Genomic DNA, 209,565 nt, shown 5'->3' with positions numbered 1-209,565 from the left:
ATTTGAAAATACCAGATGCACAAGTAATGTGCATATTGCCCTCTACTGGATACTTTTTGAATTCCCTGTACAATTCAATGCAATACATTATTGGAGGCTGAGGGGGACATTGTTTAAGTAATGTTAAACAGACCTGCCAAATTTAATCTGAAGGGAGACTCCTTTGTTTTGCATTAATTTAAAGGGAGTTTAAAAGCATATCCCTCTTATGCAGAAGGATTTTTCTTTGTGTTTGCAGTGAGACATTACAAATCTCAGACCTATGGCTTATATGAGATTTATTATGTTCCATCCTTAATCTTGTGTGAAAGCTCATATATCACATATGCACTGTAATACCTTAGACACATCAGACTGTGTTAAGGATACAGGGTCAGATTCTGAACTCAGTTACACCAATGACATTTGAGTTTTGCAGCGTCTTCAATGTGACGGAAATTTAATGGAACCATTATTTTTCTTAATATGTATATTATTAATGGATCCTGGGGGCCATAAAATGTCAGTGAAAGTGTATGAAGAATTTGCAGATGGACACAGTAACCCACACTATTTCCTTTTGAGCTGAACAGTGGAGCCTTGAATCCATATTTCATTGACAACATACTCTGGATCCCTTGGAACCAGTACTGAGGACAGTGTCTACTGGAGCTTGCGTATATCTTGTGTATACCTTGGCAGCAGCCATGTCACTTTGTGTTGTGATACTATTAGAATACACATGCTGTGCTGGGTCAGTACTTGGATAGACCTCAAACAAATAACTGAGGCTACATCTACACTGCCAGTGGGGGTGTAATTTGCAGCTTCTGTAGACATAGCCAGGCTAGCTTTAATATCTAGCTCACTAAAAATAGAAGTGAGGACGCAGCAGCATTGGCTTAAGTGCAGGTTAGCAATGCGCATATGTAACCAGGGGGCCAGGTGGGCTTTGACAACCCATGGTAACACTTCCCTATTGCTATTTGCAGCAAGCTAACTAGGGCCATGTCCACACTACACATCTGTGTAGACAAAAATGACGTTGACACCCAAAAGTCAACATGTTAAAAATCACGATTTTGTGTTCACACTTGCTCCCTCTGTCAGCAGATCGCATTCACAGTGGGGACACCACTAACAACAGTGTGAGCAATGCACTGTGGGTACCTATCCCACAGTTCTTCTGTCACTAGGAGTTATGGGACGACGGAGCAGAACACAGCACATCTTGGTACAGTGCTAAATGTCCCGTGATGCATTGCTTTCTGTCCCAGCACTCCATGGGCTTCTGGCTTTCTTTCACGGCATTTTTTCAATGGCCCTTCTTTGCTGTGCACCCCGGCATATCTGTGAGAAGGGATTGATCCTGCACAGCTCTCCTATGCTCTGTTAACTGTCATGAAGACATCACGGATGGCAGTGAAGTTTATCGTGAAGTTCCTAACTGAAGAAGACTTGCAGGCACCTGACGTTCTGCATGACATGGATAGGAGCAACTTGAGATTGCTTTGGGCATTCACAGAGCAGGTGCACAGGGTAGACTGTCGCTTTGGGGTTCAGGAAACAAGCGCTGAAAGGTGGGATCTTACCGTCACGCAGGTGTGGACTGATGAGCAGTGACTACAGAACTTGCGAACTTGCGGAAAGCCACCTTCCTGTAACTGTGTGCGGAGCTTGCCTCAGACCCGCGGCACAAGGACACCAGAATGAGGGCTGCCCTCTCAGCAGAGAAGCGTGTGGCAATTGCTGTGTGGAAGCTGGCAACTCCAGACTACTACCAGTCGGTCGCGAATCAATCTGGAGTGGGGAAGTCGACTGTTGTGGCTGCGTTAATGCAAGTGTGCAGGGCAATAAATCGCATCCTGCTACAAAGGACTCTGGGAAATGTGTGTGAAATAGTGGATGGCTTTGCAGAAATGGGTTTCCCTAACTGTGATGAGGTGATAGATGACACACATATTCCAATTTTGGCACCAGACCACCTTGCGACAGAGTACATCAATAAGAAGGGGTACTTCTCCATGGTGCAGGCACTTGTGGATCACCATGGGCATTTCACTGACATCAAAGCAGGTGGTCTGGGAAGGTGCATGATGCACACATCTTCAGGAACACTGGCCTGTATAGAAAGCTGCAAGTGGGAACTTTCTTTCCTAACCAGAAGATTACAGTGTGGGGTGTTGAAATGCCCATAATGATCCTGGGGGACCGTGTGTATCCCTTACAGCCCTGGCTCATGAAACCTTACACGAGACACCTGGACAGCACTAAGGAGCAGTTCAACAACAGGCTCAGTAGGAGCCAGATGACAATTGAATGTGCCTTTGGCAGATTAAAGGTGCGCTGGTGATGCCCTTATGGCAGGTTGGACCTCACTGAGGATAATATTCCTATGGTCTTAGCCACCTGCTGTACGTTGCATAATCTCTGTGAAGCTAAGGGTGAAAGGTTTGCTCAGGAGTGGAGTGCTGAGGCAGACCACTCGGTTACTGATTTTGAGCAGCCAGATACCAGGGCTGTCAGAGGAGCCCAGAAGGGAGCTATTCGAATCAGGGAGGCTTTGAGGCAGCACTTTGACAATGACCACCAGTAACATATATCTCTGTCTGAGTTGGTTCAATGTTACATTACATGTAGCTTTCCTAGGGGGCAATGGTGACATTTGTGGCCTTATATTCCTGTAATAAAGTGATTTAAAATGCCTGGGCATGTATTGGCGGTGCCTGCAATCTCACCTTGTAGAAAAAAATTAAAGATGATTTACCATTATAAAAGTTTGCTTTTATTGCACAGGAAATAGCACACACAAACACACAGATGCTTGGTGGGAAAGGAAGAAACAGTAAAGGGCAGACTTTCACAGCTGTGTGTAGGTCCAGCTGTCATTGTGAAAGTTGTCCGAGGGGGTGAAGTGAAGCGGAAACCGAGAAGTCCCAGAAGGTGGAAAGGAATGTGTGGGCGGAGTTGGGGGGGGAGTGTTGACTGGATTTAGAATGGCCGGAGACCAGTCAAGAGATTCGTCTCCCTACCCACCTCTATCATCGGCGTTTTAAGATTGCCCAAAGTAAAAACTAACAAGGAAGTGCAGGAGTAAAACTCAGGTATGTTTATTAGACTAACAACAGTTCAACAAGGTAAGAAAACTGGGTATACTTTAAGGGACTCCCAAAACAGGTAAGTAAAACAAACTGGTAAAGGTGACATTATAACTATACTGACTGTGTCCAAAAGGGTTTACTCCCTCCCCAAGATGGATGTCAGGTAAGGGATATGAACGACTTAAAAGGTCTCTACCATTTCTTACAGCTTATCTGGAGCATCCTGACCTCATGGCACAAAGCGGGTCCGGAACTGACCAGATGACTCGGCAGGGTGAGAAGTGGACCCCAGGCAACTGATAAGTGGTAACTGTGATTTTTCTTCCTTCTTCCCTGCAGCGTCATGGGTGCAAGTAAGATCTGAATGAGATCTTCTGCATGCAAGTATGTTAAACCCTCCCACAACCCTAAGGCACGGTGCTCTGGCATACACACCTGAGTACAGCACTCTGCCACTTAGACGGGCAGCACCCTCCCTCAGACATGCTAGCCCTTATATGCCCTACTGTTACTGGACAGATTGCATGTCACATGGTTGCCCGGTTTCCCGCCTTTTGGCAAAAAAGGGCGGGAAACAATCCCTAAGGAGGGGGAAGAAAGGCAGCAAAGATGGATTCCTAGTTATTGTTGTTGTCAGGAATTCAAAATGGTGTATGGGTATTAACAACAAAAACAGAAATATGGAAATTCTCCCCCTACAAGGGGGCATGGAAAAGAGTTCTGAATGTGCTGCAGTGGAGGTCGAGCACTGATCTCCTCAGTCTGCAGCATTATTAAGGACTTCAGCATCTGCATTTGCTCCTCCATGACTTTAAGCATCCACTCAGTAGCATCCTTAACAAATGCGTGATTCTCTTTTCAGTCCTGCCGTTCGGCTTCCCAGCACTCCTTTCACAACCTTTTTTCTGCATTGCAGCACTGCAGGACCTCCTGGAACATATCTTCTTTGCTGCATCTTGGGCGCTTTCTTATCTGGTGGAGACGCTCGGCCGGGGTGCGTGGGGTGTTCCTGAAGGCTACATCTGGTGAAACACAGGGGACAATGCACAGAAGTGGGATTGTTAAATTCACGCACTGCATTGAAACATTTCTGTTAAATACACCTTTTGCAACATTGCCATCGCTTTCTCACTGACCCTAGCAAGGCACACATCTCTGCGAACACTCAAAGCCTGGTGAGTGTTGGCGGCGGTGGGGGCGCTCTACATGGGGAAAAGAGCACACACTTTTTGAAAGGGTTGTGGCGCAGCACTTTGCGGAACAAATTCTAAAATTCTCCCACACTTTTCCACAGGCAGGGGTAATTCTAGCAGACATCTCACTGCTAAGGGTAAGCAGGGAAACACGGGTACATCTACTCCATGCTTGTGGCTTCCACCCTGCTCCCTATGCTGCTCGCCTATCTGCCACTTTGGTCCCTGCACAAGTGATTGCTGAATGGCGTGGGAAAGTTTCCTACAGTGGGGGAAGGAACAAAGCTGCTCTGCCACGGAACCCTCGGCAGAGGATTGCCGAGTACTCCCAGGAAACTTTCCTGGAGATCTCTCTCGATCTCGGCGTGCATCAACACCCTGTTCTGCCGCACCAATTAGCTACACAAGGAAATGTCCACCTCACAGAAACACAGCCAGCCTCCCACATTTCTATACCCCAAACCCACCTTTGCACTAGACAAGCCACAGCCACTTACCAGGAGTTTCATCTCCTGCTTCTTGTTCGCTTGAGAGCGACTGCTGAGACTGGCTAGACACCTCTGGAGTGGAGAACAGTTCCTGGCTGCCTGCCCCATCAGGTGACCCCGCTGGGAGCTGCACATCCTTATCTAACTCCACCTCTTGATCAATAACTTTGTCCTCCGGGTTAGGTCCTCTTTCTGCTGCCTCCGTGCGCTCTGAAGTATCCATAGGGCTCTTGGCCATGGAGGTGGGGTCGCCACCAAGGATAGCATCCAGCTCCTTATAGAACTGGCTGGTCTTACGTAAAGCAACTGAGCGACAGTTTGCCTCCCTCGCCTTATGGTACGCCTGCCTCAGCTCCTTTATCTTTGCTCTGCACTGCAGTGTGTCCCAATCATAGCCCTTTTCGCACAAGCCTCAAGAAATCTCCCCATCGGTATCCCAATTCCTATGGCTCAAGCGCAGCTGGGACTGCACAGCCTCCTCTCCCCATATACTGAGCAGATCCAACATAGAATCATAGAATATCAGGGTTGGAAGGGACCTCAGGAGGTCATCTAGTCCAACCCCCTGCTCAAAAGCAGGGCCCATCCCCAATTAAATCATCCCAGCCAGGACTTTGTCAAGCCTGACTTTAAAAACTTCTAAGGAAGGAGATTCCACTACCTCCCTAGGCAATGCATTCCAGTGCTTCACCACCCTCCTAGTGAAAAAGTTTTTCCTAATATCCAACCTAAACCTCCCCCACTGCAACTTGAGACCATTACTCCTTGTCCTGTCCTCTTCCACCACTGAGAATAGTCTAGAACCATCCTCTCTGGAACCACCTCTCAGGTAGTTGAAAGCAGCTATCAAATCCCCCCTCATTCTTCTCTTCTGCAGACTAAACAATCCCAGTTCCCTCAGCCTCTCCTCATAAGTCATGTGTTCCAGACCCCTAATCATTTTTGTTGCCCTTCGCTGGACTCTTTCCAATTTATCCACATCCTTCTTGTAGTGTGGGGCCCAAAACTGGACACAGTACTCCAGATGAGGCCTCACCAATGTCGAATAGAGGGGGACGATCACGTCCCTCGATCTGCTCACTATGCCCCTACTTATACATCCCAAAATGCCATTGGCCTTCTTGGCAACAAGGGCACACTGCTGACTCATATCCAGCTTCTCGTCCACTGTCACCCCTAGGTCCTTTTCCACAGAACTGCTGCCCAGCCATTCGGTCCCTAGTCTGTAGCTGTGCATTGGGTTCTTCCGTCCTAAGTGCAGGGTCCTGCACTTATCCTTATTGAACCTCATCAGATTTCTTTTGGCCCAATCCTCCAATTTGTCTAGGTCCCTCTGTATCCTATCACTGCCCTCCAGCTTATCTACCACTCCTCCCAGTTTAGTATCATCCGCAAATTTGCTGAGAGTGCAATCCACACCATCCTCCAGATCATTTATGAAGATATTGAACAAAACCGGCCCCAGGACCGACCCCTGGGGCACTCCACTTGACACCGGCTGCCAACTAGACATGGAGCCATTGACCACTACCCGTTGAGCCTGACAATCTAGCCAACTTTCTACTCACCTTATAGTGCATTCATCCAGCCCATACTTCTTTAACTTGCTGACAAGAATACTGTGGGAGACAGTGTCAAAAGCTTTGCTAAAGTCAAGATACAATACATCCACTGCTTTCCCTTCATCCACAGAACCAGTAATCTCATCATAGAAGGCGATCATCATAGAACAGCTCTGCAGTGGTCCAAGCGGGAGAGTGTTTGCTGCGTTAACCCGCCATGGTCATCTGGGAAGATGCAATGAGACCTCTCCAGGCCAAGCAAACAGGAAATGGAATTTCAAAAATTCCCAGGGCTTCTAAGGGGGAGGGAGATAGGATGGATGGTTGTTTACCTGGCTGCAGGGCAGTGGATTCAAACTGCTGACCAGAGCGGTCAGGATGGGCATTGTGGGACACCTCCTGGACGCCAATTAAAGCAATGAAATGAAGCGTGGTGTCTACACTTGCACTTTGTCGACCAAAATATAGAGGAAAAAGATGTAAATCTTTCATGAGGGTGGATGTATTCTGTTGCCAAAACCGGGCCTTTTTCCCAACAAAAGTTGCCTAGCAGTGTGTATGCACTCACTGTTTGGGTCGACAACCGGCAGTTTTGGTGACAAAAATTGGTAGTGTAGACAAGGCCTAGGTTAAAACTAGTGCAGGTACATCTACACAAGCTGTAAATTACACCATCAGTTGCAGTGTGGACACAGTCTGAGAGTTGCAAGAAGTGTTGATGACTCAGTAGCTAACAGTCTTTCCTCTGGATTAATGCTGTTCTATAGAAGAGTCAAAAAGGCTCTCCTGGAGTGAGTATTATTATTTATATACTGCTATCAATGTGCAAGGTGCTTTTCCCCATCAGGTACGAAGAAAAAGTCATCAAACAACTTACTGTGGAGTTTTCAGTCTAAATTCTGTCACTGGGAATGAGACAAACTGAAGTTTTGACCAATGAACAGACTACACTAGCACTACTGCGGGTGGACCTGCAGCAATGGGAAATGGTAAGAGAAAAAGTCTTGTACAGATACAGCCTTAATCCCTCTGGGTCTCAATTTTTCCACCTGTAAAATTGGGATAATAGTACACACCCACCTGTGAGGATTAAGTAATTAATGTTTGTAAAGTACTCTGAAGATGGAAAGGATTAAATATTATCTACTGTTTTCTTCAAGCCAATTTAGAAATAAAAAGAAATAATAAATCATTAAGCTATAAACATAGCTGGGACGAGAGCACTGTGATTAGCACTACTTTGTTCAGTTAATTACTTTCCTTTTAAACAAATCCAGAGTTGTTTTATGCAAGGGGGAGTCCAAGGTTAAAAAGGATAAAAACTGTTTTTAAAAAAGACAGATCGGATTACTTAGTTGCAACACCCCCCAATAGAACAAATCAATAAATTAGGGCCATCGCTCAGTTTTAGGCTCATAATAAAGATGCATCCAAAACAAGCACACATAGATGCAAAAGCCTGTATTCTAGCCAACAGCAGCCCGTGCCCAGGAATAATCACAGAAGTATGTTTCGGACCCACCACTGCCAGGCCAGACACACGCTCACATAAACATGTGCATCACATCTGTCCTATAGGCCCTACCGCAAAACGGCTGTTCTCAATTCTCCCTCCTGAGTCTTCTGACAAATACATATGTGCAAGAATTTGACTTGGGCCCCAATCCTGCAAACAGTTCTGCATGTGCTTAATCTTAACTCAATCTGACTGCTCATGTGATTAAATTTAAGCATATGTGCAAGTATTTGCAAAATCAAGGTCATAATTCATACAGCATCATAAGCAGATATTTATTCATTAGCTGGCATGATGTCAAGACAATTTTACACTTTTAAAAGGCTGGACAAAATCAATGTTACAAAAAAAATCACCTCACTGGCAAATTAGCATATTTTATTGCAGAAAATAACACATATATAAAACATTATAAATCACTGAATAAACATTTACTAATCAATTAATCTTCACAACATCCCAAGTAGGTAGATAAATATCGTTATCCTCATATTATAGTGAGGGTAGCCAAAGCAGAGATTAAATGATTTGCTGGAGTGGAGACCATACAGTGAGTCAGTGGTAGAACCAGGATTAGAATTCTTGTGTCCCATCCCTCTGGTCCAGGGGTGGGCAAACTTTTTGGCCCAAGGGCCACATCGGGGTGCGAAACTGTATGGAGGACCAGGTAGGGAAGACTGTGTCTCCCCAAACAGCTTGGTCCCTGCCCCTTCCCACTTCCTGCCCCCGACTGCCCCCCTCAGAATCCCCCCCTCCTTGTCCCTTGACTGCCCCCTTCCAGGACCCCCCACCCCTAACTGCCCCCTGGGAGCCCACCCCCTACCCCCGTCCCCTGACCGCCCCTCCCCTGAACGTCCGCCCCATCCAACCGCCCCCTGACTGCCCCCCCAGGATCCCCTGCTCCATATCCAACCCCCCGGCCCCGGCCCCTTTACCGTGCTGCTCAGAGCAGCATGTCTGGAGCTGTGCCACCCAGCCAGAGCCAGACACGCTGCCCTGCACGAGCGTGCAGCCCCACCACTCAGAGCGCTGCCAGCACAGCAGCATGGCTGCAGGGGAGGGGGAACAGCAGGGGAGGGGCTAGGGGCTAGCCTCCCCGGCAGAGAGCTCAGGGGCCGGGCAGGATGGTCCCGTGGGCAGGATGTGGCCCATGGGCCATAGTTTGCGCACCTCTGCTCTGGTCACTCCTCCAAACTATGCCATCTTTCCATACGTGAGATAATAGGCGTTCTTAAGAAAAGTAGACAAGACAGATAATGTACAATACCGGCTTACTGAACCAATGAATAATTTTAAATACATCATCTTTGGATCCATACATTTCTTCTTCTAGATTTTATAAACAAGCTGGTAAATTCCCTTTTCAATTTTTTACAGATATGGAAATACATTTGTTAAGCCTTCCCAGTTACCTATAGAAAAACACTGTAAAAACCTAATTGGCAGAGGAGTAGTGCTCATGAGTTGACGGAGTAAGGTCATTTAGGGATTAGCTATGCACAGAAGTTGTACTGCTTTAAATATAGAGATATAGTTATATCTGTACAACCTTCAAGTGTGGACACAATTATACTTATTTCTGTACAGAAAAACAATAAGGTATTCTAGTATAAGATACCTTTATGCCCCTATAGCTGCATCCCCACCAGGAGTTGTATTGGTATAACTATTTTGGTAAAAAAAAATCACACCCCTTAACTGAAAAAATCTGTATAAAAACCATGTAAAGCAGCCTGGGCTTACAGATTTTGCAGGTCTGATGCAGGAAAAGCCTTCCACGGCAGCTGGCACTGCATGATCGGAACTTTAACTTTTAGCTTTGATGGAAAACTGTTTGGATCTGATTTAGGACATTAAGAAATGTGATTTATCATCTCAGCCCATTCCACAGCAAATATTTGCCCTTGTTATTTGCTTTAATATTATTATTATTAGCACATAAACCAAATCATCAGGCAATTGGGGTTAATTGGCAGGCTTTGCTCAGGACAAACTCAGTGTGGCATATTATTATTTATATATTACCACAGGTGTGCCTGATACTTTACATATATAAAATAAAACAAAGTCCTTGCCCTAAAAAATCTAATGTGTGGTATATAGGTTTATATATCATGGACAGCATCAGGAATGTTAAGGAAGGAATGAAGTGCATGTACAGGACTATGAGTGGACCTTGAGCTAGAGCTATACATTTTTCACATTCATGAACATTAAATGCCATAGAAAATGTATTGGTTATCTGTATGATCACTGTACTATGTGTGCAAGAGGGAAGCAATCTGGTCACACAAGCTTATGTAGCGTTCTGACAAAGCTGCATTTATCTGAGGCAGAGAGAAAGGGAGTGTTAAATTCCTTTTATTTTTTTCTCTTTAAGAGTAATGAATAACTACATTGCATTTTTGGAAGGGAGAAGCTTCAGTACGAAGTAGGGTGAATGGGTGATGTGTCAAATAAAAGCTGTTAATGATGCCAAACATGATGGTTTACAAACTTCAAATCCTTTTATGAAAAGGAAGTGTAAGAACCTATGTTATGACCTTCCTATGTCTATCTTTCTCTTTTCTATACAACTCCCACTGATATTTTTTTCCACTTATTTGCTAATATTGAACAAAACTACCATTGGTTTCAATGGGTTCCTGATTAAACCAAATCTATCTAATCTACTGGGCCCTATTCTGATCTGACACTTTAAATGAAGAGTAACTTAATTGAAATGTAAAAACAGTGCCAGCCCTGGTCTACAATAGAACATTTTACCACTTCTGAACCACACTGTTGTCAACAAAACCAACGAGGAGACCGGTGGCACCTTAAAGACTAACAGATTTATTTGGGCATAAGCTTTCATGGGTAAAACCCCCCACTTCAGATGCAATCACCAACATGGTGCTAAATACAGGCCTAGTTCTACACTACAAACATTTGCTGTTATTGTAATGTCAGTTAAGAGGATGATTATTTATGAGATTTCTATTCGAGCTAAAGCCACAGTGTAACTGCAGTTTTAACGGCATAAAAGTGTTTTTGCTGGTATGGCTTATTTCACTTGGGGAATCAATATAAACTATACCAGTAAAAGCATTTCTTTTCTGGTATAAACTGTATATTGTAGTTACACAAGGAAAGTTTGCCAGTACAACTATACCAATATAGCTATATCAGCAAATCTTTTCTAATGTAGACCTGGCCTATAAGTGTGATCAGAATCAAGATCTACATATAGTATAGATGCAGTGCCAATCACCACAGTAACTAAGCATTGAGTGTATGAGCCAAACCTTCCTCCTGCCCTTCAATCTGAATTTTATCCCTCAATGCAACCTTTCAGCTACTGGGTGTGTGGAATAACACACTATTTAAAAAGTAGTAACTCCTGGGATGAGAAAGCTACATTATGGGGGAACACTTGATGGTATTGGAGTTCTGACCTTGGTGGTAAATGTGGGTGAGAGGGAGTTAAAAAACAACAAAAAATTAACAACCATTTCTTCCGGCTATAAATAGGTCAGTAGAAACTAAACATTCCTTTCTTTGGGGGCAGTGAATAGTTTGAGTAAGTCTGAATCACAGGTTTTATGGAATTTGTGACTAAAATAGCTCTGTAATCTTGTGCTCCGCCTGGCATGGAAGTCCTGCCCCTCTCCTTACCTTTATCTGAAATCAAACTGTTCCTCACATTCCTTCCTTACACAACACTAGTTCATTGTGATGCAAGCTAGCTAGTGATTAATACCTTTTTATGAGGTTGGTTCCAGTGACTTGAGATTATATCACCATGGCTGTCTCAGAAAGCATGAGACCACACCCCATTGTGAGGAACTCCAACGACTCCTGGAATGCAAGAGAAGAAAAAAAAAGTCCTTAAAAGAATCCTAATAAATATGTAGCAATAATATCACCTGCATGGTTGTTTCAAGTGCTGGGACCTTCCTCCAGGCTTTTTCACATCAGAAGAAGGCAAATTCAATTGCTCTGCAAATCCTTGGGAAGGCTGTGTTCTCCTCTGCACCTTCCCACCATGGTCTGGCAGAGCTGAGCAACTTGCTTGTAGAAGATGGCAGGCTTAGAAAAACAAGTTGAGCCGCTGCCCATCTCCAGTTTTTGGTAATTAGTAAACTGATAGAATTAGAGGTTTGATTCCACCCTGCTCACACAATGTAATTTCACTGACTTCTATTTACATCAATGTGAGAAAAGAAAAAGGCTCCAGACATAGATAAGAACTAGCAAGTCATGTAAGCATTCTCTTTTGCCAGTGTAAAGAAAACATAGACCAGAGAAGGCATAAGACTTGAACTGGATACCAACTGATTTGCTGGCAAATACTCATTGGACAACAACCTCTGTCTGTACTAATCAGCACTTGTCTGGCTGAGTTGAACCAGAGTGAGAGCTGCAGTTTCTTTGCCTTTGGTAGGGCTGGACTTGGACCTACATGATCTACTACATGTAAAATTGCGCTGGTTTAACTAAAGGTATGATTTTGAACTGATTTAGTTAAATTAGTGCAACTTTGTGTGTGGATGCTCTTTTATTGGTTTAATCCTGATTTATATCCAAATATAAATACAAACCAGGAGTAAACCAATATATAGCCATCACACTTACAAAGTTCATTCTATTACTGGTTTTAATAGAATTCCCCCTTTTAAGTATAGGGAATATTGCTGGATCTGGTAATATCTCTAAAACCAAATGAACTTTTTAAATGTGCCCAGTGTGTTGCACTAGTTACACTAAATAATTTTAAACCAATTTAAATCAAACTGGTGCAACTTCTTTGAGTATACAAAGCTTTAGAACTTGCATGACGCTGAGATGTTTGAGAGATGGATCAGTCTGTGAGTTGGTTCCTTTTCTGGGCCTGCCGCTGACAGAGAAGATAGGTTTCAGAGTAGCAGCCGTGTTAGTCTGTATTCGCAAAAAGGAGTACTTGTGGCACCTTAGAGACTAACAAATTTATTAGGGCATAAGCATCCATGAGCTACAGCTCACTGCATCCGATGAAGTGAGCTGTAGCTCATGAAAGCTTATGCTCAGATAAATTTGTTAGTCTGTAAGGTGACAGAGAAGAGTGGCCCATAAATTCCAAATATGTAGCTCTGTTCTGTAATAATGACTATAAACTAATCTCATGCTCCATGGCTTCAGCTGGTTGCCTGAAGGGGATGAGAAGGATTTTTTCCTCCCAATGTACAATTATAATCTGGGAGAGGAAGGATACTGGTTGGGGTAGATCAGTGATCATCTGAGGTGGTATCAGGAATTGTGTTTTAGATGCCTGGCTGGTTTGCCCCGCTCACCTGCTCAGGTGATCCTCAGATTTGGGGCTCGGAAGAAATTTACCCCCGGTCACATTGGCAGGGATCTTGGGAGTTTTTCACCTTCCTCTGCAGCATGGGGCATGGATCACTTCCCAGGATCATCTTGGCATGTCTCACCTAATCAATTCCCAGCACTGGATGGGCCTCTCAGGGCATTGGCAGCAGTCTGTCCTCTGCCTGTGGCACAAGACAGTCTATTTTTCTGAGGACTGAAAGGCTTTAGTTTGACTGAAGTAATTTGGCCCAACAGGGCTATCTGAGAGAAATTTGATGGCTTCTGATGTGCAGGATTTAATGGTTATGATTTAATGGTCCTTTCTGGACATAAACTCCAGAAAACTATGTGCAGGAATCCCTAAAAGTGAAGGGCCTCACAAAGTTGATTATGTTTATTTGTAGTTGAAGCCAATCCTGATCTTTGGTGGGATACTACAGCCCTTATTTCCTTGAACACAGTCTCACAGCACCAAGAGGAGGCGTATTCTGTCCCCGTCCACATATTCCCAGCCTCACAGGGGTACTTTCACCCCGCCCCCCATAATCCCACTATAGGTGATACACTGTGGCCCTCATAATCCCAGAATTGTGGGGATGAGTGCTTCTTTAATCCCAGTACCGGGCGGGGTACAATGCCCCCCACAATCCCAGCACCGGAGGTTACTGTGCCCCCCACAATCCCAGCACCGGGGGGTTATTGTGCTCCCTGCAATCTAAGCACCGGGGGGTTACTGTGCCCGCCACAATCCCAGCACTGGGAGTTACCGCGCCGCTAGGATTAATCGGATTAATCGGGCGGTGTGCTGAGTCCCCCACACAATCCCAGTTCTGAGCGTGGGTCTTTACCTACAATAACCTCAGTAGCAGGAGGGGACTGACACCTCCCAACCCCCCGCCTCGCGTGCGCCCTCCACTTTGGAAAGCAGGCGAGCAGGGGCTCACGTTGGACGCACGCGCACTGGCTGCAGGTGCGCCAACGCTTTCTTTCCCTCTCGTTCGCCGGGCGACAGGTGCGCATGCGCGCTCGCTGCAGGTGCACCGAGACTCCCCCCTCCCTTTTGTGAGTGTCAGGCGCGCATGCGCTACCTGCCCCTAGCCCTCTCCTGGGAGCGGCAGGTGCTAGGCGCAGCTAGGCGTTCTGTGGGGCGGCTCTTCCCCCGGCCTGGGTGCGTGTGAGGAGGCGGCAGGTTGTGGCTGGGAGGCTGGGCTCGGAGCTGCCCGGGTTCTCCCCCTCCCCCACAGCGCGCCAGGGGACACAGACCATCTGGCGGAATGAACCGGACCCACCGCAGCGCTGGGGGTAGCCGGGGCCTGTGCACCATGGAAGTGAAGAGCAAGGTGGGTAGCGGGCCTAGGGCGACGATCCGTGAGGGGCCGCAGAGGGCGGATCGACCCTTTGGAGGGCGAGCCCCCAGGAGAAGGAGCAGGGCGGGGGCGTCCGCTCCGTGAGGGGCCGCCGGGGGCAGGGCGAGCCCCAGTGGAGGCTGGGGGGCGGGGGCGTCCGCTCCGTGAGGGGCCGCCGGGGGCAGGGCGAGCCCCAGTGGAGGCTGGGGGGCGGGGGCGTCCGCTCCGTGAGGGGCCGCCGGGGGCAGGGCGAGCCCCAGTGGAGGCTGGGGGGCGGGGGCGTCCGCTCCGTGAGGGGCCGCCGGGGGCAGGGCGAGCCCCAGTGGAGGCTGGGGGGCGGGGGCGTCCGCTCCGTGAGGGGCCGCCGGGGGCAGGGCGAGCCCCAGTGGAGGCTGGGGGGGGGGGCGCCCGCTCCGTGAGGGGCCGCCGGGGGCAGGGCGAGCCCCAGTGGAGGCTGGGGGGCGGGGGCGCCCGCTCCGTGAGGGGCCGCCGGGGGCAGGGCGAGCCCCAGTGGAGGCTGGGGGGCGGGGGCGCCCGCTCCGTGAGGGGCCGCCGGGGGCAGGGCGAGCCCCAGTGGAGGCTGGGGGGGGGCGCCCGCTCCGTGAGGGGCCGCCGGGGGCAGGGCGAGCCCCAGTGGAGGCTGGGGGGGGGGGCGCCCGCTCCGTGAGGGGCCGCCGGGGGCAGGGCGAGCCCCAGTGGAGGCTGTTGGGGGGGGGGCGCCCGCTCCGTGAGGGGCCGCCGGGGGCAGGGCGAGCCCCAGTGGAGGCTGTGTGTGGGGGGGGGGGCGCCCGCTCCGTGAGGGGCCGCCGGGGGCAGGGCGAGCCCCAGTGGAGGCTGTGTGGGGGGGGGGGGCGCCCGCTCCGTGAGGGGCCGCCGGGGGCAGGGCGAGCCCTAGCCCCAGTGAAAATTGGGGCCCCAGCAGGAGGGGATCGTTGAGGAAGGGGGCTATCTGGGCTCAGGGAATCTCTTGTGGGAGCACACCCAGGGCTGCCTGTGAGTTGTCCCGGCATGGGGCTGGGCTGGTTCTGCACTGGGTGGATACTGTATGGGGTGAGGGGGAGCTGGGAGAGCTGCTGACTCACCTGCAGATGGCACCTTGCCAGGGTGGGGAGTATGTCTGCAAGGAAGATCCAGGTTGCCTAAGGGTAGAGGGGTGCATCTCCATGTTTTCAAGGGATCTAGGGCTGTTCCTTTTGCTTGGTCCCTGTGCCATGGCCTAGGAGCAAGATGTGGTATTAGTCAAACAGCTATCACCATAGGGTTGACACTAGTAATAATTAATGCTGGGTATTGTCCCTGTAGCCTTCTCTCAGCACTAGCCCCCTTGTCAGATCACTCTTCACTTTTTTCCCCCCCTCTATCCCCAACAGGGTTGTAGATGATTATCCACTGCAAAACTTGATATTCTTTAACAAAAGTTACAGCATGACTTTACTAATTGGGCAGGCATACTGCTTTCCCTACAATTACTCTACAGAAGTGTAAAACAAGACTGAAAAGGTTCCCCCTGAAACTGAATGCAGACTAACAGAATGCAAACTATATATAAAAAAACAAATGGAGACTATATAAGAAAGTTACTAGGAAAAAAAGGTGCTCAAAAATCAGTTTAGCTAACATGTTTTGAAATGCCCCTGATACTATGCTTTTTGACTAGACTAGGATAAGTGTATTTTTAAAAACATGCTAGCTAACATGTTAACATGATTTAAGGATCTTGTGTGAACAGAACAAAAATAAGTTGCCTTCCTAACATGTTTTTGGGGGAAAAAAAAAATCTTTTATCCTAGTCTATACAAGATCCTAATTTAGATGCAGTACAACAGCTCTGGAATCTTATCTGCTCATATAACCCACAATTGTCAAGGTGTTGAACTGTGTCTAAACGGGGTGTTAAGGAGTGTTTCATGTCATTTTAACTAAATTGAATTAGAGAGACAAGGTGGATGAGGTAATATCTTTTATTGGACCAGTTTTCAGAGTAACAGCTGTGTTAGTCTGTATTCGCAAAAAGAAAAGGAGTACTTGTGGCACCTTAGAGACTAACCAATTTATTTGAGCATAAGCTTTCGTGAGCTACAGCTCACTTCATCGGATGCAACATTAAATGACGTTAAATCCCAGTGTGAATGCTGTTGTTCAGAATTAATATGGCTGTAATTTGGTTTAGTTTAATTCATGCTGATCTAAAAAGCACATTTTCCCCTTGTCTAGGCAAGGCTTAAGAGTGCACATACACTGAGGAAACTTGTGTGTTTCTCCACTAGTGGAAGCTGTAATGCAGACTGGTTATAAACATTTTTACCAGTGTGAAGCCTAATCCTTAAATCCTGCGTCCTGTCTATTCTATAGATTCCATCTTAGTTTACAATAACTGGTAGCTTTAGTGTGGACAGGGAATATGCATTTTTAAGGGTTATGTGACATGGTGGTAAAAATATACCAGTATCTTCTGCTGTAGGTTGTATTGGTGCTAGAGCAAGTGAGGAACCGTGGGAGAATTTCAGAAGATTTGTGTGAACAGAAGCTAAAGGATGATGGCACCTGCTGACCATGACTCCAAGTAGAAGTTAAGCATGAGTGAAACTATAGTTGCTCTGAAGTTTTATTCTAACTCTCTTCATTGTAAATAGCTAAAGCAACACATGAGTATATATTTAAAAACAAACCCTATTTCATCCCAGACTTCTAGGTCTCAAAAATCCCCAGACAAATGTGGGTGTTTGAAAACAGGCTGAAAGTATATCATGGAACCAGAGATTTTCATGTTCATGCCTGTTTGATATCAACATAGATAGAAGAGGCTGTAAGTTCTTAGTGAGAAGGACAGTCTTTTTTGTAAAGTGTTTGTACAAGCTAGCATAGTGGGATGGTTCCTGGACCATGATTGGAGCTCCTTTATGCTACTGCAGTAGAAATGCTTTGATTCAGCACATCTTTTGTCATAATGATCATCTTCCCTGGTTGGAGTTGAGGAGAGAGATATACTTATGGTAAAGCTTTACTCTTTACCACACCCTGGAATTCTTTGCAACAAATGTTGTAGGTAGGTCTTTTTTTAAAAAGACTGGATAATTTTATCACTAAGAAATGTTTGTAGTTTCTATTTGCTGAAATAAGGGTAACAACTTATATCCCAAATAATGATATTTAAATTGCTGTTTAGGTCATGGGGACATTTCCCCCTTTAATACAGGGCTGCACAATAAGCAGTGTATTGAGGTTCCTCTTTCTAGAGGCACGGGGTTCAATCTGGTATGACAAATTCTGTGTCAAACTGGTTCTAGTATTCTAGACACATGGATAGGTATGTCTGCATTACTTCAGATCACTACTGCAAGAAGTTATCAAGTAATAGAGAGGCAGGATGCTACAGCCAGCACAAGACCAGTCAGCATTAGTCTGTTCTCTGTAACAATGCATGCTGAAAATCAGGGTTATCTTTTCTCAAAACAGTAACTATCAGTGTAGATCTGACAATTTCCTAGCATAGAGAAGAGATTTGTGCTTTTTGAAGTGCTACAGGGCACATCTTCACTGGCAATGTTAAAGTGCTGCCATGGCAGCGCTTTAACTTGGCTTGTGTAGTCATGGCAGAGCGCTGGGAGAGCTCTCTTCCTCTAAAAAAAAAAAAAAAAAAACCCACCTCGATGAGGGGCATAGCTACCAGTGCTGGGGGCGCAGTCTATACTGGCATGTTACAGCACTGAAACTCGCAGTGCTCAGGGGTGTGTTTTTTCACACCCCTGAGCGAGAAAGTTGCAGCACTGTAAAGTGCCAGTGTAGACCAGCCCACTGTTGGATAAATATTCTACTCTATTCTGAAATCCACCTCTTCAAGCACTCTCTCCTGTCTGAATAATCCCCCATAACTTTCTTGTCCTGTGTTTTGCATAGTGCAGCTTGTCTCTTTAAGAGTAAATATGTGATGTACAATTGCAAAAATTATGTTTTGGGAAAGAACACAAACTACAATGAAAGTAGAATATTTGTTCTGAAGTGGAAACAACAAGCACTACATTGGAAAAAATATGGGCCAGATTGAGACTCTCACTTGCATGATTGCAGTACCTGCACAAGCATGCAGACACAATAAATATGCTTGTAGCATATGCATGAAACTGTGCAATTATTTCTGAAAAGCTGGCCCTGCTGCAATATTGTAACTTCAAACATGCTGTCCTTTTTAGCTCATGTCAAATTTTATTTGATGTCTGTCACATTAAACTACAGCACTACTGGAAAATTATAAGTAATATACAAAAAGTTGCAATATACATATGTGGGAAATTCCTTGGATGTTGCATATTTCAAGTTCTTGGGGAAACAGTTAATGGGAACAAAGGAGAAGTTCTTTTATTGATGTCATAATAAAGCACACTGCTCTTGACTAAAGGGAGTTCCTCCTGCAGGTTTTATTTACTTATGCACAGGTGTGACTGAAATCAGTATGTGAGTCATTCATTCTACCTTTTTGTTGACTAATGTTACAGTACTTAGAGTATCTATAGAAGAGTATTTGCAGTGAATCCTTTATTTAAAAATCTTTAGGGGAGGGAGGAGTGTTGGAGTTCAGAAGGTATAGAATTCTTAATTTGTTGTGCTAACTGGATGACTTGGTGTCATTACTAATAAGCAAACGATAGGGTCCTTGTCTCTACTGGGTTTTCAGACTCCCAAGTTGAATGCAAATAAAACTTCTGATTATTTTTGAAAGTAATATGAGGAAGACACAGAATTGGTCACAACAATAGCAAAGGCCCCATTTCCTAATTGGCACATTAGACCTAAACTATGCAACATGAACCCAAGAAATGTGGTGCTGTCTCTTTAATCCTTCCCTGATCCACTCAAACTGTTTTATACAATTTTTTATTACATTTATGACTCCCAAAATCTTAAATTGTACAATTCTTGCTTTGCTAAGTGACTGTATTATAGAAATTGCTGGACACTTTTGGGTGTCATCTCATTGTGATGTTCATTTTAAGGGATATTTATTTTGATCTATTTGACAGCTTTCAAACTATTTGGAATATAGCAGTCAGTTTGGACTCCCCATCTTGATTATGAAAAATCCAGTTCAACCTCATGTTCATTACTGATCAGCTACAGAATATACAAAAATATTTCCAACAATCAACTAATGACTAGGCAGGTGGCGAATTCATGACTTATTACACCTACAAATTGTATACCCAGACTATGCAAAAACAGGCTAGTTTTATTGCTGACTTTTTCTCCCCTGTATCCCCTGAACCTGCCTTCTTGTTTGTTTTCATGTAAGGGATTATGTTAGCTATCACATTTTAAAAACATACCTTTTTCCTCGTGTAGACTTCAGTCTCTGCCCCCAAAGCTTACATTCACTCATACAGTCTGAACAGTGCTTAGCACAGTGGGGCACTTTGCTGCTTATGGTCTCTAGGTACTGTTGTAATATAGATAGTATAATGTAGGAGGGAGAGAAGTCTTGAAGTTTGGGGAACTGAGTAAGGGACAGTCTGCTTTGAAACAGGACTACTGCAAAGTGCATTAGTGAACTGTTAAAGCACATCAGTAGGGTCCATACAGGAGGAGTGGCGCAAGCTGGTACAAGGTAGATTCACTATCAGTAGAGCTGCACTGTAGAGCAGTGGTTCTCAACCAGGGGTCTGCAAGCAGGTTTCAGGGGGTCTGCCAAGCAGGGCCAGTGTTAGACTTGCTGAGGCCCAGGCCAGAAAGCTGAAGCCCAGGACCCTGAGCCCTTCCACCTGGGACTGAAGCCGAAGCCTGAGCAACTTTGCTTCACGGGTGTCCCTGTGGCCCCAGACAGTTGCCCTGATTGCTAGCCCCTAATGCCATTCCTGGTGTTATGCAGAAAACTAGTTGTTTTGGCAAAGGTGTGCTATGGAGTTTTTATAGCATGTTGTGGGGGGGGGGGGGGAGACTCAGAAAGAAAAAGGTTGAGAACTACTGCTGTAAAGCATTTCTGTCATTAGGGCTGAACTGGTGGTGAAATAAAAATCTGAATCTTGCTAGCGTGAACAGGCCTATGAAGTTTTTGAGGAATGGGGTTGTATCCCCTCTTTGCCTCTCCTTTTTAGGTAGGAGCAGAAGGAACTTAAAATTAGGGAGGGAGGAAATATGAATTAATTTCCTTCATGCCAACAACCCTTGAAAGTAATTAACTTCACCCTGGCACCCCACCACAATATCTGCCACTGCATCCAAAACCAAAATCATTAACTATATGATTAACTTGATGGTTCTGCTTTAATAATATTGATATGTGTCCTCTGCTCTGATTTTAGTATTGCCCTTTTCAGATGAATGGGTCAGTTCATACCTCTGAGGTATTATTTCAGGGTTGCATACAGACTTGCAGCATACAGTCACTGCATGGTTTTAAGTTTTCTTCATATATTGATGAGTTTCTTCTCAACCATTAGGATGAAATGGAGTTTTTTAAAGCTAAAGCTTGGTCTTAGACTGGTAATGGGTTGCTGGCCTTTTTGTGACTGTATTGGGTCCTGAAAGCAAAATCTTGGATACCAGCAAAATTTTTTAAACCTAGATTAAGATGAGACAAAACTGGTTTCAATAATACAGATAAATGGTGTGAAAATCTCACTCTGTAATAGCTTTGAAATTTTAAGTTTTGCCTTCAAGTACAGAAGTTTAAGAAACATGAGTTGGCAGTATCTAACGTTTTTGTTGCTTAGATTCTTATGCATATATAAAATCGGATGTCATATTCTGGAGTGACCCAGATCCTAAATGACTGATGCTTTTAATTGCTCATCTGAGCTATTCATATATAGTTGCCAGTCAGTCTTTCAGATTGTTTGGGGTCATCTCAGGGTACATCTACACTACAGTGGCACATCTATGGCACTGCAGCTGTAGCATGGACACTTCCTATATCAAGGGAAGGGTTTTTTGTTGGTGTAGGAAAATCACCTCTGACAGATGGTAGCTAGGTAAATGGAAGAATTCTTCTGTCAACTAGCTGCATCTAGAATCATAGGACTGGAAGGGACCACAAGAGGTCATCTAGTCCAGTCCCCTGCATCCATGGCAGGACTAAGTATTCTGTAGACCGGGGTGGCCAACAGGTGGCTCTGGAGCTACATGCAGCTCTTCAGAAGTTAATATGCAGCTCCTTGTATAGGCACTGACTCTGGGGCTGGAGCTATAGGTGCCAACTTTCCAGTGTGCCAGAGGGTGCTCACTACTCAACCCTTGGCTCTGCCACAGGCCCTGCTCCCACTCCACCCCTTCCCACCCCCTCCCCTGAGCCTGCAGTGGCCTTGCTCCTCTCTTCGTCACCCCTAGCTCCCAAGCCTCCTGCATGCCACAAAACAGGTGACTGAGAGGTGTGGGAAGGGAGTGGGAGGTGCTGATCAGCAGGGCTGCTGGTGCATGGGAGGCACTGGGAGTGGGGTTGGGGAGCTGATGGTGGGCTGCTGACATATTATTGTGGCTCTTTGGCAATGTACATTGGTAAATTCTGGCTCCTTCAGAGGCTCAGGTTGGCCGCCCTGATCTAGACCATCCCTGAAAGGTGTTTGTCTAACCTGCTCTTAAAAATCTCCAATGATGGAGATTCCACAACCTCCCTAGGCAATTTATTCCAGTGCTTAACCATCCTGACAAGAATTTTGTGGTAATGTCCATCCTGAACCTCCCTTACTGCAATTTAAGCCTATTGCTTCTTATCCTATCCTCAGAGGTTAAGAATTTTTCTCCTCCTTGTAGCAACCTTTTATGAACTTGAAAACAGTTATCACGTTCCCTCTCCATCTTCTTTTCCAATCTAAACAAGCCCAAATTTTTCAATCTTCCTTCATAGGTCATGTTTTCTAGATCTTTAATCATTTGTTGCTTTTCTGTGGACTTTCTCCAATTTGTCCATCTTTCCTGAAATGTGGCTCCCAGAACTGGACACACTACTGCAGTTGAGACCTAATCTGCATGGAGTAGAGCGGAAGAATTACTACTTATGTCTTGCTTACACCACTCCTGCTAATACATCCCAGAATGATATTCGCTTTTTTTGCAATAGTGTTACACTGTTGACTCATATTTAGCTTGTAGTCCACTATGACCCCCAGATCCCTTTCCGCATTAGTCCTTCCTAGTCAGTCATTTCCCATTTTGTATGTATGCAACTGGTGTTCCTTCCTAAGTGGAATACTTTGCATTTGTCCTTATTGAATTTCATCCTATTTACTTCAGACCATTTCTCCAGTTTGTCCAGATCATTTTGAATTTTAATCCTATTCTCCAAAGCACTTGCAACCCTTCCCAGCTTGGCATCATCCTCAAACTTTATAAGTGTACTCTCTATGCCATTATCTAAATTATTGATGAAGATATTGAACAGAACTGGACCCAGAACTGATCCCTGCGGGACCCCACTTGTTATGCCCTTCCAGCATGACTGTGAACCACTGATAACTATTTTCTGGGAATGGTTTTCCAACCAGTTATGTCCCCACTAGTAACTCCATCTAGGTTGCATTTCCCTAGTTTGTTTATGAGATGGTCATGGGAGACAGTACCAAAAGCTTTACTAAAGTCAAGATATACCATGTCTACCACTTCCCCCCCCCCCATCCACAAGGATTGTTACCCTGTGTGACAAAGTTCCTCCTCTGCCTTAGTGGGTCCTGCGCTTATTGACGGATTTGCTCGCCTCAGAGGTTCACAGCAGCCCTCAGTTTGGCCACTTTCATGGCTCAAATCTGCTGTTCGCTCAGTTAGCCTCATCACTGGCGAGCATGTGGAAAGGAAGAACAATCCCCACAGTCTCTGCTGATCCACCTAGTGGATCGGGGAACAGGCTGGAGACCTTCCCCTCTAGTGAAACCCACAGTCCAGTTCAACTCCTCTGGTATCAAGTTGGGGGAATGGAGGGAACCTGGGCCTGCCCTCTACTCCAGGTTCTAGCCCAGGGCCCTGTGGATTGCAGCTGTCTACAGTGGCTCCTGTAACAGCTGCGTGACAGCTACAACTCCCTGGGCTACTTCCCTATGGCCTCCTCCCAACACCTTCTTTATTCTTACTAGAGGACCTTCCTCCTGATGTCTGATAATGCTTGTACTTCTCACTCTGAGCTTCTTATGCCTCTTGCTCCCAGCTCCTTGCATGTGTGCCACAAACTGAAGTGAGAGCCTTTTTAAACCCAGGTGCCCTGATTAGCCTGCCTGTCTTAATTGATTCTGGCAGCTTCTTGATTGGCTGCAGGTGTTCTAAGCAGCCAGTCTGCCTTAATTGTTTCCAGAAATTTCCTGATTGTTCTGGAACCTTCCCTGTTACCTTACCCAGGGAAAAGGGACCTACTTAACCTGTGACTAATATATCTGCCTTGGGGGGGTGGCGTGTCCTGCAGAGAGCCCCCCCAGGCCGGGTTGCGATCTGTGTCCCTTTGTGTCTAGTCTGGAATTGGTTCCTGCCCAATAAAACACATTGGACCCCCCCCCCCCAAAAAAAATCACTCTCCTGTCATCTGGCCTGACGCTGTCACAGAAAGTTATCAGGTTGGTTTGACAAGTTTTGTTCTTGATAAATCCACCCTGACTGTTCATAGAATATCAGGGTTGGAAGGGACCTCAGGAGGTCATCTAGTCCAACCCCCTGCTCAAAGCAGGACCAATCCTCAACTAAATCATCCCAGCTGGGGCTTTGTCAAGCCTGACCTTAAAAACTTCAAAGGAAGGAGATTCCACAACCTCCCTAGGTAACACATTCCAGTGCTTCACCACCCTCTTAGTGAAAGTTTTTCCTAATATCCAACCTAAACCTCCCCCACTGCAACTTGAGACCATTACTCCTCGTTCTGTCATCTGCTACCATTGAGAACAGTCTAGATCCATCCTCTTTGGAATGCCCTTTCAGGTAGTTGAAAGCAGCTATCAAATCCCCCCCTCATTCTTCTCTTCTGCAGACTAAACAATCCCAGTTCCCTCAGCCTCTCCTCATAAGTCATGTATTCCAGTCCCCTGATCATTTTTGTTGCCCTCCGCTGGACGTTTTCCAATTTTTCCACATCCTTCTTGTAGTGTGGGGCCCAAAACTGGACACAGTACTCCAGATGAGGGCTCACCAATGTTGAAGAGAGGGGAACGATCACGTCCCTCGATCGGCTAGCAATGCCCCTACTTATACAGCCCAAAATGCCATTTGGACTGTTAATCACCTTATGTTCTAGATGTTTGCAATTGATTGTTTAATTATTTGCTCCATTATCTTTCCTGGTACAGAAGTTAAGCTGATTGGTCTGTAATTCCCTGGGTTGTCCTTATTTCCCTTTTTGTAGATTCTCACTATATTTGCCCTTTTCCAGTCTTCTGGAAGCTCTCCAGTCTTCCATTAATTTTCCAAGATAATCGCTAATGGCTCAGATATCTCCTCAGTCAGCTCCTTGAGTATTCTAGGTTGCATTTCATCAGGCTCTGACTTGAAAACATTTAACTTGTCTAAGTAATTTTTAACTTGTTCTTTTCCTATTTTAGCCTCTGATCTTACCTCATTTTCACTGGCATTCACTGTTAGACGTGCAATCACTACCAACTTAATGTACAGTTGGGGCATATGTTTATATAGCTACATCGCACAGGGTGCAGAATTTTTCAGAGCCCTGAGCAGTGTAGCTAGGTTGATCTGATTTTTAGGTGTAGACCGGGCTTTAACTTTACATGTGGTTATTTGGGCTCTGAGTGAAATATAACAGTAAAAACAAAAATATTTGCACAGAATCAAAAGTAAACACATTCTGATCAAGACTTCGCATTGGAGCAGATTACGTCAAGACAGAAATAATTGTATACATATTCTGAACTATGTGGCATGGCCTCTGATATTAGTACATCTAAAAGGTCACCTTTTCACTCAAAATTTAGAACCTTTTGGCTATGCAATAAGTTTATCATATTTATCATATTTTTGTAAATTAAATTTTTGACCTGGTGAGCACTTACTGTAACTTTCAAGTTGTCCTGTTGTCTTGGGGTACATGTTGATTTCTGTCTTACTAAAATCAGATGTCTGTCTTGTAGTTTGGAGCTGAATTTCGACGGTTTTCTCTGGAAAGATCCAAACCTGGAAAGTTTGAGGAGTTCTATGGATTATTGCAGCATGTGCACAAGATCCCCAATGTTGAAGTTTTAGTTGGGTATATAGACATTCATGGAGATCTGCTGCCTATCAACAATGATGACAATTATCATAAAGCAGTTTCCACAGCCAATCCTCTGCTCAGGATTTTTATTCAAAGAAAAGGTAAGTTCACTAATTTTGTGCATTGGTCGTGTCTACTATGTATAAAGCAGTATCCATGCACACGGTCACATATTTTGCACTAGTCTAATTTTTTTTTTAAAAGTCCCAATTAGACATTATCCTGTTTCTCCATGTTGACATGTACTGACTTCTTACTGATCTTCACTGGGAACTCCCAACTGTCCTTTGCAGCAAGCTGTTTGGAAACATATTGTGCACCATTGCTGTAGGGCTCGAGATTCCCCTCTGTCCTATACCTCTGCTACTAAGCTACTTTTCTCTTTTTTCTTTTTACATTTGGGAATGTCTGTAATACATTGATTTAAACCCCATTCGCTCCATCAAAAATCCATCCTCACTTCAGCTTTTATATGAAGTCTTCATTTATGAACATATTCAATGCTTAGTTTACTCAAATTGGATAGAAACATTAAAGCTGAATCAGCATTCTCCAGTGAACTTTTTGTATATTGTTTAAAGGCAGTTGCTCATGTCTCCCTTTGTTTCCACTGAAAGCTTAACAGTATCATGCATTCGTCAGGAAAACAGGTGGCCTGGTCACACGTTAACCAACATGAGGTTAAGTTCAAATGAAGGCAAGGCAGTTTGTAGTTTTAACACTATTAGCAGGTCGAGGTAAACATTGCATTCCTGCTAGTGTTTACCTCAACTTGTGAACAGGTGAAAACTAGAGTCTGCCTTGTCTTCACTGGAATTTTATGATGTGGTAAGAGAACACTTTTTCTCCTACTGTGGACACACCCTAGCAGGGCGGTGATTATTTTTACTTCTTTCTAATTTGTTAGCTTTATAAAGAGTTCATTATACTATGGCTGTGCTAGAATAAAAGTTAAATTTCCCCAGAGATGAATATTGTCTAGGTTAAGTGTAACATTATCACCTAGATTAAGAGACAGTAGCTCACTCCTGTCTGCATCCTGAAGTTCCTTTCATAACAGATTAACAGGTATTGTTGATGTGTTGGAAGGGGTAAAAGGGAATTCAAAGGCTGAACTAACATGGCTTTAATTCAGTCAAGATATATGGGAGTCTGTCTGCAAGAGAAACCTGACCTAGGGGTGAAACAAATGTGAAGGCCAGCTGGGCATATCTCTTTGCCCTCTTCCACAATATAAGAACACAGGGTACTCAGTGAAACAAAAGATACAGGGAAATACTGGGTTTTTTAATACTACTTTACTTAACTTGTAGAACTCACTGTCATAGAATATTAAAGCAGCAAAGTGAAAATAATAAATTTGACATCTAAAGGTGAAGAGAGTCTTAGGAAATCACTTAATTCTTCCTCGCTAATGTAAGCTTGTTCACTGCAGCACTTTCTGGCATTTGTGTCCTGCAGTATGGGGCTTTCTTTTTTTACCTGTGGATGACTATTCCATAGCATAATAAAGGTAGCCTGCAGTTACACTGGCTATAAGATTTTACAGGTGTAATCAATCTTCATGCTTCAGGACATAGACTAATAGGCAGCTAATGTCATGAACAAATTACCCCACAACAAAGCAGGACTGTGTGATTCTAATCACTTCCATTATGTGACCAGCTGCAAGTGTAATACTACTTTGCTTCAGCTTAATGCTTCCCTGTAGAGGTAGATACAGGGTGGCTGAGAGAGAGATTCTGAGGATAGACAAAAGCAGTAACAGTCCTAATGCTCACCATTGCTTTTTAAAACGAGAATTGTTTAGTCACTAGTTTGCAGAAAAAACATCTAATTGTTTCTGGCACCCCATTAATCCTCTATGCAATTAATTTTGGTCCTGCTTGATAACTGGTGGAATGAAAGAAGAGCTGGGTCTGAAGAATGTCTCTAGATGTTTTCCCATGCTTCCAGTGTTTTAAAACACCTGTAAAAGTTTTCCCAATTGAGTTTTGAAATGCCTCTAATCAATATTTAGATCTCCATTCTTTTCATAAATGTTAAATACTAATGTTAGGTTCAATGTGACCTTTTTTTATTTTTATTTTTTTTAATCTCATTAAATTACAGTTTTCCCCCCAGTATTGTGGTACTCTTATCAAATGTCTTCAGATGGTTCTGTTTATCTCTGGAAACTTGATGCTTGAAGGATAATTTTACCAATAAGTCCATTCCTTTGGAAGCATATCAGAGGGCTTGTCAACAAATTGTGCAATTCCAGGTGTTGAAGAATATAGGGTTGAAACTAAGTTTCAACAGTTGAACACTTTCTTTTTTTTAAATGATACATCACATACACATAAAATTAGTATAACCAGTGAGTTTGAGACCATTAAAACAGGAAGTTTTTATACCAAATTGACATTCACCTTTACATCTTTGTTGTTAACACCTTGTTCTTTGGCGTTCTGCCAAAATATTTGTCACTGTAACTATAAACTGATTAGCTTGATGTCAGTACAAAGGTGTCTTTGTACTCAAGGATATTGTTTTAGAAAATTTGTTTGGGGATCTAGGAGAGGTTAAACAGAATCTTGCTGCCTGGCAGAGTTATGGGAATTAGTTTTCTTCAAGCTTTCCCTACTTCTCCAAATTTATGTAACTCTAATTTTCTACCTTAAATTTTGTGCTATTTTAGAATCTTTAGACAACATCCAAAGCTAATTAGTATCCCAAAAAACCCTAATGGTTTGTATAGTCTGTTGATCTGGAAATGTGGTAGCATTCTGACTTGTAAGTTCATGGATACTGTTTTGTGTGTGTGTGTGTGTGTGTGTGTCCCGCACTGTGCATCATTGAGCTTTAAGAAATGGATTTTAAAAAGTAAAACACCAGCTCAGTAATAGAGATTTCTGAGAGAGTTACATTTACTGTGTTTTGAGGTTTTCTTTTGGTGGGGGAGGGGGCTGTTTTGTGTTGTAGGATAGGGTATTCTTGAAGTTCAGATCTTTTCTAACAGAGGCAGTTTCCAAAATCTTAATTTTCTTTTAAATGGCCCTTTCTTGCATTTTCAGGCATGTGTTCAAATGGAGGTGTCTTTTGTGGTATTCTTTAAGTTCTAGTTGCAAAAATGAGTTTAAGAAACCTGCTTTTGTAACTGGCGTTTAGGTTCCTATGGTGACTTCAATAAGTCTGACTTAAACTGGGGGAAAAAAATCTTAGTTCTGATAAACTCTATTTGCAAACCCCATTATGTCAAGATTACAGATCTTAAAACAATTAATGTTGCAAGTACACAATTTGCATGCAAGTTGCAGCTTAAATGTAAAATCAGAAAATGCAAAAGTTAACGTTAACTTGGTTCTGTGGTGTACCTTTTACAAGGAAAGAATGAACAAAGGAGTGCATACTACAGTTGTGCTATGTTACTGTTAGAGTCCTAACTCTTGCATTTTCTGTTTAATTTATACTGTACATTCTTGAATGTTGCAATACATGCTTCTTATGTACTGTAGCATTTAATTTCAGAAAGGGGAACTATACAAAAATGAGGAGGTTAGTTAAACAGAAATTAAAAGATACAGCACCAAAAGTAAAATCCCTGCAAGCTGCATGGAAACTTTTTAAAAACACCATAATAGAGGCTCAACTTAAATGTATACCCCAAATTAAAAAACATAGTAAGAGAACCAAAAAAGAGCCACCATGGCTAAACAACAAAGTAAAAGAAGCAGTGAGAGGCAAAAAGGCATCCTTTAAAAAGTGGAAGTTAAATGCTAGTGAGGAAAATTGAAAGGAGCATAAATTCTGGTGAATGAAGTGTAAAAATAATTAGGAGGGCCAAAAAAGAATTTGAAGAACAGCTAGCCAAAGACTTAAAAAGTAATAGCAAAGTTTTTTTAAGTACATCAGAAGCAGGAAGCCTGCTAAACAACCAGTGGGGCCACTGGACGATCGAGATGCTAAAGGAGCACTGAAGGATAAGGCCATTGCAGAGAAACTAAATGAATTTTTTTGCATTGGTCTTAACGGTTGAGGATGTGAGGGAGATTCTCAAACCTGAGGCATTCTTTTTAGGTGACAAATCTGAGGAACTGTCCCAGATTGAGGTGTCGTCAGAGGAGGTTTTGGAACAAATTGATAAACTAAGTAATAAGACACCAGGACCAGATGGTATTCACCCAAGAGTTCTGAAGGAAGTCACATATGAAACGGCAGGACTACTAACTGTCGTCTGTAACCTATCATTTAAATCAGCTTCTGTACCAAATGACTGGAGGATAGCTAATGTGACACCAGTTTTTAACTAGGGCTCCAGAGGTGACTCTGGCAATTACTTCAGTACTGGGCAAACTGGTTGAAACTATAGTAAAGGATAAAATTGTCAGACACATAGATGAACATAATTTATTGGGGAATAGTCAATATGGTTTTTGTAAAGGGAAATCATGCCTCCCCAATGTACTAGAATTCTTTGAGGGGGTCGACAAGCATGTGGACAAGGGGGATCCAGTGGATATAGTGTATTTAGATGTTCAGAAAGCCTTTGACAAGGTCCCTCACCAAAGGCTCTTAAGCAAAGTAAGCAGTCATGGAATAAGAGGGAAGGTTCTCTCATGGATTGGTAACTGGTTAAAAGATAAGAAACAAAGGGTAAGAATAAATGGTCAGTTCTCAGAATGGAGAGAGGTAAATAGTGGTGTCCCCCAGGGGTCTGTACCGGGCCCACTCCTATTCAACATATTATAAATGATCTGGACAAAGGGGTAAATAGTGAAGCTGCAAAATTTGCAGATGATGCAAAACTACTCAAGATAGTTAAATCCCAGGCAGATTGCGAAGAGCTACAAAAGGATCTCTCAAAACTGGGTGACTGGGCAACAAAATGGCAGATGAAATTCAATGTTGATAAATGCAAAGTAATGCACAGTGGAAAACATAATCCCAACTATACATATAAAATGATGGGGTCTAAATTAACTGTTACCACTCAAGAAAGATCTTGGAGTCATTGTGGATAGTTCTCTGAAAACATCTACTCAATATGCAGCAACAGTCTAAGTGAACAGAATGTTGGGAATCATTCAGAAAGGGATAGATAATAAGACCAAAAGTATCATATTGCCTCTATATAAATCCATGGGTCACTTCTTGAATACTGTGTGCAGATGTGATCACCCCATCTCAAAAAAGATATACTGGACTTGGGAAAAGGTTCAGAAAAGGGCAACAAAAATAATTAGGGGTATGGAACGGCTGTCATATGAGCAGAGATTAATAAGACGGACTTTTCAGCTTTGAAAAGAAACTACTAAGGGGGGATATGATAGAGGTCTATAAAATCATGACTGGTGTGGAGAAAGTAAATAAGGAAGTGTTGTTTACTCCTCATAACACAAGGACTAGGGGCCACCAAATGAAATTAATAGGCATCAGGTTTAAAACAAACAAAAGGAATTTTTTCACATAACATACAGTCAACCTGTGAAACTCCTTGCCAGAGGATGTTGTGAAGGCCAAGACTATAACAGGGTTCACGAATTTATCTAGTTTGTTTTAGAGGATAGGTCCATCAATGGCTATTATCCAGGATGGGAGGGATGGTGTCCCTAGCCTCTGTTTGCCAGAAGCTGGGAATGGGTGACGGGGAATGGATCACTTGATGATTACCTGTTCTGTTCATTCCCTCTGGGGCACCTGGCATTAGCCATTGTTGGCAGACAGGATACTAGGCTAAATGGACCTTTGGTCTGACCCAATATGGCTGTTCTTATGTTCTTATCTACCCCTCAGTTTTTAATGAAAAAACAAACAAACATAACCCTGAAGTCCACAATCAACAATTACGCTAAGGCTAAGCAATATAATTCTCAACCTGTCTTATTTTCACACCTAAAGGGCACTGGTAAGCCAAAGACTAGCTGATGCCTGTTAATACTGGGTAACACTCCATGGTCTGATAGCTGGATGTGCAATTTCTCCCCTGAGGCTTCTTAAAGCTAATTTTCTTCAGTCTCAAGAACAAAGTTTATTTCTGTAGTTTTAACTTCAAAACAGCTCATCATAAATGGCTCAGATTTTCCTAGAAAATTTACCTTTTGATAAGACAAAGTAAGGAAAACTGTTTCAGCTGAAGAGATTTCCTTTGGAAAGTGATGAGCACCTGGAAACAGAGTTGTAACTGACAGCATTTTACTCTCAACCATATTTACTACCAATGCTATAATAAACAGGTGATTTTTCCACATCTTTTTTATTAAAATACCAAGTTACAAGTACTTCGACAGTAAAAGTTACCAGGCTATTTTAAAAGGAAAACATGAGCATTGGAGTGAGAACTGCATAAAATGAGCACTCTAGATATGTTATCAGCAATCCAAATTTTATCATTAATAAGTAATGAAGCAAAAATACAGTGCATGTGCAACTCACCTCTGATGCTTGCTTTAAAATGGGTCTACTCTACAGAAAATAGAATAAATATTATGAAAACTGAAGTCTGTGTTTAGGTTTGACAGAGGAGGGGCCCATTCAAACAATATACATCCTGACAGATTTACATAGCGCATTCAGTGACTCTTAAAAAAAAAAATCCCCCGCTAATTGACCTTTTGAGCAACAGTGAGTTAAACCTTCTTGCATACTCTCTTGCATACCCAGTAGTAAACTCATGAAGGGTGGTGGCACTGCCTCACCTCTGCAAGGGTGGACTTTCCAAGGGGCAGAGGAACTCGTGGGGAGATGCATACTGCCTTTCACCAGCTTAGCTGAATTTGGCCTTGATTGTACAATCTTAAAACTAGACTTCTAAAATCTTAGGTATTTAGATAATTTCTAAATTTCTATTTATATGTAACAGTAAGCCCTGTAAATATTTCTACATCATTACAAGGCCTTTTCTGTATAAACAATCAGTGAGAGAGGCAGAAATTAAAGATCCCATGACTAAAACTAAATCCCTTGCCCCAGCTAACATTCTTTCTTAATAAAACAGGTTCTAATGTCCAAGGCTGTGTAACCTATTGTTTATACCTACAATAGTTTCTCCCTTTACCTACAGTAATTGTGCAGCTATCACTTAAATCAGTATCAGTTGAAAATCAACACGTGAACTTTCAGCCTAAAATTAAACTCCAGAAAAATGGCATTTATAATCCCAGATTTTTAACTAGAAGGGTTACAAATTCTCTGACCTGTTTTGAGAGCTTTTCATAGTTTGTTTCTTTCAGTAGTTAAATTTCACATTCAGCTTACAGTACCTTTAGTGCTGTAGCAAATTCTTATGGTGCTATGTGGTGCTCTTGTTTGGATTAACCATCTCTGGAAAAAGATAGACACTTCTCCAGGTACTTTTTCTAGGGGTATGATTTTTTTAAAAAATGGTCTAAATTGATGTCAAAGCTTCAGGAAAAAATACATGGTGATATTTAAAAGTTTACAAACTTCTGGTTTACAACCATGTATGCAGAGTGGATAAAATCTATTTAAAAAAAAAAATCTTTTTTTTTTTAAATTTTTGTTTAAATGATTTTCTTTTTAAAAATAAACCTGTTTTAAAATGAAATTTGAATTTAATACAAAATATAAGGCCTAAACTTATTGTAATCTCTTTCATTTAAATAAAAATAAATATGCTGAATCCATGAGCCTCTATCAAAAACCAAGTGAATTAAAGGCTGTGTTTCTATATAAAGATCTTTTCCTATGTAAAGAAAGATTATTCTAACTTTTGAGGTCAAGCTTTGTAAATATGGCATGATAGGTCAGCTGAAGTAACTTGTCTTAGGGTACATCTAAACTAGAAACACTACAGCGGCACAGCCGTAGTACTACAACTGAGCCTCTGTAGCACTGTGTAGTAGAGACACTTACTACAGCAACAGAAGTAGTTCTTAGAGGTGTAGCTAGGGTCAACAGAAGTCTTCCATTGACCTAGCAAAGTCTACACATTGGGGTTTAAGTTGGCTTAACTACGTCGCACAGGGAGTGCAATTTTTGGTAGCCCTGAGCATTGTAGTTAAGCCAACTTAACTTTGTAGGGTAGACGATCCCTTTAGGGGAGACTCATTTTTAAGAGACTTAGATGAGTAGGAACTTAAACTCTAGTCACTTTCACTTAGACATATTTGATATTCCTGGGAGACTTCTGCATAACTGCGCATGCGCAGAATTCATGGCCCCCCACAGATTTCTTTGCTTCCCCACAGAAAAATGACTTCTGATGGGGGGAAGCAAAGGAAAGCTGCAAAAGCGGTCACACGGCCCTCCCTGTGGCGCAGGCAGGTCGGTTCAGGCGCCTGGGGCAGCCGGTAGAGACATAAACTACTGCATGGACAGGAGGGGCAGTCATGCGTTCGAGACAGAGAGAGACACTCTGTCCTCTCCCGCTATTGCGGCATGCTTGGCATGAAGGGGCGTGGCTTTGGGGTGTTTCTGGGGAGGTAGGTGTGTCCCCTCAGGTAGAGCAGAATGTAGCAGCCTGCCTGACTCTTTTTGGAGATGGTAGCCCATATAAATTGTGAGTTTGAGTCCCCAGCCCTCGCTTGCTCTTCAGTTGCCTATGATGTAACACTGAGCATATGGCTGCATATATTTGTTGACTAATAACCGAAGTAAAGGGTCAATACTTGTTACATTACTATTAAACAGAGCGTGTTTGGGGGATTTCCTCCAGTGCTCCCCACACCCATTCTTCACCCATTGTATTGTAGTTTAAATAAATTACCAAAATAATTGAAACCAGTGTGATTATATTGCATTATTTTAACAAATAAAATATGCAGAATTTTAAAATATTGTGCATAGAATTTTTTATTTTTCGGTGCAGAATTCCTCCAGGAGTAATTTGAAAGTTTTCCCAGGCAGACCTGAAATCAGTTTAATTCAGTTAATCCTGTTTTAATAAATCATTTTGTATTAAATGTGAAACATGTTTTGATAAGAGGTGTTTAGGAATCCAAAACACTTAAGGTTGTTTTGTTTAATAAAAAAAATCTGCTTATTGTTTTGTTTTAATTTAATTCCAGTTACTATCCTAATGCAGCTTGACAATCATGAGCAAAAGTTAATTATCTAGTAAATAAGTAATGTATTAACCATTTTCTAACCTACTAAAATATGCAATTGAGAATCTAAAAACATTAAGCTATATAATTGCTTAAATATATGTAGTTATAGAACTCCTTCCTAAATAGCAAAAAGAGAGATACCAAATTTAATGTAAGTCAACATGTTTTTTAATGGTTATATCAACAGAGTGCACTTTTTTTTAGAAAATAACTGAAGCAGAAATGGAGGCCTATGGAAGTTCTTGCCTCTACTGTCCTGGAAGGTAGTCGTTCTAGTGGACGTTACCTGGTTCAGGAAAGAGGCCAAGCTTGTTGCTCTGTCCTTTCTCCCTATTTAACTTTCACCAAGATACAGTGCTATTTAGAACATGCCCAGTCTCCTTCCGAAGGACCTGTCAGTTTTGTGTGTGATGTTTGCTGGCCTCTTAATTTAATGGGGACCTTTCTATTCAAGAAAACTGGCAACCTAACCTGTAGGCTCTCCATAAGGATTGGGAGCACCTAAGTTTGTAATAACTAGATGATTCAGAGCTTGCTAGTTTTTTAGATGATCAAGGCTCATGCTCCCTGAGTGACCAATGTCCAGAAGGATAAGTAAAATTGATTATAGATTTTTTTTGTAACATTCAGAATGATTACTTAAGGCCAGAATTTTCAAAACCTTAAGACCACAATTGCTGTGATTGTGTGCAAATGGCCACTTTTAATCAATTGTTCAAGTATGTAAATTCACAGTATTGTGAGCCCAAACCCTAAAAATCCAAACCTTGATTTTACCCCCTTTCCTTTTTTGGGCTGAAAATAGTCAGCATTTTATCCATTATTTACTGATTTTCAACTAACACATGCTCGTATTCCAGATGAATATTGTTGATTTTATGCTACAGCTGTTTGACTATATAAAGCTGAAGATCTCTGTGTAGCTCACAAGGTTGTCTTTCCCCAGTAGAAGTTGGTCCAGTAAAAGATACTGCTTTACCTACCTTATCTCTCTAATATCCTGGAGCCAACAGAGCTACAATAATGCTGCAAATGAGTTTATAACATCTTATTTAATGAAAACTTAAAATTCTTGATTCCTAGGACTGCGCAATACCAAATTGAGTTCTCAAGGATGTCTGATATGGTGGGTGGACAAATTGGACTGAGACTGACAAGCCCATCTTAACTTTGATCTCTGTGGACCTTCCCATCACCTCTCTGCCCCTGTTGAATGTGTAATCATTGGCTTACACATTCAGTTTAAAGTTACACGCTTTGCACCTTGCACCCTGAACTTAAAAGTGCAGTTGTGGACTTTGAATGTACTGTCCCTAGATTACATTTTCAAATATATAACACATTTAATTTTCCTAACTTTGCATCAACTTTTTGCATAATTTTTTTCTTACTCTGAGCAGAAGAAATTAAGTATCCACAGCAATCTGAACTCTGCCATGTTGTATATGCACCTTAAATAAATATGCAATGCTTAATTTGTGTCAGGGCTGAGCCCCAGCACCTCTAGACTTGGCAGTTCATAGCCCCAACACCTCTGGGCTTGTTGCATCAGTTATAAATATAAAAAAAAAAAAATGCTTGAGCCTCAGCACCTCTTTCATGACAAATTAAGCACTGTGCATATTTAACATAGTAATTAGAAGTATTGGAAGTGACTCCATAGTTAGTGTTGCTTTTGAGGTTTGTATTTACAGTGAACTAAAATCAATCTTTCACATTTGAGCAGTTGAATTTAGTCACCAAATTTCATGCAAACTCTTCAGGAAGCAAATGGATTTTCTGTAACCTTTTTTTGTCAAAGGTTACAACAAAGATTTAGCACAGGGAACACTTAAAAATGAGCCCTTATTGATATTCGACCTAAGTTTTTTAAAAATTTGGACCCAATTCTTGCTTTTTTTTTTTTTTTTTCGTTCTCTAAGTAAGGAACCACAATAGCTCCAAACTTCTCTAACAGGCTGCTTTTTAAATTTTAAATAAAACAAAGTGAATCTTGTTATAACCTAACTAAACTCCCTGAAATGTAGCCAATGGAATTATTCCACTGAATGCATCCGAGGAAGTGAGCTGTAGCTCATGAAAGCTTATGCTCAAATAAATTTGTTAGTCTAAGGTGCCACAAGTCCTCCTTTTCTTTTTGCGAATACAGACTAACATGGCTGCTACTCTGAAACCTGGAATTGTCAAGTTCTTCTAGTTCCTTCCCATTTTTTACACTTCCCAGGTTTTTTCTTGCTGTGTTAGCTGTGTTCCTTTAACTCTTACCACTCCTGATCTTGGGAAGTTGAGGAGGCAGTGAGGGGGGGAGGGAGAGGAAGAGGCCACAGCATGGGAGGACACTCCCCAGAGCATTGCTGATTTAAATTCTTGGCATACCTCAAGCAGCAGCACCACAAAAATATTTTCTTTGCACTTGAAGCAGTGGCATATGTGGGACTATCCATGGTGGTCCTACCATAGCTCCCTCAGCTCTTCAGGGAGCAATAGCATGGAGGCTGGCATTGGCAGGGTTGAGTAAGTGGTGATCGGGGGGGTGAGTGGATATTTTGGGGAGACACCATGGCCTTCCCAGTGGGAGTTATATAGGAGTCCAGATAAAGGCAAGAAGTAGTATTGGATGTAGTATGGAAGTATTGATTTAACTAGAGACTTCCTTAGATTTGTAGTGTCTCGATTGATTGAAAATGCTCTTGAGCAGCCTTAATGTAAATTAGTTTTCTTTGTGTAGTATAAAATAGTGCATGTTTAAGGGGGTATATTAGTTACTTAGCAGCTAACTTTAAATTTCTTAGCTCTCTTGTTCACTTAAATTCTCAACCTTACATTGCATTGACTAGTTATTGTTAAATATTTAACATTTATATTACCTTGACTCTATATGAAGCCATGTTAGATAATCAACTGGTAAGATTTATATATTTCTTTTCCCTTGTCTAAAACATGCACTGTTAAATTTCATTGCATTATTTCACAAAACTATAGGCCACAGATTTACTGTGTCTCCAATAGGCCTGCAGTAGAGGGCTTTAAATGGGATGCATAGTATTTATGGGTAACCAAGAGGATACTTCAGGTCTTGTCTCACTTAATTTAAAGGCATTTTGTCGATAATTTTTGAATGTGCAAAGCTTGTGACATTGTAAACCATTTTGTTTAGTACACTGAAGGTCCATCTGTGCCTTTGATATTTCTTTGTCTGGGGCACTTAGTATTTTCCAACTGTTACATTCCAGAACCCCTTTTTTCAGACCATCATTATTACGTTTTGTATTTCCCGCTTTCAAACAACCACTTTAATGTTTACATTTTTTAGTATTTAAATTTGAAAGAAATTAGTTAGGTTAACTATTTAGAATTTGCCATCTTGGTTACTCAACTCAGTATTTAGATTTCCAAAGCACATTGTAGTATCTTGCACTACTGTGGTTCCTTTGCAGCTATTAATGTTCTAAGTAAACACAATCAGTACAGTTCACTTTTTAAGGGGTGAGGAAGATGTTTGCTAGTTTACTCTGACATGTTTTTCTGGTATGTGTATCTTATGAATCCCATATATGGAGCATTGCAGTGCACTACATATTTTTTTTAGTTCATCCAATTTACTTTCAAAGTCCCATGCAGAAACTTCATAAAGTCTGCTCAAATTTTACCGAAATTATGGAAATACTCTTTTCATGTACCGTTTGGATTAATATTTATCCTTTGAACCCTTCTGACTATATGGCATAATTGATAATTAGGGCACCAACAACGTGTACAAAGAAATTCTAGCTCCCTGGATCAAAGGGCTAGTTAGTCCCAGAAGGTCATATGCTAAGTGGAAAAGCAATGTAGTGGTGTCAGTTTTTCTATAAAGGGAATACAATGTTTGTATTTAAGATGAGGCAAAACTATAGCATAACATTGAAGAAGTCCTAATGTTAATTCAAGTAAGCCTAGTGAAATAAGATTGTTGTGAAATATCAAAACATTTATTGAGAATTATGCTGCGCAAAGATTTAACCATAGAAGTTGTCTTTGAAATGCATATTTAGCGACGTTTAAAGTTGGAGGAAAATGGGTGAGGTAATATGTTTCACTTCATTCACCTTGTGTGTCTAATATCCTGGGACCAACATGGCTATAAGAACACTGCATTTGTATTTCTGAACTAACAAGTAATTTTAGAGTGTTCTATAGCTAGCTAATTTTCTTTTCCATAAAAAACAGTTGGTGCATCTTATGCTTTGTAGGCTTCCCCCATCCAAAAAACAAACAAGAACAACAAACAAAAAGCAAAGGAGTACTTGTGGCACCTTAGAGACTAACCAATTTATTTGAGCATAAGCTTTCATAAGTTGCATCCAATGAAGTGAGCTGTAGCTCATGAAAGCTTATGCTCAAATAAATTGGTTAGTCTCTAAGGTGCCACAAGTACTCCTTTTCTTTTTGCGAATACAGACTAACACGGCTGTTACTCTGGAAAAAAAACAAAAAAAAACCTCTTGAGCAAATATAAACTATTCAGACACTTTTGTCACTCCAAATTATGGAAAAACAACTAGGAGTCCTTGTGGTACCTTAGAGATTAAGTCGTTGTTTTTACTGATACAGACTAACACGGCTACCCCTCTGAAACCAAATTATGGAAGTTATAGTATTGGCTACATCACTTGCCTTAAGTATTTCCTGCTGTGCAGGGTCTGTTTTTAGTTTATTACCAGCGATTTTTACCTACACCATGTAGGAGCAGGGGACAGCATTGTGTGGAATGAACTAAACTTTCTGGAGATTGAATCCAGGTCAATTGGCTAGCATCCAGATACTTGACAATAAAAGGGAAAGCAGCCAGTGAACCCTTTTCATGCTTTCTGTTCCAGTGAACTGAAACTTAGGGGGAAGGGAGAAATTTTAATAAATGGAATCACTTTCTGTATAAGAATTTTAGGTGTGTGTGTGTGTGTGTGTGTGTGTGTGTGGAGAGAGAGACTCTGACTATTTTTGATAAACATCTTGTTTTAAAACAGCTGGATTCTCATTCTTGCCTCCTCCAATACACTATTAATTTTGCTTAATTTTTTTGAAATACTTACAATAGCTTTTTTCTTTGGTGATTGTAAAGTGAAGTGACTTTAAATCAAGATAGTTTATTTTGTTAATGTTAGAATAATTACCTCCCTGACAGAGAAAATTGTTGCTGGTACAGAATGCTGAGAACTTTTTACTAGACATTTTGCACCTTGTCAGCCTAAAACTTTCTTTACTGACAGCCATGCTATGCAGAACAGAGTAGTTCACGCTGTACTAATTACCAATATATGCTGTCTTTTTACAGAAGATGCAGACTACAGTGCCTTTGGTACAGATACTATGACAAGGAAGAAAAATGTCTTATCAAATGTGTTGCGTCCGGATAACCACAGAAAGAAACCACATATTGTCATTAGCATGCCGCAAGACTTCAGACCAGTGTCATCTATTATTGATGTGGACATTCTCCCAGAAACCCATCGCAGGGTGCGACTTTACAAATATGGAACTGACAAACCACTTGGATTCTATATACGGGATGGCTCTAGTGTCAGAGTAACACCACATGGATTGGAGAAAGTACCTGGGATTTTCATATCCAGGCTTGTTCCTGGAGGCCTGGCTCAAAGCACAGGCTTACTGGCAGTTAATGATGAAGTACTGGAGGTAAATGGGATAGAAGTCTCAGGGAAGAGCCTTGATCAAGTTACAGACATGATGATTGCAAATAGCCGTAACCTGATCATTACAGTGAGACCAGCAAATCAGAGAAACAATGTTGTTAGGAACAGTAGGACTTCTGGGAGCTCAGGTCAATCTACTGATACTAGTCTTCCAGGTTACACACCACACAGTGTGCAGAACTTCCATCCAGAAGAAGATGACAGTGATGAAGAAGACATCATTATTGAGGATAATGGTGAGCCACAGCAGATTCCAAAAGCTGTCCCTACCAGTGAGAGTCTGGAATCATTAACACAAATTGAACTCCTTCATGAGTCAACACAAAATGGTTTCATTCCTTTTAGTGAAGTAAACTTATGCCATTCAGTAGGCAACATTAACATGGAGTATGAAATACACGATCCAGACAAAAAGTCCTTAGAAGATGGGACAATTATAACATTATGAAACTGCCTCAATGGTGTATTTACATTAACTGAAGATGCCATACAACTTTTAATTTTGCTTGATGTATAATGCAATTTATACCTCTCAACCTACCAGTCTTTAAGACCTGCAAACAAATGTAAGGAAAAACAGTAAATGCAGGAAGCTTAAAATTATGTGGGCTGATTAATGTCAGTTTTATAATTCTGTAATTCCATGTAAATATTTTGTAAGGATAGAAGGTAGATGACCCTGGCTGTGATGGGATGGCGGTAAAATGAAGGATAGTTGAGAGGTATTGACCGCATGTTTACTTCCAGAGGTACTTATACTACTGGTTTTAAAGAGTAAATTTCCATTACCATGTGAGGTGGATCAGATAGTGAAGCTGCATGTCTAATCTGAATTTATGGTCATGTGAGTTTACCCCTTAATGACACAATTAACAATGATTGATTGTATGATGGTATGAACAATTGATGGTATGATGGGATAACATGGTTTTGGTAATTAAATATTCATGGTAAATAGGCCCAATGGCCTGTGATGGGTTTTAGATGGGGTAAGATCCAAGTTACCTGGGAAAGAATTTTCTGGGAAAATTTTCTGTAGTATCTGGCTGATGAATCTTGCCCATATGCTCAGGGTTTAGCTGATCGCCATATTTGGGGTCGGGAAGGAATTTTCCTCCAGGGCAGATTGGAAGAGGCCCTGGAGGTTTTTCGCCTTCCTCTGTAGCATGGGGCACGGGTCACTTGCTGGAGGATTCTCTGCTCCTTGAGGTCTTTAAACTACAATTTGAGGACTTCAATAGCACAGATATAGGTGTGAGGTTTTTTTTTTTTTGTAGGAGTGGTGGGTGAAATTCTGTGGCCTGCGTTGTGCAGGAGGTCAGACTAGATGATCATAATGGTCCCTTCTGACCTAAATATCTATGAATCTATGAATGATCTTAAAATTCTAATGTGAAAGTCTTACTCCTCCTCTTGTACCTTGAGGACCAGTTCTCTTCTCTTAGTTTACAGTATTGTATAAGGTTGTTGTTTTATGCTAGGCTTAGTCACTAATTGTAGTAAATTACATTAGGTAAATGTCTAAAGAAATCAAATACAAAATTAATAGGATGAAAATAACATTTTACCTGATTACCATTTCATGCTCCAAAAATGGTCATGTTAAAAAATATAAAGATTCTTACAAATGGGAGGAGAGTTATTTGAAGTTGATGATCATGAACAGTTCTGTCTTAACTATAAAAAAAAAAAAAAAAAATTATTATCCAGCACAACTTATATCACTTGATTTTTTTTAAAAAAAACACAACTTTAGGCTTTGTAAAACTAACTTGCAAACTTATGCTGTTACCACTTCAGAATTTATAATGAACTAAATTATAAATGCTGGGGTTTTTTTAATATACCACCCTTGGTAGGGTATCTTCTTTGAATATTACAAAACTGCTATAGGCAAAAAACAAAAATATTGAAAACTAAAATTCTGATGCTGCAAACTCTTAAGCAGGAGTGTAAATTGACTCTCATGAATAGCTGAATAGTTCATTGACTTCAGTAGAACTACTCATGTGGTTTGCTTGCAGCATCAAGGGCTAAAATTGTGTTTGTATTTAAGAAATAAATTTAAGACATAAAATTGTCTTCAAAACAAAATTAGTTCACTGCTAATAATGAAAATCTATTAACTTTTAATACATTAACACAGTTAACTTTTTATACATACAAGCTAAAATTTTGAAAAATAGCCTTCTGAAGGTGGAATTTTCAGGTGTTCCAAAGTTCCTTCATACTGCAAGCCCAGATAGAAAAAGCCTGGTTAAAGTATTTCAGCCTTCCTGACTTGTGAAAATTCAGTCTAATGGACAGTGGTGTTAGCCCAGGCTACATTTGCAATTTCCTTATCAATTTTGTATTTATCTCAGTAAGGGTGTAGCTTCTTAGTAGAACAAATTTCTGTAAGATGTGAAATTTACAGTTAGGAAATGAACCTCTTGAGGTTCTTTCCAGCCCTAATTTCTATGATTTCTAAAGAAAAAAAACAAAACGTGCACTTAACAGTTTGACTTTAAATGGGAATAAAAGTAAGAATTAGCAACAGGTACTCCTGCAGAAATTCTCCACCAAAAAAATAAAAATTCTACATATTTTACTTATCAAAATAACATACTATCATGCCAGTTTGTTATTTTGGTAATTTATTTCAAAATACTTGTCAGCAAGTATGTCTAACAATATAGACAACAAAAAAGGGTTCAGGAAATGTTTTTTTGACAGATTCCTTACCATGAGTATTAATACAGAACTTTGAGTAATTGATTTAAAGTACAATATGAAAGTGTATTTCAATGCCCCCAGGCCTCTGCACTGTTGCTGAGGGATGTCAGGGGTAATGGAGGAGCTATGGCAAGGAAGTAATTGCTGGGAAGGAGTCTGGGAACAAACCTGGAGGGTTGTTAAGTGTGGGTGGGAGAAGTATGGAACAGATTGTTTTGCAGGGAGGGGGGCGTGATTGTTAGGGAGTTGGGGAGTCTCCCTCATGCAGATGCTGGCTGACCCCCTCACCTCTCCCATTTAATCAGACACATCTGCCCGGGTGTGTCCCTGCACCCCGATTCCCCATTCAGTCAGGCATATCTGCACATCCCCGTGTGTCCTGGCACCCTCCATCAGCCCGGCCTAGCTCACCTGTCTCCATGTGTCCCTACATGCCCACTCCCCCATCCGGCCCTGCATCCTCACTCCCCATTCAGCCAGGCATAGCTGCCCTGTCTCCTTGTGTCCCGTCACCCCCGCTCAGCCACCCCCCATCCGCATGTGGCCCTGCATCCCCACTTCCATTCAGCCCCTGGCTCAGTGCGGTCATGCCACTAGCTCCACTCCTCCTCCCTCTCCCCCATCCCATGCCTCTTCACATGACCCTGCCAGCAGGAGCCTGTGAGGAAAACAGTTTCCCTCTCCATGGCTGGCTGCTCTAGCCTGTGAGCCTGCTGCCCTCTCCTTTTGCCACCTGGTGAGTGAAAGGTGTAATTGCAGCTTCCCTTTGCCTCCCTGTTAAAATCTGCTGGGGACATCAAGTGCAGAATTCCCCCAGGAGTAAACATGTAAATTTAAAAACTGATTCTTTTTTTAAACTTATTTTTTATCCATGCTGCTCCCTTTTTATTTAGGGCATGTGTCTTACTTTAAAATTGGGTTTGGTTTTTATTCCTTCAGCAATGGGATGACTTTCCTGTATCGTGTTAGTGTGCATTCACATGCCTTTTTATTTACTTGAATGTATTGTGAATAATCAAAGTGATAAAATGCACTTGGATTAAGAGAAGAGAATGAGATCCATGGATACAGATGAAGATAAACTAGTACCACACTTTTTTTTATGTAGAGGTGTAACGCTTTCGTTCAGTGGAATTGTTTTATGGATCTAATATGGTACATTAGTAGTGTTGCAGCTTGGATGTAAAATAAGCTATTAACTTACACATGAGCCTGGCACCTGAAAACAAGTTACTAATTTATTGCTTAAACACAAACACTTCAAGGTAGTATGCTGCTAAACTTTTGTCCATCACCTAATTTTGAAGGTTTTTTTACTCATAGCATATGCATTTTGGGTATATATGCTGATAATAACTTAAATCTTAAAAAGGGCATATAGTATGTAAGTGCTCATGAATTTCCATCATGAAGGATTAACAAAAGTTTTTGTAATTAAAATGACAGACTGCACAATATGCAGTTGCATAACACTGCAGTTACCATAAGAGAGATTTTCTAAATATCTTCTATCTGCATCATACCACTCGACAAATTATTACTAAACATTTTAAAAATCACTATTCCAGGATAATCAACTTTTTGAAATAAATGGTTACATTTAACTTTATATATAAAATGGTACTGGGTTCAGTATATTATTTTTAAAAGATGATACATATATTAGCCTTTTATACACTACCTCTTAAAGTTAGTTTTTTTAACAGTTAACATCTTTCAAAATTTCTCCCTGTGGGGAGAAGAAAATTCAAGGCTTGACTATTTTGTACTGATTTTAACTGTATAATCTAAAATTATGCATGACTTAAAATATCAAGCTGCTGTCAATGCACATTCTTTATGTATTCAGTATCCTAATGCACATAAATTATATTTTAATCCAGATTTTATAAACTAATTTATATCCAAATTATTGCAAAATGCATTGGAATACCAAAATTCCTTTGAATAGTGTTTATATGGATGTGTACATGCACAATAAAAGCAATCTGTCCCTCTTCTCTGCTGGCAGTCTGAAAACAGATTAACCTTTTAAGTGCACCTTATGAGAAGAGAGCAAATGTTGCTGGAATTAAGGTACATTCACTTTGGATCTCTGTTATGGTATCAGTAAAAGTCAAGCTTAACTGTGAATCATGTTCTTCCACAGCCTCAATAAATTTAGGACAATGTCCTCGTGAGCTGTCTGCAACATGTACTTTTGTGAATATTCTGTATTTTCTAATTAAATTTTACTTGCAACTTGATTTTTACGCAAATGAAAATTTGTTTAAAATGTCAAATATCAGTATTTTTCTTACAACTTTAATGTATAATGTACATTGATATCTCACTAAATGAACTTTGATTTTACAAAATCAAACTAGCTTTAGCTGTATATTAGTCTTATATTTTTACAGACTGGAATAATAAATAGATATAGAAATATATATAATTGCTTTTTTAATTACTTTGGCAAGTCAGAGAATCAAGAGAATTTGTATTGTTCTAAAACATGAAAACATGGATACATTTCAGGCACAGTTCTCAAAGGACTCTTACTGTGTACATGCTTTTCTTTACCACCAGAATATCAAGTACTTCTATAACCCTGTTAGGATGGAGAAAACTGACCAAGGTGCAAGAAGATGTCCACGTTCACTTGTTCCCTCACCTGGGCTGCTATTCCCCTCACACCTGTACAGCCCTTTAATGTGAAGACAGGGTTTCACAAGCATAACTGATGGTGAAATTTGGCTGATGGTATCTATTATTATTGATGTACAGGCTGGAAAAAACGCAATTTAACTCTTGGATTCCAGATCAAGTTTGTAGACCTGGTAGTGGGAAAATACATTTCTTTACTTGGCATGGGACCTGTCTATGCAGACCCCCTTTGTTTCCAAGAGCAGTGCTAACCCAACTGCCTGGAACAAGAATTATGATGATGAAGACATTAAGCTTAGAATTCACTACATACCTAAATTAACCTTATTTTTTAAGCTTCAGAATGTTGCAATTCCTATGTACCTGAAAATTTTGGAGAATGTTTGAACTGTCAAAGTGATGGGTTTGGAGATTTTTGGGGGATGGGGTCTCTAGAGGAGGAGGTTTTTCTCATTATTGGCTGTTTATGTTTAATTGTAATTGGGATGAGTTATTTTCTGATGGTCTTGTTCTTTTAATATTTAAAACAGGGCACTTAGATGCTTTTTTTATATTTATAAACTGAAATAAATATTTGTAAATTGAGACACAAATTGCAATGCCACAATGTAACTTTTAGAACTGAAGTGCATTTTAGTGCCTAAGGCAACATCAGCATGTTGCCCATCAGAATTTTTTTTTGAGACACACACACATATGGGTTTCCCTCCCCCCCCCCCCCCCCGCCTTTTTTTATGTCAGTTGAACAGTTGTAGCTTTTGGCTCTGGGCTGTTTGGGGTAAGAGTAGAGCTGTATTTGATGCTGGTGTGATTGCTGCTGGAATAGTGTTGGGTTCTGGTGTCCACAATTTAAGAAGGATGTTAATATATTGAAAAGGGTTTGGAGAAGACGCACAAGAATTATTAAAGGATTAGAAAACATGCTTATAGTGATAGTCAGAGTTCAATTTATTTAGCTTTCCAAAGAGAAGTTTAAGGGGTGACTTGATTACACTCCATAAGTACCTACATGGGGAACAAATATTTGATAATGGGCTCTTCAATCCAGCAGAGAAGGGTATAACACAGTGGAAGTTACAGCTAGATAAATTCAGACTGGAAAGAAGGTGTACATTTTTTAAAAGGGTAATTAGCCATTGGATTAATTTACAAAGGGTTGAGGTGGATTCTCCATCACTGACCACTTTTTAAAATCAAGAGATTTTTTCTAAAACTTGCTCTAGGAATTATTTTGAGGAATTTTTCTGGCCTGTGTCATACAGCTAGTCAGGCTATTAACGCAATGATCCCCTCTGACCTTGGAATCTATGAACCTATATAAAAGGCAATCTGGAAATACTCAACTCTCAAAAATGCTGCCTTTTACAATCACTAGGGGGCTCTATCTTGATTCCATAGAAGCCAGTTGATTCAGGCCCTGCAAGAACTTGATTGTCATATCCTGCCACAGCAAGTATTCATATAGTGAAACGAGGCCTTCATGTAAATTCCACAATGTGGACTTCGTCAATAATGCTTACTCCTTATGGAAGTTTGCAAGCTGAATAAAACGTATTCAATGTCCCCTTATTCAAGAGAAGCAATGGACCATAATAAACTTTAGAGCATAAAGTAAAGGTCCACCCCTAGATTCTAAGTGCGTATGATGTTTGTGATACAGCAGTAAGATCCAATAAAACCTTAAACTCAGTTTGTGTTGAAGGAAGGGAGCAAGTTAGAGGACAGATAATTAAAGTGGAAGAAAAGAAAAACTTACTCTGCTGATATTCTGAAATAATTTGGAAGTCCATTTACTGATCTCTTAGCTATAAACCTGATCGATAAAACAGGTGAGTTTTACCTAACTCTAACCTATTAAAAGTATATTCTCTCTTGAAAGTGTTGTAACTACAAAATCCACATGTCCAAAGCAGCAATTTCCACATAGGAGGAAGAGAATGGTTATATTAAAAAAAATCTTTCCTATAACAAAACTTGTTTGCACTAAATTAAAACATTAAATATGAGCAAAGATGTGTTACATGTCTCATTAAAACACTGCACTACACATAGGAGAGACCTTCACTGCAGAGTTAGCTTGGACTCTTAACCAGGTATTGCCTCTAACCAATCTCTTTCCCATCCACATGTCCTCTCACTTGGGCTTAGTGGTGAGAGGGTTCTACTTTCACTTGGGCTGGTAACCTGCCTACTTTGCAGTGAGGATGCAGACTAAATCATTGTGGTGCTGACAGTCTTCCAGTGATGTGCTACATCCGAGCCTGTGTGCCCAGAAGAACAGAGCAATTCTCCCACAATTTGATAAGAGAATCACAAAGCAGCTCAGCTTTCTGCAGCACAAAGAACCATAGGATTCATCCCCAGAAGTCCTAGCAACATACTGAGTTGAGTGCAACACCACTGAAGACACAATAACTAAGGTAAGGCTTTGCGGTGTGGCTGTTCTCACGTGAGCTAGGCTAACCTGGGTGCTAGTCTCCTGGGCTAACTAGTGATGACATTTTAGATTCTTGTCAGAGGCACTTGCCAGGAGAGAAAAACATCCACTCCCCCAGAATGTGATAGATAGAAGCAGCTGAATTGTACACAGACATATAGCAGAACTGACTAAACAAAAATTGTACTTTTTTCCAATAGTGGAATCTCATTTAGTTTGAGAAGGGAAGGTAAAAGCATGTGTCTCATCACTAAAGCCACCTCTAGGGTGGAACACAGCTGTTGAGTACATAGCAACACTGTGCAACAGTTAAGAAAAGAGGGGCAGGGGAAGTATCCAACCAAAACTGCAGAGGGAATTTAAGCCTCTATGCTTATAAAACGGTACAAGGATATTTCCAATGACAGTGGTCAATATCTCTTATATATATGCTGAGATTAGTCTCTCAGGCCCCTGTTTTCCTAGACCATACAGCCATCCATCTACAAAGAGCCCTTAACTGTTATGATGCCCAAATCTACATCCTTCTGACGACTCCATGTGAACGTGAAGATTCTGCACCTACAGTGGATTTTACATCTTGCATGACAAACTTCCATTCAAGGGAAGAGTGCCATGTATTGTATCATCAATATCCATTACTACTTATTCTTCCCTCCAAATAGCAATTGAACTCACCCATGCTTAGCGTGAGATGACATGATCACACTGAGATACAGGATTCAAAGTTTTATATGGTAACTCCGCAGATATGCAAACTTATTAGGATTTTCAGAACTTGTCAGTGTTGGCCTAATTCTATTCCCATTTGAAGTCTATGGAAGATCTATTAACTTCAGTCGGAGATATTTGTGTTAGCCTATAATTATTAGCATAAAGAAATACATTATGTAATAAAGATGTTATGTTCTTGGCTAGTAGTTGGATTAGATTAATAACCAGGTATATGAGGTAGCATAGTTGAGTGCTTGATATGCTAGCCAAGACCTCAGAACTCTAATCCCTTATTGTGCAGCCCTGGGCAAGTAATTTATTTTGACAGGTTTCAGAGTGGTAGCAGTGTTAGTCTGTATCAGCAAAAACAACAAGGAGTCCTTGTGGCACCTTAGAGACGAACAAATTTATTTGGGCATAAGCTTTTGTGGGCTAGAACCCACTTCATTGGGTGCATGGAGTGAAAATATAGAAACAGGTATAAATACATGAAAGGATGCGGGGTTCCTTTACCAAGTGTTCTGTTACTTTCTTTATTGGGCCTGTCTTGTAGTAGGTGACTTCTCAGTACCCTTCTGGCTCTGTCAATTTGTTTCTTCACTTCACCAGGTGGGTATTACAGTTTTAAGAACGCTTGGTAGAGATTCTGTAGGTGTTTGTCTCTGTCTGAGGGATCGGAGCAAATGCAGTTGTATCTTAGAACTTGGCTGTAGACAAAGGATTGTGTGATACGGTCTGGATGAAAGCTGGAGGCATGTAGGTAAGTATAGCGGTCAGTAGGTTTCTGGTATAGAGTGGGGTTTACAAAGAAAGTAACAGAATGCCACTAGCTGTCACTTACAGCCCCCAACTAAAACCTCTCCAGCGCATCATCAAAGATCTATAACCTATCCTGAAGGATGATCCCTCACTTTCACAGACCTTGGGAGACAGGCCAGTCCTCGCTTACAGACAGTCCCCCAACCTGAAGCAAATACTCACCAGCAACTACGCACCACACAACAAAACACCAACCTGGAAACCAAACCCTGCTACAACCCCCAGTGCCAACTCTGTCCACATATCTATTCAAGGGACACCATCATAGGACCTAACAACATCAGCCACACCATCAATGGCTCATTCACCTGCACATCTACCAATGTGATATGTGCCAGCAATGCCCCTCTGCCATTTCCATTGGCCAAACCGGACAGTCTTTACGCAAAAGAATAAATGGACACAAATCTGACATCAGGAATCATAACATTCAAAAACTGGTAGGAGAACACTTCAATCTCTCTGGTCATTCAGTAACAGACCTAAAAGTGGCAATTCTTCAACCAAAAAACTTCAAAAACAGACTCCAAGGTGAAGCTGCAGAAGTGGCATTAATTTGCAAACTGGATACCATCAGATTAGGCCTGAATAGAGACTGGGAGTGGTTGAGTCATTACAAAACCTAAACTTAATTTCCCCAATACTAATTTCTCCCTACTGTTACTGACACCTTTTTGTCAACTGTCTGTAATGGGGCCACTCCCTTACCACTTCAAAAGTTATTTTTCTTCCCTTGGTATCCTGCTGTTAATTGATTTATCTCGTTAGACTGACCTCACACTTGGTAAAGCAACCCCCCAACCTTTCATGTATTTATACCTGCTCCTGTATTTTCACTCCATACATCCGATAAAGTGGCTTCTAGCCCACAAAAGCTTATGCCCCAATAAATTTGTTAGTCTCTAAGGTGCCACAAGGACTCCTCGTTGTTTTTGCTAATTTATTTTGTGAAATGGGAGATAAAAATCTGTCTTGCAGGGGGTTGAGCAGAGATTGTACAGTGTTTTGGAAATGTGAAGTGCTGAGATTTAGAAAAGTGGTGTATTATCTCATTAGCCTAATATAGTTATAACATACTACATTAGAAACTTTACTTATACCATATAACCTCCAGATCCTATGCAGTTACCTCAATGCCTGAAGAACAAGGAAATAGCATATATTTCTTCAGGAGCTTGGATAATGACTAATGCCTGGAGCATGTTCTACATAACCGTAAGTACAAAGCTTATATAACACAGTGTATACACTGCACCCATGTTTGATTTCCACATGAAAACACTTGCTGTCCTTTCCCTTGCACTGTGTAATGACATTTTCTTTTGAACACCCAGCTGCTGCTATGAAAACTGTTTTGTTTTGCTTCATTTACATAGTCACAAACTTCTAATGACTCATATGCAAACAACTGAAATTCCTCTCCTCTCCAGTCACTTTGAGAATAGGGTGTGTGGGAAGGAGCTGGGGATGGTAGGTGAAAATGGAGAGAAAAGAAAAGGCCGTAGTACCAGCAAATAGAGGGATGTTGCCTCACAGAAAATAGAGGGCCATATCAATCAAAGGTTTTTACCTAGGAGGCAAATCTTGTGTAGCCACCAGGCAGAAATGCCAAGCAAAGCTAAATCTGCAGGTGTCCTTTCAGATCTCCAGAGAGGCTGGCCAGTTGTGGGGGCATGAGAGAAATTAAGCGAACAGAAGGTAAATGTGGAACCGTAAAAGAAGTGAGACAGAAACAGAATAGTGGAAAGGATGATAATGGGGGACACAATGGACCCATTAGGGCTGACACTGAGAAACTACCGAATCTATTATTGACCATTCCTGTCCCTACTGTCCTAATAAAACCTGCACACCTATATCCTTTCCTTCAGCTGGGGATCACAAAGCGCTTGACTATCCAACCTTACTATATCTCTGCAAATTATATACTAACCATTGCACAGGCAGGTAGACTGATCTGACTTGCCCAAGGTCACACAATGAGTGCATGGGAGAGTTGATACTAGAACCAAGTAGTTCTAACTCCTAGTCCCCTGTTCTAGACATTAGACTACATTTCTTCCTTCTCTTCCATGATGTAAGATAAAAATGCAAAGGATCCAAGCAAATAACCTTTTGCATGTTTAAATGTAATTTAGTTTCTAAAAGTCTAGTGCTAAAACTATTAAAGACTAATTTGGACTTATTCTGTAAGGGCGGAAAAATCTCATCCAGTTGTATTCTTAAAATTCTGCCATCTTTTCAAAAGAAACTAACAATTTTTCAGGTAGTCATTGCATGAGACCAATGTATGATCGAAAACAACAGATGGTTTAGGTCCCATATGCAAAATAAAATTATGCTAAGTCAGTTACTGAACTAAAATGACACTGCACTTCTGCTGCATAGGGTTCTTCTTTCTAGGATTTGATCATGCTTTATAGACACTAATAAAATATTACTCGTGATAGCGATGGTAGAAGTATATCCCAGTTTTACAGAATGGGAAATTGAGACACAGGGAGGTTGTGACTTGCCCAAAATCTTAAAGCCAGTCAGTAATGTACATGGGAACAGAACTCAGATCTCCTGGCTCCCAGGGGGTTCACACGGTTATTTTAAGGGGGTTGTGGTATTGCTACCCTTATTTCTGTGCTGCCTTCAAAGCCAGACAGCCGAATAGCAACGGCTGTTAACGGGGCGCCCAGCTCTGAAGACAGTGTCCCACCAGCAGCAGTGCAGAACTAAGGGTAGCAGTACTGCCCCCCGCAACTCCTTTTTGGGTCAGGGCCCCTAAAATTACAACACCATGACATTTCAGATTTAAATAGCTGAAATCATGAAATTTGTTTTTTAAAATCCTATGACCATGAAATTGACCAAAATGGACCATGAATTTAGGAGGACCCTACATATGGTGAACTTGAAGTACCATGCAGAGATGAATTCTGGGGGTGGGGGTATTCTCCCCTTGGTACTAAGTTTGACATTTGGATTTTTAAATATTGTAAAAGCATACAAAGCAATGTGGATGGTCACTTATTGTATGCTTCTAATCTAAATTAGTGGTGATCCCTGGTTGCCAGAATGGTTGGTTAGTGTGCTGACTCAGTCAATATTTCTTATTATATGCATAAAACTGAACTTAAAGCTAGGCCAGTTAGGTGTTTTCTTTCATTAAAAGTAAAGTTCCTGGAAGTTATAAATGAAGATCTGTTAGGTAAACTGATTAGATGATCTTATCAATGCATGACTGTTTCCTACAGTTGACTGTCAAGTGTGTTTGTTCAGTGTGGCTTTAAATAATTCAAACAGTGAGGCTTCAATTTCCCTTGGGGGACTACTCCACAATCTAATAGATGTCACTATTAATACCCTTTTTCTTATACTCGGCCTAACTGTTTTTCTTTTAATTTCCTTCCTATTTTCCCTCTAAACACTTCCTCCTCCTATCTTATATATGCTCCTATGACACAAAGCTACTTAAGCACTGAATCTGTGAGATTCACAGGAGAGGGGGAAAAGAGGTATTTCCTTCGGTGTTTTTTAAAGCTTCTCACTTAACAGTTCCAAATCTCAGCCAAAGTTGACAGAATCAGGCTTGGACAAGTGCACGCACAAGTAACTGCTGCCCATAGTTTCCCCATTTCACAGAGCTGCTGCCTTTATAAAAGGGATCTTTTCTTGTTTTTTGTGTGTGTGTGCGCAACAATGCAAGTTAACTGCAGGCTTCAAAGAAATTCTCTTATACTGGTCCTCACTGTGATGTAAGAGTGAAGAATGGGTGCTTTGGGACTTAAAACACAGGTCTGAGACTCAGGAGATATGGGTTCTAGTTTGGTTCTATCATTGACTTTCTGTGACCTTTGACAACTCACTTACCTATGAAGTGCCTCAGTTTCCCTATCTGTATATTTAGCTTAATATTGCTCTACTTTGGAGGGTTTTATTAGGCAGCCCACCTGCATATGCTGTCTGCACAATCTTTTGAGATCCTGGAAGGGATCATACTATAAATGTGTGTTAGTGTTCAATTTAGTTTCCTGTTATATTGCTTTATGCCAGTTTATAGTGTGTGCATGTTAAATTTGATCAGACAGTATATCTGTAGGGGGTCATGGAATTCATAGCCTTATGCTGGCATTTTAATAATAATTACACCTCACAAAGTGTTACAAATATTAACTGAATGCTGATAGTACTCCTCTGTGGTAGACAACATCCCCTTTTCTCAGGTGAGGAAACTGAAACAGAGGTTAAGGAGCAGCTCTAAAGAAGGGCTGCTTTTGAAAATGACTTGCTTAAGGGCATGCAGAGATGGTGGTGGGGCAGGGATTAGAGTGTGGAATATTTTAACTCCTCCGTACTCCAGGCCACATTATACTATTAAAAAGCAGAGATACTATTAGAAAAATAGGATTACATTTTGAAGAAAAATGGTGTTTGTGCCTTGTGCTAACACAAATACTGTAAAAAGAAGAGTACTTGTGGCACCTTAGAGACTAACGAATGTATTTGAGTGTGAGCTACAGCTCGCTTCATCGGATGCATCCAATGAAGTGAGCCGTAGCTCACACTCAAATAAATTTGTTAGTCTCTAAGGTGCCACAAGTACTCCTTTTCCTTTTACGGATACAGACTAAAAGGGCTGCTATTCTGAAATGAGAAATACTGTGTTAGTTATCCACATTCCACTAGAGCAAGAAATTCTGCAACAAAGTTATGTGGCAACTTCTTTAGTCTTAAGAATCAAATTACTTTGAAGAAAGCAGTTTAACTCTTATCAGGAGAAGGATTTTCTGTATGATGCCCAATTAAATGTCTTGTTCTATGAGTCATGGGTTGGATAGCCTTGCAAAGAAGTAGTGGATTTTCACCTTCTCCCCGGCAAACACCATTAGAGCTGGCTGAACGTTTTCCATTGAAATGTTTTTGACAAAAAATTATTCTTTCTACACAACAGAAATGTTAATGAAATGTCCCGTGGGGGGGGGGGGGGTTGGTTGCTAGCTAAAACAGCCTTTAACACATATTTTATACCTCTCCATACTCTAATCATCTTTAACATAAAGCCAGCCAGCCTATACCTTAGATGTATCAGGTATGTCGAGTCTGGTCTTTCCAGATGTGTGCGTCGTCTTAACTGGAAAGTTGGGAGTGAATCTTTAGGAAGGCTGTCCTGTCTCCTGCGGGGTCGCTACGCCTTGGAGTTAAAGAAGGGTGAATCCTCCCCCACCCTCAAACTGGCTGACCCCAGGGCCTTCCCCTAGCTCAGTTTTCCTGAAGTTGTAATTTCACTGCTTCTCCAGCCCGCGGCCGCAGCGCCTTCTCCCAGGTGGACGAGCGCTGAATGTCTAACGTAACCAGGCAAGGAGAAGAGCCAACCTCCCTCCGCTGCCGCGTCATGCTTTTACACGGCAACAGATCTGCCAGCGGGGCAGCCCCAGCTCCGAAAGCGGCTGGTCCCCGCTCTCCCTCCGAACGAGCCGGGCTCGGAGACGCTCGGCTCTAGGGCAAGGCCCATTCTTGCTGTAGCAACGGGCGGGGCAGATGCCCCCGGGTCTGTTGCAGGGGACTGGGTGACAGCTAGGGGCGGGCTGGGCACCGGGGGCTCCCCGGGGGGTGGGGGGAGCTCCCCTTTGCCAGAACAATGAACCAAGGTTTCCAACCCCCAGCCTGGGGGGGGGGGAGCGCTCCCGGGGCTGCAGCAGGAGGGCGGCGGCAAAACACCACACCACCCTCTGTGCCGGAGGCTGCCGCGTGGGCGGCCCCCCTCAGCCACGCGCGGCTGCACGGAACGAGCTGCCCCGCCACGGGAGAGGGGCGGGCGTCGGCTGCGGCTGCTGCCGCCAGGGCTGCCCTAGGAGCAGAGCCGCGGCCCAGCCGGGGGGTCCCCACCGAGCCCCCGCGCGGGGCGGGAAGCGCCCCCCAGCGGCCGGCAAGGCGGCAGGGCGGCGCGTTCGCGTTCGCCGGGGCCCAGCTCCAGGCCTGAGGGCAGTCGGCCTCCTGCCCCCGGGGGCAGCGCAGCGCAGCCGGCGGCCACCGTTCCCGCTTCGCCCCGCTAGGTGGCGCCCCGAGCTCGGTTGCCGGGCGCCGGAGCGGCCGCAGCGGGAGGCTGCCCCGTTAGCTCGGCTGTAGCTGCCGGGCGCATCCGGGCAGCCAGGCTGGGGGAAGCGCTCGGGCGGCGCTCGCTGGGCAGCCGCTGGGCAGCCGCCGGGCCTGGGCCGGGAGGAGCCGGGGCTGCCATGAGCGCAGGCGGGGGCCGGGAGGAGGGAGCCGCCGCCGCGATGCTGCAGCTGCTCCGCGAGCAACCGGAGCCCCAGGCGGAGGAGAGCGGGGCTCAGCGCTTCGCCCTCTGCCTGCCCCCTGGGGAGGAGGAGGTAGGCGCGCGCCGGCCGGTCTCAGCGGGGCGCGGAGGCAGTGGGGGCGTTAGCTTGCAGGGGCCCCAGGGGATGGGGGGGTCCCTGGCAGCCTGGGGGCACTAGGGGGCTGGGTAGCGTGTGTGGGGCGTGGGGGGGGGAGGTTCCCCCAGTGCTCGGGGAGGATGTTGCGGACACGTCCCTGCCTTTTCTTTGCCCCCCACTTTCAGCGGAGGGAGGGGAACAGCTCGCTCTGCGGCAGGCGTGGGAGGAGCGGAGGTGACTGAGGGTCGCTCCCCTCTGACCTGTAGCTCGCTCCCGCCCGATAGCGGGTGTGGACGTGATAAGGGGTGACTCTCTTCTGTGCCTTGGCGCCGGACCTTGTCCCCAGGCCAGGCAAGATGGTTAAACTTGTCCCCTGACGTGGGAAAATTCCCCCTGGATCATTGCTGCTCCTCCTATGCCAGCTCCTCTTCCTCGCCCCTTTGTTGGCAGTACAGTTCCCTGCTTATTTATTATCTAGGTCAGAGGTAGTGGTGTGGAGCCAGGTGATTCTTTAGGCTGCTGTAATTGTTCAAACACTTCCCAAGCCAGAAAGCGTAGTATCCCCTGTCACCTCCCCTGTGTGCGTTTGTTTCAACCCCTGCCCTCCCCTCCTCTCCTCCTGCTCATCCCCTTTCATCTCCCCAGGTGTTTTTCTCTGTACTGTGCATTTAACCAGGCTACTTAGCTGAGCCCACAGCTTTGAGATCTTTCCCCTCTGTATCTACTCAAGGTGTAAATCCATGCAGTTTCCCTGTCACCAAGATCCCCAAAGAATTTCCACACTCATTGTACCATTGAGTCCAGTTATCAGATCCAGAATTTGATTAGCTGAATTCTTCAAAGCCGTTTAAGTGGACCAGGGGCAAGCATATTTTTAATAATACAACCTATAAACAAGAGTGGAGGGAATTTTGCCTAAAATGCAAAATGAGAAGTTCTGAAACTTGACTAGCTATCCACTTTTGGTGTTTTGTGCTATCAGTCTCAGATTTAGAGCCATTTGTTATAGAAATAAGTTTTATTGCAGTGTTACTTAGAGTGTAAACTCTTTGGAGCAGGAACTCCATCTTTATCTGTCTTGCAACATAAGTAAATATATACATAATATAATAAATATAAACAACATAAGTAATACATAATAATATGTAAGACTAGAACAGGGGTTCTCAAATGTCATTGCGCCGTGATCCCCTTCTGACAACAAAAATTGTTACATGACCCCAGGAGGGGGAACTGAAGCCTGAGCCTGCCCAAGCCCTGCCACCCTGGGGGGAGGGGGCAGGGGTGTCAAAGCCAAAGCCCCACTGCTCTGGGGGAGAAGGAGCCAAAGCCTAAGGGCTTCAGCCTCTGGCAGGGGCCTATAATCTGGGCCCCACTGCCCAAGGCTGAAGCCCTTAGGCTTCAGCCCAGACAGTGGGGCTCAGGCTTTGGCCTCGGTCCCTGGCCCCAGCAAGTCTAAACCAGCCCTGGTGACCCCATTAAAACAGGGTTGTGACCCACTTTGGGGTCCCAATCCACAGTCTGAGAACCGCTGGACTATAATATTCACTATCCCACATTGAAATTGGCTACATCTTCCAAGTTGCAGCTGAGCACCCAGCCTGTTTGATCCTATAGGAATATTAAAAACAACATATGATCTTTGTTATTTGTAACTTTCCGTCCTGCCTCTCCACATGAAATTAACCACTTTTTTTAACACTGTTCTCTGTTTGCTCTTGCACACCCTTGTATCCTGTTCAATATAGATGATATGACAGAATAATCCAATCTCTATTTACAAATTAACTATGGCATGTGTGGGATATTCTTAAATGTTTCTTTCCAGGGGGCCTGCCCTTGCTAGCTCAGCTCTATGTTCTATCATCATCAGCAGCAAGAATTGAATTTAAACTTAAAACACCCAGTAAACACTAGCAACCATCTAAAACTCATGCTACTACTTATTTAAAAAATTAGAAGGAAAAGTTAATGTACAGCATATGCAATCTTCTTCATGGAGAAGATAACTTTAAATTATGTTCATTGACTGGTCATGATAATTGAAACATCTGAGGCTGGATGAAGAACGAACCTATAGAAGCATGACAAAGGCATTGTGGAGTCCAGAAGAACATTTAACAAACTCAAAGTTACATCACAGTCTAAGTTGTGACTGCTAGGCCCATGCTCCATGGGAGTAAATAACTTTATCTGGTCCAAATATATCCTCTAGAGTTGCAAGAGACTCTGATTTATTTTTTGTTTTGATCTAAAGATATCTATTTGTCTCATTTACAAAATTCCGTGCTCTTGTTTCCTGTTATGTTTTGAATGTTTCCCCTCTCCCTCTCTACTGTTTTCTTCTTGTAATATCCTGAACCTGACATTGGAGGGCATCTTACTGAAGAATCAGTTAATTTCAAGAAATATTGGAATGTTTCTGTGTGCACTTGCAGTATTTTTTAGAGATGTGTAGTTCTTCAGTTCAATTATTTTGAAGAGTCATCTGTTTCATTTGGTCTCCATTAACTTCCCAGGGAGTCCTTCAGGTTCTGACAAAGGAAGTTTAACTTTTGAGTGGGAGATAAGATCTTGGAGGAAAACCTTGTAGAAGAAACTTGATATTGTTTCTTAATATTCCCTATTGTAAATTAATATTAGTGATATTGCCTGCTGTAAATTAACATGGCACTTTACATACATTCCCTGCCCTGAAATGGTTACAGGCTTACACCAGATCCAGGACAGCAGTTTGTGTAAAGGAGGGAGTGGTTACTGGTGTGGAGAGTAAGGAAGGTAGGGTTCCTGAAGAAGAGTGTTTTAAAGAAGAGATAGAGAGGACTCTTGAAGCACAAGAACTAGAAAATGGCGCAGGGATGAATAGGGGCATAATGCTGAACCTGGGAGTAAATGAATGATGCTTAGGCAGGGCTGAGATTATATAGGACTTTGAAGGAGAGGAGGAGGAGTTTGAACTTGGTGTGGTGAGAAACAGGAAGCCAGTGCAGGGGTTCACAGGGGAGTGGTAAGAGAGGAAAGTGGTTTTAAATAGGTGGGAGAAGGGCAGAGAAGAGAGAAACAAGTTGCAGAAAATGTGGCAGGCCTTGTGTTACGGTCAGTGGTTTTGCATGAAGGAATAAACAGAAAGGAAAACTCTCAAGGCCAGACCCCACATGTATTTTTTTCATCTTAAGTTGAGAAGTGAAATAGTGATTGTTTTCATTTCACTTTTATTTCTTTACAACAAAAAGCATTGAGAACTTCAGAGGTCTTTATTAATTAAACACTTCAAGTTAAATATGACTGCAGTCCCAAAAGGGGACAGAGGCGGACTAATGCCAACCTGAACTAGTGCTCTTGGTGCCTTAAAGGATCAAATGCCACCCTGTGTTGTTTTCATAGCTCTGAAATTTTCTGAGTGGGTTTTCTCTCAGACCCTTAATGCTGAGATGCTTCAGGTGTCTGTCATATAAATGTGATAATTTCCGTAATCACCTGAAAGGAGCTTGTTGCAGTCTGCTCAGTAAGTGCTTAATTACAGGTGATTGAAAACGAGTGTGATTTATGCTGCAGTTTGTTATAGGCCCCTCTGAGCTGTTACAGAAAGTGCAGTAAATACATAATTAGGGGCTCAGTCTACTTTTCCCTGTTTTCACAATTGCTATGAAACAGTTGAACACATGCAGCTGAGTCCAGTGTAAAAACAGGATGTTGGCTTTGTCTAAGCCTGCTTTGCCATCCCATTGGGGTATTTTAAAAAGACAGTGTCAAGTAATCTCTTAGAGTTTTTATCTCTTCTCTTTTTTTTATTTTTATTATGCCCTCATATGGAGTGCACAATGGTAACTAATGCTTCCAACAGTAAAGCATTAAATAATGTCAGTCTGGCTGGAATTGGCTTAAGCTATTTTTTAATGAACATAAACATCACTCCTGTCCTGTATCCTTTCTTATTCCAGTCCTTGTGACCAAAGACTGCCGATCATGGGAGGGTTAGTGATGTTGACAAATGCCCTCTCCTTGTGTGCCTGGTAGACTTTGGGCTGGTCTACATGACCTCTTAAGTCGATGTAATTTACGTTGCTCAGGGGGTGGGAAAAGACACCACCCTGAGCAACGTAAATTCCATTGACTTAAGCGCTGTCCAAACCATGCTAGGTCGGCGGGAGACGCTTTCCCGCCGACATAGCTTCTGTTTCTCGCAGAGGTGGAGTCATTCTTCAACAGATGCGCTACAGCGGTGTAGAGGCGCCTGTGTAGCACGGTAGTGTAGACATGCCCTTAGTCAAAGCAGGACAGGAGCCAAATGCAGTTTCAGTCCATGGATGCAGCTTCCACTGAAGTTGGTGGAATGACACTTACTTTGCTTTCGCTGTGTCTCAGTTGCTAGTGTGTTAATCATTACTGCTTATACTGTAAAATGTACTGTTTGCAAAAAGGCTAGAAATTGTGTGGCCCCATCATTCCTGGTAAGCTATAACTTGATGCATGCTGGGAAAAATAGCTGAGTGTGACTTTTTTGAATCCCTTACAGGGCTTCAGTACAAGAAATAAAATTCTCAGGAATTAAACGCACACACATATCCACATGCTAAACGTGTCCTTTAGTAGTGTGAGCTCACGGGGAACAGTTGTAGTCTTTATTTGAAGAAAGTAAATTGTGTTTTTTTCCCCCAGCAGTGGTCTTCTCCAGTGCTATCATGTACAGTGCCTGCCAAGGGGGAACATTTCTCCCCTCTCTTCTGGAATAGCGAGTAGGGACTCAGGTTCCACCTCATTGTGGTAAAAGTTATAAGTATGCTAGGGAATTGCACTTACCTTCTGATGGACATGATGGGCCAGATCATCAGCAGGTGTAAATTGACATAGCTCCCCTGACATAATTATGCCAGTTTACAACAGCTGAAAATCTGTTCTGGTAAGTCTTAGAGAGATAAGATGGGTGGGGTAATATTTTTTATTGGACCAATTTCTGTTGGGGTGAGAAACAAGCTTTCAAGCCACACACAGAGCTCTTTTTCAGGGCTACACTGCATACTGATAAGTCTTGTTAAGTTGGAATCTTCACCATGATTCTTCAAAGAGTCCACAGGGCTGTGACGACTCTTGGAGAGTCTCCTCCTATCGAAAAGGGAAGGAGACAGAGGGTGTAGTATATTAATATTTTTAATCTCTGTCTGCAGCTGGACAGAAGATCCTTCTGATTGAGACAACTACCATTTAGACATTTAGGGCCAGGTTTTAGCATTCTGTGGGCAAAACTTGTATGTGCAAATAGCGTGATGGCCTATGCTATCAGAGACTTCACACACAGTTCAGGAAATCTAGGCCTTGATGCGTGACTATAATTAAATGGCTACTTGATGTTACGTGACTGTGTCGCAGATTTACAAGTAGTAACTATAAGCGCACACTCGGTAATTGCTCAAACAGATGATTTATCTATTTGCATATGCAATTGTCATCCACAACCATGCAAATCACATTAGGAAATAAAGTGTACAAATCTGCAAGTGCATTTTTGAGACTTCCTGCCCATATTTATGTGTGCATGTAGATAGGGCCATGTGATATTAATGGGAGTTATGCACTTAAATCTTTCCTACTGTGCTTTGAAAATGCAGGGTGCCTCTCTCATGAATCAAGTTATTAGCTTATGAGGAGAGAAAGCTTTTGCTGCTGGCAGTGCTGCAAGGCTGTGGAATGGTAAAGCTCCATTCTGTAATCTTGTATATCTTCCTCAAAATTCCCTCCTGAATTTGGATTCCATGATCTTTATTACTGGTGGCACTTTCTCAAGTGGATAAAAAACAGCTTGGTTTCCAGACACCAGGTTAAGCCTGTAAGTGCTGAGACTTAGAAAATTTCTTCCCTGACTTGTAAACTGAGCAAATCTGATCATTAAATAAATTGGTGAGGGAAAAAGTATTTAGAGCATTCAAGATGCTGTTGTTATTGTATTATTTTATATATTATATGTTGATATTGCAGTAATACCTAGAGGCCTTGATCAGAATCAGGACCCCTTTGTCCTAGGTGCTGTACAAGCACAGAAGACGACATCGTTTCAGGCCCAAAGTAAAGTGTTTGCCACCTAAGAAGGCAAGCAATATACAGAGGGTGAAGGAGGGATGCAATCAAACATACGGGCTTATGTGTACATTTGCTTTTTATATATAAATACGTAAATATTGTTTGTCTCCAGCTGCCTCTAGATGTCATTAGCCGGCTGGCTACTTGTCTCCTTTGCACAGGCACTCTTCAGACTGTTGCTGAGGCTTTCTAAAGATAGCCAAATTTCCTTCCATTCTTCCTTCCTGTTACAGTGCTTGGTCTACGGAGGAGGTGGAAACTCTAAGGACAAGGTTAAGCATATCAAAGACCTATAAAAAATGGGGATATTTGCATCTCATTTATTGTGGCCTTTAAACTTTAGCCTTCCCTTCAAAGCAGTAACATCTTAAGAATAAAGCAATTGTAGAACCTACAAGATGCATCTAAAAGAAACACGTGATCTTATTAGTAGCACGAGTCCTGCTTGTTTTCCCTGGCCTTGCTTGCCAAATGCTTATCTTCTGTTGTCATGCAATCTGGTCTTCTTCCTGTTGAAGTCCTTGGCAAAACTTCCACTGATGCCAATGGGAGGGGAATCAGAGCCCTTAGAAAGTAAGCTAAAGTAGGGATTCTGTCTCTCCTTTGCCAGGCCTGTTTATGGTGTTGTATGAGCAATACACTTATTTCATAGAATTGTGGAAACGTAAGGCTGGAAGAGACCTAACAAGTCATTATGTCCAGCCTATGCTGAGGCAGGACCAGATAAACCTAGATCATGCCTGACAGATGTTTGTCCAACCTGTTCTTAAAAACCTACAATGATGAGGATTCCGCAACCTCCCTTGGAAGTCTATTCCAGAATTTAACTATCCCTACAATTAGAAAGTTTTCCCTAATATCTAACCTAAATCTCCCTTGCTGCAGATTAAGCCCATTACTTCTTGTCCTACCTTCAATTGTTCTCCATGTCTACTGATCACAGTCTTCTTTATAATAGCCCTTAACATATCTGAAGATTGTTATCAGGTCCTCTCTCAGTTGTCTTTTCTCAGACTAAACATGCTCAGGTTTTTTTTTTTTTTAAACCTTGCCTCATTGGTTAGTGAAATAAAACTAATAAGTTTTTGGTGGAACTTCATATACAATATCTGACCAAGAATCCACACCACTCAGTAAATGGTACATATATATTTCCTGTGCAAACACACACTGCATCCAGTCCCCCCTCTGGTAATATTGCCATGGCTGAGTTCTTTTGCCAAAGCTTTGGTCTCACCAGCGAGGTAGATGTATGAGTCTTAGATTCCTTTCATAAACTTGAGCAGGTGCCTGAGATGTCTCCTACTGGTTTAGTACCACAGACTCACTGTGTGCTCTAAGGCAAGTCATTCTGCTAATCTGTGGCTCAGTTTAACCATCTGTAAAATGGAGGTGGTGGTTGAAGCTTAATTTCTTAATGTTTGCAAAGAGTGAAATGTCACTGAAGTGCAAAATATTAGCACTATTAATACGTGTGTTTGCAGGTTAAATTGATCTTGTTCCATTTGTGCAGCTTATTGTGGTGTTGCTGCTCTTGTGAAAACAGATGTCTGGTAACGGATTATGTCCTGCCTCCATGTGTTTGGTGCCTTGTTCTGCTCCTCCCCTCCACCCATTTTGTGATTTCATGGTTTTCCCTTCCTGGCCTCTGAGTGTTGCTCTCCTGAACTTTTCCCCTCCTACTCCTCCTTAGCTGCTGTTGCTGCCCTTGCATTCCATCCAGACTGCGTTCTCTTCCCTTAGCCACTGATCTGCTCATGCCTTCTGTAGTAATCTTGCTGTAGCTGCGTAAAGACATCTCATTAGTTCACGGGTTCTCAGATGGGGGGGGGAGGGTCATGACACCCTATCCTTTCCTTGTTGCTAAATTGGAGGGGTCCTGCCATAGAATAAGTTGAGAAATACTGCAATAGTATTTATTTGCTTTATTAATTATGTCTTTTGCGATAGTGCCTAGGAGCCCCAGCCATGGGAAGTGAATTTACCTTACACACTTTTAGTTTTTAGTGTGAATGGGGTCAAAATCTTTAATCCAGAGTGTGTTGTAATTTTCTGCTGCGAAGATTATACAGTTGACCTTTTCTCTTTGTGTGCAACGAGCGAGCTGGTGCTGCCTAAATATCATCCTCATTCCATAAGAAGCAAGTTTCCTATCCATGTCTGGATATCACTCAAACTATTCATTCACAAGTATTTTAAACAATGTGAATCTTTGTTCACTGGGGTGAAATGCAGATACCCCCTTCCTTCCCAACCCTTGGGGTTTAGGAGGCGATAGAATACAGTCCCTACAACCTGCAAGAAGGCTGTAGTCTGGAATAGTGTCCACAGTTTACAAGGAGGGTTGTTCCACCGAATGCATGTAGTCCTGTGGTCTTCCTTGGGCTACTTCCAGTGGCAGCCCTTCCCCGAGTACTGAGAATGCAGAGTTGATGTTTGTGCAGTGCTTGTCTTTCCTTTCTTCCTCTCCCCCACGCTTCTGGCTTTAGGCTTTCCCCCTTCCTTCCATGTAATCTTATCACTGTTGGTGCAGGACTTGTCTCCTCTGCAACTCCTGACATCTGGAACAGACTCCCTGCCTCACTGTGCTGCTGTGACTGTTTCACTATCAATCTCAACTGCAAATTGCTTTTATGCTTCTGAAGTCCTTTGACCCTTTGCTGGGATATTGAGTCTAACTATGTGAAGTATTTCGATTGTATTGTTTGTACAAATGACACTTTGCAAAGTAAAACTGGATGATGAATTGCACGGCATGGAACCCACCTTCAGTCCATTCAAAACATAGCCTCCAAGATCATCTTCCTTGCCTATTTCCTTGACCACATCACACCCTTTCATTGGCACCTGCTCCTCCACCGTATCAAGTTCAAGCTACTGTATTTTATTCTATTAATAAAAACAAAGTTTGTACTCCACCAAGCTGTGCATAAGCCCTCACTAAGAAACGTCATTGTTATTACCCCATCCCTCATCCTCCAACCCCCTCTCTTCCATCTTGTACCTTTCCTTTATTATGTAACATCTGATATTAGCATGTAAGCTCCCTGGGACAGGGATTTTCTTATCTGTATTGGGAGGCACTGGTACCCTGCTGAGTGCTGTATTGATATCTACCCAATCTGAAGCGCATTTTGGCAACTTAGATTCATCTTCTTTTATCCAGGTAAAATAATAGTAAATTTAGGATAAAAGCTGAACAAATCATTGTTAGTATGAGTTGGAATGATGAAGGACCTTACTTAGACACCTTTACTCTTGTTTCTCTCTTTAGTTGGCTTTCTCAATGAACATTTAAGCAAACTAACCTTAACAAATGGGATAATTTCTCTTTGATCTGTAAAACTTTCTTCAGTTGCAGTATTTTCATGCTGTGGATTGTGTGGGGAGAGCTGAGGCCAAGTTAGAAATCACGTGTTCACTGCATGTCCCAGTCAGAGGCAGAAGGTTGGATCCAGGATTCAAAAACTGATTAAAGTTGAGGGACAAATTATACTGTAAATATACCTTTTCTGTTTACAATCTCTCTATTTTTAATATCCCAATGATTTAATTTATTTTTGAAAATATGACCAGAATGAATTTTCAGGCTATGGATAGTTCTGTCTGCCTTATAGGTCACACCACTTTACTGAGATCTTCTATTATCACAGCTTTTTACTGCCAGATTTCCTATAAATAGCAACAATTCGGCAGGTTTCCTGTCTCTCTGCAAACAGAGGGTATGTTGAAGGTCTTTGCTTCAGACAGCCACACGTGCAACTCTTCTGTTGAGATCTGCAGTATTTCTGAATTTTTGCTTCATCCTTGATAAATTTATGAGAAAACAGTAAAGCGACCCTCCCGAAAAATTTATTCCAAGAATTTTTGGCTTTTCTTCAAGTGAGTTGTGCATTAATATATTCAAAGTGTTTTTTTCTAGGTATGATGTAGGTCTTAATGGATTTAAAAAAAAATTCTGTCAGTAAAAATAACATGGGCTATAACAGGTGTTTTGAGTTTTAAATCACACTTTGGTATTATTTGTATCCAAGTGTTAGTGGTGGTTTTGGAATGGAGTGATTTATTCTCTCTTTGAAACACAGGCAGAGCTTTTAAACAGTAAGGGCTGTTCCTGCAACGAGCCATCTCTGGGTGAACTGCCATTAAAATCAAGTGGGGTGATACAGAGAACTTATTGCAGGTTCAGGACCTTAAAACACCTATTACATGTGCAATGGAGACATCTTAGATAGTGGTGTACCCAGAAGATGCCAGGCTTGGAAGAGAATCTGGCTGATTGCAGTGTTGCCAGCTCTTATGTCATTATCTCAAGTCTTTTTATTTTTGGAGCTTTTCATGAAGCCCCAGTTCCTGGAATCTTGTTATATAAGAGATCTTACTTTTTTTTTTATAAATGAAAGTCAAGGTAAGTATCAGGCCCTCCTGACTGAGGAAGTAAGTTTTTGAAAACATGAAACCCAAAAACTCAAAAAGTGGATTATAAAAAGAACCTAAAATTATTTAAAATCTCATGATTTTTAGAACAATCCCATGATTTTGGGCACCCAACTCATGATTTTTGAACTCTTGGATTTGGCTATACTGTGGTTGCTTGAAAATTCCTCAGGTTGACCTAGATTCTGTATTTCCGAGCAGGAAAGAACGATGTACCATATCTTATGGATAACCTGAAATCAAAACACTTCCTTCCATTCCCAGACGTAGCTTTTGACAAATAAACATACTTTTGATCAAAACATGATTTGGCTCACATTGTTGTTCTTTCTGTGAAGGCTGCGCTGCCTTTAATTCACAGAAGCAACTAAATACATACGTACGTACATATAATATATTTGTTTTTCAGGTAAAAGAAGTGGAAGAAACCATAGAAGAGATGTTAATACGGCTGGATGAGTTCTGTGGCATGACTGATGTGGTATGTGTTTAGCTTATAACTCTGATTCATCCCTACTGACACTATTATCAGCTCTCTCCAGTAGGTTTCTGAGGAGGCCATGTTGGTAGTGATTTGAAACCATGCAGTTCAAACAGGGCAGCAGTCAGCAGTGGGGAGGGGAAAAAAACACACACAAGTATTTCCTGAGGCAGCCATCTTGATAACTCTTCCCTCCCCTGAGATGGTTTTATTACACAAAGCAGTGACGGTTGAGCCACAAGGTGGCAGTCTCGTGCACTAATATTTAAGACCCTAGAATGGAGCACTATATTTAACTTTCACAAGCTCCATACAGTTCACTGTACAGGCATCTAGGAGATCTCCTGATCTGCTGCTGTTTGTACACGTGAAAGCACAACACGCATAACTTTTACTTTTTGCTTTTTTTTTTTTTTTTTTTTTTAGTCCTTTCCCCAGCTTGGTTAGTATCATGCTATATTTTCCCCTCTAGATATAGTAAAATAAACCCTAATGACATACCGGAGAATTGAATGGGTTTTTTTCAGAAGACTTTATTTCTCTTGGGAAGCTTCCCTTTATTTAAGGGGAGTTTTATGGAAAATTCTTCAAGACTCCATGCTCTAGTAGTGTCTCAATATTTGGATCACTTCCAGGGCATGGTACCAGGTTGGCTCATGTGGGCATCATTTGCATCATTTATTTAATATTATTACTTTTTGCATTGTGGTAGCAGCTAGAGGCCCTGGAGGCCTGGTTTTGTGCTAGGTGCTGCACAGACATAACAAAACCAATCCCTGCTCCAAAGAGCTTGCTGTCCACGTGTAAGGTGAGAGACAACAGGGATGGGTGCAACAGACAAACTGGGGGAGCGCAAGGTAACACAGGGGTGATTATGCTTGTGTGATGAGCAGCAGTTGTACCATACAAGCTCCCCAGTGATTGTCATTCCCTAATCATTTGTGATGAACTTGAGAACAGCAGGAGAGTGGATGAGATACAGTTGGACCAAGGAACGATATTGCTTTGCTGCTCTGTGGTCTCCTACACAGAGAGATCCAGCTGCATGCAGGCTAATTGGAGGTGGTGTTCACGATAAAGAAAATGTCATTTTTCAGACAACTTTACCTCTTCCTTCCTCCCCCTAATGTGGAAGAGTTCAAACTGGCTAGGGCAATCCAAAGCTGCAGCGTGCGTCTTCCTTACACATTAGAGGGTAGGACACTATTTCAGGGGTTCTCTTACAGTTTCATAGTGTGGACCATGTCTGAATAGAGGGATTGTCTTCCTTCCTGTTCCCTAATATGCACACCATCTCCCCATCTGTTAGCAGCCACACACATTCCTCCTCCCTACTCACTTGCACTACTGCATACATCCCTGTGGCAATTCCATCAGTTGTTTACATGGGAAAGCGATATTGAGTAAGTATTAAATGTACCTTTAACAATCTTGGTAAAGATATGTAGCAGCTGGAAAGCAGGAGGAGAGCCAGTGCCGTCTGACCATCCAACAAATTCTCCATGAACCATAGCTCGGGGAACTGCTTCTCGATGTGATTCTTGGGAATTATGCAGCATAAATGGAAAGGGGCAGGAAAAAGTCCTTACCATTCCAGATTCTTGTGATAATGAGGAGAGGCTATAGGAGAGTGGGGGGAATTAGAAGGTCAAAGTTGCTTGGGCAGTTGCAAAGCAGATATTCCCCATTTTATATTTTCTTAAAGCGCAAGTGAATGGTCTGACTGACAGCCCTGCAGAGTGAATCCTCTGCTATCCACGTCGTCTTAGCATATGTACAACATGTCTCATGTGGCACGTAACCAGGATTCATCCCCGAATTTGGTTCGTTGGTTGGATCACTAGTTTCCCCAGCCTGGGCAGGGTACTCACGCGGAGTGCAATGTGAACACTGATCGATGCCCCCCGAACAGATATCAACAGGAAGGTGTGTGAACTTCCTTATGCTGCCCTGCCCATGAGTCTCACTGTTGTCCTGGAAGGAATGTCATTTCTAAGGGCAAGAGGGTAATTCTATCTCCAAACCATTTGGCCCTTTGCTTTCACAGTTGGATGACCAGTCCTGGCGGCAGGCTTCTTGAGGAGAATGCCCACTGCAAAACTTCAGTAATGAGAATTTTCAGATGCTTCCTGCGAACTGGATACTGGAGCACTGTATCCAGTTGCCACTCCTTTTTCTGCTCCCACTCAACACTGAGTGTAGCTGTGTCAGGCGCATTGCAATTTGGCATGGAGAGAAAGTATCATTACTTTCAGAAGAAGTGACTTGGCATGTTGATAAACAAAGAGAGGTCTTCCTGGGTTTCTGAGGAGTTCAGAGGAGAAACATCTTGAAAGTACAGTTCAGCATTAATGGGCATTCATGCAGTCCTGTTTCCATTCTGCTTTTGACAAAAAAAAGCTGTAAAGCAGCATACGAAATACAGAGGTCTGAGTATCCTGGCACATATGTATAAGTTTAAGATGCTCTAATAAGGCATTCATAGTCTATCCAAAACGTAGTATATTCTGACCACTGAGAGAAGTCACTCAGGTTCCAGGACCAAAAAGCCAGTTGAGGTCTCTTGTAAGATGAGGACTGTTTCAGTTCTATGCCAAGAACTACTCAAGCCAAGTGATTAGAATTGGTGACTCTGCACTGCTGGTGTTTTTATATCAAATGAAATGAAGGACAACCAAAGAAATAGTCCATCTCTCATCTGGATTTGTCCTATGGGGGATTTTCATTAAAGCTTCTGTAAGCATTGGGTCCTTCTGCCTGTTGGTCAGGAGCACACCTGGCGCTGTTGGCTGCATCCTGTAGGAAATCATAGCTTCCTCAGGTGAGGGGTCTGTGAGCTTTCAGAGCTCCCATGAGACTTTGTGTCTTTCCAACCTCCTCTACAGCAAACACTAACCTAGTTTCCATGTTTCATCTTTGCTTTACTCATGAAAACATTTTTCCACAACCTGCAGGCTATGAATAATTAGCTTGTATACAGATGATTGACCTTATCTGGGAATATCAAAGAGCACTTCATGTGCTGATTTTGTGCCTTGCAATGCAGTACCTGCAGTGACAGGTTCCTTGCAACTGCACATTAAACGGTGTCTGAGAATCTGATATCATGTAATCTTTGGATTGACTCCAACTTTTGTTTTTAACAATAATTTGGCCTTTTGACATGCCAACAAGAGGCAAGGGGAATTTTCTGTGTGTTTCAATCAGGTGTTCCATAAAGCATTTACATAAGGGTAATTTTTTTTTCTGCTTTGAGCATGCTGCTTGTCCTCACCAGTAAGTGCTCTTGACACACAGGTTCTAATAGTAAAGTAGTACGAGGCGTGGATCCAGCCATAGGAAGACATAGTGTATGAGAGCTTCCATCTTCGGACCACAGATGGTGTACCTTGGGAGGTATAGTACTTTAACCAAGAAAATGGAACTCTTCTGTTTATCTGTAGAACAGGTAACATGGGCAGAGCAGCGTTCTCATAACAACATTTTTGGTGGCCTGACAGTGTGGCCAGTCTCTCTATCCTTGCCTCCTGTGGCCCTTCAGCGAGAACCTGCCTCAGGGATGGTGGGTCGGGAACTCACCGGACACCTGTGGAGTCCCAGGCTCCCGGTGCCCTGGCCAAGCAGGAGCGGGAGAGCTGCCCTGGGGAGCATCCCAACAACCAAACACCATAGCCGCCTCTGGCGCTGTGCGCACTACCCCCACGTGTCTCCAGAGGTGCTACCTGGAGCCCCCAAGGAGGCTGCGTGGTACAGGGCACCGATCCCTGCTGGCAGTGACAGCACAAACACCAATGCAGCACATCTCGCTGCCCTTGGTAACAGCTATTTAAGAGCAACAGCTGGGTGCTGCAGGGAGAGGCTGCCACTTTGTGGCCCCCCCGCTCCCCCACCAATCTCCACCCATGCTTCGGAGGCTGTCGTGGCAGCAAAAACAATCTGCTGGTGGCCGCAGTTGAGAAATGCACATTTCATTGTTCTTCAGCTCTGCCTTGAACACATCGCGGTGGAGGGTTAGACAGTGTTTGGCCTCCCTCGGAGACTGCCAGCATGGGTGCCAATTGTGGAGCTGTTTTTTCAAATGTAGCACATGGACTTGGACCCAGCAAATTAATTTCACAAAAGCCACTAATTTCACAGCCAGCCAAGTATAATTAACAAGTTCTGAGCTGGTCCAGATTTGAATTAGTGAAATGTTGATATCCTATAAACAATCTAATTCTACTCTTTTCATTTTCTTCTTCTCATTGCTGGGGTCTTTATACTTGCTGCTCTTCTCTCCTCTTAAAAACAACCCTTCTGCCCCACTACCTACTAGCTTAGTCAGATGTGAAAATTCACAACTTTGCTCTGATTTCTAATCCTTGAAGGGAATTCATGGACACCTGGACATCTCTGCTGGTGTAATCTCTTGTAATGGGATATTTCCCATCAAGTAGAATATCTATTACGGTCCTCCAGAGCTGGATAATCTTTCCTAGAAATAAAGTACAGACACTGAGATGTCAGCACATGGGAGGCTCTGAAAGCAGAATACCCCAAAAGGGGTGTGAGATGTTATAGCTGTATCTTTTCTCTATTTTATTGCACCCACTTGTCTTTTTAGACCAGTGATACTCAGACTGAGGCTCAGGAGCTACAAGTGGCTCTTCAGTGTGTCTCCTGCAGCTCTGCAGCACATGATATTAAAACACTGTGTGATATAATTATTAACCAGTCTAAACTATTAACCAATCAGGATGCTTTTACTATGTTATTAACCAATGGTAGAACACTTGGTCAGTCATTTTGCTGTGAGAATAATATATGTAAGTATATATAAAAAAAGTAAATGAAACGAATTCACACGACTGTGGCTCTTTTGGGTAATGATGATTGCTAATTTGGCTGCGGAACCACTGAGATCTGAGTATCACTGGTTTAGACAGCTCTGTGCTGTGTTTAACCCTTCGTACATGACAATGGCCACATAAAGTGTTATACTAAAAAATAAAGTGAATAAATCATGAATGGCATGATGCACTTGAAGATTTTTGGATCAGGCTTAGGCTTAGAGGAGATTTCAGTGCTGTCTTAGCTTATGTGCTACTGAAGGTAGTTTTGTCCCTCATTGGGTACAAATCCTGAGTTCTTCACAGAGCTCTTCTTGCAGACAGCTTTGCATTTTGTTCAAATTTCATTTGACTTTGTTCTCCACCCCACCCATTTCTAAGGATGCAGACTCCCGTCGGCAATTCTTTTGTCTTTCTCATTGTGTGCATTGGTTCAGTATTGCATTACAGTCCACAGCAAACATTATCTTTAGGTGTATTCGTCTAACTGTATACCAGATCCATCTAGCTAATAAATATCAAGAGTTCTATAATATGTTTTCAGTTGAGGTAAGAGGTTTTGTTTATTGTGTGTAATCTCTGAGGATCTTGGCTTCTGTTTTTCAATAAATGACACCACAGTAAAGCATGTGCTAAAATTCTATAACTAAAGATTCGTAAGACAGAAATCTTATTTCGCCATTTCAATTGTGTTTTCATTGTTGAATTGTGATGAATTTGTTTTTTAATGAGCATATTAGGCACACAACTGTGCACTCACAATTTGTGTCTAAAGTGCTCAGGCCATTACCATGACGTTACCCAAAATTTTGTGAGATCGTGTGCAATTGGCTAATTGTGCATAGCTGCACACAATCACCTGGTTTAGCAGCACAGCAGTGGTAACTCTGCATGCAAATTAGGTGTGTGATTCAAAGACTCTAGGCATGAATTTGAGGTAGGCTTGAATTCCAGCTAGAATCTTGCTGGCATGGTGTTGGTTTTTAACCTATAAAACCTAGATGTTTTGGAACCTGGTTATGTGACAGATTCCCCGCTCCAACAACATCCTGCCCTCCCCCCCCCCCCCGACCTACTGCCACATTTGAAATGTCAGGCTGGAATGTCCTTGATCTAAAAGAAAGGAAGTCCATTCTTTCTGTGTTTCTTTGTTAGGGTGGGGGCAACTTCTTTCAGAACTCACTCCCCTCATTGATCTTTCCAAACCTGCATTTGCTAACCTTTGCGGCAACATTTCCAAGCCCACCTTTGCTCTCTGTTTTTTCCAGCAATTTGGGAGAAAGTAAACTGAGGGCTGGAGAGGCTATGTTTATAGACAGTCCGTTTTGTGTTATTTTGTGTGTTTTAACCCACGGGTTGGGTGCCCAGAGCAGAGGACGGGAACCTACAGATATATCTTCTAATTTCAAATAAATACATCTCTGGGATTACCAGATTTTGGACATATTCTTTGACTTCCAGTTATTGTTCCAGCCACACACATGGATTCTGTTGTGTTGAATATCACTTCGTTTATTAACTCTAAGTTTGTTTAAAAAATATTAATATATCAAAAATCTATCCATGTTTAATTGGCACCATTTAAATTCCAGTGTGTGCTTTGGTTCTAAGGTTCTGCCGTTGGCACCGTTCTTATTTAACTGATGCTGCTAGAACTCTACTGCATGTTTTGGTTCTAAGGCTTTGACCTTGATACATAAGGCTCTTCCCTTCAAGGATGCCATTTTATGTGCAGCATTAGGTTTTGCTGTGTCTGGATATCTGTCCTACTTGGAGCTTGCATGCCATTTCTGGCTTGTGTTTTAGGTCTCCGTTATTACTCGGTTTACTCTCTATGTTAGGCTTTTGCTCTCAGTCTGTTCCCTCCCTGAGATTAGTCTTGCTGACTCGAATCGTTGTTAAACAAAGCTCAGAATGTTTTAATCTTCCAAGTTAACATAGCAAAGCTCAGTAATGGGAATGCAGATTTTCCCCAGGGACCATTGTGCTCTGGTACTTGTGCTGAGCACCCAGTTTAATCTTCAATAAGGTAAAGTATAACAAATTGCATGAAGGGGAAATTAATCTTGTTTTATCGTGTGGAATTTCCAAACCACTCATGCTTTCTCTGGTTGGAAAAAGGTTACTATACCAAGAGAAGTACTTCCCTTCTTTGTTATGGGCTGACTCCTCTTGAACTCTTCTGTCGCTGTGGTTCTGCAGACTGCTGCAGAATGACTCTTCTTGAATCATATTTGCATATCATTTCCTTTCATCACTGACTGCTTGCTGGAAAATTTGCTCTCCTGCATCTTGTACTAGTGGTTTGTTTTTGCCCTCAAAGACAATTTAGATTTTATTCCATGGCTGCTTTGACCTTGCTGTAGCGATAATTTTTACCCTCACTGTACATGGTCTGAATAACTTCTTAGTTGTTTTGGCTACCTCCCCAAACTGTGTTTGTGTGTATTGTAGTTATCTAGTGGTAGGCTCTCTGAGTGGTTTCTCCCCAGCTCCTTTTTAACCAACACTGGAAAGCACTGTTTGCTGCCTTATCTTGGATAATATGAGGGTCAAGCAAATTAAATGACTTAACCCAAACTTGTCACCAATCAGTGTTTCGTAAATATTGTGTAGCAGAGTGTTCTATCTGCCCCTGGCCTAAAGGGCACTAACCAAACGATTCCCAGGCTCCTCTGTATTAACTGTCTCATTCTGTATTTTTGTTTAACAGAAATACCTTTCTTTTAAAAAGGGAAATGAGAGAATCTGGTTCCCTTTTGAGGGGATCTCACTGTCTGAGCTGGTTTTCTGTCAGATATAATGTGCACAATATGTTGTTCTTATCCAAGTGTGTACATATGGGTGCGTGTGTGGATGCATACCATCATACCAGACCAAATGGTAAGACATCGCACGCATAAGTGTTTATCCATACAAGGAAACGTCTTGATTTTAATTTGTCCACGTTACAAGTTGTGCCAGTATAACTATTTTGTTAAATCACACCCTTCACCAAAATAGTTACACTTAAAAGTTTTTCCAGTGTCCATCACCTCAGAAAGCACTGTGTAAGTTCCTTTCCTGTAGGCACATTTAAATTGGGTTCTCAAGGAAAAGGGAAAATCTCAAAATGCACAGCAAACCCAGGGTCTGCAGGGTCAGCCAGCACAGCTTCATTCCCTTTTCACCTCAGCTGAAAGACCCCAATTCCAGTCTAGTCAGTTCCAATAAAACCTTGTTTGCCAGTGGTCTGAAAAGGGCCTGGGGGAGGAAAATATCCTCAGCCTCTGGGACAAAACGGCTGCCAGAAAATGCCTCTGGGGAAGGCTTCCCTGAGCTCCCAGAGTGAGGCAATTATAATTCTTGGCAGAGCTGTGACAGCCCACGGGTTATGTAAACCCTCCTCTGCTCCATCCCACTTAGGCCCAACAAGATTCCTTATATAAGTAGATCCAGACGCCCTCTTTGTTCCTTTGGTTCACGTGTTGCCACTGTGCGCCATTTATCTAATCTCATTGTTTGCTTGGGTGCTTTGCTGTTCTGTTTTTGTTAAATTAAGGCCTGAAGTTAACTGGAATTTCTTTAACACTCATATTCACTTAAAAGAAGCCACTTCTTTGCTGGATAGAAGTTAAAGCCTCTTGGAGAGAGTCCCATCAGGAGCCCTCTTCCACAGCACTGTTTCCTTTTGAATGAATGGCTTTGCAGCAGTTGTTTCGGGTGTCACTTGTTGTGTAAGGGCCCCTTATTTTTTGGTTCCTTTGCTGCTACCTTTGATGCTTCCATTGTTAATAATTTAGGAGGGGAGAAGTCAGCAGAAGCAGAGAAGCACTAATTACAGCCTCTTCACTGCTACTGTACAGTCTTTCTGGAAGTGCTTGCAATCTTTTTTATGGCAGAACCCGTTAGCACACAGAGAGGGGCAGGTTTGCTCGGATACTTTAAAATGAAACAAGCATCATACTTTTAAGAATATGCTGCTGCCTATACAAACCTCCACACTCTACTGGCTCAATCCAGCAGTCCTTACTTAGGCAAAACTCCCACTGATGACAGTTCGAGGTGCGGGGGGCTCTGCCTGAGTAAGGATGCAGGGTCAGGTCCCTAATCTGCATAATAATAAAAGTGATTTGGCGCAGTGTACAATTTTGTAGATTCATGTTCTAATATACTAGTCAGAAGTCATCATACATTAGATCTTAGAAGTGGAGAGCAGTAGGAATAGCTAAAAGAAAAGGAGTACTTGTGGCACCTTAGAGACTAACCAATTTATTTGAGCATGAGCTTTCGTGAGCTACAGCTCACTGCATCCGATGAAGTGAGCTGTAGCTCACGAAAGCTCATGCTCAAATAAATTGGTTAGTCTCTAAGATGCCACAAGTACTCCTTTTCTTTTTGCAAAGACAGACTAACACGGCTGTTACTCTGAAACCTGTAGGAATAGCTGTTTCTCAATTCCTTCCTTATCCCTCACTTTATTTTGTATTCTCTGTTCTGCTTGCGGGCCCAAAATTGGAGGACAGGTATGGTATCTGACTAGTTCTCAATAAGCTAATTGCTTAAGGCTGTTTATATACCACTAACTTCACGCTTCACAGAACTCCAAATAAGGATCAGACATTTATATAGATGACGCCTCCAAAAAACTTGAAAATGGTTAGGCCGCTGGTGTGCTGATATCACTGCTGATCATGATGGCCAATATGACGTCGTTTTCTTGTACTCCCCATCTCTCTGTATCCAGTTGCTGTCTCTTATCTTTCATACTTAGACAGTAAGGTCTTTGTAACCAGGGTCTGTCTCTTGCGTTTGTACAGCACCTAGCACAATGGGGTCCTGATCTCTGGCTGAGTCTCCTCAGCCCTACAGTAATACAAATAATGTTAATACAAACACCCACAGTTCCCATTAGATAATATAAAAATGTATGTAAGGGGTATAAACCCTCCTGCTTCAGGGCACAAATTACCACTAACTTAACAGGAGTTAGGAAGGAACTTCCTCTGTGCAGATTATGCCATCATTGTGCATGATGGATATTCTCACTTCTTTAAAACATCTGATACAGCTAGGGTGACTAGATAGCCCATTTTTAAAGGGATGGTCCCGGTTTTGGGGACTTTTTCTTATATAGGTGCCTATTACCCCCTACTCCCTGTCCCGTTTTTTCGCAGTTGCTATCTGGTAACCCTAGATATAGCCCACTGTTACAGACAAAATACTGTACTAGATGGACCACAGGTCTGATTCAGGATGACAGTTCCTACATTTCTGTGCTTTGTGCCTGTCTACAGCACAAATCGAACAATGTTAGTTAAGTGTAAACTGTCTCTGCCTTTCTTATTGGATTTGATGACAGCTAAGGCATGGTCTACACTAGAAAATTAGGTCAGTTTACGTTTGTCAGGGGTGTGACAAATCCACCCCCCTGAGCGGTTTAGATAAACTGACCTAACTCCCTGTGTACACAGCGCTAGGTCAGTGGAAGACCTACCGCCTCTCAGGGAGGTGGATTACCTACACCAATTGGAGAACTCCTCCTGTCAGCGTAGGTAGTGTCTGCACTGACGCAATGCAGTGGCATGGCGTTTTAATTGTACACAAGCTCTAAAAATCAACCTTTTTTTTTTTTTCCCCATCGGCTACCAGGGCTGATAGCTGTAGGCTAAACTACAGGCTATCCTTATCAAAAACTGTTTGAAATTGTATTCCTCCCAATATGAATCAATTCCTCTCTGATCAAATCAAAGTCAGGGGATGGAAGGAAAATAAATACATTTTTAACCATTGTTAGCTGTATTGACAGTAGAAGTGCTGAGCGGAAAATGAAAAGCCCTTTTGAGAAAAGATTTGTGGGGAAGTAGTTTGGGTCTAGTTGTTAGACTGGGAGGAGGCAAGGGCTTGCACTCAGGATCATGGGTTCTACTCCTGGCTCTTCCACTGACTCCCTGAACGACTTAGGAAAGTCATATAACTTCAGTTTCCTCATTTGTATCCTGGGTAGAACACTAGCTGTTTCAATGGGGTGTTTTGTAATTTGCCTAATTAATCACAGAATCATAGAAATGTTGGGCTGGAACAATCGCCAATAGGTCATCAAGCCCAGCACCCTGCGGAGAACCAGGACCAAATAAACCTAGAGTCCCAGACTATCCCTGACAGGTGTTTGTCCAACCTATTCTTAAAAACCTCCCTTGGAAGCCTATTCCAAAACTTAACTACCCTTAGAGGTAGAAAGTTTTTCCTAATATCTAACCTAAATCTCCCTTGCTGCAGATTAAGCCCATTATGTCTTGGCCTACTAATGCTTGTGCTTTGAAACGGTCAGGTGAAAGTTGCTGTTGAGGTGCTGTGTATTTATCACGATGATGCTTTCTGCTGTGAGATACTTTGTTTTCTGTGCAGATTAGAAGCGATACATCCCAGATCCTGGACGAGACCATTCCACTCATTAAAGCCAAGGTGGTAGAAATGAACAACATCTATGCCAAAGTTGATAAATTAGAGGTTTGTTACATTGAGTTTTGCGTTCCTGGGGGGGGGAAATGTGCTTCTGAGGTTGCCCTCTCTCTGGATTTGTGCGGAGTGCTCACATATTTGCAACTAATTTTGTTCCCTTTGGCTGTATGTTTTTTGTTTGCTTGTTTGTTTTAAAACAGTGGGACTCTTGCCTAAAATATAGCACTTGTGTAAGTGCTTGTGGGATTGGGGCCTTAAAGAATAATTTATTTTTCTGATTCACCAACTCCGAGTATTAGATTTAAGGTATTCATAATGATCAGGGTCTTGGTGACTTGTAGGGAGATTTATGCCACGGTGTTTACTGTTTTAAAAAAAAGAAAGTCAGGTCTCATGTCCATCAGTTTCAGCTTGTTGATAATAGTCTTGTGTAACTGTGTAAAAGATATCTCTGTGCTCCCCTCTTCAGCAGCATTTTAGTGTTTGCTGTATCCTGAATGACGGAAGCCAGTACGACTCACTAAAATGATGTCCTCACCATATTTAGTAAGCAGTATATTAAAATTACAGTGTCAGCTCAGGGCAAGGTTGCCTCTGGGATGAATATAATTAAAACATGACAAGATAAATCACATAATGTTTAATATCACTTTTAACTGACTCGGAGAAGTGGAAGAAGCTAAATGTTCATGGCATCAATTCCAGGTGGGCATTTCTCAAGCTTTGAGCTCAGCCCCTTTACAAAGTAGCAAAATAACTCTCCCTGTCCCTGATACCGATCTGTTGAATAAGGTGGTGTCGTTTGTACAAGATTTATTTTCAGACTAGAGCTACTCTTCAAAGCCTTGATTCAGCAAAGTACAAAGTGGGTTCTGTAGAAAGATAAAATAAGAGAGTACCTGCTGCAGAGAGCTCACAATTAAGACAGTCCTATAAACTCTGCCTTGTAGCAATTTGTGTGTACATGGGAGAGTATAACAGTGGAATCTGGGTTTTAGTGATCACTCTATTGTGAACATTTGGATACATGGATCAGTTTTTTTCCAAAAGCCAGTTCCAATGTGTGTCTGAAGCTTGTGCTGACCAGTGAATTGGCATTCAGCTGAAAGGATCATATGGGAAGTGATGTATTATTTTATTTGATGTTTACATAGGTAGAAAAGAATTTCGCACCTTTGAGTGTCACTCGGCTGCAGGTAAAAAAAAAAAAAGTTAGTGGGAGCTATTTTTATCCTGGCTGCCCTGACTTGGCATTCTAGGATGTCTAGCGGGACTCGTGCCGTCCTTGCGAGATGGCGACTCCGTTTCTCTGCTTGTGATTGATTTGGCGTGTCATTGTTCTGTGGATCTGAACCTGGTGATCGTTCAGCTAGAACACTCCAGTGCCCAACTCTTCTTACAACAGGGCTCAACAAGAAGTCAGAGGATGTCATAGGCCAGAAGTTCAGAGACCTCTGTCTAGTCACTAAGACTAATAATAATTTTGCTTCTGCTGTTTTCTACCCACAACCAATTATGAGTGCAAATGAGTTTAGTCTTCTAGCCACCCAGTTTTTAGGTGCAAGCAAATAGTGTAGTTGGATGTCTGTGGGCAGATTTTCAGCCAGTGTGCAAGTGCTCATCTAGTCTGTGTGCAAACAAGGAGCAAAATTGTGCATTTGAGGTGTATTGAAAAAAATGGCACTAAATCATTTGCCCCCGTGAGTAATTACTCATCTTACTGGTTATAGGTGGAAAATTAGAGTCCAGGTTTGAAAATGCATCCCGTTTGCGACTCCTATTAATAATAGTGCATTCTGGGATCTTGCTGAAGCCATTGATTTGACTCTGGATCAGTAGCCAGGATAGTATTGAAAACCAGTGTGCAGATGCTGGTAATTCTCATTAGATTTTTTTCTGTCCCCCCCCCCCCCACAGGCATTTGTTAAAATGGTTGGACACCATGTCTCTTTTCTAGAAGAACAAGTGCTTCAAGCCGAGGGGAACCACAACACTGTGTCTCACGCTGTTCGCAAACTACTTCAGTCTGCAGCTATACCTTCTTTTAAAAATGTAAGTGTTTGAAAGCTATTTATAGCACATGGGGAAAGTGATGTAACAAATACTCCTCCCTCCTACTACCAGCATGGGCCTAGACAATAGGTTTGATATTTCTGGGGAGTGTTGTAAACATTACACTGGATAATTGATTGTAACTAACCAGTGCAAGAGAAGAATATTATTTCTTGTAGTGAAAGTGAGTAGCTAAGAAGTCCTTTTCTAAGCTGTTATGTGGTGTTGCTGTGGGTTAAATAGCTTTTGTGTTAAATCTGAGAGATGTCCACATTTGGTGGGGGGATGAATGGAACTATTCCCCTGTGTGCACACACATATATTGTTTGTAGAATCTGTACATCATCTTGGGATGAAAGATGCTCTATAAGCATCTTGTGTTGAAATTACATCCTCTCCATAGACTTGTCATCTTCTGTGAACCAGCACTACAGGGGGATGAGGCACGTGCTCTTTGCCGGTGGATTTCAGTGATATTTACTGACAACAGAGGAATCCTGAGACTCAGGATGCTGGATTTCCTTTCCAGGTTCTGGAAGGAATTGTGCTGTAGTGGGCACCCTCTTCTCTCCTCCCCTCCAAGCCTGTCTCTGGGCCAGTGCTGTCTTGTTCCTCTCTTTTCCTCTTCCCCCTCCAGCTCCTCATCCCAGTCTCCTCCCCTAGCTAGTTCCAGTCTTCATCCTTCTCCCCCAGCTCGTTATCCAATTCTCACTTCCCGCCCCGCACCACCACCACCACTCTAGCGCCCAGTCTCCTTCCCCTGGGTCTATATCACAGTCTCCTTGCCCAGCTAGTTCCAGTCTCCATCCTCTCTGGCTCCTCATTTGATCTGTCCTCCCATGCCCCGCACGCTCTCAGTCCCTCCCTATCCCAGTCCCCTCCCTCCAGCATCCAGTCTCCTTGTCAGCCTGTCCCAGTATCCCCTGCCCTCCCAGTCTTCCTCCATCAGGCTCCTTGTCCTAATCTGCTCAATCTACCTCTCCTTGTGGTCCAGTTTGTATCCTCAGCAGAAAGGCTGCTTCCTCCTCCTTCTCCATGCTGCCTGTGTGTCAGCCAGGTCAGCACTGAGAGCACAAGAGGAACAATCTGCCGGCTTTCAGTTTCTGGGCTCAGTGCCGCAGCAGCCCCTGGCACCTGCAGTAACAGGGAAAGTCCTGATTACCCCCTGCCATGTTGGGATGGAGCATGCCCAATCGTGCTGTGGGAATGGCATGTACCCAGTCCGGTCAGCACATAGGAGCTCTCAGGGGACAGAGCATGCCAAATTCTAACGACTGAACTGTGATTGTTCAGAGGATTATAACTTGATCAGATTCTCACGGGAACATCCCTGACACCAGCATGACCCCCCAGCCAAATTTCAAATCCCTCCTCCAAAGCATGGAGGCACAAGAGCTTCTCAATGGTTCTAAGCATTTTTTTTTAACATGGGCAAAGCAACATCTTTTGCTTTGATTTCATTTGCTGAAATGGCCAAACCGTTTTTGCTATTATTTTCCACACAAAAAATAATTTCAGCCTGATGCAGATAACCAGCCTGGAAAATTTCTGTCCGAATGGTTAAAATTTGGTAAAGTTTTAAGCAACTGGCAACAGGTTCTTATAATGGGAAGTGTTGGGCAACCTTAACTATAGGTGACACTATCAGCTCCACCTATAACAATAATAATAATAATGTTGATATTAGTGGTAGGGAAACATGAACTTTCAGCACAATATACATAGCTGGGAAAACATTGAGGTTCTCTCTTTCTGCATCCAGAAGTCGAACTGGGCTGGGTCATGGCGAACTTGTTCTTTTATCTGGGCACTTTTTAAAAAAATGAAAGCATACACTAAATGAAAAGTCCCTAGCTCTCTTGTGGTTGCAAAGACTTTCAAAATATGAAGTGAGTGTAACTGATATAGTGATACCTGCTTGAGTTTGCAGACAGCATGGAACAACAGCTTTGAGAACCGCCCGGTTTATTTCAGATGGGTTGTTAACTCTGAATCCTAATGTCAGTAATTGACGTCTGTATAAAATAAATAACTTTGATTGAAGCATGCAGGAAAGGATAGGGACTGTCTTACTATGAAGATGAGCTGTCAGTGGAGTCTTGTTTTGGTGTCTCAAGTGGGAATTTCAGAGAGTACCACTTTTTTTTCCATTTCGACCCTTGTCTGAAACGCAAGGCTCCAAACTGCCACTTCCCTTTTCCTGCACTTTGGCAGCTTCCCGTATCACCCCCCACCTTCCAATGGTTCATCACTCCCTCTCCTTCGTTCTGAAAGATCCCATTGCAGTGCCTCAGCAAATTTGGCAGTTCTCTTTGCTGGGGTGCCTGTTGCCACTAAATGACAAATGTGCATGGTCTGGGATTACCACCTCCCCCTTCCCCCCCATGCCCACACTGAGTGAGACTTGAATCTTGAGCAGCTAAGGTACAAGAGGGGAGCATCCTGAGTGGCTGAATCCTGTGATGAGACTTTCAAGGATAGCAAGGGTGGGATCCTGCAACGTGGGTGGGTGTCACAGGCAGGTTTAACATGTTTGGCTGGTTCTGAAATGGCAGGCTGCCTAGACTTTGACCCAGGAAGAAAAAGAGCGGGAGTTGCACTGACTACATTTCTCTAAAATGAAATCAGGCTTTTCCTCTTTCTCTGGGCTGGAAGAGATGGTGCATTCCACCTATTGTTTCCCTGCTTTTAAATTAAATATACACACTGAAAAGTGCAAGGAAAATCTCATTCTCGTTCTTTGTTACTATATCCGAAGGTGCAGCTGCAGAAACAGAGTTTTGGTTCCTCCATGCATACTATTAGTTTGGGCTCTCCCATCCAGGACTGGTACCATTCGCTGCATGGCAACTTGTTAAGTTGTTGGTCTTTTGCATCTGTGGTTCTGCATTTTGGGCATTGAGTGGTTAGTTTCATAGTTGTCTATTCAGGGCCTTGTTGAGCAAAGTGTAAAATCTGTGGTAGAAATGGGCACTGATACAGTTCTCTCCTCATGTTAGGAACATGTAGGGGATTGTTGGAGAGGAAGGGCAGCATGGCTAGCCAGGAAATGGATGGAGACTTGCTGACGTATTCTGCGCCCGCCCTCCCCCCGAAATGTGATAGAACTTCTTAATTTCATGCATGTTATTGTCAGCACTTTACAATGTAACTTGCACTGCACCGGGGTGATGCTAGTAACTGTGGGAAACCAGAGCTTCTGTATAGGTAGTAGGAGAGTGGGAGATAGAGATTCCTCTCCATTTTTATAGGGATTTTATGGGCCCCATCACCATATTATTTGAGCTCTTCACAAATATTAATGAATTTATCCTCTCAGCATCAGTGTTGCATAGAGAGGTCTCACTTTCCCTATTTCATAGGCTAGGAACTGATGCATAGAGAGGTTAAGTAATTTTCCCAAGAATATACTGGCACAGCTGGAAATTGAGCCCAGGTGTTTGGCGTTCCAGTCTAGTGCCTTAAGCATAAGATTATCCTCCTCCTTCAGGAACAGGGACCTGTGTCTGGGTTGGAGCTGGAGGATGAAAGTAACAGCTGGGAGATAAGAATTTGTACCCAAGTTCTTTATAGGTGGGAAGTATGGGCAATCTGGGTTCTTGCCTGTATGGCATGTAAGAACTCTTCAGGTGTGTCGCTCTGGCCCCGCTGAACCGTTAAGCATCTCTATCACCATAATGACAGATTTCAGAGTAACAGCCGTGTTAGTCTGTATTCGCAAAAAGAAAAGGAGTACTTGTGGCACCTTAGAGACTAACCAATTTATTTGAGCTACAGCTCACTTCATCGGATGCATACCGTGGAAACTGCAGCAGACTTTATATACACACAGAGATCATGGTATTGTTTCATGATCTCTGTGTGTATATAAAGTCTGCTGCAGTTTCCACGGTATGCATCCGATGAAGTGAGCTGTAGCTCACGAAAGCTCATGCTCAAATAAATTGGTTAGTCTCTAAGGTGCCACAAGTACTCCTTCTATCACCATAAGCTGAAAAGCTCTACAAGGACAGAGCTCTGGTCATACGGTTAGGAGCAGTAGGTGTTTGACTGCATACTAGTTTTTGTTACTGTTTTACAGGATTTATTATAATCCTTCCCTCTAAGCAGGATGAATATAGAAGCTGCTTCTTTATTTTTGCTTTATGAACCTTCAGAAAAACAATCTGAAGCCATTTGTTTGTGACCCTAAGTATTTGTATGGAGTATTGAAATCCTATTGAATTTTCAGAATTGCTAAAGCAGAGATCAATTGTTCCTTGCAGACTTCTGTAGCTTCAGAGCTTTTTATTACTCTAAATTTCAGTCCTATATGTGCAGGTTCTTCTCAGTGAATAGCAGTATAGTATCTCCGATGGCTATGTCAAAAATGGAGTTAAATTTGCTCCATTTTCTTTTCTTCTTCTATCATGTTATCTGGGTGTATATGTGCAATATCTCTCTCTCACACAGTGTAGGAAATAGTTTTACTAGTGATTTCAGAAAGTGTTAAAACACTCCCAAAATTTTGAGCACTCTTATCTGAGCAGTACTCTTAGTTCTTTGTGTTTCCCATTCCTTTTTTTTCCCCGCTTCTTTAAACTGTCCATTATGTATAATTTTCAATAGTTCTCCATTTAGTAATTTATAGAACATATCTTGCAGGCAACCGTGTAAACAATTTTACACCAATTGTAAATATACATTGCTGTACAAAACTGACAGATTACAAAATATAATGTCACACCGAAAGACATCACTCGGAAATTGCAAAGCAAAAGAAATGCCTTCTCCTGTGAAGTCCATATACTCTGCAGAAGAAAAATAGAGTTTGGGCTGTAAGGGAGAAGCTGGCTGGTTTTTGATACATTTCATACCTTTTTTCTAAAGATTTCACCCGTGCCTTGGCTGAATGGGGCTCTTCCACCATCCAGAGGAGACTGGAGAATTGTATTTTAGAAAATATCAGAGTTCTGGTTATAAAGAATCAATGCCATCTCTTTCTTTCAGTGGATCAAAACCCTGTATTGCCAACTCTCACACTTTTATCAAGGATCTCGTGGTATTTGATGTCTTTCTAAAAGCCCTTGCTCCTGAATTCATGTGATTATGTGAGAATTACTTTTTTTTTTTTTTGATGAAAGCTGTAAGTTTTGAGACTTTATGGTTGTAGAGAAAAGTTTGAAATTGTTACCCTAAAGGTCCCCAAACCTCAGTAGGCAAATATAAAGAAGCCAACACTTACTGTTTTTTAAAATCTTAGGTTTTTAAGCCAATATTATTCTGGGGGGCCTGACTCATTATTTTTGAATGTTTGGGGTTGGCAATACTGAAAGCCCTCTCCAGCCTGTGATTCCATTAGTCTCTGGCCTGCCAGAGCAATACTGTGGGAATTCAAAACCACACTACAGCCGCTAGAGCTTTGATACCAAATATATTCCTTCTCTCACAACCAAAACCACATTCAGCATGTGGAAACAAGGATAAAAGTAATTTTGCAAATATATTGAAGGAAAGAAAAAGCCATTGGCTACAATATTTGCATTTGATGCAATTCCTTATCACTCTGACTTTAAAAAACCAAAACTCACCTTTTTAAAGGGAAACTTCAGTTCAGATTCAGCTTAATTGTAAAACAATTAAGAACATAAGAATAGCTATTCTGGATCAGACCAGTGGTCCATCCAGTCCAGTATCCTGTCTTCCGGCAGTCGCCAATGCCAGATGCTTCAGAGGGAATGAACAAAACACGGCAATTTATTGAGCGATCCATTCTCTTCCATCCATGCCCAGCTTCTAGCAGTCTGAGGATTAGGGCTAATAGCCATTGGTGGACCTACCCTCCATGAACATATCTAATTCTTTTTTTAACCCAGTTATTCTTTTGGCCTTCACAATATCCCCTGTTCTCTGTAAGATCTAAAACCAATAGAAATGTTTCCATGACTTTTTATTAAATTCCATGGAGACAATTGCTTTTTAAAAAAAACAGTAAATACTCTCTTGTGTCCAAATATTGCAGCATTGGGAATCTGAAAGTGAAACCAACTATATATTTTTTAAAAGTTAAATGAATTTGATCAATGTGTATAGTCAAAGCTGAGACAAATGCAGAAAAGGAAAAAAGCATAAGTATATTGGATTTTAAAACTTCTTTCAATAGAATTGTGTGTTGTGCTAAGACCTACTAAACTCCAGTGTCTAACATTTTAAATAAATAAAGCTCTTGTTAAAGATCTGAGGCCGCCAGCCCTTTAGGGTGTGAGATCTCTCCATTAACATCCCAGAGGTCCTCAGGTAAAACCTGGGAAGACTGGATTTGACATTCATAATATTTCTAAAGTTAAAAAAAATAATTAAGAACTCCTTTCAAGATTTTATTATCCATCATAAAGAAGCAAAACAGGCACAAACTCATTTAAAAATAATCCTTTACAGGTCTCAGAGTAGCAGCCGTGTTAGTTTGTATCTGCAAAAAGAAAAGGAGGACTTGTGGCACCTTAGAGACTAACAAATTTATTTGAGCATAAGCTTTTGTGAGCTACAGCTCACTTCATCGGATGCATCATGAAAGCTCACGAAAGCTTATGCTCAAATAAATTTGTTAGTCTCTAAGGTGCCACAAGTCCTCCTTCCCTTTACAGGTCATCTTTCGTAATATACGGTTATGTTAATGACATTGTAAGCAAACATGTTTACCTGATTTAGTTGATAGTGTCCCTTTAAAATATAGAGAGAGGAACATTCCCACTTTTCCTTTCTTCTCACTTACTCATAACTCCATGCCTACAACATCATTAGTATTTCGCTTTGCATTGCATTTGCAGGAATGAATGCTCTTTCATTTTCTTTGTAATAACAGCTTTCAAGTTAATATTAAAGATATATTTATGCCAATTGTCAGGAGCATGATAATTATTGACGATGCTTTCCTTCTATGAATTATCAGAATTTCTTATTAGACTGGGTAGGATAAAATAGGCAGTTTCCTTTCCATTAAAATTGTAATGTTAGCTCTTGAGCAGCAGCTGCTTAACTTAGTCTTCATTCATCTGCTTCAACTGATGGCTAACCAACTTTTTTCTGATGCCTAAGGGAGAGAATGGTTTTCTAAATGCCATTGTTGGAAAAGTGGCTCGGGGGATTGATAATGGGAGATGAAGCTTACTTTGTGCTACATCATTAGGTCAAGCTCAGCCCACCTTGCTAGTGCGTACGAGTCATTGCCACTGCAATTATTTAAGTGTCTAAGATAGAGATCCCAGGGATACAGTTCTTTTTGTGGTTGCCTGTGTGACATGGGTTGGTGGGCTCAGTCCAGATTCAGGCTGGCAAGTATCCACAAAGGTAGTTACCAGTGGCAGTAATATGCTCCTTTGAACAGAAAGGCCACTGCTCAAATGGATCAGGAGATTGAACTCTTCTGTCTGTCAAGGAGAGTTTTCTCCCCATGTCAGGGTTTAAGTTCTGATTGATTTCTTGGGGAATTAATATTAACAAAAACCAGGTTATAAACTGCCTGAATAAGTAGCCCTTCCCCTTTCAGTTGCTCACATTTCACCCCCTTGGTACTTGTTATGTCATAATCTCTGTAGATCACCTTTAAAATGTAACTGGATGGTGTGTATTTAATATATGTCAGGATCACATTTTCCAGTGTCCTTTCCCCTCATATGAGACTCACAGGAGGTATGGTTTAAGTTAAAACTGGGAGTCAATAGGCTTGTGTTCTACCCCTGCTTTTGCCACTGACTCTCTGTGTATCCTGGGGTAAGACACTTCACTTCTTGTGCCCTGGTTTAATTTCTGAAGATAATGATCCGGATCTCCTGGGATATTGCAAGGCATAATTATTTGTCTGTAAAGGGCTGAGAGATCCTTGGGTGGAAAGGGCAAAGTATTTATTAATCTTTTTCCTTCATTTGTATTACATAGCACAGGGGAAAGGGGCACAGAGAGAGCAAGTAAGGCCAAGATTTTCTAAACTAGAACCCTAAAGTTAAGCTCCTGTGTCCATATTTAGGTAGCTGCCTGACTTTCAAAAATGCTAAGCACCTGTCAGCTCTTACTGAACCCACTGGAGGTGTTGGGTGCTCAGCACTTTTGAAAATCAGACAGATGCCTAAATATGGATTTAGAAATTTAGCTTTAGTCTCCTAGTTCTGAAAATCTTAACCTAAAGGCCAGTTACTGCAGCAAAATGCAGGCACTGAAATATAATGAATAAATAAAAACTGGTAGAAAAATTCTTAGTCTAGGTGAATGCTGTCTAGGTTAGCACCCTGCTCTGCTCTGTATTTGTGTATTACCTAAGAAAGTCCTGAACTTCTGGCTACATATATAGCTTTTATGAGACTGATTAAAACAAATAAACAAGTATGATCTGTACCAGAAGGTGGAAACCCCACTTCTGCACTTACTGAGTTCTGAAGGTGCTCTGTATCAGTTAATCTATTGGTGTTTATTGTTGAGCTTTAAATAGGCTTCACAGTGAGTGGTTCACTAGGCTTTGATGATGATTTTTTGTGGGTTTATAAATTCCACTTAGAACATTGCTCTGTGTAGAATTAAATTGAATTAGCTGCTGCTGCAGAGAAGAGACATAGCTGGTTCCAGGGAAAGTAAGAGGTGGATATTCCCCCTTGCCTTGGGTTCCTATTGGCTGCTGCTGTGAGGAATGCAGCAAGCAGTGGCTACTGCTGCACTATTGACTAAGCATCTGCGTGTTATACATTTCAGCTGTGCACATGCGTGCCTTCTGGGGGAAATAGAAGGTGGTGCCTTGAACTATATCTGATTCCTCTTCTCCTATCAGTTACGTTTCCTCTCTTCATCTGGGGATCTAACCTCTATTTCCATTGTTAAATAGGCTAGCTACTCTCTACGTTCTAAAACTACAGGTATAAAATACTCCCTTAGCTCTTGCTTCTCTAATGGTTAGGCCCTGACTCATGAAACCTGTGCTGCCCTACTTACTTAAAAAAACCCAAACAAACAAACCCAACCAAAACCAGACTGCTGTGTCTTCAGTTTGAGCTCCCTCAGAGCAGAGAGCAGCATGTTGAGAAGAGGTGCCGTTAAGTTAGGCTATGGCTACGCTACAGAGCTTGCAGGGCAGCTTGTGCAGATGCCGTAAGCTGACAGGAGAGAGCTCTTCCGTCTACTTAATTATGCCAACCCCCGCAAGCGGCGATAGCTATGTTGTTGGGAGAAGCTCTCCTGCTGACATAGCACTGTCCACACTGGTGCTTAGGTCGGTGCAACTTATTTCGCTTAGGGGGTGACTTATTGACCCCCCTGAGCAACATAACTTACACTATACTAATTTATTTGAGCATGAGCTTTCGTGAGCTACAGCTCACTTCATCGGATGCATACCGTGGAAACTGCAGAAGACATTATATACACACAGAGACCATGAAACAATACCTCCTCCCACCCCACTGTCCTGCTGGTAATAGCTTATCTAAAGTGATCATCAAGGTGGGCCATTTCCAGCACAAATCCAGGTTTTCTCACCCCCCCTCCCCATACACACACAAACTCACTCTCCTGCTGGTAATAGCTCATCCAAAGTGACCACTCTCCCTACAATGTGCATGGTAATCAAGGTGGGCCATTTCCAGCACAAATCCAGGCTTTCTCACCCCCCCCCCTTTCTGGGGGACGGACACGGACACACACACACACACACACACACACACACACAAACTCACTCTCCTGCTGGCAACAGCTCATCCAAACTGACCACTATCCAAGTTTAACCAGAACGTCTGTGGGGAGGGGGAGGTGTAGGAAAAAACAAGGGGAAATAGGCTACCTTGCAAGTACTCCTTTTCTTTTTGCGAATACAGACTAACACGGCTGTTACTCTGAAACCTTACACTATACTGACATCAGCTAGAGTGTGTACATATTCATTACCTGTCGTAGTAATCAACAGAATCCCATTTTAGTTATTCCCAGAAATAATTATGGGTATTTTTGCTGTACTAGAAATGGGATGTGTATATCCACTATTTGGGTTATTTCATTTTCCTTCATTAATTTCCACTTTTTTCCCTGGAGCCAGCTAGTAAAGTCCTGTTGATATGCATAAACGTGCTGCAAATCGCACCTGAGATTTTTCATCCCAACATATTGTGTTATAGTTCACTGAGAGAACTTTCTTGCTAGTGGTGAACTTGTATGGAAACTTTGCTTTACCATATTTCTGTGGCTTATTTTCTTCCCAGCATGGAATATTCCACAAGCTCCTGTTACATTTTATAATGGAGTTTTCTCAGAGAACTGTGCATAGAAATTGTGGTCTCTATCTTACAAAGGCATAATTTTAAGTGTGCCCAATTGATGTATTTGCATAAATTTGAATGGGCACAAAATTTTCACTTTTGAATAGATTTCTATGTCTTTAGATATTTCTAGATTATTATTATTAATAATTTTATTTTATTAATACTCTAGGGCCTAAAGGCCCCAACCAAGATAGGGGCCCTATTTTGTTAGACACTGTATTTATTAACCCATAGTAAGGGATAGTCCCTGCCCCAAAGAGCATACAATATAAATAGACCAGAGAGACAAAAGATGAGAGAAGAGAAGTGTTATCCACCATGCAGATGAGGAATTGAGGCACAGAAAGATTTAGCGATTTGCCCCAGGTCACAAAAAAATCTATGGCAAAGCCTGGAATTAAACATGTATATCCTAAATCTCAGTCTAGTACGTTAGCTTCAAGATTCTCCTTTGATGAGGCTTGTTGTCTGCTTGGCCCAATATATTGCACTTTTCATCTGAGGATCTCTTACATTTTACAAACAATAAACAAGCTAAATACAGGAGCTGGGTGAAATAGGTGAATGTTCTACCCATTTTATAAATGAACTGAGATTAAGCCCTAGAAAACACTGAGTTAGTGGCAAAGCTGAGAATAAAATTGGGGAATCCTAACTCTCAATATTCCATTTACAATAGTTTCTATATTCAGACTTGGCATGATGCATTGAAGTAATGTTGAAATGGAACTTCTAGTTTTATGTAACTATCCTAAAGGCGTAGTTTGACTTCTGTAGTTGCGGGGGGGCAGCTCCAGTCAGGCAGATGGCGCCGTGTGTGGGGTTGGGAGTGGAGGGCAAATTCCGCACCTGCCTGAGACTTGCAGTTTGGGTGGGCAATGCCTGCCTGCCCTTCCAAATTACACCCATGCCTATATAATGTGCAAACAGAAGTGACTTCCTTTGTAAATCAGTTTATTTTCCATGGCCACTTGCTGGAAGTGTGGTTTTTGTTTTTGTTTTGTTAGGAAGAATCATATGTGAGGGAAGCCTGAGAAAATAACTCTCACCCTGCGTAAACACTTTCAAATGAAAGTAACTTTAAGCATATGTATAGCTGGGACAGTGAAGTTACTCGTAAGGTCCTATTATTTTCAGGATCAGGCCCTAAATTTGAGCTCTCACAGTAGTAATTGATTTGGATATTTTTATAATTAAATATCATAAACATAAGATATAGTGTATAGTCAGAGGGCATAGTTGTAATTAAGTACTGTACAAATCATGTAACTGAAATCCATAATTAATGCTGTGTGATTATCGTCTTATGTTTGCTAATAATGTTACCCTCCAAAATGATTATTGGATTTATAAAGCATACACTCTCAAAAACGGGCGTATCACAAGACCAAAAAGACAAACAATGATAGATATAACAAAACACAGACAACACTGAGTTCAGCCACTTCCAGGGTTTCTTGTACTTTAGGCTAAGGAGGGCAGCTATGGCAATAGAAGGATAATATAATCTCAACACAGGTATGTTCTGGAGAATGTGGATTCTATAGCTTTGCTCCTAGTAAAGCTGGGCTCTTTCTTTACCCTGTGGCATGATCTGGTTTATGGAGTTTTACAACCTTCCTGTCTCCCCTCCCCCTACCTCACACACATGTTCAATTAACTCCCCACACACTATTTCCTCCATTTCCCAGTGGCTTAGCGCTGCCACTTAGACATTCTGACTTTTCTTGGGCACACACCACCTTCTAAAGGCATTTTGTCAGTTTATTTCTGATGTCACTGGCTCTCAGTGGGAGGCTCTGGTGTAGACAGACAGACTCCTTTTCAGGTCCAGTCATCTCCTCTGTTGCTGAATTACTTGAATAATTGCTCCTGGTTTTCTGTATTTGTTCACACCTCCATCACTTTTAATTTTTGTTCAGGACCCAGATTTGGAAAATTGTGTTCTTGTGTGTGAATGTAAGATTATTTATATATATATATATATATATATAATCTCTGTGTGTGTATTTTAAAGGAAAAAGATACAAAAGTGCATAGATAGATAAGTAAACAAACAGGAAATCCATTTAAAAATTGATTTTACAATATTGTGGTGTCTGCCTTCTGAAGAGGAGTATCATGTGGTGGTGAAACTTTCTTGCAGAAGTTGTTTAAAGAAAAACCAAAAAACCAGCCCCCCCACCCCCCAGTATACATGTACACACTATTTGAATGCTGTTCTTTTCAGTAATTGGTATGTGTTCGTTGCAGTTTAGATCCTAACAGTGGCTTTCCACCTTGTGTTCCATAGAGATTGTTTCTTTGAGTCAGTTTGTCTGGTAAAGGCTATCGGCTTGTTAAGAATGAAACATGAAATTACTCTAAAAGCAAAGAAAGATTATAGGTAAGTGAATGGTTTAGTTTACCTTATAACCTGGGCCAAAATCATCCTTGTTGTAACTCCTTTAATATCAGTAGAGTTATACCTGGGATGAATTTGGCCCATTGTACTTCTGAAAATAGGTCTTTTCTCTTTGTAATATGAAAAATATCCCGATTGGCGTTTCTCATTTCTCCTAAATCAAAATTGTCCCCTGCTGAACAATCAATTTGCGTACTAAATTTTCAAAATTATGAAAGGGGTAACAAAATCAATGAGACTCCGCCCTCCCTACCCCCATTACTGGCAGAGGGCTTCAGAAAAATATGCCAGTCAAAAATTAGGAAGAGGACAATAAAGAGGAGACTGAAATAAGACGACTTCTCTCCAGATCATAAACACCTGGAATCCCCCAACAGTGAGGGTGATTGAAATGGTGGAAACTCTAAACGAGTTCAAGAGACACCAAATTTATTTGTGGAGAAGAAAGGTTATTGAGTGATCTGGTGTAGAAATAGGAAGCCTCTTCTACTTCCAAAAATGTCCTTACATTTTAGCAATTGTAACATGAATAACATTCTGAAATTGTCCTCTTCTCTTTTTAGTCATTAGCATAGGCTGGCTTTTGCTTCCTTATTTTGGTGAGTACTATGTTGTTTTGTTTGCAAGATGTTATTTTGATTAACTTTTCCAGTAGTTCAGAGTAAGATCACAGATAAATGACATTTTATCAACATCTCATTTTGTGGTGGATAATATTTGGAATTATCATGTCTGTGGAACACCACAGAAATTAAGTTACTTTGCAGTCTTATGGAGACCAGTAGGGTCCTGAGGACTGGTAATGGGATATAGAGCTTTTCAGCCATAGGTCACGGGTTCAAGTTCCCTGCTGTGACTTTGTCACTACTGTCACAGTTTCAAGATAATGGCACCTATATTTCCTCCTCCTTGGTCCCTTGAGAGCACCCACTTAAAGGTTTCTGGTTCCTAGCCATCACCTCTGCTGAGTGGAGACCCCCATCTCACTCCCTTGTGACTGGGGGTTTTAAGTCTTTACAGCTCCCTTTTCTACCCTGTGATGTTCCCAGCAAGCCAGTCTGCTGAAAAGGTCCGTGCCTGTGCTTTGCTCTCTTGCCAAAGGCTATGACCAGCGTGTTGCCAGCAGTTACAATTATCACACAGCTCTCTCTAAGCAAGCACATTTTTTCTGAAGGTAAAAAGCATTAACACAGAGAAAGCATATAAAACCAAAAGAACCTACAAGCATGCTAAAAAGCTTACCACCCATTTCCCTCAACTCCAACACAGGGCTATGGTAGGTGCCAGTCCTTCAAACCCCACAGTTGGGTTTTCCCTGTGGTTAGAAGCCCATATCAGGAACCAGAACAAAGGCCCCCAGTCAGTTTAAGCTTGGGCTGTTTATCCAAAAATCCCTTTTCTGTCTTTTTTGGTTTCTGGAGAACCTGTTCTGAATCAGAACATATAAGCCTCCCCAGGAAGTGTTAACTCTCTGGAAGTGCTATAACCTGAGTGATTTGCCTTAATCATCCCCTTTTATTTTCAGAGTGCATATAATCCCTGCCCACAATGATACATAAACCATTTATACTCTTAATACAATATGGTCTCCCATAGATTTTGCAGGAAGCTGCCCTGTCTGTCACAATTACCAACCAGGGGAGCGTGTGGGTCATAGGCGCTGACATATCAGCTGTTCCATGGCGGGCAGGAGGCCCTGGGAGGGAGGAGCAGGCACAGGGTGTGTTTGGGGGAGAGGGTGGAACTGGGCAGGAAGAGGCGTGGTGGAGTGAGGGTGAGAAGAGGTGGGGCAGAGATGGGGGTGGGAGCAGGGCGGGGGGGGGTTTGAGCACCCCCAGGGCCCTGGAGGAAGCCCCCTGGTGTGGGAGCCAGGGTTGGGGTCCAGTGGTCATTTGGTGATCTGCATGAAAGGAGCTTGTTGGGTCATAATCCAGTTTCCAGTGGATGAGCATCCACATCACAGAAACCACCACCATATATTGTGCTCGTTGTCCTCCTCGTTGGCAGCCAGCCACAGCAGAGAGGCATGTTTTAGAGGTGATCTCTTCGGGTCAGGGTTATGGCCCATTGATATGGGGAAGTTTACCCTGCTGCTGCCCATAATGCACCTGGCCTGCTGATGGAGAACTTCAGACTCCAGAACTGTCAGTCTAGAACTTTCATGAGCCGCTCTTTAGTATAGACAGATTTTAGAAGGAGTCAGAGTGTTTCGAAGGATTTTGTTGCTGGTAAAACATTTTGAGAATCTCTCCATGTGGCAGATAACTTTAGGAATGTTTACTCCTTGATGAGCTCTGTATCTGATCTATCATTTTTCTATAGAGCCTATCACTGTGTCACCTAACTGCCTAAGTGTTTTAGCAGGAGATCACCCTTGTAGATGTTGATGATACTACACTCCATTTAGGTTTTGAAGGCCACATAAAGTATGCTAAGCGTCAAAGGACATTTTTTGTTGAGATTAAAACAAGATTCACTGTTACCCTAATACCTTCCACGTCCTTGCCCAGGCTACAGAGAGCAAAGTCCCCAAGCACCTTGATGTGCCATAGGGATAAGAAGTTTGACTGATATATTTCTTAAAAAAGAAAACAGTTTCCCATTGTAGGAGTTGAAAAATTATTTAAAGTCTCCAGGCACCCAGAGACGAGGAATGTTGTGTCTGTTGGAATCTGCTCTTGGCTGGGAAGTATGGCCATTTTCTGTGGTCTGCAAGCAGTTCTGCCTATGATGTAATGTTGTTGCAGGAAAGGTGCTTGCTCTGCTTCAGCCTGTAGGAGTCGTAATGCCTAGCAGTTCTCTCCCCCGCCTCCAACGCGCGCACATGCATACGCTCTGTCTCTCCCAGAAAGTTGCCCTTCCCCCACCCCTTTTCACAGTGCTTCTCCCTGAGGCAAATTTCTTGCTGTCTGGAGTATCAAGCATGCACGGGTGCTTTCCTTTTTCTTTCTCCTCTTTTGAATTTTCCTGTGTAGTTATTATAAAGCAGCAATAGCTGAAAAGACAGTTTCACCCTGGTTCTTTTCTCCAGTTATGTGTCTGCGTGTGTGTGTAAAATAAATAAATAAATGAACCCCACAGCTTATAGATGAGAAGCCAAGTTTGGGTTTTTTTAAGTGACTTTCCTCAACATTCATCATTTTTTCTTGTGGTAGAGATACAACATAAGCAGATGGCAAATATTAACATACAATACAGTGCCTGCTAGAAGTGATTTAACAATGCTCTAGGTTTCTGTGCCTTTCAGTTAGTTAAGTCGTGTTTACAAGTTAATGAATTTGTTCCACTTGAAATATTTGATGGTATGTACAGAGGTTCAGTGGTAAAGGGATCCTTTAGGAGTAATCGAGGAATGTTGTGTGTTTCTAGGCACCGTGGTTATGGGTGACGTATTTTTTTCTTCGAATTTTAGCATTTTCACGATGGTGCTGAAAAGAGGATCAGAATGAGCAGTCTTATTAGGTAATAATACACGGCTTTTCTTTAACCTCAGTGATGTTGCTTGTAGGACCTTATGAACCTGGAAGTGATACCATGGATAATTGCAACCCCATCCTATGCTATAGAGTTTGCTCTTATATTTGTATTGGATCTCCATAAGCCTTAGGCAAGGATTTGAAGAACAAATGCAAATTTGGGTAGCAAATTGGACAACATACTGTGTTTTTTGAGTAGCCCGTTTTCTTGTTTTGGAACTATGAATGCAAAATATTAAATAGGATGTCTCATATAAGTTAACTTGCATTTTGCAGCAAAGGTGCTTGGAAGGGCGTGATATAACTCAATATATTCTAGACCCTGTGTAAGGTTTCTTGCTAACATGCTCCCTGCTATGTACTTAGCACAAAAATCTAAGCCTTCTTCTGCAGTTGTACTCATGCTGGGAAACAAAAAAAATCTGTTTATATCTGGAAGCTGAGGGTCGTGTAATGTAGAAAGAAGACTAGCTGCAAGCTATGGTGCAAACCTTGTGCGATTAATAGTTTACAAAGAATTCTCCAGTCATGCAGTAATCATGTAAATGAGCTTGCACTTGGAATATGCAATGTAGTTGTAACTGTGTCAGTCCCAGGATATTAGAGAGACCTGAAGAAGAGTTCTGTGTGGCTCGAAAGCTTGTGTCTCTCACCCACAGAAATTGGTCCAATAAAAGATATTACCTCACCCACCTTGTCTCTACTTGGAATATGGAGTCTATCAAAACTACTGAAGCTGCAATTGCAGACAGTTCTCTGAAACAGTCCATTGGCTGACAACCTGTAAGCCTCACTGAATTTAAAGAGTTAATGCCATTCACTATTATTTGACCACTTGGGACCAAAAAAAATGTTTTTAGAAGGATTTAATTGATGGGTCTGGTACAAGCCCTTTCTATGTGTAGGATTCTCAAACTGTAGGTTTGTCTTTTCGTAGGACTCTTTTTTAAAAAATGCATTGATCGGTTTAATAATACCTTTATTCAATAAGAAGTGAAAATGCACGGAATCTGTTTCCCATTTGAAGAGGTACAATACCTAGCTCATCATTGACTTTACACAGGATGCCATACCAGACAAAGCTAAGTAGCTTAAGATGTGCCTGTGTATATCTTTCATAACTTAAATTTGACAATGATTTACCATATCCTTAAATAAGGCTTCCCTCAGCAGAAACAAACAGTGAATAAGCAATAAGACAGTCCAGTGTGAGTGACAATAGTAAGCTTGCATGGCGTTGAGGTCTGAGGTCCAATGACTTTAACTACCTGAGAAGCGCTATAATTAATCTGCAATATGTTTCCTGGAGTGTCATGGATACTCTTATTACCTGGAATTTATATGCAGAAATCAGACTCGTTAACCTATGTGTTTTACCAGGCATTATAGATGTCTTACATCATTGGGAACCAATCAGAAAGCTCTCTCTAGGGCAGAGTTTTAAAAGCCATTTCATAATATATTTATATTCAGTGCATATACACTTTTTTTTTTTGTAACATTCATTTTGCCGCAGAGTCCAAGTGTCAATGTGGTCTGAAAATGCATGAAAAATAATTTATTCGCCCTGGGTTTTTAATTCAGTTGTGTACCTAAGTGCTCTAGGAAGCATAGCTGGTACACTTGGGGGGAAAAAGTTATTGTGTAGTGATTGTATTTCTGTAATAGCAGTATTGCTGCAAGATCATCTTTGGTGGTGGTTAATCCCTCTTCGCCACATTGCTCCTTTTCAGAGGCACCCTAACCTGCAAATATTTCTAAAGCTGATTCTGAAACAGTCTGGTTTGCCAACAACAAAAATACCAAGACAGTCTCCAGAAAAAGAGAGGAGTGAGTGTGTGTGTGTGTGTGTATTTGTGCGTGCGCGCAGTCCTCTAGCCAATAGAAATAAAGGATTCTTCCTGGCCTGCCTGGAAAATTCTAGTCCTTTCTCTCTGGTTTAGCTGATTGCAGTTGCTGTGTCTCTGGCAGTTGCTGTTACATAGCGTTTCAGTGCAGTTTACCCAGTAGAGCTCAGCCTGCAGGAGTCGCCGCGATTACTGCAGCTTCTCTTCTAGCTGCCCATCCCCCAACCATACTGCAGTGCCAGTTCCATGGGGGGTGTGTGTGGGGGTGGGGGTGTGTGTGTGTTTTCTTTCACATAGGCATACACAGACTATTTTTATCCTTCATTAGCAGGCAGAACTTTGCCATATTGAATAGGAACTTTCAGGCACTATTCACTAATATTGAATGTTCCAAAAAAGTCTAGTTAACACCTCCCCAATCCCCAGGTTTTGTGTAACTCTTTCATTGCCAGAGTGCACCTTCCATCCTGTAAGCATATGGATGTGTTTGGAGCTTTTTAACCATGGTAATTTTCAGGCCACATTAATGACCCTTTGGTATCAGTTTTTATCAGGCAATACCTGTATTTCTTTTTGTAGCAACGCCTCTGTGATGGGACCACCCATCTCATTGCAGCTGGGCAGGCATGAGTACCTAAGCACTGCAGCTGGGCCTCTGCTCCACAGTTAACAGGCTACGTTCCCGAATGGATGGGATATGGGGGCCTGGCTGGAGAATGAGTGGTGAGAACTGGCTCCATTAGTCTGTTACTGTTGCAAAGAGCTACCTCTAAAGTCTCCCTGCCACAGGAGGGGTCTGGAGGAGGGTTTCATCTTTATGCCAGCTGATTCCAGCAGGGCCAGAGATCCAGGTGCTCAAAACCTGCCACATCTCCCCTCATGCTACCATGGGACAGGCCACAGCCACTGACTTGAAGTTTACACTTGTGCCAAATCTCAACTCACTTTATTTCCTGCCATGTCCTACTAGAAGCTCATACACAGTTTACTGTCTGCTCTTGCCTTGGCGCACTCTCTCTCTCTCTCTCGATCTGAGTACTGCTCTCACAGAACCTCCCTCCCATTGACCATCAGTGTTCAGAGTATTGTTGGATGTTTTCCCAGGCTGAATCTTATTTTTCACATTTTGACCTATAATTTCTGATCAGTGTGGGGGCTTGATCCTGCAAGGTGCATGAGTGACCCCAACCCTCATTGCCTTTGGTGGGAATTGAGGGCACCTATGCCCCTTTATGTTATTTCTTAGCCAATGCTGTTTTTTGGTAGCCTCTCCCAGTTTAGTATAATTATTAATATTTTTGGAACCCTGATCATCAGAAATTCATATGAAAACCAAAAATGTTCCTAAGAAATCCTGATTTTTTACAAAGTTCTGGCATGTCCCTGGGGCTGGAATCAAATCCTGGTACAATCTGTACACAGTTTTTTTTTAAAGTATGTTTTTGAACTAGTTTTTAAGTTGTACTATGCACATGTGGTCTTGTGCTGTAGCATGCCTTAATATAACATTACTAAAAATAAACTCTGTACACTTCCTCTTTTCTTAGTTTATCAAGAGAAAAATTAGGTTATATATAAGCATGACATAATCTACTCATCTGTCTGAATACTGTATATCTTCTTAAATGTACCAGAATACTATTTTGGGGTGTTTGCAAGGAGCATCTATTTTACTTTTACACATACACACATTCTTCACAGATGGCCGCTAGAAAATGTAGATGGTAAATTGACAGGCAGGACACAATCCATATTTTCCATATTCTGTGAAATGTCACAGGAGCTCCCTTCACTTTACTAATAAAATCATAGCATTTTATACTAACGGCTTTTCCAAAGTGCTTTATGAATGTGGATGAGCATCACTGTTCCCATTTTACAGCTGGCGAACTTGAGACACAGAGAAGTGAAGGGTCTTGCTCAAGGTCATAAAGTGAATCCCTGGCAGAGCCAGAACTAGAACCCAGGAATCCTGTCTTGTTATGCTGGGCCCTGTCCACGGGGCTACACTTACTTATTAGGGAGCTGATCCAACTCCCATTAAGTCAATGTGAGTCTTTCCATATTTAACATGAGTTTTATTATTTTGTTTAGCTTTTCATTGTGACGCTGCTCCAGAATGAATAAGGGGGAAGAGGCTAAGGGGGCTTCCACAGGTTTCATATGTGAGAGGCTCCAAATGTTTAAATGCAGACAAGAAAGTGTAGTTGAGTGACTTTGCCTGTAATTGGAGCCTATTGCTATACTGACATGCCTGATACGATTCACTTTACTCTCGCCCATGCTTTGTGATGTCGACTAGGCTGACCATCCCATCCCCATGTTCTCCCTCTCCCCACAAAAAAGCCAATAAGCCCCATTTTGCCATGACCCCACCTGCATTGAGAATCCCGGCAAGAGGATTATTGCCTTGTAAAATGACTATAATTATAACACTTCTTAATGAACCAAAAGATGCTGACCCTTTTGAGTATGGGGTAGAGCGTTACAGAAAAGGGAACAAGACAGGCTGAAAAATGAATCTTTTACTCAGTATTTGTGTGATATAGTGCTTAGGAGCCATGGACCAGGCCTCCATTGTGCTAGGCTCTGTACAAATGCAGAACAAAAAGATGACCCCTGCAAAACATGGTCTACAAGCACAAATGGGAACAGTAGAGGAGGATAGCTACTGACTGATGTAGCATCACAACTGTGGGTGTTGCTTTAGAGAAAGTTGGAATGACAGTGTCCTTGCTCTGAAGTGCTTACAATAAAAATGTAGAAGAGGAAGAGACAGCAACACAGGGGTAGTTGTAGAGGAGCGTGAAGCAATATGATCATGATGTCACTGAGGAGAGTAATGCATGTGCCTTGAGGGTTGCAAATCAGGATGGTGACAGGTGGAAAACAGGGTTTTTTTAAACTAAGAATTGCATCCTTTCCTCTGTGTGTCATTTATTTACTTTGTAAACTTTTTAAAGACAGGGACCCGTCTTGACTATGTATAAAACACCCGTCACACTTTCGGGCACTGTATAAATAATGCTAGAAAGCAATGTATTCACAGTGTGTTTGGAAGGGGTATTAAACCTTGTGCTTCAGAGTTTACACTAATCTCTATAAGAGACCAGGATAAGACCTATATTGGTTTCATGTCTGCCTGCTGTCTGGGATGCTTACACATTCCTCTGAAGCATCTTGTTCTGGCCACAGTTAGAGACCAGATACTGAGGTCTGATCCAGTCTGGCAGTTCCTATGTTCACAAAGCAGAGTGCACATCTTATAGCTTGAATGCTTTCAGAAGTTTGGATCTTCTTATTTTTTGTGAAGGAGGGGAGGGTACATGGAAAACATCCATGGGGAAGTTTTTTTCAAGCATAATTGTAATCTGTAGCTCACTTTTATGCTACTTTTATACGTAACTCTCAAAGCATTTAGCAAAAGAGGGTCAGCATCATTGTCTATATTTTACAGGTGGGGAAACTGAGGCACGGGAATGTGACTTGTCCATATTCAAACAGTAATTCAGTGGCAGAGCTGTGAGTAGAACCCAGATCAACTGACTGAGTCCAGTGCTTGAATGTGGGAAGCAAAGGAAGCTTATACAAAGTATTGAGCAGGTGGCCTTCTAGAGCAGGGGTGGGCAAACTTTTTGGCCCAAGGGCCACATCGGGGTTGCAAAACTTTATGGAGGGCCAGGTAGGGAAGGCTGTGCCTCCCCAAACAGCCTGGACCCTGCCCCCTATCCGTCCCCTCCCAGTTCCCGCCCCCTGACCGCCCCCCTCAGAACTCCCCCACCTATCCAACACCTCCCTCCCCCCCCCGCTCTTTGTCCCCTGACTGCCCCCTCCCGGGACCCCACCCCCTATCCAACCCCCCTGCTCTCAGTCTCCCGTGTGTCCCAACCCCTATCCAGACCCCCACCCCCTGACTGCCCCCCAGGACCCCACCCCCTATCCAACCCCCCTGCTCCCCATACCCTGACCCCCCCCGAACCTCTGCCCCATCCAAATGCCCCCTGTCCCCTGACTGCCCCCTGGGTCTCCTGGCTCCTTATCCAACCCCTCCCCGCCCCCTTACCATGCTGCTCAGAGCGGCAGGAGCTCGCAGTCATTCCGCCGCCCTGCCTGGTAGGAGCAGCGGGCCAGAGCGGCAGGTGCAGCGTGCTGAGGCTGCGGGGGAGGGGGACAGCAGGGGAGGAGCCTGGGGCTAGCCTCCCCGGATGGGAGCTATGGGGCTGGGCAGGACGGTCCTGTGGGCTAGATGTGGCCCACGGGCCGTAGTTTGCCCACCTCTGTTCTAGAGAGATTACAAGGGGTTAGAGTTATGTACAGACTTGAAAGTGAAGCTATATTAGAATCTATTACTTCGGCTTAAAGTCCAAATGCTCAATCATTTGGCTTCCTTGCTCCCACTAAAGGAGAAATGAGGTCCTTGTTTCAATATATCTGTGGGCATGTGGTCCTAAGTGAGCATGTAAGCCAGGTGTCGTCTTCTGCATAACTCTTTAGGCAGATGGGCCTTCTGCTTCTTTCAAATGCAAAGCTGTGGGTCTGTAACTCGAACAAGGTTATCAGAAAAATTGCCCTGATGTAATAAACGTTGCTTTGCTTTTCATCTCCCATGTCTTGAGTATATGTATAAAAAAGTGTGCTCCGTTGGTGCAAATGATAGACTTCATTGGAGGTCAGAGGTAAGGGTGCGTAGTCTCTGGTCACAGTTCTGCAAATCCACCCATGAAATGTTCATTATGCCAAGATCAAAAATGCAAGCACAACCCCATTTTATCCCATAATCCAGGGACCGTCTGGATTGACAGCTGCTCATCTTTGAATTTCTATGGCTGCAAATATTAGACAAAGCCACCTGTTGTCACGCCTGTTTTCAAACCTCTTGGCTGGCTACTCATTACATTCAAGCTTATTGTTCTTACCATGCACATCTCTGCTCCTGCCTATACCTCAGCGCTCAGACCTTCCTTCATGCATTAACTTAAGCCATGCTCCTGCTGAAACATCTCTTCATTCCTCATTGTGGTCTTTGCAGTTTGCCCCATAGCTGTGATAGTGTCTGTTTCCTCATTCAGAGCTTTGAACTCACTTTTCCTGCTGTGCCTGTTAACCTATAGTTTTCCTCTGAAACTTCACTACAGAAATATAAGAAGCCACCTACGACGTCACCAGATCCATTCCCTCTTTCTCTTCACCCTGCAAGGGTTGTATCCCCTTCCTTTTATTTGCCTTTGTGCTTTCTGTGTTATTCTTTCATTATTTCCTCAGTCTGAATTGTCGGTGTCTGGGGGTAGGGAACCTCCTCTTTATATTTACCTGCAAAGTGCTGTGTGTGCCTGTAGCACCCTAAAAAAATCATTTGAAAGAGGCGTGAGTTCTGATTCTAATCTTGGCTCTGCCACTGACTTGCTTGTGTCTGGGATAAACCGCTTAACCCTTTTGCCTCAGTTTCCTCAGCTGTGAAATGGGGGCTGTAGTACTTACCTACTTGCAGAGGTGGTGTTGGGATCAATCTTCAAAGTGCTTTGCAGATATTAACTCATGAAAAGGCAGATCCATGTCCCTGGTTAAATTCCTTTTTTGCTGCTCCAGAAGCACAAAGGAGAGTAAAGTTTCCTTACTCAGGCAGCTCAGGACTCTCCCCCATATGCTAGGAGACATTCCGAGCCATGTCTTCAGGGGAGGGGGAGCTGGAGCCTTCCACACAGAAGCCCTATGGTGCCACTAGCCTCTATCAGGGAGAAAGGTACTGGGCATAGTTGAGGAGCCAGCTCCATAACTGTGACATGAAAATTACTGTCCGAGCAAACTTAAGGAGAAGTGTTTCTAGATATGGTGCTGCTGCATTTAGGACCCCTTTGTACGCTTCTCAAAGGAGCCATATTAACTGAATTCCTTGGCATACACTAGCAGTTTGTCTGATGAAAGATGGTAGGTCTCAAAGCTTTAGATGGGCTGCAGACAAGACTCACTGTCTCAGGATTCCATTTGTGGGGTTTTTCTTGTTTTGTTTGTTTTTTTTTTAAAGTGAGAGACTGTCCCTGGGAGGTTGCAGAATCTTGGTATTGGTGTGTTTGGTGTTGAGAATAATGTGTTGTGGGTAGAGGGGACAGCTGAGAGAAAAATCAAATTATTTCAGGCAGGGTGGAAGATCATGAGAATTCCTGTTATCCAGAACCTGTCAGTGGTGAAGTGTGTGTGTGAGAGACCATGGAAATCTGGACAACAGAAGTATTCCCCTACTTTAAAAAAAAAAAAAAAAAAAAAAATCCGGTGTGTTGAAGACAAATTTAGATGTGCTGAAGATTCATACCATAGAGTCCTTGTTGCTTTATGAAGGCAATTGGACCGAATGTCTTTAGGTTCCCTCAGACTCTGACCTGTAGTCAGGTAATTACTGACCCTCTGAGTCACACACAACAATCTTCAGAAGTTTGAGAGCTGAGGCATGCCTGCTGAGGCTTGAGGCTTCAGCCCTGTGGGGAAGGAGGGCTCAGGGCCCTCCTCCCCACTAGACAGAAGCAGAGGTGATGAGTGTGTGGGGACATGTGGGGTCATATGCCCTCAGATTTTTGCCAGGGTTTGCTGACCCTCACTCTCAGCAGGCACCGGTCATCTCTGGTAGAAGCTCCTAGCCCCACCACCCTACTGCAGGGCAGAAGCCCTGAGCTGCTCTCTCCCCAGTCTGGTATGAGGAGAAAGGAGAGGGTGTTGGAGGTGCTGTGAGTCGCACTTTAAAGAGCCACATGTAGCTTGTGAGCCATGATTTGGCTACCCCTGTGCTATAGCAATGTCTATTGTCATCCAGCCACTGGTCTAATATTCAATACGACAGCAACCAGAACCAGATGCTTCAGGGGAAGGTGCAAACAGCCCTATGGAGGATAATTACAAAATCTCTCTCCATAAGGAAATTGTATTTCAATGTTATCTAAATGAAATATTTGAGTGGTCTGAATTAAAAATTTTCACTTGTGTGGGAAATTTAGAAATTTCAGCATTTCATTCCAATTCAAAACAATTGTTTAAAAAAATTAGCATTTCCTGTGGAACAAAAACTCCAGTTTTTGACCAGCTCTACTCAGAGCTGTACTCCATTAAATACATGTGAAAATGATCAAGTGCTGGGAATAATTAGTCCTACCAAATATCACTTACCCATCCCTCCTTAGTGCTGACCCTGTCCTCTTACCAGACTATCAGATTCCTCTTTTTCCTAAGTGGGTCACCTCCAGTCCCTCATGTCCTTGGAGTTCAGACCTCTGTGGTGCACGTGTCTCTGGAACAGAGTTCCTGAGCCTCTTTGTCTTCTTTGCCTGCTTGCAATGGTGCTGATACTCCCATGAAGGCTCTGAATGCTTCTCTTACGCCTGGTCTACACAGTGGTGGGGGGGGGGGGGTGGATCTAAGTTACGCAACTTCAGCTACGTGAATAATGTAGCTGAAGTCGATGTACTTAGATCTGCTTACTGTGGTGTCTTCTCTGCGGTAAGTCGATGGCTGACACTCTCCTGTCGACTCTGCCTGCGCCTCTTGCCCTGGTGGAGTGCCAGAATGGACAGGAGTGCACTCAGCGGTCGATTTATTGCATCTAGATGCAATAAATCGACCCCTGCTGGATTGATTGCTGCCCGTCAATCCAGCGGGTAAAGTATACAAGCCTTTAGTGTAATAGGCAGGAGCAAAACCTTCAATGGGGACTGTGGGGAAGGTGCATTATTACTAGTTTAGGTGGGTGGGCTCACAGCAGATGAAAAGTAAATGGATTCAGGAGCTCTGGGAACATGAGCAGAGCTGGAGGCCGAGGCAGCAGCAGGATCTAGTATGGATCTGCATTAGGGGCAAGATATTTATTACTACTTCTTTTTTCGTTTTGAAATTGTTGTGTGGGACAGGAACTTTAAGTCTGAGGGATAATTGACTCAATATAGTTCCTGACAGGTTTCAGATTAGCAGCTGTGTTAGTCTGTATTCGCAAAAAGAAAAGGAGTATTTGTTGCACCTTAGAGACTAACAAATTTATTTGAGTATAAGCTTTCGTGGGCTACTTCAAAAACAGACTCCAATGAGAGACTGCTGAATTGGAATTAATTTGCAAACTGGATACAATTAACTTAGGCTTGAATAGAGACTGGGAGTGGATGGGTCATTACACTAAGTAAAACTATTTCCCCATGTTTATTCCACCCCCCACTGTTCCTCAGACATTCTTGTCAACTGCTGGAAATGGCCCACCTTGATTATCACTACAAAAGGTCCCCCCCCTCCCCGCTCTCCCGCTGGTAATATCTCACCTTAAGTGATCACTCTCGTTACAGTGTGTATGGTAACACCCATTGTTTCATGTTCTCTGTGTATATAAATCTCCCCACTGTATTTTCCACTGAATGCATCCGATGAACTGAGCTGTAGCTCACGAAAGCATATGCTCAAATAAATTTGTTAGTCTCTAAGGTGCCACAAGTCCTCCTTTTCTTTTTGCGAATATAGTTCCTGTTAATACATCTGAGTTGAGGCACAAAATCCTGAAATTGGCTAGGCTCACAGGGAACCTACTTTGCAGGAGTCCAGATCTGGGGTCGTGGTTGATTGGTTCAGAGAAAGAAAACTGTCTGGTGGCTGCAAGGCTTTGGTTTGAGTTTCACTTGTGTACTGGGAAACTCCATTTCCAGTGGGGAGGAGCTTACATGGTTAATTTCCATTCCCTGTATGAGGTATGTTCTTCCTCCCTCTTTGCTCAGGGCCTACCTGTTCTTTCAGCCTTTGGAAGTAGTTACCATTATGTGACACTGATAAATAGCCATACTGCAAGTTACTTATGAAAACCAATAGTTTGGAATTGGACAGGAAGGCCTTATAGTAACAGCAGTAAATGCAGATCCCTGGTCTGTGTGTGGGGACAGAGTGAGTTATTGGGTGGAAGGAAAATAACTTTTGTCCACACCAATACTGCATGGTATTTTCTATAGCACCCACCATAAAGGTGATGTTGCTATGCAGTAACTAATACAGGCTGGCTTACGTTTACTATGTGCAGTGTGGCTTTGGAACGTGCCCGCACTCCTCCCCCCTCCCCCTTTGATGAAAAGTAAAGTCTGAGTGATTGTGGATTAAGCTGCCCTGAGGGGATGGTTTCCTGAGCAGAACACACAACCAACAAGTGCTCACCTTGTGACTGAGTTATACTGTTCTAGTGCTGAGTTGCAGTTGTCAAGAATAATACTACTGTATTCACATCTGTGGGTCACACTCATGTTACTTTCACGTTTCCTTTAGCTCTCTAGGACAGTATTTGGGGTACATTTCTCAAGTAGAGGCCCCAGTGCTTCAAAAACACAGAACCACAGAGCTCCTCTCCCTAGATAACTTGGCCTCCTGATAAGGTTTAACTTACTGAAGTCTCTAAAGCTGCCACCAGAGGTTTTAATCCTTCAGGCATGATTCTACATGCCATTCCTTTGAATTTTCCTGTAAGTACAGAATGCTGCATGTGCTTCACTTTGCAAAAGGTTGCCTCAAATTCTAATGGTTTTGTTTCAAATCATAAATATCCTGTCTAGTTTTATCAAGGCCCATGTTTCCTGCTACAGAATGTTGAGTTCCCCTTATTTTTTTATCCTTCACTTCCTCAGCTAATCACTGTTTATGGGATCTTTCAACTGAAAGGTGTAAGTTACAGTTCCCTAAATTGAGAGTGGAGTGGGGGGTGGATCCCACTTCAGATCTGTCTACAGGTGGCTCTAGTAGTTTCTTCACTTCCAGTGTTCCCCTTCAGGAACTCCAGAGCAACTCTGTCTCTCTCTCTTTTCTTTACGTGTATCACACATGATGACTAGATTCAGAACGAATACAGCTGGAGTCTGTGTGCATACTTTGTGCCTTTATTACTGTCATGCTGAGTATTGTCTGAAGGGCTTTTAATGTATCAGAATAATGCTGCTGCTAGCATTCCTAGACAGCCATCACTGATCTGGTAAGCCACCTACCTTGCCTTATAGTACTTTACATAGTCTTAAATTTTCAGTTTTGAGATTTGGTGTGGAGGGATTTGTTTTGTTTTAAGTGCTCTCAGTACTGGTGAAAGGTGTCAGACTGAGAGGCTGAAATCCTCTGTCAACAATTCTCATACAGTACAGGCAGAAACAGTATAAGCTACTGTCCTACCCCATGCCCTGTCTAAGAAAGCACTAATAGAAGTGACAAGGAGTTAGTTACTTATGAAGTGCTATAGGTCTGCATAGAACTGTAGAAACCTTGCCTTGAGGACCTTATAGTCTAGATTAGACATAAACAGAATTCATTCGTCTGGCTGACTTGGTCTTTGGCTTGCTGCTTATACTCACTGACAGGGCCAGCGCCACTTTTGGTATCTTTTGTGGCATGGATGCCATCCCGCAGGGAATTGGACTGAAGGCTCCTATTTTGAAAGACATCAAACAACCATGATACAACAACATCCTTTGCACTTTACTAATTTGCCCCAGATGTGAACCAAGTGATCTAGGGCAAAAGAATCCTGTTACTTGAACCTTTTTCCCTTTTGATTTCTCCTGTAGTTTTGGATATTCAGATTCTCCCAGGGTTTTTTTCTTGGCATGGAGCTATTGCTTTTCCTTTGGGTTTCACTGTAGCTTGACCACAGAAGAGCCATATCATCCCTTGAGTGCGTGACATGAATAGAGATTCCTCATATCCTGGTATCTGTGTTACCTCCGTATCTTACTTGTACAGTTGTTCAAGAATCCTTTCCTGTGAACTGCTCCTCCTGAAGCACTGTCCTCTGGATAGTTATCTTTGTCTCAGCAGTTGGCATGGATTCAGCAGCTGCGCCAGAAGATTCTGAACAGACTAGAGCAATCCTTTTTTAATATCATCTGAGACCTAGAGGGGAGCCTTAATGAAAGTTAATTGCAGGTATATTTGAAACAGACATTAAATTTTTTTTAATTATTTAAAATAATTTTACAGTTATTCACAGCATGATTACACAACATGTAGTCAGCCAGAAGAATTCATTGCATCAGGAGATCATAAGAAACATAGATTAATAGGGATTAGGATGGGATGGGATGACTTTATGTAGTTGTAGTTTAGCATGGTAAGGGGAAGACAGGTATACAGATCTTTATACTTCAAGGCATCAGTTGATCACTGCAGGGGTTAGGAAGGAATTCTTCTCTCACTCTAGTGTACAGCATTGTATAACTAACTTGCTATATCATAAATTATTATTATTAATAATAATCTTTCTTTTAAGTATCTAGTATTGGCCACTGTTGGATACTGAACTAAGTTGGCCAATGATGTGATCTGGTATGGCAAATCCTCTGTTCAGGCCCTTTGTCAGTTTCATTACTTAAGTTTCACTGCTGTCATTTATGGTAGTATTGTTGCTTTTAAGAGGTTTTAAATCAGTGTTATCAACCACTGGCAATGATTTCTCTGAAGTGAAGAGCAGATGATTTTACTTTGAAAAGCCAGAGTGTTTTCTGTCTCCTTTTATTTCCAACTTTTATCCACGTTCTCTGTAAAACCACCAAAACTCTCAACTTTCCACTACGACTGCATTCTTCATCTACTGCTTTCACATCTCTGCACTGTTACTGCACCTTGTCAGTGGCAACTGTTTCCAAGGGCTACCTGGCTTGCTGGTTTAGTGTCTGCCTGGCCTTGTTCAGAGCTGGAACTGATGACCAGCTGCTTCTGCTGTCACTATTTATTTTTTCTAATACTACTACTTTTATATTTCATTTTTTGCAACTTTCCGTTGTGTTAAAGATGCCTATCCCTCCTTCCCCCTCAGGTCCGTATACACACAGGTGCTCTAAAACAACATGATCATTGATGTGAGTGGCTTACTGGTCCAGTATTCCTATAACCACCCTCCTCCAGCCTGTGTACATTAGCGGCTTAGAGCAGGGGTCTCCAAACTTTTTGAATCGCGCACCTCCAGGGCCAGCTCTGGGGAGGCAAAAAAAAAAAAGCTGCCGCCAAAGACGGAGCGGGGAGAGCCGAGCTGCCGCCGGCCTGCTGCCGAAGAATCCAAGGTCCAGGAGCGCTCCTCTTGCCGGGCACCCCCACGGCTGGTCTTGCGCACCCCACTTTGGAGATCACTGGCTTAGAGGGCAGTTCACTGAGAATGTGCTGCCACTTATCCCAGATGTGCAAACCAGGGGAGTGTCAGCAGAACCATCCCAACTCATCTCATCTGCTGTGGTGAAGAGGAGGGATTGGCATCTTAGGAAGAGAGTACCTAGGCCATAGTGGGCTTTATAAATCAATACAACACACTGAATTGCCCCAAGAAGCAGATAGAGTCAGGGTACTCTGGGGAATTATGTAGTAAGTTCCCCATACTCCACACTGCTAAACAAGCACACAGCTACCTTCAGAGAGCTACTGCAATTAACTGTAAGTAAACAGATTAATCAAGAGCATGCTAGTTGTGAAATGATCTCATCTAACCAACAGTCTATATCTTTGAATTGAGGGCCTGACTTTGTGAGTTGCTAAGGGCACTCAATCCCATGGAGGATAGTTTCTTAATTTCCCTTTGGGTATGTCTACACTGCACACTAAACCCACCTCTGACTCAGCTTATTCCCCAAGCTGCCCTTCCATCCACACGCACACACACTAGTTTGATTCAGGTCAGCAAGCATTCAGGACCCAGTCCTAGAACCCTGGTAAGGGGGTGGGTCAGAGCCCAAGTCCCTCTGTGACTTGGGTCCAAGCCCTGTCATTCTGCAATGTGGCTGCAGCTCAAGCCGTAGATCCAACTCGGAAAATCTCTTTAGTGCAGCATCACTATGTTAGCATGGCTGAGGCACCTGGGTTCAGCAATTGTAAATTCAGGTTCACAGTGCAGTTTGGATGCTCAAGCATGGGCTTGGAAACACTGCGTCCACAAGCCTTTGTCCCACAGACCTGGGTTTACTACACATTATAGACATACCCTGAGAGACCTTATTTTTTGGGGTGGGGTTAAGGTCTTCACCATGGCAAAGAAGCAAGTGTGGTCTCCTGCGTGTTACCTTGCAGAATGGGTAGCTCATCTTATTCTTACATTATCTGAATTAAGTTACTTTTTCAGCCAGACAGTTTCTTCTCTACTTGGACATTTTCTGCAATGTTACTACCTCTGTTTGCAATTCCTTTCTGTTAACTTTCCCCACACCTCTCTCTGTTTTCTGCTGCTGAGCATAAATTAGGGTGCTCTCCAAAGACATAAGCATAGGGGACTCCAGGTAGGTTTAACTTTCCTCACTGTATAAGAGTGGCAGTTTGCACCCTTAATTAGTTCTAGTGTAAGATTTTTAAAAGCCTAAGACCCATTGCCTTTCAAAGAGATTTAGGCACCCAATTCCCATTGATTTCTGAGAGTTAAATACTTTGAAGAAATGGATACAAGTGCTTAAGATACTCTGGAGAATGGAACTTTAACATCTAAATCACATTGGTGCTTTTGAAAAATTTATCCCTGGTCAATTTTGTTGTCTTGAACTGGTTAGAATGTGAATGTAAATCTGTTTAAGAAACCAAACAATTTTTAAAAAGCAGAGTAGATACTATTGTCATGATATGAGCAACATCCATGAAGTCAGACTGCTATGGTATTGTCTTAGACTCTGAGCAATTTGGGGCAGCAGCTGTCTATTATTGGGCTCTGCACTGTCCCTAGTAGTATGGGCCCAACTTGGTTGTAGCCTTTAGGTGTTAACTGCAGTACATTTATCTGTGACTCACCACTTAATGGTGATTATAAAGTGGACTCTAGATGATTTTTCCCAGTTAAACTGATTGTCTAAATGCATCTTTCCTCCTACCCCATTGCCTTTCTGGTGGATGACCTCACTACCCCTTCCCTCACTCTAGCCTCTAATCAAAGCATCTCCCTTGCCCCACACTGAATCCTAATCATCATAATACTGCATTGTCCCTAACTCTTCTAAACTCCAGCTTTCCTTTCTATGCAGTCTCCTAAACTGTCCAAGCCCTCAACATCTCCTGTCCTGAGTACTGCAGCTTCCCCTCTGACCTTCACCACCCCCATTGCTTTCCTCTGGTCTATCGAAACTGCAGCTACTAAGGTGATATTCCTTGACCAATTCCTTTAACCACACCCATATGTGCCTTTTTTTCCTCTGGATCCTTGTTTTCTACTGAATCAAGTTTAAGCTTCCCACCCTCACTGTCAGGGCCCCTCCCTCCTCATTTCTCTGATATCCTTGGCCAAAAAAGAGAACTCTTATGAAAAGTGTCAGGGAATCTTTAGCATTTATGCAAAGCACTGTTTTATAAGGGCTCGGTCAAAAGGCAACCACATGCAGTAATTCCTAAGGAAGTAATTTTATCTACTTTTTAAGCACTAAGAGCTGAACCTGTCCTGCTGGGATGCTAAATTTTGCACATCTGAGTTTAGACCAGTTAGCTAATCCCCATGGCATCTACTAGAAGAGGGGTGCACAACTGGTTGAAAAACAGCATTCAGAGTAGTTGTCAGTGGTTCACAGTCAAACTGGAAGGGCAGATTAAGTGGCAACCCGCAGGGATCTGTCCTGGATCTGGTTCTATTCAATATTGTCAAATGTTTTTGGTAATGGCATAGACTTAGAAAGTTTGCAGACAATACCAAGCTGAAAGGGGTTGGCAAGCACTTTGGAGGACAAGATTACAATTCAAAATGATCTTGACAAACTGGAGAAATGGTCTAAAAATAAATAGAATGAAATTCAATAAAGGCAAATGCAAAATACTACACTTAGGAACGAAGTAACTTTTCCACTTGCTACAGCACTGTGTCCCATTCTGGACACCACACTTTGGGAAAGATGTGGACAAACTGGAGAAAGTGTAGAGGAGATCAACAAAAATGACTGAAGGTCTAGAAACCATGAACTGCAAGGAAAGATAGAAAAAATTGTGTTTAATCTGGAGAAGAAGACAGAGGTGGGATATAAGTCTTCAAATATGTAAAAGACTGTTATAAACAGGAGGCTGATAAATTGTTCTCCTTATCCACTAAGGACTGGACAAGAAGTAATGTGCTTAAATTGCAGTAAGGGAGATTTATGTTACAATTAAGTTTTTCCTAATGTCTAAGGATAGTTAAGCACTGAAACAAATTACCTAGGGAGGTTGTGAAATCTCCATCATTGGAGGTTTTTAAGAACAGGTTAGACAAACAACTCTCAGGGATGGGTCTAGATCAGTGATACTCAGGCCCCAGTCATTCAGCAGCCAAATTAGCAATCAACATTACCCGAAAGAGCCAAAGTAGCATGAATTATTTGTTTCATTTACTATAGTACTATATATACATATTTTAAGAGTATGACGGGGGAAATCTATATATCTATCTCACAGCAAAATGACAGACCAAGTCTTATTATTTTAACATAGTAAAAGCATCCTGATTGGTTAGTAACTTAGATTGGTAAATAATTAACTCATGCAGTGTTTTAATATGTGCTGCAAAGAGCTGCAGGAGACACATTAAAGAGGCACCTGCAGCTCATGAACCTCCATCTAAGTTTCACTGGTCTAGATATGATTTAGTCCTGTCTCAGTGCAGGGGACTGGACTAGATGACTTCTCAAGGTCCCTTCCAGTCCTACATCTCCGTGATTCTAAATACGCAGCACTGAAAAAATGTTCACAGCAGGCTTTTAGTTGCAGGCAAAAGAGCTTAACATGTAAAGAGAAAAAGAGGCAGGGGAAGTGGTCTAGATTGAAGTAGGATTACTAGAGAGAGAACAACCCCCAGGAGTGAATAGTTACAAGACCAGACCTATGAGGAAGCCTGCTGGATGAGTGGACAGAAGGTAAGTTGGTGTAAGTGGAGTAAGTGCATGGATGGGTTGGGTTGGGACTTCAATTTGGTAGTAGGTAAGGAACATGCAAAGAAGGTAATATAAGAATATATATGGGAATATAATTCCCATAATATAAGAACTAGGGGCCACCAAATGAAATTAATGGGCAGCAGGTTTAAAACAAATAAAAGGAAGTTCTTCTTCACACAGTGCACACTCAACCTGTGGAACTCCTTGCCTGAGGAGGTTGTGAAGGCTAGGAGTATAACAGGGTTTAAAAGAGAACTGGATAAATTCATGGAGGCTAAGTCCATTAATGGCTATTAGCCAGGATGGGTAAGGAATGGTATCCCTAGCCTCTGTTTATCAGAGGGTGGAGATGGATGGCAGGAGAGAGATCACTGATCATTACCTGTTAGGTTCACTCCCTCTGGGGCACCTGGCATTGGCCACTGTCGGTAGACAGGATACTGGGCTGGATGGACCTTTGGTCTGACCCAGTATGATCTTATGAGGTGATATGGTATAGCTACCACAGCTTTTTAGAGCCCTGGAAGTTAGTCTGGATGGCAAGAGAGGGAATTTCAATAGTCAAGATAATACCACAGTTCTCTACTGCTGCTTAACTATTGCTGCATATTAGTTCCAGATGCTTTTGACTATTTTTGAATGGCTTGTTTGGCACAACAATGAAAAGAGGAATAATGAAAATACAAATCACTGCAAGAGAATAGCTTTGTATAAAGGAGCAAATTCACTAAAAATGGCAATTTGGGGAAGATAGGAACCCTGCATGCGGTTTTAAGACCAGGAGACTCTACGTGAAATAAATTGCATTAATGGCACATTAACTCCTAACACTGAGACATGAAGGCTAGGAAATTTGACTAAAAACTGCACGGACGATGATTTGCCCAAATCACCAGAAAAAGAATAAAGTCTCCAAGTCTTAAGAGCTTTCTAATGCTGGGCATCAGTGTCCACCATGATCTGGAATGGAATGTGAAGTGAGAATTCCTAGCGGCAGAGCCTAAAAGGATTGTCTTAAAGGTTTGAGATTCAATGTGGTGATAGAAAATGACCTGTATCCTGATGCATTTTCTGTTTCAGTACTCAAAGTAACAAAAGATGATGCAGGATCAAATTCAAATGTGGTTTAGTAGGGTAGAGCTGCACTGGCCTGGGTCAGCTGACTGGGGCTCATGGGACTAAAAAATTGCACTGTAGATGTTTGGACTTCGGCTGGAGCCTAAGCTCTGAGGTGCCTCTTTGAGACCCGGCTCCAAGCCCTAGCCCAGAAGCCTATACTGCAATTTTATATCACTGTGAGCCTGCGTCAGCTGACCTGTGCTCTGAGACTCAGTGCTGAGTTGTTTATCACCACCTAGACATACCCAAGATGTACAACTTCACTGGGAGCTGCACCAGCTCAGGCCATGCCTTCTCATTTTTCCCTGATCAAGGGGGACAGACACTCCTGGAAACCACTTAAGTTCTAGTCTTTCCCCAGCCATTGTGTGTTGGAGGGGGAATGTTCTCCCCTTGTTTGGTACATAATATATACTCTGAGGTATGTGAGAGATAATGTTGACAAATTGCAGCATCCCACATATGCCCAGGTAAACATATTACCAATTAAATTCTTTTCAGTGGTAAAGTTAATTTTTCTCCCATTTTCTCATTTCAGAAGCACACTCCCTCAGCACAGCATACATATGACCTGCCTAAACTCTACAGAACTGAAGATTATTTTCCTACAAACTACGTAGGTACAAAGTATCAAAGCCACTAGTAGCTGACTTCATCTTATAAGCAGCTTTTTGGGGAGATGTTGCTTGAAATGTTTTCATGGTTCATGCTTTGTCCTGACGAATAAAATCGAGAATTCTGCTAAGAGCTAAATGTATAGCAGTGATGGGGTAAGAGTAGCCTACGGATTTATTATATATACAGTTAGCTCCCTTATTTTAAGGGGAGCCTAAACGGTATGCATGGGGAAGAAATGTAAATATAGTTCAGAATAGATTTGTTCATAATGGTTTTAAGCATGGAGGTGTTTATGCTATTGCTGAAAAAAATATATAAAAACTCATTGTTTGCAGTGACATTTTAGAAACCAATTTGTTTACATATTTGAACATAAGGTTGCAGATTGCGGTGTGGATAGCATATTAAAACTATTTCATGTTATGTGATTTTCCTTCCACGTTTGATATAATTGTTAATTATAGATATTAACCACAGTTTTTAGGTGATATTTCGTATCAATAGCCTCCCACTGTTTTGAATTTACAAGATAAATCTCAAACCTCTAAAATCAATGTGGTACAATTTTGGAAATTCAGTAAGTTACACATGGCTGAGACTTTCATTGAAAATAGGATCAGCTTCAAAAGCTGTTGTGTAATGTAACTTGAATGGTGTAAATAAATTTCTGCAAAGCTACTATGGACCCTTTGATGTGAAGTTTTATCATGAAGCTTCTACTAAGCTAGGGCCAAAGGTTTGCCATCTTCTCACAAAGTTTTGTTTTTCTTCCCACCCAACATAAGTCTATTGAAACAAAATATAAGCATTTGGCTAGGAAGAGGATTTGTGACTAGTGTATGCTAGAAGAGGTCAAATTTAGGCTAGCCAGGTATATAGAAAGTCTCACAGTTGCAGAAAGAGGGGAGGACAAGGAATGTATCAAATCAGATGTCACTTCTGATTATTTGCAAGTTACTTATCTGTAAGGTGCAGTACATGTGAAGAAATAATGCAATACAGGCATCTAGGTATAGCAACTTTATCAGATCTGGTATATGAACACAACTATTAGTGAAATACTAAAGATGGAAGGTACAATTGTATGTAAATATGGACTTATATTCTAAGTGAAGCTACATGCATCTGACCATCAATGCCTCTGCTTTTGGGTGGCAGTAGGTGTTTAAGTCACCTCACTACTCCATATTGGTTAGTGGGAACTAGTGATGAGATGTTACAGTACTGCAGCACATATCCAAAAGGAATGTGTGTCATGCAATCAAAGCCTGTTGTAGAGGACGTATCAAGTTCTTACACTGGTACTACCAAGAAGCAGAGTACCATATTTGTAATAGGGCTGTCAAGCAATTAAAAAAAATCACAATTAATCAGGCTGTTACATAATAGAATACCATTTATTTAAATATCTTTGGATGTTCTCTACATTTTGATATATATTCATTTCAGTTATAACAATACAAAGTGTACAGTGCTTACTTTATATTTCTTTCTTACAAATATTTGTACTGTAAAAAACTAGATAGTATTTTTCAATTCACCTAATACAAGTGTAATCTCTATCATGAAAGTTGAACTTACAAATGTAGAATTATGTACAGAAAATAAAACAATGTAAAACTTTAGAGCCTACAAGTCCACTCAGTGCTACTTCTTGTTCAGCCCATTGCTCAGATAAACAAGTTTGTTTACATTTACAGGAGATAATGGTGCCTTGCTGCTTCTTTACAATGTCACCTGAAAGTGAGAATTTGCTGATGGTTCTGCTCAATAACAGACCGAAGCATGTTCATTTTCATCATGAATCAGATGCCACCAGCAGAAGGTTGATTTTCTTTTTTGGGGGTTCAGGTTCTGTAGTTTCTGCATTGGAATGTTTAACAAATTTAATTAACACATTTTTTTACCGAGTTTCATCAGCATAGAAGCATGTCCTCTGGAATGGTGGCCAAAGCATGAAGAAGCATACAAATGTTTAGGAGATCTGGCACATAATACCTTGCAGTGCCAGCTATAGAAGTGCCATGCAAATGCCTGTTCTCACTTTCAGGTGACACTGTAAATAAGAAGCGGGCAACATTATCTCCTGCAAATGTAAACAAACTTGTTTGTTAGCGACTGGCTGAACAAGAAGTAGGATTGAGTGGACTTGGAGGCACTAAAGTTTTACATTGTTTTGTTTTTGAGTGCAGTATGTAACAGAAAAAGATTGCACTACAGTACTTGTATGAGGTGAACTGAAAAATACCCTTTTTTAACATTTTTACAGTGCAAGTATTTGTAATCAAAATAATAAGATAAAGTGAACACTGTACACTTTGGTATTCTGTGTTGTAACTGAAATTTATATTTGAACATGCAGAAAAACATTTAATAAATTTGAATTGATATTCTATTGCCTAACAGTGCGATTAATCAAGAGCCCTAAGTAACAAGACTGCTTTTGACAGGCTTTTATCCAAACATCAATGTTCAATACACCCAAAAGCCTGTTTCTCTACTGTCACTTTTTTAAAATTGAGGTATCAGCTTTGACTAAGTTTGGTCTAATAGTTCTTTGAAACATTAGCATTATAAAATGCCTGTTGTAGCCTTTGACATACCTAAATGTTGAAACACTGGTCTAGTTAGGGTATGAAAAAATTCACATTACCGTAAACGTATTGCCTATTAAATCTGATAACAAGGAGTAATTTTTTTAGATGCTTGCTACAAGAAGATAGATATTCAGATACCTATGCTCTGTTTCAAAGATGAGTTAAAGGGTCAAACAATTTAATTCACAATTAGAGTATTACAGTTACACACTAATTGTATGAGCTAAGTCCCAACATCCACAATATACAAAATTATGTTCCAAATGCCCATCATAGCTGTATTTACTGCTGTAATAGCAAAAGCCTGACTTGAAATAAGATACCGGATCGCTAGAGTTTAGCCTATTTTATAGGCCATCATAGGTAACATCTTTTGTAGAGAGAAGACAGTAGAAGTTCAAGTTTTCACATAGTTTTTCATTTTAGCGCACACTTGTTAGTAGGATTATGTTGGCAGGTCATAAAGACCTCTTTCAGGAAATGTCCTGTCACCCACCGTAAGGGCCTGTGATTTGTGGATTAAGCCAAATTGCACAAAGGCCCTCTTAGTGGGCAATAAGTGTCCCACACACAGGGAGTTAGTAGAGAATAGTTATTGTACTTTAAGTTCACACGCTAGTTTATTCTGCACTAAAAGACAAGCCCAAAGTAATTATTTCTCACCTACCCACCCCTGTAGTGACTGCATCCTTATGTAGTGCCTCCTGTCAAGTAACAGCTTAATATTAAGGCTGCTCTAGTCCTATTTTTATCAGGCCAAATCCTTGTCTCCTACTCTCCAATCAAGGGCAAGCTTTCCACTAATATAATGGGACTAAGATTTGGTCCTTCTACTTTAAAGGGAAACATTCAATTTACCAAACATCATTTAGTAGTTTCAAGTACTGCATGTGCCTTAAGTTTGCCACTCTCTTTAAAAAGAAAATAATCACTCTCCTGCTGTTTTTTTGTTTAAAAAAAAAAAAAAACAACCTGCCCAGCTGCTGTATGCAAGACCTGTATGAACTGGGAAAACAGTCACCGTTCATCCTGTCCAGTTAGCACTTTAGTCTGTTTAAGCTATCAAGTGTACACTAAATAAATGAGATATTTCTCTCTAATCTGTTAGAAGATTTGGATGTTACAAATAAATAGTAGGTAAAATATTTAAAATAACTTTCCAATGACCTCTGGTATATGCTGCCCTTTGAACAAGAGTAGGGATCTAGAATACTTCCATGCCCAAAGTTCAACCTTCTGCAGTTGCAAGTGAGTTTTGCTTTAGCCATGCTACCCTACTATATACACCATCAGCAAGTCAGTACAGTTTCCAGCATGAACAAGCAAATACTGGGGTGAATGGGTGGGTGTTATGGTACATCACATTGCTAGGAAGCTATTATGCATACTTATAGCAATTCCTCTCAAAGTTAATTTAGCACAAATGAAATCTTAAATCTCCAAATATGCACCTATAACCTCACTGGTCTATGATTAAGTGAAAAGCCAAGAATCACAATGAATGTGAGCATTAAATCTTGTCTAAGCTTTCAGTGGTATTAATAGCCTGTTAAAGAAGTTAAACTTCAGTTCATACATTTCTGAAACAGCATATTAAAAAAAGTGTTCAGTTTGCACTTGTGAAACTAGAGAGGTACTTAAAAAGTTTAATGCACAACATTCAAAGGAAAAAAATGTATGAAGACTGGCAAATGTGCCATTAATGGAAGACACTTAAGTGTTGCCCAGTAGCCCACACTTCTCTGCTGGAAAAGAATGGTTCAGTTCCGGTCAACAAACTTTCATCCAAACCCCACTCCAGGGAGAGGGAGTTAAAAAAACTAACTTTTATAGCCCCCTTCAATACATTTTTAATGTGGGCTCAATGTAGATCAGTGCCCCATGTAGAGATCTTCAAAAGAGAGATATTACACACATACATGAACACAAATACAAGTGGAATATTAAGGGGCCATACAAATTGCTAGTGGCCCCAAAATCACTGGTTTCTATTTCATTACTAATTATTCAACCACAAATAGGACAAGTACTGGTCAAAAGTAAACTTAGGAGTTGTACCTGCTCTTACTAGATTCCAAGTTATGCAGCCTTGTATCAGACATCTTCTGTTTGCACTCATTAACATACTACATCAGCGCAGACATTTCTTAAAATTGCATCTAAACAGTGAGTTGTTTTAGGGGAAAAATAAACGTAACCTGTTTAAGAATCAAAACCAGAAATCGTTAGGTTGACCCTTTGGAGAAGTGTCTTAGTGATCTTTCCAAACCCCACTGGTGGGGATAAAGCTTGGGCAGATTCATGGACAGATTGAGGTGGTACTAAGATAAGTCACGGAGTTGTCTCTTCCCCTTTCCTTCCTGGGATCCCAGTCGGCAGAGTTCACTTTCAAGTGTCAGCCTCCCAACATGGCTGCTCTGCAAGCAAAGCTGTAATGTTAGTAAGTAACATTCTGCCACACTGTGACAGCATTTTTTATTTTTTTTAAATATAATTTGCTAGCTCCAGTAGAATTAACTTACGTCCATTTTGAACATTGCTCTCTAATATTAATTTTATTGGTCCATTCCCCCTGCCTGTAGATTTCTCAAAGATGAGTAAAACCTTGTAAAGAACTGAAATCAGCTTCAACTGTCTCCTAATGTCTTAAGAGTTGCCTTTAGGTTTCCCCCTCCTCTCTGACCGGTCAAACAAATACAATTTTTTACAGAGCATTGGAATGACAATCATTAAGAGGTAAGTATCATAATGTCCCGCTCTCTGCTAAAGCTAACAAATCATTACTATACCTTTTGATAAGTCAAGTCATACAGTTTTGAATAAAGTGGTTTTATCTAATCACTACAAACAGTTAGCTATACTACAGAATTTCAAATGGAGCCATTCTAAATATTTCATATTTATAGTCACCCTTGGATGGCTAGAAATGGCAACTCAGATGAGGAGGCTGCCTCCGATCTTCAAGCCTGCTACCTATAAATTCTTATTTAAATGGACATCAGCTTAGACTCACACATTAAAGATGAATCAGTTAAAGCGACTGCATCACTCAGGGCTGGTGTACACTACCGCATGGCGTCAATCTAAGACACGCAACTTCAGCTACATGAATAGCATAGCTGAAGTTGACATACTTAGATCTACTTACAGTGCTAAGTGAACAGCTGACGCTCTCCCGTCAGCTCTGCTTGCACTCCTCGTTCTGGTGGAGTACCCAAGTTGACAGGAGAGCACTCAGCGGTCGATTTATCACATCTATACGAGACGCGATAAATTGACCCCTGCTGGATCGATCGCTGCCCGCTGATCTGGCGGGCAGTGTAGAAAGCCCTAAGTGTGGTGAATACGTTCAGAAGATACGTATCGTAGAACCTGTCTGAAACCAACTGAAGAGAATATGAAACTCAAAAGAGGTACTGTCAACCTGTTTAAAAATAAACAAAATATCCAGTCTACTAATCATCTTTAAAAATATCTATCCTGCCTGTTTGTTCCTGCTGGAGCCAATGGGAACAAACTTAACAGCAACCTCTTGTGCATAGTGGTACCTTGGAAGGGAAAGAGAAAATGAGAAAACCTGCACCACCCATTATCCAATCAAAAGTTTTTGCTTTGAAACAGTCATCACTTCCACTTCTATTGATCGACCAGTCATCCATGTGAAAGCTCACTCTGTGAAGCTAAGAGGATGTCTACATAGCAATAAAAATACAGCTGACTCAGGGTTGTGGTGCTTGGGCTGTAGGGTTCCAAAACTGCAGTGCAGACACCTGGGCACCAGGTCCCAGAGCCAAACTTCAGCCCAACCATCTACACTGTAATGGTATACTTCTGCAAGCCTGGGTCAGCTGACCCTATGTTAGCCACAGGTGTTTTATTGTAGTGTAGACATCCCCTAAGAAGTCAGTGTGACCAAAAATTGGGGAAGGGGTATAATACATTTTAAATACATAGACCATATTAATAAATTTCAGCGTAGGCTTGCATGGCTCACTTATTTGTTACACCAGTCCTTTTCTAGACCTACCTGTTTATTATGTAGATATACTCAAATTTCTGCCCAAGATGCTTTCAAACGTCAGATCCATTTCATAATGGGGATTTAAAAATATTTCCTTTAGTTACACTACTGTGAAAAGTTTCCACACAGAAAAACTGTAGATAGGTTAAGCTATTAGTAAAACAGTGATGACTTTTGTTTCCTAGGCACATCATATCATATCCTAACTAACTTTCATCTGCTATCTATCACTGGTTGTAAAGTCTGCCAATATATCCTGATCATACCCTTTCTGGGTTAACATATAAAACCCTGAAAAGGTACAAGAAATTCAAAACCACAATATTTTAGGATGTATACTTTCAGCAAATCAAGCTTTCATTTGCTCTGATATGCAAACGTCTTGCTCTAAGCACATCTGGATTTTTCAAGGAAAGATTACATGAATGCATTCTGAGGACAAGAGGCAAATCTTTGTTACAGTATGTTCTTGCCATACTACTGGAAGACTGGTTTGACCCCCAACAATCAAAATGACTAACATTAACTACTAAACTGTGCCATTTGTATATGGGATTTATTCGGTTTCTGAAAAACTAAACAATTGCATTTTTCCAAGGGAGTATTCCATATGACAGAAAAATCTGTGTTTTAAGTAGTCAGTACCTTCCCCACTACCCACACTTCCAAATATATAAAAAGCTTGAAAGATTCTAGGTAGAAAAGATTCTTCCAGTATGCTTGAACTTTAACTTAATTGATTACTAACAAGAAATGAAAAAACATGACTATGGTGGTGCCTTTAGATCCTGAAGCTTATGGAACTAGTGAAGCAATGCGAGTCTATTTATATGCTCCTGTTCCTAGTAATAAGTAAAGGAGGAAGGTGAAAGCTATTAACTTACTGGTTAAGTTGATCTTAAATAGAAAATGTTTTAAAGTTTCCCATAAGCAATCAGTAGATCTGAAACAACAGCACCACACAAACTTGCCATAGCAAATCCCCAGAGCTTCTTTCTACAGGGGTCAATGTAATGAAGTACAATTTAACAAACAGCGATATGGCACTAGTAATAAAGCAAATGTTTACATTAAGCACAATACAGCAATTTATTTAGATGCTTAAATGAAGAATACAAAGGGAAATAAAGATCACAAAATTATACATACTACAACAGTGTGTCATATATTAGATGGTATAAATGAATACAACACCTTGTTGGTGTTAACTAAAGATAAAACTAAATATCCAAAATGCAGCATTTTTATTTCTGTATGCTGCTTCAACACAATACACTTTTATACAGATCTAAAAGGTGTCAAAATTAGTAGCTGCAAACTTGTTTCTTGCATGTGATTTTTTCTTTTTTAGCTTAAAAGATTTCAGAAAATGGCTCTGAAATACATTTGTCATCAGTTGTAATGTCAAGGATATTCAGAACAAGAAAATTCTATAATACAATAGAGTCCAGATATAATTTTTTATGTTGCTGGCCTCAGTTTTGAGATTGTACAAGGTTATGTGCAAAAACTAAGTTTGTCAAAATTCATACTATAGCAGTTTCAAGCTTTTGCTAGGTAAACTAGATACAGCATTTATTACACAGCAGGGCAACACTAAAAAAGAGAAACAAATCTATGATGGGTACACAAGAACAATTTCATAAGCTTCACTTGAATAGGTCTAAAAGACTGTACAAATATACATTTCAACTATTCAGAATGATACATGAAAAAAAATCAATTTCCCCATAGTCTACTATACACATTGAACTGGTAGCTCATGTTGGCCCTATACTACCATGTGAAAAAGGGTAATGTTTAAAAAGACATACAACTGAACATATCGAAGAGTGAAATAAATGTTGAAAATGCAGATAAAGAAAACCTCTGCTTTTCTTTGTGTGCATTCTGGAGCCACCAGCTTATCTGTTTTCACATTAAGTTACTGTGCTCATCACAGTAGGTATTCTCAAGCAAATTTAGCCAACAGCATACTTAGGAATAACCACTGGAATAATAGTGGCCACATCAACCACTAGCCAGATGACCTAGCACTCAAAAGGCAGTACCAGTTAGAATTAAGCTCAGCAGTCATATTGAAATGAAAGTATTTAGACAGTTGTAGATTGAAGCATATTTACTCATGCTTCTGAATTGAGCAGCTTATGCTTGCTGGCTACTCAACTCTACACCAGTTAAGCTGCTATGCATTGGTTCTGCTACACCATCAGTCACATTGTCAAACTGATCTCCATCTTCGCTGTCAATTGTGCTATTCTGCCATTCCATCTGCTGATTTGACAAACTCTCCTCAATTTCTGATGCATTTTTCCATTGTGACTGGTCCTTAGACCAAAACTCTTCTACTTTTCCATAGGAACTAGTCTTCCATTTTGATTGCTCCTCATCACTTTCAGATGCAACCCCTTTTATTTCTGCAGCTGGTTTACTACTACCAGCATCTTCACTCTGGGATGATTCATCTGTCCAAACTTCTGGTTTCACCTCTGATGTATTGTCTTCAAAGTCAGAAACTTGCTGAGAGCCAGGTCCACTTTCAGACTGCGAAGCTCCATCTTTCCATTCAGCAGCATCATCTTGATCTTCTTGATCACCTTCACTATCTGAGGCATCACCTACCAGTTTAATTGGTTCCTTGGCAGAGTGAATCTCTTCATATTTTGAGCCTTCCTCCTGTTTTTGGTCTGATTTCTCTGGAGACTGTAAGGGATTTTCATCAGCTGTCCCCTTGGATATGCTGTCTTCAGGATTCTCTATTATGCTATCAATAGAGGTTTTACGACCAACATCTGAAATTGGTTGACCAAATGGACTATTGCTTTCATTAGATTCCTCTTCTATATTTTCGTAACTGTCTGAAGAACTTTCCTCATCTTTTTCTAGGTTTATTTTTTTATCAACAGTTTTACTAGCATTGACTCTGGAATTCTTTTCATCATGATTTTCAAACAGCCATTCAGCATCAAAATCCATTTCGTGTTTAACTTTGTTTAATTCTTTCATGTTAAAACCAAGTAGCACACCAGGCTTGTACTTTTCACAATCTCTAACACATTTCTTTCTTTTGTTGCTAAAATGTGAAGCAATATCTGATTTCCATAGCCATAAACTGGCAGCCAACTTTTCAATTTCTCTCCTACTGGGATACGGTTGCTTATTGAAATATTTTGTAAGAAATGTTTTTCTGGCTTCATAAGAATCATCTTCATGACCTTTAGGGTCTAAAGCTAAAACTACAGGTTCTTCAGGCTTCTCTTCAAAGGCAGATGGTGAGTCATCATCATCCATTTTTCTTTTCTTCATCAGAGAGAATTCCATGTGTTCATAAGTACGTTTCACAGGTGCTACAGCTGGAGACTGATTTAGTCGAGATGGCGCATTAGCTTTGTCTTGGCCATTTTGGGTCTTCCCAACCCCTCTGCAATGAACAAGGTGTAGCGTTATAGTTGAGGCAGTCATATTACTGGTATACACACCAAGACAATGAATGCATTTATACGTTAGCTTTTTCTCAACTGGATGAACTGTTTGAATAACTTGATGCCTCTCCCTTAAGTGATGTGCGAGTGCATCAGATATAGGTCCTTTTAGGATTGAAAAGCAGAGAGGGCAGAGTGTTTTACCCACATCTTTTTTGTAGGGGACTGCTGCTTGAGGAGAACTTTTCACAGGTATATCTGCCTTCTCCTGGATTTTCGGCTGTGGTTTTGGAGGAACAGGAGGAGTATTCTGAGCATGATAAGCTACAGATTCAGCAGGGGCATCTCTCAGATTGTAGGTGGTTACAAGTAGATGTATATTAGTGTGACTACCCTGCTGCAATGTCAAATCAAAGGTTAAAGTGGAATCAGTTTTAGGTCCCATTTCTTCATCAACATGAACCATTCGCATATGAGCAGCCATCTTTTCAACATCATTGAAAGTTGAACGGCAGTATGGACAAGACAGTCCATGGATTAACATATGATTAAGCAACGTATCAGTGGGTAAATAGCGATTACAGTATAAACATTTGCTAGTGAAATTGTGTATTTTCATTATATAGTTAGCTACTGCAGGCACCTTTTCAGCCTTGTGCTCCTTTTCAAAGTGAACACTGTACACGTTTTCAGGAAACAGCTCATTACAGATTGTACAAATTTTCCATTTTTGTGTCGATGAAGTATTGACAGCAGAAGGACCTGTAGCAGCCACAGGAGGCTTTGAGCCAGACTGACCTAATACTCTTGATGCTGCCTGAGACTGAGATAATGACGTTTGTTTCAACTGGGCTGATGAAAGAGAAGATGAATTGGCAGACTGAAGAGAGTACCTTGCTGGAGTCTGAGATCTCTGCTCCCCTCCAAGGGTATAAGGCCTTCCATTTCCACTAGGTGAAAACTGTTTCATTGTTTGAGACTGTTGTGGAATAGAAACTGGTGCATTACCACTTAAGTTTAGCCTTCCCCCCGGCTGTCCAACGTAACTTGGTGGTACTGATTTGACTCCATAATTGTTCTGTTGTAGGTGAACATTTGACATCATATTCACTCCTGCGGAATTTAATGTAGGCTTTGGTATAGTAAGTCGATTCATCATCTGCTGTGATGGAAGAGATCGGACATTCCCAGGAGAAAGGGGACCCATCCTTTGAGGCAGTCCCATAGGCTTTTTATCCTGTGGTTTTGGAGCTATTAGCATCAAAGGTTTGGATCTTGGAACCACTACATTAGTGTGCCCTATCATTGCTGTAACCTGATATCCTATACGTTCATGGTCTTCAATAACATGCTGTACTAAAGCTTCATATGACTTCGGCATAAAAAGGCATCGTTTGCAGTGAATACTACCCTCCTCTCGGGTACTGGAACTTAAGGGAACTGCACCGTTGAGTGACTTTTCACCTGCCTTTGCTACGTAAGGTGCAGCAACATGCTGAAAATGTTCCCTGTAAATGTGCTTTCTAACTATTTCATATAGAGGATCTCGGTAAGTGCACTTCTTACAATAATAAACAGCTTGTTCTACACTGTCAGCCTGCTTAGGTTTAAGGCTATCATGTTTGTTTTTATCTTTAAAAGTGCTGATGCCTCCACTCGGTGTATTGGCATTTGGAGCATGAAATATTTTAATGTGCGTTTCCAAAGTCTTTTTGTCTGCATTGAAAGTACAGTAGGGACAATTAAGAAGAATCCTATTTTCAAAATCTTCACTATGAACATTCCGGAAGTGACTTTTATAGGCTGAAAAGAACTTCGACGAAAATGGACATGCACTGCAGCAAAAGGGTTTTGTCCGATAGTCCTTAAAACAAAGAACAAATCAAAAAATAGATATCAAAAAACACATTTTTTTTAACAAGACATTTTGCACTAGCAACATGGACAATGTGGAATTTCAGCTCATCTCAGAGACCGTTACAATGGGTCAGACCAGCTTCAAATCTGCCATTAATTTGGCATTCACATTTTTTGGCCTATAAATCAGGTAATTAGAAGTTTAATTACCAGACTGCACATGTAAAATGAAAAGTGCCAATTTAGAGGTCACTTTGAAATCATAGCCCAATGTGTCGTGTTTATGGTTAATTCATAAAGATATCACTCTTTCTTAGTAAGGGAATGGAAACAATGCTGCCTGTCAGGTTGCATGGAACAGAGACTTTACCAACATCTTTTGCCAGAAGATGTGAGCTTGGCTGTTAAAAACTGTAATGTACTATTAGTTGGCAAGCTCACAGAATGAGGCTTTCAGGCCAAAAAAGGTCACTTCAGATCAAAGTATTTCACAAAATGATATTTTTAGATATTTCAATGTGCTTTAATCCAGTCATTAGCAACAATTAACAATTTTCTTTTAATACTGTCCTTAAAAGCTTTCTAAATTGGTGCAGTATTTTGAAATAGGTATTTTTAACTGCCACTTCTAGTGTCATAGCCACACAAGCCTAGTGCCTCTTTTTGTATTATAGTATCTTACTCACTTTTGAGAATGGAACAGAACTGAGCAGTTTAGCTCATCAGTCCTGTTGCTTCCACACAGATTAAAGCAACATTAATCAGGGCACAATTGAAACAATGTAACATAGGCGGTGGGGGATGAACATGCAAACTATGATGCAGAAGTTATTTTGCAAATTTGGAATGAAGCAGAAGGAATACTCTTCATGAAACATAAATCAGATCCCAAAAGGCATTATTTAACTGTAATGTTTAATTTAGATAATATAATCATCCTATCAGCGATACTTGAGAAGTAGAGCTACAAGCAACCAACTTTTTCTACTGACCAAAGCTAAATTGTAAATTTTTCAAAACTCACCATGGATCGGGGGGGAAAAAAAAAAAAGAAAAAAAACAAGGCTTTTGAAAAATTCTACTCTTCTATATAATACCACCTAGCTCTTTCATAGTGCTTTTCATAGACCCCTTGCTCCCTCTAAATTGTAGCAGCTTTGAAAGGATTTCTGATGCAGTGTCAACTGTTACACTTCAAACTGAAATTAAACTGTATGTGATTCGTGTCTATCTTTGAAGTCAGCCTGGCATTTCAAAATAATTTAACATTAAATATAAAACATGACCAATTGAAATAACCATGAACAACATTCATAGCTATACAAGTGAAGCTATGCAAGTGAAGCTTCAAGGTGCAAGTGCATCCCCTGAAGTTAAGGAATGAATTATTCTCCCCCTCTGTACAAGTGAGTAGTGAGCTATGTGTATTTCTGGCCACCTTCTGAAGCCTCACATATTGGCCATTGCTGGAAACAGGCCACAGAATTAAGAGTTGTCTGCTTTGATGTGACAAATCTTTTTGTTGAATTTATTAGAAGCAGGAAGAACATACTGATGCACATCAGGCGCATAGCAATAAAGGAAGTCTGGTTTTACAAATACCAGACCAGTGATCCATCAAATATAAGCATCCTGTTTCCAGAGGTGAGCAATACCTGATACTTATACCACCTGATTTCATAAGTGAAATGTTCACCTGTCATTGTTTCACTGCTTATTTTATTAAATATTATACTAAAAGTAGAGGCTATCATAGAACCAAAGTGAAGGGCTTCTGTTAAATTTGTTTAGTCAGTGGAATAAGACAGAAGTCACTATCACAGTTACATTTCTTTTCCTCCATTTCTCCTAGCTCAGTTCAAACCTCCTTAGCTTTACAGTCAATTCAGAAACATCTAGAAAAGAATAAATAAGATATCCAACAACACTGCCACTCCATTCTGCTGTATTTAACTGTGTGCCTAAACTGAACAGGCTCTGACACAGATGGGTTATCACCAAGTCCTCAGAGATGTAGCAGACAGCTGAAAGCTATGACTGGATAAAGCAGCAGTTGGATTTATTCTACTTAATATTTTTCTGAATTCATCATGAAAACAGATGGCGGAACTGAATTAGGGAGAGGTGAAGCAAATCTTGTAGAAACAGTCTGTACAAATAGTTATACTTTTAACTAGAGGGATGGTGAGTTTGTGCTGAGCTGGAAAACAAGGATGGCAACTTTTTTTTCTTCTTCTTCTTCTTAAACTAAAGAATAGAACAGGTGCTTAAAATTTCTCAACAGTGAAGTTCCTCATTCAAATAACTGGCCCTCAGCATGTTTAACCCAATCAAGACTAGGATTATTACTTGTACAACAAAAGCACCCTTCTAATAATCCTTTAAGTAGATTATAAAAGCCACCATTCAAACTGGTAAAATACAACAAAAGAAATTGGTATAATTGTGCAAAACACCATTTGAAAGTTACTGCCTTCAGGATCTGAGGTGAGATTCTGTGGAACCATTACTAACCTGATTTTTTGTAAGCGAGGGATCCCACAATCCTACATCTTCCCATGTAGTGTTTTTCAAATAAAAGTCATTAGGTTCAAACTGCTTAAAATCCTGGAAAAGGGTGGATGGGAAGACAGAGAAACATCAAAAACAAAAACCAATTGCTCCCCATTAATTACTCATGAAGACACCCACACAGCCCTGTGTCCACCAAGAACTACCCACAAGTAGTACAAGAGATCATTAACCAAGGGAAAATTTCCCCTCATGAAAATTGTAAAAATGCATCTTGTACATTTATTTCAACTAAAGTTTCCCTTGACCAAAAAAGGTGGGTTCCCAAAGAATTAGCAGTTCCAAATAAGCAATTCTGAAAAGTACAGGCTCAAAGACGCTAAATAACCGAGGGCCAAGATTTTCAAAAATAAAATCCTGAAGTCAGTCCAAGTCCGACTTTCAAGATTTTCAAAAGTGTTCAGCACCTGACAGCTCCCACTGAGATCAATGTTGAGTATTTTTTAAAATCAGATGTGTGTTTAAAGATGGACAACCGCTTCTATTTTTAAAAATTTTGGCATAGGGACTTAGGTGAAGTTCTTAAAAGCACCTTAAGTCCCAAGTTTTGAAAGCACCTAAGGTACTCTTAATCCCAAAGTGTGACTGAAAGCCAATGGGACTCAGGCCTAAATCACTTTTGAAATTTGGATTCAAACTCCTTTGGAAATTTTACCCTGAAGCCCATTATTCAACCCATACTTATTCAAAGTAACTGACCCCAAACAAAAAGGGATGAACACTCATTTTATCTGGAACAACAACATGAAGAAGAGGAGCTAGTTTAAAACTAGAACAAAACGCAGAAGGCTACTACCTATAGGGTGCTGAAGAGCCATAGAGCAGATGAGTGGAAAGGTGATCATACAGGGTATTCATTTCAGGAAAAAGGTTTTTGATAAGCAATATCTTAAAGTTTGTCAGTAAGATGAATAGCAGAATATGTCTTAAATATCAACTTAAGCCATTATAGAAGGCAGTCCTTAACATGGTAACCCATTGTTCTGCACTGAAATACCTGTAAAAATCTCAGTTCATCTCTTGGCCCCTAGGACAGCAGGCTCTAAGGCCTTGTCTAGACTAGGATTTAAAGGTGTCATTTTACTACAACAGCTAGCACCTGCTAACACATTTTAAAAGTCTAGCACAGACAAAGCCCACTGCCTTCAACACATGCCAAACCAGACAGTTAAAGCCTAAGCACGTTAGCTAACACTACACCTTTACATCCCAGTTTAGATGAGGCTTAAAAGTGTGCGACTTGCTTCAGCAGCAACTCCTAGTAACCATTTAAGAATGACTCTTCTAGATGGCAGTAATTCTGTAACAGAACCCCACATAACTCATTCTCATCTGGAGGTCACAACCCCTGAGGTAAAGTGAAGGGGTAAAACTGAAGGTCCTTAAAGGTCTATCAGAAACGTATAGGGACCCCGAAAAAAATCTGATGTGGTGGTAGCTAATACAATGTTTTTATGAAATCTCTATAATAAATATTTCAGCAGAAAATTGAATCCAAGTGCCTCAATTCAAACCAGAAAGCTAAGTCAGATGTCATACTTACTTCTATATGTTCTTTACAGTATTCCAAACCAATATCACTAAGTATTTTTTTCACAGTTTTCCGGGCTTTTCTTAAACTGCCAAGGTTGTTGACAGGAAGTTGGAACATAGTTTCTATTGAAAAAGAAAGTAATAAGGGGAAAAGAAGTTTAAGTCAAAATATGTTTGGTCTCATGAAGAGCTGCATTTTTAATTCTCAGTAATATATTCTTACTTCACCCACATCACGGAACATAAAGAGCTGTCACCATTTCTTAAGAAAAACTAGTACATTTTCTCTCCGGTTTGTTCTTAAAATGAGGTGGGCTGTGAAAACTAGATGTTGTCAAACTTTAAAGGGAACACTCAACAGAAGAGTTGATGCAATGACTGCTGAAAAGAAAAAAGTCGAACCAAGCAGCACCTGGGGACAACTTTAAAAAATATTTCCATTTAGTGTAAAATTTACCTACTGTGTCAAAGCTCTTACAAATTCAGTCCACTCTTTTGTGCATATGGATACTAGCTCATCTGGAAGTTGAGAAATCAGGGCTCCAAAGAATTTTGTTTTTTTGAGAGACTTCTTCTAAATCAACCTATAGCAGGTTTCTTAGCTATATATCCAACAGCAGGAAAGTGAACTGGTTACATGTTCAATGACATTTCGCTCAAGATTTTGGGTAGCCCACGCTGCGCTCTTAGATACACTTAACATTTTTAAAATAACCCTATCACATCACCACCACATTGTGATACGGAGTCAGGGAAAGAACCTCTGTTCTCACAGAGAAGTTTCTGGTGCAGAATATTGAGCACATTGGGTTCAGTGCTACTCCATTTTCCATATATCTGGATTTGATTTGATTTGATTTGAGTGGTTGACAAGCAATTAAAGATATCAGTAAAGACTGTAGTCAGCAGACTTCTTTACCATTAAAATGTGCACTGAAGACTTTACTTAGAGTCCATTTCAGGGTTCTATGTTTCTCTTTCAACAATTGCTGAGATCACCAACCACCTAGAGTAATGTAGTTTGAGGCAATCAAACACTGAGGGGGAGACAGAGCACCCTACACTGAGGATGTCACAGGTAAATAAGGGAGAAACTATTTGTAAATTAATTCTAACTCCATTGTCTGTTACTGACTGGGAAAGTTTATGAACTGATTTTCAGATCAACTGTAAAGGAAAGGCTAAATTTGGTACTTTTGAAGCTACAGAGATTCCTGAATTCCCTAACAACCAGAATTAAGAGCTCATCCAACCCACAAGGCAACAGTTAGATCCACAGCCTCAGCAGGTTTGTGGATACTGGAATCCTCAGTTTATGTGTTGTTGCTATCACTGTAACAGCAAAGGACTGCACAACCATTAAGTCATATCCTGAAGTACAACAATGGGGCATTTGCACTGGAGGATGGTAGTGGTACAAGTGGTAGAAATCTGAAAAATGTCTCTTTTCTTCAGACATTATAGATACCTTTTCTGGGTACTAGAGATTAAAGGAAGTGCATCCCCACCCTTTTCTTTTTTTCAAGAAAAGAGAATTTCATTTTTTTGAAGAACTAAGGAATTATCAGAGGCGAAGAGCTTGTTTCAGTGAACTGTAACAGTAATGTTTGTTGTGACTGGAATACTTTAGAGGGCTAGCAGGTTTCACTGTTGGTAGCTATTATCTAGATATGCTGTGTGATTAAGTGGAAAACAATTCAATAAAATATTATTTTGTTTGAATGATACACATTTCTGCTCTTGTAAACTAATAACCCCATCATAGGGCCAAAATCGATCCCAGCTCCACTAAAAAAAAGTAGTGTCATTTTTAACCATGTCACTTGGCTTTTGATACATCTGTAGATACAGTTTTAACTCTTGCTCATCTTTACTTAAGTGTCATCTCTGGAATTTGAGATGATTAATAAGTTTTTGTCATGCATATTTTTAGTAAAAAATTCACGGAAGTCCGTGACCTGTCCCTAACATTTACTAAAAATACCAGTGACAAAATGGGTAGCCTGGGCAGCTGGGGATGTGCGGGAAGGAGGGCTGGGAGCTCCAGGGTCCCCCTCAGCTGGCAGTTTCAAACTGCATGGGTTCCCACTGCTGCCCACAGGGGACCAGTGGGGATTCCCCCTGTTGCCAGGTCCTCCCTGCTGCCCCCGGGGTGGTGGTGGGGGCACGGCAAGGGAGCAGCATCGGGAAGCTGCGGGGCTCCCCACTGCCACCCACAGAGGCCGGGCAGCTGCCTGCCTCCACAGGTGGCAGGGACCCTGCAGCTCCCCACCAGTGCTGGCTGAGGTCATGGAGATCTTTCGAAGTTATGAATTCCGTGATGAAATCGCAGCCTTATTAATAAGACATCTACAAAAATACTATTTAAAAAATAGGTTCTCTTTTAATTCTATCATAAGATCAGTACCAATTTCTATTAAGTTATAACAAGACTGACAATGACATTTTCGTGAACTACAAATGTGTGTGGACTGTGATTACAGAACTATAGTTAGGTATCTGACAAACCCTCTTCCCCCCAAACCCTCACCACACACGCCTTCCAAAGTTTGCTTCTTTTGACTATCTACATACTGGCCTTTTCAGAAAAATGTCCTGGTATTTACACTGGTGCACCAGCTGTTAAATCAAAGTCCAGACAGCCTCTAGCATCTTGCCTACACTAGGGCTCCCACTGTTAACAACACTGCTGGTGGAGCTGAATTTGGCATTAGCAACGGTGTGAAGTTTTTCAGAAAATAAACCTAGAATAGACAAGGTTTCCAAATATATAAGTGCTAGTGCAGGTCATTGAAATCAATTTCACAAGCTGCAAACATTACTGGCAGCAAGTGCTGCTAGCCAATAACTGCCTCATTCTTAATTAATTCAAAAATGGCTCCCAAAAAAAAGCTGTGGATTGTCACAATATGGAAGTTTCCTATTAATACAATTTACAGATTATGTGGGAACCAGACCCAATTTGCAGAAAACTCTATGGTAAAATTTCAAAAGTGTCTAAACCATGGGAAGTGGAAACATTTTCATTCAAAAACTAATATAAATAACCCACTATATTAAAAGGTAAAAAAGCAAGGACATTTAGTGTAAAGATAGGTTTCAGAGTAGCAGCTGTGTTAGTCTGTATCTGCAAAAAGAAAAAAAGGACTTGTGGCACCTTAGAGACTAACAAATTTATTTGAGCATAAGCTTTCGTGAGCTACAGCTCACTTCATCGGATGCATTCAGTGGAAAATACAGTGGGGAGATTTATATACACAGAACATGAAACAATGGGTGTTACCATACACACTGTAAGGAGAGTGATCAGGTAAGGTGAGTTATTACCAGCAGGAGAGCGGGGGGGGGGGGGGGGGGAACATTTGTAGTGATAATCAAGGTGGGCCATTTCCAGCAGTTGACAAGAACGTCTGAAGAACCTATCCCTGCAACAAAGCCCGTTGCAAACTGTGTCCACATATCTATTCAGGGGACACCATCATAGGGCCTAATCACATCAGCCACACTATCAGAGACTCGTTCACCTGCACATCTACCAATGTGATATATGCCTTCATGTGCTAGCAATGCCCCTCTGCCATGTACATTGGCCAAACTGGACAGTCTCTACATAAAAGAATAAATGGTCGCAAATCAGACATCAAGAATTATAACATTCAAAAACCAGTTGGAGAACACTTTAATCTCTTTGGTCACTCGATTACAGACCTAAAAGTGGCAATTCTTCAACAAAAAAAACTTCAAAAATAGACTTCAACGAGAGAATGCTGAATTGGAATTAATTTGCAAACTGGATACAATTAACTTAGGCTTGAATAAAGACTGGGAGTGGATGGGTCATTACACAAAGTAAAACTATTTCCCCATGTTTATTCCTCCCCCCCCCGGTCAACTGCTGGAAATGGCCCACCTTGATATTCCCCTCCCCCCCCCGCTCTCCTGCTGGTAATAGCTCACCTTACCTGATCACTCTCCTTACAGTGTGTATGGTAACACCCATTGTTTCATGTTCTCTGTGTATATAAATCTCCCCACTGTATTTTCCACTGAATGCATCCGATGAAGTGAGCTGTAGCTCACAAAAGCTTATGCTCAAATAAATTTGTTAGTCTCTAAGGTGCCACAAGTCCTCCTTTTCTTTTAGTGTAAAGATGTTTGCCTGTCTATAAATATTTCTACTGTGTTTAAAGTGTTTCAGGGATGACAGAGTTACCTCACTTGTAAAGAGTATTAGCAACAATGGAATGACAAGGACAGAATGAAAACATAATACTAATGGTCTATTTTCAAACCACAAACAAGGAAATTCAAAGACATTTCAATAGACTTTTGTATTTAATTTCCTCTAAGTAACACGTTTAAAGAAAACCCTAGTAATAATACTACCACAAACATCATGACTTGTTTGACACAGATACTGTGTAAATTCAAGTGGATCAACTGAATGCTATACAAGTTAAGATTACTGATGTAGCTTTAGAAGATTTAAATTTGAATGAAACTGAAGTACTAAAACAATTTCACTAAAGTACTTATGTATGCACAGCTACTTTTCAGAAGGTACATTTATTTTTAAAAAACAACACTAAAACTTCACCCTTACATAGCACTTTAATTTTAAGATCTCAAAACACTTTACAAACATTTAGTGACAGCATCCTGAAGTATATCTATTTTACAACTGAGGAAAATAGAGACCAAGAGGTTAAGTGACATATCGATGGTTTCAACAATTTAGTTACCAAGTTGGGAATGGAAGACGGGTGCCCTAACCAACCTATAACAACTAGGCAATATTGCCTCCCATTAAAATCAAAACCTTTCCCATTATAATTTCCCAGTTAGATTATCCTAGTCCATTTCTCATAGAACAAGATGCAGACCAAAATAACTGCATTGCTACTGACATCTTTGATTAGAAGCCAAGGACTGAGTGGACCATGTTTCCTAGTCCTTCACTACAGTGCTGTGACACTCCTGGGGAGGAGGGGCAGAGGAGAGTGAGAGCCCGGAGAGAATCCTGAATTATTGCCTGTACTGTACCTGTTCTGAACAGGGGATTTCAGTTGCCCACTGTTGTGAATCCAGCATCTTTCACGAGCAATGAATTTACTTGTAATTTAAAGTAACAAATCTTTTTCAGTGAAGTGTATCTGTTACTAAGAGGGAGTCTGACCATTCAAAAATTAATTGCTCAAATAATTGAAGTCAGCCTTAGTGAATCCTATTCACCCTTTTGCAATTTTTTTTTAATTATGGTAAAGGTGAGGAAAATAATTTTGTGCCTCAGCTGGTAAATTTTCATTACTATTTTACAAGACTGATTCAAACTAACTAGTTATTGTACAGAAGTCTGCATTCAAACCCTTGATTTATTACTTGTTAAAGTAAATTCCAAGTTGGTCCACAAGGCCCTTTCCTCTTTCAGATCCCTCCTTAAGACCCACTTCTACAAAGACGCACACAAGAAAGGTAACCATAACATTCAGCTATTTTTAAAAATACAAGAGTATCTTGAACCATTATGCTGTGCATTAGGCTTTTCTGAATAGCCACATAATATTTTGATAGTCTCCCATCTCTGCCACCCCCCCACCCACCTCCCAACGTACAGGTTGCCCTCTTTTTGTAGCATCGTGTCCCAGTTTTTAAAACTCTTCTGGTCAGAGACTATGTCCTCTTATTTGTATTGTGAAATGCTTAGCACATTTTTGGGTGCTGTAAGATTATGCAACTTAGGCCAAGATATAAACCCATAAAAAGAATGGTAAGTAATGTTTCATAGTGGAAATAGGTATTTGCCCTCTAGGTAGAGCTCTGTGAATGAAACATAGTAATAGTATATATATTTGAGAACTCATGCAATATATTTAATATTAAAAAGAGCATTACATGTAATTACTTCCACAGATGAAACAGAAGTAAAGTCATAACTAAAAGTCCTAGGCGTTTAAGATACGTAATGTGACAATAACTATATTTTTTATATCATTGAAGCAAAATTCCTAATATGGCTCAGCTTTGAACCAGATATATTAAAAAATAAATATTTTCCAAGAGCTATTCAAATTGCAGACTTTTAATTTATACCAATAGGGCCAAGAAATGAAGTGACACTCATTTAAGAACTGTAAAGTGTGAGAATTAGCAAAGTTCTACTGTAATTGTTTTCAAAGACGACTAAGGCTGATAGCTTATTTTTTCCACTTGGAAAAATTGCCGTTACGCAAGAATTTCAACTAGATCAGTGGTTTTCAATCTTTTTTCATTTGCGGACCCCTTTGGAAATCTTAGACCATCTGTGGACTCCCAGAGGTCCACAGACTACAGGTTGAAAACCAATTAAGTAGTTGGTTGACTAAAGCCAATGGTTAGTAGGGTCATGTCTCATTTCTAATTTCCCAATTACCTTCATTTCCCCCCTTATTTTTAGTCTTTGATTGAGTGAATTAAGTGACCCTAACATTCCTAAAAAGAAATGAAAACTCTGATTTGCAATGCATTCTCTTGGTAGAGTTGCTAGGAAACACCTATAGGCAAAGCCTTTTTACATAACCTGGCTCGTAATGGACCTTAGATTTGTGATTCTAAAGAAATACCATTAGCTGGAATGCAAGGAGGCATTTCATTTATTTTTCAAAAATTAAATATGGCTAGAGAGATCACCACTAACATTTCTGAGGAGGTCAAATTGGATGGGACAGAGAAGAGAAGCTGTACCTTCAGAACAGGAATGCACTAAAAAAATGGGTTCTACAAAGTCCGAAGTTCCTTTTCCTCCCACACTCTGCCAAAGAAGTCAGAAAACATGATTTGCAATACTAATATTCTGCAATAAAAAAAAATGAAGACCAGACTTACAATGCTATTTCATACAACAGTGAGAACTGGTTACTGTTCTTATAATGCATGTATATTTGCAAAGCAAAGTTATCCTTTGCTTAAACTGAAGAAATTGTTCTCTCTCTGTACCCCGAGTTCTCATTAACTGCACTTGTATTAAGGCAAAAAATGATGAAAGAGCAGTCTCCGAATTTGATCAAGAAATTACACATGGCTCCAACAGCTTTTTCCCATAAAAAGAATCAAAAGAAATAAAGCAATATCGTTCTTGACAGAGTCACTAGATATGGTGCACATATCTACTTTACAGCAACTTCTTCATACAGTTAGATGTCTGCACAGTCTGCATCATACACACCAAAGACTAAACGAAGTAACATATAGTAGGACATGGGTAGAATTTGACTGACCAAAACTGACAATGAATTTTGAATCCAGACAGATGAAATCTTAGTAGTAACTTTACACCGTGATTCTAACAAAATCAATGAGTATCTGAGTTACATCTGTAAGGACAGCAGACACTTGAGGGTATTAAATTTTCTGCAAATTTTGTTATATTCTCTAGAATCTAAGATTTCATTTAAAGAGCATCTAGTCCTGACTGCAAAGAATTTTTTTTTCACACCGTAAAACAACTGCTGTAGAGTCTGCTGTCAGGCAGCGAGACAAACGTCAACAAGGAGTAAGTTTTATTTGTTAATAGGGCATTTATTTTGAAGCTTAATTACAATCATTTGAATGCCAAGCATTGTTAACTGCTTCATTTCTAAGGAGATCAGCTATACTAAATTAGTCTGCGAATGCCAATTAACAGAAAGTATATCCTGCTCCCAGAGCATGAAGTAAAGAAAACTTGTACTAGTTATGGGTGGGAGGAACAATTAAGAGATCTTCATACCACTTGAACCCTCTTTCTGTCAAGGTTACTAGTGAAATCTAGTGGATATAAAAAAACCTGTTCTCTCAGAATTCTACCACCCATCTCCAAGAATACAGAAATCTCATCAGGTCTCTCAGATCTGAACTGACTTCCTTTTACAAGGAAGACCAAATGTGCCCAAAACAGAGAAGTCCACTTCTAGTACCTGAAAAACCAAAATCTGTTAATAGTCATATTTGCCAGGAAAACGTTCCCCTCTTGGAAAAGGATGTAGAAACTCTTCTGCCAGAAAGCCTGCTTTGCTCAGCGAATTGCCTTAGAAAGCTGAATCCACCTGATCCTTAAAAAAAAAAAATCCTCCTTAAAAATGGAAAGCCACTGCAGATTGAAAAATCTCCTGGCTCTGGTCTAAATGAAAGGACACGAAGGCCTGGTCTACACTACAAAGTTTTGATAGCAAAAGGCAGCTTTTGTCGACAAAACAATGAAGGTGTACACAGTACAATGCTCCTCCCGCTGACAAAACTGCCCTGCTTTGCCAACAAAATACAACCACCTTGACGAGAGGTATAGAGCTTTTTGCGGCAAAGTTAGATCGACAAAGCATCAATGTAGACACATTTGTTTCATCGTAGTAACCGGCTTTCAGGAGGTATCCCACAATGCCCACTGTGACCTCCCTGCTGTTTTGAACTCCACTGCCCTGCATCAAGCTATATGGGCATGCACCCCTCCCCTTTCAAAGCCCCAGGAATTTCTGAAACTGCTCAGCATGGAGAACTCACACAGCTACTGCCCAGCTGAGCATGCCAATTCCCAGCAGCAAACACACTCCTGCCTGGACTACAGGGGAGGGGGTGGATCTCCTTGGTCAGTGGGAGGAGGAGACTGTGGGAGAACTTGGAGGGAATCACGGAATCAAAACATTAATGCAGAATCCTGCTCTCCCCGGCACTAGGCAGCGACAGGCAGGCAGGGCAGGCTGCTGCTTGGGGGTGGGGGGGAAGAGACTTCTGTTCAGAGCCAAGGAGGAAGGCAGACTGTCCACCTCCCCCTGCTGCTGTACCGGTCTACCCTGAGCTGGGTGAGAAGGGGGCACCAGTTGTCTGTGCACCATCTTCTGCCACACGATTGGTTGCTTCCAGTTGGTGTTTGAACTTAAAGAGACAGTGTGCCAACACACTCACTGTCCCCCGTCCCCCACACAGTGTCTCTCACATACACATACCTCCAACCCCAACACACACACAGACACTCTCCCAACACACCCTTCCCCCCACTTACTCCCACTTCAATTGAAAAGCCGCTGCCAATCTAGTACCCATGGAATGATGGGATTGAGAAACCATCACATGATGCTGTACCTGCCCCCATGAGGCATTGCAAACCCTTCCCAAAACACCCTGCAGCCAGGTGCACAGTGGGATAGCTACCCACAGTACACTGCTCTCTGGGTCGATGCAAGAGCTGCTGTTGTGGATGCGCTCCACCAACACAAGGAGCATAGTGTGGACATGCAACAGCGATTAAATTACAGTGGTGGCTGTATGTTGGCGTAACTTGTGAGCACTGAATCACCAACATTAGCTGAGAGCCACAAGGAACCTCATACTGTTAAGGCCCGTGATGGCAGAGAAAATGTACTCAAGCAGCTTCAGTGACTACATCACTACATTACTCCGCGCTCTTCTTGCACAGCTTTGAGATGAGAAGGCATAAATGGTGAGGGTTCAGAATGAATCTTACCAAATAGCTGTTTAAGCATGAAATTATTCCAGGACCTGGATACTCCTTGCCCAACCTAAAGCTCCTGGAAAGGAAAGGTCTTGGAAATTGTCTGCACCTGGCATGTGGGTGGTAGAAACTGTCCTCTACTGCCCTTGTAGATCCTAGATCTAATGACTCTTACCAGGAAGCTCTACTATAGGCCGCATTGACTGGTAATGGTGAAGCAGCCTGGTACTTTGATCTGCCAACAGAAGTCAGCACTGCATCTTGACATTCTGGGCTGTTATCCCAGTAAGAGCAGAAGATACCCATAATGAAGGCTCATATTGTGCCACAGCAGCTGTTGCACTTGGGCAACACCCCCCCTTGTCCCCGCTTACCATTTTAGAAGTTAGAAGAACTGGAGGAAAAAAGAACATTAAAAAACTGCACTGAAAAGCCAAAAATGAGAGAGATTGCCTTTGCTGTTTTCCTCGTCAGCAAAGGCGGAGCAGGACTGAGAAGACAAATAAGGAGGAGTGCTGATGGGATAGAAGTAGTGTAGACTTTACTCATTCATTGGATTGCCAATCCCTACTGGTTAAGAAGGAAAACTATTTATCTGATTAATAAATAAATAAATAATAAAATATGCTTGTATAGAGAACTCCCCATCTGTAGAACTCAAAGTGATTTACAAAGATAAGTAACATTACTCCTCCCATTTTTAAGATGGGGAAATTAAGTAGAGAGAGGTGAAGTGATTTACCCAAGGTCACAGAACAGCTGAGAACAGAACCTCTAGTCCACATTTGATAGACCACACTGCTTCTTCATTTTACCCTGTTTTAGTGGCAAGCAGGATACAGAATAGATTCTGCCAGTCTCCTGCATATTTTCACACTGATCCTAGTTATTCATGCACAATAATTTACAATGTGGTAAATAAATATTTAATTCAGTGACTATCCTCTTTGTATTGAAATACCATGTACCCCTTATGCACACACACAAAATGTGTGGGGTGCAGGAGAGCCGGTAAAAATCTGCTGAAACAATTCTACTGAAAGATTCCCTAAACATTTCTATCATCCCTAGTCATCAGCCACAACAGTTAGATCTGCCCATAGGCCAACCTATTGAAGTTTATATTCATGATTTAACTTGCAATTTGTGCCAGCTCCTCCATTTCTTTTTTCTCTGCCTGTTCTAGATTTCTGTCCCACCGACAAGCACATTGAGAAATCCAATGAATTTGAATCCAATGAAGCTGATGAATTCCAGTTCCCCTAAGTTTTCCTTGAAGGAACCAAGTTACACTAAAATCCACATTTAAAGGCTGTGCAGAACACTCCAGACTGAAAAAAAAAAATGGATGCTTAAACAGAAGTATGATTTTACTTTCCTTCTGGTAGTACCTTTATATCTCTTTGTAAAACCTGTATTACCCCCAAAAAGATCCTGAGAACCCTATCTCTACAAAATCCTGAATATTAATGAAACTAAGTGGTTTGGTGACAAACACATATTGATCCGGATTGTGTTTCATAAACACGTAGGGTTGCCAACTTTGACAAGCTATTCCGGGGGATTATTTTTTTCCAACATGACATAATGTCATTTTCTTAAAATGTCCTATTAAAATGTCCCAAATTGCTTTCAACAGTCATCGGGAGATCGATGCTGATTCTGGGAGACTCCACGCCAATCCTGGAGGGCTGGCAACCCTATACAACGGTCACAGGTCTACTATACAGTTTTGCTAGTATAACTTTCAAGTTACTCTTCCATGGTCAAACAACAGGCTGTGACAGAATTGGATGTGTCTACCAAACTGTGAACTCCATTTTCTATTCCAACCTTCATTTAATAATGTACCCTCCATTTTGGATTAGAACATCCATTTTGTATTAGGGACAATGGCTGACGAGCCATCACAGGGCAATCTAGGGCCATCAACTTTCATGGTTTTGCACTAGTAGTTGAAAGACTATATGACAATGACTACTTGCGGCACCTTAGAGACTAACAAATTTATTTGAGCATAAGTTTTCATGAACTACAGCTCACTTCATCAGATGCACTCTTATGCTCAAATAAATTTGTTAGTCTCTAAGGTGCCACAAGTATTCTCCTTTTCTTTTTGCGAATACAGACTAACACGGCTGCTACTCTGAAACCTGTCATATATAACAATGGACTCTCTGCACTGAAGCCTGACTGAGGGCTTGGTCTACACTGGGAGCTAACATCAGCATAGCTATCTCTCTCAGGGGTGTGAAAAATCCACAACACTAAGATGTAGCTATGCTGATCTAACCTACAGTGTCTACAGCTTATGGAATAATTCTTTTGTCGACCTAACTACCACCTCTTGGGGAGGTGAACTGCCTATGCAGACAGCAAAACCCCTCCCTTCGGTGCAGGTAGTATCTACACTGAAGCGCTACAGCAGTGCGGCTGGAATGCTGCAACTGTGCATCTGTAGCAGTTTAAGGGTAGACATACCCTGGAGGAAGGCTGGAATTTCCCAGCTGGAGCACACAGGCAAAAAAGGGCAGTGGCTACTGCAGCGAGAGGGCTCTCCCTGAGCAAGAGGGTCATTCACCACAACATGCTGGAAGACCAGGCTCGAGAGAGAAGAGGATGCAGAATGATCAGTCTTTCAGGCTAGGCAGACCTGACTGGACTCAGAAAGGGTTACATCATATTTTTATTGGGGGGAGGGGAAGGAGTATCTCAGGGCTAGTTGGGATTTTGCAACGATCACTAACTCTCTAGTACTTTAAGAGCGATTATGGCTAATAAATTCCTTTGATAAGCCTGTATTCCTTACTTACCTGACACATTGTCCCTGAAGGAGTTAATCAAGAAGCTGAGCATGCCTACAATGAAATGGAACTCAGAGAGCATGTATAAGCAACTGGAGTTGCTGGTTTTGGAATTTATAGCAGCCGGGCTGGGGAGCCCCACGTCCCAAGGAAGGGTGGCAGAGACAGGGTCTGAACCTGGAAGTGTCCCATAAGAGACCTAGAGCTAAGAATAGCGATTCTGAGGGCTTAGAAGCACATGTGATCCAGTGGCTCAGTCTATTCACAACAATCTGGTGTCTGTCCAGCAAGGGGAACTGGGCCAGCCTGTGACATGGGGTGAATTGTTTAGCTATAAATTAGTTACTTCTCCTTTTGAAGGTGTCACCCAAACTCCTGAGTACTTAGCTAATGTAATGTAATGTAATGCAATAAGGTCAACTGATATTGGTGCTAATACAAAGCCTGTTGTCCTCAATGGGAGCCTTTCCAGTGCCTTCAAAGGGTTTTAGACCAGACCTGTTATAACTCTGAACAGACCTCAATGGAGGATTACTTTTGCTTCACTGCAAAGTGACCTTAAATATAAATTTCACACAATGCAGCATTTGGGGTACAAATCCTAGCTATCTGCTCTTACAGTTTTATAAGCTTGTCAACCAAACTATATCAGAAAAATTAAAATGGTGTGAAAAATATTGCATAACATCTTTAATTACTTTCTGGATCACAGGGAGGTGTGTACACCAGGGCTCTGAACAAAAACAGAATTATAAAAATTGTGGAAGAATTTTGCTTCATTGCCAGAGGAATTAACAGTATGAATACCCTAGATGCAGAAGACCACAAAGTTACTCCACTTTCTACGGACACATGACAAGAGCAAAAAAGATAAAAAAAGAGCTCTTAGTAGGCAAACTGAGTTTACTCATAAGAGGAATTTTAAACCAGTCCTGTACTCTTCATGATACTGGCAGCTCAAATTCCTCATTTAAGTATTCTAGTATTTAGATCTACTCACTCTTCTGCAAACAGACCCCAAGTGACCTTCAGCTCCTCTTCCTGGCTCTTTAAATTCCAGATGAAGAGGCAGCTGCAGACATGTAGTGGCCATTTTAAAACAATCTAAACTATTGCAGATTGCACAGCCTCCTCTATTAAGTTAATTTACTTTTCTTTGCCTGGTAACTTTTAAACCATATGTTAGCCTTTAACAAGAATAATCACCTTCACTGTATGGTATAAAACTGTGAATTTCACACCTCCAAACTAAGGTAGCTATGTAATCCAATCCCCTTAGCAAACCAGGTACCATGTGACAGTTAGCAACCCAGACAATCACTTCAAAGCAATGGAAAAATAGAGGGTTTTTGCAAGACTACTAGGAAAAATACTAAGTATTAGAAAATGTTAACTAACACTATGTGTTAACACTCAGTATAGACAAGGACTGAAAAGTCAATGTTTTACACAGTATTAGAAAACGCTAATGGTTTTCCTTGGAAGGTAAAAGTCCCTTGCTTCATACCTAGAGCCCCATTTTCCACAAATTCAGAACAAAACAAAACATACAAAACTAAAAATGAAAAACTCATCCATCAGCAGTAGCTCCTGATGCTTCTTTCCCCCAGGGCTTTGTCCGGCTCCCCACTCAAGGTGTGGCAACGTGGAGCACAGGGTCACAGCAGTACTCAGGTCTGGTCCAGCTGCCTGCCTCTCTGTCATGACAAGGGGTAGTCAGACAAAATTTAAGTGATTGGCATTGCAACCTGGTGACAGAGGGACAGCTGGGCCAAACCTGAGCACAGCTGCGATGCATGCGTCAGGCTGCAACACCCAGAGCAGGGACCAGCCCCAAAGAACTGCTGCTGCTGTGGAGTGAGTGTGGGTCAGGTTCACTCTGCAACAGCCCCCGGGGCCTCCCAACCCTCTTGGGTGTCAGCACTCCCCCCCCCCTTGAATAAAACAAAGTAACAAAATTCCCAAAATTCTGTGAGAGAGAGAGAGAGAGAGGCTATTTTTAGAGCCTCATGACACTTTCTTTTATATATACATATATTACACCCTGACATTTTATATCTATATATCTATTGATAAATAACTACATAACTAAATAAATAAAAGAGTGTCACAAGGCTCTAAAAATAACCAATATTCACAACCAGAAAGGTAAGAACCCACAGGAATGCATGTGTCCAGGGAATGTACCCCAACTTGCCACAGGTGCTTCTTTCTCACACAAAGGAGAAGAGGAAAGAGGAAGCTTCACCACATACCCTCTTGCTAAGAAGCTTCCCTCTTAATTTAATCCCGGAATGAACTAGTTTCTACTCCAGAATGAGAAAAGCCCCACTTTCCAGCTTGTCTACAATGACCAGGCCTTTTACAGAGAAGAATCTCTGAGTCCATCATCTCTGTTACTCCTGTACAGTCATTTTATAGACTCTGAATATAATCAAACTGAACAGAGTTTCTCTATTTCATAAGAAAAATTGCCCCTTGAGGTTAAAAAGTGACTATTCAGAGAATACTACATTTCTGACACTGAGCAAATTTTGTCACTTTTTAAAAGAGGACAATATTTCCTCTGACTTGAGAACGTCACCCAATCAGGTGTACCTGAAAAACAGAAGAATGAGAGACTGACATTTTTGAAAGTTATTCAGAAGATTAACTTAATAGTGGTTTGATGATCCAGGGCTTCATTGCCCTTAAAGGAGGAGACATTTTATATGACTACTGTTCTATACCAATAAACACAGTAAATTATTAGTGTCCATAATTCCACGATCTTTTCAGAAATGTTGTGGTAAGACCTATAAACAATCACAAAGGAATAATTTTACAAGAAACCATTCCTGCACAAAGGAACCAAGATAACCCAAGCTTTTCCTCATGGTGAAACTTTATCACTTCCTCAAAGCATTACAAATCCAAAATTTTACCATCTCCTCATTAATAAGAGGTCAGTTTATGCCACTTGGAAGACTACAATTACCAGCATATTTGGAATTGCCAGATAAGCTTCTACATGTATGAACCTAGACATTCCAGCAAGTTATCTGCACATCCAGAACTTAATTTGCAAGGAGCTACTTTGCGAAAGTGCACTTTTCCAAACAAAAAGTCCTTTAAAGCACTATACAAAAATTGAATCTAAGAATATTTTACTTCTATTTAAAAATGTCAAATTTTGAAATACCGAAGCGTTAGATACCCCAATGCTTTTTAAAATGGACACTGAAGTATTTGCCCAGTACGGAACCAAACATGCTTTTTAAAATAAATAAATAAATAAATAAATATGTAAAGTCAAAATCACAGATAAGTTTTCACTCCTTTCTTGTGCACCTCTTTGGCTGTCTCAATCCCTTTGTGATTTCTGTGCACCATAATTCTAAATTTCACTACACAGCTGCCAGTGGAGCACAGACTAGACTGACTGGAAAACAGAATTAATCAAGAAAAGGAAGATAACAAGGAAGTGCTGTTCTGGCATCAGAAACCAAAATTAGGAAGGAAGAATGAGAAAGAAATAAAAAGAGAGCAAAGGGAAGCAACAGAATGTAAAGCAAATGCATGAAAATAAATGTAGCTTGAGTACATTTGTTAATTCATAGTGGTACTGAGTTTTCCTGGCAGATGGCTCCCAGAGCTGTGCATTTGTTGTGCAGGGAAAGCCTTCAGAGTGGGGGTTGGCAAGGTGTCAGAGAAAAGTAGTGTTAGGGCAGAATACTGCCAACTAATTAAAGAAACAAGTATTTTTCAAGTCAGTTGTCACAGCAAGCAACTTTCCTTACCCTACCCCTATAACTCAAAAAAATTCAAGCCCTCTAACTTAGCTCAGGGGTGGGCAAACTACGGCCTGCAAGCCGTTTTAAGCCGGCCCGCAAGCTCTCACCGGGGAGCGGGGTCTGGGGCTTGCCCCGCTTCGGCGATCCAGCCAGGGTGCCAGGTCAGGAGCCGCACCATGTGGCTTGGCGCCGGGTTGGGGTCCGCACCACACAGCTCCCAGAAGCAGCTGCATGGCCCTGCACCTAGGGTCGGGGGCCACTCCACATGTAGGGGCCGGAGAAGGGACATGCCACTGCTTCCGGGAGCTGCTTGAGGTAAGCGCTGCTCAGAATCTGCACTCCTGAGCCTCTCCCCACGCCCCAACACTGATCCCCCTCCCACTCTCCAAACCCCTTGATCCCAGCCTGGAGCACCCTCCTGCACCCCAAACCTCTCATCCCCAGCCCCACCCCGGAGCCCGCACCCCCAACCAGAGCCCTCACCCCCTCCTACACTCCAACCCCAATTTTGTGAGCTTTCATGTCCCACCATACAATTTCTATTCCCCGATGTGGCCCTCAGGCCAAAAGTTTGCCTACCCAGGCCTCAGCTAGTTTATCTGGAAATAGCTAATGCTATAATAAAATGTTCTGTACAAGTTAAAATTAGTATGATGCCATATTTAAGGAAAAACACAAAATGCAACATAATAGCAGCAATACTAGGGTTTCTCACCTACTTACGACTTAATCTCAAATGTTAAAGCACAAATAAAAATTAAAGGCAATCACTGATTTGGACATTAGGGCTGAGGTTTTCAAAGCTGCCTAGACAATCTGGATGCCTAGCCAGTGGCTTTGAAAATCTGAGCCTAAATCTTCAGCCCTAAGTCAATTACTGTGAAGACAGAAAACTGGTAGATAATGAGATGGAATTTAATTCATTTCTGACTTCCTGTCTTTCCAAACTATCACTGCTGTGTTACTATTTACAATCAGTTGAGAAGGAGTATTGTTCCATGGGTGACACGTTAACATGAGCCCTCCTGAAAAGTGTTTACTGTTGTCAGTATCCCCTAGATAGCACAGAAGCCCACCAGTCCTGCAAGAATAAACACAGCAACATCCAAAGCTGTAAAGATGAGAGCAAATAAACATCCAACTTACACATGATACCATCCCTTTATCAAAGGGCTCTATATTTTGAAACAGCAGAGGATTTAAACTGATTGAGTATCAAACTGAGCACTCCAGAGGGCCAGATTCTCCTCAAGCTCAATTCCTTTGCCAGCTTACAAGTGCAGAGTTGGGATTTTATTAACATTGCAAGTCATTTTTATAATACTGGATAGAAAGGAAAATCACATGAGACTTAAAAAATGTGATTTTAAACAAGAGGGAAGCAATTTCTTGCTTATCTACTGTGCACTGCTATTTATTTCTACCAATTAAATGGATATTTTATGAGACACTGCAACACTTCTTAGACTCACCATTTAAAAATACTGAGCCTGTTAGATAATTTTTTAAAGTGTACACTGGTAACTTCACACTAATTTTTATAAGGACAACTTCCCTAAAATGCTATTTTCCCTCCCCAAAATTGAGGCTGCAACAGGAAAACCAATAACTATGTTTCTGGGTGACATTACAAATTATATGTATATAATTTTGACTCTTTCCATGAACATATTTGGGTAATCCTTCCTCTCTATGCTGTGACTATTTTACTCTTGTACAAAAGTATGGAAACTTTTGAGCACTTCAGTGACTTGGATTAGTGTGATGAACTGCAAAAGAAAGTGTCAGATCTGTGTACACACAAGAGATGGGCAAGTTTGCAAATACTTGTATGCCCTAATAGTCATCTCTGCCACTGCGCTTTTTGGAAATAATGCAAAGCGTAATCTGTATGCACCTGCACTCAAACAGCCAATCTTGTACACCCTATTAATGTAAAGACGACTTAGTCGGAGTTGGAATAAGTCCCATCTTATTTACCTAAGAAAACATGTTTTTATAAGCAAGTTACTGTGTTACACAGGAAAAACAAATCTGACATTTCCCTGGGATGCACCATGACATCAAGCTGTTTTTGACAATAAGAGGCACCACTACAACCAAACTTTTTGAACAGATGGATTTTTATTTGGAAGCTTGTCTCCCAGCTTCACATCTAACATATTCGCAAATATTTTAACACCTGCATTTTAAAAGGTCAGAACAGCAAGAGAGACCACAGAGAGAATTTATACTACTACAGCTATACTAAAAAGACCTTGCTCTAAATCTTTACACATTTTGAAAAAAGTCTCAGTTTTGCTTTTCTAGTTGCAACTCTTCAGCTCCATAATCCAGCTGTGGCCTAAATACTCAGTGAAGACATTCTAGCAGGTAAAACAGGTGAATTATTAGGTTCAACACTGGATGCCCAAAGTTAAGGCCCAAAACTAAGTGCAACTCAAGCAGTTTAAAATATAGTCTCTATGACCCTCACCTTTAATATGGAGGTGCAGCCCATGGACACTATTGGTTTCATGCAATGTTCCATCTTGTTCCACAACCACTCCTACAGAGAAAACTTGACAACAGTCTATTATTTCATAACAGACCCTAATCTTGGAACACCTCCCTTTTCCTGTGCAAAAGTATATTCCCTCTACTTGAAGTCCATTTTCACTTATCCTTCTAGATGACTGAATTGTATTTAGTTAAATCAGTTGTAAACTACTCAGGGCAGGAGCTTTTGCTGTGTCTGCAAAGTGCAATGCAGACTATACCATTGCAATGCAAACATTCAAAAGGTTATATACCCCAGCTGATCTACGTTAGAGGGGAAAGACCTCCAGATTTTTATAGTGAATTTGAAAAAAGCCTACCACTCTCTCACATATTAGGTATTTCACATTATGTAATCTTTTCCTGTCATCTCTACAACAGCAGACACATACTAATCCAGAGTCGGTGGGGGTTAATCAAAAATGCTAGTGACAAAGGTTTAGCATACCAAGTCAAGCATAATTGAAATGGACTAGCCAATACACTATCTATATAGAGTCTACTGTGTTTGTAGGATGTCTGTCTTGATGATCTACATAAAGCAGAGGTAGGCAAACTACAGCCCGTGGGACCGTCTTGCCCAGTCCGATCTCCCGGCCAGAGAAGCTAGCCCCCGGCCACTCCCACGCTGTTCCCCCTCCCCTGCAGCTATGCGGCAGCGCGGCTTGCACCCGCCCAGCTCCCAGGCTTTCAAATAAGCCTGTTCTGCCACTCTGAGTGGCAGGTGGTGGGGGGAACGGGTTGGATAAGGGGCAGGAGGTCCCGGGGGGCAGTCAGGGGACAGTTGGATGGGGCGCAGGTTCGGGGCAGGGGGCGCCTGTCAGGGGCGGGGGTGAGGATAGGGGTTGGGGTAGTCAGGGGACAAGGAGCAGGGGGGTTGGAAGGGTTGAGGGTTCTGAGGGGGGCAGTCAGGAGGTGGACAGGGGGTGGGGGTCAGGCTGTTTGCGGAGGCACAGCCTTCCCTACCCGGCCCTCCATACCGTTTTGCAACCACGATGTGGCCCTCGGACCAAAAAGTTTGCCCACCCCGACAAAGTCCGATCTACATAAAAACTGGTTTGTTCGGGCTTGTCTACACTACGCAGCTTTTAGCAACAAGACTGTATCGACACAGTGTAAATGCTCTGTCGGTATTTTGTCAGCACTTTTGCCAACAAAATACTTCCAGCCCCAGGAGTGGCATTACCTTTGTCGGCAGGAGCGCCACATTCACACTGCCACTTGCGTCGGTAAAACTTTTGTCTTTCTTGGGGGGGGCTTTTTAAAGTACCCGTGAAAGACAAAAGTTTTGTGGACAGCATCGCAGTGTAGACAAGCCCTTGTTAACATCTATAACAACTTCCAACTTCACTCAATCAAGACGTGGAGAGAGGTAATCTCTGTTTACCAAATTATGTGCATTTTTCTATTAATTGATTGTGCTACATTTCACTTTGCAGCACCCTCTCCTTTTAGTAGTTTCTCTATTAGGTAGTTATTTCTCAAAAAATACTTAACAGCACAACCAGGATTCAATCAGCATACAGGACAAGCACTGGTGCAATTCTCAAATTGCAAATCTTTAAAACAGATTTAATTTCTCCATTGGTTGTAAACCAGCACTACATTATTGTTGTTTACTAATCCAAACTTTATTTATTCAATACAATTTTCAGTGTACTTTATCTTTAGCATTTCATCAGTACTTTGATTTTATTCCAACAGATATTATGAAGAAACCTTAGACTAATCTAAATATCACATGAAACTGAATAAGGCTGCTGTAAAGGTTGGTAGAGTTAAAATTTTACTTTTTTCCTTCTATCCATTTGGAAAGTAATTTTTTTTCCCCTTTTAAATAAGGGGCCTTCTCTCTTCCCCCTACGTTCCTCCCATTATACAGAGCCCAGCTACTCAGCATACTTTTCAGAGTAATTTATGTGGAAATGATTGAAAATGTTTTTAAACATTTCATTTACAAGCTTCCAATGAGTTATAAACAATGAAGTTGTCATTTAAAAGTAACATATACCTTGTAAAACTAAGGAATAACTTCACTTAAAGGGACACTCAATCACATTTTTCTCAGGATTATTTTATCTACGCATTACAAGTGACAGCTAAGTTTACTATACAATTGAGATGAATATATTTCTTCCAGTTTTTTTACTTTGTGCATGACAGTACTTTGACAATCAGTTTCATCATTTACCCATATAATCAGCTTCCCCTTCTGTGTGTGTTTTTATACATAAGAAGAAGGGAAAACATTTTGTAAAGAGCCAGTAAAAATTAACTGTAAAACCAAGAAAACAGTCAGGGTGACTCAAACAGGTATGGTACCTGAAAATTTACTTTTTTAAAATGTATCTAGATTTCAAGTTGGTGTTCCTTTAAGTGTAAAATTGCCAAATTCTACACATTCAGCCCATTCCCTCAATTTTTTTTGCCCATACTTCAAACTCTTCCCATTTTTATTCAGTACATATTATGAGGCATTTACCTCCAAAATTAATGGTGCTTGGGTGTCTCAGACTCATTGGGCAAGTTTCATGCAAAAGCCTCCAAAAATAATTCTCCTTGCAGAACGCCCACCTCAGCGATTATATTACACCTACTGTGTGAGGCCAAAGCCCGGACATAGGAGAAGGCTCATATCCTGCTGTACAAAACAAAGTGTTAAAGACAAGAGATAAGAATGTAATAAGGGTAAGTCTTACATTTATAAATTATGTTTCATCATGAAGGACTAATGCCCATTGTGAATCATACATACAGGTATCACGACTGAAATAGAGGTACTGCTAGAGTTTAACCCAGCAGCCTTCCTTCATTGGCAAAGTTTCAAAACATTTTAGCAGGTTTTAAATTTTAAGCAAAAAATTCCTCTAGTTGACACTATAGTAGAATATTTTGATATTCAGAACTCAATTACCCAAACTGGAATTCCACCAGGATACCACAACTAACACTGCTATTCACATGCCATCTTTTGATCTCACAAGCAGTTATGGCTTCCAGTTTTACATCTCATCTGAAATACAGCACCTTCAGCATGACAGTGCCTCTACAGCCATGATTCATTCCTGATGAAGAGGTGAAGTGCCACCTACTGAGTCACCAACTGTACCTGTTTTCTCCTTGGAGGGTTTCCATCCAAATACAGACCCATCTTGCAATCTAGGGTTTTAGGAGATCATATAGCCCAGGGTAATACGGCTGTCAACCACAACCATGAGGAAATATATTCAGTAGGGCAAGATTCAGATGAGCAGTCTCATTCAGGTTCGTATCTGCTGGCACTAAGATGTGAAGTAGATTATCCTGGGTGTTGGAATGTATTAGACTATGTTCTATAATCCATTTGCTGCACTTTAATTCATCTCACTCATTCATGTTAATAAAAGAATCAATGTACTTCTATTTTAGGCAGGTTTTGAAGCAGAACAAGACAGGTAACTTCAGTGTAGGGAACCAGGAGTGAACAAATCCATCAAAGCTTCCAAAATATCTTTTAGTTGACCATTAACTTATTAGAGCTTTTCAGACATAGGAGAAAAAGTTTACCAGATTTTCCCCATGAGTTGTTTGATTCAAGTGATAGTCTCATGGATTTCAAAACTTTCTGACAACATCCACACCCTAATAAAGTATTGGCACCACTACAGGTACTGGATTAAGTTTCTGGAAATTTGTGGACTAAGTTTATTATGGAAATAAAACTTTAATGGGCTGATATGACACAATATAATATATTAAATACATAAGTTTAAAGCAAAGACTTAAAATGTAACTATTGTTTTAAAAACCTCAGAATTTACATTCTAAAGAAGAGATTTACATTACATACTAGTAAACTGGGCTATTGACTAAGATTGGGGGAACTGAGTTATTTTATTTGAAAAATATTTTTACTATAAACAATAAATTTATTTCCCTGCCATACTGGATTACTTTTCTGACAGAGGACTGGACAGAATGAATAGTCAGTCCTTTGCATTTCTGTCAAGTCCCGATCACTTCATATTCCTCTCTTCCACCTGAAGACCAATTATATAAACTACCTGCCTGGCTGAGGCCTGTTTGGAGCACATCAGTTACAATTACTACATCAACCTGAAGATGTGATCACTGAGCAAAGCAAGGCACTTCATTCTGTACCAGGGTCAAACAAGTCCACCCCCAAAGACTGAAACTAGTTACTCTACATGGTACAAATCATGATCATCAAGCCTCTGGCTTTTTTCTGAATTTTAAAAATCGTGAAAAGTTTTCTCCAATAGCAGAGTCTCATTTTACTGACACTTTATTACGGGTTAAAGGGAATTATTGGTTGAGATATAAAAAGTACAACACAATAGCATGTATCAGAACTGGCTGCAGCTGCATGCTTCTTATTCAAAGAAGTAAAACATGTTAGTTTCCTATGAGACTCCACTTTTTTCTCTGGCTTCACTAGTCAATGTACATTTTAAATGTGGTCTATTTCCAAAGACCGCCTTAGTTAATTATATGCAGTAGCATGCTCTGAGAAGCCAGCCATGAAAGTAGAATGAATAAAAGACTGTTAATACAACATTATAGTTGAGATTTTTGAACATACTATTCTGAAAATATTAAATTATGGCTCCCCCAGTAAGAGAAATGCAACCTCCTTGTGCCTATGAACTATTCAGCCATGTATCCTATTGTGCTCTGCACACCACAAGGTGAATGATGGGAGATGCCTGTTTACCAGGAGGGGGCTGGAACACTGGCACCTGAACATTCCACAGCAGTTGAGCCAAGCGGATTTGACCAGCAGGCAGAAACAGCACCAAGAGCCTGGGGGACAGAATAGAGAGAGATGGGAGAGAAAGCCAAGATAAAATAAGGAAAAAACACAGCAGGGTCAGGGACATCACAGAGAAAAAAAAACAGTGACAAAAGCCAGAGAGAGAAGTGGCAGAGAAAGAAAAGCTGACACAGAAACCTCCCTGAAAAGGTAAGTGTGGCTTCTGGATAGCTTTGTTCCTGCACTGAGAGGAATAAATGGTTTGAATCCTGACACAGCCACCATTTGTTTACATTAAATACTTCATTTTCCCTCTGTCAGACTACTCCTCACATGGTAGTAAAACAGCTCCAGCCGACTTTCAGAGGTGCTGAGCACCCAGAGCTCCCTGTGAAACCAATGGGATTTACTGGTGCACACCACTTCTAGAGAGTCACCACTGATGTTTCACTCTTCCAGTAACAGCTATAAACCTATGAAGGGGATTGGTTTTCAATATAAAACACATTACACTCGTGGTAATTTCTTTATGGACAACAAAAACACCTATTTCACCCCCACTCTGTCACAAACAACAGATACTGTACTCAGCTTGTCAGCTAGTAGGAGTTCACTCATGGTAGATCGATCCTTAAACAAGGGCTTGCTTTCACTGCTACAGTTAACGAGTTACTCTACTCAAGCTAACCTAGCTCGAGTGGACACACTGTGAACCACACTGCACTCAAACTACACAGAGCAAATAGATTTGCAGAATGAGGGGATTAGCAGATAATGAATTATACTAACTCCAGCTGTAGCCTGTAGCTGCATCCTCACTGCATTACTAGCTCAAACAGCAGCAGCACTTGAGTATCAACCCTGATGAGCCAGTAAAGCACAACTTAACTCAAACTAAAGATTTGGGCGTGTGGAGGGGAGTCAGGTTAAGGGTGACTGGAGTTATACCTTGAGTTAACACCGTAGTGAAGCCCTGAGATTAGTCTAATGGTCCTAACTACATGTATATCTATGGTGCAATCAAAGTTGTAACTGCAGCACATTCAGACATACCTGACCTACCTTTAATCTAGCTAGCCCTGACACCAATAGCAGTGAATAGGCAGCACAGACTTCAGTGTGGGCTAGACACCCAAGTGCATACCCAGACTTGTACTTGGGCAGGTAGGCCTCACTGAATCCCATGCTGCCATGGCTTCACTGCTATTGGCAACTGCAAACTACAAAAAGCTAGCATGGTATGTCTAACCACACAATCCGAATGCAGTGTAGACATATCCTATGTGCTCATAGGTTGTGTCCACAGTTAGACTGAGACTATGCTAGCTGCTTTTATAGGATGAAAACTTGAAAAAGACATCACATACTTTCTGAAAATGTTATATGTGCTAGTTTCAATACCAATATCACTATAACTTAAAGTAAGAAACAATTATTTCTTTATTTGTTCAGTTTGTTTACTTTGTACAGTTTACTTCATTATGTACAGTCAAGTCCCACCTCCTCCCACCCAACTAAATCAGTTTCTCCACTACTGGAAAGTCCAACTCCTAAAAAAATTTTTTTTTTAAATATTCAGAATATACTATTTAAGAAATGCTGTATCAGAAACTGAATATTTTAAATTAGCTAATCACAAAAATTCAGGTTGTCTGGCTCTCTAAACAAAATGATTGTTAGCACTGCTTCCCTGACCAATGTGAAGTTGTTCAGTTTCCCATTTTAACTGTTTATATAACCAAGTATATATTCCCTGGGGGGCTGGGGGGTAGGAGAAGTGATGGAGAGTTCATCAACAGCATGGTTTTACAACACACCTATAAAAATCCCTGTGCAGGAAATTCTTATGCATACTACATTTCCCTGCCTAAGACCACAGGAACAGCAATAATGAGCCAATGCTCGAGAAGTTCACTGTCTCTGATCTCTTTGGGCTTACAGTCCAGCTTCATGTTGGCTGTTCTTGCATAAGGGTCTCCAGCTTCCCATCATACATAAAGAACTCTAATGAAAGGCAGCCAAGGTTCTAATGACAGAAGTATCAACCGTACAGCTGAGATTTCTTCCTCTTCATTCTTCTTTTTAGGTTAAAAATCTCTCTCTCATCCCCTGCCCATCAGACAGGGATATTCTAACTCAGTGGTTCTCAATCAGGGGTCCAGGGCACACTGGGGGGCCACGAGCACGTTTCAGGGGGTCCACCAAGCAGGGCTGGCATTAGACTTGCTAGGGCCCAGGGCAGAAAGCCGAAGCCCCACTGCCTGGGGCTGAAGCCAAAGCCTGAGCAACTTAGCCTCACAGGGCCCCGGGCAATTGCCCTGCCTGCTACCCCCTAATGCTGGCCCTGGCTTTTATATGCAGAAAAACAGCTGTTGTGGCACAGATGGGCCATGGAATTTTTATAGCATGTTGGGGGGGCCTCAGAAAGAAATAGGTTGAGAACCCCTGTTCTAACTCACACTTCTCATTCTTTCTTGATTTCTGGAATTTTCCACTGGTACCAGAAGCTCCACCTAGTGGATGTGTATACTAACTGCACAGTTTGAACAGGAATTATCTATTTCCTTACCAACTGCTAATAAGCATATGTAATGTTAATAATGTTTTTGTTTTAATTTACTGTGCAACATGGCCAAATTTTCATTTATTTGGGAACTGTAACTTTGAATTTCCTGACTTGTGTTTAGAACAGAGGTGGGCAAACTACGGCCCGCAGGCCACATCCGGCCAGTGGGACCAGCCTGCCCGGCCCCTGAGCCCCTGGCCCGAGAGGCTAGCCCCACGCCCCTCCCCGCAGCCACACAGGCAGCGCTCTGGGCGGCGGGGCTGTGCGCTCATGCAGGGCAGCGCATCTAGCTCCAGCCAGGCAGCGTGGCTGTCAGACATGCTGCTCTGAGCTGCATGGTAAGGGGGCTGGGGCGGGGCCAGGGGGGTTGGATAAGGGGCAGGGAGCGGTTGGATGGGGTGGAGGTTCGCGGGGGGGGGGGGGGGTCAGAGGACGGGGAACAAGGGGGGTTGGATAAGCATGGGAGTCCCAGGGGGCCTGTCAGGGGGCAAGGGTGTGGATAAGGGTCGGGGCAGTCAGGGGACAGGGAGCAAGGGGGTTTGGATAGCAGGTGGGGTCCCGGGGGGGGGGGGGGTGGTGGGAAAGTTAGGGGACAAGGAGCAGGGGGGGTTGGAGGTTCTGAGGGGGGCAGTCAGGGGCAGAAAGTGGGAGAGGGCAGGGCCCAGGCTGTTTGGAGAGGCACAGCCTTCCTACCCGGCCCTCCATACAGTTTTGGAACCCCAATGTGGCCCTCGGGCCAAAAAATTTGCCCACCCCTAGTTTAGAACCTGAACTAAGATGTCACAATAATTTAGGTTTGTGATTTTAAAAAAAGTTGCTCATTTATTTGACCATGCAAACATTTAAATACACAAAGCAGGAATCGAACTTTCTGATGTGCCCTAGAAACTAATATCAAAAGTTGTTCCGTCTGTATGGCACAATATAATTAAGTGTACAGGAAGTCTAAAACTGGAGGCACCAATGGCCGAGAAGGCAGGCCATCATACATAGTAGCCCCTTTAACACCTCCTTTAAATAAGCATTTGAAATAGCCAAGGATATGTTTTATATATATATATATATATATATATATATATATATATATACACCAATAGCTGCAGTGAAATCAATATGTACTGCACATGCTCAGTATGCCATTCTCACTTGTCCATAGCTATTTCTTAAAGACTTTTGTGTTGAATGTAATAAAGCCTCAAAAAAGGTCATGATTTTCTTATACCATGATATACAGTTCAATGAGTGGAAACAAAGGCTAAATAAATATTCCTCAAATTTCAAAAATAATTCTCCTCTGGGATAAAACTAAATATGAAAAATTCCAAAGCAAAATTTTTTGCTGGAAGCTTAATCATGTGTAGGGCTCTACCAAATTCATGGTCTATTTTGGTCCATTTCATGGTCATAGGATTTTTTTTTACAAACCATAGATTTCATTATTTCAGATATTTAAATCTGAAATTTCACAGTTTTGTATTTGTAGGGATCCTGACCCAAAGAGGAGTTGTGGGGGGTTGCAAGGTTATTGTAGGGGGAGTTGCAGTAGCCTTACTTCTGTGCTGCTGCTCGTGCTGGCGCTAACTTCCAAGCTGGGCAGCTGAAGAGCAGCAGCTGCTGGACAGAAGCCCAGCTCTGAAGACAGAGCAGCGCAGAGAAGGATGGCATAGTATGGTATTGCCACCCTTACTTCTGTGCTGCTGCCGGCAGAGCTGGGCCCTCAGTCAGCAATCACCACTGTCCAGCAGCAGCACAGAACTAAGAGTGGTATGGTATGGTATTGCCACACTTACTTCTGCGCTGCTGCTGGAGGGGCATTGCCTTCAGAGCTGGGCGCCTGGCCAACAGCCGCCGCACTCACAGAATCATAGAATATCAGGGTTGGAAGGGACCTCAGGAGGTCATCTAGTCCAATCCCCTGCTCAAAGCAGGATCAATCCCCAATCAATCAATGCCCAGCTCTGAAGTCAGCGCAGAAGTAAGGGTAGCAATACCATGATCCTCCTAAAATAACCCTGTCACCCCCCTGCAACTCCCTTTTGGGTCAGAACCGTGAATTTGAGAAACGCTGGTCTCCCCCATGAAATCTGTACAGTACAGGGTAAAAGCACACAGAAGACCAGATTTCATGGTCCATGACACGTTTTTCATCGCTGTGAATTTGGTAGGGCCCCAATCATGTGGAATCCTGAAATGCTCGCACTTGCTGTTTGGAGCATTCCAAGAAGCATTCTGACACTTTGTAAGCTCTTTAGATTCTTACCAAGAGACATTTATTAAGTCTTTCTAAATTTAAAACACAGAAACAAAACATGTAAGCTGCATACAGGTGATTTGATGTGCCAAAACCAGTAATACACATTGCTGGGGTGTGCTGGTGAATGATGAGTAGCAAAGCTCTGCAAAAGTGTGCATTTACTGACATGCACTCTGGAACATGTTACAATCTACTCCAGCAGTTCTCAAACTGGACGTGACTCCATTTTAATGGGGTCACAAGAGCTGGCATTAGATTTGCTGGGGCCCGGGCTCAAAGTTGAAGCTCCACCGCCTGGGGCCAAAGCCAGAGGGCTTCAGCCCTGCGTGGCGGGGCTCAGGTTACAGGTCCCGGGCCTGAGGCTGAAGACCTTGGATTTCGACTTTGGCCCCTTCGCCCGGGGCAGGTTTTGGTTTTGCTCCGGCCGACTCAAGGTTCAGTCCTCCCATCCTGGGGTCATGTAGTAATTTTTGCAATGCAATGAAGTTTGAGAATCCCTGATCTAGTCAATTCCCCAGCCAATGTGTGATGTACTCCTCAGATAGTGGATGTATTATATATTAAATTGATAAAACACTAGCCAATTGGCTAGATCTTAACTAACAGGCTATATGTACATTTTAACTAGTTAAATAAGTAACGACCATTCAGCTTTTTCTCCCCCCACAATCCCCATATGTATCCCAAATAAAAATGTAACTAGTCTGTGGGGTTGGACAAGACCTTATACACAGACTTCTCTCTCCACATATTCCTACCTTCCTTCCCTTTTCTGCCTAGACAATTCCCAAGCACTCCAACTCCCTGACTAGATTCCAGCACTAATCCACCTCAGCTGCTGTCTTTGGGCTGGCTCATGGGCCTTTGATATTCAAAAGACTTCATAGTTGGAGCAGTGGGAATCAAAAACCATACAACACAGTTCTTAGAAATTTAGAGAAAAGTATTTTAAACTCTTTTCTAAGTAACCAAGAGACTTGTTTTAAGGAACTTTTTATCTCTCACTGCCACTGATCCACATCAATACCAAAAAATGTTATTTAGCTCCACTGCATCAGCACAAAGAACTGCTAGCTCTGGAATCATGTCAGGAATCAGGCAGAACAGGACAGGTAAAATTGGGTAAAGGCAAGAGAACAGATGAAAGTCAGGGGACTGAAGGACAGGAGAACAGCTGAGACAGAACTGAAAGGCCCTGGCTAAAAGCATGCCCCCCATATGTTAAAATGATTGGCTGAATGAGGCAAAACCATCCACCCACAGTACTTGTGGCACCTTAGAGACTAACAAATTTATTTGAGCATAAGCTTTCGTGAGCTACAGCTTCTGCTCAAATAAATTTGTTAGTCTCCAAGGTGCCACAAGTACTCCTTTTCTTTTTGCGAATACAGACTAACACGGCTGCTACTCTGAAATCACCCAGAGTGTTAACTTTCAATGGCTGAGGAGGTTGGGGTTTTTTAAATGTTTTTTAAATTATTGAAGTTTTAAACATTACCTTAGTAGTATTTAATCTTACAAATACATATTTTGCCAGCTGACCTGTTCAATCAAGAACGTGTAAGTCTGTTGTGCGCACTGGGACACAATTACACAAGTTTAGAACCCAACAGCCAACATCAGTTTTCTTCCAAACCATTTTTAAATGCCAAGTTTTTTAAAACTAAGGATATAAATGGTTTAACTGACAGTGACTCACTGTAGACGAATATGGCATTTGTTCCACTCTTATTTAAAACCAAAAAATGTCACACACATTCAAAAAATACCAATGTATGTGAGATTAAAGTGATGCCCTCCAAATGTGGGCCTCACATTTGGGCTTCCAATCTCAACTGCAATGAAGGTGTCAAAAGCATACATTTTTTTCTTAAAACATATGGCCTTTGGGCAGGTAAATAAAACAAACTAGTTTCCTTAATCTGATCTCAAGTACATCTTTAGATATTTTATGTCAAGCTGAAGATTCTCTTGAAAGTCCGGAGTGAACAATTCCATTTCCCCCAAAAGGGTGTGTTTTTTATATCATGTTAGTCCAGTCAAGTTAGACTTTGTCTAAACACAAAAATTGTACTACTTTACCTTTACTGATATAGTTAAAGTGGTACAACCCTCCATGCTAGTGTGGACAGTTAGGTTATGTCTACGTTGCAGAGCCTGTGTTGGTATAGTCCCCTAGTGCAGACACAGTATACACTGACAGGAGTTTTTCTGTTAGTGTAGGAACACCATCTCCGCAGACAACATCAGGTATATCAACAGAAGCACTCTTCCACTGACACACTTGTGTCCATGCTGGGGATTTTGTAAGCATAACTATGTTGATTGAGGTCATGGTTATCTCACACCCCTGACCAATATAGCTGTGCTGATATAATGTAAGTGTGGACCATGCCTTAGGCCTTGTCCACTCATAAAACTTAGGTCAACACAGCTATGGCCATCCACTCCCCTGACTGACATAGTTATGCCAGTCTGACACACATAGGTCAGCAGAAGAATCCTTCTGTCAACCTAGCTACCGTCACTCAGGAAGGTGGAGTTCCTAAAGGAGCAGAAAAATCCCTTCTGTCATTGTAGCCTACATCCGCTGGGTCACAGCAGCATACCTATGGCACTGTGGCTATGCCACTGTAGTACATACAGGCTATATACCTGTATAAAACGTGCTTATATTCATATAGCTTATAACCTTTCCTGAACAGGAAAAAGTTATACCAATATAAATACACATACCGGTATAACTGTGTCCACGCTAGGGGTTGTACTGTACCAGTCCTTAGTTTACCAGGCCTTAGTTTAATATGATTGAAAAGCCCTAATGCTTGTTAAGATGTAGGCTAATATGTTTGAAAGCTGAAAGGCCAACTAACATGCCTTCAAACATATTAGCCTCCATCTTAACAAGCATTAAGAGGGCTCAACACAACTGAAAAGCCAACTGGACTGAGCTAAAAGAACAGGGTACAAGTATCCTAAGGGGCCAGTGACTACCAAAGGCCATATCTGGATAGAGCACATAATAGGTGAACAATTTAAATCAAATAGCTATTCACTATTGCTCTTTTGGGGATTTGATTTAAAACATACGTCCTAAAGACTTCAGATCCTGATGAGGATGATCGTAGTCTAATCTTGATTTTTTTCTCTCTCTCTCAACCTTTGTGCACAAATATTAAAGTGAAGATAATTTTCTATTTTATAAATTGCTAATCTGACTGCTACAGCTTGTTCATTTAGAGCTTTTCCAAAATAAGTAAATTAGAGTCTTTAGTTCTCGTGTCTTTTCTCCTACCCAAATATTTATTCCAATTTTTTCCTTTACACTAATAAAGCTGGATGTCACCTTCCCCATTAAAAACAAGTCATATAAAATTTACGGTTTAGACTGTGTACATGTTGTCTTAATTCTGCCAATGCACATGTCACTGAGATACAGCCATGCATGTCAGAAGTGCTGCTTTATAACATTTTTAATAATCATTTTCAAAGGTTGCAGTTATTCTCATGTACCAAAGCTGGGGGAATAGCCATCCCTTATTCATGCTGGTGTATGTTGGAAGCACAACTTACCTTGCACAGAGAGCGCTTGTATATGCACTTATTTAGAAATCTAGTTGGCATTCCCCTTCTAATTTAGGAGTCAGTTAATGAAGTGGAGAGCCTAGTACAGTATAATATCACTGAATTACTTCTATGCTCAATTAAAAATGCTCTTTTAAGGCACCATTGTAAGTTAATGCAAAATAATATATGAGAGTTGGCATCTTCTGACAATTGGTACCTTCAATCCTGCATACAATGAAAAGCTTCTCAGTTTAATGCTGCAGAGCATGCGTTTCACAAGCAATCTAGAAGTTCTTCTGAAATAGGGCTCTCAGCCCCAAACATATTGAATACCACCACATTCTGTTCTTAACCTACATGCCCTTTTTCTTAGAGCAAATACAAGTCACCTTTCATATTTTCTCACACACATTCAAAACACTATTTACCTCCCAACATTTAAAACTAATGCTCTTACATTAATGTTTTTTTAAACTCTAGTAGCTTTACCCAATACACATTTAGGCGTTAAAGGCAAATTTAAGCATTATGGAGGGAAAAAATGAAGTTGTTTTCTATAGTTCATTCTCATGTCACCAGGACTTGGAGTTATAAATATAAGCCAGTATTTGAAACACTGGGTACTAAACAGTTAACTGTTTCAGACATAAAAGCAAGATTGCATTAGCTTCTTAAAGCTGACTGCAAACTTTGAACAGGTTAAATATGCCAATCACTGTTAAGTGCTGAAAAGCCAAATATAAAATAAATAAAAACTACTGTGGACAGGTCAAAATCACTTTTAGCAAAGAGAAGTTAAAACCTGTATAAAGCGTAATAAATTCACAAGTATAAACAAGCTTAATATTCTGCTTAAATATTTCTATGTTGGGACATGTTATCAACTGTATGTCAAAAAGACATCTCCATTCTAAGGCTTATCTTTGTGTAAACTGGAAGCATCTTCAGCAAAGATTTAACAACCATATTACAATGAATCAGCCTCAAGTGGCAATTTTTAGTAGCAACAGAATAAATATGTTTCTTTTCATTTCTGTATAATACTCCAACTTCACTACATATTGTAAGGAAGATATTGGTTGGATTTGGTTGATACTAAATCGCTACCCAACATCTGTAAATATATATTACAAACAGTACAAGGCATTAATTGATTAATCTGTGTTGTTTTAAAAGCAACTGATTTTAAGGGGATGGTTCATTTTCCACATCCAGAGGGATGGTAACTGTGATATGAAGCGTTGGTAAATCTTTATAGCTGCTACAGTTACCATTCTCCCCAAGTGAAAGTTCAGTTTTTCCAGATGGTCCAGCTGAAACCCAGGTTACTTGAATGGCACTGCTGCTACCAGGGAGCCAGGCAATTCAATCTGAATGTATTTAAGTAGGCCATTCTGTGCTGCACAAGTAGTGACAATACTTCTTCATCTAAACACGTCCTCCCACCTCATCAATGTTCAAATATGAACAAAGTTAGTGGAAACATCATGGCATAAACTAAGGAAAGCTCTGTCCTATTTTTCTAAAAGATACCAAAGCTCTTAAGCCTGTCAAATATTTTCATTAAAACCAAAATCATGAGTCAAAACTGGAGGAATCCCAGTTGTCCAAGCAAAGCACAGCTTAACTCAGTCTACAGATAAAGCACTCAATGCTTTAGTAAGGCACCACAACACTGAAGTTTCTACATCACTACTGCCATGCATTCAGAATGTGTGAAAAAGCCATGCAAGTTTATAAAGCAGATGGCACCACAAGCCACAATCAAGTTTTCATACAATTACTACATTCTCCATGGAGGTCCATGTACAGCCGTGCAAAAGAGACAGAAGTCATCCAAGTGCTCTATTTCTCTCATTTTTCCATTTAATCAGTGTGATCTCTGAATACAAGTATTCTGTCAACTTCAAAAGTGATCTCAGATGATTATAGTGGCACAGAGTTGATCAACCCCTATGAACTGAATGAAAGTACATAGTAGTAGTATCGGGAATGGCACTGAGAATTTGATGCCAAGAACACAATTTGGTCACTGTAGTTCCAAAAAACATATTGAAGTGATCAGATTCTTCTCTAAATCACTGCTCTATTCACTAAATCCTTTACTATGCTGCTGTCAGCTCATAAGAGCAAGTGAGCACTTAGTGATAGACCCATTTTCCCAGGTCTGTAGAAGGCGCTGTGTGGCAGCTCCTCTCTATGCATCTGGGGCCCTTCCCCCTCTCTGCAGCAACCTTACCCAGTGCAGAGAATGCGCCCCCTACTGACTTGAACACTCATCTCTCCTTTCCACCGAATTGGCTGCGGTGCATTTTGGGTGGGAGCTGGTATTTTTCTTCCATGGCCATAAACCAGATGCAACAATATAGCTTTAATCCAGCCCCAACGCATACAAAAAAAGGAGTCACATTCACGTTGGTGCTTTTAAAAAAATCCACTTAGACTGCAAACAAGAACGAAAAGCAACATGATGGAGTGGGTGAGGAGGGTGCAACCTTCAAACGACAGAGGCAGAACGCAACATTTTAGGGCTTAATTTCTCCTGCCTTTGTCTGAGAAATGGGTTACAGTAGCTATGACCCGGGATGGAGAGAGCAAGGGGAGGATGAGTGGCTGGGTGAATGTTACTCCAGCCTGCAGCCACTGTTCTGCTCAGGGAACCAGTCATGAATCGCGCCTTTTCCAGCAGACAGACACCCCGGCTAGTGGGGGGAGACTGCTCTGGTCTCCATTCATTGCACCGCAGCCACCACTGCTTTCCGGCCACTCTCCAGCGCCAACTCTGCCATTAGGGACCTTCACCGGGCAGGCGGCATGTTAAAGACAGCTCTGAGATGCTAGAGGTGATGGATCCATACATTCACTGATCCATCTCAGCCGCTTCACCTCCCATCCACCGCCGCCAGCGCAGACCATGCAATGAAAGCCACCCTCGAGGCACATCCATGTGCAGCCTCCGCCGCCGGGGGTGAGGAGGGACTGAGGGAGGAGGCTGGGGCTGCATCTGCCTGCCGTACGGGCCCCGGGAAGGGAGAGGGGAAGCCGGTAGCGGTCCCTGCAGGCGGGAGAACGGGCCAGAGCACCGAGGAAGAACTGGCCTCTTCAGTGCACGCAAGTCTTTTCCACATGTGTGCAGCTGCGGAGAGGGGTGGGAGCTGCCCGCAAACTCCGCAGCCCCCGCCTGCAGCGGGCATCGCGGTGGACACTGCACTGTGCGGGGCCGGCATGGGGCTCCTGCCCAGCGGCTGAGGAGAGGGCTGCACGGGGCTCTGCCCCGATGCTTACGGGTGGAAGGCAGCTGCACAAATCGGGAGGTGGGGGCTGCCCGCTCCCAGCTCGGACCCGCGGACTCACCTACCTGCCTGGGCTCTCCTCAGCGGAGGAGGGCGGGCGCTCCCCCGGCACCTCTGGCTGGGGGTGGGGGTGCGCGGAGCTGCCTCCCTGGCGCCGCCCGGGTCCCTGGGCGGGCGGGCGGAGCGGAGCCGGCGGCGGCGCGGGGGAGACAAAGGGGGCTGGATGGCGGGGGGGTGAGTGTGTGTGGGGGTGGCCTATGGTGAGCAGGTCCCGGGGGGAGGGGGCGGTGGCGGCTCCACTGCGCTCGGTCCCCGGAGGGGGGGGGTGTCAGGCTCCGGGCCGGGGGGGGCTCCCTGGGCGCCCTGCAGACAATACAGCCGGGTCCCTCCTGCCCAGAACCTGCCCTGGCCAAGATGGCGGCCGAGAAAGAGCGGAAGTGACGCGAGACTCTCATTAGCATACGGGACTCATTGTCCAGCGGGAGGGGAGGGGGCCGCGCCCCGGGGGGGGAGGGGGCCTGAGCCCCGATGGGGCCCTGTTCGCCTAGACCCCATCCCACTTCGGGGTTCGGGTCCTTTAAGGGAAGGGGGAGGGGAAGCAGGTTACATAACCCTGCCGATGGGGGGGGCTCTCGCGAGAGGGGGAGCCGGCGGCGGGATCTACCCCGGGCCCGCTAGGAGGCGCCGCGCCCTGCGGCTGGGGCCTCAGCGGGGTTTGGCGCCGCCTGCTTATCCTTCCGCCACCCCCCAGCCGGAACTACATCCTGCCCGGAGGGGAGGAGAGGGGCCTAGGCGCTGTGTCTGGAGCGGGGGTACAAGCATAGTGAGCATACGCCCACGTGACACAGAAGTGACAACATCACGTGACCTCATAATAGTGAGCACACCACCTCGTGCCCTAGCGATGGTGTGCACACCTTGCACCAGGGACACTCCAGGAGTGGGAGCATCAGGCACAGGGGTTGGCCCCACAAAGACAGAAGCAGGGGAGGCCAGAGATGGCTTTGGGGTATAGGGAGATGGGCCTCCTGTTTGCGTCTCTGGCACATCATAGTGTTCTGAAGCACATCTGAAGCAAGCATTGCACTGAGCAGCAGCAATAGAGGCCAGGTTGTACAGCATGCATAGGACAGTAATGTACAGCATACACCGAGTAGTAGTTATCACAAGTGAGCTGTGGTGACCACTTACAGAAGTAGCAATCACACCATGGACAGTGCAAGAGTGACCATACACATCCATAGCATTCACACCTCACACCATGGACAGCGCAATAGTGATCACACTGTGCACAGAGCAGTAGTGACCACACCCTTTGGCTTTAAACGGTACAGAATAGAGAAAGATGAGTAGCTAAAATCTTTTGAGAGAGTTGGGTGGTTTTGATGTTTCTTTTATTGTACTGCAACAGTTACCCATATTTTATCTGGCTTTCGAAAATAGCAACAACACCTTCTTGTAAACTATTCATTTGCCTTGACAAAACTTCCTTTTACACAGTTTGGACTTCTAGGAGTAGGTCATACTTTATATTTGGATAATAAACCTCCCTACTTAAAATTGTCCCTCATGGAAAAAGCTCAGGGTTGACTCATCCTAAGACTTAAGGTTAAATCATAAGACTGGTTCAAACTGGGACAACTGGAATTAGGAAGATTTAAAATTAAATTAAGGAAATTGTAAATGTTTTATTACCTACGTATATTGCAATATCTTTCATTCTAAAAGAGAGAGACACTTTAAATATTGCTCTCTTTTTTTGCCACCACTTTCCAAAACTAATTGAGATTTGGCAGGTTTTGATCTAACATACAGAAAAGAAAGGGTTCTCTGAAACTAGAGTAATATTATATATCATTTATTACTTAGCAGCTTTTACACACACAAAAGTAAATAAATTTTATCTTAACAATTTTTAGGTTATATTTCAAAACCATAGTTTCTGAATTAAAACAAGTGTAATCTCACAAACTAAGGCCCCAGTTGGGCTACTCATGGTGCATAAACTTAAAGTAAACTAAGGATATGCAAGGTCCCTTTGCAGGATCGAGGTCTAATTCAATAACAGTGCACAAAGTATCTTTAAATGAGATGGGCTGGGAACTTTTATTACACCAAAATACTGGGATATTTTATGGATACAATGTAGCTCAATTCATTCAGTTCTCAGTATTTCAAAACTTGTTGATTAAGGATGAGGTGTATAACAGTTAGGTCACTAGTACTGAACAAACAAAAGTCTAACAAGTTTTTCAAACCATGGCCTGCAGTTTAAGAGCAAGGAAAACTTGTAATAAATTACTTAAACTTCACAAAAGTTAAATCCCATATTTTCAAATGGCTCTAATCTGAAACACACCCACCCTTTTTTTGGTAGAATTTTGTGATATTTTGTAGAATTTTTAATTTTTTTCTCGCTTAAGACTTTTACTTGTTCCTCAGATTTTAGGATTTATTCTTTGATTCCAAATGACTATATGCATTTTCACAGTAAATTCACTTTAGTGGCATAAGAAACAGTAAGCCACGAAAACAATCCTTCATTTACAATGTCACTGAAATACACAAAACTTATTGAACCCTACAAAAAAAAACAACAAATTAGCCAGTGCTATTTACTGTAAGAGGAACTTCTAGAAAGGTGATATCTAATTGTTCTTTATGTGCCTTCTAGAAAACCTGACAATAATTGTGCAACTTTAAGCAAAGCAAAAAACTATTTTAAGTTCTTATATAACTTTCATTTGCTTTACGAGGGTAGATATTTTCATTTTATAGTGCAATATAGGAAAAAATGCTGGAAAGCATTTGCAAAGCATAGATAAATGGGTACCATATTCTTAAGCTAACCAGTTAAAAGAAACATTCTACAACGTTTGCATCCCTACAGAGCCCATGGAGAAAGACACCCTTTCCTGAGATACTGCTAAATTGACTGTACCACAGAGTGAAATATAGTAATATGTACTCCACATCCAATTAAATCAATTTGATGGCTCTATGTGAAAACAAAAACACCCCCAAACAAGCCTTATGACCTTTAAATTTGCTAGATTTGATTTTTTCCCACTCTATCTCTTTTTAGCTATTGCTTATTAATATTGCAGTATAACAGATGCTATTATTTCCTAAACTTGGCTCTATCTGGTCAGAATTTTGGTTTTTCTTTTTACAGTCAATTATGATCTGAGTAGTGGCTTGCCATTTGCAACACATTTAATAGAGTATTGCTAGTCACAACCTTTTTGCTGAAATTAAAAACAGGACAAACTAAGATGATCTAGAGAGGGAAGAACACTGATAGGTTAGCGTCAAGGAGGGAAGCACACCAATGGAAGAAAAAAGTACCCTCCGCACTATTGCAGCTAATTGTTTTGAGCTGAAACTCATAAATAACTGAGATGCTTTACATTGTGCAGACTTAACTGAGAAAAATGAATAGTAGTTACAGATAAGTAAAATAGAAGTCACCAAGAATTAATTTAGATTTGTGGTAGCAAGATAGTCCTAAAGTGTATTTGTATGTACTTAGAAGCTGTGGAAGGCAAGGAGAAGTATATCAGTAAAGTGATTGCTTAACTATTTACCACTATACTGAGGATCTATGGAATGAGTTTATGATGTGTAGCATAGAAATTTCTGTTTTTATATTTGTCAGTTTAAGTCAGTGGTCAAGTCCAAATACTAAAATTTATTTTTTCCAGGAATTTTGAGTAGTATTCCTACCACTTGAAAAAACAGACTGTAAAAATATTGACTGCACAAAAGGAGGATAGTACTGTAAATTCTAATATTCAGAAAGTCTCTTAGAAATCAGTATTATTATTTATGTAGCACTGTCAATGGACACAGCTTTTACAGCAAATAAAATATATAATAAAAAAGAAAAAGAAATTCCTTGGTCATTTTTCAGTCTGAAGGCATTAATATTTGTTGTAGAAAAGCACACAGGGAGAGAGATGCAATCCTTAGAGAAGCCAGGCATTATAGAACAAGAGATGAGCAGTTTGAAGGAGAGGTAAGATTTGACAAACCTGCACATAGAAGGTGACATGAAAATGTGGGCATGTGAAGGAAGCAGGTGTCTCAGTTCTGAGCCGTTCACTTAGGAGAGGGAGTGATGGGGGATTCAAGCCACGTTTGCGTCACCGGGGTTCTGTGCTCAGCTAGCAGCATCAGAGCAGCCTCTGAGCCTGCTCTAAGTTTTGGTGGCTTCCCACAGGCATCTAGAGGCCTCTCTGCCAGCCCCGAATAGCTGGAGTGCAGAGTGCTCTGAGCACATCCTTCCTGCCCACAACACCTGTGCTACGGAATTCTTGGTTGGAGACTGCTTTCCAGTCCTTTTGTGTGGCTGGCTCACAAACCAGAACTGGGGCCAAAGGGATCAGTGTAGAGAAAAACTTGGGAAGAGTTTAGGAAAGGGGATTAGGTATGAGAGGAAACTTAGTTAGATATGGGCAGAACAGAGCAGCAAAGCAAGAGGAAGCTCACAGTCCATGCACCAGATGGGAAACCCATGCAGAGATTTGTGAAGGCAGGGAACACAGAGTCTAAACAACAGGAGAAGAAGATAAATTTAGCAGCTGCATTTTGCATAGAATAATGCAGGGATAAATGGGAGTTCATGGGCTATGACTAGTTCTTGGGCTAAAGTTTTGGCAGTAGGAATAGATGGATTTTATGCAATGCTGTCTAGAAAGCAACAGCAATATCCAGGGCCTGCTCTTGCTCCTATTTAATTCAATGAGGGTTTTGACTATAGGCTTCAATAGTATAACACTGGGTCAAACAGTTGCAAGACATAGGAGCACAAGGAAAGAGGAGTCAATGAGGACACTAAGGTTGCATGCCTTGGTGTCAGGGTGTATACTGGTGTTAAAAGTTACCTGCAAAGTGGGGGGGAAATGTTGTGCCTATATTTTGCTTCTTTGTGATGTGTATAAAACTGCAGGAAAATTTATTTAAAAAAAAAATCCTGTCTGCTCTTTACATCTGAAATACAGATTTTTTTCTACTATGAAAGTCTGTGGCACATGGAGAATTAGTGAAATTATGGCATCACAAGAAATAAGAGACTTAAAGTTGAGCAACTGAGAGGGAAAGGGATGTTTAGTCATGGCTTGCCTACACACAAAAGATACATAAGTTTAACTGAAGGTATGTTGTTGTACTGATTTAGTCAAACGTTGGACTGGGGCAAGTTAAACCAATATAAGTGTCCTTATACAAAGTTGCACCACTTTAACAACATCGGTACCATATATTTATGCTTATTTATTTAGATTTAAAATAATAAGGATGCATATCTAAGGTTCTAGGCACCCCAAAATAATTAATTACACAATACATACAATTACATTAAATCTTTGCAGCATTAATCATCAGTTCCACAGGAACTCAACCAGCCAGCCACCGACCCTCCTTCATCATCTAGGAAGCATATTCAGACATCTCCAAAAACCTAAACAAGTAGTTGGCTTTCCAGTGTGCCCAGCAAGTCATCAAATTTGGGCTATTTTAGACCAAGGGAAGCAAATTCCAGAGTCTCAGCACCCACAAAGAGAATGCCCTGCCAACAGCCCCCTCTCTTTTATAACGAGGTGGATCCAGCTCAAGTGCCTCTGCTGACCACAATTGTGGCAGTATGGCCTAGGAAGAAAGGTAATTCCTTAGGTGGGTTGGTCCCAGGCCATTCAGGGCTTTTACAGGTCATAATCAACACCTTAAACTCCACCCACAGACCAAGGAGCATTCAGTGCAGACCAGTGACCACAAATGTCATATACTTCCAATATGTTGCTCCACTCAGTAAGTGAGCTGCTGCATTCTGCACCAGTTTTCATCTCTCAGTGGTTTTTAGGTGTAGCCTCATGTAGACTGACAAAAAGAGAGGTCAGGTCTCAGCCCTCATAAAAGATATACCTGAAAGTCCAAAACGGCAAACTTCAGTACTTTTATGGCGTTTAAACCAATGGAAAATAATTATTCCTAGGTGAGGAACTAATACATCATGTACCAGGTCAAACAAGCTGGACACTATAGAACTTTGGGTAAAATTCAGGAAGACTTGTGCTCCTACATGCCTATATCACTTTTGAAAATGGGACATAAATCACTTAGGTGCTTTTGCAAAAAGAACAAGGAGCACTTGTGGCACCTTAGAGACTAACAAATTTATCTGACCATAAGCTTTCGTGGGCTAAAGCCCACTTCATCAGATGCATGCAGTGGAAAATACTATAGGAAGATATATATATAAAGAGAACATGAAAAAATGGGGGTTGCCATACCAACTCTAAAGAGCCTATCGATTTAAGGAGGGCTATTATCAGCAGGAGAAAAAAAACTTTTGTAGTGATAATCAGGCTGGCCCATTTCAAACAGTTGACAAGAAGGTGTGAGTAACAGTAGGGGGAAAATTAGCATGGGGAAATAGTTTTTAGTTTGTGTAATGACTCATCCACTCCCAGTCTTTATTCAAGCCTAATTTAATGCTGTCCAGTTTGCAAATTAATTCCAGTTCTGCAGTTTCTCGTTGGAGTCTGTTTTTGAAGTTTTGTTGTTGAATAATTGCAACTTTTAGGTCTGTAACTGAGTGTCCAGGGAGGTTGAAGTGTTCTCCGACTGGTTTTTGAATGTTATAATTCTTGACTTCTGATTTGTGTCCATTTATTCTTTTGCGTACAAACTGTCTGGTTTGGCCAATGTACATGGCAGAGGGGCATTGCTGGCACATGATGGCATATATCACATTGGTAGATGTGCAGGTGAATGAGCCTCTGATTAGGTGCTTTTGATAATTTTACCTTTTGTCATTGGGGGATTAGATGAATAATGGGACTGGTAATGGAATAATGAGTCATTTCTAGATCACTTCATCTTAAGATGGTAGTAAAATCCCCTAATGGCTGTTTGGTGGCCTCAGTCTTCATCCATTTCCTTGTGGACATCACAACTCATAGTCTCAAAACAGGGACCATGGATTAAATGGGCATAGAAATCTAAGTGTCCTCCTAGAGATAGGTATCTCTGACCTGGAGATAAGGCGTACCAGTAGGGAAGCTTGTACAGCCATTAATTGAGATAAATCACTTCTGTGTATGCTGCTGAAGTTTCCCCTGTTGTCAATCCAGCACCTTTCATAAACACAACATTTACTTAGTGAGAAACTTGAATTTAAAAACTATAATTTAAATCCTAACTTCAGTGATTTCATAATTTATCATTTTTTTCATAAATGGATTTTCTCTTTCACCTATCATCTGGATCCTTTCTTGCAAATTGCTTTGATCAGGAAAAAAAAAGCACAAAAGATTTTTGGAAACATTGAAATTAACCAAAACAACATGCTTCAATTTTTCAACCTGGAGTCACAAGGGGAACTAGGTGCTATTCACAAAATGGAGGTGGAGTTTTGCCATTGAGTTCAATCAGACCAGTATTTCACTCTATTATTGACCAGGCATGACTAATTTTGTATTGTTATTTAAAAATTTGTACAATCTTGCATTGAATTTTCTAGGTACTTCATTGGACGAGCCAATGTCTGTATGTTGGCAACTAGATATGGTCTGAAGTCTGTGTATTTTAGACACAGATTAAAGCTATTCTGAAACACCTATTTTTACTAATATGTGGTTATATTATAGGTGCAAGAGTATAATGCACAAAGGTCAACATTTGGCATTTGAGACTTATGCAAAGGAAACCAAAATAGAAAGGGAATTAATCACACCTGTGTACACTGTCCACTGAAAGGGATGCTCCCACGGAATATTTTTGCTGCAGTAAGGCATTAAATAATTCTAATTTTCATAGGAATTTGAAGAATTGAAATAAGAAATTTTATTTTTTGTTAAACAGATTGTTACCTTTTGTGTTTTGAATTGGAGTAAAGTTAACAAGACTTAAAAAAAAACCTTTATTGTTAAAATGGCATCAGCAATGTCAGCACAGCTTAAGGACTTGGAGGGACAGCAGAGGGAGCAAAGACCATTTTATTTTTGCAAAACCTAGAAGTAGTAATATTTGTATAGTACTTTCTTAAAAATAATTTAGATTTAGGGTCTGATTTTAAGACATAATTGTATGTCTAATTTCCCATGCAGTCAGGCATGCAAATCAGGTAGCTGTATGTGCAAATGACCTTAGCCAATTTGTGTGTGTAATTATGTGCCCTACCTATGAAAAAAAAACAAAAAACAAGGGCCTTTTAATCCACAGGATTTTCCACATCTATAAAATGAATACAACTAATATTTTTAGGTCCAAACTTTTACCTGCTTCTATGTTCCTTTCAAATGCTATTCCAAGAAAATATTCCAATAAATATTCCAAGAAAAAAATTGTTCTGGATAGTTATTCCATAATTTTGGTACTGTGATTTTATATAATTCAATAAGCTTTATTTATATATTTAACCATAATTGGTAAGCTATTATTTTTTGGAATCATGTACAAACAACTTTCCAGTACGTAAAGAATTAGAAATTTGAGGAAGCATCAGCTTAGTTACATTGATTAAAAAACAAATCATGGAGTTGTGTAATGGAGTGAAGTGATTTGTTTTAGGACAGCGGAAGAGGCATGAGGCCTCATGGAAGAACTGCTCAAAGAACAGATCTAATTTTCATACCAAAATTTAGGGAATTTGAATTTCAGGAAGTGGACAGCCCCCAAACCGCTAAATATTCTACCACAAATATGTAACTTTGCTTATTTGAGCTAAATACCCCAGTGCTAGGGTCGTACTGGGCTGAATGTAGCAAGGTGCTGAGCACCCAGCCCCAATCCAGCAACATACTTAAGCATGTGGGTTAACTTCAGGCACAAGTATTTCTGTAATTTCATTAGAACTACTCATATGCTTGAAGTTAAGCACATGCTTAAGTGGTTCAGTGGATTTGCAGGACAGCCTTCTGTGACAGCCCTAAGGAGAATCCATTTATTTCCCCTACCCACAGTCAACACGTCTCCATTCTGCAGTTGCACAGATCTAGAGGCCCTGCATTATATTTATGAGCTCCCAGTCCACAAGGACTGACTGCCTCCTGCCTGCTTCTGGAGCTAGCCAATCAGCTGTTTGGGGGAGGGGAGCGTCACTGATACAAAGTACAAGGCACTTCCTTTCCTTCTTACCCATTAAGCATGCTGAGCCAAATTCATTCCTACTGTAACATCCCTGACTTCAATGAATTTACACCAGGACTTAACATGGCCTGCTATCCTCACAGGGCACATGGATTCCTGAGAGCAGCACAGTGCGTCTACTCTAACATAATGTTCATGACTTTGTGGTATATAAATATAGGCAATGTAATAACCCTCCCCAGAAAAGCTAAAATGTATGAAATTATGATAAAACAGGCATTGATATCAACACTTCCAATAGGTTTTAGTAAATTTTACCCATCTTCCCTCTCAGGATTTTCAACATAAACCCCGCTGAAAATAATAGCCTTTGCAGGAGTCAATGCATGACTGTAAAGCAGTTCACATTATAAGCCCCTTATATGTATGCAGTTTTTTTTAAAAAAATCTCCTTTTTGTCTGCAATTTTCAATGACTGGTTTCTACCCAAAAGAGAATTATTTATTTTTAAAAAGTTAAAAGACAAACCATTCAAGTGTATGACTTATGTAAAGTTTGGGAAGGGCGGGGGGAGCATTTTCCCCATTATAGAAGAAATTACATCTTTATCATTTTGGTCTGTCTACCTCAAAAACAGAATAAATTTGTAACATTGTTAGTGGCCCTTAATGAAGACTATTAATGGCACTAAAGTTGAAAAATATTAGCCTTTTTTTAAAAAGCATGTCCATTAAAGTTCTGACCAGCTGATGACAACACTGCGCTATTTATTATTGACATATTGGCTTTAGCACGCACATCAGTGGCACTTCTAGTCCTATCCCCCAGCAGTGCAACCGGTATTTCACTGCACAAAATGGTGAATTTGGGGTTGGTTGCAGATCTTGTATTCATGGGGGCTTCCTATGCTGCACAATACAGTGTTTGGGAGCTAAGGAGGGTCAGGAGCAGAGGATCTATTGTTGTACAAGTCTCTCAGTCCCATGAATAGGGGGTATACTAAAATTGTGGAGGCTACTCTAGCCCCTAAGATGGAGAAGCCTGATTGGAGAAAAAATGCTCCACAGTCCAAGAGGAAGAGAGAAGGTGAGCATCTGTTCTCCCAAAGACTCTCTTAGGCCAGTTCTAGGACGTGGATTTGGGCATACATTCACAGTAGACAATTCTGTTGAGCCCATGTGTTAGGGTCAAACACCCTTGCCCCACCCCTTCTCTGAGGCTCCGCCCCTTCTTAGAGGCCTGCCCTCACTCACTCCATCCCCTCTTCCTCCATCACTCGCTCTCCCCCACCCTCACTTACTTTCACCAGGCTGGGGCAACGGGTTGAGGTGTGGGAGAGGGATGAGGGCTCTGGCTGGGGGTGCAGGCTCTGGGGCGGGGCTAGGGATTAGATGTCTGGGGTGTGGGAGAGGGCTCCAGGCTGGGGCAGGAAGTTGGGATGTGGGGAGAGTATGGGCTCCGGGCTGGGGGTGTAGGCTCTGGGTGGGACCAGAAATGAGGGGTTCAGGGTGCAGGAGAGGGCTCTGGGCTGGGGAGTGGAGGGATGAGGACTCCAACTGGGGGTACAGGCTCTTGGGTGTGGCCAAGGATTTTGGGTGCAGGAGGGGCTTTGTGCTGGGGCCAAGGGGTTTGGAGTGTGGTCTCCACCTGCGGGTGTGGACTCTGGGGTGGGGCTGGGGATGAGGGGGCTCTAGGCCTTGGCAGGGGGTTGGGGTCATGTGGGCTCCGTGAGGGAGTTTGGGTGCCGGAGGGGACTCCGGGCTGGGGCAGGAGGTTGGGGTGCAGAAAAGGGTTCAGGGTCCTGGCGGTGCTTACCGCGGCTCCTGGGAAGTGGCCACCAGGTCCCTGCAGCCCCTAGATCAGGGGTTCTCAAACTGGGGATCATGACCCCTCAGAGGGTCACAAGGTTATTACGTGTCGGGGGGGTCCACAGCCTGTCAGCCTCCACCCCCAAACGCTGCTTTACCTCTAGCATTTATAATAGTGTTAAATATTTTTAAATGTGTTTTTAATTTATGGGGGTGGAGTCGCAGTCAGAGGCTTGCTGTGTGAAAGGGGTCATCAGTACAAAAGTTTGAGAACCACTGCCCTAGATGCATGGGCAGTCAGGGAGGTGTTGCCCCCACACGTCACAGTTCCTAGCCAATGGGAGTTGCAGAGCCATCCCTCAGGGTCAGAGCAGCGTGCAGAGCCTCCCTAGCCGTCCATGCACCTAGGGGCTGCAGGGAACTGCGTGGAGCTAGGGCAGGCAGGGAGTCTGCTTTAGCCTCAACCCCCTGCTGTGCTGCTGATTGGACTTTTAACAGCCTGGTCGGCACCACTGTCATGGTCCCTTTTCGACCAGGTGTTCCGGTCAAAAACTAGATGCCTGGCAACTCTAGCACATGTATCCACTTCCAGAGAGACTCCAAGAACAAACATGAGCTGCTTCTTCAGAGGTGCAGGCTTTTAAGACCAGGTTAAAAAGGACCTAATTTTTTTTTTTTTTCAACAAAATGAGCTTCTGCTGCCTAATTCCCCTCCCACCCACCCACCCCCACTTGTTTTTTTTTAGAATCTTAGAAATATCAACAATGGTCATTCCTGTTTTTTATGGAAAACATACTGGATAGCTACAACAACTCTGAGCTGTCGCTCTTTTAGAGGAGCAGTGGTGTCCAAACATTAACAAAAATTCTCTCTTTCCAAATTGTTATTCACAGAAGTTTTATATAAATGTGTTAACACACACAACCACCTCACCATTGTTTTGAATAGTGACTTTTTCCCCTCAATTGCTCCACTTTCACTCTCTTGATTCTGTAATTTGACAAGTTTTGAGTTAACAGAGTGACTTTTATACTAGACAAAAATCAATACTGCTAATGTAAAAGCAGTGTAAAATATTTATTTTTAACTGTTCAGGCCTGTGTTATAAGACATGAAGAAATTTTTTCGTTGCTTTGCATGTTGCCTCTAAGAGATAGCAGAAGGGGGCTCTCTCACACAAACTGGTATTCTTTCCTCACTTCTCAAAAATTTAGTAGCAGGGCATTGAAAGGATTTTATTACTTAAATAAAAAGTTGTCTGTTCGCAAATCTCACTAACCTGCATTGGGTCTTCTGGTCAACAGTGGGTGACATTCACTCAATACACAAAGAATGAGTAAACAGGCTTCGTACAGGGTACTCCATTGTGGTTGGGAGTGGAAGGAATTCATTTCCCAATTTGAAAACAGGGTGCATAGTTGCAGCCACTATTTCAGCCCATGACTTAAATGGGGAGCACTACCCCTTGATCCAGGGTTCCTGGCCACTAGATCCATGTAAATATGGATCTACTTGTCCCTCCCAACACTCCATTTTAGAGGGGCCTGTTCACATTCAGCAAAGAAGCAACCTCTCTAGCACAGGGATGGTGCAGAGGGCCCCCACACCCTCACTGAGGGACAGCATGGAACTTCAGGGGTGTAGGACCCTGGTGCACATCCCTTCACCAAGAGGTGAATTTCACACTGGTGAAGTTCTATTGTCATTTCAAAAAGGTCATTATCTGCCCACCCACCCACTGATAGCATGGGGCAAGTATTATAGTTTTTCATTTGAGGTTTTCTACTGGTTCATGCTATTCAATACCACTCTTTGTAAAAAGAGTAAGAAAAATTAATTTACACTTAATATGCAAAGTAAGAAAAGTTCTCTATATAGATAAATGTTGCTTTTATGCACCAGTATTAGAGATTTTGTTCCAAATTTTCACATCTCTGCAAACAAAATGGTGCAGGCACCTGTGAGCCTAATTTGCACACACAATTACCACACTTACATTGATAATCAAGTAAACTGGACAAAGACACGTTAGACACCTACCTTTCACAAGCAAACTGCAGTAACTGTATGCACAAGTCAGGTGCACACATTTTTAAAAAATCCAATTAAACACAAATTTAAAATCTAGGCCACACTGTGTTGCAGTTGTATCACAAATAACTGACAATAGTGACCTTCAGGACCTATTGCATACCTTCATCACCAGTGGGCTATAAAACTACCTAGAGAAAAAATGTGATCTCACTGTACCCCCATTATACGTTTTAGCTCATTTTAAAGCTTTACGGTGACATGGAAACAACTGTAATATTTTGGAGTGTAAGGTAAAAAGACCTATAATTTAATATAAAAGTAGTTACAAACATTTTATGTTTTGGACCCTGATCCTGCAAATAAGATGTCCATAGGTGGACCCTATTCATTTCAGACTTCATTGGGCTTGCCCACCTTTGCAGGATCAGGGCCTTAGAGTGCACCAAATTAAAGTATATAAATATGGATATAATTTGTTAGAAGTGTGATATACAAACAGACAAGATATTACAAGGTGGATGGCTAAGTCAAATCCAACTGCAATTAAATTAAAAAAGTTGTGACCACAAATGGTTTGGGTTTTTTTTAAATAACTGATTATTAATATTATTTCCTCTGAACTCTTACAAAACTTTTAAACTAAGTAAAATTTTGGAATATATACAACTTTAAGGAGGCTATGACACCAATATATGGTAGACTTCCCAGTGATAAAATGCTGCTTAGAAATTATTTATATTGTAAATATCCCAAGTGTGAATTAATCTAACATTCCTTCTGGTGTTCCATTTTGTTAACTAGAACCATAGATCAGATGTTTATATCTACCAAGATAAAAGAATGCAAACAATTAAATAAAAATAATTATATTTAATGACGTTTTATTTCATTCTTTGGCTGCTTTGTCTCCCCCCACTCTAATTTTTCTAATGAATGTATTTTTTATTGGTACCAATTATACACTCTATTACAATTCACAACTAGATAGTACTCTATTTTACATATAATTTTGTATTTGTACTTTACAGCCAATTCTTTTCAGAGGCTGAGACATACTTGTCTTAATTATATTTAACATTCTTAGAACAGCAGTATCCTCTGCTTTCCTCCTCCCCCATGAATGTTTGATTGCACTCCACAAAATAGGATTTTGAAGTTTCCACCACCTAAAAGTCATCAGTGAAACATCGAAAAAATATAGAACTATGCTCTCATTCAACAGGTTCAACAAATTCATTAAACAGCTTCTAGAACAAATACAACTTCTGCATGGAGAACTATTGGCTAGAGCCTTCCCACATGAAGTCAACAGGAGGGGTCTTTATTGATTTCAGAGATAAGTGAATTGGGGCCTGTGTCACCATGGGTTCAGGTGGGATGGGTCTCTCTTTTTAAAAAATAAAAGTTCAAAGAGTATCAGATCGTTAAAGAAAAAATTATCTATAATCACAAAAAACTAGAGTAGTCCACATTTGTATATCTTCATATTTCTGTTTTAAAGAGGCTTCTGTTTCTATCACTCCTGTCTAATAGCATGTTTACAAAAAACAAGTCCCTGTAAGCATTTGTATTAGGAAATTCCTAAGCAACTAAACATTGTGTCATTTTACATAGTCTTACTTTTCTCCAGCTCCCCTGTAAGTTTTGTAGAAATGGTCTTTCTGACATTCTATGTAGACTTTTGTTGGGAAAAAGAGGGACAGCTATTGGTACAAGTATGTATAAAACCCCAATTATCTACAAACCACAAGGCAAAGATAAGATAAATCCTGTTTTTTCTGTCGTTACTTTCCTCTTCTTTTAAAGCCATCTTTAACTTCAACATGAATAAGATGATAAATTAATAATGTAAGCATGCAGCCAAGCTTTATGCAAAAGATCATTTGGATTTATTTGTGTATTATTCTTAAAACAGTATGTCTGACTGAAATTTTCAGTATTAGTCTGGAATAAAGAAAAAATATTTTGTCAGAATACAATTTAGAAAAACTGCATCTTTCTGTATACAGCAGGCTCTTGCTAATTTGCACACTTTATAATTTTCATGCACATAATAGGAAGAGGTATCATGACACTTTTCAACAAAAATGTACAGCACAGAACTGAAGTGTGGTCTAATTTATTAACACTTCATTATTTGTACGAAAAACAGTACTGCGTGGGTTTTCATTATTATACATTGTTCATAAATACACTAGTTCATTTAATTTGAAAATAATATTCTGTGATACAGTTTATTTGCTTTATTATGGTTGGTTCACTTAATCACAAATAGGCGATGGGTTTCCTGGTCACTAGGCAAAGCAGCAAGCTTGCACAATTGAATATATTTTAAAAATTAAATTTAACTCATGAGAATGTTGCATTTTAAATAAGAATTAACTTAGGGTAAGCTCTTATCATGTAGTTGCAAACAAAGTTAACAGTCCTTTTAAGAAAGACACTATTTCATTGCCTCCCAGTTTAGATTCACCATAGACACGGTCCACAAATGATATAGGAACCTGTTTAAAAAACAAAAACCACAAGAACAATTTATTCTAATTATTTTAGGAATTTAACTTCATTAATATAAAGAAAACACAGCTTGAAATCTATTATGCATTTTATATTACATTTAGCACAATCAGTATGTTCAGAACACAGCACATCATCATTTAAAAAGTGAAACTATTACAGATTTAAATATGTAGTGTGCTGGTTGTGTTAGCAAAGCCACTGTGCTTTTCCACACGGAGACCAGAATAGAAGACTCAGGTTGACAGAGACTTAGCAACAACACCTGAAGTCTCCAAAGATGGGTAGAATCTGCATTGGTGGTTCCTAACTTTTGTTGTTGAAGCGTCTCCTAGCAATTGATTTGTGGATGAATGCCATCTTCTGATGTCCCTGAATGCTGTGCCAGGTATAGTTGTGTCTGGTCTCACTGTGCTGTTTTTTTGTCTTCCATGTTTTCCCCCTTTAGTGTGGATTTGTCGTTTGTTTTTTTTAATCCCTTTCTGATCCGTCACCAGAAGGCTACATGTTGCATAGGATTGATGTCCATTAACAGTCTCATACACATCTGGGCTGCCTGTGCTCTCATTGTTTAGTGCCTCAGGAGTAAAAGGAGAAGAAAAGAGCAACTTAGGTTTGCGAGCTGCTGCCTGAGCTCACGGCCCTGATTAAGTGAGCTTCCATCCTGGATAACTACATTAAGAGCTGCCACAGAAACAGAGAGAAAGGCTTAGAGGAATGCCCAGCACTTTACCTACAGTTGTGAGAACACACTTGTAAGGGAAATGGGGCAAATATCTGGGATCATGCTGCTTTCTTTATCATCACTGTTCTACCATCAGTCTTAACTATGTCTCACGGTTGAGATACTAGAGTGTATTGTGGATCACACCTAGGGACAAGTCTAAAGATATTACTCTATCATTAGCCACTGAGTTTTCTGAACAAACTGTTCTCAAAGACAGGATCAGTGAACTGGACATCCAAGGGCTCACAACATGCTGTGAAGTTCCAACCAACCTCCTTATCTAAATTTCCTCTGGGTCAGTGAGGCAAATGTCCTTTGAGGTGGTTTAGGCAGAGATTGGCACAACTGGAAGTGGCAGAATTAAACAAGTACTTGCTTGATGCTCCAACATCAATTCCTCATCATTGGCAAGAGGGGGGGGATCATGAAGTGGCCTTCTGCTCAACTTCACTGACATAACAGAGCTGTATACAGTACTTGTAATCAATGCACATTTGGTATGCAACATCCACTTGGGTCTATGGATCTTCAACAAGCTGTTATATTATTTTTAGAAAAAAAGTTGCTTAAAATACATAATTTTTAGTTCCTTCAGTTATACAAACATTGTCCAAATTCACTTGCCGTTCATGAAAGGTTATAAACATATTGCTTCACCCAAGTACTTCTGTCCATTATTTTGCCAGAATGATATAAATACATTAGAGAAAGAGGAAGACCAAGGACTAAGCAGGCCTATTATTCAATGAGGAGGGAACCCCAATAACAGAAAAAAATGGAGCAATGGCAGAAGTGTTAAATGCTTTTTTGTTTCAGTTTTCTCTAAAAAGATTAGCAGCAATGGAATGACTAACATAGTGAACATCTGCGCAACTGGGATAGGATCTGAAGCTAAAGTAGAGAAAGGACAAGTTAAGAATTATTTAGACAAGTCAGATGTCTTTAAGTCAGCAGGGTCTAATGAAATACATCCTAGAATACTTAAGGAACTAGCTGAAGAGATTCTGAGCCATTTTCTTTGAGAACTCATGGAGGATGCGGGAGATCCCAGAGAACTGGAAAAGAGCAAATATAAAAAGGGGAATAAACACAACCCAGGGAATTATAGACAAGCCAGCTTAACTTTGGTATCCATAAAGATAATGGAACAAATAATCAGTCTGTAAGCAGCTAGAAGATAACAAGAACAAATCATCAAACCAACCTAACATCCTTCTTTGACAGGGTAAGAACCCTTGTGGACGGGGGAAGCAGTATATGATATACATCTTGACTTTAGTAAGGCTTTTGATATTGATTCACATGACCTTCTCATAAGCACACTAGGGAAATATAGCATAGAGGAAGCTATCAAAGTGGTTGCACAACTGGTTGGAAAACAGTGAGAGTAGTTATCAATGACTGACAGTCAAGTTGGAAGGGCATATTGAGTAAGGTCTCATAGGGATCTGTCCTGGGTGTGGTTCTATTCAATATCTTCATAAATAATTTGGATAATGGTATAGAGTACACTTTAAAAGTTTGCGGATGATACCAAGCTGGAAGGGGTTACAAGCGCTTTGGAGGACACGTTTACTATTCAAAATGATCTTGACAAATTGGAGACATGGTCTGAAATAAACAGGATGAAATTCAGTAAGCACATATGCAAAGTACTACACTTAGGAAGGAATACTCAATGGGAAACGACTGCCTAGGAAGAAGCATGGCAAAAAATAATCTGGGGGTTATGGTAGATCACAAACTAAATGAGAGTCAAAATGTAATAAATACTGTTTCAAAAAAAGCAAACATCGTTCTAGGATGTACTATCAAGAGTGTTGTAAACAAGACAAGAAGTAATTCTTCCACTCTATTCAGCACAGATAAGTCCTTAGCTGGAGTCCTGTGTCCAGTTCTGGGAACCACACTTCGGGAAAGATATGGACAAATAGGAGAAAATCCAGAGGAGAGCAACAAAAAAGATTAAAGGTCTAGAAAACATGACCTATGAGGAAAGACTGAAAAAATAGGGTTTGTTTAGTCTGTAAAAGAGAAGACTGAAAGGGGACATAGACTTCAAGGTACGTAGAAGTATGTTGTAAAGATGATGGTGATAAATTATTCTCCTTATCCACAGAGGACAGGACAAGAAGCAATGGGCTTAAATTGCAGCAAGGGAGACATAGGTTAGACATTAGGAAAAGCTTCCTAACTGTCAGGGTAGTTAAGCACTGGAACAAATTACCTAGGGAGGTTGTGGAATTTCCATCATTGGAGATTTTTAAGAACAGGTTAAACAAACACCAGTCAGGGATGGTCTAGATAATACTTAGTCCTGCCTCAGTACAGGCGACTGGACTAGATGACCTATTAAGGTTCCTTCCTGTCCTACAATTCTATAAGAACTCTTAATATTCGAATAGAAAAGCATGTGTAAAATAAGAATACTCCAGGGCCAAAATTCAACAAAATTATCTCTGCAGAAGCATATAAAATAAAAAATTTGGATCTGCACTCAACTGGCAGTTTCAATCAGAAATCAGCTGGCATGTGTAATATAAATACACACCACGCCCTTGTTATTGTGCCAGAACTGAGTATGTCTCATCTCCAGGCACAGCTGCCTATGCCAAAAGAGAGGCCAAGGCAATCATCTGGTAGATACAGTTCTACTTCTCACAACAAGAACAGCTAGCCAAAGAAGAACATAAACTAAGACATCCAACAAACTCCCCTAGCTTTCTCACTAGGATCCCTTTGACAACATTGACAAGCACCTCAACAGTTATATTTAGCTGGGATAGGAAGGAAAAAAAATATCAGTAACTCCATGCTGGAGAGGAAGTCAGTGCAGGATGCTTAAAGTGGCATGGCATTCTATGAACAGTGAAAAGAGAACATTTTGTAGTCAAAAGCCATCCAACATCATGTATCTTAGGGCACAATTTCCTCCACAGAATTAGAATTTACCTCTTAAACTGTTGCTGGACTCCACCTTCTTGTTTAAGAGTATGTCATATTTTTAAATGGTGATGATTTACATAGTGCAAAGGCTGTAACCCTGATACCACCAGAGTATGCATCCTGTGCACTGAAGTGAATTTCACACCTGGTACAAAAGAGCAGCAAAATAAAACAGAGAAGCATAGGAGACCATCCAGGTACGGCATATGCCAACTCTGCTACACACCACACAACTGTTCTCTTTTGAGTTGGTAGATCTCAACTATCTTTTTCTTTTCATGGCCAGGTTATGTCATATTAAACTTTGACTACTATTGAATTTTAAAGTATGCACAGAACTGAAATCCTAATCTTCACATGCAGATTTTGAAATGGTGTGAGCATACACATACACACAAACGTGCCTAATTTAGATCCTAGCACCTGCAATTACCCAAATCTGCATGCACATTTATGTGCCCGATTTTTCTGAAAATCAGGGCCTTAAAGATCTGTATCTAGATAAGCATTTCCAGGAAGAATCTGTCAGAAACAACAAATATTTGTATGGTTCTAATATACATGATTTAAACTACATTTATACATTTTAAAATGTGTCATGAGTGCCTAGAGCTTGAGGATTTATCATCATTAATTTTTGCATTACCATAGCATCTAGGAGCCTCAACCATGGACCAAGACCCAATTGTGTTAGGCACTATACAAACTCAGAACATAAGACTGTCACTGCCCCAATCTAAGTATAAGACAGGAGGCAGACAGACAGAAGGGGGAAGTACAAGCAAACAATAAGACATTGTTGGTCAGCATAATCAGCAGTTATATCAGTGTACCAGCAGCCTAACTGTTGTCAAGTATTTTTTAGGCATCCTGGCAAAAGAGAGTTTTAAGGAGATTATAAAAGAGGATAATGAGGTAGCTTTGCGGATGTTTTCAGAGAGCTGCTTCCAATTGTGAGAAACTACAAAGAGATTTGACAATTTAGCAAGTGGACAATGGAAGCTAAGAGTAGGTGCAAGGGAGATCAAGAGTTGGGATGGGTTGGGGACCCTGGGACAAGTGGAGAGGTTAGCGGAAGAGAGCAGATGAGAAACTTCTGCATCTGACAGGAGAAAAGGAGGAAAGAGAGTTACAGGAGGGGATGGAAAAGCAAACCAAGGAGACAGAGAAGGTCATATTATATTTTGTCAATTTTCTCTTAGAAGAAATATGCAAGATCCTGCACAGAGAGACAAGTGGAAGAAGGAGGGGAAGGTCTGAAGAGTGAGTCAAAGGTGGCAAAAAAAAAAAAAAAAAATCAGCTATGATTGCAAGTGTGGGATTTAATTATGTTGGAGAAGTAGAGTTGCAATCATAACCCCCTTAGGGTCATTTGAAAATCCCAGCCCATAGCTGCAATGACACTTCCTAGGAGTTCTTGCTCGGCAGTTTCTTTGCTTCTAATAGCCCAAACCCACATTTAAAGTATAAAATTGAAATGTGATTTTCTATGCTTTTACTGTACCTCTCCAATAGTGTATCCTAACTGTCTAGCTCGAACAATCATCTCCATCTGGAAGACATATCCTTTAGAAACACATTTTTCCATTAGTTTCTGCAGGACCTCCTTTCTGTATAACCTGTAAATTGAAATGAAATTGAAACCTGTGGCAAAACTTTGGATTTCAGATACAAAAATAACATGTACAGGCATTGTACTAGCAGCCTACCCACATAAATACTGTTTAAAAATAGTCACTAGAAAGTTTTATAACTCCAATCCATCTTTCTTTACTCAAATAGATGTCATAGTTCCCACTACATATTCTTGGATAACAATTGAGAAAATTTTAATACAACCTCATAGTTATAAAAAAAACCAAAACAAAAACAAAAACAAATGAGCCATGTACCTGAAACTTCCTGTTAAATCTGATGCACCTGGTCTCAACAAAACCTGAGTGACAAAGTTGGCACCACGACTGTCAAAGAAGATATACATCTCAATAACCACTCAAAACAAAGTTTAGAAAGTACAAGCAGGGTTTCCATAAAAGAATTTACCATTTTAACATAAAAAAGGCAAGATTTTATTGCTTTATATGGAAAGTTATATAGCTAAATAGGTTTTCACTGCACTAGACTGGATTATTAAATGTGGAATTTGAAGTAAAAAATATTTAGATCAGTAAATACACATTTTGCTTTTCAACTGGAAGTGAATATACAGATAACAATGTTCTTTAAAAAACAAAACACTGTTTTTAAAAGCCAGATTTACTATCCTTTTACATGTTTATAGTAGAATTATCATATACAACATTATACTGCTCTGTAAAGCAAACTGCAATTAAAATTATATTGCAATATAATTTTAGACAGATTAGTCTTCTGCTTGGATAATGTTCGCCTGTAAGAGGAGGAGAATGATGGCCTAGCAGACAGGACACTGAACTTAGATGTAGAAGATCTGTGTTCAGTTCCTGGCTCAGGAAGATTTCCTCTGTGACTGTGGGCAAGTCATTCCTAAAGTCTCACAACTGTAAGGGGGCATGACTTCATGTATAACTCTGTAGCTCCAAGCACACTTTGGACACTAGACAGTAATTCTATATAGCCAATATATGAATGGAATCAGTACATTCCACTTCCTCCAGGCTTTTGCTCTAGTCAGTTTGGTTTGGTTGGCAGGAAGATGAGGATAACTCATCCTGCCATTTCTGATTGTTTTTAATTATCAGAAACTTATTAATAAGTTAAGAGACTGATGTGAATTGTTTGAAGTGTACAAAAAAAGCATTTCCATTTATTCTGAGGTATCCAACTCTTGGTTTGGGGTTCCCATTTAGTTTTTAACTTATCCAATTAGCTAGCAAACAAGTAGTCCCTCTCAAAGAATGCAGCTCTTCTCTTCAGATTTAACCTGGCTGCAATATTATATCGTTCTAAACTCTACCACAGTTTCCAATCTAAGAATGATTGTTCTATCTCCATCAGTTCCTGTGGGGTCTGACTTAAATCCAAGAGGAAAAAGCACCCACATCAGCTGAAGCTTACACAGAGCTCTGTGTAAGCTCAAAAACTTGTCACTCTCATCAACAGAAGTTGGTCCAATAAGAGATATTACCTCCCCACCTTTGTCTCTCATAAAAAGATGAGTAGTTATTCTAGCCATTAAAATAAAAAAACCCTAAACATAATAGGTGTGGTGCCAACTCCTTTTCAAAATGACACCAGGGCTTCTGCTCCCAATTCTTTTGAGAGCCAACTGAGTCAGACTTGTTTTGAGTGAACAGACCTCAGACACATTCGAGAAGAGCAAGATTTTATGGGGGGCGGGGGGGGAAATCTACCCCTGCTGATTCAGCCCTCAGTGATTACAAGTCCACCACAGAATTCAGAAGCTGATCTCATGTTCATATGTGACTTATAGCATTTTTATTTTGTCTTCTCCTTAGGAAAAAAAGATTTCCAACTGTCTATGGTTAGAACTGTATTAGACTTTCTGGCAAGATCTAAGGAATGGTTTATATAGGCTGGTAATAAATTTTCACATGAAAGCTTATGTTAGATAATGCTTAATAAATGAAAGACAATATTATAACCAAAAAGAGAGCAAGTGGTTTACTGTCCAGGGGAAAGGCCAGCACAGCCTTTCAATATAAAGGTACACACCTATGAACTTTGAAGAAATGTAGCAGTAGAAGCTAGTGTTCTATAGGTGGCAAGGCCAAAAACTGTCCCAAATTGATACAGTGAAGATTTACCCACAGTAGTGTTCCAACTCTGACCTAAGTAGTCCAATTTCCCCAAAAAGATCACATGGTTAAGTTCTTTCTTGATGTTCTCTTATCCAGAAAATATCAAAGCATATAAGTTTCTATTCTATTATTAAATAGGATTTTGTGATGAGAAGTACTGTTCTGTTTAAACTACTCATACGTCCCCTCATCACTGTTTTATCTTAGTGCTTCACAAACTTTATTCTCAACATCTTTGGGATGTAGGGAAGTACTATTATCCTAATTTTACGAATGAGGAATAGAGAGGCTAAGTAACTTTTGTGTGTATGATCCTGGGCAAGTCTCTGGTGGAGCAAGGAATTAAGGCTGGGTTTCCCAAGTCTGATGTTATAATGCCTTAACCACTGGACATTCTTTCCTTGTCATTTGAGATCTAATCCAGTTCATGCAGAACTGCAATTTGAACTCCCAGGAAGGGGGAGTCCCAGAGATGAAAGGCATGATGATTTATCGGTTGAGTGCGCTTTTCTTTGAAATTCTTGAAAAAAATTTGAGCAGTAATTTTCTTATCCGCAAATATATAGGTAAAAATACTAACCTGATTATTTTTCTTTTCAAATCCCAGCCGTGCACACCTCCATTTCCTTTATACCGAGTTCCAGACACAATGTCAAAGTTACCTTCTTTTTGCTTTCTTCAAGAAATACAATTTATTTCAAACATGAAAAGTCACTGTATTAGTTTAAAGCAAATTTATATTGTATAGACCTTCAAACAAGGTAGGATAGAAATTGGCATGAAGGCGATAATTATGTTGGTTACATTTATATACCTTTTTAAACTACTCTCTTTACATTCTTAAAAAGCAGAACTATTTCAGAACATCTCATAGAACTTCAAAGACTGCTTCATGAATAATTTATCTAGACCTACTTATTTTAAAAAGGAAAAAGAAAAATTAGACTCCAATGTAAAATGGAGATTTAAAAAAACCAACATATTAAAATATTTAACCACCACCACAAACCGACAGTAACAAGGAAATTAAAAGATAAGTCTGATGTTATCCTGCGCCCCTCACTGTACCTAGCTCTTCAGAATATTATATAGAATCCTTTGTTTGAGATCTTCTGCATTACATCCCAGAAAGAGGAAAATTATAAACAGAGTGACACCCTTAACTTTGAAGATACTTGCTCTCGATTATTTTTGATACAACTTTTAACGTTAAGGAAAAAAAACTTCCATAATTAGTGAGAGTTAACTCTATTTTGTAACTGGGTACTGCAACTTTTAACAGATCACTGAGTCATTGTGGAAAACAAAACTTTTGTTCAGGGACTGTTCTTGTAAAATAAAATCTAGTTTTAGTCTTTAAATTTTTTTGACTGATCTTTTAACTACACATATACTTCTACTCTCAAAATGATAAATAATAGTTGTAACTGTTCTATCTAGCTATCTCACAAAATTTAAAGTCTGGTTCTACTCTGAAAATTAATAATTCCATTGTGGAGTTTCATGGTTATTGTTTATCAGTGACTCAATATCAAATATCCTCAGTGTGCAAGTACAAAAGATATTTTTTCTTTGAACTGGAAGCCCTGCAAAAATTAAGCTAGGATCTCTCCTTCTTGTGCATCGTCACTTGTAAACTGAATTCCACCTCAATTACACCTGTGCAACCCCATCGCCTTTAACTAGTTTGCAAAGGTGTAACTTATTAAACACCTCTACTGATGATGCACTAGCAGGACTAGAATCCAGCTCTCTCTCTCTCTCTCCACTATCCTAGCCCCTGCAAGGACAACAGGAGTAAAAAACTTTATTTAGTCATTCAACTCAGCATCTTTAATGCTAACTGCACACTTGAAGCAGAACTGTAGAGTAAGAAGATACCATTTTTACTAAGTTACTTTTCAAAGTAAAACCAGTTAAAAAGAAAAATAAGTGCTTAGTAACACATTCTTTCTTCCTTTAAAGACATGTTCTTGTAGTCCTTAAGCAAATAAAACTTCCATTGAAGTCTATGGGAATTTTGCTGGAGTTAATGTCTGCGGTACTGGTACTTTAGAAATATTTGGGTCTTATCAGAGCCACCCAAATCCTTGCCCTGACTACAGTTGCAGTTGGTGCTAAGCCTTGAAACAGTTTTTTCTGATGCAACAGCCATACAGTAATGGAAGGTATTCAAATGGAGGTAGCCATACAGTAATGGAAGGTATTCAAATATTAACATGCAACTTCAACAGCTTAAAAGTTATACTCCAAATATTAAAAATGGTACCCACCTGATGAACTCTGGAATAAATTTTGGCTGAAAACAGGCAGATGGGTGGGAAAAGAAGAAAAAGAAAAAACAAACAATCAGTAACAATTAATTAAAAACACTTACAAAAAAAAAGACCACACAAGATATAAAAACTTACATGGTGGGAGAGGTCCGCATCCATAATAATAATGAAATTCCCTGTGGCATGCTGCATTCCATGAATATAAGCAGTGCCTGATAAAGACATCATAGAAATAATTTCATCACTATCTTAACATGCACACAGGTCTCTAACCAAATTCAATCTTTCTACAAAGTCTCAAAATTATATTACAAACGTGGATTAAGTAAATACCCCTGAGGTTTTTGTTTTAAAAAATAGCATATAAAAATCATCTTAATGTTTGAAGACTGCCATTTCTCCAATAATTTCAGTACTAGATTCCAAAAACCTAAAACTTTGCAGGACAAACTTCACTGCAGTAGAAATAACCAGAAAAACATGACTTCGTAAATGGATAGCCACTACAGGTAAGAATTTCCACAGTGCCTAAACTACTTGAAAATAGACTTACTCACCTAACTAACTCATGTGCTTTTGAAAATTTTACCATTGACCTTAAACATACTTCTTATTAACTTCTACTTTGTTCAGTCAGTCAACATTTACGAAAATGCTCCATCTGATGCCTAAGCTTAAAATCTTTCCTTCCTCAATTTAAATTTTTTTGTTTTAACCACATTATGTGAATCAGTTCATCTATATCAATAAGAGACAGAACAAGCTAAGGTATCCAAGTTTTTCCTCAAGCAGGCCACTTTCTGATCTCAGTGATGCTGTTTTAAGTCCACATTTTTTCCAATAAAGCTACAATGGCATAACTGAAATCAAAATCTGGCACCCGCTCTTCATTACCTCAGATTAACTTTGCTGTCCTCCTAGAAATTTTCCAAAAGGTAGATGTCAGTTTTTAAAAAGCATGCATCCAGATGTGGACCTTGGTGCCCATATCAAGCATTTACACAGGGAATTCTACTTCTAATTAATGAACAGCTCATCTCTTGTCTCTTTCTCATGATGTTTGCAAAATTACAAGCCAGGAACGTAGCTGATCCATGCAGTGTATATAATTAGTAAATATATTTATTACAGGAAAGACAGGGTGCATTAAAAACCCAGAACCAAGCCAATTTTAATAAATATAAATAAATATAGGATTTTGTTCTTTGAAACACGGAACAGAGGATTACAACCAAGGTAAAGATAAATATTAGATAGAAAATAAAAGATACTTAGGCTTTTTAAGGGCTCATATCTAAATGAGAAATGCAATCTGATATAAAAGGTGAATTTAAATACAGACAATTCAGTATCAAGACTTAGAACTTTGTTCTCCTTTTGAGTATTGGCACATGCCATAGTTAAACATTTCCTGTGGGACAAGTAGATTAACTGCACAATACTTCACCAGCTTGTGGGAGAGGGAGGTGTCAAGAGATTCAATAAGAAACAAATACTGATTTTCATTAAGTCAAGTAGGTAAGTTGTGTTCCCTTGCTTTTTCCATTTCAATTACTGGAGGTGAAGAAATCTGGCATGACTAACCTTCCCCCAGTATGTTTTGTGATAAATGTTTTCATTTGAGTAAGAAAATTATGAAACGCTTAATTTTTGCCTTTTTTTAAAAATAACAGTGAAAAACAGACATGTTCTGCATATTCCTTGAGTAGTAGTAATGAGGCAATGGTGGAGCTACAGAAGATCCAATCTTGATCATTTAAATTCACAGCAATCTTAGAATTGATTACAGTGGTTCAGGATTGGCCTCAAAATTAGGACTACATCCTGGTATGAGATAAGGAACTCTTGTAATGTGCCTAAAAGACTTCAAATTCACACTGAACTTAATAGGGGAGGATGGTGCTCCCTTGCATGACTGGACCATTCAGGGAAATGTATGATTTGAATTACAGTAGTACCAGCATGTCCCAATAAATTGATTCAAGCCACAATGAGCACTATACAAACACACAGTAGGAAAGAGTTCCTGCTCTGAAGACCTTAACAAATTAAGAACCCAGTTCTGCAATTTGCTGCACGAGTAGACTGTTACACTTGCGCAGAACCCTAGTGATTTCACTGAGTCAATGGGGTACCATGTGGGCACAGCAGTCTGCCCATCTACAAGTGGCAACTTGTTTAAATTTAGAATCTGATCGCGTAAAAAGTAGGTGAGGCAGGGGAAGGAGGACGAGCATAGTAACTGTTTTCCTTCTACTATGTAGACTGGCCAAGACCACAATTTGCAGGTTTGAGGTTGTGGGGAACTTGCTGTAAGTTCACTATAATATAACGTGTGTGGTTTTTTAATCACTGCACATTTGTTTGCTTATAATTACCTGATGAAAACGTTTATTTCTGTCTGAGGGTTCCACTATGACTCCTCCTATGGAATGTTAAAACTAAAAACCAAACAAAACAGATAGCAGGAAGTTTTACTCTAAACCAGAAGCTTAATGAGTACTTACCCAATCCCAGCTTTTTTGCTCTGGGCCTTAGAAGCTGCAAGATATTTGGGGAAATTAGGTCATAAATTAATAAAGTTCTATTAGCTGAGACTAAAGTTTCTCACACTTTCTGTGACATCCCACCATTACATAGCTCAAGATGCTGAACCAATACTGAAAGAGTGATTCTTTTCCTTTAAATATCTAGATACTACACAGAATCAAATTCACCTAAGGAAAGACAGGTTCAACAGAAACATATTAACTGGATATATAAACTAGATTAAAAGCCAATCTATTTTAAATTTTACTGAAGAACTTCTGTGTAACATTCTGGTTGTTTTCTTAAGCCTCTCCTCCCACAATACCCACTTTTTGAAATACCCTCTTACAAAGCTGAACACACAATTTCCCCCCCACCAATTTTGTGGGGCGACAAACATTAAGAGGTAATATCTGAGCAAACTCTTGGAGTGACTTAAAATAGTCAGTACTGAATATACACTTTTACACACAAGTGTAATTCAGCTTAATAGTCGGTCACCTTACTGAAAATCATCAGTAAGTTGTCAGAGGGAGCTCAGCACCTCATAGGTCTAGGTTCCTAGACCAAGGTTCCTAGGCCAAGGTTTTCTTTTTTTTAAAAAAAAAGAGTCTAACATTAGACATTCAAGTCCATATTTAGATTCCCGTCTGATTTTCAAGAATGCTGAGCCCCTCAAAATTCCCACTGACATTAATAAGAGTTGGTGGGTGCTCACTGAATAGGGTGAACCAAGTATGGACTTTGGAGTGAACCAAATATGGACTATGGGCTAACTTTAGACTCCTTGATTTAAAAATCTTGGCTTCTTTTGATCCATTATAAGTGCCTGTGAGATTATAAACATTAGTGTGAAAACCAAAGGAGAACAAGGATAGACCTCCTGTAAAAAGTCAGTTGCCATTAGAACTTCTGTAGAATGGTTATTTTATTCTCTTTTCTTTTTCCCAAAAATCTTTGTACAACTCTCTGTAGGAATCTCAGTTCCTCTGTTTCTCAGCCAGTTTTAGAAAACCAAAAGTAAACTTCTTGACCTTCAGTAATGGAGTTTCCTCAGACCAGGATAAAGTTACTACCTAGTAAACAAGAAGCACCATCAAATTTTTTAAATATAGACCTTTGTGCATCAGTCAGAACTGATTTTGCTCACTACCTATAATTAATTTCAGGAAGCAAAGAAAACTGGACTACAAAGAAATCATAACTGATTTTTACTGATGCTCTCTTATTTTCCTGACATTAGATCAGGGTAAGCAGATGTCTATGCCTGCATGGAGTTCCACTGAATTATATGGGACTCCACGCAATATCAAGGGTCAGCTCATGTGGATCCGACTGCAAGATCGGGGGCCTTCGAGACAAGTACTGTAGTGATCTGCATTTGGTATTACTGTTTTATACAAAGTAGCAAAAGAAAATACAACAAAAAACTCCAAACTCCATATACACACTTATCCTTACACAATCTTTAAAAATATTATTTTAAATTCACAAACACAATCTTAAACTTCAGTCCCAGAAAATGAAACTTTACAACTGTCAATTAATGGACCCAGGAGGTGGGGGAAAGAGGGAGATAAAACGTATTACATTTTTTGTTTCTCAGAACACTATGAAATTGAACTTTTAGTTCTCAGACCATATTATGGTTATGTGCTTTTATCACTGAAAGGAAGCATCTGTAAATACTCAAAGTCTGAATGAATTAAAGTGATATTTACCCCATCATATATACTTCACTTTATTCCAAGATATTGTTCTGGAGTAGTACAGAGAACAGAAACCCCTAACAATCCTGTTAGAAGGTTCTTCATATTAATTAGTATATTTACTTAGAAGTAAATTATGAAGAATAGACTAACATACATCTGCCTAGTTACTCACACCTGCAGCCAAAGAAAGTAAAATTCAGCTTTATCTACTCCTCATCTTCCCTTTTAAATATGCCCAGCCCAAGTACAATCATCATAATTTCTTTGACCGGGTGCATGTGCACAAAGTACTGAAAACATTTTGTAAACATTAATTCATGGGGCTTCACAATATTCCCTGTGAGGCTGCTATTATTACTATCCTCATCATTTATCATCATGGCCTCTTAAGAGCTCTTTTAGTAAAACACTTCTATGAGTCTATGATTTTATTGTAGGGTAAACTGGCTCACAAAAGTTAAAACAGATTGCCCAGGGATATAAAGAAAGCCAGGTCTTGCACCCAGAAGCCCCAACTTTAACCCCCATTCTAACCACTTTAAATACTTCTCTATCCAACAAAAAAGAAAAGCAAAGAAAAAAAACATACCACTCACAATTTTATCTGAACCATATATCTTTTCCAACTGTTCAGCAACTTCCCATGTCCCATCTGGGCTTCCATCATCTATGACTATAATTTCAAAGTTGCTTCCACTGAAATGACAATTATTTTGAAATGAACACGTGGGAAGCCAATTTCAGCAGCTATGTTGTTTCAAAAGGCTTGAAACAGAAGAAAAAAAATGCAGAGTGGTCCACTAGCAGCAAAAATACAAAAAGTTGCAGCTTTTATAGACATATTTTAATGTACTCCTGTTTCACTTGCATCTTAAGATACAGTTGCTTCACAGCAAATTGAAACAGTACCAGCCTGTCCATCATCTTACTACAAGACTCATTTCTAGTCCCAAGCCTGTTAGATATTAAAAGGATCACTGATCCCTTGATCTAGTAATTTTTCCTCATAGTGGTGCAGGGCTGATTACATATGCCAGATTCGTACTGTGTTTACAGTAATCTTGTTTCCGTAAATAAAGAGTGGGGAAAAAAGGAACTCTTCACTGTTAGATGCACTTTCCACCGCTAACAGAAAGAATGTAGACGTTTTCACACCACGAATGACTTTATTATCCCTCTAGGCTATTGCTAGTACTTTATAAATTCTTATGGACAGGGACCAACTAGTTATATGAATATTTATGCTCAGATTTTCAAAAATGTGTTTGTGTGTGTGTGCGCGTGTAACTGTGCGAAAAGCCAAAGAGCTCCAAAAAGCAGGCCCAGAAGAAGTTAAGAGCACTTAATTTGTAAGCTTCCTGGGGCAGGCACCGCAGTTGTTGCTCTACAGGTGTGACCGCTGACACAATGGGGGCCTGGGTTAGGCACTACCACAACCCGAACAGCCATGCTAAAACCTGGCCTCCACCGCTGTGACGCGGGAGAGGTTACTAATGCGGAGCGCTCGCACGGCAGCAGCTGTCCCGGCGGCCGCAGCCTGGCGAGCTACCACGGCAGCCGACCCGCGGCCAACTCGGCTGGACGGGCCCGTCCCCGCCGGCGGCCGCGCTCGGCCGGCGTACGTTCAGCCCCCCGCAGGGATCCCCGCACAGAGGCGCCGGGTCCGGCAGGCTCCCGGGGACAGGGACCGCGGGGCTGCGCGGCGATCACGCAGCACCGTGCTGGGGAGGGGGCGACGGCGCGGCCCGGCGGGCCCCGGCAGGGGGCGCGGAGTCAGGCACGGGTGGGCGGGGGAAGCCGGGCCCCGGGTACCTCTCGTGGAAGCTCCGCACCAGCAGCCAGACGATGAGCGGCAGGTTCTCGCGCTCGTTGTACGTGGGCAGCAGCACCGAGTACTTATCCCGAGCTCGGTTCAGGCTGGCCGCGGCCATGGCGGGACCAGAAAGCACCCGGAACTAGCGGAGCGGTTACTACGCTCGGGGAATGAGGCAGCCAAGGCCCAGCGAGCCCGGCGCGTGGCACCGACGTGTGCGGAACGGGTGGGGCTCAGTAGCCCCGCGGTCGCCGGACTGGTTAAGGTGTTGGGCCGGAAGCGGAAGTGTTCCTCACCTCGTGGCGCTTTGCGGGCCGGGCTAGGCGCGGGTTGCTTGGGCCTTCTCTCCGGTCATGGCGCTCAGCGAGGCGGCCCGGCTCCGGGGCGAGATAGCCCGGAAGGAGCAGGAGCTGCGCGCCCTGCAGGGGCAGCTGGCCGGCGTCCTGGTGAGAGAGGCCGCTGAGGAGCCGGCGGCGGGGCCGGAGCTGCCCCCCTTGGAGGCTCGGGCCGCCCTCAGCCCGGCGGAGATCCTGCGCTACAGCCGGCAGTTGGTGCTTCCCGAGCTGGGCGTGCGAGGGCAGCTGCGCCTGTCCCGCTGCGCCGTGCTGGTGGTTGGCTGCGGCGGGCTGGGCTGCCCCCTGGCCCAGTATTTGGCGGCCGCCGGCATCGGCCGCTTGGGGCTGCTGGATCACGATATGGTGGAGATGAGCAACCTGCACCGGCAGGTCCTGCACGGGGAGGCTAGGGAAGGGCTGCCTAAGGCCCTGTCTGCAGCGGCCACCCTGCGGCAGCTGAACTCCACGGTGCAGTATGTGCCCTACCACCTGGCCCTGAGCCCCAGCACTGCCCTGGAGCTGGTCCGGCAGTACGACGTGGTGGCCGACTGCTCAGACAACGTCCCCACCAGGTACCTGGTCAGTGATGCTTGTGTCCTCGCTGGGAAGCCGCTTGTATCAGCTAGTGCCCTCCGGCTGGAGGGGCAGCTGGTTGTGTACAACTACCAAGGGGGACCCTGCTACCGCTGTCTCTTCCCAAAGCCTCCTCCACCAGAGACCGTGACCAACTGTGCAGATGGGGGAGTCCTGGGCGTTGTGCCAGGCATCATGGGGTGCATCCAGGCCTTGGAGGTGCTGAAGATAGCTTCAGGAATAGGTTCTACTTTCAACCAGTTCATGCTGATGTTCGATGCCCTTGAAGGCAGATTTCGCAACATCAAGTTAAGACCCAAGAAACCAGACTGTGCCATTTGTGGTGACAAGCCAACTATGACCAGCCTACAGGATTATGAAGCATTTTGTGGTTCATCAGCAACAGACAAGTGTAGAACTTTACACCTACTGCCAGGTGAAGAAAGGATATCTGTAGAGGAGTACAAAAAGTTACTAGATGAGCAAGTCCCTCATATACTGGTGGATGTTCGTCCACAGGTAGAAGTGGACATCTGTTATCTTGTACACTCTGTCCATATTCCTTTAAGTAAACTAGAGGGAAAAAATGAAGAATGTTTGAAATTTTTAGAAAAGAGAATATGTGAAGAAAAGCAAAGAACTAATGGCAAAACAGCTTTCCCAGTGTATGTTATTTGCAAACTAGGAAATGACTCCCAGAAAGCTGTGCGAGTTTTACAGGAGTTGCCTGACAAAGGACTTGGCTCGATATTGGCTAAGGATATCAGAGGGGGGCTTATGGCTTGGGCTAGCAAAATCGATCCATCATTTCCCCAGTACTAACATTCTAAATATTAGAATAGACGTTACAATAAATTTCTACTGCTAAATGGTCTAGTGTCACACCTACTCTGTTGAGTAAGTACTATGGTGCATGTACAAAATGGGGAGAAGATACCACAAAGTTATGTATTAAGTGCTTTCCATGTTCACTTCTAAAAAATCTGTATATGTTTGAAATTCATTAACACTGAAATTTGTTAACATTCTACATGTTTGTATAAAAGAAATAATACACTTGGGTTTTTTGTGTTTGAATTGTGGATGTTGGGTGTAATGAATTGAACGTGGATGTGGGAACTACTGAGTAGCAATTCTGGTCCTGACAGTGACTCACTTGTTGCACTTCCTTTGAAAATCTTTACCTGTTGCTGGGCTAGCACCATTTCAGCTCCCTTGATACCAACAATGGAGAAAGCTTTAAGGGTGCAGTGGTAAAAATTGCACTAGCACTTCCACCATTGATAACATTCAGGGTTGATGCATCAGTGTTAGACCAGTGGGATGATACCAAGCTGAAAGGGTTGCAAGCACTTCAGAGAACAGAACTAGAATTCAAAATGATCTTGATAAACTGGAGAATTGGTCTGAAACAATAAGATGAAATTCAATAAAGACAAGTTGAAAGTACTACACTTAAGAAGGAAAAATCAAATGTATTTGTACAAAAGGGGAAATAACTGGCTAGGCAGGAGAAAAAGATCTAGGTTTATAGTGGATCACAAATTAAATGAGTCAACACTGTGATGCTGTTTCAAAAAAAGCAATTGTCATTCTGGGATGTATCAAAAAGAATGTCGTATGTAAAACATGGGACACAACTGTTCTGCTGTGCTCTTTAGTGGTGAGGGCTCAGCGAGAGTATAGTGTCCAGTTTGGGGTGCCAAACTTCTAAGAACAATGGACACACTGGAGAGAGTCCAGAGGAGCACAACACGATGTTTAGAAACCATTACATATGAAGAAAGTTTGAAAGAACTGGGCATGGTTAGCTTAGAGCAGAGAAGGCTGAGGGGGAACATAAGTCTTCAAACATGTGTAAAAGATAGTTGTGAAGAGGATGGTGATCAGTTGATCTCAGTGTCCACTTAGAATAGGATAAGAAGTAATAGGCTTAGTTTGCAACAAGGAGGATTTATGTTGGATATTGAGAAAAACTTTCTATAAGGCTAGTTAAGCACTGGAACAGGTTACCTAGGGAGACTGTGGAATCCATGTCCTTGGAGATTTTTAAGAACAAGGTTAGCCAAAGCAGCTGTCGGGGATGGTTAAGTATACTTAATCCTGCCTCAGTGTAGGGAGGATGTACTAGATGATGTCTTGATGTCCCTTCTAGCACTACATTTCTATGATTATATGAAGGCCACTTTCGACAAGTCACTTAATTTTTTATTTTATTTTTACTTTTCATGTCTATAATATTGCTTCACAGCTGCTGCTCTTTCTAGTGCTGTCTGAGAATGAAAAGTGTGATGTAAATGTTGAGTGTTATGAAAGACAAATTATCATTGCACCAGGACAAGGACAATAGAGTTACCACACTCACAGTAACAAAACCACAGAGGATCACTTCCTTGTTCAGCGTCTGTTCCTGGAATGCAGCCAAGTATAAAGCTAAACTCCAGGTCTCATGACATTTCTATAGTACCAACTATATAAGAACCTTTGTAGACTGCTCTAGAAGCAGCTTTTAAAAAATAAACAAATTTGCAATTAAATTTAATAATATAATTAAATAGTAGTAATTTTGAAAATTTGTGTAAAGGAAGTGTAAAAGTATAAAATAGTTTGTACACTGATCTAAAAATATTAAGCACTATAAAAGTGCTACATATTGGGGGTTTTGGTCAGTTTAGTTTATACGGAGTTCTTTACTGTATTCAGATTTCATTCATACATTTGATGATGGATGTTGTTGCCTCTGTATGAATTTGCAGCTGGGGGTATACCTTGAAACTCCCTTGAGCAGCACTGGTCTTGTTTCTCTGGGCAGGGAAGATGAATGGAGTGTTATGAAGGGTAAGCATTGAAAAGACCAAAAGCCCTAGTTCAGAAAGGGGGCACAACAAAGAGCTTGGTAGAAGATGTAAGGAAAGGACCATAGTGAAGGATGGGCAGCGCTTTCAAAGATTGATAGTGTAGGGTATAGAGAAGATAAGACATAAAACACCTTTTCCAAGTCCTAGGGCCTCATATTTATTAACATTGAAAATCTCAATAATCTGTTAGCTGTAACAGTAGGTTGTATGTTCCCCGGAGTGCTGAAAAACTTTAATTGCATAGACAGATATTTGCGTCTGAATAGCTATTCCTGTCTGACAGGGAGAAAGAAATAACCAACTCTAATAGGGAAGCAGGATGAACCCTCTTCCCTTGCACATAGAAATTATCTTTTAAAGATTTTAATTAAGGTATGGATTTCTTTTACATTCTGGGGAGAAAAAAGCCTATCTGTGGTGACTAATCTTTCACTGCACAAAGGGAAAGAAAAGGAGTATTACCAATATTATAGTTGAAAAGGCATAATGTAATAGCACAAATTGTAGTATACCCATACCCTATCTACTTTATTATAAGATGCCATAGGTCCTAGCACTACAAATTTATATACTCTGTTGTGAAGGAAACGGTGTAATGAATGTATAAATACAGGGCTAAACCTCTTTCAATTGAAAGTACAATGAAAACATCTAAGGCCAAGATTTTCAACTGGATTAGTGAGTTTTAGGTTCCCATCATGAGATATATTAATGGGGTTTAATTTTTTAGAGGCTGGATGGATTCCTGAAAATCAGGCCTCCCTGGGGTGTCAATTGTTGGGAATCTGAAAACAGAGACACCTAAAATTATTAGTCACTGTAGTAGCAATAAGGAAAACCTAATCCAAACACAAATGTAGAAGAGGAGGATAGAGCTTCAGCAGTACCCAAGGTCCCTCTGCATATCAAGCAATTGATTGTGTGTCTGGATGCCTACTTGATGTGAGCAAACAATTGCTCTTCAGTTATCCAAAGGCAATGAAAATCCACTACTCACAAGGTTCTCACTGCTATTCTTTGGTGGAAAATTCCTCTCTGATCCTAAATCTGGTGGTATATTAATTCCAGTGCGTGGGAATAAGGATCACTATTATAAAGCATTTTATTACATTTTTACTTCAATCTGCCATTGCTAGCAGAAATTATACATAAACTGAAAGAAATACAAGGCAAAATCAACCAAATAAAGCCTACCCAATTTGATACAGGAGATCTCTGTAACCAGAGTCTTTGCATCAAATCAGCAAATAGGAAACAAAATGTAAACATTCATCCTGTTTTATAGCAAACAATATTCTACTTGTGTGCCAAGGCCTGAAGGGCTCCACGTGAAAAAGCAAGGCTTCAGATGCGTAAGAGCCAACCAAAAAATATTGGAACTATCCAAAAACTTAATGCATCAAATCGGCCAAATGGGAAATATTGTAAGATACATCATGAAAAGTGGGAATCTTTGCTCCCAAAGACTCATTCAAAGGCCCCTGAATTCCCCTTGATTTTGTGTAGCTTTAACTGAAGAATCCTGAATCAAAAGAATCCTTTATTCCACAATACAAAAATTAAAAACAAATAAGTATGTAGATTAGCAAGTGATCTCTCATTATAGGAAGGCTTCAAGCCTTCAAGATGTTGTAGCCTACTCCATGTAGCTTTTTCCCTTAATGGGAGGAACATACTCCATATCTTCTGAAAGGACAATCAATATCATATCAGCCCACTGACCTCCAGTTTTTCATGGGATTATCTGAATTCCGTATTCTGCTCTTGGATGATATTTCATCCTCTTAAGTGTGAGGTGTGACTCCAGCTTCAGTCAGGCAGCAGTGATTAAAGAAGCAACTGCTGAAGATGATCTGAAAACGTAGGCACTTTTTAGACACACAAAAAAGATACAGTCCCTTGCTCTGATGAGTGTACAATCCAAATTTTACACCAAGAACAGTCTGAGCTTTTTTGAATGCATTTTATTGACTATTAGAATGCTGATATTTTCTAGACTGCCAACCAAGAGCTGATTTAACAAAACACTTAAAGACGTGCAACTTCAAGCCCTAGTAGTCCCAGCTGAATTCAATGAAACAACTCATATGCTTAAAATTACAGCCATACTTAACTGGTTTTCTGAATTATGGCCTAAGTGAATGCTTAGGATAACACAAATACATTTTCAGTCTCCAAAAAGTGAATGGCACTCTCTCAAGTTTCATGTGTCTGTTTGAACTTTACAATATTTTCCAGTAATCTGAGAAGAATTTGACATAAGCAAAGCCAGACCTTTGTTATAGGTAAAGAGTGAGGGAACTAAGCAATATTGCCAAGTAAACTAGACAAGGACTTATGGGACTATAACTTACAAAAAATAGAAGAAAATATACTGCAAAGGTCAAATTTTTCAACTGCAGTTACTTAAGGTGCTCTTGCAAATTCTCCATACAGGAACAGGATTTATGTGAATTATCCAGGCGATTGCATGTCGAAAAAGGTTATTATAACAGCATCCACTATGAAGTTTGACTTGCATCCTCTTCATTATTATGTTGGAATATTCGCCACATGAAAATCCATGGAATGCTGAGCTTCCCAAATCACACATGGGCCTAGAAGCAAAATTCCTATGTTGCAAAGACAAAACAAGTTTATTAGGTATTTTAGTGCCATGGCAAGTCAAAGGAATCTTTCTATTGTCTTCAGGTAAGGTACTAATGCTATTGTGCCTTGATAGTGTAGGTTTAATCAATTAAGAATTTCCTTGGTTTGGGGGTTTTTATATCATAAAATTACAATAATAGAATAAATTCTGCCTTGGTTTTATCCATACAATACAATTTCATTGAATTTAATGATGTTATGCTGCATACAAGTCAGTGGAGAATTTGGCCTAGCGCTTTCAAAATGTGAACGCTAGAATTTCAGAATCTCTCTGAGAACTTTATTATTCCACTCATCAATGTAATGTCTGATCAAAGCTGATTTTAAAAATAAATCTTGCACTGGGTGCTTAAAATACATGCTTTCAATATTTTCATTCTCTCTTTTTATTTAGTATACCATTGTAGGCTGCCCCCTTTAAAAATGGATGTTTGTTTTTGCTAGGTGGCACTATAGGTTAATAAACTATTCTTTTATAGAGATTACAATTTAGCAGAGCTCAACAAGGGATTAGATTAGTCTGGTTCCTTGTAAAAAATAGTTCTGGTCACATTTTTTCAAATATGTGTTGAGAGAACTTAAAATGCAATGCTGCAATTCGACATTAAATGCAACAGTCCAAGAAAATACAATGAAAACCACCAATTTTTAAAAGCACTACATTTGTTTTAGATACTTAACCTGAGACTTTGTGTGGTAAACTTAATCTCTCAGGAAATTTTGTAGTCAAGTTAGAAAATCCTATAAAGGAGAGTTTATTGGAATTACTAGCACAATTTTACCTTTAGAAATTTTAGGCCTTAATTCTGCAGAGCAACACTACCAGCAGATGTTTAACACATGAAAGGATTGTTTTCAGCTTTAATTGTGTTAGGTCAGCACTAATTTGTGTGTTAAAATAATCCAGAATTGGCATTGTAGTTTTTTAAAGCATTACAGGAACAGTTTCTTAAAAATTACAGTTTTCCTACTTGAGTGATAATCTGCTTCTCATAAATGGAAAACATAAGGAAATATTTATCTAACGAGCTACTGAGAGTTCAGGATTTTCAGCCCTGGTTAAGACAGTTTTCTATCCATTTGGAAATGCAAGAAGATTTTCTTTTTGTGTTCCTTGCTTTTGTAAACCTGGAACTGAAATATTTATTGTAGCCGTCATGCCATATTTGTTTTTTAAATTAAAAAACCCTCAAAAATGGATATCACTGAACCTGCCCCACCAAACACAACAGAAGCAAAACACAAAACTAGCAACAGCCCAATGTATGTAAGTAACCCTACAAAGTATCACAGCCCAAAATTCATGAGCAATCCTACAGTAACAAGGTAGTTTTTGATTCCCCCAACATTGACATGCAACCTAAAAATAACAGACCTCTGTGCTCAGACAGGTACTGAGGAAAAACTCTACAGAAGCAAACCAGGGTGCTCAGTCTAGAAATCACGAGCAACTTGATAACAATACATCAGCGCAGAATTCTCAAGAAACTGCAATAAAGCAGTGTGCTCAGTCCAGCACTCCATGGAAACGCTAGAGTAACAAGACACTCTGCATATGCAATGAAGCAACAGGGAAAGGACAGCAATATTGATTTCATTTTCAACTGTCCAAAATATCATTAAGAGGAAAGTTGGTCATTATTTTAGTACACTATTATTATTTATTAAATACAAATTTAATGACAATCCTTTGACAATATTTTTAAAATCTTTACATCTGTTCAGACCGTTAGGTTAATGGATGGCTACCTTTCCAAGCTTTGGATACACTATTAATGCTAAAAGAAAAGGAGTACTTGTGGCACCTTAGAGACTAACCAATTTATTTGAGCATAAGCTTTCGTGAGCTACAGCTCACTTCATCGGATGAGGTGAGCTGTAGCTCACAAAAGCTTATGCTCAAATAAATTGGTTAGTCTCTAAGGTGCCACAAGTACTCCTTTTCTTTTTGCGAATACAGACTAACACGGCTGTTACTCTGAAACTATTAATGCTGTGATTAAACATTCACATTACAAAGGCTTAATGTGTAACATTCACATTACACATTACACATAAACATTCACACAGGCTTGACAAAGCCCTGGCTGGGATGATTTAATTGGGGATTGGTCCTGCTTTGAGCAGGGGGTTGGACTAGATGACCTCCTGAGGTCCCTTCCAACCCTGATATTCTATGATTGATTACACTGGAGGTAGAGCCTGACTCACTTCTTGCTTACCCTGGTATAAATCAGAACTCCATTGCAATTACACTGAAGCAAAACAGTTGTAATTGGATTCCAGATGTCACTGACTACAGAAATGAAAAAGATGTCACCTATATATGCTACTTCCAACAATAGACTATCATGAAACTGCTTAAACTGCACATATGCTTAAATCTTGTTTTAGGTGACTCAGCTTTTTGTTCCTGAAACTGAATTATTCTATCACTAAAGATGATAGGTTCACTTATCACTCTGTATTTTACAAAAAGTTGAGTCATTACAAACTCAGCTAGAACTTCACTGGTGACATCTGGTTTATAAATGTCTCTGAGACTAACTGTTTCAATAGCTTTTAAACAGAACTGAGAAATCTGAGAGCATGTAGAGTAGCAGGGATGCAACAATGCTTTCATAAAGTTACCAGCTGGGTTCAGATAACCTGTGCAGACTGCTCTAGAGGTTAAAGAGGGGAACTTGGCATGGGCAAGTCACTTGACATATGCTTGATATAGTTTCTCCACTTGAAAAAATGATATAATTGCCTGTCTCACAGACTGTAAAATGTTTCTAAGGACTTTGAACGACTGTGAGAAGATGTGTACTGTGCCAGTAGGTCTGTGTAAAATATTGTGGAACAGTGGTTGTCATTCCGTAGTTAAGCTTGAAACTAGCTTCCTGATTTTCAGAACTCCTCCTCCATGAGAAACAGATCCCTATGAAATTTAACATGTCTCATCTTACGCCTGGGTGGGATTGTGACTGGGGGGGAGGGGAGGGGAAGAAGCGACAGGAGCCCATGAACTCTATAGTAGCCCTGATCTACAACTACAACTTAGGTCTATCGTAGCTTGCTTTAGGGGGTGTGAAAAATTCACATCCCTGAGAGTCATAGTTAAAACAATCTGTGCCCTGGAATAGACACTGCTAGGTCAACAGAAGAATTATTATTCTGTAGTATCTGGCTGGTGAATCTTGCTCATATGCTCAGGGTTCAGCTGATCGCCATATTTGGGGTCAGGAAGGAATTTTCCTCCAGGGCAGATTGGAAGACGCCCTGGAGGTTTTTCGCCTTCCTCTGTAACATGGGGCTCGGGTCACTTGCTGGAGGATTCTCTGCTCCTTGAAGTCTTTAAACCACGATTTGAGGACTTCAATAGCTCAGACATAGGTGAGAGGTTTTCCGCAGCAGTGGGTGGGTGAGATTCTGTGGCCTGCGTTGTGCAGGAGGCGGACTAGATGATCATAATGGTCCCTTCTGACCTTAGTATCTATGAAACTATGAAACTATTCCTCCATTCCTACCACCTTCTGATGGGGTGGATTTACTACAGAAGTGGAAAAAACCCTGCTGTTGCTGTAGCAAGTGTCTATTCTACAGTGAAGTAGCTGCTCTGCTTCAGCTGTGCCACTGGAACACTTGTAGTGTTAACACAGAGTAAAGATTCTGTTTCATACAAATGTCCTTTGTAAGTAAGAATGCAGTACTACATGATATCAAAAAGGAGTTAGTTCTAAATGGAAAGTGTTTCAGAGTGTTCTGCGAGGTGTCAATAAATCTTTAAAAAGAAAAGGAGTACTTGTGGCATGGCTGCTACTCTGAAATAAATCTTTAGACGATTCAATTAAAATTCGTATTGATAACAGATGGCTATTCATTTATAAAAGCGTAGTTATTACAAAGCTATGACTATTCTAATTCAGCTTTAACAGCATTTATAGCTAGCATATCATATATGCATTTATAGCTAACATGGCTCCTGATAATACTCTTATAATGCCCAGTTCTGCAAGACCATTGAAGTCAATAAGGTTTCTGGGAGTGCTTGACTTGCAGGCACTGCCCACTGAAGTCAGTGGAAATATTCTCATCGATTTGAAGGAGCATCAGCTCAGACCTATAATGAGGTTAGCAGTTGCCTGATGCTGCAATAGGTATACACTCAGGACAGGAATTCCTTTCCACTGTAGACTATGAAGGTAATGTTTGTGTATGCGAATTGAAGTGTGTTGAAATGCAAGTAGGGAGCAGGACTTTAGGCCCTAAAGTTTAGGCTGCATATTAGCTAAAGTTAAGCTGTTAGCATAAGTGAATAAGAGTTATTAATAGAAGTGACTCAAGGCATATCCTGTGGTCATGGAGTAAACATGCTTTTGTTTTAAATGTTTTTAACCAGTGTTGTTGGGGAATTGTTGGATGTTTTGGAATATTGGTAACTGAAGAATTTGCATTGATGCAAATGATAATTAGAATGATGTTTGATATTAATAGCCAGTAAGGAAGTAGAAGATATTTGGATTTTGGAGTATGGAAGAGTAAATATGGTAATGGATGAATAAATATGATACAAAGGGGGATTTATTGTTAATTAGCTTATTATAATTTACTATAAATAGGGTTGCTCCCAAATTATGAGGCACTCCATACACCATCATCCACAGCTTAAAGGAAGGACCCTACACCCATTTTTTCATCTAGGAACTGACTACCCCTTGGTGTTATTTCATTTTAGAACTATGAGTATAAATGTAGCATTAAATTGTTATGCTGTAATTCTTTTATGCATGCTTGCTTTAGTTTTATCATATAATAAAATTCTGAATTTCATCACTCATTGTGGCACTCAAGGTTCTTTGACCAAATTAAATAAATTACCTGTAACCGAATCAAGGACCGAACCTTGGGCTTATATTATTTTTAAATTTTGCATCGAA

At 41.2% G+C, this 209,565-nt stretch overlaps 5 protein-coding genes and 1 long non-coding RNA gene across 17 annotated transcripts; 4 read left to right on the top strand and 2 right to left on the bottom strand.

Moving 5' to 3' along the window:
* Positions 1 to 14,293: 14,293 nt before the first annotated feature.
* Positions 14,294 to 41,285, top strand: PARD6B (par-6 family cell polarity regulator beta). The gene is made up of 3 exons (XM_077832079.1): positions 14,294 to 14,507; positions 25,556 to 25,778; positions 40,042 to 41,285. The coding sequence occupies exons 1-3, from the start codon at positions 14,442 to 14,444 to the stop codon at positions 40,866 to 40,868; spliced, it is 1,116 nt and encodes a 371-aa protein (XP_077688205.1). The 5' UTR covers positions 14,294 to 14,441; the 3' UTR covers positions 40,869 to 41,285.
* A 14,595-nt stretch (positions 41,286 to 55,880) lies between these two features.
* BCAS4 (breast carcinoma amplified sequence 4) lies at positions 55,881 to 143,030 on the top strand. The gene is made up of 6 exons (XM_077831708.1): positions 55,881 to 56,110; positions 67,056 to 67,127; positions 78,344 to 78,445; positions 80,315 to 80,449; positions 115,947 to 116,024; positions 142,674 to 143,030. Exons 1-6 carry the CDS (start codon positions 55,976 to 55,978, stop codon positions 142,794 to 142,796), a joined length of 645 nt encoding a protein of 214 aa, XP_077687834.1. The 5' UTR covers positions 55,881 to 55,975; the 3' UTR covers positions 142,797 to 143,030.
* On the bottom strand, positions 123,720 to 167,303 carry ADNP (activity dependent neuroprotector homeobox). Of its 5 annotated transcripts, none has more exons than XM_077831703.1 (6): positions 167,097 to 167,303; positions 153,085 to 153,243; positions 150,541 to 150,612; positions 132,038 to 132,150; positions 130,438 to 130,530; positions 123,720 to 127,930 (listed from the first exon to the last, which is right to left on the bottom strand). In XM_077831703.1, the coding sequence occupies exons 2-6, from the start codon at positions 153,119 to 153,121 to the stop codon at positions 124,790 to 124,792; spliced, it is 3,456 nt and encodes a 1,151-aa protein (XP_077687829.1). In that variant the 5' UTR covers positions 153,122 to 153,243; positions 167,097 to 167,303; the 3' UTR covers positions 123,720 to 124,789. The 5 variants fall into 5 exon arrangements, with proteins under 5 accessions (XP_077687829.1, XP_077687828.1, XP_077687831.1 ...); XM_077831702.1 differs by having other exon boundaries at positions 167,101 to 167,303; XM_077831705.1 differs by lacking the exon at positions 167,097 to 167,303 and adding an exon at positions 153,712 to 156,437.
* Positions 152,242 to 153,714, top strand: LOC144273169 (uncharacterized). The gene is made up of 3 exons (XR_013347741.1): positions 152,242 to 152,370; positions 153,168 to 153,290; positions 153,590 to 153,714. It is a non-coding gene; the product is annotated as an uncharacterized LOC144273169 (long non-coding RNA).
* Positions 167,304 to 180,823: 13,520 nt separating the features above from the next.
* Positions 180,824 to 198,473, bottom strand: DPM1 (dolichyl-phosphate mannosyltransferase subunit 1, catalytic). 8 transcript variants are annotated; one of them, XM_077832665.1, is made up of 9 exons: positions 198,228 to 198,473; positions 197,012 to 197,111; positions 194,682 to 194,715; positions 192,310 to 192,386; positions 192,172 to 192,197; positions 190,479 to 190,574; positions 188,051 to 188,119; positions 187,663 to 187,777; positions 180,824 to 183,063 (listed from the first exon to the last, which is right to left on the bottom strand). In XM_077832665.1, exons 1-9 carry the CDS (start codon positions 198,344 to 198,346, stop codon positions 182,722 to 182,724), a joined length of 978 nt encoding a protein of 325 aa, XP_077688791.1. In that variant the 5' UTR covers positions 198,347 to 198,473; the 3' UTR covers positions 180,824 to 182,721. The 8 variants fall into 8 exon arrangements, with proteins under 8 accessions (XP_077688791.1, XP_077688793.1, XP_077688795.1 ...); XM_077832667.1 differs by having other exon boundaries at positions 180,824 to 182,472; positions 198,228 to 198,467; XM_077832669.1 differs by having other exon boundaries at positions 197,005 to 197,111; positions 198,248 to 198,387.
* Positions 198,474 to 198,486: 13 nt separating this feature from the next.
* MOCS3 (molybdenum cofactor synthesis 3) lies at positions 198,487 to 200,200 on the top strand. Its single transcript, XM_077832664.1, has one exon. The coding sequence runs from the start codon at positions 198,582 to 198,584 to the stop codon at positions 199,956 to 199,958; it is 1,377 nt and encodes a 458-aa protein (XP_077688790.1). The 5' UTR covers positions 198,487 to 198,581; the 3' UTR covers positions 199,959 to 200,200.
* Positions 200,201 to 209,565: the final 9,365 nt, after the last annotated feature.

This window comes from Eretmochelys imbricata, chromosome 13 (assembly GCF_965152235.1).
Source record: "Eretmochelys imbricata isolate rEreImb1 chromosome 13, rEreImb1.hap1, whole genome shotgun sequence".
Classification (NCBI taxonomy): Eukaryota; Metazoa; Chordata; order Testudines; family Cheloniidae; genus Eretmochelys; species Eretmochelys imbricata.
This window is presented reverse-complemented; position numbering and strand designations above follow the sequence as displayed.

Bases quoted from the DNA above. Each gene is read 5' to 3' on its own strand.
- PARD6B (XM_077832079.1), top strand. From the start codon at position 14,442: ATGAACCGGACCCACCGCAGCGCTGGGGGTAGCCGGGGCCTGTGCACC. The intron at 14,508-25,555 runs GTGGGTAGCGGG...TCTGTCTTGTAG, and splicing joins CCATGGAAGTGAAGAGCAAG to TTTGGAGCTGAATTTCGACG. The intron at 25,779-40,041 runs GTAAGTTCACTA...GTCTTTTTACAG, and splicing joins GATTTTTATTCAAAGAAAAG to AAGATGCAGACTACAGTGCC.
- BCAS4 (XM_077831708.1), top strand. From the start codon at position 55,976: ATGAGCGCAGGCGGGGGCCGGGAGGAGGGAGCCGCCGCCGCGATGCTG. The intron at 67,128-78,343 runs GTATGTGTTTAG...TTTTCTGTGCAG, and splicing joins TCTGTGGCATGACTGATGTG to ATTAGAAGCGATACATCCCA. The intron at 80,450-115,946 runs GTAAGTGTTTGA...TTCTCATTTCAG, and splicing joins CTATACCTTCTTTTAAAAAT to AAGCACACTCCCTCAGCACA.
- ADNP (XM_077831703.1), bottom strand. From the start codon at position 153,121: ATGAGTCTGAGACACCCAAGCACCATTAATTTTGGAG. The intron at 150,613-153,084 runs GTAAATGCCTCA...TTTTCTCTGTAG, and splicing joins AAGCACCATTAATTTTGGAG to GAGTGGTTGTGGAACAAGAT. The intron at 127,931-130,437 runs GTTAGTAATGGT...CTTTGTTTTAAG, and splicing joins CCTCGCTTACAAAAAATCAG to GACTATCGGACAAAACCCTT.
- DPM1 (XM_077832665.1), bottom strand. From the start codon at position 198,346: ATGGCCGCGGCCAGCCTGAACCGAGCTCGGGATAAGTACTCGGTGCTG. The intron at 192,387-194,681 runs GTAAGTACTCAT...TGTCTTTATCAG, and splicing joins AGCAAAAAAGCTGGGATTGG to GCACTGCTTATATTCATGGA. The intron at 187,778-188,050 runs GTACATGGCTCA...TTCAATTTACAG, and splicing joins GATTTAACAGGAAGTTTCAG to GTTATACAGAAAGGAGGTCC.
- MOCS3 (XM_077832664.1), top strand. From the start codon at position 198,582: ATGGCGCTCAGCGAGGCGGCCCGGCTCCGGGGCGAGATAGCCCGGAAG.